Source organism: Tachyglossus aculeatus, chromosome 5 (assembly GCF_015852505.1).
Source record: "Tachyglossus aculeatus isolate mTacAcu1 chromosome 5, mTacAcu1.pri, whole genome shotgun sequence".
Lineage (NCBI taxonomy): Eukaryota > Metazoa > Chordata > Mammalia > Monotremata > Tachyglossidae > Tachyglossus > Tachyglossus aculeatus.
The window spans coordinates 44233802-44518998 of NC_052070.1; the positions used below are offsets into that span (position 1 = coordinate 44233802).

General features: G+C 50.7%; 8 protein-coding genes across 14 annotated transcripts in view; 4 read left to right on the top strand and 4 right to left on the bottom strand.

The window, feature by feature from the left end:
• The first annotated feature begins 919 nt into the window (after nucleotides 1-919).
• Nucleotides 920-40809, top strand: LOC119928773 (proline-rich protein 2-like). Its single transcript, XM_038747290.1, has 8 exons — nucleotides 920-1029; nucleotides 1181-1364; nucleotides 33682-33756; nucleotides 36577-36634; nucleotides 36747-36884; nucleotides 40060-40359; nucleotides 40458-40577; nucleotides 40634-40809. The coding sequence occupies exons 1-8, from the start codon at nucleotides 920-922 to the stop codon at nucleotides 40807-40809; spliced, it is 1161 nt and encodes a 386-aa protein (XP_038603218.1).
• Nucleotides 40810-40864: 55 nt separating this feature from the next.
• Nucleotides 40865-42311, bottom strand: HES2 (hes family bHLH transcription factor 2). The gene is made up of 4 exons (XM_038747187.1): nucleotides 42216-42311; nucleotides 42030-42125; nucleotides 41522-41618; nucleotides 40865-41139 (listed from the first exon to the last, which is right to left on the bottom strand). Exons 1-4 carry the CDS (start codon nucleotides 42309-42311, stop codon nucleotides 40865-40867), a joined length of 564 nt encoding a protein of 187 aa, XP_038603115.1.
• Nucleotides 42312-54045: 11734 nt separating this feature from the next.
• Nucleotides 54046-112377, top strand: ESPN (espin). 2 transcript variants are annotated; one of them, XM_038747184.1, is made up of 15 exons: nucleotides 54046-54339; nucleotides 57312-57505; nucleotides 80334-80520; nucleotides 80624-80806; nucleotides 81888-82019; nucleotides 84052-84241; nucleotides 85375-85658; nucleotides 98548-98712; nucleotides 99347-99572; nucleotides 103370-103396; nucleotides 105509-105716; nucleotides 105834-106020; nucleotides 110749-110828; nucleotides 110948-110959; nucleotides 111464-112377. In XM_038747184.1, exons 1-15 carry the CDS (start codon nucleotides 54046-54048, stop codon nucleotides 111609-111611), a joined length of 2517 nt encoding a protein of 838 aa, XP_038603112.1. In that variant the 3' UTR covers nucleotides 111612-112377. The 2 variants fall into 2 exon arrangements, with proteins under 2 accessions (XP_038603112.1, XP_038603114.1); XM_038747186.1 differs by lacking the exon at nucleotides 103370-103396.
• A 1715-nt stretch (nucleotides 112378-114092) lies between these two features.
• On the bottom strand, nucleotides 114093-120610 carry TNFRSF25 (TNF receptor superfamily member 25). Its single transcript, XM_038747183.1, has 10 exons — nucleotides 120578-120610; nucleotides 118516-118717; nucleotides 118142-118273; nucleotides 117518-117685; nucleotides 116267-116417; nucleotides 115705-115757; nucleotides 115462-115581; nucleotides 115243-115283; nucleotides 114623-114818; nucleotides 114093-114382 (listed from the first exon to the last, which is right to left on the bottom strand). The coding sequence occupies exons 1-10, from the start codon at nucleotides 120608-120610 to the stop codon at nucleotides 114093-114095; spliced, it is 1386 nt and encodes a 461-aa protein (XP_038603111.1).
• A 1259-nt stretch (nucleotides 120611-121869) lies between these two features.
• PLEKHG5 (pleckstrin homology and RhoGEF domain containing G5) lies at nucleotides 121870-219042 on the bottom strand. Of its 6 annotated transcripts, none has more exons than XM_038746965.1 (22): nucleotides 218815-219041; nucleotides 171701-171777; nucleotides 139511-139640; nucleotides 139230-139332; nucleotides 138724-138784; nucleotides 138430-138521; nucleotides 137027-137163; nucleotides 136279-136442; nucleotides 134760-134945; nucleotides 133458-133631; nucleotides 133183-133278; nucleotides 132983-133033; nucleotides 132485-132634; nucleotides 132121-132231; nucleotides 131872-132021; nucleotides 131483-131620; nucleotides 131065-131184; nucleotides 130762-130894; nucleotides 130408-130523; nucleotides 129358-129536; nucleotides 123141-124070; nucleotides 121870-122555 (listed from the first exon to the last, which is right to left on the bottom strand). In XM_038746965.1, exons 1-22 carry the CDS (start codon nucleotides 218876-218878, stop codon nucleotides 122546-122548), a joined length of 3372 nt encoding a protein of 1123 aa, XP_038602893.1. In that variant the 5' UTR covers nucleotides 218879-219041; the 3' UTR covers nucleotides 121870-122545. The 6 variants fall into 6 exon arrangements, with proteins under 6 accessions (XP_038602893.1, XP_038602895.1, XP_038602898.1 ...); XM_038746967.1 differs by lacking the exon at nucleotides 218815-219041 and adding an exon at nucleotides 173223-173298; XM_038746970.1 differs by lacking the exons at nucleotides 171701-171777; nucleotides 218815-219041 and adding an exon at nucleotides 171666-171685.
• An 8556-nt stretch (nucleotides 219043-227598) lies between these two features.
• NOL9 (nucleolar protein 9) lies at nucleotides 227599-252200 on the bottom strand. Its single transcript, XM_038746472.1, has 13 exons — nucleotides 251928-252200; nucleotides 251742-251825; nucleotides 243699-243918; nucleotides 240955-241082; nucleotides 237862-238000; nucleotides 237201-237297; nucleotides 236268-236365; nucleotides 234784-234945; nucleotides 234005-234299; nucleotides 233415-233526; nucleotides 229674-229851; nucleotides 228405-228538; nucleotides 227599-227935 (listed from the first exon to the last, which is right to left on the bottom strand). The coding sequence occupies exons 1-13, from the start codon at nucleotides 252198-252200 to the stop codon at nucleotides 227810-227812; spliced, it is 2046 nt and encodes a 681-aa protein (XP_038602400.1). The 3' UTR covers nucleotides 227599-227809.
• Nucleotides 252201-259886: 7686 nt separating this feature from the next.
• TAS1R1 (taste 1 receptor member 1) lies at nucleotides 259887-271156 on the top strand. The gene is made up of 6 exons (XM_038747252.1): nucleotides 259887-260077; nucleotides 264190-264496; nucleotides 265231-265986; nucleotides 266905-267117; nucleotides 267879-267999; nucleotides 270225-271156. The coding sequence occupies exons 1-6, from the start codon at nucleotides 259887-259889 to the stop codon at nucleotides 271154-271156; spliced, it is 2520 nt and encodes an 839-aa protein (XP_038603180.1).
• A 7499-nt stretch (nucleotides 271157-278655) lies between these two features.
• ZBTB48 (zinc finger and BTB domain containing 48) overlaps nucleotides 278656-285197 on the top strand; it is an 11873-nt gene continuing 5331 nt past the window's right edge. The window contains exons 1-2 of the mRNA XM_038746144.1: nucleotides 278656-279299; nucleotides 283145-283386. Coding sequence (XP_038602072.1) covers nucleotides 278715-279299; nucleotides 283145-283386 — 827 coding nt within the window. The 5' untranslated portion in view covers nucleotides 278656-278714. The remainder of the gene's footprint in view (nucleotides 279300-283144; nucleotides 283387-285197) is intronic.

The window sequence follows — 285197 nt, forward strand, 5'->3', positions numbered from 1 at the left end:
TACATAGGCCTAAAGATAAGATTTTTAAAAATAGGTGGCATCAGAAAAATCCAGGGCTTCATCAATAGGAGAGGGGGATGGGACCATAAACCAATTGTCTCTAGACTAACAGCCCTCTGTGGGCAGGGATCGTCTCTCTTTATTGCTGTATTGTACCAAGCTGTGCTCTGCACACAGTAAGTGCTCAATAAATGATGATGATGATGATGGCATTTATTAAGCGCTTACTATGTGCAAAGCACTGTTCTAAGCACTGAGGAGGTTACAAGGTGTGGCTCAGTGGAAAGAGCCCGGGCTTTGGAGTCAGAGGTCATGGGTTCGAATCCCGACTCCCCCACATGTCTGCTGTGTGACCTTGGGCAAGTCCCTTCACTTCTCTGAGCCTCGGTTACCTCATCTGGAAAATGGGGATTAAGACTGTGAGCTTTCCGTGGGACAGCCTGATCACCTTGTATTCCCCCCCAGCGCTTAGAACAGTGCTCTGCACATAGTAAGTGCTTAACAAATGCCATCATTATTATTACAAGGTGATCGGGTTGTCCCACGGGGGCTCACAGTGAAATATCAGCGCTTAGAACAGTGCTTTGCACATAGTAAGCGCTTAATAAATGCCATTAAAAATATGAAATATGATTGATTGAATGAATGAATGGTGTCTTCTCCTCCAATATCGCTTCCAGTCTCCACCACCCAACCGAGGTTCCCGCTCGGATCGGGCATGGAGGCCGAAAAGGGGGCACGTCGGGCTGGAGAGACTGCACTGGGCCTGGAGATAAAGTGATGCGGATCGAGGTCGGGGACGGAGGGAGCTAACGTGGAGGGAGGCGTGAGCAGGGATGGAGGCAGCGAAAGCGACGGGGATCGCGCCAGCCGGGGTTCGGAGAAAAGAGGGGCGCCGGTCCTTTACCTGCTGATCTGGATGGCGGACGGGGACCGGGAGGCCCGATCGGACATGATGCTGCGAACGGGGGGCGGCGGCTGCGGGCGCGGGGAGGGACGGAAACCGGGGTCGGGCGGCGGCAAGTGCAGGCCCGGCCCGGCTGGGAATGAACGGAGCCGGGCGGTGCCACGGAGCTGGGCGGGGAGGGGCGGGGCCACGGTCGGGGGGGCGGGGCCGAGGACGGGGGAGGGCCAATCAGGAGCCGCCTTTCGCCCCGAGCCCCGCCCCCTCGGGGGACAGACCGCGGTCCCTGCGTTCTCGTCCCACCCAACCGGCGGCCGGGGAGGGGGCGTGGCTCCCCCTGCAGGCCGTTGGAGGCCTCGCCGTTGCCCTCGCCCTTTCCTCGGGTGGCCCCGAGGACCCCAACGGCCAGAGGCCCGCCCGACAGCGGGTTGGCGAGGAAGATCCGGGCACCTCGCCCCCGGTTGTTTTAACAGCCTCCAGGAGGCCTTCCCAGACTGAGTCCCCTCCTTCCTCTCCCCCTCCTCCCCATCCCCCCCGCCTTACCTCCTTCCCTTCCCCACAGCACCTGTATATATGTATATATGTTAGTACATATTTATTACTCTATTTATTTTACTGGTACATGTCTATTCTATTTATTTTATTTTGTTAATATGTTTGATTTTGGTCTCTGTCTCCCCCTTCTAGACTGTGAGCCCACTGTTGGGTAGGGACCGTCTCTATATGTTGCCAATTTGTACTTCCCAAGCGCTTAGTACAGTGCTCTGCACACAGTAAGCGCTCAATAAATACGATTGATGATGATGATGATGATGTGAGCCCACTGTTGGGTAGGGACTGTCTCTATATGTTGCCAACTTGTACTTCCCAAGCACTTAGTACAGTGCTCTGCACACAGTAAGCGCTCAATAAATACAATTGAATGAATGAATGAATGATCATGCAACACTCTCTCTCTATATATATATATACAGGCACAGAGACGTTAAGTGATTTGCCCAAGGTCACACAATGATGGTGTTTGTTAAGCAGCATGGTTCAGTGGAAAGAGCACAGGCTTGGAAGTCAGAGGTCATGGGTTCAAATCACAGCTCCACCAATTGTCAGCTGTGTGACTTTGGGCAAGTCACTTAACATCTCTGTGCCTCAGTTACCTCACCTGTATATATACATATATATATACGACACCTGTATATATGTATACATGTTTGTACATATTTATTACTCCATTTTACTTGTACATATCTATTCTATTTATTTTATTTTGTTAATATGTTTGGTTTTGTTCCCTGTCTCTCCCTTCTAGACTGTGAGCCCACTGTTGGGTAGGGACCATCTCTATATGTTGCCAACTTGTACTTCCCAAGCGCTTACTACAGTGCTCTGCACACAGTAAGCGCTCAATAAATACGATTGATTGATTGATTACCTCCTTCCCCTCCTCACAGCACCTGTATAAATATATATATATATATATATATATGTTCATATGTTTGTACATATTTATTCTATTTATTTTATTTTGTTAATATGTTTGGTTTTGTTCCCTGTCTCCCCCTTCTAGACTGTGAGCCCACTGTTGGGTAGGGACTGTCTCTATATGTTGCCAACTTGTACTTCCCAAGTGCTTACTACAGTGCTCTGCACACAGTAAGCGCTCAATAAATATGATTGATTGATTACCTCCTTCCCCTCCTCACAGCACCTGTATAAATATATATGTATATATGTACATATGTTTGTACATATTCTATTTATTTTATTTTGTTAATATGTTTGGTTTTGGTCTCTGTCTCCCCCTTCTAGACTGTGAGCCTACTGTTCGGTAGGGACCGTCTCTATATGTTGCCAACTTGTACTTCCCAAGCGCTTAGTACAGTGCTCTGCATACAGTAAGCGCTCAATAAATACAATTGATTGATTGATTGATTACCTCCTTCCCCTCCTCACAGCACCTGTATAAATATATATATGTATGTACATACGTTTGTACATATTTATTCTATTTATTTTATTTTGTTAATATGTTTTGTTTTGCTGTCTGTCTCCCCCTTCTAGACTGTGAGCCCGCTGTTGGGTGGGGACCGTCCCTATATGTTGCCAACTTGTACTTCCCAAGCGCTTAGTACAGTGCTCTGCACACAGTAATTGCTCAATAAATACGACTGAATGAATAAACAGCGAAAGGGAGGTTCGAGAACATTCCGTGACTGTTGGTTTGATGGTGGGAGAGGGATTGAAGGGGGCTAGAGGGCTATGGGTAGGAGTGTTTTTTTATAGTATTTGTTAGCTGCTTACTATGCGCCAGGCAAGGTACTAAGCACTGAATGATAATAATAATAATAATCGCATTTGTTAAGAGCTTATTGTGTTCAAAGCACTGTTCTAAGCGCTGGGAGGGAGGATCAGGAATACAAGATGATCAGCTTGTCCCACATGGGGCTCACAGTCTTAAGCCCCATTTTACAGATGAGGTAACTGAGGCACAGAGATGTTAAGTGATTTTCCCAAGGTCACACAATGATGGTATTTGTTAAGCAGCATGGCTCAGTGGAAAGAACACAGGCTGGGAAGTCAGAGGTCATGGGTTCAAATCACAGCTCTGCCAATTGTCAGCTGTGTGACTTTGGGCAAGTCACTTAACGTCTCTGTGCCTGTTACCTCATCTGTATAATGGGGATTAACACTGTGAGCCCCACGTGGGACAACCTAATCACCTTGTATCCCCCCCAGCGCTTAGAACAGTGCTTTGCACATAGTAAGCGCTTAACAAATGCCATCATTATTATTATTATTATTAAGCACTTACTATGTATCTATGTACTACCTGATTACCTTGTATCTACCCCAGCACTTAGCACAGTGTGTGGCACATAGTAAGCGCTTAACAAATGCCAACATTATTATTACTATTATGTGCCAAACACCGTTCTGAATGCTGGGGTAGATACAAGGTAATCAGGTTGTCCCACATGGGGCTCACAGTCTTAATCCCCAATTTACAGATGAGGGAACAGAGGCACAGAGAAGTTAAGTGACTTGCCCAAGGTCACACAGACAAGTAGTGGAACAGGGATTAGAACCCATGACCTCTGACTCCCGAGCCCATGCTCTTTCCACTAAGCCACGCTGCTTCTCATATCTGCTGAAGTAGATACAAGTTAATCAGGTTAGACACAATTCCACTTGGGGCTCCCAGTCTTAATCTCTATTTTACAGGTGAAGCAGCTGAGACAAAGAGAAGTGATTTGCCCAAGGTCATGAAACACTCAATTAGCAGAACTGGGACTAAAACCCAGGTCCTGTGACTCTCAGGCCCATGCTCTTATCCACCAGGCCTTGCTGCTTATTGGTGATTGCTTGGTAAAGGGGACAATCAATCAATCACTGGTATTTATTGACCTCTTAAGATTCATTCATTCAATCGTATTTATTGAGTGCTTAATGTGTGCAGAGCATTGTACTAAGCAATTGGGAAGTACAAGTTGGCAACATATAGAGATGGTCCCTACCCAACAGTGGGCTCACAGTCTAGAAGGGTGAGACAGACAACAAAACAAAACATATTAACAAAATAAAATAAATAGAATAGTAAATATGTAGAAGTAAAATAAATAGAGTAATAAATATGTACAAACATATATATGGCGAGGCATATATATGGGGATGGCGAGGGGGAGGAGGGGAAGAGGAAGGTAGGGGCTCAGTCTGGGAAGGCCTTCTGGAGGAGGTGAGCTTTCAGTAGGGCTTTGAAGGGAGGAAGAAAGCTAGCTTGGCGGATGTGCGGAGGGAAGGCATTCCAGGCCAGGGGGAGGACGTGGGCCGGGGGTCGACGGCGGGACAGGTGAGAGCGAGGCACAATGAGGAGGTTAGCGGCAGAGGAGCTGAGGGTGCGGGCTGGGCTGTAGAAGGAAAGAAGTGGGGGGGGGGGGGGGGCGAGGTGAAGGAGAGCCTTGAAGCCGAGAGTGAGGAGTGATGTGTAGGTTGATTGGTAGCCACTGGCGATTTTTGAGAAGGGGAGTAACATGCCCAGAGTGTTTCTGCACAAAGTTGACCCAGGCAACAGCGTGAAGTATAGATTGAAGTGGGGAGAGAGGGGAGGATGGGAGATCAGAGAGGAGGCTGATGCAGTAATCCAGTCGGCACAGCACTGTATCCTCAGTGGCTGAAGCTGCCCAGAGGGCTAGGAAGGAATCTCTTCGGCAACTGGGCCTATGGTCCACCTAGAGTAAGGTAATTTCAATATGACAAACCATTTCCCTTTGTGCAGAATAACATTTCCCAGACCTTGAAGATCACCCACCCTCAATGTTGTTCTGAGAGATCATGGCATACATTTTTCTCTGGCAAAAAAAAGGGAGCAAAATCTAAGCACTGGCAAAAACATTGTAGGACAGGGTGACTGTCTCTTTGGGAAGAAATGAGAGAGTCCATGTTCTGTGCAACTCAACCAGCATCCATCCTGCTGCTTTATTGAAAGGGCCCAGGGCTGCGGGAGAAAACTAGGGTGAACGTTAACCCCATCTCTGCAATCTCACATTTCCTCCTTCCTTCAGGACATCTTTACCTGGATGTCCTACTGTCACCTCACTCGATGTTCAATCAGTCATATTTATTGATCGCTTTCTGTGCGCAGAGCACTGTACTAAGTGCTTGGGAAAGTACCATATGGTAGAGTTGGTAGACATGATCCTCGCCCAGAAGAGCTTACAGTCTCCTGGTAGAGAATGATATTTAAATTAATTACAGGTAGGGGAAATAGTAGAGTACAAGGATAGTTACAAAAGGGCTGTGTGACTGTGGTGAATATCAAAGTATTTAAGCGGTACACAGCCAAGGGTATAGATGATGCAATAGGGGAAATGAGGACTTAGAGAAGGCCTCTTGGAAATATGACTTTTAGGAGAGTTTTGAAGTTGGACAGAGTGATTTCCTGTACAGTATAAAGGGGTAGGGAATTCCAAGCCAAAGGGAAGATGTGGGCAGGGTTGGCTACAGGACAGTTAAGATCCCCACCCCCACCCCCCACCTCCTTCCCCTCCCCACAGCACCTGTATATATGTTTGTACAGATTTATTACTCTATTTATTTTACTTGTACATATTTACTATTCTATTTATTCTATTTTGTTAATATACTTTGTCTTGTTGTCTGTCTCCCCCTTCTAGACTGTGAGCCCGTTGTTGGGTGGGGACCATCTCTGTATGTTGAGAACTTGTACTTCCCAAGTGCTTAGTACAGTGCTTTGCACACAGTAAGCGCTCAATAAATACGATTGAATGAATGAATGAACGAATGATGCAGAGAGTAGGTAGGGTGTGGACTGGGTTTGTAGTAGGAGATCAGTGAGGTAAGGTAGAAGAGAGAGAGCAGAATGACTGCCTTAGAACTGATTATAAGGAGCTTTGATGTGGAGGTGGATGGCTTTTGGAGGCTTTTGAGGAGTGGGAAGATATGGACTGAATGTTTTTTCAGAAAAATTATTTGGGCAGCAGAGTGAAGTGTGGAGAAGAAGAAACAGGAGGGAAGGAGGTCAGCAAGGAATCTGATTCAGTAGTTAAGCGGAGAAATGCTAAGTGCTTGGATTAGCATGGTAATCGTTTGGATGGAGGAGTAAGAGAAGATTTTAGGGTTGTTGTAAAGGTAAAACTGACAAGATTTTATGCCATTGTAAGGGTTGAATGAAAGAGATGAGTCGAGGATAATGCCAAAGTTGTGGGCTTGTGCAACAAAGAGGATGGTGTTGTCTATGGTGATAGGACAGTCAGGAAGAGGAGAGGGAACATGTTCAAATCTGAATTTTTCCCTCCCCACAACTTTCCCATCATTGAAAACAACACCATTATCTTTCCTGACACACAAGCCTACAACCTTGGCATTATCCTTGAGTCAACTCACCCCTTCAATCTACATTTTCAGTCAGTCACTAGTCTTATCGATTCTGTCTCCACAGCATCACCAGAATTTGTTCCTTCCTGTCCATCCAAATGGCTAGCACACTGGTTCAAGCACTTGTCATATCCTTCTCCCTCCCTCCCTGCTTCCAGCCTCTCCCCTCTCCACTCCATATTTCACTCTGCTGCCCTGATAATCTTTCTAAAAAATTGTTTGGTGCATATCTCCCCATGCCTCATTCATTTATTCAATTGTATTTATTGAGTGCTTACTGTGTGCAGAGCACTGTACTAAGTGCTTGAAAAGTACAATTGGGCAACAAATAGAGACAATCCCTACCCAACAACAGGCTCACAGTCTAGAAAGGGGCAAATAGACAACAGAAGTAGGCAGGCATCGGTAGAGTCGAGATAAATAAATACAATTATAGATATGATAAGCTATATTATTATCATCATTATCATTGTTATCATGAACATACTATGTGTCATGTTCTAAGCACTGGTGTAATACAAATTAATAAGGTTAGATACAGTCACTGATTCACATGGGGCTCACAGTCTAAGTAGGAGGGAGAAGAGGCACAGAATCTTTATTTTACAGATCAGGAAACTGAAGCACAGAGAAGCTAAATGACTTGCCCTAAGGTCACTCAGCAGAGAACTGGCAGAGCTGGGTTTACAACCCACGTTCTCTGACTCCCAAGTCCTTGCTCTTTCCACCAGGCCAAGGCTGCTCCAACAGTTACCCATCAGTCTCCACATCAAGCAGAAACTCTTCACCTTCAGATTCAAGGCCCTCAATCAGCTTTCTGCCCCTTACTTTTCCTCGCTCCTCACCCACTTCAATCCAGCCTGTGCATTTTGCTCATCTAATACCAGCCTACTCACTGTCCCTCGCTCTCACTTTAATGGCTATCAACCCTTTGTCACCCCCTGCTTCTGGCCTGGAACTCCTTCCCCCTACATGTTTGCCCAACAAGCACTCTCCCCATCTTCAAAACCCTAATGAAATCACATCTCCCCCAGAAAACAGCCTTCCCAGACTGTCTCGTCCTCCCATCCAATTTTCCCTCCCTCCTGCCACACCTATGTACCCACCCACTAAGCACTCAGGTCCTCCCCTAATCTCCACCCTCACAGTTCATACCCTTCTACTGGGTTACTTCCCTTACCTGTAATTTATTTTAATGTCTACCTCCTCCATTAGACTGTAAGCTCCTGGAGGGCAGGAAGCTAGTCTAACAACTGTATGAACTCTCCTAAGAGCTCAATAAATACCACTGGAAATCATAAGACCTGGGTTCTAGCCACAGTTCTGTGCCATCAGTGGGGGCAGCTATTGACTGAATAATAGTAAGAAGAAGAAGGAGAATGGTATTTGTGAAGAGCTTACCATGTGCCAGGCACTGTACTAAGCACGGGGGTGGATACAAGCAAATCGGGTTGGACACAGTCCCTGTCATTCATTCATTCAATCCTATTTATTGAGCACTTACTGTGTGCAAAGCACTGTACTAAGCGCTTGGAAAGTACAATTTGACAACAGAGACAGTCCCTACCCAACAATGGGCTCACAGTCTAGAAGGGGAAGACAGACAACAATACAAAACAAGTAGACAGGTATCAATACCATCAAAATAGATAAATAGAATTATAGATATATACACATCATTAGTCCCATGTGGGGCTCACAGTCTCAATACCCATTTTACAGATAAGGTAACTGAGGCTCAGAGAATTGAAGTGACTTGCCCAAAGACACACAGCAGACAAGTGGCAATGGTGGGTAGGGACCATTTCTATATGTTGCCTACTTGTAGTTCCCTAGTGCTTAGTACAGTGCTCTGCACACAGTAAGTGCTCAATAAATACGATTGAATGAATGAATTAGAACCCATGACCTTCTGACTCCCAGACCCGTGCCCTATCCACTATACCATGCTACTTCTCATCACATCAGTCAGTCATATTTATTGAGCACTTACTGTGTACTCTTGGGGGAGGGCAATATAACAATATAACAGACACATTCCACATAGGGCATTCTGCAAGGTGGATAAGCCTAGCAGGAAGCCTTCAAAGTAGCTGGCTAACATAGGCAGCCAGGACCAAAGATCAGGGGTGAAAGGAAAACACCTTTCCTACCAGTACTTCCAGGCATTTAAAACATCATTATCTGAGACACAACACTTACCCAAGTGCCTAGTTTAGTCCTCTGTATCCAGCTGGTGTAGGTATCCAGTTGACCTTGTCAACTGCATTGTGACTGTCTCACAGCCACTTTTCACCTATGCCAGCACTACTAAGCACCTAGCATCAGCACTGAAGAGCAGACAGGCTCCCTTTCCCAATATGCATTCCACTTGCTGCTGCTATCAATGCATGCAGCAACCAGCACATTCATTCAGTCGTATTTGAGTGCTTACTGTGTGCAGAACACCGTACTAAGTGCTTGGGAGAGTACAATATAACAATCCCTGCCTACAGTGAGTTTACAGTCTAGAGGGGGAGACAAACATTAACATAAATTACAGATAGATACATATGTGCTGTGGGGCTGGGAGCAGGGAGGAAGGAAGAGAGCAAGTCAGGGTGATGCAGAAGGGAATGGGAAAAGATGAAAGGAGGGTTTAGTGAGGGAAGGCCTCTTGGAGGAGTTATGCCTTCAGTAAGGCTTCGAAGTAGGGGAAAGTAATTGTCTGTCAAGAGCTGCTATTGCCCAAGCCTCCACAAGCCATCTGGTCCACACTACTGGCTAAAGGACTGGACCAGTCATGGGCACTGATTAGGGTTTCCCCCCAGATCCTACCCCGGAGTCATGCTGGACTTGCTGCAAGAACAGACAGCACCACTGGTGCACCACAGCCCCAGCATTAGTCACCTATGCTCTGCCCCATGGCCAGCACTGCACTGGTACAGGAAGGATTTTGGGGCCTGCACCCTAGTTTGTTCTAGAGACTTTGCATTTCCCTCCTGGGTTAGTGTAAATTTTGGCACAGCCCTAGATCTCAACGACTAGAGCCAGGGTGGAGGAAGACTTGGCTCTTCCAGTAATACACACCAAAACACTTTTCCAGCACTTACTGTTTTGCCAAGGTGTGTTCTGATCTATTCTATTGGCCTAGTGGATAGAGCCTGGGCCTGAGAGTCAGAAGATCATAGGTTCTAAACCCAGCTCTGCCACTTGTCAGCTGTGTGACCTTGTGCAAGTCACTTCACTTCTCTGGGCCTCAGTTCCCTCATCTGTAAAATGGGATTAAGACTGAGCCCCAGGTGGGACAGGGGTTGTATCCAACCCAATTTGCTTGTATCCACCCCACCGTAAAGTACAGTACCTGGCACATAGTAAGTGCTTAACACATACCACAATTATTAATTATTATTATTCTGGTGGACTTTCACTTCTGCTGCTACCATGGCAGCTGCCTTCTAAAAAAAAGTTATGGTACTTGTTAAGCACTTACTATGTGTCAAACACTGTTCTAAGTGCTGGAGTAGACACAAGTTAACCAGGTTGGACACAGTCACTGACCCACATGGGGCTCACACTCTTAATCCCTATTTTACAGATGAGATAACTGAAGCACAGAGAAATGAAGTGACTTGCCCATGGTCACACAGCAGACATGTGGAGGAGTCAGGATTAGAAGCCAAGACTTTCTGACTCCCAGGGCCACGCAGTGCCACATCCCCACTATGCCAAGGTTACTTCAGCCACAACAGAATCCTACACATAAAAAACCTTTGTATGAGCTTCACAATATGCTTCACTCCCCCCTCACTTGTTGTGCTCTGTGCCCCAGGGGAACCATGACAAGCAGTGGGGAGTGTCAGTGGCGCTGTGTAAACTACTAACATTGTACTGTATTTACCCACATAATCACTTCCACCATATAACCCCCACACTCCGATTTTGAGGGAGGAAATAAAATATATTTTTGTAAGCTTTGTTTTGTACTCGCCCAAGTGCTTAGTATAGTGCTCTGCCCCCAGTAAGTGTTTAATAAATAATAATAATAATCGTGGTATTTGTTGAGTGCTTACATAGTGCTAGGCACTGTTCTTATACTGGGGTAGGTACAAGGTAATCAGGTTGGACACAGTTCCTGTCCCACATAGGGCTCACAGTCCTAATTCTCATTTTATAGATGAGGTCACTAACGCCCAGAGAAGTGAAGTGATTTGCCTAAGGCCACACAGCAGACAAGTGGCAGAGTCGGGATTAGAACTCAGGGCCTTCTGACACCCAGGATCGTGCCCTATGTACTAGGCCATGCTGCTTATTGATTGATTGATAGAGACATGGGCTTGGGAGAATAGGAGAAGGGGAGAGGGGGCAAAACCACTGCAGTACAAGCTCCCACCAGGGGAGGGTTCACAGGGACTACTTTATGGAATTTAAAAACCAGCCCTTGGCAATCTTGGGCACTCCCTGCTGAGTCTCAGTAAATACTTCAACAGGAAAGGTGCCTGTTTTCCCCAGTTGAGGCTCTTCTAGGAGCTTAGAACTTGAGGGCACTTAGCTTGGTATCATCCCATCACAAGGCTTTTACATACATCATTAACCCTATTTGCACCATTGCCAGCACAACTTATTTTCACTCCTCCACTCATCCTTTAAAATGTGTTTTCTATGTCTGAATATATATATATACATATATATATACATATATATATATATATATATATATATATATATATTTGAACCTAGGTCCATTATCTAGAGTGACCAGATTTTCCTAAAGAAAAATCAGGGTGCCTAAAATCTTCTACAGTACCTTCTTTCCCTTTTTACCCACTTCTGCCCTCAGCCCATTGCTCACCCTTTCCCTTTTAAGTGGCATCGGGACTTAACTCAAATTAGCTCATCTCCTTCCCCAGGTTGGCATGGCTGGGACCCTTCATCCATCTCATTTTGGCAGGGTAAACAGCTATGCATTACAGGAGTTGGAGATAGTCCCAAAAGCTATGTTTTGAGTATTTGTGTCTGTTTTAAGCATGCTATTTGAGACTGATTTAGATGCATGCAGGGAGGTATCTAAGCATTTTAGTACCTGTGGTATCACCCTGATTATGTTCATTTGGCTAGTGGCATAGTTTTCTGCCACCTAAATTCAGAATAATAGTTATTATTATTATTATTATTATTGTTATTGTATTTGGTACTTGCTAAGCACTTACTATGTGGCAAGCGTTGTACTAAGCACTGGGGAAGATACCAGATAATCAGGTTGAACACAGTCACTGTTCCACATGGGGCTCACAGTCCAAGTAGGAGGGAGGTGGATTTAATCCCCATTTTACAGATGAGGAAACAGAGGTGCAGAGATGTTAACTGACTTGCCCAAGGTCATCCAGTAGACAAGTGTGTAGAGAAGCAGTGTGGCCTAGTGGAAAGAGCATGAGCCTGGGTGTCAGAAGACGTGGCTCCACCACTTCTCTGCTATTTGACCTTGGGAAAGTCACTTAACTTCTCTGTGAATCTGTTTCCTCATGTATAAAATGGGGATTAAGACTGTGAGCCTCATGTGGGACAGGGACTTTGTCTAACCTGATTATCTTGTATCTACCCCAGCACTTGTACAGTGCCTGGTATATAGTAAGCGCTTAACAGCCCCCCGGCACGTCTGAATATATCTTTAAATTATATGTTGTAAATCACTTATTTATTTCTGTGAATGTCTGTCTCCCTCTCTAGAATGTAAACTCATTATGGGCAGGGAATGTGTCTGTAATATTGTTACACTGTACTCTCCCAAGCTCTTAGTACAGTGTTCTGCACCTAGTAAGTGCTCATTAAATATAATGGACTGACTGTCAACAAATATCATTTAAAAAAATGGTGGAGTCAGGATTAGAATCCAGGTCCTATGACTCCCAGGCCTTTGCTCTATCGACTAGACCACACTGATTTTCAGTAACAAGCATCATTCACCCAAAAGGCTCTGTGTTCCTTTGCTTATTTATTTCATGTTCATTTTTTCTTCATTTTAATATTTTAATTTCCTTGAGAGAAGGAACTGTCTTCCCCACAATCTTTTACTCCCATAAGGCTTATTACATTCACCCAGTGGATACGTAATTGATGTTGAAAAACTCTAGAATAGAGGAAGTTGGACTATAACACTTGATTTTTTTACACTTGATTTATTGAGTAAACACTCAATAAATACAACTTAATGAATGAGTGAATGAATATCACTGCCAAAATACAATGGCAGACATGTCAGCCTCACTATATGCCAAAAAATTAAAGTGTACATTATCCAAATAATCTAGAGAAAAACATTAGAATACAGGAAATATCCTGAATATCTTCTAGACTGTAAGCTCCTTGTGGGCAGGGAGCACATCTACCAACTCTGTTATATTGTTATCTCCCAAGCGTGGTGTAGTGGATAGAACATAGACCTGGGAGTCAAAAGGTCATGAGTTCTAATCCCAGCTCTGCCACTTGTCTGCTATGTCACCTTAGGCAAGTCACTTCACTTTTCTGGGCCTCAGTTACCCCATGTGTAAAGTGGAGAACAGGACTGTGAGCCCTATGCGGGACAGGATCTGTATCCAACCCAATTTACTTGTACACACCCCACTGCTTAGTACAGTGCCTGACACATACTAAGTGCTTAACAAATGTCATAATTATTATTACAGCAATGCTATACACATATTAATTACTCAATAAATTTGATTGATTGACTGAATGACCTACTGTTTTATGTTTTGCTTTAAGCGCAGTTATAAATTACATGCACCCATTTCTATCCTAGGGTAGAAAGGACACATGTCACTGAAGAGGGTAATAGCTGGAGTGACCAGGCTAGTACTATAGTAGTAGCAATCAATCCATCCATCAATCAGTCAGTGGGATTTATTGAATGCTTACAGTGTGCCGGGAATTGTGCTAAGCATTTAGGGGAGTACAATAGATTTGGTAGACACCATCCCTGCATTAACCTTGACCCCTTTCTCTCATTCAACCCACATATTCAGTCCATCACTAAATCCTGTCCCATCTTCACAACCATCGTTAAAATCCTCCCTTTCCTCTCCATCTAAACTGCTGCCACATTAATACAATCACTCACCCTATCTCGCCTGGATTACTGTATCAGCCTCCTTGCTGACCTCCCAGCCTCCTGTCTCTTCCCCACTCTAGTCCAGATCATTTTTCTACAGAAACATTCAGGATATATTTCCCCACTCCTCAGAAAACTCCAGTGGTTGCCCATCCACCTCCTCATCAAACAAAAACTCCTCACCATTGGCTATAAAGCACTCAATCACCTTGCCCCCTCCTACCTCACCTTGCTACTCTCCAACTATAACCCAGCCTGCACACTTCGCTCCTCTAAAAGCTAACCTTTTTACTGTGCCTCCATCTCATCTATCTCTCCGCTGACCTCTCACCCACATCCTGCCTCTGGCCTGGAACACCCTCCCTCCTCAAATCCAACAGATAACTACTCTCCCCCCTCCTTCAAAGCCTTATTGAAGGTGCATCTCCTCCAACAGATGCTCTGCACATAGCACTCAATAAGTACGATTAAATGGGTAAATGAACTTAAAGAGTTTACAATCTGGTAGCAGTCAGGGACAGTAACAATTCATATTCTTTTCCTGCACCAGTAAGTACTGCCTTTCTACTTCTTTCTAAGCACTCCTTGGAGGTAAGAATTCCCTGAAGCCCAGCAAGAATCAGAACAGCACTGACAGGAACAAATAAGAGCAAAAGGGATTCAGCGTAGCCTAGTGGAAAGAGCATGGGCCTGGGAGTCAAAGGACCTGGTTTCTAATTCTGGCTCCACCATTTGTCTGCTGTGTGATCTTGGGCAAGTCACTTAACTTCTCTGTGCCTCAATTACCTCATCTGCAAAATGGGTATTAAGACTGTGAGCCCCATGTGCACATGTACTATGTCTAATCTGATTAGCTTGTATATACCCCAGCATTTAGTACAGTGCCTGGCACAAAGTAAGTGCTTCACAAATACCATTTCAAAATGAATAGATAAGAATAGCAATAGCTACACCTATCACACCCCACTCCAGCTTTCCACAGTGGAGACAGGAATGGGAGGTTGAGCTGGCAGGAGCATTTTGTAGTTTTACCTGCTCCTGCTCCTATTCTATCCAGGCAACAGCATAAGATTTAGTTTCTACTCCTATCCCCTATTGAAATGGCCATAATAAATAATAATAAAAAGTAGCTGTGGTAATTGTTAAGCACTTACTATGTTTCAAGCACTGGCCTACATATTGGAGTAGATGCCAGTTAATCACGCTGGACACAGTCTATGTAGAAGGGAGAAGCAGCATGGCTTCGTGGATCGAGGATGGGCCTAGGAGTCAGAAGGACCTGTGCTCTAATCCTGGCTCTGCCACTTGTCTGCTGCTTGACCATGGGCAAGGTGCTTTACTTCTCTGGGACTGTTACCTCATCTGTAAAATGGGGGTTAAGACTGGAAGCCCCATGTGGGACAGGGTCTGTGTTCAACCTGATTAGCTTGTATCTACCCTAGCACTTAGTACAGTGCTTGGCAAATACTAAGTTCTTAACAAATACCATACAAAAGAGGGAGTAGGACTTTTTTATGACATTTGTTAAGCGCGTGGCTCAGTGGAAAGAGCATGGGTTTTGGAGTCAGGGGTCAGGGGTTCAAATCCCGGCTCCACCAATTGTCAGCTGTGTGACTTTGGGCAGGTCACTTAACTTCTCTGTGCCTCAGTTACCTCATATGTAAAATGAGGATTAAGACTGTGAGCCCCCCATGGGACAACCTGATCACCTGTAACCTCCCCCAGTGCTTAGAATAGTGCTTTGCACATAGTAAGCACTTAATAAATGCCATCATTATTATTATTATTATTATTAATCTCCATTATACAGATGAGATAACTGAGGCACAGATAAGTTAAATGACTTGCCCAAGGTTATACAGCAAGCACATGGCAGAGCCAGGATTAAAATCCAGGTCCTCTGACTCCCAAACCCGTGTTTTTCCATGAGGCTATGTTGATTCATCCAGTTTCATACTGGACAGTCCAGTTTCTAGCTGGTCTGTTTCTCTCTGGCATGGCTATGACTCTGGGTGCCTTTGTGTCCAGTATTCATATTTTCAGTGCCCAGCTTCCTTCCGCCTTAATTCCTGCACCAGATTCCATTGTTTAAAAGTAGTGTTCATGTTTACAGGGACCTAGAAAGCAAACACAAATGTCTGGAGCAGGAGAATGGGAATAGTCACGCTAAAACACTCTAGATTCAGGGGAATATCTACAAATGCCATGTACAATGTCATCACATTACAATGCATGCCTAACACAGGTGGCATCCCATGGGTCTGTGTCCAGTATTCTCAAGTGTTGTCAGTGGCCCATCCATCTTTTCATCAAACAGAAACTACTCACCCTCACCTGCAAGGCACTCAATCAGCTCTCTGTGTGTAGGGAATGTGTCTGTTTATTGTTATATTGTATTCTCTCAAGCACTTAGTTCAGTGCTCTGCACTTTGTAAGTGCTTAATAAACTTGATTGACTGACTCCTATCTATCCTCGAACTTCACTACAATACAATCTGCACATTTTGCCCCTGTAACAAAAACCAACTTACTGTGCCTTGATCCAGTCTTTCTCCATTTTTTGTTTTATGGTATTTGTTAAGTGTGTACTATATGCTAAGTGCTTGGGTAGATACAAGCTAATACAGGCTGGATACAGTCCATGTCCCACATGGTTCTCACAATTTTAATCCCCATTTTTGCAGATGAGGGCACTGAGGCATAGAGAGGTTAAGTGATTGCCCAAGGTCATACAGCAGACAAGTGGCAGAGTCAGAATCCCAGGTCCCAGAATCCCGGAAACCCAGGTCCTTCTGACTCCCAGGGACGCGCTCTATCCACTAAGCCATGCTGCTTCTCTAACCAAACAACCAATCAACTGTATTTATTGAGTGCCTACTGAGAAGCAGCATGGCTCAGTGGAAAGAGCACGGGCTTTGGAGTCAGAGGTCATGGGTTCAAATCCCAGCTTTGCCAATTGTCAGCTGTGTGACTTTGGGCAAATCACTTAACTTCTCTGTGCCTCAGTTACCTCATCTGTAAAATGGGGATTAAGACTGTGAGCCCCCCATGGGACAACCTGATCACCTTGTAACCTCCCCAGTGCTTAGAACAGTGCTTTGCACATAGTAAGCACTTAATAAATGCCATCATTATTATTATTATTATTATTACTGTGTGCGGAGCACTGCATTAAGTGCTTGGAAGAGTACAATATAACAGAGTTGCATTGTATATGGTGTATAACATGTACATCATATATACACTTTATTATATTGTCTTTATTATATCAAACCCTTGCTCATGCTTTCCATCCTGTCCAGAACTCCCTCCCACTTCATATCTGCTAGACCAGCATTCTCCCCTACTAAAATCATATCTCTTCCAGGAAGCCTTCAGTGACTAACCTCATCACTCCACTATATTCTCACTCCCCTCTGCATCACCTATGCACTTGCATCTGTACCTCCTAAGCCCTTTAATACTCACTCCACCCCCACTCCCGCAGCACTTATGTGCATATCCTTATATTTTCTTGCTTCTGCTACCTGTAATTTATTTTATTGTCTGTCTCCCCCTACTAGACTGTAATTTCCTTGTGAGCAGGGATCATGTCTACCAACTCAACTGTACCGAAGTTTCCCAAGCACTTAGTATAGTGCTCTTCACACGGTAAATGCTCAATAAATACCATCATCAATGGATTGATTGGCCACCTGTTACCAAGCCTGCCTCTGTACCCCTCTTTGTGCTACCTGGTAAAACTCAGGCAAGTTTTCTAATAATAATAATAATTTTAGTATTTGTTAAGTGCTTACTATATGCCAAGCATTTTTCTAAGTGCTGGGGTAGATACAAGATAATCAGGTTAAACAAAGTCCCTGTCCCACATAGGGCTCACAGTCTTAATCCCCATTTTACAGATGAGGGAACTGAGGGCCAGAGAAGTTAAGTGACTTGCCCAAGGTCATACAGCAGACATGTGGTGGAGTCAGGATTAGAATCCACATCCTCTGACTCCAGGTCCATGCTATTTCCACTAGGCCATGCTGCGGAAAATACTTCAGGAAAAATATCATGACACAAAAAATCCAAAATCCTAGCTCAAGGAAAAGAATGCCTAAAGTTCACAAATTTGCATTATTGTTCTTCAGTCTGTATAATTCAACTGTGAAAAAGAATTTAGCAAATAATCTGCAGTGAATTGGTAGAGGATTGCAGCAGAGAGAACTAAAGATTTTAGTCCTTATTATAACTTGGCTAATAATTAGCTGAACTATATAGCTGAACTATAATTTGAGTCTGCCCCCCATCATATACTAAATGATTTATGCAATTAAAATAGCAAACAAACTCTGGCAACTCACTCTCTACAAATTGCTAGCCATCTCTGATGGGAAGCTTGCTCTAGTCCCTCTGGTCCTACCTGCTTTACTAGGCAGGAAGGTAGCTTGTGTCATCATCATCCTCAATCGTATTTATTGTGCGCTTACTATGTGCAGAGCACTGTACTAAGCGCTTGGGAAGTACAAATTGGCAACATATAGAGGCAGTCCCTACCCAACAGTGGGCTCACAGTCTAAAATGGGGAGACAGAGAACAAAACCAAACATACTAACAAAATAAAATAAATAGAATAGATATGTACAAGTAAAATAAATAAATAAATAAATAGAGTAATAAATATGTACAAACATATATACATATATACAGGTGCTGTGGGGAAGGGAAGGAGGTAAGATGGGGGGATGGAGAGGGGGACGAGGGGGAGAGGGAGGAAGGAAGGGGCTCAGTCTGGGAAGGCCTCCTGGGGAGGTGAGTTCTCAGCAGGGCCTTGAAGGGAGGAAGAGAGCTAGCTTGGCGGATGGGCAGAGGGAGGGCATTCCAGGCCAGGGGGATGACATGGGCCGGGGGTCGATGGCGGGACAGGCGAGAACGAGGTACGGTGAGGAGATTAGCGGCGGAGGAGTGGAGGGTGCGGAGGGTGGGTGTCATGATCTACGATACCCAAGGGCAAAGCTGGCTAAACCTAAAACTTCAGGGGTTGTCTGCACTTGCAAGAATGTTCTTATCCAAGAGCCTGACCTTCTGGAGTCATCTAAATTGAATGTTCAGAACCATTAGAAACACCACCCAATGCCATCCAGTTGAATCTATTACCAGCAATCGTCTAGAGCAATTCCCAGATGTTATCAGTCTGGGTCCCCAAGTTTCTCTTCAAAGACAAATTGTGTGTGACTTGGATGTTCTATAAAAAGCACTGTACTAAGCCCTGGTTAGATGCAAGATAATCAGGTTGGCCAGAGACCCCGTCCCCTATGGGGCTCACAGTCTAAGTAAGAGGGAGGAGGAATACAGAAGTTCAGAATAAAATAATTATAAAAATTATAGTATTTGTTAAGTGCTTACTATGTACAGTGCTAAGCGCTTAGTACAGTGCTCTGCACACAGTAAGTGCTCAATAAATACAATTGATTGATTGATTGATGTACCAGGCACTGTACTGAGCGCTAGGGTGGATACAAGAAAATTGGATTGGACATAATCCCCGTCCCACCTGGGGCTCACAAACTCCATTCCCATTTTAAGGATGAGGTAATTGAGGCACAGAGGAGTGAAGTGAGTTGCCCAAGGTCACACAGTAGACAAGTGGCGGAGCCAGGATTAGAACCCATGACTCCCAGGCCCACACTATATCCATTATGCCATGACACTCTCTGATCCAATGTAGAGCAAATAAACTAGGACTAGGGAGGCCAAAGGTCCAGTTCTCAGCTGGTCTGATCCCTTTATGGCATGGATGTGGCACTGGCTACTTTGGTGCCTGGTATTTTTATTTTCATGCCCACCCTCCTTCCATCTCTTCCCTGTCCACTGAGTGCCATATCTCAGAAACAGCATCCATGTTCACAGGAACAAGGAGGATGAACACACAGGTTCTGGAGTGAGTGAGGAGGCCCAGGGTCCAAACAGATAAATGCTCAAGGTCCAGGGGGCTCTGCATGGGTCTCTGCAAACTGCCATGCATGACATCATTGAGTTATACTGCATGCCCAGTATTATGCATATAAGCTCTTCCTCTAGACTGTAGGCTCCTCTTGGGTAGGGAATGTGTCTATCAGCTCTGTTATATTGTACTTTCCCAAGTGTTTAGTACACAGTAAGTGCTCAATAAATATTACTGATTGATTGGTGCATATAACATGACTCTGCCTCCTTGTCTGGTGTTCTTGTGGGTTCTCGTTGTCACCTTTAACTGGGACCATACTACCCTTTGTGAGCAGTTTAGCATCCCCCCTGAACTAAGAAGGTGATCTTGGTCCCCAACTTTGGGGCCACCCCACTCCACTGGGCCAAGACGGCAGAGGTGAGCGGCAGGGCGAAGCCAGAAGTCAGGCCCTTGTCCGTGGGTGCCCGTCTAGAAGCCCTGCTTCTTCTGGTCTGGCCAGGGAGTCTGCACCCCCTGATTCCCGTGGGAAAAAGGGCCCTCCCTCCCACCCCAGCCCCCAGCCTGCCAGGGGATCCAGCTTGGCTTATTTCCATTACTGAGCCAGGACTAGACAAACAGATGGGTTTTGGAGCAAATTAAGCCAGTGTGGTCTTTGGAAGGCCAAATGACTCGACTTTAATTAGCATATTTTGGGCGCATCTTCAAGAGGACTGATTCTCTGGAGAAGACACTAACGCTAGGAATAGTCCAGGGAAATATGGAAGAGGCAGACCGGCAGCCAGATGAGTAGAAACCAACACAACGATAACGGTAGAACCGTTAGCAAGGTTATGGATTATGGCGGAAGGTAGGACGTCCTAGAGAAAATATGCCCACAGAGTCGCCATGAATCAGAAACGACTCGACGGCATTTTATAATAATAAAAGAGAGCCCAGGCAGTCTGTCTAGCAGAGGGGAGCTTCAGTGGGCAGCCAGAACCTGGAACAGAAGGGGTGGTAGAGGAGAAGAGTGATCTCTATTTATTTATTTATTTATTTTACTTGTACCTATCTATTCTACTTATTTTATTTTGTTAGTATGTTTGGTTTTGTTCTCTGTCTCCCCCTTCTAGACTGTGAGCCCACTGTTGGGTAAGGACTGTCTCTATGTGTTGCCAGCTTGTACTTCCCAAGCGCTTAGTACAGTGCTCTGCACACAGTAAGCGCTCAATAAGTACAATTGATGATGATGATGATGATGGTCCAATAGTTGCCAAAGCCAAAGGCTACCAGTGGGCAACTGCGGGGAGCATGCAGGGAGAAAGAGATAGTGCCCCAGGAAAGAAAGTTCACTGTACAGCCTCACAACTACCAATTTGTACTTGTGGAGAAATCTCTTGAGGAAATCAATATATTTAGCTTAAAAATGGAAAAGCCTACTAATACAAATCAGTCAATGGCATTTATTGAGTGTTTTCTGTGTGAGAGCATTCATTCATTCAGTCGTATTTATTGCACACTTACTGTGTGCAGACCACTGGACTAAGTGCTTGGAAGAGTACAATATAACAATAAACAGACACATTCCTTGCCCACAATGAGTTTACAGTCTGGAGCACTGTCCTAAGAGCTCATACAACTAATTCCCTTAGACTATGAAACCTAAGTGGGACAGGGACTAATTGTCTTTACCCAAGTGCTTAGCACAGTCCTGCAATCCAGCTTCTGCCCCCTACACTCCATGGAAGTGGCCCTCTCTGAGATCACCAATTACCTCCATCTTGCCAAATCCAATGGCCTCTACTCCATTATAATCCCCTTCGATGTCTCATCTGCCTTCAACACTGTGGACCACCCTTTCCTCCTAGAAACATTATCTAACCTTTGCTTCACTAACCCTATCCTTTCCTGTTTCTCCTCTGTTTGGCTGCTCCTTCTCAGTCTCTTTCACCAGCTCATCCTCTCTGCTTCCCACCCCCTTACCCCTTAAGGCTCAGTTCCAGGTCCCCCTCTATTCTCCATCTACACCCACCCACTTGGAAAACTCATTAGCTCTCATGATTTCAACTACCATCTCTATATGGATGATTCCCAAACCTACTTCTCCAGAGCCAACCACTCTCTTCTGTGGTCTCACACTTCCTCCTGTCTTCAGGACATCTCTACTTAACTGTCTCACTGATGTTTCAAACTTAACATGTCAAAAATAGAACTCCTCATCCACCCACCCAAACCCAGACCTCTCTCAGATTTTCTCATCACTGACTCTCCCCTCTAGTCCATGCTTCACTCTGCTTCCTGGATCATTCTCCCCGCTCCTCAGAAACCTCCAATGGCTGCCCTGCCACCTCCACCTTGTACAGAAATTCCTTACCCTCACTTCTAAGCACTCAATTAGTCCTCCCCCTCTTATCTTTCCTCACTGATCTCCTGCAACCAAACTGCACGCTTTGCTCCTCTAATGCCAACCTATTCACTGTCCTCCATCTTGTCTGACTCACTGTCACTGGCCCTCCCTTCTGCAACACCTATGTTCTTGGATCTGTACTCCTTAGGCACTTGATATTAACCTTACCTGTCCCAAGCCTCATGGCAGTTATGTATATGCTCTTGATCTATGACTTTGCACTTGACCTATGATCTTTGGACTTTTGGTATTTGTCCACCCTCAACCCCATAACACTTGTCATAAATTATTATTGGTAGTTGAAATCATGAGAGCTAATGAATTTTCCAAGTGGGTGGGTGTAGATGGAGAATAGAGGGGGACCTGGAACTGAGCCTTAAGGGGTAAGGGGGTGGGTGGCAGAGAGGATTAGCTGGTGAAAGAGACTGAGAAGGAGCAGCCAAAGAGAGGAGAAACAGGAAAGGATAGGGTTAGTGAAGCAAAGGTTAGATAATGTTTCTAGGAGAAAGGGGTGGTTCACAGTGTTGAAGGCAGATGAGACATCGAAGGGGATTATAATGGAATAGAGGCCATTGGATTTGGCAAGAAGAATGTAATTGGTGATCTCAGAGAGGGCCGCTTCCATGGAGTGTAGGGGGGCAGAAGCCGCATTGCAAGACTGTGCTAAGCACTTGGGTAAAGACAATTAGTCCCTGTCCCACTTAGGTTTCATAGCCTAAGGGAATTAGCTGTATGAGCTCTTAGGACAGTGTTCCATAAAGCATTTATTTATATTAATGCCCACCTCCTCTTCTTGACTGTAAGCTTGTCATGGGCAGCTCTGCTGTGTTGTACTCTCCCAAGGGCTTAGAATAGTGCTCTGCACACAGTAAGCACTCAACAAGTCCCAATGATTGATCCTTCAATCAATGGCCCTTCTGATTGATTTCCCTATACTCTCCTATTTCCCCTAACTTATTTATTTCAACATTTGTCTCCTGACTAGACTGTAAACTCCTTGTGGGCAGGGGTTGTGTCTACCAACTCTATTGTATTGTACTCTTCCAAATGTTTTGTACAGTAGTTTGCACACAGGAAGCACACAATAAATAACATTGATTGATTGATTGACTGATTGATTGAACAATGCCACAGTCCCTGTCTTGCAAGCCTGTAACCTTGATATTATTCTCTACTCATCTCCCTCATTTAACCTGTGTATTCAGTTGATCACCTAACATTGTCGGTTCTGCCTTCAAAACATCTCTAGAATCTGCCTCTTCCTCTCCATCCAAACTAACTGCTGCCAAGCTGCTCCAGGCATTTATCATATCCCACCTTGGCTACTGCATCAGCCTCCTCACTAACCTCCCTGCTCCTCACTAGTCCATAGTTCACTCTTTTCTGCCCAGGTAATTTTTCTAAAAAAAAAAAAAACCTGTTCATTCTATATCTCCTCACTCCACAAAAAAAACCCAAAGGCTGATCATTCACCTCTGCATCAAAGATAAGCTACTCACCTTTGGCTTTAGGCACTCAATCAGCTCTCTCCAACCTACCTTAACTCACTGGTCTCCAAACCAAGCTACTATGTCTTGTCTGGGAGTTTCTGGGGGGTTAAAACAAGGAAGTTAAGACTGCAGTAGGTGTGACAGGAAAGGTCAAAGTGAGACCAAGAGTCGTGGCCACGCTGTGAACACACAAAGTCTGTCTCTTGTTGTGTTATAATAGATTGATTTGATATTTGCAGAGCCTGGCACAGTTACCATTTTTACCTTCTTCTTTCACTGTCTTTATTAAGCTTCTGCTCTAAAACAGCTCCTCCTTTCTTGATTCCAGCATACCATGCTGGCCTTTCTGCAGCAATGGGATTGTGTCTGGAATTGCGTCTCTTTACCATTGGTTTTAAAGCACTTAATCATTTTGCCCCACCCTACCTCACCTCATTAATCTCCTACTACAGCCCAAAAGCAGACTCCACTCCTCAAGAGCCAGCATACTCACTGTGCCATGATTTCATTTATCTTACCCCCAACCCCTTTTCCAAGCCCTTTCCCTAGCCTGGAACTCTTGCCCTCTCCATATATGCCAAACCACCACTCTCTACACCTTCAAAGCATTACTAAGGTTACATCTCCTTCAAGAGGCCTTCCCTGATTAAGCCCTCTTTTCCCTGGCTCACTCTCCCTTCTGCATCTCCTAAACACTTCAATCTATGATCTTTGGACATTTGATATTCACCCCACCCCCAACCCCACAGCACTTGCATACATATCTTTAAATTATATATAATAAATTACTTATTCGTACTGATATCTGTCTCCCCCTCTAGGCTGTAAACTTATTATGGGCAGGGAAGGTGTCTGCTAATTCTGTTGTATTTTACTCTCCCAAGCACTTAGTACAGTGCTCTGCACATAGTAAATGATCAATAAATATTGATTGATTGGGATGCAGTACTATTAAAACTTTGTTTTACTGAGCTCTCAAAACATTTAACTTGTTTCCAATCAGAAGGCTGAAAAGATTTGATTTGTCTCATCTAAGGAATAGGGAAGAAAATTTAGAAATTTGAAAGACTTAAGCCCTCCAATGGCACCTGAGAAGAGAAGGGAGAATCTAGTTGCCTGGGATGGTGAAATGGACAGGTGGGAATCAATCAGTAGTATTTATTGAGCACTTACTTTGTGCAGAGCACTGTACTAAGCACTTGGGAGAATACAGTAGAGTTGGTAGACACTAGTTGAGGGCTGAAGCAGTGAGGGTCCTCCATGTTAGCTTATGTTGGTGAATTAGGGTTTTATGGTGGAAACAATAATGTCATCCTGAAGATGGGGTAAAGCCAGCTGTTCCTCAATAAAGCAGTCCTGGTTTTTATCACACCTGCTGGGAATCTGCTAATTATTATTATTATTATTCAATAAAAACACTTGGAACCCAGGCTATTCCTAATTGGGTCTCCTCAAAAATGTTTACAAGTTTGGTATGGCTGAGGCAGCAGTCTCAGCCAAAAAGAGTCAGGATTTGAGGGGCCATAAAAACTGTTTCTAAGCCAATTCAAGCAAATACTTTTTCCTAAGTCAGTCAAGTAGTAATGTTATTTATTGAGCACCTGTTAAGTGCCACACACTTTACTAAGCACTTGGGAAAGTACAACAGAAGTAAAACACATGTTCCCTGTCTATCAAGGAGCTTACAATCTAAGGGACAAAGTTTCCAGGCTGCAGGCTGGGAGTATTTTATTAGAAAAACTGAATATGTTTATAAACATGGAGCACAGTTCTACACTTTGGAAGGCACATGGGTTCAGAATGATGATGTTAGTTGAGTCCACATTATCATAAACTAGAATGTACTGTGTGATTTTCCTTCTCAGTGTTGCACCTGGAGAGTTTCCAGTACTCAACCAGTCTCAGCTACAGGAGGGAGAGTCAAGCCAAGGCCTACCCATTCCATTCCTAGCTTGGCCAGTGGCTAGCATGTGGAAGGCAATCTGCTACAAGTCAAAACTCACCCATGCTGGGCAGCAGTGGCATGGGAGAGAGTCAAGGGTGGAGACTCAAGTTTACTGCATGGAAGGAGGCAATGGTAAACCCTTTCCTTATTTTGACCAAGAAAACTCTATGGATACTCTACCAGAACGATTGCAGATGGAGAGTGGGGCGCTCTAGGAGAGATGTGTCTGTGGTATCGCTATGGGTCGGAAATGACTCGATGGCATAAAACAAGATAGAACTGTGTGATTCCTTTCTGTCAGAGATAAATGACCCAGGACATCCTGCAAAAATGAATTCTTCCTTCAAAATATGGAGAATTCATAGTATTGAGATCACTGCACAATTAGGCCAAGCTGCTTCTCACAGGTATTGAGAAGCAGCTTGGCCTAGTGGATAGAGCACAAGCTTGGGAGTCAGAAGGACCGGGGTTCTAATCTCAGCTCTGTCACTTGTCTGCTATGTGACCTTGGGAAAGTCACTTAATTTCTCTGTGCCTCAGTTACCTCATCTGTAAAATTGGGATTGACTGTGAGCCCCATGTGAGATATGGACTGTGTCCAACTTCATTAACTTGTATAATAATAATAATGGCATTTATTAAGCATTTACTATGTGCAAAGCACGGTTCTAAGCACTTGGGAGGTTACAAGGTGATCAGGGTGTCCCACGTGGGGCTCTAGAGAAGCAGCATGGCTCAGTGGAAAGAGCCCAGGCTTGGGAGTCAGAGGTCGTGGGTTCTAATCCCAGCTCTGCCACTTATCAGCTGTGTGACTTGGGGCAAATCACCTAACCTCTCTGTGCCTCAGTTCCCTCATCTGTAAAATGGAGATTAAGACTGTGAGCCCCACGTGGGACAACCTGATTACTTTGTATCTCCCCCAGCGCTTAGAACAATGCTTGACACACAGTAAGAGCTTAACAAATACCAAAATTATTATTATTATTATTATTATTATTATTATTATTATGTGGGAAAGGAACTGAGACTGGTCTGATTACAGACTAGATCTGGACTGATTACAGACTGGGTCCTTCTGTTTATGACTTTCAACACCCTCCTGATAATCCCCAGTGTCTCCACTCCACCATCTCTCGCCCCAGATGACCTTGCCTTACCGTACTTCATCGATGAAGTTGAAACCGTCAGGGGTGAACTCCCCGCAAATCTCTCCTTTATCTTCCCAGGTCATGACCCATCCAACACTCACTCCACTTTCTCATCTTTCCCAGCTGTCTCCCAAGGGGTGAGAGCTCCTGTCTCTTTTCCAAATCTACCCCTCCCACCTAAACCTCTCCCTCTATCCCTTCACACCTTATCAAAACACTTGTGCCCATCTTTCTTCCCTCCCTGATTGCTACCTTTAACTGCTCAATCTCCAATGGCTCCTTTCCCTCTGTTTTCAAACACCTCTACATATCTTCTAACCTAAAAAAACCCTCCTTTGACCCCAATGACTGTTCCAGTTACCTCCTCATCTCCCTCCTACCATTCTTGTCCAAACTCCTTGCCTTCACTTACTTCTGTGAGCCCCATGTGGAACATGGACTATGTCCAATCTGATTAACTTGTATCTACCTAAGCACTCAAAACAGTACCTGACACATAATAAGCACTTAACAAATACCATAAAAATGATATATATATATATATATATATATATATATTATATGTGTATACATATACATATAAGATTATGAATTGAATCTATAACTATGAAGCTCTTTAGGGCTTGAGTTGGGCCACACTTTTGAGGGCACTTAGTCATCATTTCTGTGAAGCTGTTAGTTCTGAGATCTAGCAGTGTGGCTTAGTGGAAAGAGTACAGGCTTGGGGGTCAGAAGTCATGGGTTCTAATCCTGACTCTGCCACTTGCCAGCTGTGTGATTTAGGGCAAGTCACTTAACTTCTCTGTGCCTCAGTTACCTCATCTGCAAAATGGGGATTGAGACTGTGAGCCCCACATGGGACAACCTGGTAATCTTGTACCTACCCCAGTGCTTAGATCAGTGCTTGGCACATAGTAAGCGCTTAACAAATACTATCATTATCATTCTGAGATCTTGAAGTAGGGATTTCTGACTCTTGTTCTTGATTCTTACATATTCATGGTATTAAGTGAGTACTATTGGGCAAAGCACAATGTGAAGTACTGGGGTAAAGGCATGAAAATCAATCAATCAAAAATGGTATTTATTGAGTGCTTAGTTTGTTCAGACCACTATACTAATTGCTTGGGAGAGTAAACTAAGTAGACATAATCCCAGTGTCCAAGAAGTTTACACTCTAATAAGGGAAAAAAACATTAAAATTAATTATAGGTAAGGGACACAACTGAGTACAAGCATATATGCATAAGAACTATGGGGATGAGGCAAAATGCATAGTTGAGACAATAGAGAGAAGAAAAAGGGATCAGGGGAATGAGGGCTTAGGGAAGAATTATTGGAGGAAAAATTATTTAAATAGGGCTTTGAAGTTGGCGAGAGTACTGATCTGCCATATTTGCAAGGGGAGGGAGTTCCAGGTGGGAGGATGTGAGCAAGGGTCGACAGAGGGTGAGACAGAGTGAGACACAGTGAGTAGTTGGTATTAGAGGAGCTAAGTGTGCTGGCTGGGTTGGAGTCAGAGAGGAGTAAGAATAAGTAGAGAGGAAAGAGCTTATTGTGAAGGCCTTAAATACAGTGGTGAAGAGTTTCTTCTTGATGTGGAGATGGATGGGCAACCACTGGGAAAGCTTGAGTGAGAAGACATGTGCAGAATGATTTTTTGGAAAGATGATCTGGACGGCAGAATTAAATATGGGCTGGATAGGGGAGAGACTGGAAGTAGAGAGGTTAGTGAGGAGGCTGACGCAATAGTCAAGGTGGGATATGTTATGTGCTTGGAATAATGAATGAATCTATCAGTGATATTTATTGAGCACTTACTGTGTGCAGAGCACCATACTAAATGCTTGAGAGAGCATTACACAATAGAACTGTTAGGCACAATCCTTGCCCACAAGAAGCTTATGGTTTAGAGGAGAATAGAGGCATTAAAATAAATATAGATAGGGGACATGGAAGAGTGAAAGGATAGCACTTAGAACAGTGTTTTGCACATAGTAAGTGCTTAACAAATACCAACATTATTATTATTATATGTACATAAGTACTGTGGAGCTGGGAGTGGGGTGAGTATCAAGTGTTTTAGGTGTACAGGTTGAAGTGCATAAGTGGCACAGAAGAGGGAGCAAATAGGGGAAATGATGGCTTAGGGAAGGCCTCTTGGAGGAGATGTGATTTTAGTAGGGCTTTGAAGGTTGAGAGAATAGAGGTCTGTTGGATATGAAGTGGGAGGGTGTTCTAGATCCGAGGAAGGATGTGGGCAAGGGGTCACTGGGGAAACAGAAGAGATCATGGTACAGTGACTAGGTTGGCTTTAGAGGAGTGAAGAGTGCAGGCTGGGTTGAAGTAGATCAGCGATGTCAGGTAGGAGGGGAAAGCTGATTTACTGTCCTAAGGCTGGTGGTAAGGGGTTTCTGTTTGATGTGGAGGTGGATGGACAACCACTGGAGTTTATTGAGAAATGGGAAGACATGAGATGGGCTTTTTTTAAGAAAATGATCCAGGCAACAGAGTAAAGCATGGGCTGAAGTGGGGAGAGACAGGAGATAGGGAGGGCAGCGAGGAAGCTGATGCAGTAGTCAAGGTAGGATATAATAAATCCTTGGATCAGAGTAGTAGCAGTTGAATGGGGAGGAAAGGGCAGATTCTAGAGATGTTGTGAAGGTAGAGAACCAGCACGCTTTGGTGACTGAATTTGCGAATTGAATGAGAGAGATGAGTCAAGGAAAATGCCAAGGTTATGGGCAAGTGAGACAGGGAGGATGAAGGTGTTGTGAACAGTGAGGAGCTGTTTTGGGCATGTTAAGTTTGAGGTGTTGACAGAACATCCAAGTAGATCCAAGCCCAGAGGAAATGCGAGACTGCGGAAAAGAAGATAGGTCAGTGCTGTAGAAATAGATTTAGGAATCATCTGAATAGTGATAGTAGTTAAATCTATAAGAGCAAGTGAGTTTTACAAGGGAGTGGGTGTAGATAGAGAATAGAAGGAGACCCAGAACTAAGCCTTGATTGACTCCCACAGTTAGAGGGTGGGAACCAGAGGAGGAGCCAGTTAAAGATACTGAGAAGGAGTGTTCAGAGATTTAGATCCAGGAGAAACAGGATCAATATGGTAGCGGTTTGGATGGAGAGGAAGGAGATACTATTGGAGATAAAATTGACAAGATTTAGTGACTGAGTATGTGGGTTGAATATGATTGAATGATTAAGAGAGATGAATCAAGATAATGCCAAAGTTGTGGGCTTGAAAGACAGAAGATGATAGTTTTATCAACAGTGATGGGAAAGTTGTGGGGAAGAGTTTGAGAGGGATGATAAGAAGGTCAGTTTTGACATGAGAGATAATGGCAGGACATCCAAGTAGAGTTAGCCTACAGGTGGAAGGAAATGTAAGACTGCAGAGAAGGGGGAGGAGGTTAGGGATGGAGAAAGATATTTGGGAGTCATCCTTGTAGAGTTGGTAGTTGAAGATACGGAAACTAATGAGTTACCCAAGCAACTGCATGGATAGAGTTCCATGCGACTTCATGCACGTGGAAAACAAAAGGGGACCCAGAATTGAGCCTTAGAGGCCCCATAGTTAGAAAATGGGAGGGAGAGGAGGAGCCAGCAGAAGACACTGAGAAGGAGCTGTCAGAGAGATAAGAGGAAAACCAAGTGAAGCCAAGGTAGGATAGTGCTTCCAGGAACCTGAGGTGGTCCACATTGTTTTAAATGCAGCTTGAGAGGTCTAGGAGGATGAGATAGGAGTAGGGTTGGCAAAGAGGAGGTCATTGGTAACTTTGAGGAGGACAATCACTGTTAAGTGGAATTGAGGGAAGCCAGATTGCAAGGAGTCTCTAAGGAAGTTATTCATTCAATTGTATTTATTGAGTGCTTACTGTGTGCAAAACACTATACTAAGTGCCTGGGAGAGTACAATATAACAACAGACACATTCCTTGCCGACAACCAGCTCATAGTCGAGAGTTAGAGGAGAGGAAGTAAGTGAGCCCCTTAACTGTGAATCTATGACCAAGTAGGAGACAATTATTTCACTTAAAAGTAGCCATTGGTTCATTTTTATTGACCTCTCTTCTTAAAGAAAAACAATGAAAATAGGAATTTCAGTACAGTAAAATGAAATTGTTTCTGGAAATCTTGCCAAGTGTCTCTTTAAATCACCCCTTCCACTACACACCTGGAAACCATTGATAAAAGACAACATAAATTCAATGCTAATTCTATTTTTCCCACGGCCCATCTCCTATTACAGTAGGAGGCTGAGGTGTAATTATACATTTCTCAAGGGCCCCCTGAGGGAAATGACATGCTCTCAGCACGAAGCAACTGCTGTTTGAGTTGCCAGAGGGATCTTATTTGTTAAGGATGTTTGCAGCGAGCTTCAAAAGCACTTATGGGTTGTGAAAGACACTGCAGACCGAAACTGTGATTCCACCTCCACCTCTCCGGGATTGAGAGACACTCAGAATTCTGGGGATCGTGCCTGGAATTGTCTTCCCATTCAGGACTGTGTCTCCTCCTCAAGCTTGTTCCGGAGTGACACCTATTATCCAAATTCCTTCTTGGCATGAGGCTTCCAAATGTCTCTGTTAATTCCTGGAGCAGAACTGAAATTTCATTCCCACAGTAGCCAAGAGAGGCTGAATTTATCTTCGAGAGGCAGGGCTTTGAAGATGCAAAGCCCTAAATAACCTAAATGTTATTATCACATCGCTAATTATCATTATTATTGTCATGTAGTAAAGACACTGAAAGATCAGTCCTTAAAACTCAAGACTACCACAGCTTTGGCGGTGGTGATTTTGAGGCGGGGTGTGTGAAGGGATGGGAATAGGGTGAGGAGAAGAAAATGTTTTCACTCAGTCCAGGAACGAATATTCCTAGGCAAGTGAATTATTTTAAACATTGTGTGTAAATATTTTTATGACTGTCTTCCCTGATAGAGTGTAAACTCCTTATGGGCAAGGAACAAGGGCTTCTGTTGTACTGTCCCAACCACTTAGTACTGAATTTTACACCCAGTGAGCGCTCAATAAATACTATTATTTTTACTAACAGGATATTTCAAAATCTTTCATCAAATATATTCATTCGTTCAATTTCGGCTATAGCCTTTACCTGCAGACAAAATATTGGAGCGCCTTCCTAATAGCAGGTTCTAGTGGAATTAAAGTTCATTTTTTTAAAATAGTACAGCGCCCCCTGATGGTGTAAATGCTACATGAACGGTTCCCCTCAATGTGGATTCCGAGTCCGCCAAAGAGGGATTTCTCTAGGATCATATTCATTCAATCGTATTTATTGAGCGCTTACTGTGTGCAGAGCACTGTAATAAGAGCTTGGGAAGTACAAGTTGGCAACATATAGAGATGGTCCCTACCCGACAACGGGCTCACGTTGTTCCCATTCAAGGCCAGATCACTTGCTCCCCTAGAACACTGATCGCACCGCCTTTCCTGTGGCATGGGATACTTCGGTGGGCCTTGCAGTCTGTTCTAGGCCTGACTTCTCATGAACCTGATGGCAGATATATCACACACACACACCCATATAGTGTGTGGAAATCTTGCCATAGTGGGTGTGTGTGTGAGTGTGTATGAGCATGTGGGGCATGCCCCCTCACCCTTTTCTCACGCTGCTGATGCCATTATTCCAGGTTTTACTACTGCTCTTTGGGTTCCCGAGGCCTCGCCCAGTCCTCTGGAAACACTGAGTGAAACTACTTACTCACTGGAAACCTCAGTGGGTGGCTGAGCGGCTGCTCTGTGCCACATGCCCGGGCAGCTTTCCTTGCGGCTGCTCAAGTCACTTAGACACACTCGCCCACCCACAGGTAGGAACTCAATCAGCAATCACCCAGAGACCCACACTTTCTCAGGGATGCAGCTTCAGAAACACGAGCACAAATACCTAGAACCCTTCATGTGCCTTTGAATCTGGGCACTTTAATAGTAACTGTACTGTGTGTCAAGCCCCAGACCAGGCTTAGGTAAATGTAGGATAATCAGATCAGACATTCCTGCCCCATACCGTGTCCAAAAACCAAAAGGGAAGGAAACTGGGACTCTTATCCCCATTTTTCAGATGAGGAAACAGGCTCAGAGAGGCTGAGTGATTTGCCCAAGGTTATTAAACTTGGCCAACAACAGAGCTGGGATTAAAATTTGGGTTTCCTGACTCTTAGGCCCATCCTCTTTCCAGTAGGCCTTGCTTTAATGATAATAATAATAATTATAATTGTGGTATTTATTAAGCACGTATATGCTCCGGTTACTGTACTAAGCACTACAGTAGATACAAGTAGGTCAGGTTGGACACTGTCCCTGTCCCACATGAGGCTCACAGTTTTAATCCCCATTTTACAGATGAGGGAACTGAAGCACAGAGAAGTGACGCAGACAAGTGGCAGAGCCAGGATTAGAACCCAGGCCCTTCTGACTCCCAAGCCCGTGCTCTATCCACAAGGCCATGCTGCTTCCCTAACAGCTCTCTTTAAGCAAAGGAATAAAGATTAAAAACATTTTGTTTGACTAGTTTTTGTTTTTCTTTGTGACACTGTTTTGTTTGGAATAGTATTTTACCTTGTATTTCACAGATAAACGTTCCCTTTCTATCGATTGATATATAACTACCTGTGTGTGTACACACACACACACACACACACACACACACACACACACACACACACACGACAAGCGGCAGACGTTCCAATGGCCTGAGGCAGATCCAAAAGTGCCAACCTGCACATTCTGTGTGAGGCCATCATAATGTAATAATATGACACTATATGCAATGTTTTACCACCCTCTTAACCAAGTGTCCCAGACAACTCTATTCTGAGACCTCCCAATTTACACCCTGCTTGATGGGTCACTTTAACCTCCTGCCATCTTTGAGAAGGGCAGTGGCACAACCATCTTCAAGAGAGGCTGCATATCCACCATCTTTGAGAAGACCTGGGTGGCTGCCATCTCTGTAATCTTATGTACATACCTGCTATTTATTTAAATTAATGTCTGTCTCCCCGTCTAGACTCATTATGGGCAAGGAATGTGTCTGTTATATTGTTATATTGTACTCTCCCAAGCACTTAGCGCTCTGCACACAGTAAGCATTTAATAAATACGACTGACAGTAAGCACTCAATAAATATGACAATCTCTGGAATATCCAGCCAGCCACCCCCAATGATGAGCATCCTGAGTCAATGTCTTATCTCACATACTGTCTAAAGCTAGATCTGTAGATATGTTTCCTCCCCTGAAGGTAGGGGAGGAGGAGGAGGAGGAGGAGGAAAAGGAGAAGAAGGAGGAAGAGCATTTATTGAGCACCAGTTTGTTGTGGTGAACTATACTAAGCCCGTAGAGGGTATGGATGAATGAAGTGATACATTCCCTACCCACAAGGAGCTTACACTCTAAGAGGAAAGACAGAAATAAAAATATTTACAACTATACTTTACCATAACATTTTTGTTGAAAGTCTGACCCCCGGGGCTCCATTTCAACCTTACCCACCTTCTCTTCTTTCCCTCTTGGTGGCTGATTGAGTTGGGGGGAGGGAGAGAGGGCAGAAAATACCAGGGATTAATGTCTCATCATTCTGGACCACGCATACTATAAATGAAAACTAAACTAAGCAGGTGGTGGGAGGGCTCCAGACCAAACATCAAAATCTAAACATTTAAGATTGACCAGGTTGACCAGGTTAGCCAGAACAGTTCCAATTCTGGGCCTTTTTTTAAATGGTATTTGTTAAGCACTTAGTATGTGCTAGGCACTATACTAAGTGCTGGAGTAGATTCAACATAATCAGGATGGACACTGTCTCTGTCCCACATACGGTCCACAGTCTTAATCCCCATTTTACAGTTGAGGTAACTGAAGCACAGAGAAGTTAAGCAATTTGCCCAAGGTCACTCAGCCAACAAGTGACAGAGCTGGGTCAAGCGCTTAGTACAGTGCTCTGCACACAGCAAGCGCTCAATAAATACGATTGAATGATTAGGACCCAGATCCTCTGACATCCAGGTCCGTGCTCTTTCCATTAGACCACATGTAGTTTGCTAAAACAACCAAAGCTGTCCTAGCTAAACCAGTATATATGGTCAGCCTGTATAAGACTGAAGGTGAAGCTCTCAGATGGAGCTACTGAAACCTCATACACCGTGCAGAAATATGAAGTCTCTAGAGCAAGACTACAGTGGCATTGGCTTTAAGTCCCCAGGTTACTCCTACTTTTGAACATTGCAAATAGCCACAACCAGAAACCTCTATAACTTTTATGATCTCTACCAACTCCTGGAAGCCTTGATTCCCACTGTCTCTAGGTCACTGGACACACAGTAGTGCCCAAAAAGCTAATGCAGATAGACATTCTTAGTGATTAGCATATGGGTGCCATCCATATGTCAATCACTCACCCATGTCCACCCTACACCCACTTCCAGATGAAGAGGCAGGAAACCGAGATGTGGTTGGTGGAAATGGAACAATTTGTAGAAATTTATTGTAGGAATCATCTTTGATGCTCATTGGTAAACTGAATGTGACCTCCCCAAATTAGCTGTTGCTAAGGAAACGGATGGAAACTGTAGGCTCGAGTTTATTCAGAAGCCAAAGCTCATTTGCACCCGGGATAAATTTGTTTATTCTTACTTAAATCACTTGACCTTCTGGTGCTAGGCAGAGAGTTAATCTCCCAAGATCTTTCAACACTCAGAATGAGATAATCATGTAGGGAGACTCCAGTGACTCAATGAAATGCACAATAAAAGTGGAGTCCAGGGGTTGAACGGGATGTCAAGTGGTAAAGACGAAGAAGGTGCTTTCCTACCTGCTTGTGTTTTTAAGAACGCCTTGGAAGTCCTCTGCAATTTGAAGCGGCCGTCAATCAGAGCAGAGAGGGGCCCAGCTTCCCGCCCACATCCACCATGGGTCCGTGGGTGACGAATCTCCAGTGGCTACCAATCAATCTGCGCATCAGGCAGAAACTCCTCACCCTGGACTTCAAGGCTCTCCATCACCTCGCCCCCTCCTACCTCACCTCCCTTCTCTCCTTCTACAGCCCACCCCGCACCCTCCGCTCCTCCGCCACTAATCTCCTCACCGTACCTCGTTCTCGCCTGTCCCGCCATCGACCCCTGGCCCACGTCATCCCCCGGGCCTGGAATGCCCTCCCTCTGCCCATCCGCCAAGCTAGCTCTCTTCCTCCCTTCAAGGCCCTACTGAGAGCTCACCTACTCCAGGAGGCCTTCGCAGACTGAGCCCCTTCCTTCCTGTCCCCCTCTCCATCCCCCACATCTTACCTCCTTCCCTTCCCCACAGCACCTGTATATATGTATATATGTTTGTACATATTTGTTACTCTGTTTATTTATTTATTTATCTTACTTGTACATATCTATTCTATATATTTTATTTTGTTAGTATGTTTGGTTTTGTTCTCTGTCTCCCCCTTTTAGACTGTGAGCCCACTGTTGGGTAGGGACTGTCTCTATATGTTGCCAACTTGTACTTCCCAAGCGCTTAGTACAGTTCTCTGCACACAGTAAGCGCTCAGTACATACGATTGATGATGATCATGATGATGACAAGTTCCACCCACTTCTAGAAATAGGCCCCACTCTGCCCCTAGGGCCCAATCCTGCTCCTCTTTCCCCAGGACACTCCCCGGGCCTGTGGCTCTTACTCTTCCTGGGAAGAGTGACAGCATTCCTATTTCTTAATGAGCTGCAGGCTGAACCCTTCTGGGCAACTCTTGCACTTCTGTGCTCGGAAGCGATCCAGCTTCTAGCCTCAGGCCACAGAACCTCGCCCAGGCCAGCCGCTGTCACCCACGAAGACCCAGACTGGTGTGTCTTCTTGCTCATGTTTCCTCTGAACTCTTCGCCTAGGTGGAGTCTCTGTCTTCACCCCCCTTCCCCCTCAGCCCCCCCCCCCCCCCCCCTTGCTCGTCCTGGACAGGATTTCCAGGCTTCGGGGACCCCCAGGCTCAGGAAAGGAGGATGGATTCCAGGACAGATGGCCCCGTGAACCTGTGGATCCTGACCCATGTGTGCTGGGAGCTGCAACTCCAGATGGAGAGGCTCATGCATCACAAAGGCACTTCCCCTCCCCTGGGGATTCCTAATCTTCTAGCACATTTTGGTAGTGGCCTTTGCCAGAGTTAAAGGCTTCTGGCAGTTGGGCAACCACACAGCCCATTGCCAATTCCAACTGGAAATGCCATGTCATGGGAACCCTCTGGCCAACAGCCGTGAATCCTGGGAAGCGGCCGGCACCCTTGACACTAGGAGGAAAATCTTTCTTAATGGTGGAGGGGGGGGTTGATCTGTAACCCAGTCCTTGCCCCTCCAAGATGGGAGGCAGTGTGACATTATAGAAAGAGCATGGGGCTGGGAGTCAGGAGACCTATATTCTAATATTCTAATCCTGTCTCTGCCACTTACCTATTGAGTGACCTTGGACAAGTCACAACTTCTCTATGCCTCAGTTTCTTCATCTGTAAAATGGGCATTTGATACCTCTTCTCCCTCCTACTTAGACCGTGAGTCTGATAAAGGACAGTGACTGTGTCCCACACTTTTTTTTTAATGGTATTTGTTAAGCACTTACTATTTGCCAGACACTGTTCTAAGTGCTGGGGTTCACACAAAGTAATCAGGCTGTAATCATATCTATTCTATATATTTTATTTTGTTAGTATGTTTGGTTTTGTTCTCTGTCTCCCCCTTTTATACTGTGAGCCCACTGTTGGGTAGGGACTGTCTCTATATGTTGCCAACTTGTACTTCCCAAGCACTTAGTACAGTGCTCTGCACACAGTAAGCGCTCAATAAATATGATTGATGATGATGATGATGATGACGATGATGATGACAAGTTCCACCCACTTCTATCCCACATGGGGCACACAGTCTTAATCCCCATTTTAAAGATGACATAACTGAGGCACAGAAAAGCGAAGTGACTTGCCCAAGGTCACACATCAGAGACATGGCAGAGCTGGGATTGGAACCCAGGTCTTTCTGGTTCCCAGGACTGTGCTCTATCCACTAGGCAATATTGCTTCATACTGTTCTATCTACTAGGTCACCTGATTATCTTCTAACTACCCCAGCACTTGGTAAAAGCTTGACACATACTGCTTGAGCAGTAGCATGGCCTAGTGGAAAGACCACGGGCCTGGAAGTCAGAGGACCTGAGTTTAGTTTTCGGGTTTTTTTTTTTCATGGAAATTGTTAAGCACTTACTATGTTCCAGGCAAGCACAGGTGTAGATCCAAGATAATCAGGTTGGACACAGTCCCTGTCCCTAACCCATAGGGACTGTCTCACAGTCTTAATTCTGATTTTACAAACGAGATAACTGAGGCACAGAGAAGCAAAGTGACTAGCCCAAAGTTACATAGCAGAGAATTATCAGAGGTAAGATTGGAACCCACATCTATTCTTAGCTCTGCCACTTACCTGCTATGTAACCTTGGGCAAATCACTTAATTTCTCTGAGCCTCAGTTACCTCACCTGTAAAATGGGGAGTAAGACTTTGAGCTCTGGGTGGAACAAGTACTGTGTTTATCTTGATTATGCTGTATCTACCCCAATGCTTAGTACAGTGCTTGGAGCAAAGTAAGCTCTTAACAAAATACCATTTTAAAAAACATAGTAAGCACTTTATACTTCCATTATTACTATTACTATAAATATTCAGCTCATTCTGGTGGTTTTTCCTTCCTCATGCTCCTCTCTCAGACCAGGGAATTGGTCTTACAACAGACCTTGGTTTTCAGGGATGGGTGGAATGAAAGGATCATGGGAGCAAATAACCCATAATTAAATTTTGCTGTGGTTGGTGCTAGAGGTTTTGTCCTGGAATCACTTGGGTTTATCTGTAGATAATTCAGAAAGAAAGGGTCAAGGGGAAGGGGGTCCCAGACACAAGGCACTGGGGCAACTTCTGGGGCTTTGAGTCAGACCTGCGATTATGACTTTAAGGAGAGGCTAGCCTTCCCTCCCTGCAGCGATCTCACATCCAACACCCAGATTTCACATGGGGACCAAGCAGCAGCAGCAACAGCAGCTGAGCCCTGGAGCCTACCTAGATCCTCCTCCCAAAGCTCTCCCAGCCATAAATCCATCTTGTCTTCTGCATGGAAAAAGCTTCAGCTGGGCCCATGTATGGACTTGGGAACAGGCTGCTGTTGTCAGGACCCTGCTGGGAATAAACAGAGGGCGTGGTGGGGAAAGCACAGGAGGAAAGGTGTTCCCCTGTTTCCTAACCTGCTATTGGCACCAAACTTCCAGCTGTTCCCACGGCTTCGAATCAGGGCTGGGGAATTCCTCCGCCCCTGGCCTTGGCTGACTCTTCCACGTCCTCAGACGCTCCATTTCAGGAAGCTAGAACTCACGCAAAAGGGGTCACTTTGTCATCAACTCACCCCAGCAGGATCCTGTGAGGATCCGAGCTGGGGCTGGCGGCCAGGAGTCCCCACCCACTTTACAGCCTCTCGCCCACTGCGGGAGGAACACACATCACCCCCACCCCGGCTCTTCTGCTTTTCACTATGGACAAGTAGCGAGACAGGGGGAAACCACCCTGGTTCCTGACTCTTCAAGCAGAGAAGCGGTAGGTCCTGAGGTTGAATTATAACGAGTTCAGGTGGGTTTGACTGAAGTCTTTAGCCTAAAAAGCTGCCAGGCACCCACCCACATAGTGCCCCCACCCTCTCAGCAGCAGCATCCCATGAGAGTGATTGGGAATCCATTTCCCAAATAGCTTCTCTCCTCGCATTCCTGGTCAAAGTTGTCCTAAAGACTCTCAGGTCTGGGGGCAGTTGATGGGACACTGACCTCCTCCTTTCTCCTCCAGTTCTCCTCAGAAGTTATGAAAGCCACAACCAGGCCCCCAGTTTAGATAAATATCCATGATGGGAAGTAGTATAGGGTAGTGGATAGAGCGCGGACTGGGAGTCAGAAGGTCGTGAGTTCTAATCCCGCCTCTGCCACTTGCCCGCTTTGTGACCTTTGGCGAATCACTTCACTTCTCTGTGCCTTAACTACCTCATCCGTAGAATGGGGATAGGGGGCAGGGACTCTGTCCAACCCGGTTTGCTTGTACCCATCCCAGCGCTTAGTGCAGTCCCTGAAAAAGAGTAAGCGCTTAACAAATACCATTGTTAATTAACAAATTTCCACCGCATTAAGGGGTCACAGGTTAAAAGGGGGAGACTTCTTTCCAGGGGTTGGGGGGAGGGCTAAAGCATCTCTCCGTCTCCAGCCGAAGGACATCCCCAGGCAGGAGGGACGAAGAGAGAGGCTCAGATTTCGGGGGTCTGGTGGGCGGGAGAGGGCAGCCGACAGCCAGGTCCGACCATGCCCGCCTGCCGTCATTCCGTGCGGAGACAGGCCCAGGCGAGGGCCGCGCCCCAGCCTAGTGGCTCGGCGAGGTCCGGATTGCGTCAGGCGGGTCGGGGCTCCTGCCGGGAGGCTGCGGGCTGGCGCTGGGGTGGGAGCGGACCGGAGGGCACCCCCGCACCAGTTATCAGCCGGACCCTCCGCTGGCAGCCGCCCCTTTCAGGCCCCGGGGTTGTCCACCACGGAAAAAATAGATGCCCCGCAGAGCCCCAGACCAGGGCCCGTCCGCTAGGAGGTGGCTATCGGGTGTGGGCCGGACAGCACAGGACCGGCCCGGACTGGACAGGACCCTACAGAACCGGACAGGACCGGTGGGCGGGGAGCAGGGTGGACCCAGGCAGGCTCCACCGCCGCCGACCCCACGGCCGCACTCGCTGCCCGGTCCGGGGGAGGTGGACCAGGCCTCTCTCCCTCTTCCCTCCCCTGTCTTCCCGGAGGCCTAGAGAGACCCCCACGCCGCACCAACCGGCTTTATTGGGTCCGAAACCCCCGTAAACTGCGCCCCTCGGGGGGAAACCCGATGCCCAGCGCCGCGGGCCGGGTCGGCTCCGGCCAGAGCAGTCCAGCTGGCGCCACAGGTCCAGTCCTCGCTCTCCCGCTCCCAAATCAATAGCCGCCGGGCATACCCCAGAGCCCGTAGTCCGCCGGGCCCGGCCCCGCGGCGGGGGTCACCAGGGCCGCCAGAGCCCCGAGGGCGCGGGCCGGGGCGGCGGGGAGGGTCTGTGGGTGGGGGGCGCGGGGGGCCCAGGGGGCGCGCGGGGGCCGGGGCCCCGGGCCTTGGGCCCGCGAGGGGACGGGGCTGCCCCGCCGCCACCGCCGCTCCGCTGCAGGTGGTCCAAGAGGAGGCCGCACACGTCGCCGTCCAACAGGCTGCAGGCGGGCAGGAGGCCGGCCAGGCGGGACATGCAGGCCCGGTAACCTTCCCGGTAGCTCTCGGCAGGCGCTGGGGAAGCGACAGGGGGAGCGGTCAACCGGGGGTCCCGTCAGACCCTCGCCCCCTTCCACAATACTAAAAATAATCGGGGTATGTATTAAGCGCTTGCCACGTGCCCAGCACTGTAGTGAGCGCTGAGGTAGATACTAGCAAATCGGGTTGGACACGGCCCCTGTCCCAGGTGGGGCTCACAGTCTCAATCCCCATTTTAGAGACGAGGAAATGAAAAGTGAAGTGACTTGCTCAAGATCACACAGCAGACAAGTGGCGGAGCCGGGATGAGAACGCTTGACCTTCCGACTCCCAGGCCCGGGCTCTGTCCACCAGGCCACGCTGCCTGGCAATCCCTCCCATCCACCCCGCCCCGAGCCCAGAAGGAAAGGTCACTTACTGGGCGCCGCGGGGGGGCCGGAGGTCGGCAGCTCCTGGAGGAAACGGACGGTCATTTCCAGGATGTCCGCCTTCTCCAGCTTCGAGTAGCGGGAACTCTGCTGGGGGCCGGGAGGGGACGGACGGACAGGGGGCCCCGTGAGATCGGACGCGCCCCGTGGTCAGCGAGCCCCGGATAACAATAATAATAATAGCAATAATACTAACAATAATAATGGCATTTGTTAAGCGCTTACTATGTGCCAGGCACTGTTCTAAGCGCTATAGTATATACGAGGTAATCAGGTTGTCCCACGTGAGGCTCACAGTCTTAATCCCCATTTTACAGACGAGGTAACTGAGGCTCAGAGAAGTTTAGTGACTTACTTGTCCAAGGCAGCAGATGAGAGGCAGAGCCGGGATTAGAACCCACGACCTCTGACTGCCCAGCCTGGACTCTTTCCACTACGCCATGCCCTCGGGATCACGCAACGCTCGCCCACCCGAGCCCGGGGCCCGGGGCCACTCACATCCTTGCCGATGAGGGGAAGGATGAGACCCTTGAGCTGGTTGAGGCTGTCGTTGATGCGGGCCCGTCTGCGCTTCTCCATCAGCGGCTTCAGCGTCTACGGGGGCACGCGGAGCCAGCGTGGGTCTCGACCCCCCGACTCTTGCCCTCCCGCCCTCGAGACCCGCGGCCTCCCGACCTCTTTTACCTTGCGCAGCTCGCTGGCATCCCCCGCCCTCCGGGGCACCCCCATCCTGGCCTGGAAGAGCAGGCCCGGCCTCGACCCCGCCAGGTGGGGAGTCATGCGGCCGGCCCACCGCCCTTCGGGGAGGTCCAGTCCTCCGCGGAGGCTCTCCGGACCAAAGCCCAACTGCCTGGCCGCCTCCCCGGCTATAAGGAGTCCGCCCCGGCTGGAAGGAACCGCCCCGTCTCGGCTCCACCTCCTGGCTCCCTGCCTGGGCTGAAAGGGAGGCTGCCAGGGCGGCAGGGAGGGAGGGCCAACGGCTCCCTGGGGACAGAGGCCGCGTTACCCGCCCCGTCTGGGCTCGCTTGGCGGGCTGGACAACAGAGGAGGCCCGGACAGACTCGCAGACGGGCCCAGGGCGGGGAGGAACACATGGGTACGGATTGTCCCTCTTTGTTGCCGAATTATACTTTCTAAGCGCTTAGTACAGTGCTCTGCACACGGTAAGCACTCGATAAATACGACAGTAAGCGCTCGATAAATACGACTGAATGATTCTCAATTGTATTTATCGAGCGCTTACCGTGTGCAGAGCACTGCACTAAGCGCTTTCTAATCCCGGCTCTGCCACTTGTCAGCTATGTGACTTTGGGCAAGTCACTTAACTTCTCTGTGCCTCAATTACCTCATCTGTAAAATGGGGATTAAGACTTTGAACCCCACTGGGACAACCTGATCACCTTATATTCCCCCCAGCGTTTAGAACAGTGCTTCGCACATAGTAAGCGCTTAACAAATACCATCATTATTATTATTACTACAGTGTAGCAATAAAGAGAGACCATCTCTCCTCACAACGGGCTCACAGTATAGAAGGGGGAGACAGATATCAAAATAAGGAAACAGGCATCAATATAAATAAATAGAATTATAGATACATACATATGTACATAAGTGTTGTGGGGGGAGAGGCAAAGGGAGGGAGTCGAGGTGAAGCGGAAGGGAGGGGAAGCTGAGGAAGAGGGGGCTTAGTCTGGGAAGGCCTCTTGGAGGAGGTGCGCCTTCAGTAGGGCTTTGAAGGGGGGAAGAGTGATTGTTTGGGGGATTTGAGGAGGGAGGGCGTTCCAGGCCAGAGGTAGGACATGGGTGAACGCCAAGATGCGCCCCGGGGTCGGCAGACACACTGACAGGGTGGGAATGGGGCATATGGACCTGGCAAGGGGCGGAGGGACAGACGGACATGGGGAGGCCTGCCCGGGGCGACGGACACACGGACCGGACGGGCCCAGAAGGACGGACCCGCACACATCAAGGCAGCGGAGAAGGGTAGGCGAGATCGGACCTGGGGAGAGAAGAGGCAGGTGGACACATGGATGAGGCGGGAAGGGACAGATGGACCCGCAGGACAAGGAAGGGGGCGGTGGAATGAAAATTGAAAATCTTCACGAGCCCCAGGGTTGGGAAACACCGATTTCCGCCACCAAGTTTCCTTCCATTTCCCAGCTCCCTCCTACCTCCCCACTTTTCCCCCCAACACCCCCCCCCCCCCCCCACACACACACCCTTCCTAGCACGCACCCTGTTTAGGAGGAGGCAGAGATTATCATTCATTAATTCAATTCATTCAATCGTATTTATTGAGCGCTTACTGTGTGGAGAACACTATACTAAGCGCTTGGAAAGTACAATTCAGCAACAAAAGTACAATTCAGCGACAAATTTGGCTTAGTGGCTTAGCCAAACAATTTTGGCTTAGTGAATACAGCATGGGACTGGGAGTCAGAAAATCATGGGTTCTAATCCCGTCTCCGCCATTTGTCTGCTGTGTGACCTTGGACAAATCACTTCACTTCTCTGGGCCTCATTTATCTCATCTGTAAAATGGTGAATGAGAATGTGAGCCCTAGGTGGGACCGATACCTTGTCCAATTTATCTAACTTGAACCTACCCCAGCGTTTAGAACAGTGCTTGGCACCTAGTAAGCATTTAACAAATACCTTGATTAGGAACAGCATGGTCTAGTGGCAAGGAGGCTTGGGAGTCAGAGGTCATGGGTTCTAATCCCGGCTCTGACACTTGTCTGCTGTGTGACCTTGGGCAAGTCATTTCACTTCTCTGAACCTCAGTTACCTCATCTGTAAAATGAGGATTGAGACTGGGAGCCCCACGAGAGACAGGGACTGTGTCCAACCAAATTTGCTTGTACTAACTCCTGCGCTTAGTACAGTGCCTGGCACAAAATAAGCGGTTAACAAATACCACAATTATTATTATTGTTATTCATCTGTAAAATGGGGATGAAGACTGGGAGCCCCACGTGGGATAGGGACTATGCCCAACCCAATTTGCTGGTACCAACTCCAGCGCTTGGTACAGTGCCTGGCACAAAGTAAGCGTTTAACAAATACCACAATTATTATTATTAATCTGTAAAATGGGGATGAAGACGGGGAGCCCCATGTGGGACAGGGACTGTGTCCAACCTGATTACCTTGTTTCTACCCCGGCGCTTAGAACGGTGCTTGGCACATAGTAAGCGCTTAACAAATACCATTATTATTATTATTAGATTGGGGGCGGGGGGAGGGGGGAAGGTTCTTCTTGCGGGGCCCGGGCCCGCCTTCGGACGCGTGTCGGTTGCTGCCAGCGTCCCCAACCCATCTGTGCGAGGGACCCCGAGGGAATCCCCGAGCTCTCCATATACTGTCTCCCCCCCCGCCCCCCACCACGGTGCGGCTTCCTAAAGCCTCCCTCCGCAGCCCCTTCCCCTTCCTTTCCTTCCCCTTCCTATCCTTCCCGTCCCTTCCCCTCCCCTCGACTGCTCCCCCGCTAAGAATCTCTGGGACCACCTCCCATCCAGCGAAACAGAAAGACACAGTGGATTTAGAGGGACAGCGAGCGAAGTAGGAGAGAGACAGATAAAGCAATATTGAGAGACAGCGGGGGCGGGGACCGATAGAGGAAAAGCAAAACTTACAGCGATCCGGAAAGGCTGCCAACCCAGAAGCGATGCAGCTGGAGACGCAAGGGATGAAGTGTTCGTTTCAGCCCAGATAAGGGGACTTCCCGAAGTCTTCTCGTCCATCCCTCTGCCTGAGGGCAACCCTCCCCTGCCTTGACCCCACCCCAAACCTCCCTGGAGGCGGGGGGAGAATCCTCCTTTCCAGCCGCCTCCCAGGGACCCCCAGACCAGTCCCGGCTCCGCCACTTGTCAGCTGTGTGACTTTGGGAAAGTCGCTTAACTTCTCTGTGCCTCGGTTACCTCCTCTGTAAAAGGGGAATTAATCAATCAATCAATCAATCGCATTTATTGAGCGCTTACTATGTGCAGAGCATTGTACTAAGCGCTTGGGAAGTACAAGTCGGCAACATATAGAGACGGTCCCTACCCAACAGCGGGTTCACAGTCTAGAAGGGGGAGACAGACAACAAAACAAAACATATTAACAAAATAAAATAAATAGAATAAATATGTACAAGTAAAATAAATAGAGTAATAAATATGTACAAACATATATACATATATATAGGTGCTGGGGGGGAGGAGGTAAGGCGTGGAGGATGGGGAAGGAGAGGAGGGGGAGGGGGAGGCGAAGGAGGGGGCTCAGTCTGGGAAGGCCTCCTGGAGGAGGTGAGAGGAGGTGAGATTAAGACTGTGAGCCCCTCGTGGGACAACCTGACTACCTTGTTTCTACCCCAGTGTTTGGCACATAGTAAGCACTTAACAAATATTAGTATTATTACTATCATTATTATTGTTGTTGTTATTATTATTATTGCCCCTTTTCCTTCCTCTTCCTCTCCCACCCCGGAAAACGCTCTTGAAGACAGGTTCTCGCTCCCAAGGCCCCCGGGCGCTGTCCCCGGTGCTGAGCTGGGTGTATTGGGCAAAATCCGGGCAGAGAGCGACGTGGGACGGCTGGAAGAGTGGAAAAGGGAATGGGGAAGACACCCTGGAGAGAGGACGGGGTGGTTACGAGCAAATCGGGCTGGTCCCATGTGGGGCTCACAGTCTCAATCCCCATTTTAAAGATGAGGGAACTGAAGCCCAGAGAAGTGAAATGGCTTGCCCAAGGTCACACGGCAGACAAGTGGTGGAGTCTGGATTAGAACCCATGACCTTCTGACTCCCAGGCTCGTGTTCTATCCACTACACCATGCTACTCCTCATGTTTATCTGACTGTCTACCCACCCCCTATTCTGGCCCTCACATTACAGATACATATATATATAATTTATTTATTTATTTACATTGATGTCTGCCTCCCCCTCTGGACTGTAAAATCGATGTGGGCAAGCAATGAGTCTGTTTATTATTATATTGTACTCTCCCAAAAGCTTAATACAGTGTTTTGCACGCAGTAAACGCTCAATAAATACGGTTGAATGAATGAATGAATCACTGCTGAATACTTGAATAGCCCCTAAGGACACAAATACCACTTCATCCACATGGATGGGAGCGTGTACAGTCACAGGCATAGCCCCATAATCACGAACATATGCCGGAATCTAGGTGTGCACACAATCCGTGCGTCTAGATTAACCGTACGTCTGCTGATTAACCTCGCAAATCAAGCAGGTAATTCAGACCCCACCCCTAAAACCCATGTAGGCTGCAATGATCAGGGGAAAGTGACTTTTTCGAGTTGAAATGTTGGGGCCAACGTGTATTTCCCTGCCTTAGAGGCTCAGACATCACGGCATGCACACCACGCAGTCCCACGTGCACACATCTACAACACACAGGCTAGTTCTTCCTAGCACAAAGTGAAAAGCTGACAATTATCCAACTAATTTTACCTATATAGGCTGTCAATTCAGATCATTCGGGACCCAAAGCGATAATGATTTTTTTTTTAATCTTTAGTTACCCACATTGGGCCCCAGAACACTTTTGCGCACACCTCCCCACTCCTCATAATCCTCCAATAGTTGTCTATTCCTGTCTTCATCAAGCAGAAACTCCTGACCCTCAGCATTAAGACATCGACTCTCTCCCTCCTACCTAGTCTCACTCCTTTTCCACTACAATCTAGTCCACACGTTTTGATCCTCTAATTCCAACTCACTCTGCCTCATTCTTGTCTTTCTCGCCTTTGATCTCTTTCTACCTTCGTTCAGCCTAAAACCTCCTCCCCTTAACATACTAATAATAATAGCATTTAAGTGCTTAGTAGCTAGCAAACACTTTATTAAGATAAACAGTTCCCACATGGAGCTCACAATCTAAGTAGGGGGGAAAACAGATATTGAATCTCCATTTTAAAGATGAGGGAACTGAGACACAGGAAGGTCACACGGCAAACAAACGGTGGTTGCAGGATTAGAACCCAGGTCTTCTGACTCCAGACCCGTTCTCTTCCCACCAGGCGGTGCTGCTTCTAGAGACTCAATTGGGGAAGCTCACCACTTTCCCCCACTTTCAAGGCCTTTCTGAAATGATACCTCCTCCAGGAGGCCTTCCCTTAGTAATCTCTCATCTTTTTAAACCCACCCTTTTCTCCCCTCTACTACTACTTCAGTACTTCCACAAAACCTATGCACTTGTCTCCTCAATCCCTCAGCACTTGGGCACTCATTCACTCCCTCACCCACTTATTACTTTTGTCCCTATCTTTACCTTTTTGCTTCCCCCTACCTGTAATTTAGTTTACTGCCCATCTCCCCCTCTAGATTGTAAAACTCTTGAGGTCAGGGACCGTGTCTATTAATTCTAGTGTACCCTTCCAAGCGCTCAGTTTCCAATGTTCTGTACAAAGTAAATACTCAAAAACGCAATTGATCCATCGAATTAACCAGGCAATTGTTAAGTGTCCACTTTGCGGGTGTAGATCTCTCCCTAAGATGGCGTCAAAGTCTCATCGAGAGTGTGAGGGTGAGTAGAGAGAGGCCTTGAGGAAGCTTCGAAGACCTAACGGGTCAGAAAAAAACAGGTCAGGTGGAGTAAGTGTGGTCTAGTGGATAGAGCAAAGGCCTAGGAGTCGGTATAATTATAGTAATTATAATTAATAATAATTAATATTCTAATAAAAATAATGGTATTTGTTAAGAGTTTACTATGTGCCAAGCACTGTCCTAAATGCTGGAGTAGATACAAGGTAGTCAGGTTGTCCCACGTGGGGTTCACAGTCTTAATCCCCATTTTACAGATGAGGTAACTGAGGCCCAGAAAAGTGAAGTGACTTGCTCCGGGATTCTGCCTCGTGCCCGGGCATTGCCCAGACTGAGCCCCTATTTTCCTCTCCTCCTCCCCATCCCCCCAGCCTCCGCCTTCCCTCCTTCCCCTCCCCACAGCACTCGCATATATTTGTATAGATTTATTACTGTATTTATTTTACTTCTACATATTTACTACTCTATTTTGCTAATGATGTGCATATAGAAATAATTCCATTTATTCTGACGGTTTTGACACCTGTCTACATGCTTTGTTTTGTTGTCTGTCTCCCCCTTCTAGACTGTGAGCCCGTTGTTGGGTAGGGACCGTCTCTATATGTTGCCGACTTGTATTTCCCAAGCGCTTAGTACTGTGCTCTGCACACAGTAAGCACTCAATAAATGCGATTGAATGAATGGATGGATGAATTTGTCCCCTTCTGAATGCGGCTGCGGATCCGGCGCAGCGGAATGGGCGGGAGGGCGCCGCGGAGCCCTGGCTGCGCAGCGCCACCCCGTGGTCGCACAGTGGAACGGGGAAACACCGCTTCACCAACACAGTCGCTCGCTAGCTTCAATCAATCAATCAATCAATCAATCAATCGTATTCATTGAGCGCTTACTGTGTGCAGAGCACTGTACTAAGCGCTTGGGAAGTACAAGTTGGCAAACATATAGAGACAGTCCCTACCCAACAGTGGGCTCACAGTCTAAAAGGAAAGAGAGAGTTGAGGAGGTTTGATCTGGCATCGCCCGATCAGCGGGTCTTTTATTATTATTGTTATCATTAGTGATGGTGGTGGTGATGATAATGATAACGATGCTGGCGGTTCCGAAGATAAAGAAGAAAAGGAGAGGAAGAAGAGGAGGAAAAGGAAGAAGAGTTTAGTTCTAGTAATAATATTAGTTAAACTATGTGCCAAACGCTGAGGTAGATATAAGAATAATCAGATCAATCAGTCGTATTTATTGAGTGCCTATTGTCACAGAGCGCCATAGTCATTCATTCATTCAATCGTATTTATTGAGTGCTTACAATGTGCAGAGCACTGTACTAAACTCTTGGAATGTACAATTCGGCAACGGATAGAAAAAATCCCTACCCAACAACAGGCTCACAGACGAGAAGGGGGAGACAAACAACAAAACAAAGCAAGTAGAAAGGCTAAGCGCTTTGGAAGGTAATAATAATGATGATGATGGTATTTGTTAAGCGCTTACTATGTGTGAAGCACTGTTCTAAGCGCTGGGGGATACAAGGTTGTCCCACGTGGGGCTCACAGTCTTCATCCCCATTTTACAGATGAGGTCACTGAGGCTCAGAGAAGTTAAGTGACTTGCCCAAGGTCACACAGCAGACAAGTGGCGGAGCCTGGATTAGAACCCATGACCACTGACTCCCAAGCCTGTGCTTTTTCATTCATTCATTCATTCAATCGTATTTATTGAGCACTTACTGTGTGCAGAGCACTGTACTAAGCGCTTGGGAAGTACAAGTCGGCAACATATAGAGATGGTCCATACCCAACAACGGGCTCACAGTCCAGAAGGGGGGACAGACAACAAAACAAAACATGGAGACAGGTGTCAAAATCGTCAGAATAAATAGAATTATAGCTATATGCCCAAGTTAAGCGTGGCTTTCCACTGAGCCACACTGCTTCTCTATGGTACAATGTAACAATCGGTAGACATGTCTGACCACAAGGAGCTTACAGTCTAGAGGGGAAGACAGACGTTAAAATAAATTATAGATCTGTACAAAAATGCTGTGGGGGAGAGGATGGAGTGAAAAACAAATGTTTAAAGGGTGCAAATGCGAGTTCGAAGGCGACACAGAGGGCGAGGAAGTAGGGGAAATGAGGTTTTAGTTGGGGGAGGTCTCTTGGAGGAGATGGGATTTTAATAAGGCTTTGAAGGTAGTAAGAGTGGTGGTCTGACAGTTATGAAGGGGGAGGGAGTCCCAGGCTAAAGGTAGGATGTGGACGAGAGATCCAACATACTCCTTGTGTCTACCAACTCTGTAGCGTTGTACTCTCCCAAGCATTTAGTACAGTGCTCTGCATAGTAAGCACTCAATAAATATCACTGATCAACACAGTCCCTGTCCCACGTAGGGCTCACAATCTAAGGCAGAGGGAGAATAGGTACTGAACCCATACTTTACAGATGGTATTTGTTAAGCGCTTTCTATGTGCCAAGTACTGTTCTAAGCACTGGGGTAGATACAAGTAAATCAGGTTGGACAGAGTCCCAGTCCCACATGGGGCTCACTGTCTTAATCCCCATTTTACAAAAATGATAATCAATCAATCAATCAATCAATCATATTTATTGAGCGTTTACTGTGTACAGAGCACTGTACTAAGCACTTGGGAAGTACAAGTTGGCAACAGTGAAGCGATTTGCCCATGGTCACATAACAAGAGGCAGAGCTGGGATTAGAGCACAGGCCCTTCCAACTCCCATGGTCTGTGCTCTACTCACTAGACCATGCTGACGAGGAAACTGAGGCACAGAGCAGTCAAATAACTAGACCAGGGTCACACAGTAGGTATGGGGCGGAGCCGGGATTAGAACTCAGGTTTTCTCACTCCCGGACCTGTGCTCTTCCTATTAGGCCACATCATCTCTTCCTCTCCAAGCCCTTGGAAAAACACAGCCAGACAGAAGTCACCCCAGGTCCTTTCTGGGAGACCCATCGTCTGCCTCGCAGGGGAGGGAGAAAGACCCGGGCCTGAGAGGGTGGGCCAGAGTGAGACCCCCCGAAAGAGAAAGGCCTGACGTCCCTGAAGCCCAGTTCCTCAGGGCAGAAGGAGCCGGGACGGGCTGACGAAGCCCTTTGGGGTGGGGACGAGGGAGGAGGGCCCTGCTGGAGGGGAAATAATAATAATAATAACAATAATAATAGTACTTGTTAAGTGGCTCCAGCGCTTAGAACCAGCATGGTGTATGGTATAGTGGATAGAGCATGGGCCTGGGATTCAGAGGGTCATAGGTTCTAATCTTGGCTCTGCCACTTGTCTGTCGTATGACCTTGGGCAAGCCACTTCGCTTTGCTACAAGCCACCTCATCTGCTCATTGCTTGTATCCACCTCAGCGCTTAGTACAGTGCCTGGCACACAGTAAGCACTAAAGAAATACCCCAATTATTATTATTATTAATATTATTAATAACAGTGCTTGGCACGTAGTAAGTGCTTAACAAGCATCATAATTATTACTACTATGTGCCAAGCACGGTCAGGTCAGGTTGGACACACTCCCGGTCCCACATGGGGCTCACAGTCTTAATCCCCATTTTACAGAAGAGGTAGCTGAGGCTCAGAGAAGTGAATCGACTTGCCCAAGGTCACACAGCAGACACGTGGCGGATCCGGGATTAGAACCCAGAACCTTCTGACTCCCAGGCCCGTGCTTTTTCCAGTAAATCACACTGCCGGGTCCTGTGACTCTGAGGGTGGGAACGAGCCCCGCCCGTGGGCGCTCAGCGCCCCAGTGGGAGGGAGCGGAGGTGGCAGCATCTCTTTGGCGATACCCACGTCTGCGGGAAAAAAGCTGGTGCACAGGGGCCGCGACCCAAAGGGTTGGGCTGGATGGGCAGAGTGCTGATTTTCGCCCCGGCCCTGTCATACACACACTTCCGAGGGGCAGATAAAGGTCTCCTCGATTCCTCCCCCTTCTGTCAAGTAGGCAAACAAAAACTCCTCACCGTTGGCTTTAAAGCTCTCCATCACCTTGCCCCCTCCTACCTCATCTCCCTTCTCTCCTTTTACAACCCAGCCGACCCACTTCGCTTCTCTGGTGCTAACCTCCCTGTGCCACCACCTTGCCTGTCTCGTCGCCGACCCCTAGCCCACATCCTGCGTCTGGCCTGGAACGCCCTCCCTCCTCAAATCTGACAGACAATTACTCTTCCCCCCAAACACTTCAAAGCCTTTCTGAAGGCACATCTCCTCCAAGAGGCCTTCCCAGACTAAGCCCCACCTTTCCTCATCTCCCACTCCCTTCTGCGTCGCCCTGACCTGCTCCGTTTACTCTTCTCCCATCTCCCGGCCCCACAGCACTTATATACATATCTGCCATTTTATTTATATATATTGATGTCTGTTTATTCGTATCGATGTTTGACTCCTCCCCTTTAGATTGTGAGGTCGTTGTGGACAGGGAGTGTCACTTTATTGCTGCATTGTACTTTCTCAAGCGCTTAGTTCAGTACTCTGCATACAGTAAGTGCTTAATAAATACGATTGAATGAATGAATGAATGAATGAATGAATGAATGAATGAATGAATGAATGAACTCCCCGTCAGCCCCCTCCTCGGCTCTCTCTGGCCCCTGCCCACTCCCCGGCTCCCCACAATCTCCGGGACCCCCCGCCCCTAGGATCCCCTGCTTTTAGGACCCCCTGTGCCCCCGGGACCCCCTGCCCCTATGACCCCTCTATCCCTAGGCCCCCTGCCCCTAGCCACTCCCCGGAACCCCCTGCCCCTAGGACATCCTGCTCCTAGCCACCCCCTGGGACCCCCTGCCCTTGGGCCCCCCTGCCCCTACTATCCCCCTGCCTCTAGCCACCCTCCTGCTCCTAGTCATCTCCCGGGATCCCCTGCCCCTAGGCTCCCCTGCCCCTAGGACCCCCGCCCCTAGGACCCCCCGCTCCTAGGTCCCCTTGCCCCTAGGACCCCCGCCCCTAAGACCCCCCTGCCCCTAGCCACCCCCCGAGACCCCCCTGCTCCTAGGACCCCCTGCCCCTAGCCACCCCCTGCTACTAGCCACTCCCCGGGACCCCCTGCTCCAGCCACACACACCCCCGGCTCCCCCCGGTGCCGTCTCCCGGGGTCTCAGCCCCGGCCACGGCCATAGCCACAGCCACAGCCACAGCTCTCCGGGCTCTGAGTCCCCTGTTCTCTGCACCCCCATTCCACCCCGGCCAGCGGCGCCGGGCTGGCAGAGGCCAAGGGTCGGGCCAGGGGCAGGGAGGGAGCCAGGGGAGGGGCGGAGACGGGGGCGGGGACGGGCAGAGACGGGGGCGGGAGGGAAATAGAGACAGGGGCCAGGGATGGGCAGAGACGGGGGCTGGAGTGAAGTAGAGACAGGGGACAGGGACGGGCAGAAACGGGGCAGAGACGGGGGCAGGAGTGAAGTAGAGACAGGGGACAGGGACGGGCAGAAACGGGGCAGGGACGGGCAGAGAGGGGGCAGGGACGGGACAGAGACGGGGGAAGGAGTGAAATAGAGACGGGGGCAGGGACGGGTAGAAACGGGGCAGAGACGGGACGGGGCGGGCAGAGACGGGGGCGGGGACGGGCAGAAACTGGGCAGGAACGAGCAGAGACGTGGGCAGGGACGGGACAGAGACAGGGGCAGGAGTGAAGTAGAAACGGAGGGTAGGGACGGGCAGAGACGGGAGCAGGGACGAGGTAGAGCGTTGGGCAGAGACAGAGTAGAGACAGGGCCAGGGGCAAAACTAAGCGGCAGGGATTGGGAGGAGCCGCATTAAGGATTTGGGCAGGCGAAGAGACAGAGCTCGGGTCCTGGGCACGACGCCTAGGTGCCCTCCGCCCCTGCCCCCAGAGGAGTGGGGCGGAGGGGGGCACAGCCCCGGGTGCCCGGAGCGTCTGGCCAGAGCAGGGGGCGGAGAGGGCGGGCGGATGGCTGCCAGGGGCCGGTGAAGCGGGGTCGGGGGTGGCCATGGCCCTGGAGCAGGTGCTGCTGGCCGCCCGGCAGGGAGCCGTGGACTCTCTGAGGGCGCTGCAGGAGGCCGGCCTGCTGCGGCCCGAGCTGCGGGACCCGCTGGACGCGCTGGCCGTGCACCACGCTGCCCGCGCAGGAAAGCTCCACTCCCTGCGCTTCCTGGTGGAGGAGGCCGCGCTGCCCGCCACCGCCCGGGCCCGCAACGGGGCCAGCCCGGCCCACGACGCCGCCGCCACCGGACATCTGGCCTGTCTGCAGTGGCTGCTCACCCAGGGCGGCTGCGGGGCGCAGGTGGGTCTGCCCCGCACCTCCTCCCCGCCCCCCGCCCGGGGCCCCCTAGGACCCCTCCTCCCAGGACTTGTCCCCCTAGAACCGGTCACCGGCCCGGACGGCTTCCCGCCACCAGCCCGGCCGGCCTTCCTGGAGGGAGCTCTAGGAGCGTATCCCCATATAATAATAATAGTAATCATAATGGTATTTGCTAAGCGCTGACTTTGTGCCAAGCACTGTTCTAATGGCTGAGGGAGATTCAAGATAATTCTTCCAATCGTATTTATTGAGCGCTTACTGTGTGCAGAGTGCACACAGTAAGCGCTCAATAAATACGATTGATGATGATGATGCAGAGCACTGCACTGAGCGCTTGGGAAGTACAAGTCGGCAACATATAGAGACGGTCCCTACCCAACAACGGGCTCACAGTCTAGAAGGGGGAGACAGACAACAAGGCAAAACATGTAGACAGGTGTCAAAATCGTTAGAATAAATAGAATTACAGCTATATGCACATCATTAACAAAATAAATAGAATAGTAATCGGGTTGTCCCATGTAGAGCCCACAGTCTTAATCCCCCTTTTACAGATGAGGTAACTGAGGCACAGAGAAGTGAAATAACAATAATAATGATGGTATTTGTTAAGCGCTTACTATGTGCCAAGCACTGTTCTAAGCACTGGGGTAATCAGGTTGTCGCACGTGGGGCTCCCAGTCTTAATCCCCGCTTTACAGATGAGATAACTGAGGCACAGAGAAGAGAAGTAATGACAATAATGATGGTATTTGTTAAGCGCTTACTATGTGCCAAGCACTGTTAGTAAGCACAGGGGTAGATACAAGGTAATCCGGTTGTCCCACGGGGGGTTCACAGTCTTAATCCCCATTTTACAGATGAGTTAACTGAGGCACAGAGAAGTGAAAGGACTTGCCCAAAGTCACACAGCTGACAAGTGGCAGAGGTGAGATTAGAACCCACGACCTCTGATTCCCGAGTCCGTGCTCTTTCCACTAAGCCACATTTCCAATGCACGAGTCTCCCACCCCTGCTCGGATCTCGTGCAATCCTCGTTCCTCCCTTGTGAGATGCAGCCATCTCTGGGGAGGAAGCATCTGGGCCCAGGGCGTGGCGGGGGTCCCATTGGGAGGGCTGAGAGGGAGAGTGTGTGAGGAGTGGGGCGTTTGGGGGTTCAGGGAAGCGATCGTCCGGCCACCACCCACCCAGATGAGAGAGGTAAACAGGGTTGAGAAGGCTTCCTCCTGCAAGAGGGAAGGAGATCCTCATACTGACCCCTCCACCAAGGGAGGACATGCCCTTGCCCCTCCCTGAGTTCAGAGGTGTTTTCCATTCAGACACTGCCCTAGCCACCCTGGCCCTCAATGGTGGGGTGGCTGTTCCCCAGGGCTGCCCCAACCTCTAACTTTGTGGGGGGATGGAAGGAGGGTGCATCTTAGCCCAGCCCATGCAGACATGGGGATGCAGGAAGCCAGTCCCCTCCGAGTAGCCTGTTGTCTGTTTCCCTCTCTCTCCCCTTCCCCCACCCTAAGAAGCTTGCTGGCTGCAGTTTGGCAGGTGAGAGCATGTGATGTCCACCTGTGGCTTAAGAGGCCAGCTAGAGGGGGCAGGGGTATAGGGAGTGAGGAGGAGAGGGCTCTGGTTAAGACTATTGTTGGACCTCACAGCTCTCCTAGCTGCCAGGCAGGTTCAAGGTCTGAAAGCCAAAGGCTCCCTCTACGGGGTGGCAGCCGGGGCTGGGGGGAGCGGACAGAAGGAGGATGAGGATGAGGACAAGGAGGAGGTGCAGGAGGTGGGAGCAGGGGCTTGGTGCAGCTCAAAGGGTCCATTCTTCAGTCTGGGCTCAGGGAGTCCTGAGTGGGCCCAATGCCCCAGGCACCAGGCTTTGACCTGACCTCTGCGGGGGCCGGGGGGGGGTGGGGGGGGCAATTTCCAAGGGTCCCGGATGGCCCTAGTTGGCCAGAAGCTTCTGGAAGGACCAGTACAGAATGTCACAGAGGCTCCAGGGCTGCAGGGTAGGACACCCACATCATGCTCAGGGGCCCAACACTATACACACAACTGCTTCACTTCTGGAAGGGCCAGTCTTCCTCCTCCTCCTCCCATCTCCTCCCATCTCCATCCAGCCCCCTCCTTTAGGGCAGGACCTGGGTCACTGTGACATCTCCCCTGGGTACCTCCCATAGTAGTCCACTCTAGGCAATGAGATCTGGACACAAGCCAGGCTCTGAAAATATTTGTTTTTTCCCCCGCACTTCCCTTGAGAGGAGATTCCCTTTGTTCCTTTTCTTTCTTCCACAGTTTCACTTTAAATAGTCACCCCTCTCATCTCTGAATTCTCATCTCCTCCTCAAACTCTCCATCTGACTTATTTAAAGACTGATGGGCAAAGAGAAGGCTAAGAAAGCCAACCTTGGGCTGAACCAAAAGCTTTTTTCCCAGGCTCCCATATATCAGACTGCCATATCAAGATCACCAGACGAAAGGGCAGAGTAATTCGGGCCTCAGGCCTGTCTCTGGATGACCCTCTCTCAATTATGACCCTCTCTCAATTCATGACCCACTGATGCATTTTATCCACTGCAAAATTTTAAGGAGCCTGCCCCTGATGCCCCCTGCTCCTGAGCCCTGCCTATCTCTGCAGAAGCAGCCAAAAGGCTCAATATGATAAGGGGCATTTTCTGCTGCCATAAAAACAACCCCAAAGGACAAGCAGGACTTCAAATGAACCCTCATTCTCTTGGGCTGTGTTTTTAATACTGCAAGGTGGAGAGAGGCAGTAGAGAGGGGTGGTGTGCTCTCAAACTAACAGGCCCCAGGGGTGGCCATGGGGAGTTTGGTTACTGGCTTGGGTGTTAAAATGTGCTGGCTGGCAAGCTGGAAATCTAGGGCAGGCGGGCTACTGATCCCAGCTAATCAGGGGCCTTTTGCTTTGGTCTCTTTTACTTTGGTCTCTACCCTTCCCCCACCAGGACAAGGACAATTCTGGTGCCACTGTTTTGCATCTGGCCGCCCGGTTTGGCCACCATGAGATAGTGGACTGGTTGCTGCGCTTTGGGGAGAGCGACCCCACCCTGGCCACAGACACCGGGGCCTTGCCAATCCACTACGCCGCAGCCAAAGGAGATCTCCCTTCCCTGCGACTCCTCGCAGGGCACTACCCAAAGTAAGATGCTCAGCTCGGGACGCTGCCCAGTTTCCTGCTCATGACTCGGTCCTGGGGTGGAGGGAGGTGGGGGGAGGCCCTCACCCCTTTCTCTAAGGAATTGAACTGGAATCAAAGGATTCCAGCTACCTCTGGCCTGGGGGCTCAGGCTCCTGCAACTCCCAATCCCTTCTGGTGTGGTATTCCAAACATTGCTCAGGCTTTGGGTCTCCCGAAACTAGTTCTCCCCCACAGGGTTTGCTAAAGCAAACAGAAAACCTGGCACTGTGGGTGATAGCCACCCAACCCTCTCACAGCCAGGATTGTTCATTCTCATTTCTCCCCTCCCTTTCCTCACTCTACCAATAAGCTGCTTAAAACCAGCCACCTTCTCCTGCTTGAAACCAGCCACCTTTCTTGCTTAACTCTAAACTCCCGAAGAGCCCGTTATGCACCACAAACCCTTGTAGTCTACTCTGGTCACAAGAAGTTTGGCAAAAAGCGAAAAAAAGAGAAAGAGTGTATTACCCTCCCCCCATCTCCAACCCTTTCCCCAAATTTCCCCTGTGTCAAGCCATCATGCACTTGATGGAAAAGAACATCACTGGGTTGAAAGCATGCAAATACTGGGTTGTAGATTGTAGTTTCCATTTTAATTTCATCAAATTCTTACAGGCATTTACCATTATTTCTCTCCCATCCCAGGCCTGTGGGGTTGTGCTAATTTGTGTGGCAGACCTAGCTGTGGCCAAAAGCCGGGTGCCCCAGGCAGGACTGCCGAGGGAGCAGGAGGGTCACTGGTCCACTCCTTGGCCTCTCTCTGAGGATGCAGAGGGAGGGCAAGTCTGCTGTTTGAAAGAAGCCATATGTTTTCAAGGTTTCTTCAGAAACAATATCTAGAATCCTCTGATGTGAACATCATTCTGTCAACTTACAAGGGTATTAAAACTAAATCCCACTGATAACATCTGAGGACAAATGATGAAGGGTGGGAGGAAAGGACTGAGCCCCAGGCAGGGTTGAGGGGAACTGAGCCCCAGATAAGGCTGTAAGGGACTGACCCCAGAAGGGGTTGAGGAGGGTTGAGCACCAGACAGGGCTGAAGAGCCCAAAGAGCCCCAGACAAGGTGAGGAGGACCTCACCAGCCCTATCTGAACTTGGTTCTGGCTGGTTCCAATGGCTAAGCCAGGAATCACTTTTTATTTTTATTATCATTATTATTAGTGAAATTGATAATAATGGTACTGGTTAAGCACTAACTATGTGTCAGCCCTGGGAACTGGGGTAGAGAGCATAGAGCTGGGGTAGATAAAAGATAATCAGTGCTGATAAAAGATAATCAGATTAAAAGATAATAGAGTCCCTGTCAGACTTGTAGCTCACAGTCTAAGGAGGAGGGGGAACAGGTATTCTATTCCCATTTTCTGATGAGGAAACTGAATCACACAGAAGTTAAATGACTTGCCCAAAGTCATACAGCAGGCAAGTGGCAGAGCTGGGATTAGAACCCAGGTCCTCTGACTCCCAGGCCCAAGTTCTTTCCGTTAGGCCATGCTGCTCTAGGGTGGTACAGCTTGCAAATGTGTGATTCTCATTGACTGGGATTCTGGGACCAAAAAAAAAAATTCTGGGGGGCCCAGAGAGGCTCCCAGAGTGGATTAGGGCTAGTGTAGACCTATCCTCAAGGCAGCACTCAGACTACCCTAGACCAGGATATTATTATTATTATTATTACAGTGTTTGGCATATAGTAGCATCTGGTACCCCCCACTTCCACCACACTCCACAAGAACCACTGCCTTGGGCTGTACCAAAATGCAGGTGGCGATTATGGCCAGCTGTGGGACCAGATGGCCTGGCCTGATCAGCCCCACCTGGGCCATAAATCTCTGTCTGGAACAGGTCACCCACCGGCCCATTGTCCCCAGCTTGTGTGGAGCCAGAGATAAGACAGCGCTTTTGTCTCGGGCATAGAGGGGATGGAGGGAGAAGACACTAGCTGGAAGGGATCAGTGAAGTGAGGATTCAAGTGGAGAGGGATTGTGTGGGTGATCGTGTGAGTGATTATGTGATTGTGAGTGTTTACCTCCATTGGGCCAGTGTATGTTCACGTGTTATTTTATCAATCTAGGCCTTGCATGTTCATCAATGTAAGGGTATGTATTGGCACACTTGTCCATGTAAGTGTGTGTGTGTTTAGAGTGTCTGGTCATAGTCCCTAGATGGTATGGCTGGACGGCATGCCCTGCATAACTAATCTACTCCCCATAGTCAATCTTTATGGGCAGGAAATGTTGTTCTCTCCCATGCACTGTACTAAATGCATCAGTTGATTGACTGATTGATAGGCCATGGGGAAAGCAGGGTTGTGTAGGAGGTCCAAGTCAGTTTAATTTATTTTCTGCAGTCATGCTGAAGGATGCAACAAGGGACCTGAGCCCTGGCATTTGAATAGACTTCTAATCCTCTTGGAAACTCTTCCCACTTAACAGGCTGTGAGCATCACTGAAAGTAGAGACAGTCATTCAAGAGTAGTACTAAACGTGGTTGACTGCACCCTAGAGGCACACACCCAAAGAAGACATTGTGAACTGCTTTAGAGAGTCAGCCCAGAACAATAGCTGACAATAAGTCTGAAGAAAGCTGAGGTAATGTATCAGCCTGCACCAGGGAAGCCCTATAGACAATCAAAGATCTTAATTGGCAGTGCAGAACTGAAAGGCCCCTCTATCAGAGCAGTGCAGTGTTCAGTGATGCAATGTTATACAAGGAAGAATGAGTGGCAGCATGGCCTAGTAGAAAGATCATGGGCCTGGAATTTGGAGGAGCTGGGTTCTAATCCTTCCTCTGCCACTTGTCTACTGTGAGACCTTGGGCAAGTCACTTAACTTCTGTTGCTTCAGTTCCTTCATCTGCAAAATGGGGATTCAATACCTGTGCTGCCTCCTCCTTAGACCATGAGCCCAATGTTCATTCATTCGATCGTATTTATTGAGTGTTTACTGTGTGCAGAGCACTGTACTAAGTGCTTGGGAAGTACAAGTCAGCAACATATAGAGACAATCCCTACCCAACAACGGGCTCACAATCTAGAAGTATAGAATCAAAGTGGGACCTGATTATCTTATATCTACTCCAGCACTTGGAAGCAGCAAGGCTAGTGGGTAGAGCAAGGGGCTAGGACTCAGAAGGAGTCCTGGGGTCTAATCCCAGCTCTGCCATTTGTCTCCTTTGTGACCTTGGGCAAGTCACGTCACTTCTCTGGGCCTCAGTTACCACATCTGCCATATGGGGATTAAGACTGTGACCATATGGGACAGGGATGGTGTTCAACCTGATTAGCTTGTATCTACCCCAGCGCTTAGAACAGTTCTTGACACATAGTAGTGCTTAACAATTACCATCATTATTATTATTACAGTGTTTGGCATATAGTAAGTGCTTCACAAAAACCATTGCAAATATTAAATCAAGTCAAGAAGGCCAGAAAATTTAGTGGGAAGCCTCTCAGAGTTGGGATCTTGGGGGGAGGGGGGAGAATAGGGCACCAGACCTAACTGAAGATCTACATAGCTGGAGTGCTTGTCAACCTTGTATATAATTCTGGACTCAACAAAAACCCCTCAGTTGAGCAGTTCAATAAGCCTCACATACAGGCCATATTCAAAATGAAGTGGCAAGGCAGGATCATAAGCAACAAAGTCCTTGAATGGAGTCATTTTCCCCAGCTTGACAGTCAGGTCCATCTCAACACCAGTTTTCTTAGTGGGGCACGAGAGAACAGGTGACAGTGAACAACTGCTAAACGGTGAGCTGAAATGGGTCAACTTAAAGCAAGATGGGGTGGAGGAAATGTTTTTAAGACTGTAACAAAAGGCAGCCTCAAATAATATGGTACCATTCATTCATTCATTCAATCATATTTATTGAGCGCTTACTGTGTGCAGAGCACTGTACTAAGCGCTGGGGAAGTACAAGTTGGCAACATATACAGACAGTCCCTTCCCAACAGAGGGCTCACAGTCTAGAAGGGGGAGCTGAAAGATGAAAGATAACATGCAGCTGACAGGCAGCCTTGTGACCTGAAATCCGGAAAGGAGCTACTCTTTGAAAATAAAAGTTTCAATAGGATTTTAAGACAAAAGAAACAACATCAAAAACAGCACCAGCAGCCAAAAACAGCAAACATCAGTAGAGCAAGGGACAATTTTTATGAGTGAACAGTGTTGTCAAGGTTGTCTGTCCCATATGAGCCTTTACGGCCACACTCACTTTTTAGGTGGTCTTCGCTGCAGATTGTGTCATCTTCAAATTCAAAAGACAACACTTTGGAAAATGGTGTCCACTTGTATTACTGTGGGAGAATGCATTTGGATATGTGTTAGACAGGGCATGTTACTCTGTGTGTGTGTGTGTGTGTATCTGTCTGTCAATACGCTAGAATTGTCTATGTTAGGGTGTATCCATTATTTAACAAAATTGTGATAGACTTGGTATGATATTGTGGGTATTGAAAGTGTGTGTGAGTGTGTGTTTAAAAGGATGCTTGTGTCCCTTTTTGGGTGTGAAAGTATGTCCAGTTTTGTCAAAGAGGATAGAGTTGGCAATGCAGGGGATCCAGTGCCTTGGCTCTTATGCTCCCCTCTAAACTGCTCCATCTCCTCCCCCTTCCACTGAGGGACCATTCCTTTCCACTCCCCTCCCAAGGCTGAGATTCCTCTTCCTCTGGAAGCACTTGGAGTGTTGCCAGGTTGATCCTAACTTTTCCGACCTGAAGGAGTCCCAGATGGGGAGCAGCACTGTCCCACATCCCGAATCCCACTACTGCACTCCTACAATCCCACCTCCTCCAACAAGCCTCCCCAACCAAATTTGAGAATCCCTAATTTGATCAGCCCTTCAGCCATATCTTGCACTTAATGTATTCATTTATTTATGTCCCTCCTTAGGATCTGCCCAGGTGGGTATATTGGATTGAGCGTTCAATTTTACTCATTTTGATTCCACTGCTTGATAATATATCTACATATCTGTTTCTGTAGAGAAGCAGTGTAGCCTAATGGAAAGAGCATGGGCCTGGGAGTCAGAGGACCTGGGTTTATTCATTCATTCATTCATTCAATCATATTTATTGAGCACTTACTGTGTGCAGAGCACTGTACTAAGCGCTTGGGAAGTACAAGTTGGCAACATATAGAGACGGTCCCTACCCAACAGAGGGCTCACAGTCTAGAAGGGGAAGGCAGACAACAAAACAAAACATATTAACAAAATAAAATAAATAGAATAGTAAAGGGTTCCAATAGTGACCCTATCACTTATCTGCTGTGTGACCTTCAGCAAGTCACTTAACTTCCCTGTTCCTCACTTCCCTCATCTGCAAAATGTGAGATTCAATACTTGTTCTCCCTCCTAAACTGTGAATCCTATGTGGGACCTGATTATCTTTTATATACCCCAGTGCTTGTCCCTCTCAGGGTCACGCCTGGAGAGATTCCAGGATTCTACCAGTCTTAACTGTGGGAGGGAGAGTTAAGCAGAGGCATGCCCATTCCATTCCTAGTTTGGGCAGTGGCAGGCAAGTGGAAGGCAATCAGCTACAAGTCAAAACTCACCCATGCTGGGCAACAGCAGCATGGGAGAGAGCCTAGGGTGGAGACTCAAGTTTAATAATACTAATAATAACAACAATAACAATTATGGCATTTGTTATGTGCTTACTATGTTCCAAACACTGTTCTAAGCACTAGGGTAGACACAAGGTAATCAGGTTTTCCTACATAGGGCTCACAATCTCAATCCCCATTTTACAGATGAGGTAACTGAGGCACAGAGAATTTAAGTGGCTTGCCCAAGGTCACACCGCAGACAAGTGGCAGAACTGGGATTAGAACCCATGACCTCTGATTCCCAAGCCCATGCTGTTGTCACTAAGCCATGCTGCTCCTTTTGCTGCACGGAAAGAGGCGGTGGTAAACCACCTCCATATTTTTACCATGAAAACTCTATGGATACACTACCAGAACAATAGCAGATGGCGGTGGGGTGCTCTGGGAGAGATGTGGCCATGGAGTCGCTATGGATCAGATATGACTCGATGGCATAAGGCAAGACAAGACCCCAGTACTTAGTGCTTGACACATAGTATACACTTAATAAATACCACTATTATTATTCCTACATTATAGATTCCTTCTAAGAAGGGAACATGTCTTATTTTTCTAGTTCCCAAACACTTCGTATGGAACATTGAATTCAGTAGATGCTCACTAAAAACCTTTACTATTACTACTGCTACTGCCTTCTTTCCCTCCACTCAGTTATCCACCCAGCCAGCCTGCAGCCTGAGGCAGGAAGGAGCTGGCAGACCACCATCATCATCATCATCATCATCAATCGTATTTATTGAGCGCTTACTATGTGCAGAGCACTGTACTAAGCGCTTGGGAAGTACAAATTGGCAACATATAGAGACAGTCCCTACCCAACGGTGTGGGCTCACAGCCTAAAAGGGGGGAGACAGAGAACAAAACCAAACATACTAACAAAATAAAATAAATAGAATAGATATGTACAAGTAAAATAAATAAATAAATAAATAAATAGAGTAATAAATATGTACAAACATATATACATATATACAGGTGCTGTGGGGAAGGGAAGGAGGTAAGATGGGGGGATGGACGGGGGACGAGGGGGAGAGGAAGGAAGGGGCTCAGTCTGGGAAGGCCTCCTGGAGGAGGTGAGCTCTCAGCAGGGCCTTGAAGGGAGGAAGAGAGCTAGCTTGGCAGATGGGCAGAGGGAGGGCATTCCAGGCCCGGGGGATGACGTGGGCCGGGGGTCGATGGCGGAACAGGCGAGAACGAGGTATGGTGAGGAGATTAGCGGCGGTGGAGCGGAGGGTGCGGGCTGGGCTGGAGAAGGAGAGAAGGGAGGTGAGGTAGGAGGGGGCGAGGGGATGGAGAGCCTTGAAGCCCAGGGTGAGGAGTTTCAGCCTGATGCGCAGATTGATTGGTAGCCACTGGAGATTTTTGAGGAGGGGAGTAATATGCCCAGAGCGTTTCTGGACAAAGATAATCCGGGCAGCAGCATGAAGTATGGATTGAAGTGGAGAGAGACACGAGGATGGGAGATCAGAGAGAAGGCTGATGCAGTAGTCTAGACAGGATAGGATGAGAGCTTGAATGAGCAGGGTAGCGGTATGGATGGAGAGGAAAGGGCGGATCTTGGCAATGTTGCCAAGAATGAGACAGGCAGGTTTTGGTGACGGCTTGGATGTGAGGGGTGAATGAGATAGCGGAGTCGAGGATGACACCAAGGTTGCGGGCTTGTGAGACGGGAAGGATGGTAGTGCCGTCAACAGAGATGGGAAAGTCAGGGAGAGGACAAGGTTTGGGAGGGAAGACAAGGAGTTCAGTCTTCAACATGTTGAGCTTTAGGTGGTGGGCAGACATCCAGATGGAGATGTCCTGAAGGCAGGAGGAGATGCGAGCCTGGAGAGAGGGGGAGAGAGCAGGGGCAGAGATGTAGATCTGGGTGTCATCAGCGTAGAGATGATAGTTGAAGCCGTGGGAGCGAATGAGGTCACCAAGGGAGTGCGTGTAGATTGAGAACAGAAGGGAACCAAGCACTGAACCTTGGGGAACCCCCACAGTAAGAGGATGGGAGGGGGAGGAGGATCCTGCAAAAGAGACTGAGAAAGAACGACCGGAGAGATAAGAGGAGAACCAGAAGAGGACGGAGTCTGTGAAGCCAAGGTCAGATAAGATCAGACCAGGGCTGGAGAAGTCAATCAGTTGGTCAATCGTAGTAATTGAGCACTTACTGTGTGCAGAGCACTGTACTAAGTGCTTGGGGAGTACAATATAACAATATAACAGACATATTCCCTGCCCACAATTACCTTAAAGTCTAGAGGACCCTATTTCCCCCTGGTTTTGGCCCCATACCTGAGACAAGCCTGTCCAAGGCAGTAAGCAGATGGGAGAGAAGCAGCAGGAAACTGAGCCAGATTGTGACTCAGAAGGTAGGAGTGCTCAGAGTAGCTGGAGCAGGAGGGGAGCTGAGGCCATGAAGAGTGCAGGATTAGTCCCCATCTCCAGGGATATGGCTATGATGATGGTGTTTGTTAAGCACCTACTAAGTGTCAAAAACTGTTCTAAGCACTGGGGTAGATACAAGCTAATCAGGCTGGACACAGTCCCTGTCCCACATGGGGTTCACAGTCTTAATCCCCATTTTACAGACTGAAGCCCAGAGAAGTTAAGTGACTTGCCCAAGGTTGCACAGCAGATAAATGGTAGAGCTGGGATTAGAGCCCAGGTCCATCTGATTCCCAGGCCCATGCTCTAACCACTAGGCCATTCTGCTTCCCAGATGTTTGGGGCAGAACCTTGAGCAGAAGGGTCAGGGATGGTCCAGGGATTCTGATTGTCCCTCCCCTCCACCCCCCAGCCCTTTGACCTGTACCTCTGTGAGCTTTCCACTACCCCAACCTACCAAGGGGACATAGGGAAGGGGGTGGACTGCATGCCTAGGCTCCCCTGCTGCTCTTTTGTGAGCTCCCTCTCAGTTCACAGTCCTATTAATTATTCAGGGATGGGGGATGGGGAATCTCCATTACACACCCTGGAAACTTCAGTTTGGAACTACACAGGCCCTGGCAGGGAGACTCAGGGAGGGTGCTGGAGGAAACTAGCTCTCAAGACAATTTTCAGACTTGGGGGTGGAGGGTAGGGAAGGTCCTGGGACCAGGGGACCTGGGTCTGAAGGGTGGGAGCTAGGGACCCCTCATGCTGGGAAATCATATGTGTGGGAGCCAAAAGACCTAGGATTAAGACCTGGAGAGGAGAAGGCTGAGTAGAGCCTGGATAATTGCTTTTAACAATTGACTCTGAGAGCAATTTAAGAAAGAAAGGAAAATTTTGGAATCTTAGTGTAAAGGCTGGGAATCAGGAACTCATCGATTTTTAGAAATCTCTTTAATCAGAAATCTAGAAATCATTTTGGGCAGGATTAAGGGTCATCTCTATAGAAAGGGTCTTTGGCTAAGGCACTAATGTGCGCAGGGGATTGGGTAGGGGTCCCTCATTACCAACCTTAGGACTGATGTCCAGAAGAGTAACCATGCCACAGTTCTTCCGAGCATCCTTTCCAAGCGTCCTGTTGCCCCTTTTGGAGATAGAATCCTGGGCTGGAAGAATAATCAATCAATCAATCAATCAATCAATCGTATTTATTGAGCGCTTACTATGTGCAGAGCACTGTACTAAGCGCTTGGGAAGTACAAATTGGCAACACATAGAGACAGTCCCTACCCAACAGTGAGCTCACAGTCTAAAAGGGGGAGACAGAGAACAGAACCAAACATACCAACAAAATAAAATAAATAGGATAGAAATGTACAAGTAAGATAAATAAATAAATAAATAAATAAATAAATGAATGAATAAATAAATAAATAAATAAATAGAGTAATAAATATGTACAACCATATATACATATATACAGGTGCTGTGGGGAAGGGAAGGAGGTAAGATGGGGGGATGGAGAGGGGGACGAGGGGGTTTTGGTACTGGTTTTGGTACAGAATACTGGTTTTGGTACAATAATGACATTGTGATTGGCCTTATATTGTTATGATTCACATATGTCCTGCCTCTGGGCTTGCACCATGCCACTGGAGAGTCACATCTCTGAGTTAAGTATCTCTGAGGATGAATGGCAAAGAAAAAAGAGCTCTTCCGGGACTTGGTATTCTCAGACTATAATTTCAGTACCAAACAATGTGGAACATTGCCCCACAGTCCTCAGGCTTAGGGGCATTGTAGGGTTGGCTCCTCTCATGCCAACTTACTCACTGTGCCCTGATCTCATCTATCTCACTGCTGACCCCTTTTCCACATCTTCCCTCTGGTCTGGAACTCTCTCCCCTTCCATATGCACCAGACCACCACTCTTCCCACCTTGAAAGCCTTATTAAGGTCACATTTCCTCCAGGAGGCCTTCCCCATTTGAGCCTTCCTTTCCCCTGGCTCCCTCTCCCTTCTGCATCATCCATGTACTTGGATCTGTGACCTTTGGGTATTTGATATTTGTCCCACCTTCAGCCCCACAGCACTTATGACATACCTATAAATTATGTATTATAAATTATTCATTTATATTCATGTCTGCTTATCCCTGTGCACTAAAAGCTCATTGTGGGAAGAGAACATGTTTACCAACTCATATTGCATTGTGTTTAGTTCAGGACCCTGCAAACAATAAGAGCTCAATAAATATACAGTGCTCTGCAGACAAAAAGTGCTCAATAAATACGATTGAATGAATGAATGGAATAATATTAATGATGATGATGATGATGATGAACAGTAGGGACTCTTTGTGGGCTGGAAATTTTTATTGTTGTATTATATTCTTCAAGCACTTGATACAGTGCTCTACACACAGTAAGCACTCAATAAATATAATTGAATGATTGAATGAATAGGAGGATCATTTTGACCCCATTTTGATCTCTACCATGTGTCCACCTCTGGCTCCTGAGTTGTCCTCCCCACAGCACTGTAACAAGTTCAGAGCCAGTGGTGAGGGGGTACTGAAAGGGGGAGGAACTTCCTCTACCCCAGAAGAAGACCAGTAGTAACTTCTGGGATTCCCAGATCTCCCCCCACAAACAATAGGTGGCACTCCCTAGTGAGTTGAGCGTGAGATAATCAATCAATCATATTTACTGAGTGCTCACTGTGTGTAGAGCACTGTACACACACTTGGGAGAGTACAATATAACAGAGTTGGTAGAGAGACAAGCATTGCTTTTTCTGCTTCCCAACTAAGGGGAGAGAAGCTGTAGTTTTACTCTTAACACCAGTCTCCCTCACCCCAGGTCTCTCATAAATGGTAGTACTAACGGTATTTACAGAGCACCTCCTGAGGGCAATATACCTGGCTAAGTCTTTCTCCTCCCTGGCCTAATCCGCCCCATGCAAAAGCCCGAGGGCTTCAGAATAGGGAGCCAAGAGTTTCTGAGCAAATCTGGTCTCCCTGATCCTTAACTCCTCTAAGACTGTCCAGCCCGACTTCCTCTCCTGAAATCCCCACTCCCCACTTAAAAGGAAATGTTGGCACCTCAGGGTGATGGTAAGAGCTGCCAGAGCTCACTCCTGAAGTGGAAGGACAGTGGCCTGAGTCAACTCCATCTGGAGTGCTAATCCTGCCCCTAATCTAGGCCCATTAAACCTGATCAGTGCACGGGGGCCAACTCAGGCTCCTCCTTGTTAAATCTTAATCAGCTCAGGCAGTGGTCATCAGTGATAACGCATGGCACTGTTTTCCATCGGGTATTGTTTGTTGCAGTAGCCTTGGCAACCCTGGGCTGCAGGGCCTGAGAAAGCTAATACAGATGAATGGCAGGGGCCCACTGCTCCCCCTCTCCCCTCCAGTCTAAACAGAAGCCCCAGGGGAAAGGAAAGCCCAAAGCCCCCATCCAGGTACCTACAAATGATTCAGCTACAGGTGGAGACAGCAAGGAATGTACTTTCTCCACCCAGTTCCCAAGGCCTATTCCTCCTTCCCTCTCCTAGGCCCCCACTCTGCTCCTCTTTCAGTATATTGCCCCGCCTCCTTTCTCATTCATTCAATCATATTTATTGAGCACTTACCATGTGTAGAGCACTGTACTAAGCACTTAATAATCGTACTTGTTAAGCACTTACTCTGTGCTAGGCACTGTACTAAGTGCTGGGGTGGATACAAGCAAATCGGGTTGGACACAGTCTCTGTCCCACATGGAGTTCACAGTCTTAATCCCCAGTTTACAGATGAGGTAATTGAGGCACAGAGAAGTGAAATGACTTGCCCAAGGTCACATAGCAGACAAGTGGCATAGCAGGGATTAGAACCCATGACCTTCTGACTCCCGGCCCCGGTGTTGCTCCCCCTTCCCTCTTCTTCTCCACTTCATCCCCCCTTCCTCCATCCTCCCTCCTCAAAATCCTCATCTCTTGACCCACCCTGATTATGTCCCTCTCCAGCATAAACTCAGACCATTTCTCACCCTTTCCCCTAGTAGTCCCAACCCTAAATCCCACTCCCCAATCCTCAGGAAAAGGAAGTTTTGGGCCCAGATTTTCCTGAGCCACCCTCCATGGCCCCCAAGAGGGTCCATAAAGGATGGGCCAGGGCTACCAAGGGAAAACCGATAATAAATAAGGAACACCTGTTGGCTGGCTCCCAGCCACGCTACCAGCCCATGACAGCTCAGGGGGCAGGGGCGGAGCTGACTACTCAGAAATTTCTCCTCTCTGGCCTGTTCCCCTCCAGTCCTGGGCCTCAGAAGGCAGAGGGGCAAAGGAACAAGAGTTCAACTCCTTACAACTCCACCGTCCCCTCCTCCACCCTTTGGGGTCATCAAATGATCAGGGAGGGGCCAGTGAGGGTCATAGGATGGCCAAGAAAAGCCCAGAACCCTCTCACCTGGGCCTGGGGCCTGGAATTCAGTTGAGAAGAATGTATACTGGCCTGAAAGAGAGCCCCTTCCCTAAAGGAAACATTTCCTCTGGACCAGGGCTGGGGCTCTGTAGGTGGGGGACTGACTCCGGTGAGATAGCCAGCTGAGTTAGCACTCAACTCCCTGCAAGGAACCCTATTCCCATCGCTGGGGTATAACCCCCAGATCTCATGAGGGCCCCTGCCCCAAGGCCTCCAACCTGTCTTCCCAACACTGAGTGCCTACTGAGAACATAGCTCTGTTCCAAGCATTTCAGAGACTACAATAGAAATAAGGCACATATTCCTTGCTCTCGAGGACTTTACAATCTAAAGAGAAGTTTTACTTTGTCACTGAGCTAAACTCCCATCTCATCATGCCCAGATGTTGTCCTGGGAGAAACCATTGTCCTCTCCTCCCAACTCAAACACTTGGAGTTGGGACTGTGGCTCAGAGTTTCAGACAGGGTGAGGAACCCTGGCCAATGGCAAGATCACTGCTCCCCATTGGACAGAGCCAGAGGAGATGTGCTGACCAATCAATCAATCCTATTTATTGAACACTTATTATGTGCAGAGCATTATACTAAGCACTTGGGAGAGTACAATATAATAAAGTTCGTAGACACATTCCCTGTCCACTATGAGTTTACAGTCTAGAGCGCCACTCAGCCTCTGGGAAGGTCCCAGAGAAGAAAGATTCCCTTCCAGCCTTCCAACGGAGCCTCTCTGGGGTGGAGCCTTCTCATACTTCCTTTATTCTCTGGGGAGAAATGGAGACTCTGCCAGGCAGTCCCCCACCCCCCCCCCAACACACACACACACACACACACACACGCACACACACACACGCACACACACACATACTCAGAAGGAAGGAGCCACCAGACCCACCAAGCAGAGCTAAAATTATCATTAATTTTAGCTTAGAACAGTGTTTAGAACAGTGCTTGGTACATAGTAAGTACTTAACAAATACCAATATTATTATTACTGTACTAAGGGCTTGGGAGAGTACACTATTCCAAATGCTGGGATAGATACAAGGTAATCAGGTTGGACCCAGTCCCTGTTCCACATGGAGTTCACGGTCTTAATCCCCATTTTACAGATGAGGTAACTGAGGCACAGAGAAGTTAAGTGACTTGCTCAAGGTCACACAATTTACAAGTGGTGGAGCTGGGATTAGAACCCACAATCTCTGACTCCCAAACCTGTGCTCTTTCCACTAGGCCACGCTGCTTCCCCAATTCAAAGTAAACCTTAGACCAGCTCTTGGAGGCAGGGCTGAGACAGACAGCCTCCTGTGAAGCTGGCACCAAGAGTGGAAGGCACAGTACCCACCTACCTCCAGAAATCACAGGGTTCTCTCTCTCCTCTGTCTGTTGGCCCCTTGGTGAGGGGTGGGAGCATGGCAGATAGGTATCTGGATCCAGGCGTGTGACTCTATAGCAGGGAAGCCTCAGCAATGGGCTCTACTTCCAGGGAAAGGGGCTGGGACTTTTTCTGCAACTGAGAGCCGGGTGCCTCTGAGCAGAAGCAAAGTGGGAAGTATGTTGGGCTGGCCTGCTGGGCACTGGCAGTTCCTTGCCAAACCCAGGGCTTTCAACTCTCCATCCCCCCCCACCCCCCCACTGCCCAACCCCGCCAACATAGAGGTGGAGGACACTCGGACAGGCAGCGATGATGGTCTGGACACTCACTGAGGGACTGTCTCCATGACTCTGCCAGGCAGGAGACTGAGATTAATGGGGATGCCAAGGTCAGAGGACTCACTTGGGAGACTGTGTTCCTGGGAGCTATGGGAGCTGGCTGCCAAAGCAACTTTTGGCTTCCAAATCATCATCAATTGTATTTATTGAGCACTTACTGTGTGCAGAGCACTGCACTAAGCACTTGGGAAGTACAAATTGGCAACATATAGAGACAGTCCCTACCCAACAGTGGGCTCACAGTCTTAAGAGCCTGAGGCTCTGCCTAGAACTTGGCTGCCAAGATGAGGCCCTGAAGGGGTCCACAGGATGCAGCCTGAGCCTCAGGCAGTGTCAACCCTCCAACTGGCTTCCAGGTGGGAGCCAGAGTCAGGGCCGCCTGGCCAGCCAATCTCTGTGGGGGCAGTGGAGCGGGTGGCTGTCCCTCTGACTTCCTGTCACTTAGAGACAGTCTAAGGTGAAGACCCATGGCCCAGCTGGCCTGCATCCTGGGATATTCATTCAATTGTATTTGTTGAGCACTTACTGTGTGCAGAGCACTGCACTAAGCTCTTGGGAAGTACAACATATAGAGACAATCCCTACCCAATAACAGGCTCACAGTCTAGAAGGGGGAGACAGACAACAAAACAAAGCATGTAGACAGGTGTCAAAATCGTGAGAACAAATAGAATTATAGCTATATGCACATCATTAACAAAATAAATCGAATAGTAAATATGTATAAGTGAAATAGAGTAATAAATCTGTACAAATATATAGAAGTGCTATGGGGAGGGGAAGGAGGTAGGGCAGGGGGGCTGGGGAGGAGGAGAGGAAAAAGGGAGCTCAGTCTGGGAAGGCCTCCTGGAGGAGGTGAGCTGCCCACCCCCAGAGGCACCTCCCTCCTCCTCCTCCTCCTCCTCCTGATGCTCCCTACACTCAGAATCAGGGGTGCCACGGGTTGGTTCGGGTCAGGGGAGAGATGGGCCCTGACCAGTTGCAAAATTTGGGACCCCGGAGACTGGTGCGATCTGGATTTGCGGATTCTGGGCAGTCTGGGATCGTTCAATTAAAGATATTTATTGAACACTTCCAATGTGCAGAGCACTGTACAGTTTGAGAGAGTACAATACAAGAGTTGGTAGACAGGATCCCTGTCCTCAAGGAGTCTACAATCTAGGAGGGAAAACAGACATTAAAATGAATTGCAGGTTTAGGGAGTGGCAGAGTATAAGGTTTTCTATATAAGTGATGTGAGGCTGGGGCTAAGGTGAATATCAAGTGCTTAAGTGCTACAGAGCCAGTGAATAAGTGTCTCAAAAGGGAGAGCAAATAGGGTGGGGAAATGCAAGTTTAGTCAAGAAAGGTTTCTTGGAAGATAATTATTTTTATAGGAGGGCTTTGAAGATAGGGAGATGCCCAAATAGGTTAACCTCTTCCGGGATGAGAACTTGGGGATGGGCCATGTTGGAGTAAGGCCAGAAAACTCTGGTGGTGTTTGGTGTCTGTTGGAGTTCAGGAATGAGCAAGGCAGTGAGGGATGGGCAGGATGGTTTGGGTAGGTCTCTGCTGGGTCCCTGATGTTGGTTCTTTGCTGGGGAGAGCAGAGGCCCAGGCAAGAGAGGAGGGCACCTTATCCTGCCTCCCCTCATCTCTGTCCCTTGGCTGCAGAGTCTGAGCTGGTGCTGTGCCCCCATCTGGGGCAGAGCAGCAGCCTGGAAATATTCCTGGCTTCAGGAGGGGAGAACCCAGCCTGCTCTCTGGTCCCTCTCTCCCTTGCCCCATGCACCATCACAGGTTGGAGGAGACCCTTGAGAAGCAGTATGGCTAGTTATAGGGCCTGGGAGTCAGAAGGATATGGGTTCTAGTCCCGGCTCTGCCACTTGTGTGCCATGTGACCTTGAGCATGTTATTTAACCTCTCTATGCCTCAGTTACCTCATATGTAAAATGGGGATTAAGACTGTGAGCTCCACGTGGAACATGGACTGTGTCCAACCTGATTACCTTGTATCTACCCCCGTGCTTAGAACAGTGCCTGGCACATAGTAAGTGCTGAACAAATACCATAAAAGATAGACCCCAGAGAGTGGCAAAGGCTTGTAGATGTTGAAGCAGGGGGTCCTCTCCCACTCAACACAGCAGGAAGAGGATAAGAGAAGCCCAGGACAAAGGTGCCAGGATAGTCTGGATCTCTGCATCAGGAGCAGAGGGCTAAGGATGTGGGGGGAATCAAGATTCAGGAAGGGGACATGGAAGCTGCAACCTTCACACTGCTTATAGAATAATAATAATAATAATAATAATAATAGCATTTTATGATGATGGCATTTGCTAAGTAGTAATGATACTAGTACTTGTTAAGGACTTACTAGGTGCCATGTACTGCTCCAAGTACAGGGGTAGACACCAGTTAATCAGATGAGAAGCAACGTGGCCTATTGGATAGAGCATGGGCCTGGGAGTCCAAAGGACCTGGATTCTAATCCTGGCTCCACCACTTGTAAATTGTATGACCTTGGGCAAGTCACTTAACTTCTCTGTGCCTCAGTTACCTCATCTGTAAAATGCTGATTAAGACTGTGAGCCCTGTGTGGGATGTGGACTGTGTCCAACATAATTACTTTGAATCTAACCCAGCACTTAGAACAGTGCCTGGAATATAGTAAATGCTTAACAAATACCATAAAAAATGGTGGGACACAGTTCCTGTCCCACATGGGGTTCACATTCTAAATAGCAAGGAGAACAGGTAATGAATTCCCATTTTACAGTTGAGAAAACTGAGGTACGGAGAAGTTAAGTGACTTGCCCAGTGTTGCACAGTAGAACCTAGGTCCTCTGACTCCAATCCCCTAATCTTTCCACTACGACATATATTGTTTCCACTATGTGCCAACTACTGTACTAAACCCTGGGGTAAACACAAAATAATCAGGTCAGACACATATGGGGGTCACAGTAGTTGTTAAGGATTTACTACATGCCATGCACTGAATTAAGCACTGGAGTAGATACAGGTTATTCAGGTTGGCCATATGGGGTTGACTCACAGTCTAATTAGGAAGGAGAGCAGGTATTTAATCCCCATTTTACAATCAATGGTATTTATTAAGTGCTTACTGTGTGCAAAGCACTGAATTAAAGTACTTGGGAAAATACAACATAGTTGGTAGAACACAATCCCTGTCCCCAAGGATCTTACGGATGAGGTACCTGAGGGACAGAGAAGTTAAGTGACTTCCCCAAGGTCACAGAGCAGTCAAGTAGCGGAATGGGGATTAGAACCCAGGCTCCCTAGGCCCGTGCTCTATTCACTAGGCCATGCTGTTTCTTCTGGATGCCAGGAGACCCCACAGAGGCAGTAGGAGAGGGTAAAGAGGCCACTATCTCCTGCTCAGGTTTTGAAGGCCTTTCCTTATTGCTGGACCTGGGGATTCCCTGGAGCAGGAGCTGGAGGCTTCCCTCACACCAGGAATGCTCTAATCCTCTGGTGATTGAATTTTGGGCTGGTGAGGAGCCACTTACGGTGGTGGGGGCCCAGGGGTTGGCTCTGAAAGCCAGCCCTGTTGGTTCCACTCCTGGTTACGGGGTGAATAATTCAGGCCCCAGCTCCGCACTGATAACAAAACCAAGCGTTGGTGGCTGAGCCCTTGTGAAATATTAAACAGGTTTGTATTGCCAGCATGTAAGGGGACAGGTGTGACCCAGTGGGTGTGGGCAAGCAGGCACGTGTGTGTGCACATGTTCACCCCCCTAGGCATGTGCCTGACTTCCCAAATCTGCAGGGACCAGAGCAGGGAAGGTGCTCCAGGGGGCAGCCCAAACCAGGTCATTCCTACCAGAAGATCACCTTGGAAACTGAAATGATCCTTCCGGTTGCCTCTGTGAAGCCTATCAGATGGCCTTGAGGCTCCACCTTACCCTCTGGGGGGGTCTCTGGGCTTGGGGCCACCTGCTCCTGAGTCTAGTCATCCTTGAGGACCAGGTGCACAGATACCAATGTGTCAGAGGGGAGTGAACCCGTGTAGCACTGGTTGTGTCCCTGCCTGGGCGGATGTGTTGTTCACTTGTTTACAAATTTCTTGTATTGTACTTTCCCAAGCTCTAGTAAAGGGCTCTGCACATAGTAAGCTCTCAATTAATACCACTGATTGATTGATTGTGTGTGTGAATGTCTGACAGTGAATGGATATGAGTCTGTGAATGTGTGTCCTGAGGGTATGTGCCTGAGCCATGTCTGTTTGTGGGACTGCCTGTCAGTGACTGTGGGCAGGGAAACTGTCTGCCAATGCTGTTCTATTATACTCCCCCAAACCCTTAGTGCATTGCTCTGCCCACTGGAAGTGCTCAGTAAATACTACTGGTTGACTCTGTGAGCCCGTTATGGACAGGGATTGTCTCTATTTGCTGTATTGTACTTTCCAAGTGCTTAGTACAGTGTTCTGCACACAGTAAGTGCTCAATTAATATGATCGAATGAATAATAATAATAATGGCATTTATTAAGTGCTTACTACGTGCAATGCACTGTTCTAAGCCCTGGGGAGGTTACAAGGTGATTAGGTTGTCCCATGTGGGGCTCACAGTCTTAATCCCCATTTTACAGATGAGGTAACTGAGGCCCAGAGAAGTGAAGTGACTTGCCCAAAGTCACACAGCTGACAGTTGGAGGAGCCGGGATTTGAACCCATGACCTCTGACTCCAAAGCCTGTGCTCTTTTCCACTGAGCCACGCTGCTTCTCAGCCACGCTGAATGAATAAATGGTTGTGTATGTGTGCCTGGAAGGGGTGTGTGCCTGTTCCTATAATTGGGTGTGGTCATTGGCAGGTTCTGCTTAAGATAAATTTACTGTCTCCAAAGATCACTTTCTGATTTAAAAAAAAAAATCCCCTTTAGTGCTTGAATCTGCTCCCTGGAAAACCTAACTTCAAGCACCAGCCAAGCCACTGGGTTTTTTGTTTGTTTTTAATGATATCTGTTAAGTTCTTACTATTGTGTTCTAAACACTGGGATAATTGGGTTGGAAACAGTCCATGTCCCTCATGGGTCCCACAGTCTTAATCCCCATTTTACAGATGAGATAACTGAGGCACAGAAAATTTAAGTGACATGTCCAAGGTCACACAGTAGACAAGTGGAAGAGCAGGTATTAGAACTCTGCTTCTACCACCCAGATGATCCTGCATCCTCATTGCCAGCATGTCTGTCTGTCTGTCCGATTGACGTCATTCCAGACTCTTCCAGCCCCTCCTTCACAACATCGCCAAAATTTGCCCCTTTCTTTGTCCAAACTACTACCACATTAATGCAAGCACTTATCCTATCCTGCCTCGATTATTGTATCAGCCTACTTGCTGACCTCCTTGCTTCCTGTCTCTCCTCACTTCAATCCATACTCCATTCTGCTGCCCAAATCATTTTCCTTCTAAAACGTTCAGACCATGTTTCCCCACTCCTCAAGAAACACCACGACCTTCGACTCCCAAGCCCAGGCTCTTTCCACTAAGCCATGCTGCTTCTCTGTGCTGAAGGGACAGAAGGGAGGATGAACGAAGGAGAAAGTAAGACTGGCACAGAAGGGAGTGGGAGGAGAGGAGGAGACGTTGTTTCTTCTAGACTGTGAGCCCGCTGTTGGGTAGGGACTGTCTGTCTATGTTGCCAACTTGTACTTCCCAAACACTTAGTACAGTGCTCTGCACACAGTAAGTGCTCAATAAATATGATTGAATGAATGAATAATTATTATGAGAAGCAGCATGGCTCAGTGGAAAGATCGCGGGCTTTGGAGTCAGAGGTCGTGGGTTCAAATCCCAGCTCTGCCAATTGTCAGCTGTGTGACTCTGGGCAAGTCACTTAACTTCTCTGAGCCTCGGTTACCTCATCTGTAAAATGGGGATGAAGACTGTGAGCCCCCCGTGGGACAACCTGATCACCTTATAACCTCCCCAGTGCTTAGAACAGTGCTTTGCCCATAGTAAGTGCTTAATCAATGCCATTATTATTATTATTATTATTATTTGTTAGGTGCTTACTGTGTGCAAAGTACATGACCTCTGACCCCAAAGCCCGTGCTCTTTCCACTGAGCCACGCTGCACCTCATCTGTAAAATGGGGATTAAGATTGTGAGACCCACGTGGGAAAATCTCTTTACCTTGTATCTATACCAGCGTTTAGAACAGTGCTTGGTACATAGTAAGCGCTTAACAAATACCATCATTATTATATACCTGTAATTTATTTACTTATTTATCTATCTATTTATATTAATGTCTGTCTCCCCCTCTAGACTGTGAGCTCACTGTGGGCAGGAATGTGCCTATTTGTTGTTATAGTGTACTCTCCCAAGCGCTTAGTACAATGTTTTGCGCACAGTAAGCGCTTAATAAACACGACTGAATGAATGACTCTAGAACAGGTGCCCGGTGCCGAGGCGTGGACTACATCTCCATCTAGCGGTGTTCAGGGATAACTGCATAGCCACGACCTAAGAGGCGCAGGTGGAGGCCCAGGCCTGGAGGCGGGTGGGGAAAGGAGGCAGAATCAATCAATCAATCAATCAATCAATCGTATTTATTGAGCGTTTACTGTGTGCAGAGCACTGTACTAAGCGCTTGGGAAGTACAAGTTGGCAACATATAGAGACAGCCCCTACCCAACAGCGGGCTCACAGTCTAGAAGGGGGAGACAGAGAACAAAACCAAACATATTAACAAAATAAAATAAATAGAATAGATATGTACAAGTAAAATAAATAAATAAATAGATAGAGTAATAAATATGTACAAACATAAATGCATATATACAGGTGCTGTGGGGAAGGGAAGGAGGTTAGATGGGGCAGAACCCTTTTTCTTATCTTTGCAGTTAGTCAGTCCATCAGTCAATCGCATTTATTGAGCGTTAATTATGAGCAGCTTACTGTATTAGGCGCTTGGAAGCAGGATCGCATAGTGGATACAGCATGTACCTGGGAGTCAGAAGGTCAAGGGTTCTAATCCCAGCTCTGCCACTTGTTTGTTATGTGGCCTTGGGCAGGTCACTTTACTTCTCTGGGCCTCAGTTACCTCATCTGTAAAGTGGGTGTTAAGACTGTGAGCCCCATGCAGGACAGGGACTGTGTCCAACCAGATTTGCTTGTGTCCACCCCAGTGCTTAATACAGCGCCTGACATACAGTAAGTGCTTTACAAATACCAAAATAATTATGATTATTATTATTATTACAATATAACAGACACATTCCATGCCCACAGTGAGTTTACAGTCTGGGAACACTGGCAGGGCTAGCGCTGTGGCAGGTTCTTGAGTACAAAGGGTTCTGGGATTGACATTGGTACCTGGGGGAGGGAGTTTGGATTTCCAGGTCCATAGATTTCTCTTGTCTTTCCCTGCTGCTCCCTCGGACCCCGCCTGGAGGGAGCTCCGTGACTCTGGACCAGCCTGACAGCTAATCTGCTTATTTTTTGAGATTGCTAAATTGCAGGGGCCCAGAATAGTTCAGCAAACAGGATTAAGGCGAGCAGGCTGCTTAGCATCCTGGCCCCATGGTTCCAGTGCATCTTGGAGAAGGGAGGAGGGGATGGGGGAGAAGCGGAGGCCAAACACAGAGGGAGAAGGGAACCCCTGGGGCTCTGTTGAAGAGTGGGGCCTGGCAGGAGTGTCTACTCTAGCACCCCTTTAAGATGGTCCTGCTGCCTGAGAAAGGGCTGCTTGGAGGAAAGGGAGCTGGAGAGAACAGGAGGGGAGGGGCAGTGGCAGCCAACTACCCCCAACTAGCTGAGTGAATTCCTGGAATGCCTGACCACTGGGCAGAGATCCTAGGAGCAAGACTTCAGGGGGTTGGTGACATCCTGTGGGATCTTTGTACCATGCTTAGCACAGTGGTCTGCACACAATAAGTGCTAAATAAATACCATTGATGATAATGACCTCCCAGGGGTGGGATTCTAACGGTGATGCAGTGTGGCCTAACAGATAGAGCCTGGGCCTGGGAGTCAGAAGGACCTGGGTTCTAAATCCTGGCACCACCACTTACCTGCTGTGTGGCCTTGGGCAAGTCACTTAACTTCTCTGGGCCTCAGATCCCTCATATGTAAAACGAGGATCAAGTCTGTGAGTTCCATGTGAGACATGGACTGTGTGCCACCTGATTAGCTTATATCTACTCCAGCGCTTAGTACAGTGCCTGGCACATAGTAAGTGCTTAACAAATACCATTAAAAAAGAAAAACGCTGCTGCTCCCCTTGTGGAAAATTGCAAGAAAGAGTATCTTTCTGCTGAATGTCCTCTGGGTAGCCTAACCCTAAGGAAGGATAATAACGATAATAATAGCTGTGATATTTGTTAAGCTCTTACCATGTGCCAGTCACTGAACTAAGTGCTGGGTTAGAGACAAGCAAATCGGGTTGGACACGGTCCCTGTTCCACATGGGGCTCACAGTCTTAATCCCCATTTTACAGATGAGAGAAGTGAAATGACTTGCCCAAGGTCACACAGAAGACAAGTGACAGAGCTGGAATTAGAACCCAGGTCTTTCTGACTCCCAGGCCTGTGCTCTATTCACTAGCTCATGAGCCAGGAGGAGGAGGCAGAGCCAGGAGTGTCCTCGCAGGGGTGGCAGTGGCTCCCTTCACTAAGAGCTGTTCCATTGCATCCCCAGTGGAGTGAGTGCCCAGACCAAGAATGGTGCCACACCCCTCTACCTTGCCTGCCAGGAGGGCCACCTGGAGGTGACGCAGTACCTGGTGCAGGAGTGCGGGGCAGACCCCCACGTGCGCTCCAACGATGGCATGACGCCGCTCCATGCTGCTGCCCAGATGGGTCACAACACCATCATCGTCTGGCTGGTGAGCACTGCCCGTCTGGACTGGGGGAGGCGAGGAAAGGAGGGCAGGAGGGGCCGGAGGAGCCCAGCTTTCCTGCTTGCCTACCTCTCTCTGCCCCCGCCAGGTGAGCTGCACGGACGTCAGCCTCTCGGAGCAGGATGACGAAGGGGCGACGGCCATGCACTTCGCTGCCAGCCGGGGCCATGCCAAGGTGTTGAGCTGGCTGCTTCTGCACGGCGGTGAGATCACCACCGACCTGTGGGGTGGGACACCCCTGCACGATGCAGCTGAGAATGGGGAGCTGGAGGTCAGAAGTTGGGGTGGAGCGGGTGGGGGAAATTGGAGGGGGTCTGTGGGGAAAGCTTCCTGACTGAAGGGATGGCCTTTATTAGTGGCACTTCACAGGACATCAGCTTACCTGGTCTAGGTCCAACCCCCATCTCCCCTAACGCCCCTTCAGCCAACATGGTCCCAAACTGGGTAGGGACCGTCTCTATATGTTGCCGACTTGTACTTCCCAAGCACTTAGTACAGTGCTCTGCACACAGTATGCACTCAATAAATGCGATTGAATGAATGAAACTACAGCCTTCTAATTGCTAGGGAGAGGTGGGGGCAAAGGTGGGAGGGGAGAGGGGCATCTTGGCTTCTTCAGACATTCTTTCCTTGGCTCTCTCCTTTGGGAGGAATAATAATAATAATAGGTATCATAATAATAGCAATAATAAAATAACTGTGGAATTTGTAAGTGCTTGTACCAGGCACTGTACTAAAAGCTGGGAAAGATACAAGTTGATCAGGTTGGACACAGTCTCTGTCCCACCTAGGGCTTACAGTCTTAACCACTTTCCAAATGAGGTAACCAAGACACAGAAGTGAAGTGACTTGCCCAAGGTCACCCATCAGACAAGTGGCAGAGGTGGGATTAGAACCCACTAAGCCACACTGCTTCTCTGGAATCCACAGGGATTGCTACAGGAGGGGAGAGGGTCGAGGAAAGGGAGGGGAAAGAGAAGTAGGGGGCTGCAGGTTTTTAACCCCCTCCCCATGATCAGGCTCCCTCTGGACATAGGAAAGGAAGCTGGTCTTCCTGGCCTGGCCCTGGACCTGGGTCGCAGCTCCTGGAGAGTCTCAGGATCCATGGGCCCTGGAGGAGGGCCTCGCCCAGCAACCATGAGGGATCTTGGCTCCAGGCCCAGGGTTGGGGGAGGGGAGCCCAAGGAGGTGGACCCCCTCCTGCCCACGTGGGCAAGCTCCTTCTGGAAAGAGCGGGAGTGGGTTAGAATTCCCCTGCCCCTCTCCCAGCCCCCACAGTCCTGAGCCTTGTGGCTCCTTGGGGCAGTCCGTCCGCCCCCTGAGCCTCCTGACCCTCCACTCCATCCCCGCAGTGCTGCCAGGTGCTGGTGGTGAACGGCGTGCAGCTGGGCATACGGGACCGGGATGGCTACACGGCCGCTGACCTCTCCGACCTCAACGGGCATGACCACTGCACCCGATACTTGCGCTCTGTTGCCAACATGGTAAGGCCAGGTTGGCTTCCTCTGGGGCAAGGCCTTCTAGCTCTTTCAACTAGGTGCCCCCCCTTCCCTGATGCCCTCGGGGCTGCTGCTGCCACGTTGCCTCTGGTGTCCATATGCTGTCCACATGGCCCAGGTCCCAGGGAACCTATTCGGCTGACACCCAGAGGGGCTACCCTACCTTCTTGCTTCTGGCCGGACAGAGGAGAGCACTGATGGGGCTGACAGGGTCGACCTGGCCTAGCGCCGGCCAAAAGCCGTGGACTTGAGCTGTGAGCTGGGCCACCATCCTGGAGGTGCTGAGGACAGAGAAGCCCTCGGTAAAACAAGATCTGCCCAGACACCTTGCCACCATCCTTTCTGCAGGGTTTAGCTAAGGGCCCGGATAGTCCAGATGCCTACTTACGGCTGTGAAGGGCCTTGGCCAGGAGCTGAGGCTGGGGAGGTGGGGGTTGGGTGGACCCTCATGCCCCCCTCCCACTGCTTCCCGCTGCAGTTTTGTGGGTGGCTGCTGGCAAGGACAGGGCCCTGGCTGCAGCTGTGACAGATTGGAGGCCATGGAGGACTCCTGCCCTAGAAAGGAAAATAATCACGCCGAGTCCCTAATTACCCGGGCCAATGAGCGCACCGCAGCTGGGGCGTTACCTGGCACCAGGCACAGGGCGGGCAGTGGGCTCTCCCCAGGGACCTGTGACAGTTTTCTGGGCCCTGAAGGTGTGTGGGGGCGGGGGTAGAGAGGCTGAAGGGGGCGGGACTGGGGGGCGGGTTTGTGAGAACACGAAGCCAGAGAAGACAGCGGCAGTGCCGGGAGAACCAGGGAGCAGAGCCCCGCCAGGCCGGCGGCCGGGAGAGCAGCATGGGCAACGTAAGCGGCTCCCCTCTGCCCTCAGTGCCTATGCCAGGCAGCAGCAGGAGTCCCAGGGGGTTGTCACGGGGAGGGATGGCTCTGGTCTGGGGCCCAGACAGAGATTTCCTTGGGCCTGGAGGTAGCAAGGAGGCTGAGAGGTGCCCTGGAGCCAGGCCTGGCCTTGAGCTGGCCTGACTCTCTGGGGCCCTGGGCACACTCTGAGCACACTCCAGGCACACTCCAGCAGCCACAGGGACAAGGCAAGGTCGGGCCGAGGGGTGTGGAAAGGAGTCTTCCCTCTCCCCATTTCCCTGGTTCCCCACCATCTCGGGTAGGAGTTATCTTCTCTGGAGTCCATAGCCCACTGCCCTCTGCCTCTGCTGTCCAGGTCAGGAAGAACCGTTTGTAGTGTCTTGGGGATCCTTGGGCTCGAACCCTCCCCACCACAGGGAGACGGAATAGACGGGAAGAGACCGGGAGCTGAGAGAAACCTCTACCCATTCCCACCCTTGGGCCACGCCTTCTGAAGTCTCCAGGAGCAGACCAGGGCCTGGGGTGAGGGGGATCCCAGTGGGCTGGTCCAGGTCCTTGAGGCCAGCGATGTGTAGAGAAGCATTAATGGGGAGCTAGGCTGGCTTCCTCCTGGCAGCCTGAGGCCTGAAACTAGCTGCTGCTACCCAAACTACCAGAGCGTAATAATCATAATAATGGTATTTGTTAAGCACTTACTATGTGCAAAGCACTGTCCCCTGCCTTGACCCATCCTAAGTGGTGGTTCCAGCCTGCCTGGCTGCCCCGGGGTGGGAGGCTGGGTCCAGGGACTCAGAGTGGCTTCTCCAGAAAACTAGGGGAGGGCCCAGGGCACACAGCCCTGGGAAATCTCGGATTGAGGGGGAAGAGGGAATCAGAGGCTTCAGGGGAGCTCTTGGAAGACAGGGTGATGTCAGAGAGAGCATCCCCTCTCCTCCACTGACTTTGGGGAGCCTCGGCCCAGCGCTAAGCATGGGGAACATTCCATGGCCCTGAGACCCCAGATGGGGTCCAGAATCATCTCCCAGGGCTGATTAGCTGCATTCAGGAACGAAGCCCCCCACTTAGGTGGCAAGGGCCCTGAGGGCATGGAGGGGTGTGCCTGGGAAGCAATCCCCCTGTGGTCACCCCCGCTTTGGTCCTCTGTGTCCTTCCCAGAGCGTGGAGCACCGCGTCGTGTCACCAGACCCAGCTGCCGAGCTGGAGGCCAAGCAGCCCGACTCGGGCATGTCCTCACCCAACACCACCGTGTCAGCCCAGCCCCTGCCCTTCCGCCCCAGCTCACCCACCAGCACCCTCTCCAACTACGACTCCTGCCCTTCCAGCCAGTCCAGCACCGGGGAGAAGCGGGGCAGCCAGCCCAGGGGCCTGGCCCCAAGTGAGTGATCTGGGGCCCTGAAGTGGGGTGGGACTTCCCCAGGAGCACCCCTGAACTCCAAATAGCTGCTTTTCACCAGTCTCCATCCACACAGTGGTGCCGCACTACAGTCTTCATCCGTGCTGTGCTGCTGCATGGCAATCACCATCTATTCTGTGGTAGAGAAGCAGCGTGGCTCAGTGGAAAGAGGCCGGGCTTTTGAGTCAGAGGTCATGGGTTCAAATCCCGACTCCACCAATTGTCAGCTGTGTGACTTTAGGCAAGTCACTTAACTTATCTGTGCCTCAGTTCCCTCATCTGTAAAATGGGGATTAAGACTGCGAGCCCCACGTGGAACAACCTGATCACCTTGTTTCCCCCCAGCACTTAGAACAGTGCTTTGCACATAGTAAGCACTTAACAAATACCATCATTATTATTATTATCATTACTACATCACAGCCTCCATTCATGCTGCAGTGTCACACCCCAGTCTCCGTCCACGTTGTAGTGTCACACCAATGTCTCCATCCATGCCGTGGTGCTGCACCACAGTCTCCAGTCACCTTTGCTGCTTCAGTGCAGTCTCCCCCCAACACTGTGGTGCTGCACCGCAGTCTGCATCCATAAGCACACATGTCTACATTGGGTCTTAAAAGTTCCAGTCGGTGCAGAATTGCAGTACCTCCCCTGCCATGGCCCTAGAGGGTGGTCCACCCTGTCCCCACTCTCACCTGCCCCCTCCCAGCAGGATGGTATAGCAGTTCCAAGGCTGGGCTCAGCAGCAGCAGCCATGGGGTCAGTCCTTGTCCTTTGAGGGGCCCCGGCCAGGTCTCCTCAGGAATGGTCCAGGCCCCAGGAGAGCGGGCCATTCCTCCGCCTCTGGAAGGCACAGGCTTGAACTATGCTCCTGGTTTCAACTGGGGCTCCCCTGTCCTGCTCATCCCTGGGGCTGTGCCTCCTGGGCCCTGGACTACTTGAGAAATTTGGGTACAGAGAGGGGCAGGGACACTGCTTGGGTCACCTAGCCCCGCACATTGGGGTCCCACCCTTCCTGGCCCTTCCCAGTGGCCTGGCCCGGTGGGGCCGCCCAAGGCCCTGAGCTGCTCCATGGTCTCTCTCCTCCCCGACAGGGCTCCAGAACCCCACCAGCACTGACATGCAGAACTACATGGACATGCTCAACCCGGAGATCAACCCACATGAGACCAAGAAGGGGGGCCTGGCTGCACCCCCTCCCCCACCCAGCTTTCCCCCCCCACCTCCTCCACCCCCCAGTGCCGAACTGCCCCCTCCCCCTCCCGGTTACCCAGCCCCCCGACCCCCCAACGGGCAGCCCACGGCGGACATCTATGTACAGGCGAAGAACAGTCTGCGTCACATCGAAAGCCAGGTCCTGAAGAGGGAGGTAATGTCAGCCGAGAAGCCTGATCTTTCTCCCCCAGGGTCGGGTACCTCCCAGAAAGCAGCCTCCCCCTCTACCCCATAGATGACTGATCTGCTCTCACCAGTCAGTTGGAAAGCTCACCCAGTCCCTGGCTTCGGGCAGTGCGGAGGGGTGGAAGTCTTGGTTACCACCATAGTCTGTGATCCAGGTGGATGTGGACAGAGCATAGAGGTTCTTAAAGTGTGTGTGTGTGTGTGTGTGTGTGTGTGTGTGTGTGTGTGTGTGTGTGTGTGTGTGTGCACCCAAGGAGGAATGGGTATTATAATAGCATCTGTTCATGTCTGTTCCATTTCCCACCCGGGGGCGGGTAGGGGACAGAGGTGTGTGTGTTTGTATGCACATGCACACATCCTTCCCAAACCCTGAAGAAGGCTAAATGTTAGGCTCTCGGAGAAGGAACACCCCCGCAAGCAACTTTGAAGCTGAATTCCTGCAGCCCTGCTGGAGCCAGGAGCCTCAACCCTAATCTCTACCACAAACAGCCAATGGCCATTTCACCAAAATATTGGCTACCAGGCAGCCAACAAGACATGTTAGGCGCACTCACCAAGATTGGGTCAATGAACGTGACACAGAGTTAAACCCGCTTGCAGCAAAAACAAGTACTGCACCGATGACACTTTGCAGCCCCTCATGATCCAGACCAAAGAGAAGTTTCTAGAAGCCTCTGTCATGACAAACAAATCACATTGAGGAACCGAAGGGACGGGGATAGGATGCCAAAAGCCAAGAGATCCAGAACAGCTTCGCAGAACACCACCACTACCAATGAGCCTTCACAGAGTTCGGTGTGTGACTAAGGAAGAGCTCCACATACTATCACAGCACCTCTGAAAAGACAAATGGCTCCAGCCTCATCAGATAATCAATCAATCAATCAATCGTATTTATTGAGCGCTTACTATGTGCAGAGCACTGTACTAAGCGCTTGGGAAGTACAAATTGGCATCACATAGAGACAGTCCCTGCCCAACAGTGGGCTCACAGTCTAAAAGGGGGAGACAGAGAACAGAACCAAACATACCAACAAAATAAAATAAGTAGGCTAGAAATGTACAAGTAAAATAAATAAATAAATAAATAAATAGAGTAATAAATATGTACAACCATATATACATATATACAGATAAGAAGGCACGTCTTAGAAGATGGCCACAATACTTCAATATTCTCCAGAATTTACCTGCTACTATTGAAGATAAAAGCCCCGCACAGCATAGACCATACACCAACGTGTGAAGACATGGTACTATCCCCAAACAGCCAGGAGTAATGGCAAAATGAGAAGCAGAAGGGCCTAGTGGAAAGACTGGCCTGGAAATCAGAGAATGGGACTGGGTTCTAATCCTGGCTCTGCTCCTCTTTATTATGGCATTTGTTAAGTGCTTACTATGCATCAAATACTGTTCTAAGCGCTGTTGTAACTTTTCTTAGATTAACTGTTCTAAGTTAATCAGGCTGGATATAGTCTCTGACCCATATAGGGCTCACGGTCTCAGTAAGAGGGAGAACAGACTGAAAGTTCATTATGGGCAGGGATTGTGACTGCTAATTCTGCTGTAGTATACTATCCCAAGCACTTGGTACAGTGTTCTGCACATAGTAGGCATACAGTACATACCATTGACTGAATGAATAATTGACTGACTATTTAACAGATGAGGTAACTGAGGCACAGAGGAGTGTCGTGACTTACCCAAGGTCACACAGCAGGCAAGTGGTGGAGCTGGGATTAGAACCTAGGTTCCCTGACTTCAAGCCCCGTGCTTTATTCACTAGACCATGCTGCTTCTTGCTTGCTTCCTGTGTGACCTTGAGTAAGCCACTTCATTTCTCTGTGCTCCAGTTCCCTCATTTATAAAATGGGGACCCAATATCTGCTCCCCATCAAACTTCGAATGTGACCCCTGGTTGGAACAGGGATTGTGTCCAACCTGAATACCCTGGTGCTTAGTGCAGTGCTTGGCACATAGTAAGCATTTACAGGTACCACCATTATTGTTAATTATTAAAAAAACCTGACACAACAGGAATTTTTTAATGTATTTTTATGGTACTTTTTTATGGTATTTGTTAAGTCCCTTCAATGCACCAGGCACTGTACTAAGTGCTGGGGTAGATACAAGCTAATCAGGTCGGACATGGTCCATGTCCCACTTTACAGATGAGGTAACTGAGGCCCAGAGAATAATAATGATAATACTAATGATGGTATTTGTTAAGTGCTTACTACGTGCCAAGCAGTGTTCTAAATGCTGGGGATATACAAGGTAATCAAGTTGTCTCACATGGGGCTTACAGTCTTAATCCCCATTTTACAGATGAGGTAACTGAGGCACAGAGAAGTTAAGTGACTTGCCTAAAGTCACCCAGCTGACATGTGACAGAACTGGGATTAGAACCCACAACCTCTGACTCCCAAGCCCGTGCTCTGTCCATTGAGCCATGCTGCTTCCCTTGCCCAGGGTCACACAGCAGACAAGTGGCGAAGCCGGGATTAGAACCCAGGTCCTTCTGACTCCCAGGGCCACACTCTATTCACCAGGCCACACTACACCCTGAAGTCATGCCACCAGGTCTGCAAGATGCTACCATCATTGCCTTCTTCGAGAAGAAAGGTGAAAAATCAGACTACGGCATCACTCTAGGCACCTCACTCCACTCCACCGAGGGCACTGAGATTCCAGCTGTACTGACCTCTGAAGAGTCTCACCACCTCCTGACACCACAGTACAGCTTCAGACCCCAGCAGGGCACGGACGGAGAACACAATCATTCAATCAATGATATTTAATGAGCGCTTACTGTGTGCAGAGCACTATACCAAGCGCTTGGGAGAGTACAATCAATCAATGGTATTTATTGAGCACTTACTGTGTGCAGAGCAATGTACAAAGCGCTTGCTAGAGTACCATCAATGGTATTTATTGAGTGCTTACCGTGTGCAGAGCAATGTACAAGTGCTTGGAGAGTATGTCAATCGATCAATCAATGGTATTTATTGAGCGCTTACTGTGTGCAGAGCAGTGTACTAAGCACTTGGGAGCATACGATCAATCAATCAATCAGTGGCATTTATTGAGTGCTTACTATGTGCGGAATACTATACTAAGTGCTTGGGAGAGTATAATGCAACAGAATAAGCAGCCACATTCCCTGCCCATAATCCCTAGAGGTATTTGTTAAGTACTTACTATATGCCAATCATTGTACTAAGCACTGGGGCAGACACAGGATAATCAGGGCCTACATGGGGCTCATGGTGTAAGTAGGAGGGAAGATAGGAATTGAATCCCCATTTTGCAGTTGAGAAAACTGAGTCACAGAAAAGTTAAGTGACTTGCTCAAGGTCACACAGCAGGCAGGTGGCAGAGCTAGGATTAGAGCCCAGGTCCTCCAACTCCCAGGCCTGTGCTCTTTCCACATGCCTTGCTGCTTCCCTGGTCTTAGTCCAATACCATTAGGAGCCAATGTAGGTGGATTAACTAAGATAAATAAAATGGGGTTGGATCAAATCATTTGGAATTGATTTTTTACAAAGGCAACCTCAATCTGCCCAAATCTGGTTGTGCCTTAAATTCTTCACTAATGAAAAGTCCACTAGGGCTGCATAAAGAAGAGGTGACAGTGACTTCAGAGAGAAATAAATCAGTGGCCCAATCAAATAATAATTGATGTATTGTGCGGTTACTGTGTGGAGAGCACTGTACTAGTTGCTTGAGAAAAGTACAATATAACAGAGTTGTCCAGCACTGAGTTTACAGTCTAGAGGGGGAGACAGACATTAATATGAATAATATAAAAATATAACAGAATGGGTAGTTACGACCTTTGCATCACATCAGATACAGGAGATGTGCAGGGAGCAGTCTACCTACAGACCTTACAAAAGGCTCTGACGCCAAAAGGTGATCTAGGTTCTGGAAATTGGTTAGTAGCATTAGAGGCTCTGGAAAGCTCACCACGGGGCTGAGATTACTACATGATGGCATGGCATACTGTGACTGAACAGGGGATGCTTAGTTAGGTCCATTCCCCATTACCAGCGGAGGAACCAGCAAATGGCTAGAGCATGGCTAGAGCACAGCCCTGGGAGTCAGAAGTTCTTGTGTTCTAATCCCAGCTCTGCCAATTGCCTGATTTGTGACCATGGGCAAGTCACTTCACTTCTCTGCACCTCAGTTTCCTCATCTGTAAAATGTGGATTATGACTGCAAATTTTATGTGGGACATGGACTATATCCAAACTGATTATCTTGTATCTAACCCAGCATTTAGAACAGTGCCTAGCATGTAGTAAGTGCTTAATAAATACCATTAGGAAAAAAAAAACAGACTTGTTCAATTTAGTCCACAAAGCCATCCTGAAGGGTACACAGAGGACCTTTTAAAATGATATCTGTTGAGTGCTTGCTATGAGCTCAGTGTTATAAGCACTGGGGTAAATGGAAGTTAATCAGGTTGGACACAGGCCCTGTCCCACATGTTTTGTTTTGTTGTCTGTCTCCCCCTTCTAGACTGTGAGCCCATTGTTGGTAAGGGACCGTCTTTATATTCATTCATTCAATCATATTTATTGAGCGCTTACTGTGTGCAGAGCACTGTACTAAGTGCTTGGGAAGTACAAGTTGGCAACATATAGAGACGGTCCCTACCCAACAGTGGGCTCACAGTCTAGAAGGGGGAGACAGAGAACAAAACAAAACATATTAACAAAATAAAATAAATAGAATAAATATGTACAAATAAAATAAAATAAATAAATAAATAGAGTAATAAATACCTACAAACATATATAAATATATACAGGAGCTGTGGGGAGGGGAAGGAGGTAAGGCAGGGGAGATGGAGAGGGGGTGGAGGGGGAGGAGGACTAGTACTTCCCAAATGCTTAGTACAGTGCTCTGCACACAGTAAGTGCTCAATAAATACGATTGAATGAATGAATGAATGAGGGTCACAGTCTAAGTACTGAATTCCCATTTTACGGTTGAGGAAACTGAGGCACAGAGCTAGTAATTGACTTGCCTAAAATCACAAAGCCTGCAAGGGGCAGAGCCAGGATTAGAACACGGGTCCGCTGACTCCTAGGCCTGGGCTTTTGTTTTTCCCATTAGGCCATGATCCTTCCTCCTTAATGCAGAAGTTGAGACCATACTTCCGATCTTCCAGGAAACTTCCAACTCATCAGGCTAGGCGCATCACTGAAAGCCCTAGGGACAATTATTTATGAGTTGCAATATCTACATGATTGGGTACTAAAGGCACACATTCAAGAGGACAGGCAAGTGACTGAGAGCCTTTGGCTCAGTTAGCCAAAGCCCTGGAATGCAGACAGCCTCTGAACCTTGAAGCAAGGCTCACCTCAACCCAGCTTCACTGGATGGGGTGGGTGAAAAGAATGGATGGCTGTGGGATTCCTGAGCAGAATGAAATGGGGCCGCAAAAGCGAGGGAGACCAAGGAAGCATTTTAAGGAAGTCTATAGCTGTCAGACAACCTTGACAGACCACCCTGGTACACTGCGATCCAGAACTCCAGAACGGGGGCGGCTCCTCTTAGACAGAAGCTTCAAGGGGATGGAGAGACAAAGGCAAAAGGAGAAATAGTACCAGGTGCTGCAAACAATAGAACAACAAAGGAGGGTCTGTTTGTGTGCACGGTGTGGTTGGGAACATCATTCCTGCATTGACCTTTGCAGCCACACCTCACCCATAAGTGAAATTCACCTCAGTGGCCTCATCTTTGAAATTCAAAGAACTACTACAGGTGTGCAAGGCTGTAAAATGCTTGTGTGTGTGTGTGTGTGTGTGTGTGTGTGTGTGTGTGTGTGTGTGTGTGAGCGCGCGCGTGCACGCACGCACGCGAGAGGGCACCCAGCACTGGTTTATGCGTGGGGCTACCATTAATATATATGGATAGGTTCCTGCATGCCTGAATGTCTGCATGGAAGTGGGCTTGAGTCTGGTAGGTCAAAGTGTCTCTGAAAGCTTGATCAGTCAGTCCCTCACCTGTGGGTCTTTTGATCTGATCTGTCCCCTGAAGATTTGTGTGTCGATCAGCTTGATTTGTGTCTTGTGTGTCTGTGGGTCTGTGTGACAGATCCATCCCTCATACTCTTGTGTGTCTGAGGGCCTGATCCATGTGCTTCACTGTGGGGATCTGGCCCGTCCCTTGTTCTTCCAAAGGAGGGTCTGCCCTTAGGTGTCTGTTGATTGTGAAAGCAGAACCTGAAAGGCGTGCAGTTCCTCGGGGTGCAGAAAAAATTGGGGGATTAACCCTGTGCCCTAGAGGGGCTCCACACCCTTGTGAAACCTTGAAGGAAGGGAGGCAGGACTGACATTTAGCTGGGGGAGAGTGAGGAGGGAAATCTCTGGACAGGACTACAAAGAAGAGGATTTTGTAGTTTCATGTTTGGTTGTTATTTGGGAGACGTTTTTTCTATGTTGTTTGTTCTATTTTTAATTGCTAAATAGCCACAGAATTTTGTCAACCAGTAAAATGTGGCTCCACTCCAACACAAATGCCTCACTCCACACAGGCTCTGGAATAGGGTGCCAGCTGCAGGGTGCCAGGGAAATACTGTTTTTTGGCCCCAGGCAGCACCGTTACCCCTGCCAGTCACATCATGTTGTGTGCGGTTGGCTGCCAGAGGACCGGGCAAAAGAAGGTGATGGCTCAGAGCAATCCATCACTACAACCGGAAAAGCAATAGAGGGTTTGCCATATTAGCAGAGCTGGTCATTCTTCCCCAAACTCTAATAATGATAATAACAATTGTGGTACAAGTTAAGCACTTACTATGTCAAGCACTGTGCTGTGTGCTGGGGTACATACAAGATAATCAGGTCCCTTGTGGGATTTGCAGTCTAAATAACAGGGAGAACAGGCATTGAATCCCCATTTTTGCAAATGAGAGAAAGAACTGAGGCACAGAGAAGGTCACACAGCAGAAAAGTAGCAGAGCCAGGATTAGAACTCAGATCCTCTGATTCCCAGACCTCCTGCATCTCTAACCTCTAAACTCATGAAAGTAGGCAGCAAAGGAGGTGGTAGTACCATTAGTCAGCCCCCTTGTTTCTGGGCAACCTAAGAGATGCCATGCTCACCTCATGGAGTTCAGGGCTAAAAAATGAACATATGAACCATCCTCCAGTGACACTTCGGCTCTTGGGTGTGGCCCCACTGGAGTTTTCATTACCCCCTCAGCTCCCCCCTGCCCAAGTCACTGACTCTCCTTATCCTTCCCTGGGGCTCTGGGAGAAATGATTCCCCACCCAGTGGGCTTCTCCCCTCCTGACCCAACCAGTCCTCCCACCCCTACTCCTTGGGTTAATCAATCAATCATATGTACTGAGCACTTACTTGTGTATAGAGCACTGTACTAATCACTTGGGGGAGTACAATATAGCAGTCTTGGTAAGACTGTTCCCCGCCCACAGTCAGCTTACAGTCTAGACAGGGAGACAAACATTAATATAAATAAATACGTTCTGGATATGTACATAAGTGCTGTGGGGCTGAGGAAAGGGCGAATTAAGGGGGCAAATCCAAGTGCAATTTCCTGGGTTCCCCCAGAGGAGAGGCCCCCAGCAGCTGGAGGTTGAGGGCTGGGGGAGAGGTGGGTGGACTGAACTCTGACTGAGGGGCTTGAGGAGGGTGGTACATATAGAAAAAGGTTTTTGAATGCATAGGCGTCAATAGGTATACACACATCTATGTGAATGCCTGTGTGCTTGTTCCCATATGTCTGTCTGTCAGCTTGTATCTAGATGACTGAAGATCTGGTTCTTGTACATCTGTGTGTGTGATTGAGTCTATTAGCTGATATGTGACTTTGCCCCTTAGCTATGCCTAGGTGACAGTTGGTTTGGTCTACCGTCAGTGCCTGTGTATATGACCCTAAACATGACCCTAAATGCCTGTGTGCCTGTGTTGGCCCCTGTGCACTGTCCACTATCTATCTGTGGATCTATGTGACTGCCTCCAGTGTGTCTGTGGGGCTATGCCTTGTATGTCTGTGGGACTGTGTGCCTTGTCCCCTGTATATCTGTATTCTTTCATTCATTCATTCAATTGTGTTTATTGAGTGCTTACTATGTGCAGAGCACTGTACTAAGTACTGAGAGAGTACAATATAGCAGTAAACACATTCCCTGTCCACAACAAACTTACAATCTGGAAGGGGAGACAGACATTAATATAAATGAATAAATTAGATATATACATAAGTGCTATGTGTCGGGTGTGGGGGGGAATGAATAAAGGGAGTAAGGAAGGGTGATGTGGAGGGGAGTGAGAGAAAAGGAAAGGGGCGCTTAGTCAGGGAAGGCCTCTTGGAGGAGATGTGCCTTCAGTAGGACTTTGAAGGCAGGGAGAGTAATTTTCTGTCGGATTGGAGGAGAGAAGTCATTCCAGGTCAGAGGAAGGACATGGGTGAGGGGTCGGCGGCAAGATAGATGAGATCGAGGTTCAGTGAGAAGGTTAGCATTAGGGGTGCGAAGTGTGCAGGCTGGATTGTAGTAGAAGAGTAGCAAGGTGAAGTGGGGGGTGGTGGCAAGGTGCTTGAGTGCTTTAAAGCGAATGATCAGGAGTTTTAGTTTGATGAAGGGGTGGGTGGGCAACCACTGGAGTTTCTTGAGGAGTGGGGAAACGTGGACTGAACGCTTTTGTGGAAAAATGATCCAGGCAGAAGAGTGAAGTATGGACCAGAGGGGGTTGTGCCTTGTATGTCTGTGGAACTGTGGGCAGTACCCTGCATGTCTGTGGGGGCTAGACTTCTAGCCCCTTCTAGACTGTGAGCCCACTGTTGGGTAGGGACCGTCTCTATATGTTGCCAGCTTGTATTTCCCAAGTGCTTAGTACAGTGCTGTGCACACAGTAAGCACTCAATAAATATGACTGAATGAATGATGTGAGGCTGTTGCCTATCCCCAGTATGTCGGTGGGGCTGTGGGCTGTCCCCTGAGTGTCTGTGGGGCTGTAGAACTGTCCCCGTATGTCAGCAGTCTTTTTCCTGTATGGCTGTAGACTGAGGACTGCCTCCTGTATGTCTATGGGGACTGTGGAACTTTCCCCTGAATGTCAGTGGGGTAGTGGAGCTGTCCCCTTTATGAATGTAGGCTGTGGGCTCTCCCCTGTATTCATTCAATCATACTTATTGAGTGCTTACTGTGTGCAGACCACTGTAATAAGGGACTGTGGAACTTTTCCTGTATGGCTGTGGGGCTGAGGAATTGTCGTCCCCCCTCCACCCCATATGGCTGTGACGCTGTGTATCTGTCCCCCGTATGGCTGTGAAGCTGTGAGCTGTCCTCTATATGTCTTTGGGGCTGTAGGGCTGTCCCTTGTATGTCTTTAGGTCTGCAGAGCTGTCCCCCGTATGTTTGGGGGCTGGGAACTGTCCCTTGTATGTCTGGTATCTGGGCACTGTCCCCTATATGTCTGGGGGCTCTCCCCTGAATGGCTGAGGGTTGGGGACTGTCCTCTGTATGGCTGGGGGCTATCTCTTGTATGTCTAGGAGCTGGGGACTGTCCTCTGTATGTCTGGGGGCTGGGGATGGTCCCCTGAATGTCAGAGGCCTGAGAACTGTCCACTGTATGGCTGGAGGCTATCTCTTGTATGCCTGGGAGCTGGGGACTGTCCCCTGTATGTCTGGGGGCTAGGGGCTATCTCTTGTATATCTGGGGTTGGGGACTTTCCCCTGTATGTCTGGGGACTGGGGACTGTCCCCTGTATATCTGGGGCCTGGGGACTATCCCCTGAATGTCTGGGGGCTGGGGCTGTCCCCTGTATATCAGGGGGCTGCCAGCATGCCTGGACTATGGGTCTGCCCTGCCCCCCAAACTCTGTGCGTGCCTGGGAACTAGTGCTCCAGGGAGACACACAACAATAGGCCTTTGTAGGCCTCCGGGCCCCGGCAGCCTGCGGGCTGGGCTGGGAGTCCTGCCTGCTGCGCCTCATTTGGTCCATTGTCCTCGGGCTGGGCCGGGCCTGACCAGGGCAGCCGGTGGGCAGACAATGCACTGCGCCGAAGCACACGGAGCAGGGGGAAGGGTCTGGGCACGGGGAGAGGATGAAGAGGAGGAGGGTGAGGCAGTGGGAGCAGAGGGAAAAGAGGAGGAGCTGGTCCGCCCTGCCCGCTCCCATATGGATGGGGAAAGTGTGTTGGGGAAGTAGGTCCAGCCGTACGGGATGGAGGAGGCCGTGGCCCAGGTCCCGGGACAGAAAGGAAATACACGAGTGTCGGGTTTCTTGCAACGTGAGCCGGTCAGCGGGGCCGGCGTTAAGAGAAGAGGGATGCAGGGCCAGACAAGGAAGCAAAGGCAATGCATGCGGCTGGGGACTGGGGGAAAAGAGACCCCCAAGGTATTGATTCCGGGCCATCCCGGAGGGGCATCCGGGGCCACCCAAGGGAATCAGTCAACGGTATTTATTGAGCGCTTACGGGGTGCTAAACACTGTACTAAGAGCTTGGTAAAGTACACTATAACAGAGTTGTTAGAAACGATCCCTACCCACAAGGAGCTTACAATCTCCAAATTGGGGAACAGATATTAAGGTAAATTAGGAATGGGGGAAATAGAGGAAGCCACTACAAGGGCGCAGGCCCGGATCCCGGCCTCGTCATCCGAGCCGGCCCCACCCCCCAGGAAACCCGAGGCGGAGGCAGGGGTCGGTGTCACTTACCTAGGCGAATTTCGAGATGCGGGGGGCCGGAGGGTAGGGGGAGGAGGAAGGGGGCTGGTGGCGTTTCCTCCCCTCTATGGGCCCCCGGAAGCTGCCGAGGACAGGGTGTTGGGGCGGGTGCGCAGGGTGGTCCCAGATGTCCTGGACCATCCCCTCGGGGAGCTCAAAGCCCAGGAGGCGCAGGACTGTCCCCGCCACCCCCCTCGCCACACACAAACACACACACACACACACACACACACACACACGTCGGGAAATGTATCTGCTTGTTGTATTGTCCTCTCCCAAGCACTTGGCACAGTGCTTTGCACACAGTAAGGGCTCAGTAAATACGATTGACGCCTCCTCCAGGGCCTCGGGGCTGGATGAGGAGAGAGGATTGGGCTGGGGAGAGGGAGGGGGCGGGGGGAGTAGGGGGTCACTGAGCGGTGCGGCGAAAAGGCTCACCCGCCTCGGGGCGGGGCTAGCAAGTGGCATGGAGGCGGGCGAGGGCCCCCGGACGGCAGGCCCCTGGCAGCGCTCGATGGCCGGGACGGGGGAGGATACGGGGAGGTCGCAGAGGCGGCGATTGGCCATCCGAGTGATGTCAGGGCCGCGGACCGATAGGCTTGGGGCCGTGGGCTGTAACCCGAGAGGCCAGATCGGGTGGCGCAGGTGTCGGGTCCCGGGCGGGCGAGCGGCCGTCGGGCAGAGGTGGGCAGAGGCGGGCAGCGGCAGAGCGGGGCGTAGCCGGACAGACGCGCAGGTAGGACCGGCTGCAGCCCGGGGCGAGCGGGCAACGGGCAAGGCGATGGCGGGGCCCGGCTCCCGGGCGAGGGGGGCGGGGGAGCTCATCTCCTCCAGGAGGCCTTCCCAGACTGAGCCCCTTCCTTCCTCTCCCCCTCGTCCCCCTCTCCATCCCCCGCATCTTACCTCCTTCCCTTCCCCACAGCACCTGTATATATGTATATATGTTTGTACATATTTATTACTCTATTTATTTATTTATTTATTTTACTTGTACCTATCTATTCTATTTATTTATTTTTTTTTTGTTAGTATGTTTGGTTTTGTTCTCTGTCTCCCCCTTCTAGACTGTGAGCCCACTGTTGGGTAGGGACTGTCTCTATATGTTGCCAGCTTGTACTTCCCAAGCGCTTAGTACAGTGCTCTACACACAGTAAGCGCTCAATAAATACAATTGATTGATTGATTGATTGACCCCCGAACCAGATGGGGCGGCCGCCCCCGCTCTGCCCACAGCAATCCCCGGCCCTGGGCTGGCTCGGCTCCACTGACCCTTCCTTCGGGCTCCCGAGCCCGGCTGCCAGCCTAGCCGAGCGGGCTTCAAGGCAGCTGACCGGGCCCGGCTCTCCGGGGTCAAAGTTTATCTCAAGCGCTTAATACAGTGCTCTGCACACAGTAAGCGCTCAATAAATACGATTGAATGAATGAATGCTACAGCGTAAGCTCCTTATGGCCAGGGAACGTGTCCGCTAATTGTGTTGTATGGAACTATCCCAGGCGCTCGGTACAATGCTCCGCACATAGTAAGCGCTCAATAAATACGCTTTACCTCCTGAATTAAGTTAATCACTTTAAGAGGACTGTAAAAGGACTAAGAGGACTTTAAGAGGACTAGACTGTAAGCCCGTTGTGGGCAGGGATTGTCTCCCTTTGTTGCTGTGGCTCAGTGGAAAGAGTGGCTCAGTGGCTTTGGAGTCAGAGTTTATGGGTTCGAATCCCAGCTCCGCCAATTGTCACCTGTGTGACTTTGGGCAAGTCACTTAACTTCTCTGTGCCTGTTACCCCATCTGTAAAATGGGGATTAAGATTGTGAGCCCCCCGTGGGACAACCTGATCACCTTGTAACCTCCCCAGCGCTTAGAACAGTGCTTTGCACATAGTAAGCGCTTAATAAATGCCATTATTATTATTTCCAAGCGCTTAGTACAGTGCTCTGCACACAGTAAGAGCTCCATACATACGACTGAACGAATGAATGAAAGAGGAGCATTACCTCTTTTAAACCACGGGGAGGGTATTTCATGATTTCAAAGCCCGGCTCTCTCTCGGCCCCATCGCGGCTCCTCCGGCGGACCGGGGTTGGGGGTCGGAGGGGAGAAGTTGCCCCCTGCCCTCCTCCCCAGGCCCGCCCACGCCCCGCGCTCCTCCCTCGCAGCTGAGCTCCCGCGACGCCGGCCAGGACGGGCTGCGCAGGGTGGACTCGGGGCGGAAATCGCGCACCTTTGGGAAGCAGCCCAGCACCGGGGACTATTACCGCCAGCTGGGCCTCGCTCCCGGGGAGCCGCTGGTAGCCCGCGCGGGGATGGCGCACAGCGAGGAGGTGAGCGCCCCACCCGCCCGGGGAGAAAGGAGCCGGGGTCTATCCGCGCCCTGGGCCCAGCCGGCAGGCGAGCTCCTCCCGGCCCCACCTGGGAGATTCCCGTAATCCCGGCTCCACCACTTGCCACTTTTAGACTGTGAGCCCACTGTTGGGTAGGGACTGTCTGTATATGTTGCCAACTTGGACTTCCCAAGCGCTTAGTCCAGTGCTCTGCACACAGTAAGCGCTCAATAAATACGATTGATTGATTGATTGATTGATTGTCTGCTGCGTGACCTTGGACAAGTCACTTCGCTTCTCCGTGCCTCCGTTCCCTCGTCTTTAAAATGGGGATTGAGACTGTGAGCCCCACGTGGGACAGGGACTGTCTCCAACCCGATTAGCTTGGATCAACCCCCAGCGCTTAGTACAGTGCGTGGCGCATAGTAAGCGCCTAATAAATACCATTATTATTATTATTGTCATTATTATTACTCCCGGGGCGGGGGACTGCCCTTCCCTCCTCCCCTTTGCCCCCGACGACAACTTCTCCTGTGTCCATGGAGCCACGGATGGGGGGCCAGAGTGGGGGTTCGGGGCGGGGGAGGGGGGGCGTCCCCTGTTGCCCCCTCACCTGGCTTCCCCTTCCCTGCAGACGGCCCTGCTCTCCGGAAACCCAGGGCACAACGGCAGCGTGGCGGAGCGCAAGCCGTCGAGGGAGCGGGAGCTGCCGTCGAGGGAGCGGGAGCTGCCGCCGCCGCCGCCTCCGCCGCCGCTGCCCGAGGCCCCGTGCGCCCCGGCCCCGACTCCGGCCCCGGCCCTGCCCGCCGACGGGACCGGCCCCGTCTGCAGCCAGCGCCGCTCCTCCTCCTCCACAGGCAGTGAGTCTCGGGGAGAAGCAACGGGGGGCTTGTGGGGACGCACAGCCGAGCCGGCCACAGGGCGGAACCCCACACACACACACACCAAAAGGGGAAGGGGGGACAGAGCGCCGAAAGAGCCTCCCCCATCACTGGTCCTTCCCAGTCATTCATCGTATTTATTGAGTGCTTACTGTGTGCAGAGCACTGTACTAAGCACTTGGGAAGTACAAGTCGGCAACATATAGCGACGGTCCCTACCCCACAACGGGATCACAGTCTAGAAAAGGGAGACAGACAACAAAACAAAACATGTAGGCGGGTGTCAAAATCGTCAGAATAAATAGAATTCTAGCTATATGCCCATAATTAAAATAAATAGAATAATAAATATATACAAGTAAAATAAATAGAGTAATAAATCTGTACAAATATATATACAAGTGCTGTGGGGAGAGGAAGGAGGTAGGGTGGGGGGATGGGGAGGAGGAGAGGAAAAAGGGGGCTTGGCCAGACCCCCCAGCTCCCCTCCCGCCAGCCGCCTCTCGGCCCCGGCAGCGGCCTTTCCACTCTCCGCAGCCGCGGGAGGCCAGAGGCTGCTCCGGGCCAGAGGTCAGTCCGGCTCACAGCCCGGAGGGGCAGCGTCTGTCCTGGCCTGCCCTTGGAGCCTTGGGCTGAAGGGAGAGGCTGCCGGGCCACTGAACAAGAGGGGGGGAGTGGGAGGGAAAGAATAATAAGTGCTTACTATGTGCCAAGTGTTACACTAAGTCCTGGACTAGATACAAGATTATTATGGAAGGAGGGGAGGAAGGAGAGGGACTGGTAGAGAATCCCAAATCCTGGAGCTGGAGTGGACCTAGTTCAGTTCCGTGACTCCAAGCTGGGGTCTGAAGTACCCATAACAGATTAGGGGTGGGGGCAGTGAAGGTCTAGTTATTTTTAGAGATTTCAAAAAACAGAGAGCATAGTACTTGGCAGATTTCACCACTGTTTAATCACCCTTATTCTCTTGCTGAAGCTTAAACTCATTTCCTTTCGTCCTGTAGTAATAAGAATTATGGTGGTGTTTATTAAGAGCTTACCAGGTGCCAAAGCAGTGTGTTAAGTGCTGGGGTACCTTCAGGGTAATGAGATCAGACACAATTCCAGTTCCACACCAGGGCTCTGAGGAAGCAAGGAGAGTGGGTACCACCTAACCCCCATTTTGCAGATGGGGAAACTAAGGCCCAGTGAAGTGAAGTGATTTGCCCAAGGTCACACAGCAGGCCAGTCTCTTAGCTGGGATTTCAACTCCTGATACTGAGACCCATGTTCTTTTTCCCTAGGCCACAGTGTCTTCCGTAGAAATGGAGAAGACCTTTAGTTTTTCTTATCAAATAACTCTTATTACCCAGTCCCTGGTCCTCCCTTCTCCAGCCTAAGTAGCCCCAGTTCCTCGAGGGCTCCATTGCCCAGTCCTTTCTGTTGCTCTTCTCCAGGCCTTACCCAGTCTCTCCACACTTCTCTCTGATTGAGAAGACCAGAACTACATGGGGCTTAGCCAGTGCTGCAAGTCCAGGAAAAGTCAAGCCAGCTTCAATCTGACCTGACTTTGGCAAATAATAACCATAATGATAACAGTATTTGCTAACTGTTTATGTTGTGTCCAAAACTGGGCTAAGCACAGGCAGGGGGGATTTGTGAGCAGAACCAGAGCTCTCCTCCCCTACTTCCTTGGACTAGCACCATCATACATCCTGTGGGGGGAATGGGATCAGCTGGGGTAATCAATCAATCAGTCGCATTCATTGAGCACTCAGTATGTGCAGAGCATTTAGCGCTTGGGAGAGTACCGTATAACAGAGTTGGTAGATATGTTCCCTGCCCACAGTGAGCTTACAGTCTAGAGGGGCAGTCCCAAAGGCCCTATTTACTTGGAATCAGGTTGGAAGCGGGACATGGTGGCTTTGGGATGGAATTTGGAGGGAGGTGTATTATAATAATAATAATAACTGTGGTATTTGTTAAGCACTTACTGTGTGCCAGGCACTGTACTAAGCCCTGGGGTAGATAAAAGATAATCGAGTTGGACACAGTCCCTGTCCTACATAGGGCTCACAGAACTCACAGTCTTAATCCCCATTTTACAGGTGAGGAAACAAGCACAGAGAAGTGAAGTGACTTGCCTAAGGTCACAGAGCAGATGGGTTACAGAGCCATAATTAGAACCCAGGTCCTCTGACTCCCAGGCCCATGCTCTTTCCTTTAGGCCATACTGCTTTCTAGCTTGCTCAGGCTCAGGTAAGCCCAGTGAAACAGGCCGGGTCAGCAGAAATGAAGCCAGTCAGGCTGGGGCCTGGTTCAGACACTAGTTTGCCAGGAAGAGAGGAGGCTTCAGCCCTGTTCTGGTCAGCCCTGACCCAGGAGTAGTGTCAGGGCAGGGCCTCACTAGGCAGGCACAAGGAAAGAGTGATTCCAGACAGAGTCTGGATGAGTCACTTTGGGCTCCAGATTTCCTTGAATTTCTCTAGGAGCTGAAAAGGCCTCAAGGGAATTCTTCCCCAAAGCCACACCAGATCTACCCACTCTAGGCAGGAGTCCCTGCTTCATCCTTCATTAATTATGCTACTTTTTGGCATTTACTATGTGTCAAGCATTGTTTTAAGTGCTGGAGCAGAGATACAAGGCTATTCGATTGGACACAGTCCCTGTCCCACATGGGGCTCAATAGAAAGAGCACAGGCTTGGGAGTCAGGGGTCATGGGTTCAAATACCAGCTCTGCAACTTAGCTGTGTGACTTTGGGCAAGTCACTTAACTTCTCTGTGTCTCAGTTCCCTCTTCTGTAAAATGGGGATTAAGACTGTGAGCCCCCCTTGGGACAACCGGATCACATTGTACTCTCCCCAGCATCTAGAACAGTGCTTTGCACATAGTAAGTGCTTAACAAATGCCATTATTATTATTATTATTATTATTTAAGTACTAAATCCCCATTTTACAGTTGAGGAAACTGAGGTATAGAGAAATTAAGACATTTGCCCAAAGTCACACAGCAGACCAGTGGAAGAGCAGGACTAGAACCCAAGATCTCCGACTCCCAGGCCTGTGCTTTTTCCATGGGGCCATGCTGCTTCCTTTTTGTCCAGAAGCATAAACTTGGCCTAACCAGGACACCAAGACAGTCAATCCACAGAGCCAGAGTCCAATCAATCCAGAATCAATGGAGCACATACTATGTGCAGAGCACTGAACTGAGTGCTTGGGAGAGTACAATATTACAAAGTTGACAGTCACATTCCCTGCCCACAATGAGCTTACAATTTAGAGGACAAGCTTATAGTCTCTCACAGACCCCAGGAGGTGTCCTAGGGGGCTATCTCACCCTGTCCCTACCAGCCTGGCCCTGGATCCCCTGGACCCTTGCATGAAGGCAAGGACAGGAAAGAAGTTTCCTGAATCCGGTTCCTATTTTCCAAGATTCAGTCCCATTCAGCCACCCACCATCAGCCTTGGGGAAGAAAGAAGCAGTCTGAGGAGGATCTAAGGGGTGGAGCAGATGGGCTAGGTCTCCTGAATGCTGCCCCTGCACCCCCTTTCCCCTAGGAACAAGAGCCCAGCTGTGCTCCAAACCACCCCTAGGGTTGGGGAGGCGGTTGGCCCTGAGGGGGCTCCTCTGTTCCCCCTCTTCTTCCTCCCCTCTTCCCTCACTCCCTCTACTCCTGCTCAGCCAGGTAGTAAGGGCTCCCTGTCCTCTTTCTGGGTATCCTCCTTCTCCTCCCCCCATCTTCGGGTCCCTCCCCTCCTAACTGCTCTGTCGCTTCTCTCCCTGCCTCGTAGAAGTGAGAGCTTTGAGGCGCAGGAAGAGTGAGTACGGCCACTTGCTTCTTTCTTTCTGCCCATCCCTGCCTGCCTGAGGCTCCGGGGCTGGGGGCGGCGCTCAATATCGGTTGGTTGGGGAGGGCATCGCAGATAGAGTTGGGGAGAGAAGTTTAGACGGGGAGGTAAGAGCGCAGATGTGGCGGCGGGGAAGTTGGAGGTGCAGAAGGAAACCGAGCCGAGCTTCAGGGTCACAGTGCTTGTTGGAAAGTAGGGAAGGGTCGGAGAGAGCAGAAAAACCTCTCCCGGCTGCTCCCGCGGGTGCGAGAGGCCACGACCGGAGCCCCCCACGCTCCCCGCCCTTCCCTTCCCTTCCCCCCGCCCCCTCCCCCAGCAATTCCCCATTCCTCCATGCTCTTTTCGCCCCACATAACCCAGTGCTTCCCGCTTCTCCCACCGTTTTCATGGACCTCTCTTCCCCGCAGTGCTCCTCATTCCTCTCCCCATCCCGGCTCCTTTCCTCGGCTTCTCCTCATGACGCCCTCACAGTTCACTCCCTCTAACGCCTCACATTCATCCCCTTCCCCTCAATGTTCCCCATTCCTCTCTCTATTCTGGCTCCATCGCTCGCCCTCTCCCCTCGATGCCTCATATTCCCCCCTTCCCCCTCCCTCCAGCGCCCCTCAGCGCTCAGAACAGTGCTTGGCACACAGTAAGCGCTTAACAAATGTCATTATTATTATTATTATTCCTCTCCTCATTCCGGCTCTTTCCCTGGCCCTCTCCCCTCGACGCCTCATATTCACCGCTTTCCCCTCAGTGTTCCCCATTCCTCTCCCCATTCTGTCTCCATCCCTCGCCCTCTCCCCTCGACGCCTCATATTCACCCCCACCTCCGACGCCCCACTATCACCCCCCTCCAGCCAGCGTTCCCCTTATCCGCGCCCTCCCCTCTCCGGACCCTCCTCATTCCTCCTCCCCGCGTCCGGTCCCTCCCCCGGACATCCCCCTTTCATCCCGCTCGAACCAGCGCTCCCCATTCCTCTCGCCCTCCTCTTCCCCAAGGTTCCCCACTCCTTCCTCTGTCCCTCTCATCGCCCTCCCTCCCCTCGTCCCTCGCCGCCCGTTTTGCCTAGGGAAATGAGCCCGAGGCACTGGGCCCGTGGACTGCCACATCCCCCACTCCCCCCTAGCCGCGGTCAGGTCACATCTCCCCGCCCCAGGAAAAGCGGCCTGGCTACTGGACTATTGAGCTATTGGTTCTCCCCGCCCTGCCACCCTCTCCGCCCTCCATCCTCGAACCCGGCACGCAAATGACTAGGAAAAGCATAGGCGGCGGCTGCTTTGCCTGCTATCTATCCGCGGGCAGGGAAATAGAGGATCCCGGCCGCCTCGCCCCCGTGCAGGGCAGCGCCCCGGGGCCTTGCTGAGCTTCTGGGGGCGGGGGGGATGCCAGACTCTTGGGTCCCATTTCCAGCTGCGGGCCGGAGGCGGGGTTCAAGGTTCGCCGGGCTGTGCTGACACAGAGAGGGCGGGCGCTACCGGGCTCTTCTCAGGCCGCCCCGCCCCGGCCGGCCCCGCGGGGAGGCACCAAGGGGCAAAGGTCGCGCCGGTCAGGCCGGGGTTGTTACCGTGCGGCCGGACCGCAGGGTCCCGGGACTTCCTTCTCCCCGTCGCCCCAGCCCGGGACCGGCTCCGGACCCTCCATGAACGCTCAGGAGGAGCCGTCAGGCGGCCGCTCCGGCAGGGCTGGAAGATGCCTGCCAGCCCCGGCCCCGCTGCGTGAGGACCGGCCCGGTCGGGGGGCTGCGGGGAGGGGGCAGCCCTAGAGCAGCAGGGAAGGGGCCTGGCGGGGGCGGAGCCAGCCGGACCCCGGGGAGCGGGGTTTTTTCTGCTGAGGAGCCCGCTGGCCCCCCAGAGGGAAGGCCGCCCACCCCCGTAGGTCCAGAGGGAAGACCTGGAACAGACTCACCCGGTTTTCCCAAGGCGGCCGGACATCGGCGCTGGGGAACCCTGCCGATGACCCTTGGGCTTCCCCGAGGTCCCAGGGGGACATGCTGGACGCCCTTTGTCCCCTTGGGCATCCGCGGGGAGGGAGCCGGCTTCCGTAGGGAGGGAGATGGGACGGCGGCGGGAAAGGGGACCTGTCCTCTCGCCCAGGTACCAAGTCCTTCAACATGATGTCCCCGACGGGCGACAACTCGGAGCTGCTGGCGGAAATCAAGGCGGGCAAGAGTCTGAAGCCCACGCCGCAGAGCAAGGGGCTGACCACCGTGTTCTCGGGCAGCGGGCAGCCCTCCTCCCTGGTACGACCCGGCCCGCCCCGTCCACTCGCTGCGGGCCTGGCCTCCCCGAGCCCGACTCCGCCGCTCAGCTCTGACTCTCCCTTCCCCGCGGTCTAGGTGGACGCTCCGGCCTCGCCCCCGCCCCCGTCCCCGGCGAGGGGTCCCCCAGCCCCAGCCGGCCCCGGCTCCGGCGCGGCCAGCGCCCCCGAGCCGGTCCTCAACGGCGGCGTCCCGCTTCTGGCCCCGGAGCCGAGCGCGCAGCTGGACATCGAGGCCCTGATCCCCACGTACGACGAGCAGGGACGTCCCATCCCCGAATGGAAGCGGCAGGTCATGGTGCGGAAGCTGCAGCTGAAGATACAGGAGGAGGAGGAGCAGCGGCGCAAGGTGGGCACGGAGCCCGAGGGGGAGGGGGCAAGTCTTGGCGGACCCTCCCTAATTTCCTATCCCGCCCTCCGGCCCCGAGAGGCCTCAGACACTACCTCCCCTCCGCGGCCCGGCCCTCACATTGCCTCACTCCTTCCACCCCCTCCCACCGTCCCTACACTCCGTGGGGCGATGGGGCCCGCCACCTCCCAGCTTCTAGCTTTTGGGGCGGGGGACATTGTTTCCCCCAACTCAAGCGCTTAGTACGGTGCTCAGCACTCATTCATTCAATCGTCTTTATTAAGCGCTTACTGCGTGCCGAGCACTGTACTAAGCTGTTGGGAAAGTCAGCACACAGTAGGCACTCGAATTCAATTGACTGATTGATTCCCAACTGCTGTGCCAGGACCGGGTTCCCAGATTCGCCCCTCCCGGGTCTCCGACAAGTGCTTCCGAGCCAGGCTGGAAAGAGCGCTCCCCACCCCCGCCCCTAAATCGGATTCTTCCCTACCGATAAGACGCCAACCAGACGCTCTCCCTTAAAAACCCACCCTTGTACCTCTGCTGTCAGGGGTGGGCTAACATACCTCCCCACCGCAGGAAGCGCCCCTTGCCTTCCCCTCCTCTCGAGTGCTGACCCCATTTCGAAGGACTTTCGTCCTTCGTGTCCCGAGAAGACCTCTGGGTCCAGTCCTGTTTTTATTTGATGTTGGGGGCGTTCCCCGGACCGACGAGGCGGTTGCCCGGTGCTCCAGGAGCTCATTGCTCCGTAGGACCAGAGCAGAGGCTCTAAATGCTCCCTTTGAGGCCCTGGACTTCTGCTTTTAGAGAAGCAGCATAACTCAGTGGAAAGAGCCCGGGCTTGGGAGTCAGAGGTCATGGGTTCTAATCCCGGCTTCGCCACCTGTCAGCTGTGTGACTTTGGGCAAGTCGCTTCACTTCCCTGTGCCTCACTTACCTCATCTGTAAAATGTGGTGAAGACTGAGCCCCACGTGGGACAGCCTGATCACCTTGTATCCCCCCCAGAGTTTAGAACAGTGCTTTGCACATAGTAAGCGCTTAACAAATACCACCATCATCATCATCATTACTATTATTTTAGCCCTGGGCCAGGCCTCCATCCCCCTCAACCCCTCTCCTCCCTTGTGAAGTTTTCTCTCCCGCCCAAGCCCGAGTTGCAAGGCTGTCCGCCTTCCTCCTCGTGCAGAGTCGCGGCTCCCCGCACCCGTCCCGCCCGACCCCCGTGCGGGCCCGCCTGGCTGGGGCCGGGGGAGGGGGCCCGGGACAAGGCGGTTAGTCCCTGCCTCTCCCCTTCGCTCGTCTCCTCTGCCCCCTGCCCCCTTCCGCCGGGAAGACGGCCGAGGGGTCGCTGCTGGGTTAAATGCCTTTTACATGTTCCCTCGGTGATGTAATGAGCGACCAGCGGCGGGAACCTCGACCAGCGAGCGCCTGAGCCGCGTCGGCCCCGCACGTCGCAGCGAGCGCCCCGCTCCTCCGCCTCCTGGCCTGCCGCCACCGCCGCCGCCGCCGCCGCCTCCCTGCAGCGCAGCCCGGGCCCTGCAGCCCGGCCGGCCTCGCCATTACACCACCCGGGACATGTAAAGCCTCCAGCCAGCGGGCCGGGCCGGGCCGGGCCGAGGGAGACGCCTTTCCTCCCCTCTCTTGTCTCCCGCCTCTAGCTGGAGCCCGGCTCTTGCTGCTGCTGTCACCCGGAGGGATGGAGGTACTCGCGGGCGCACAATGCCATGTTGGGGCCCTTCGGGGAGCTCATGACAGAGGAGGACATTAACCGCATCGAGCAGCAGATCGAGAACCTGCAGGTGATGCTCAAGGTGCAGAAGGTGGAGACGCAGCTGGAGCAGCTGGAGCTGGAGTTGCAGCAGCTGCTGCCCGTCTCGGCGGCGCTGGCCAACCAGCGCTTCACCGTCAACCCCCGGCGCATGCAGGGCCGCGCCGACGACCTCCCGGCCTGGTGCAGCAAGATCTCCAAGCTGCTGCGGAGCATGGCCGTGCTGCTGGCCGCGCTGGGCGGGCGGCCGCGACGAGTGGCCGACCTGGTGGTGGCGGACTCGGGCCGGCCCCCGGACGCCGGGCCGTCGGGCCAGGGGCGCTCCCGCTCCTTCCGCTGGAGCCGGGAGGAGGTGCGGCGGGAGATCCTGGAGTGCGGCGTCTCGGTCAAGGACCTCAAGGTCAACTACGAGCGGCACCTGCAGGACCGGCTCCCCGCGCCTCGCGGCCCCCGCCGCAAGCTCTCGCTGCCCGCCCGTGAGCCCATCCTGGAGGAGGAGTACGTATCCGGCCTGGTCGAAGCCTTCCCGCCGGAACGGGGTCTAGGAACGGAGCTCGCAGCCAACGGGCCCGAGGCGGACGGGCTCTCCCACCGGCCGGCCGGGACCTCCCTCCACCTGGACGGGGCCTCCCTCCAGTCGGCTGGGGCCTCCCTCCAGCTGGACGGGGCCTCCCTCCAGCCAGCCGGGGCCTCCCTCCACCTGGACGGGGCCTCCCTCCACCCGGACGGGGCCTCCCACCAGCCGGCCTGCCTCCACCCGCGGGGGGATCCGCGAGAGGACGAGGCCCCGGCCCCATTCGAAGCGGAGCCGCTCCAGCGGAGCCTCCCGGGGCCCCCGGAGCTGCGCGGCGTGCAGGACTACATCGATATGAGGAAGGAGCGCATCGTCTACCTGTTCCTCGAGCACTGGCGCAAGTGGACGTGCAGCGGAGCCGAGCGGCCCGGCCAGGGCCCAGTGCGCCGGCTGCGGCCCGAAGTGCTGGCGGCGGCGGCCACGGCGGCGGAGGAGCCCGGGGGGACGGAGCCCGGCGGGATGGAGCCGGCGGAGGGAGGTCCAGGCCCCGGGCCCAGCGAGGACGCGCGCCTGCTGACCTTCATGAAGCAGAGGCAGGTGGTGGGCCGGCTGCTGGGCCACTGGCGGAGCCTCATGCGGCAGGTTCCCTCGCAGCCGCTGCGGGGCCAGGAGCCGGGGCTCTACTGGCCCGAGCAGTTCCTGCCGCCCGTGGGCGGGACCCCGGCGCGCTACGACGGCCTCACCCTGGACCTCTTCATGCTCGGCTACTTCCAGCTGCTGGAGATGCCCATGAGCCGCGAGGAGCGCAAGTTCCGCCACCTGCTCTGCTACGAGATGTTCGACCGGCTGGGCAGCCACCCGTGGGAGCTGATCCGGAGCTTCCACCGAGCCGTCCTGGAGGACGTGGAGGCCGGGAAGCGCGGCTGGCTCGACGGCTTCGAGGACCTCAAGCTGGAGTTCTTCGGGGACAGCGCGGAGCCCGCCCAGGAGCCGGCGGAGCCCGGAGAGGAGGAGGAGGAGGAGGAGGGAGAAGGGGAGCGGGCAACGGCGGCGCCCCGGGAACTGCCCCAGGCCCCCGGGACCCCGGCCTGTCCGCCGCCCCCCCGGGCCGAGCCTCCGGGCAGCGGCCCCGGCCCGGCCCCGGGCCCCGTCGGGACTCTGGGCCGGGAGGACTCCCTGCAGCTGGTGGCCGAGCTGGGCGAATTCAGCAACGAGGACATCTGCCGCTACATCGACCGCAGCTTCTCGTTCTGGAAGGAGAAGGAGGCGGAGATGTTCGACATCTGAGAGGCGGCCAGGGGAAGGGTCACCCTCCGCCGCTCCGCCCCCCACCTCCCGCCCCAGCCCGGGACAGCAACAACCCCCGAGGGGCAGCAACCAGGGCGCAGGCGGAACCGAAGCTGCGGCCCCTGCGGAGAGAATTGTCTCTCAGACGGGCTTGGGGACGGAGGCCCGAGGCGGACAAGGCATCCCCAAATGGGGCTGGGATCTTGGAGCGGGAGAGCGGCGAGGAAAGGAGCCGGAACAATGCCGCCCCCCGCCCCCGCCCCGCAGCCTCAGCGACCCCCCCGACCCTCCGCCGACTTACCGGCTACTTGACGGGGCGGACCCAGGGGTCCCTCCGTTTCCCTAGAATGCCTCCTCCGCCCTCCTCTCCTTGAGGACCGGCTAGGCTGAACACCCTCCGGGCGGGCGGGGCCGACTTTGACCTTCGGCTCTGCCCGGGTTAGGGGTTAAAAAATCGAGATCCGGCCGCTCCCCAGAGCTGGTCGCCACGCGGTGTGATGTGTGCGTGCCCCTTCCTCCTTTGTAACGCGGCGAACAATAAAGCCCCCTTCTCTGGAGAGGCGTCAGAGTCTCCGGAGAGGGGAGGGAGGAGGAGGGCAGAGGGATCCGGTCCCTCCGCCTCTGCTCGCCCTTGTCCGTCCCGGGTGGGCCTCAGGGAGCCCTGGCCAGCCTGGGAATGTCCGGGTGCGGTTCACGCCAGGCCCTGCATAATAATGATAGAAACCTCTCCCCGCAGAGGCGGCCGCGCTCCTTCTCCCCGAGTTCCAAAGACCCACCCCCTGACTGCAGCCCTGGGGGTCCGGTTGTTCCCGCGACCCCCGCTGCTCTCCTCTCCACTCCCTCCTTCTGCCCCTCCTCCCGGGAGCTGCGCCTTGTCCCGGCCGGTCGCCGTGACCGCCTATCGCGCTAGTCTCCTCCGCTACCGCGCCTATGTCGCGATGCATGCGGTGAGAGAGGCCGTCGTCGAGGCTGAGTGGATCTACGAGCCTGGGGCCGCAGGACCGCGGAGTGGCCAGGACCTGTCGGCACCTCCTGCAGCAGCCCTCCCCCGCCTCCTCCTCCTCCCGCCCCTGCCCGCGCCCCCAGACCCAATTCCCTCCTTTCCTCTCCCGCTCGCTCTCTTCCCCCTCCCCCTGAGCGCCTGTGGTTGTGTTGCAGGAGCAGGAGGAGGAGGCGCGCCTGGCCAGCATGCCGGCCTGGAGAAGAGACATCCTGCGGAAGAAACTGGAGGAGGAGAGGTGAGAGGGTCGCGGGATGCGGGAGCGGGACGCAGGACGCGAAGGGAGCGGGAGGGGTTAAGGCGACGGGAGGCGGGGGCTCGCTGTGACCTGCCTTCTCCTTCCCCTTTACCTTCCAGGGAGCAGAAACGGTGAGTGTTACCCGGACCGCCAGAATCCACCTCCCACTCCGAAAGCCCTCCTTTCCCCTCGGTTATTCGCCCCTCCCCTGAGGTAGCTTCGGCTGCTGCCCCCTCCTCCCCTCTTCTCCAGCAGTAGCCTCACCTGCTGTCCTCCCCCCACGTCTCCCTCATGATAGCCTCGGCTGTTCTCCACTGTTCGTGTGTCTCTTCCCCGCTATAGGTTTGGCTGTTCGCCCCTGTTCTTTTAGCCCTCCCCCGCGTTAGCCTCGGCTGTTCAACCCGTTCTAGCCCTCCCCCGCGGTAGCCTCGGCTGTTCGCCCCTGTTCTTCTTTCCCTCCCCCGCGGTAGCCTCGGCTGTTCGCCCCTGTTATTCTTTCCCTCCCCCGCGGTAGCCTCGGCTGTTCGCCCCTGTTCGTCCATCCCTCCCACGCGGTAGCCTCGGCTGCTCGCCCTTTTCCCCTCCCCCGCAAAATAGCCTCCGCTGTTGACTGACAATTGTAATTGTGTAACCAGAAAAGAGGAGGAAACTCTGAGGAAAGAAGAGGAGCGGAAGGAGAAGGAGCAGTCAGAAAAACTCAGGACTCTTGGGTATGACGAGACCAAACTAGCGCCCTGGCAGAGACAGATAATCCTGAAGAAAGGAGACATAGCGAAGCACTAGGAGCCGGACGGACTGCACCTCTCTCTCCCTTGCCCCCCATTTCTGAGTCTCCCGTCCCTCCCTGAGCTCCTCATCTACACCACCTGCTCATTCGGAGGCGGCTGGAACGGGTGGAGACGCTGGGGTCTGAGACGCCCCCCAGCCCCGCCATCCTAACCTCCACCCCATTAATGCACTAACAGTGACCGTTCCTCGCTAAAGCGCTTTTGTCCGCTTCTCTCCGCCGACTTTCTTCCCGGAGCGCTTAGTTGTAACACCAACGCGCTGCCGCTCAACAGAAGAGCCGGAGCCTTTGACTCCGAACTAAGTGACGCTGATTCGCATGGTAGTTTGCATACAGTTTGAAAGTTCCTTTTCTGTCGCGGCGTGTACACCCAGCCTCTTCTTCCCGCCCCTCCCCAGCCCCGTCCTTTTTCGTTTTTCCTCAATGGCACTGAAAAATTGCTGGGTGAACTCAGCCTTGGGCTATCCGGAAGCTGCGAAGGGGTTTTTCTCAAGTGGAATCTGACCTAAATCCACCTCTCCCCTCCCCCGCATTATACCGTCATCTCCGCTCCCGCTCCCCGTCGGGTGCCTCGCCACCCCCTCCCCGCAACTCCCCGTTCATCCCCAGCTTCGATCACTATCTCTCTTTCTCGCGCGCGCTTGCTTCCTCAGTCATTTGTTTACCAGAAGCTGAAGATTTACCACCCTTTTCCTCCACCGCTCCTCCTCCTCCTCTCCCTCCCCTTCCTCTCCCTTCTTCTACTTCTTCCCTCTTCTCTCCCTCCCCATCCCCTCCTTTCTCCTCCTTCTTCCCCTCCTCTGCCTTCTCCTCCCCCTCTTTCCCCTTCTCTTCCTCCTCCCCTGCCCTCACAACCTTTAGCGGCGGCGGAGATTTCCCCGGCCTGACGGCCCGACAGTAGCGTGGGCCCCGGGAGGCGCGCCTGATCCTTTCCTCTCCTGCCAACGGGCCAGCACATAGCTCCTCCAACCCCTTCACCTCTACGTTTCTATTTTGCAAGTTGAGGTTTGAAAATAAAGAAACGCCTCCCCTTCACCCTCTCCGCCCCAGCAAGGATTCATCAGCTGTCACATTCCTCCTTCTCCCACTTCTTTGCCGTTGCAGCAGCTGGGGGAGAGGACCCGGATTAAGGGGGGGTTTCTAGACGTTTTCATCACGTTTATCCCGGAGCCCACTGCAGGGTGCCGTCTCTTTCCTGCTCTCTGCCCTTCAGCTCCATCCCTTGACTCATTAAAGGAATTAACCGTCCGCTTCGGGTCTGGGGACTTTTGTCTCAATGGTTATTGGACTTTTTTCCCCTTGCAATTGACGGATGGGCTGATTCGTGCCGCCTTCCCATCGGGAGGGACACCGAAAAACGCTCCACTTTCCACACCCCAGCCTCACCTCCACTGATAAGCGATTCAGAGTAAGGAGATCTCAGGGTTGGGCCAATAACCGCATTCTTTAGGCCTCTGTGGCGACTTCTTCTTCCTGGGTCCCTCAAACAGATGTAAGGTTGTTGGGTCCCGGGTCCACTGTGGCCTTGGCGATCTCTCCCCGACCCAAAGACAAAGCTTCATTCCCACCACAGACTCTCTCCCTCGGAGCTTCTTCCTCCCCGTCCCCATTTCCGTTCAGGGCGAGCGGCACTGGGGTCTAGTAGAAAGAGCAGAGGGGATCGAGAATCAGGGGATCTGGGTTCTAATCCGGCTCTGCCACTTGCCTGCTCTATGACCTTAGGCAAGTCACTTAATTTCTGGGTTCCTCAATTTCCTCCCCTACTAAGACTGTGAACCCCATGTGGGACGGAGTTGTGTTCTTCAACCTGATTATCTTGAAACTAACCCAGTGCTTGGCATATAGTCAGCAGCCCTTCACAAATATCATCATCATCAACATCATCATTGCTACGATAACACAGCCAGACATGAGCATTCATTCATTTCATTCATTCAATTGTCTTTATTGAGCGCTTACTGTGTGCAGAGCACTGTACTAAGCGCTTGGGAAGTACAAGTCGGCAACATATAGAGACGGCCCCTACCCAACAACGGGCTCATAGTCTAGAATGAGCAGGGCTACAGAGGTTTAATGAGGCGGCTGCCGTGGTCTGCGCTCACTCAAGACAGGAAGAGTGTGCGGCCCACCCGAGACGCAGCTAAAAAAACCCCGGCTAATTGCCGGGGTACGGGGGTGGGATGGGTGGGGGGAAACAGAGGAGAGAGGGGAGCCTACCGCTTGGCCGCTGCCACGCAGGGCCGAGCGAGAGAGACGATAAGTGACATAAGATGTCTACACGCGTAAGTAACCATACTTAGAGCTTCGACCAGCCCCGGGCCCCCGAGGAGCTGCTCCGGGGCCCGTGGGGATGGCCGGTGGGGGGCCAAGGAGACCAGAAGGGGGAAGGGGGTCCTGAATCCCCTGGAGTGGGGGGGAGGCGGGGGACCCCCAGCCTCACTCCGAGGCCCCTGGCCTCCTCCCGTCCCGCCCGCGTCTCAGAGCCCGCGCTGCAGGCGCTTGCGGAGCTCCTCGGCGCAACCGTCCAGGCCCATACGCTCCAGCGCGGCGTAGACGGCCCCCAGTCCGGCGGGCTGCTGCTGGCGCCAGCGCTTGAGCATCTCGTACTGCTGGTCGCGGAAGCGCACGACCTCCACCTCCACCGCCTCGATCTCCGCCTCCCGCAGCCCCAGGGTCCGCACAAACTCCTTCCAGCGCCGCGCCGGCACCGCGTCCATCACGTCGTACAGCTGCGGGCCCGGCTGCAGAAGCAATCCGGCCGCCGGGCCTGGGGGCGGGGGTCAGCCCGAGGGGGAGGGGGTCAGCCCGAGGGGGCGGGCCGATGAGAGTGCGCTGGGAGGGCTGGGGCCGCTAGGCCCAGGCCAGTGGGACGCTGAGCACTCAGGCGGGGCTCCTTGGCAGCGCCCTCCTCCCTCCCCCCATCATCCCGGTGGTTCCTTGGGGAGGACAAAGGGGGCCCAGTCCCGCCCTTGGACCCTCTCAGGAAACCCAGTCCCACGGAGCTCACCGCTTCCTCTGCCAGCGGGCAGCTGGCTCCAGGGCAGGAGCCACTTGTCCTCCGGACAGGGAGCCTCTTGGGCCAGTGGGGCGCTGGCAACGCAGCTGTTCCCCAGCAGCTGGAGGTCGCAGACCTTCTGCTGGCTGGACGTGGTGGCCAGGGCAGGGAGGGTCGGGGGGCTTTCCACAAGCAGCGGCACAGGGGCCTGGAAGCAAATAACCCCATCCCACCTCTGTCCAAGGAAGGCAGGGGCAGCTAGAGCCCACAGGAGACTCGACAGGCCAGGCCAGAAGGTAGTGGGAATTGGACTAGAAGGCCTGCCACCTGCCAGGAGATCCTGGAGTCAGCATGTCCTGTTGGCTCAGCCCTGGGGTCAGGCAGGGCCCTGGGGGTGGGATCATGGCCCAAAACCATGAAATGAAGAGCTGCCGGCAAATGCCAATATCCCCAAAGAAACCTGGCTCCCACCCTTAGAACTAGGAGAGTTTAGGAAGGCTCCATTCCTGTAGCCCTTCAAGGGCAGAAAAGACAACCACCTGTCCGGTTGACATAGGCAGTCCCCTGCCTGGATGCAGGGTGCTGGACCAAATGACCTCTTGAGGGCCCTTCCAGGATTCTAGTGTTCTTACCCACGACGGGGCCAGTGCTTCTGTCACAGCTTCATCTGCCACTAGAGACAAAGAGGAATCAGCCCTTGATCTGGTCCCCTTCCCACATCCCCCCACCTTACTCTTGATCTTAGCCTCAGTTTCCCCAAAACCTCCATGACGGATCTTCTGCTGCTCTGCCCCCTGGTAGCTGAGGAGGATGGGCTAGGCCCGAGGGATGGGAGGAAGTGCAGGGCTTACCGTGATTCCCATGGATGGGAGACTGAGGGGGGCGACGCTTCCAGTAGCAGTAGGTGAGGGTTCCCCCAAGCAAAAGCAGCACCACCATCAGCCCGGTTACAGTAAGCGGCACCCAGGACCCTGTGATGGTGGGTGGTGGGGGAGAGTGAGGGTGTCTTGGGAGACGAAAAACCTCTCCTCCCAGAAGAAGCAACAGCCCTGTTCTCTTCCCATTCCCTGCCCCCATATCCCTCTACCTCCTACCCAGCTGGGAGCAGTATCCTGCACAGGCCTGTGGGCAGCTGTCAAACGGTTTCCTGCGAAGGAAGTACATGGAACCATCATGGCCCCCCTCTACAGCCCCCCGGCCCAGGATGCCCAAGCCAAAGGGCCCAGCTCCCAACCCCATCACATCCCTTCCCCACTCAGCCTCATCAGCTCCTCCCTGAACCCCGGGTCTAAGCAGATGCCCCACTCCCAAATCAGGCCTTCTCTTTCCTGCTGAGGTCCGGTGAGTGCTCGGTTCCCAATTTTTACTGGATTCCTCTTTCCCCCAGCCCCCGACCTCAGGGGACTCCCTCCCTCTCCCCACCCCAACACCATTCAGCTTTTCAGCCCCCAGACTGGCAGCAGGCAAGGAGGAGGGAAATTTCCATCTGGGCCAGAGGAGAGCCAGGGCAGCTTTTCTGTCCAGAAACCAAGTCGGGTGGGCACCCCCAGCTCTGACCTCTGGGGAGAACCAGAGGGCAGGACAGATGCTCCAGCCAGGCGTGGTCATGGACTGGATTGGAAACCTCCCGGGCCCACCCGGAGCGAGAGCAGTTACGTGGGACATGGGGAGCAGCCATCCTGGTCCTCATAGAAGCCGGGGAAGCAGGGTCCGCAGTTGGAGAACGCCTCAGAAGCTAGAATCAACCCCGGCTCCATGTTGCGGGGAAGGGCGAGAGCTCCAGGGGAGGAAGGGCACTGAGCAGAGTCTTGGAGGGAGAAGCCGGGTTGTGGGGAGAGGGAGAGAGAGGGGTGAAAGGAAAAATTAACTCATGCTGGGACAGAGCTAGAGGCAAGGGATCTAACGAAGCCGCTGCCATGGTCATCCAGGGACCACTTCTTGTGGCCGCCGGGGTTGGAGCAGCAGGAGCTCTGGCCGGCTGCCCTCGCCCCCCGCCCTGGCCCCCACGCCCCGCAGGACCCAAGTGGGACCCGGTGGGCCGGTGTCCGGCACAGGGGCAGCTTTGACCCCCACGCTGCAACCTCGGAAGGAGGCGGGGGCTCCTGGGGCCAAGCCTGTTCCTCAGCGCCAGCCAGTTAGGGCAGCCCTGCCCCCACAGAACACGCAGGCAGTTCGACTTCCGAAGCCCTCCCCCACCCCAAAAACGTCTTTTTTGAAGTAATCCATGATGGAAGGAGTGCATGGGCACACAAGTCACTTAACTTCTCTAGGCCTCAGTTACCTAATCTGTAAAATGTGGATTAAAACTGTGAGTGCCCTGTGGGACAACCTGATCACCTTGTAACCTCTCCAGTGCTTAGAACAGTGCTTTGCACATAGTAAGCGCTTAACAAATACCATCATTATTATTATTACTTTACAGCTCGTTATGGGCAGGGAACCTCTCCATTAATTCTGTTGTAGTGTACTATCCCAAGCGCTTAGTACAGTGCTCTGCACAGAGTAAGCATCCAATAAATAGCATTGATTGCATGATGTAGTGGATAAAGCATGGGCCTGGGAATCAGAAGGTCAGGGGGTCTAATCCTGGGTCCGCCAGTTGTCAGCAGTTGTCTTACCTTGGGTAAGTCACTTCACTTCTCTGGACCTCACTTACCTCATTAGTAAAATGGGGATTGAGACTGTGAGCCCACATGGGACAGGGACTGTGTCCAACCCGATTGGCTTATATCCAACCCAACGCTTAGTACAGTGCCTGGCACATAGTAAGCACTTAACAAATGCCATTATTATTATTATTACTGATAGGTGCCTGATTGTTCTCCGCCTTATTTCTGTTCTGAGGGAGAGGGGCCACTGCAGAGGGTGGTGGAGGGGTCAGTGTGAGTGGGTGGGGAAACGACTCACTGGGTCCCTGGCTGAGGCGGTGGAGCTGGTGGCAGTCTGGGCAGAGGCGGCAGGAGAAGGGGGAGCCGTCCTCGCAGCGGTTCACCGAGCATTCTTTGAACCAGCCGGGCGCGCAACCGCAGCGCGTGTTCCCCGTGGCCGAGCAGTTTTCGATCGCAACCTGCAGGGCTGGGCAGAAGGGAAGCGCGGGGAGAGGGTGGAGAGACAATTAGAGGCGGGAGGACCAGGAGACATTCCCGGGGGGGACAGCCAGGGTTGTGGGGCAGAGAGCAGAGGGATCTCTGGAGTTAGAACTGGAGAGGCTGAGGGACAAGGCCTTCTTTCTGCTTCTGGTAAAGGCGTGAGAAACAATGTGGTGTGGTGGACAAAGCAGGGGCCTAGGTTCTCATCCCAACTCTGCCACTTGTCTTTTGGGTGACCTTGGGCAAATCACTTTACTGTGGCTCAGTTATCTCATCTGGGAAAGGGGGATAAAGACAATGAGCCCCACGTGGGACAGGGACCGTATTCAACCTGGTTAGCTTGGATCTACTCCAGTGCTTAGTACGGTGCCTGGCACATGGTAAGGCAATACCATAAAAAATAAAAAATAAATAAAAAAGGTGCCTGTTGTCCTGCACTCACCTGCCTTGTCACACTCTTGGCAGCGGAAACATTCCTGATTGTAACTCTCTTTGGGCAGGTAGGTGCCCTGGCGGCAGGGCTGGCAAGAGGAAGGACCCCCGAAGCTGCTGCATGGAGTCACCAGGAAGTGACCTACGAAAGAGAGAACAGCCTTGGGGGGTCAGTCAGAGGTACTAGGGGCCCAAGGGCTTCTGTGTTTCTCCCCTCACCCTGCTTTCCTCTCTTCCCCTCATTCATTCAGTCATATATACTGAGCACTTATTGTGTGCAGAGCACTGTACTAAGCGCTTGAGAAAGTACAATACAACCATAAACAGACAGATCCTCACCCTCATCCCCATCCCCGTCCCCGCAACCCATCCCAGCCTCCTCACCTGCTGGGCAATTCTGGCAGCACAACTTGCTGGACTTGTCCAGGAAATGGGAAGCTGAGCACTCCTGGCTCCGGGGCATTCTTTGGCGGGGGTTCTGGCCCAAACTGGAATTTGGTGCTCCAGAGGTTGGGGTGTTCAGTGAGGGGCTCATTTCCAATGCCCGTGGCCCACTCCCTGCCACCAAAACCACTAGCAGGAGGGCCTGTGGGGCCAGCAAGAGGGAGTGAGTCTCCTTGGTGGAGGAAGGGGACTGAGTTTGGTCCCCAAAGCATGCTTTCCATCTGCAATCAGGTCAGGTTTCTAGACTCAGTTCTTAGGGTGCCCTCTTTATCTGCTCTTGGTTCTCGGGTGTCCTCCTTATCTATTCCTGGTTCTCAAGGTTCTCCCTCTTCATCTGCTCCTGGTTTCAGGGTGCCCTCCATATGTGCACCTGGTTCTCAGGGTGCCCTCCTCATCTTCCCCTCAAGATGCCCTCCTCATCTGCTCCTGGCTCTCAGGGTGCCCACTCCATCTGCTCCTGCTCCAGGCTTGAGCACGATGGGCACTTTCCAGGGCACCCAGGGCTTGGCTTAGAGAAAGGGGAGGCCTCCTTGTCCACTCTCTTGATCTGCCAGAAACTCTGAGCCCTGGGACTTGTCCAGTACCCCTCTCCCACCTCCCAACCTCTGCCACCTCCAACTTCAGGGCAGAAAACCGCAGAGTTCAGCATCTGGGGGAAGCCAGGGCTGAGCGGGAGAGGGAGTGACCCTCACCCTTGCCCTCACCCCTCCCAGCCCAGCTCCCTCGTGGCTTCCCTGCCCCGGGCTGGGGGACTTCCTCTGAGCGGAAGGCCCCGCCCCAGCCCCGACCCTGGCTCTGCCCTGAACTAGGTCAGAGAGTAGCGGCACGTCCGGTCCCAATGCCAACGCCATCACCCACTCAAATGGTGGGGCCCGAAAGATCCTCAGGGCCACCACCTCCCCCAACTACCCACTCAGGGCCCGTGATTCTATCCAACCTGGAACCTAATCCAACACTGTCCGGGCCCCCAGGCCTATCCCTAACTCACAGTATCCTCAGACCCCCCCCCCAACTCTCACCCACGGCATCCTTAGGGCCCCCCCCTACCCTAACCACAGTGTCCTCAGAGCTTCCTCACTCCAACCCACAGGTTTCTCAGAGCCTCCCCACCCTCACCCCAACCTACAGGTTCCTCAGCGCCACTTGACCCCAACCCACAGGACCCCCAGGACTCCCCCCGGACCCAGCCCACCAAGCCCCCAGACTCCCCACCATTAACCCACAGGGGCCTCAGAGCCCCTTTAAACTCACTGTGCCCTCCAACCCCCGACCACCAGAACTCCCCCAGACTCAGCTCACCCAGCCCTCAGTACCCCCACCAACCCACAGGAGTCTCAGAGCCCCTCTAACCCACAGGGTTTTCAGAGCCTCCCAGCCCTGTGGGGGCTCAGGTCCCCCATCCATAACCCAAAGATCCTCAGCACCCCCCACCCCAACCCACGAGACTCCCAGGACTGCCCCCAACCCCAGACCCAGCCCACAAGACCCTCAGGCCCACACTCCAGGGCACAGGGCCCCCTACCCCCAATCCTGCACTAACCCAAAGAGTTCCCAGCACCTCCCCACCCCATTCCACAAGCCCCCTCCCACCCCCCATAGAACTTCCCCTGACAATAAGTGGGCAGTAGCTGTCATCAATTGGTTAACTAATTGATTGATTGTCCCAGCCCTGCCAGGCCCCCTGACACCAACTCCAGGACCCCTCAGGACTCACCCTTGCCCCAGCCCCGCACAGGGCCGCTGACAGAATCTAGGCATCCCGAGCAACCCCTTCCCACCCGTCGAACCCCCCTGCCCTCGGACCATCCCCTCACCCCATCCCCTCGCCCCCTGAGTCCTTCCCTTCCCTCGGCCGAACGCCGCCTTTCGGGTCTATTCCCCGGCGGAGGCAGCTGGGCACCGACCTCCGCCTTCTTCCACGGGCAAAGACCCCCACCCCCCTCCCCCGGGAGCGTCGAGGTCCGCGGGCTAGAGCCCTCTCCAGCCGCCGACCCCCACTCACCGCCGCCGGCCGGCCCCCCGGCTTCAGCTGCATGACTCGGCGCCGAGGGGAGCGCGTCGGGCCAGGGGCCAGGGCGCCAGGGCCCCTGCATGGGGCGGGCCCGGGGCCGGGGCTTCCCCGCCGCCCTCCCCTTTCCCCCGACCCCGTTTCTCAGCAAAGCCGCGGCACCACCCCCGGGGGGAAGCTGATGAACGAAAAGGCCCGGAGGAGGAAACGCCAAGGGAGATCAAAGCCCTAAGAGCCTGCGGGGCGGGGAGAGGGGGCGGGCCGGTCCGCCTGCCGAGGCTCGGGACCCCTTTACCTGGCCAGTGACTCAGGTCACCACCGAACCCCAAGGAAGAAAGTGGGAGAATTCATGAGCCAGGCAACTGGGTCCTTTCTCCACTCCTGGCAGGCTCGCAGAACCCCGAGACGGTTGCAGGGTAAGGCCCTGAGTCCAGGGGGCACACAGGCTGCCTCTTCCACCCACCTGGCCTGCTTCCCTACTGGTCTTCATCACACCTGGGAGCTCTCCCCACAGAAGGGGTGGTAGGTGAGCACCCTCAGGACCTGGAGAGGGCCATGATCGGTTGGAAAGGGGGGCCTCGGGAGACTAGGCATCCCAACGCACCAAGCAGCCATTTGGACCTCGGCCCAGGAGCCAGTTATTGTCACCATTTGGTTTCTTCCTTAGATGGAGGCTGGGAGTGCAGCAGTCTCTCTATCCCCTCCCCACATCCTGTGACATTACACAGGATGGCTTCCGTACCTGTAAGTTTGGCCCAGAAATATTTCCAGGAGCTAGGCGGAGGGAGTTTGACCCTGGCCCCATCTCCCACGGCACAGACCACTAAGAGTCCTCAGGCTTCAGGCTGAGGTGGGGCAACTCACTAACAAGTGTGATATTTGTTAAGCACTTACTATGTGCCAGGCACTGTAATAAGCATTGGGGTGGATACCAACAAATCAGGTTGGACACAGTCCCTGTCCCACATGGGACTCACAGTCTTAATCTCCATTGTGCAGATGAGGTAACTGAGGCCCAGAAAAGTTAAGTGACTTGCCCAAGGTCACACAACAGACAAGTGGTGGGGTCAGGATTAGAACCTAGGTCCTTCTGACTCGCAGGCCCAGGCTTTATCCACCCAGTGCCAGGTTGTGGTAAATGGCTGATATGACCACCCACCCATGGGCAGCTTTTCTGCTCTGAATCACCGTGCAGGCGGGCAGGATTGCCTGGGTCCCAGTTCTGTTGTCAGGAAGACACAGACAAAGCGCCTGGCAGAAACATAAGGAGGCTTTTCCAAACCAGAGAATATACACAAGTCTTTATAAAAGAAACCAAAAGCTCAATAAATATGCACCTTTATACAAAGACGGGGACTGTGGCAGACCCTGGACCCAGTGGTTGGAGGTGGGGGCTGGGAGGGTGCTCCCCAGGGGACTGACCCTAAGCAGGCCAGGGACTCCCACTGGAGATCACCACTGGCAGAAGAAGGGCTGGTGAAGGGGAAAAGGGAAGAAGGTGAGTGGAGTTGGGTGGGGCCAGCGAGCAGTGGGAAGGAAGCAAGTCAGGTTGTCCTGGGCGGAGGGCTGGGCTGGAGCCCTTAGTGGTGCTGGAGGATAGTAGGGATGAAGGTGTCCCTGGGAAGGGCAGCCATTGGCGAATTAGTGCGGGGCAGGGGCAGAGACTGGGGAAGGCTGGAGGGGTTGGGGGCGGGGGCGGTTCCTGGTCCCTGGGGGCTTGAGGTCTTTCCCGTCTCCCACCCCAGCCAGTTCTGACAAAGTGCAAATTGGGGTCCTCTCGGTGGGGGCCCCAGCATCCGGCTCCGCTTCTCTCCCCTGACCTCCTCATGGATGGGGGAGATGGGGGCTTCCGGAGCTGACGTCTCAGCCTGCAGCTGGGACCCAGAGCAGCGTCTCTGAGGGGCAGTCCGACGTCTGCCTGGCTCCCTGGCCACCTGCGACCCCTTGGGATCCTCCTGCAATTCAGACCTCCCTGCAGGACAGAGTGGGAGGATGGCTCAATGGAGAACGGCAATTCCAAATCTTGACAACCAAATCCCCCTAAAACCCCACCTCTCCCAAGTTTATCCAGATTAATTTCCCAGCACCCAGAGCCCTAACGTCCCTTCATTTATAAACGTATTTAAACCTGACTTAGGACTCATGTAATCAATCCAATTATTTTGACCATTCTAATCAAAACTATTTTTATGTTTGTCTCCCCTGTTAGAGTATAAGCTCCTTGTGGGCAGGGAATCTGTCACTTCTTTATTCTGCAGTTCCCAAGTGTCTCATTCAGTGGGCACTCAATACATGCTACTACAACTACTTCTACTTCCACTACCACTACTTCAACTACTTCTGTACCACCTTCTTCCAGGCCCCGCCAATGAGGGGCGCAAATGCAGAGGGGAATTCAACTGATGCCCCAAACTCCACCTGTGACCTTTGACCTCCCATCTGAGGGAGCATATGAATTCAGGGTGAGGTATGTACCCTCTACTCCCCCAAGATACAGTCCCCAGTTTTCTCTGAACTGCCACCCTCCCCGGCCCCCGGACCCCCACCCCGCACTCACGACGCTGTCAGCGTGGAGTTGAGGAGCAGGGTAGTCCTGATACGGTACAGCTGGGCCAAAGTCAGCTTCCTGTGCTGGACTGAGGTTGGGGGGAACTCTGGTGGGGTCCTGGGGGGGCCCTCTGAAGCCAGCTCCCTGGACTCACAGCAGGGAGGGGCCTGGTCACCCTGCTCGGACCCTTCCTGTCCTCTTGGGTACCTGGGGGCAGCAGGGGAAACCCTGCCCTTGGCCTCTGCCAGCTCTGAGCTGCCGCCACTGCCGCCTCCACTGCCACCAGCGCTATGGCCACCACCGCCGGAAACCCCCGTAGGGCCTTGGGGGACGCTGCAGTCCAAGTGTGGCCGGGCTTCCTGGGATGGGGACTGGGATCCCATGGCCCCCGGAGTCCTGGGGAGGCCCCGGGTAGGCGGGACCCCCAGACAGAGCTCTGACAGGCTCCTGCTCTGGGGGAGCGCTGGCCTGGGGGGCCCGGGGGTGGAGAACAGCTGGAGCAGGTTGGCCTCAGATTTGGACTTGAACAGGGCTGGCCGGCAGGGCAGGAACTGCACGGGAGTCCGGCGGCGAAGACGAGGAGAGGCCGGCCGGGGATATGCGGAAGAGGCGGGGGGCTCAGCTGACTCCCGTGGCCCTGGGGAAGGCTCCACGGCGGCAGCCACAAAGTCCTGCAGGGAGGTGGGCGAAAGGGTGCCATAGGCCGAGTCGATGGAGCAGGAGCGGCAGCTTCCGCCGGGGACCAGGGGCAGCAGGCTCCGGCCAGCGGCCTCGGGCCCCTGCAGCTCGCGGGTAGGGGGCGTGGAGGAAGCCGTGGTGCTGAGCGAAGTCTCATCTGACTGTGAGCTGAACGGACCCCCTCCGAACTCGGGAGACGATGGCGTCTCTCCAGGCTCCACCACCACCACCGCCAGGGTCTCCGTGGAACCGTCAGACGGGCTACAGAACCAGAGGAGGAGAGGGTCAGGGAGTAGGGCCCCACTCTCTCTGACCAGCCCACGAGCCTGGGCCCTCTGCTCCAGCCAAGCAAGGTAGCCCCACTTTCCTCAGACACGATCAATCGTCCAGCCTCAGAGCTGTTGCCCGTGCTAATAGGCCCCACCAGAAGGCCTGCCCCCAAGGCAAAAGCCCACACTGGCCGGAAATCCAGGGCCCAAGATCACCTGGCCTAGGCTCCATTCCATCTGGACCGGCCCCGGTCCGCGGCCTCTGAGCACTGAACCCAATGGCAAGCCTTAGCTGATCTAGAAGTGGGGCCTGCCTCACTTCTGAGCTCAACTCATCTCTCTCATTCAGTCTGTCGTCACCAAATCCTGTCAGCTATCTTCCCAACAATTCTAGAATCTGCCCCTTCCTCTCCACCCAACTGCTTCTATTCTGATCCAAGCACTGATGATATTCTGTCTTGACTACTGCATCAGCCTCCTTGCTGACCTCCCTGCCTCCTGTACCTTCCTTCTCCAGACTACACTTCTCTCTGCTGCCGATCATTTCGCTACGGAAAGCTCAGTCCATGTCTCCCCAATCCTCAAAAATCACCAGTTGCTGCCTATCCATTTCTGCATCAAACAGAAACGTCTTTCCATTGGCTTTAGGGCACTTACTCAGCTTTGCCCCTCCTATCCTACCTCCCTGATTTCCTGCTACAACCCAACCCACACGTTTCACTTCTCAAACACCAACCTACTCACCGAACCTCAATTTTATCTTTCTCGTTGCCGACCCCTGGCTCAATTCTCCCTCCGGTCTGGAACCTCCTCCCACTTATTAGGCAACCGACCACCGTTCTCCCTACCTTCCAAGCCCTACTAAAACCATAGCTCTTCGAAGATGCCTTCCCTCATTATGCTCGCACCTCCCTTTCTAAGTCTTTCTTTCTGTGTTGGTCTGAACCCAGTTGGGTCTGATACCCTTAAATACTTTGACATTCACCCTCTTCCAGGCCCACAGCAATTATGTACATACCCATCTGAAAATTACATTAATGTCTGTCTCCCCCTCTAGTCTTTAAACTTCTTGAAGGCAGGTGGTACGTCCACTGGCTGTACCTATTATACTCCCCTAAGTGCTTAGTACAGTGTTCTGCACACATTAAGTGCTCAATTAATACCACTGATAGACTGATTCCAAGGGCACTACTTCACCTGTGTAATTGTAACAGAGGCTACTGGTGCTATTGTCCCAGCATCCCCAAGAACTATTCTCCGGCCAAACCACTGGTCACGTGCAGTGGGGTCCCAACACCCTGCTATCCCTCTGCCTCGGCTGCACCAAATGCAACCCAGAAACCCTCCTTCCCCAGGAACCTTTCCCTACTGATTCTGGATTCTCCAATGGAGGTGTGAACATATCTGCCGAAGAACTGAGCACTGCTCCCTTTTCTCAGGGTGGGAGATAGGAATAGGGTCAGACTGTTCGGAGGCGTTTTGGGACTGGAGCAGTCCTGAGCTGCTGGCTCTTTTGTGGTGGTAAGGGGTGGGCAGTGGAGAGCATAGGGGGAGGGCTGGAGGGGTTGAAGCCACGATTTTCCTGTATCCAAACTGTGCCCTTTGGGTGGCTCCACGTGAGTTAATTTTATCTGGAATTTTGGGTCTGTGGGAAGTGTGGAGTCCTGTTAGAATCTACAGGGACTCCTGGCTCCCCAAGATCTAGGAAACAGTGCCCAGAGTCCCCAGTGGGGCGGGCGGGCGAGGGTGGGGTGGGGAGACTGGATCAAGCCCAGTATCAGGAAATGAGGCTCCCACACGCTGGGTCCATTATTCTCTTGGGTTCTCTGATATTTCCTTCCCTTCTACCATTCTCGCTCATCTTCCTGCTGCCTTTCTTACTCCACTTTCCTGCATGAATCACCCACTGGTTGAATTTACGTGTCTTCTCGCCTCTTCTGTGCTGATACGCACAGACACCCGAACAGGCTTTCTCTCACGCCTTCTGAACCACGCAGGCATGTTCTCAGAGGCAGGCAGACAGACAGACAGACAGACAGACAGACAGACACACACACACACACACACACACACACACACACACACGGGCTTCCTCACACGTACTCCTATTCGCAAAGGAGATACGATCTTAGATGTGTACGGACTCAGCTATGCTCTCTCACCCAATCAGAGACATACACCCACACAAAAGAGCTCCCAGACCAAAAAAGATGTGCTCCCCAGGCAGGCCCAACATGGAGATGTTTTCTCAGTACGCAAAGTGCACAATCCTCCACCCAGACCAGAAGTGCTCTCTCAGACACCCACAGAGACATGTTTTCTGAGCACACATGGCGACATGCTCAGATACATGTTAACTTCATCTGCTACAGCACTGCAGAACATTTAAGCTTCAGCAGGCAACTGCGTTTTTGCCAAACTTCCTGGCCTCACTTGCCTCTGCCATAGAAACTACAATACTCACAATGCACCTGTCTGGGTTGCAGAACAAACACTTCCCACAGTGCAACTGCCTCATCCACAGAAAAAACAATCACCACAAACACAGCACATTATAGGCCTGGGGGATGTGTGCATTTTGTAGGCTGTCCTAACTTGGGTATTATTTGTGATTCTTTGTTTAGGGGAGGGAGGGTGACTGGGGCAAACCCAGTACCAGGAAATGAGACTCCCACAAGCTATGCCCATTATTCTCTTGAGCTCTCTGATATTTCCTTCCCTTCTGCCATTCTCACTCATCTCTCCCCTGCCTTTCTTACTCCACTTTCCTGCATGAATCACCCCCTGGTAGAATTTATGTGTCACTTGAATTGCTTCATCATTTTGTGTGTTTCTGGTCTGGGTCTGTCCTCTCCCGGAATAACTCTTCAAGGGCAGGGAATCTTTCTGACTCTGGCTGGTCTTTTCTTGCTGCTGTTACTCAAGCAGTGCTAAGCTCCCATTGGGTGAGCATTTATATGCAACTGAAAGAATTCAAGCTAGACCGAGGATTTTTTTTATGGTATTTGCTAAGCCCTTACTTTGTGCCAGACACTGTACTAAGCACTAGGGTGGGTACAAGCAAATCAGGTTGGACACGATCCATATCCCACATGGATATGGGCTCACAGTCTTAACCTCTATTTTACAGATGAGGTAACTGGGGCACAGAGAAGTGAAGTGACTTGCCCAAAGTCAAGCAGCAGACAAATGGAGGATCTAGGATCCATACTTCATGCTGCTGCCCGGATTATCTTTGTCCAGAAACGCTCTGGGCATATTACTCCCCTCCTCAAAAATTTCCAGTGGCTACCAATCAATCTGCGCATCAGGCAGAAACTCCTCACCCTGGGCTTCAAGGCTGTCCATCACCTCGCCCCCTCCTACCTCACCTCCCTTCTCTCCTTCTACAGCCCAGCCCGCACCCTCTGCTCCTCCGCCGCTAATCTCCTCACCGTACCTCGTTCTCGCCTGTCCCGCCATCGACCCCCAGCCCACGTCATCCCCCGGGCCTGGAATGCCCTCCCTCCGCCCATCCGCCAAGCTAGCTCTCTTCCTCCCTTCAAGGCCCTGCTGAGAGCTCACCTCCTCCAGGAGGCCTTCCCAGACTGAGCCCCTTCCTTCCTCTCCCCCTCGTCCCCCTCTCCATCCCCCCCATCTTACCTCCTTCCCTTCCCCACAGCACCTGTATATATGTATATATGTTTGTACATATTTATTACTCTATTTATTTTACTTGTGCATATCTATTCTATTTATTTTATTTTGTTAGTATGTTTGGTTTTGTTCTCTGTCTCCCCCTTTTAGACTGTGAGCCCAATGTTGGGTAGGGACTGTCTCTATATGTTGCCAATTTGTACTTCCCAAGCGCTTAGTACAGTGCTCTGCACATAGTAAGCGCTCAATAAATGATTGATTGATTGATTGATTGATTAGAATCCAGGTCCATCTGACTCCCAGGCCTGTGGTTTATCCAGTAGGCCACGCTGCTTCTCAAAAAGAGAGAAGCCCCAGGCTGTGGCTTACAGGCGTGCCTTGATCTCCTCTTGCTGGAATGAGGATCTTGCTAAGCTCCACTGGACATCTAGGTTTCATCAGTCTTGGAACCTGGCTGACCATGGGGGAGGAAGCACGGAAGGAGGCTGGGGTAGGAAAGGTGCCACCTCCACAACATCGTTAAATCTGCCCTTTTGCCTCCATCCAAACTGCTACCATGCTAATCCAATAATTTATCCTATCCTGCCTTGATTACTTTATCAGCCTCCTTGCTGACCTCCCAGCCTCCTGTCTCTCCCCACTCTAGTCCATACTTCACTCTGCTTCCAGCATCATTTTTCTACAAACATGTTCAGGATACGTTTCCCCACTCCTCAAGAAACTCCAGTGGTTGCCCATCCACCTCCACATCAAACTGAAACTCCTCACCAATGGTTTCAAAACACTCAATCATTTTGCCCACTCCTACCTCACCTTGCTACTCTTCTACTACAAACCAGCCTGCACACTTCACTCCTAATAATAATAATTACAATGCTAATAATAATAACTGAGGTATTTGTTAAGCGCTTATCATGTGCCAGGCATGGTACTAAGCGCTGGGATGGATACAAGGAAATTGGATGTTCCACATGGAGCTCAGAGTCTCAATCCCCATTTCACAGATGAGGTAACTGAGGCCCAGAGATGTGAAGTGACTTGTCCAAGGACACACAGCAGACAAGTGGCGGAATCAAGATTAGACTCTATGACCTTCTGACTCCCAAGCCCATGCTCTATCTACTACACCTTAACCTTCTTACTGTTCCTCGATCTCATCTATCTTGCCACCAACCCCTCGCCCACTTCTGGCCTCTGGCTTGGAACACCCTCCCTCCTCATATCCGACAGACAATGACTCTCCCCTCTTTCAAAGTCTTATTGAACATACATTTCCTCCATGAGACCTTCCCTGCCTAAGTCCCCCTTTCCTCTTTTCCCACTCCCTTCAGCGTCGCTCTGTATTCCTCCCTTGATTCATCCTCTGTCCCAGACCCAAGCACTAATGTCCATATCTGAAATTTATTTAGATTAATGTATGTCTCACCCTCTAGATTGTAAACTCACTGTGGGCAGGGAATGTGTCTGCTTATTATTATATTATACTCTCCCCAAGCGCTTACAACAAGTGTTCTGCACACAGTAGGTACTCAATAAATATGACTGACTGGCTATGAATGAATGAATCAATGAATGAATGGTGCGAGCTGGGCTGGGAGCTGCTCGGTAGGGTAGGCAGGTGGGCGGGCACCAGGGAAACATACCAGGTCTGAGAGTCTGGGCTATTGCTGCTTTTGCGCAGGATGGTAGGGGAGCTGGCGGCAGAAGTACTGGTCTCGTCATCTTCCTCATCCTCCTCTTCCTCCTCCTCCTCCTCCTCCAGGCTCTGCAGTTGCTGCTGGCTCCGCTGGTGCTCCTGTAATCTCAACCTCTTCAGCAGGTTCTGCAGATGGGTGGGGGGAGGAGAAATCAATCAATCAAGCATATTGAGTATTTCCTGTGTGCCGAGTACTATATTAAGTGCTTGGGAGGGACAATATAACAGAGTTGGTAGACACGCTCCCTGTCCACAATGAGCTTGCAGTCTAGAGGCTGTGAGGAAGAGCCCAGGAAGTGGAGGTTGGGGGTAGGGGGAGCCCTCTGGACAAGGGCTCAGCACCTTTTCCCTACCCCAGCCTCCAACCTCTGAGCAGAAACCAGCAGGAGATAGGCTCCCTCAAAAGTCCCCTCAACCCCTTCCTTTCATTGGCCTTGCTCTCCCTGGACCCTGCTCAGTTCCCCGCCCTTCATCCCCATGCTCACACCATCCCCTCGGCTGGGAGCTCCCTCCCCTCAAGATCAGATGGATCTTCTCACCAACAGCTCTTCTCACTTTCAAATCCCTTCAAAACCCACCACCTCCAACAAGCTTTCTCCAGTATCCTGGGCCATATCATCCCCTCATCTCATGACTCTCTCATGCACTTACTACAGTGCTCTGCACACAGTAAGCTCTCAATAAATACAACTGACTGAACTCCTTTGTACTCATTTACAAATGGCTGCTCAGTTTACTGATCTGGACCACTCCAGGTGTAGACATTTTTAATGTTTGCCTCCCTCATGAGCGAATAACCTCCTGACAGGCATGAAAAGCATCACTTCATTATTCTGAACTTCCCAAACGCATATCACAGGACGTTGCACCAAGTGGGTGCTCAATATATGCTGATACTACTATTACTACTCAATGACTCCATCATCCATCATCGATTCCATTTCTCCCTCCGCTCTACCCTTATTGACCCTGCCCTGCCTGGCCCCCTCCCTGTCACCTGGGCATTGTAAATGGCTTCTACCCAGCTCCGGCACAGGGCCTGCCCGCTGGCCTGGAAGGTGTAAGCGGCCACAGCGCTGTGAAATTCATTCAGATAGATGAGAAGGAAGGAACCTGGGGAGACAGTGGGGGTAGAGTGAATAAGTAGGGGACACTCACTCACAGGTGACACATGCCCCAGCGGGCTCCCCACCACCCTCCCCAGCTCAGGGGGTTGTGTCCCTCCCAGTGGAAATACGGGTTCCTGGGAACTTGGAGGAAGCTGCCGGGGAGCTCAGCCAGGCCAGAGGAGGGCACTGGGGGGCGGGGGGGGGGGGGGTGTGTGGCTGCAGGAGGCACTGCGGGACCTCACCAGGGTCCCGGAGCTCCCGGCAAACGATCTTGTCCACAAGCAGTGGCTGCCGGATGACCTTGGTCCGTTCGGCCTTCTTCACTGGCTTGGTGACCAGGAGAAGGTCGGTGAAGAGGAAGCAGTACACATCCATCTGGAGGGGTGGGGCGAGGGGTCGGGGTCACTACCAAGTGGACTGGCGGGGGCTGGAGGGGAGAACTAGGAAGGGCTGGGGATATCCAGAGGGGCCTCCGTGGGGGCAGTCCTTATGGGATGAGGGGTCGGGTGAGAGGTCAGGGCTGGCCAGGAAGGAGCTGTCCCCACCTTGCTATCCTTGCCTTCCTTCATCCTCAGACTGCCTTCCAGCAGCAGCTGCCGTGTGTCATCAGGAGATGCCCCGGGGATGGGGGCTGTCAGGTCCAGGCGCAGAAACTCCTTCAGAAGCTAAGGGGTGGAAGGGTCAGGGATCAAAAGCCAAGAGAGGGAAGACTGGGAGGTGAGGGTATCCATCCTGACCCTTGGGCAAGGGGCAGGGCAGAGAGGCCACGGGGTAGGGGCAGGGCCAGAGTCCAGACTGGTCCGGAGTCTCTGAGGAAACACAGCCAGGGCACTGGAGGGGAGTCTCCCCAAGCCAGGCCTCCTTCCTTCTGGGACACAGCAGGCGGGAAGATGAGGAGCCAGGTAGATGGGGAGTTGGGGAGATGGGGCTGGGGGCAGGAAGCTGGGCCTGGAACTCTGCTACCTTGTCCACCTCATCTGTGCTGCTCTCCACCACCTCGTACGAGTCGATGCGGCTGATGATGGCTGCCAGGCGCAGCTGCTCCTGCCGCTGCCGCATCCGCGAATTCACGTGGTTAATGAACCGCTCCACGGAGCCAATCTGGGGGTGGCAAAAGCCGTTGGGATGTGGGATCCACATACATGGCCGGAATGGGACAGGACTCACACTCAGGACCAGGGCGGGGGATGACATACCCAGATCCGGAGGGAGGAGGAGAGTGGGCAGGACTCACTTGCAGGGCCAAGGGGGTGGGACCCACACCCATATCCACTGAGGCAGGGGGACAGGACTCAATCCCCGTCAGTCCCTGCACTGGTCCAGCCTCTCCCTGCCACTCCCCACCCGGTTACCATGGTGATGATGGCATCCTTGGTGCGTGGCTCATCTGTCTTTTTCAGCACCGACTTGAGCAGCAGTGGGTACTTGGTAAGGCGTTGGTGGGGCTTGACTAGCATGTCACTCAGCTTCAACCGCTGGCATTGCTTGTGCTTCTCTGCCCACTGCAACCACAGGGCATTCATGGGCCCGTCTTCCAGGGTCTTTGGCCCACCCACCCGCCTCCACCCTGGGGGCCCACCCCTCCCGCTGGTTCCCCTCACCGTGACATAGACCCTGAAGAGGTCGTTGTCCCGCAGCAGGCTCCGCATATACTCCATGCAGTGTTCCTCCTCCATGCAGTAGCGGATGTACGGCTTGAACAGGGAGCCAAACTGGGAGCAGGGGGTAGAGAGGGCATCAGGGCCTGGCAGCCCTGGGATCCGGGGTCCCGGGTTGGGAAGGGCTGGAGGTTCAGGGGTACATCTTTCCTGCCCAGGCAGTCGATCCACCCCGGCTCTGCGTCTCCAGGACCAGTGCATGGGCCCCGCGGGAAGACCCGTGGAACCCGGACCTTCCCCTGCCCTGGGCCAGAGTCATCTGACCCAGCCGTCCCACCCCTACCCCAACCCTGCCCGGCCCTCGTACCATCTTGAAACCCTTGAGGAAGTCCCCGGGCTGCAGCAGGGTCCGTGTGCGCCTGGCCTTCTCGAGCACTGGTGCCATCACGCTGCCCCACAGGCTCCGATGCAGCTGGATTATCTCCTGGATGTTGCTGAACAGACGCTCTGCCTCTACCTGATCCCCACACGGCGGAGGAGTTGGGGGGGAGGCACAACACAGAGAGCTCAGCTCCACCCCCTCTGCAGGCAGCCACCCCCTCCTCAATCAGCCACACCTTTTCTTGCTCCACCCCACTCCTCTCCAATCAACCACACCCCTTCCTTGCTCTGCCTCTCCCCTCTCCAATCAGCCATGCCCCCTCCCAGGAAGCCCTCACTGCCCAGCCTCAGTCAAGAGGCCAGATCTGCCACTTAGCCTGTTGCCCCACATCCCTGAGGAGTGAGCACACCCCAACTCTGGGTTCCAGAGCTTCCGTCTGGGGGGGTCACTCAGCCCTCCTCTGCCTCTGGGTCCTGCCCTCACCTCACACAGAAGACCAGACTCCTGCAGGTTCAGGAGGCAGCACAGGAAGAGCTGTGGAGAGAGCAGGATGCAAGTTGGGGGTCAGCACAAGCCCTGGTCTGTAGTCCCACCCACATCGTTCTGGCCCAGGGGCCCCTCCTCCTGGCCGGCCCTGCTGGCAGCGGAGTCCAGGCTCTGGGGGCGGGACGGGGACTACTCACATCCGTGATCACACGCAGCTTCTTAATATACGTGGCCTCCGTGTGCAGCAGTTCCCACACGGCCTCCTGCTGGTGGCACTGTCGGCGGGTCAGCATCTGGGCGGGGGAAGGGGCAGGAGCTGAGGCAAGGGGGTGGGTGGGGGAAGGCTGACGGAGCCTGTATCCCTTTGGGCTGGGGGCAGAAGACGATGGGATAGGGAGGAGCTGCTGGAACCCAGGGCACCCTGCTTATGCCTCCCACCCCCCAGGTTGGGTTGTAAGACCTAGGGTGTCACCTCAGACCCATCGATGAGCTCCTGCCAGCTGTCCTCCATGCACAGATCTGTGTCCTCCTCGTCCTCCTCCTCCCATGAGTCCTGGTCGAAGCAGAGCCGCTGGGGCAGTTTGGGGAGGCCGAAGAGGCTGTATGAATGCAGTTTACTCTCCAGCTGCTCCATCTTGTCGAGCTCCTAGGGAAAGAACTGATGAATGAGAGGAAGGGAGAGGGGCAGGACTGGGGAGAGGGGGCAGGACTAGTGGGGGGGGGGGGGGTACAGGACTTCTGGGCAAGAGGAAGGGAGAGGGGAAGGGACTGCCAGGGGACAGGACTGCCAAGTAAGAGGACAGGAGAGGGGGCAGAACTGTCAGGTGAGGGGACAGGGGGCAGAACTGTCAGGTGAGGGGACAGGGGGCAGTACTGCCAGGTGAAGGGACAACACTGCCAAGAAGGACAGGAGAGGGGGTAGGAATACCGGGCAAGAGAAAAGGAGAGGTATGGTTCTGCTAGTGAGGGGACAGGACTGCCAGGCAAGAGGAAGAGAGAGGGGACAGGGCTGCCGGGCAAGAAGGGGGAGGGTACGGGACTGCCAGGCAAGAGGAAGGGGACGGGACTGCCAGGCAAGGGGAAGGGACAGGACTGCGGGACAGGACTGCTGAGAGAAGGGAAGGGAGAGAGGACAGAACGAACTGCTGGGCAAGAGGAAAGGAGAGAGAGCAGGACTGCCACGTGAGGGGAGATGGGGTAGAACAGCCAGGTGAAGGGGAGAAGGGGCAGGACTGCCACGCAAGGGGAATAGTAATAACAATAATAATAATATTTGTTAAGCACTTTCTATGTGCCAGGCACTGTTCCAAGTGCTGGGGTAGATACAAGCTAAGCAGGTTGTACATAGTCCCTGTCACACATGGGGCTCACAGTCTTAATCTCCATTTTACAGATGAGGAAACTGAAACCTAGAGAAGTGAAGTGACTTTTTCCAAGCAACCCAAGAGACAAGTGGTGGAGCCAGGATTAGAACCCAGGTCCTTCTGACTCCCAGGCCCATACGCTTTCCACTATGCCATGTTGCTTTGGGGGCAGGACTGCCCATTGAGGGAAATGGAGAGGGAGGCAGAACTACCAGGTGAGGGGAAGGGAGCAGCGTGAGGCTCAGGTGTCCTGCAGCTCAGTTCCGTATCCCCCTCCACAGGCCTGAGCCCCTCTCAGGGAGCAGGGAAGGACTCCATGCACAGCCCCCAAGGTAAGCATGGTGGTGGGCTGCAGAGGGGCTGGAGTGTTATTGTGTGGAAAGGGAGGGGGCCCAGGATGGGACACACACCCTGCCAAAGGGCCCAGCACTGGGGCCCGAGCCAAACAGGCCGCTGAAGCGACTGGCCGCACGATTCTTCCAGGTGTCGATGCCGTTGCTGGGCAGGGAACAGCTGGATGGCAGCGGGGACTCCTGCCCTGGAATGCTGAGCTCCCCCAAGAACTCCGTCATGTTCTTCCTCCTCCGACCGGGGGCCTGCAGCCCGGGGAGTGGAAGCAGGGGCCCAGTCAGTGGTGGGGAGAGGACCCAGCGGCCCACCCCATTCCCAGAAGCCAGTAGGTGCCCCAACTCCTGCTGCCAAGAGGTACCAGGTCCTATCTTGGCCACCCAGGGCTGTCTCTTCCTCCTCCTCCCAACCTGCCCTTGTCGCCACCATGCCCTCCTCCTCCTCCTCCGATGATAAGCAGGTCCTCGCTGCTGCAGCTGCAGGACAGACGTGGCTGCCAGTTCCCCTCTCCGAGGGAGAGATCTCTGCCCTTTCCTGGCCTGAGGGTGAGGGTCCTTCCGCTCCTGCCAGGCACAGCCCATTGCATCCTGAAACCCAATCACTCATCCAGCCAGCCTGGGGTTCTCTGAGTCATGCTGACCTCTCCCTTGTCTTCCTAGTCCAGCCCCTTCCCTCCCTCTTCCCTCAGCTCCCCTCATCTGAACACACAGGCAAACACAGTATCATTCATACACACATTAAGTACACACATAAACACAGTCAGGCACCTGCACACTCGGCCCTGGGCTTTGCCCTGTTGGATGCTGATAAGCCAGGGCTGGCTACACCCCCGGAAACAGCTGTTCTTAAGCACACCCAGTGGTCATTCAGCCCAGCCGTCGCCTGGCCCTGCCGGCTGGGAAACCCGCCTGGGTCAGGTAGAGGGACTGGGAGATACTATCGATTTCCAAACCCAGCTGGACTTTGGGAAGCCAGGCTTGAGCCAGGACTAACCTGGAGCAGAGATTTGGGAGAGAACAGCTGTAGTGTTTGGGGGTGGGAGAGGATTGGACACGCTTGTGGGCAGAAAAAAACAAGCCCTAGCCTAGCTTCCTGGGACTCTGAAGGGCTGCCATGACAGGACAACACCAGGGAGAGAAGGAGGGGGACAATGGGCTGGGGCGCAGGGGATCCCCACCATCTCCCTGACTCCCCACCCGCCTCGACTGCCCCGCACAGACGGTGAAGCCCCAAAAGACTCGGCCCTAACGGATGGCTCACTAGCCTGGCTCACCCACACCCTGCTCCCTCTCCACCCGGCCACCCCTCCTCGGGACTGCTGCCTCAGGAATGGGCAGAACTACCCTAGTTGAGGCTGAGCAGAAGCTGAGGGGGCAGGAGGAAGGGAAAGAGGCCCTCTATATATTCAACCAGGGCGCCAGGTGGTCCCCAGAGAGCTGAGCAAGCCCTGGTCCCTGCCCCTCATTTCTAAGCCCATAGACAGGGTCCCAAATAGGGTTCCAATGAGGCAGTCAGCCCCACACAACCCGGAAGCTCCATGCCCAACCCTCACCCACCCTGTGCCCCTTCCTCCCTACGCACCAGGATGTCCAGGCTCTCCCGACGGCAGGCTGGCTGGTCAGGTCTCTCCAGGGCTGGGTGGAAAGGCAAGGAGGGCAGGGCTCCAGTCAGACGCAGGATGGGTAAGCTCTGTGACTTGAAGTCCTTCACTGCCTGCTCCACCTTCAGCTCATCGCCGGGCTTAGCTGGGGGAGAGTCAGAGGCGTCGGTGAGGACGGAGCACTTGGCTCTACCACCGTCCTGAGCTCTCAGCATCACCAGAGGAACTGAGGCACAAAGCAGGGTGAGCCCAGTCCTGGGATCACAGCTGCAGTCTCCCCAGATACAGGGAGTCACCCCTATTCCCAGGTTTCAGCTTCCCTGCTCCAGTTCCCTTACAAGATCTTAAAACCCTCTCACGCCTCCTCAGGTCCCTGGGCCCCCTGGCCCACCGCTGCTCTGTCCTGGAGCTCTAAGAGCCAGGCATTTCTGTTGCTACACTGATCCTACCCCAGTGCTGTCGGCACCTCTGCCCCATGACCAGCTCCACTGCTTCTTCCTGGAGCCCAGGGAAGATCTCTCCAGCTAGTGGGGCACACACCTGTATGCTAATGACCTGGCTCACGCCCAGTGGGAGTGTAAGGCTGCTGGGCTGGCCTGGCCCCACTTCCCGGAGCAGCTGCCATGGATAGAGATTTAGACAGACCACTCCCCCCGCTCCCCATTTCCAGCTCTGCCTCTGCCCGAGGTGCCCACCCTCAAACCTCCATTCGGGATGAGGGATACTCACCTTTGACCCTCAGGTAGTGGCCCCCAAACCTGTAAGCTTCGAAGTTGAGGGACAGAGGTGTGTTGGACTGGTCCAGGTATATGTCCACTTTGCTCAGCTCAACACCCTTCCTCTCAAACATGGGCAGCAGCACCTCCCTGGGGATCGGGGGACGGATCACTGCTCACACTGCCCACAGCCTGCACCCCTTGAGGTGGGGGAGTGGTGAGCCCCTGACCCATCTCCCCCTGATACCCCTCAACCTCACTCCCCAGTCCCTCTTTCCTCTTCCTGCATAACCCTAGAACCTCAGATGATCTCTCTCTCTCTCTCTCTCTCTCTCTCTCTCTCTCCCCCTCCCTCCCTCCCTCCCTCCTCTCATTATGAGCCCCATGAGGGACAAGGGACCATGTCTAATTCTCACTTGTGAACCCTTTGTCAGTGCTTGGTAAAGTATTCTGCACACAGTAAGTACTTAATACTATTATTACTACACACAACTGACATAAAGACAAACTACAGAGACTTTCCCATTCACAATCATACTGATGCACTGAGGGATGCATATGCATGAACACACACACACACACACACACACACACACACACACACACACCCCACACACACACACACACACACACCCCTTCTGTAGTGGCCCCATCCAGCCCAAGACTGCATGGCCTACAGGAAAAGAGCATGGATCTGGGAGTCAGAGGACCTGGGTTCTAATCCTGACTCTGCCAATTACTTGCTGTGTGACCTTGGGCAAGTCACTCAACTTCTCTGAGTTTCAGTTTCTTCAACTGTAAAATGTGGATTAAATCCCACACCCTCCTACTTAGACTGTGAGCCCCATGTGGGCCAGGGACTATGCCCAACCTGATAAAACCTGTATGTACCACAGTGCTGAACACATAAGCACTTAACAAATACCATATAAAAAAATAAAAAAGGACTCTGTCCCTGTCAGTAGCAAAAAGACACTTGAGAGAAACCATGTGATGTTTGCTCTCCTACACATCTAATTGCACGGTTAGGAATGGACCTTCCAACATTCCCAACTATTCCCTAACTCATCACATACATTCTGTTGTATTGTACTCTCCCAAGAGCTTTGTACAGTGTTCTGCATATAGTAAGCACTTAATACCTTTGACTCATACATACTCTGAGACTCAATTATAGTTTCGTAGACACACAAAAACACACACACCCCAACTCCTCACAGAAGATCATCAACCATCAATCATATTTATTGAGCGCTTACTGTGTGCAGAGCACTGTACTAAGTGCTTGGGAAGTACAAGTTGGCAACATATAGCGACAGTCCCTACCCAGCTCATAGTCTAGAAGATGAACATAAATAGTGTATACACACATGCACACATTCACATACACCAATTGTGAATGCTCAGGACTCTCACCCCAGAGACTTCTTCTTCATGGCAGGAACGATCTCTGTCTCCATGTCCACATTAAGGTCGAATTTCAGGGTGAAGCATTCCTTGCTTGGATCCTGGAGGTGCGGAGAGGGCATCAGGGACCTTCGAACTCCAGAACCCCAAGTGAAAGTAAGATCTACGGATGTGGTTCAAAAGCAGGGGGCTGGGAATGGGAGTTGGGGGCAGGGGGAAGTGAGGACTCAGGGGCCAGGATAGGGGCAACCCATCTAGAAGCACAACTGAGCAGGACCCTGAGGGAAGCCGTTGCCGCCTTACGTCTGTGTGCCTCCGCCGGGCCTTCTTCTTGGACAGTTTCAGGCCAGAACTCTTCCTGTCCCTGGGGGCACAGAGGCAGGCAGGCGAGCATTGGTTACGGGGGTTTGGGAGGGTCTGCGGGGACACATCTGCCCTCCAGGCTCCAGGCTTGCACCCCCCCCCCCACACACACACACACAAGAACACAACAGTGGGGAGCCTCTCTGGGCTGGGGACTGCGGGGGGGAGCCACAGGGGGAGTCACACTGGGCCAGAACTGCAAGGGTGGGGAGCTGCACTGGGCCGGGCGGCCCCGACTGCCCTGCCCCAGCTTGTGACCGGCCCAGCCCGCGCTTCTTCCATTAGCCAGGGATGCAGGGCCACCCCAGGACCTGCCTCATGTGGACATGCCTTCCCATGGCCCGCTGGAAAATTACATCAATGTGTTTTAAGAAGGGGGAGAACTACCCTCTCTCCTGAGCTAAACCTCCCTTCCCTACCCCACCCCACCCTCCCCCGACACGTACCCTTTGCCATCCATTAACCCTTCGTCGTCCTCCTCCAGGTCCGACGCGGGGCTGGTGCGGGGAGGACATGACCGTGTGGAGACGTTCCGCGCCAGGACCGAGCCTACAAATGAGTAGAAAAGGTGTACCTTTGCCCCTCCTCCCCCAGTGGTTCTTTCCCAGGCATTCTATGCCAATGGCACCCAGGAAAGACTCCAAAGTTGGAAAGTCATGGGCCAGCTGGGAGGGTGTGAGAGAGGGGCCGTGCCCCAGGGATGCTCCAAAACCCTTGCTTCTCTGACCTTGGGGAGGCAGGTCGAAGCGGATGTGTCCGTCGAAGTGCATGGCACTGTGGAATTTGCTGTCACATGCTTCACACAGGTTGAGGGGCCCACGGTGATGGAGCTGCTGGCAGTCTGCGTGGTGGCATACCTGGAGTCAGGAGAGGGGCACAGGGTGCAGGTGAGGGACAGCACGAGGCAAGGAAGGTCCTGGACAGACACCACCTGCTCTAACCTCTCCACCAGCTCTACTGGGAGTACTGCCCTAACTCGTCACTTCTGGGGAGCTCCTAGAGGTCCTGATGGACAGAAGACCAGACCTACTACTAATAATAATAATCATGATGGCATTTGTTGAGTGCTTACTATGTGCAAAATACTGTTCTAAGCGCTGGGGGGATACAAGGTGATAAGGCTGTCCCACATGGGGCTCACAGTCTTAATCCCCATTTTACAGATGAGGAAACTGAGGCTCAGAGAAGTTAAGTGATTTGCCCAAGGTCACACAGCAGACATGCGGGGAGCCGGGATTAGAACCCATGACCTCTGACTCCCAAGCCCGTGCTCTTTAAACTGAGCCACGCTGCTTTTCAACAACATACCCAACCGCTCTGGCCTGGCAGGGAAGCTCTGTGGAAACAGCACAGGCCTGGGAGTCAGAAGACCTGGATTCTAGTCCCAGCTCTGCCACTGGCCTGCTTTGTGACCTTGGACAAATCATTTAACCTCTCTGAGCCTCCAATTCCCCCTCTGTACCTGCTCTCCCTCCCTCTTAGATTGTGAGACTTGTATGGGCAGGACCTGAGTCCAATCTGAATATCTCATATCTACCCCACCATTTGGCACCTAGTAAGCATTTAATATGTATCATCATCGTCATCGTAATCATCATTACTATTATTAGGAACTAACAAAATCACTGAAGAACATGCACAGTATGAAGCTGATTATACAAACCAACAGACTGAATCCAGGTTTGTTTTGGTGATGAAAGAACTGGATAAACACTGCAGTGACCAAATCCAGTGCAATTATTTGAACACTGAACTACCCGAATTAGTTCCAGTTCCAATTGGTTTGGATTGCTGGCTTTCTACTATAGAGAGAAATACAGTTCTACACCAATAGTATATTGTAATAGTAAACACTTTACTATCAGTTGTCTCATTTTATCCTCACTACACCCCTGTAATAATAAATAATAATAGTGATATTTAAGGGCTTACTATACATTGGCCTAAGCAATGCAGAAAAACAATACAGTCCTATCAGACACTCCCTGGCCCACGTGGGACCCATAGTCTAAGCGGGAAGGCAAACAGGGATTTAATCTCCATTTTACAGATGAGGAAACGGAGGCATAGAGAAGTTAAGTGACTTGCTCATGGTCACACAGCAGGCAAGTGGCAGAGCCAGAATTAGAACCCAAGTCTCCTGACTCCCAGTCCTGTGCTCTTTCCATTAGGCCACGCTGCTTTTCTGTAATACAGAGGGAGGCAGGTATTACTATCCCCATTTTAGAGATGAGGAAATTGAGGCCCAGTGAGGATAAGTGACTTACCAAAGTTCACCTGGCAAACCAGGTCAGAGGCAGAGACAAGACTGGTGATTCTCTGAGCCATGCTCTTTGCACTAGCCCACAATGCCTTCCAACACAACTACATACATTCTCAAAACACACAAGAGGTGCATCAATCATCAACAACGTTTATATCAAGAATATGCATTATTATATTGTACTTTCCCAAGCACTTAGTACAGTGTTTTGCACACAATACGACTAACTGACAATCAATGGTGTTTATTGAGCACTTATTGGATGCAAAACACTACAGTAAGTGCTTGGAAAAGTATAGTACAATAGAGCTGGTAGATTCAATCCCTGCTCAAAAGGATATGTCCTGTCCCCCAAGAGCAGGGACCAAAGAACTCATTTGTCAGGCTAAGAGCCTCCATTCCCACGCCTTCTCCTCCTTCTCTTCCTCCACCACTACCTCCTCTCCTCCCACTCTGCTCTAATTCTCAATTCCTAAGGCTAAGGGAAGGGAGCTCTTTGGTATCTGGCATGACACATCCCAACCCCTTCTTGTTTGAGACCCCAGAATCAAGAAGCCTAATTCCCAGGTTCCATTTCTCGGCACTGTAACCCACACATTCATTCTTCAGAACAATTCGAGCAAAATTCTTGAGCTGTAAGAACTCGCATTGGAAAGTCATTGGTTCGTGGTCATTCAGCCCTAACAAAGCAATCCTAAAGCTCAGAGCCCTCAGCCTCTGGGGGTTTGGGGAGCCTCCTCCAGTCTGCTCCTGACTCTGGGGAAGGGTTCTGAGCTGCCCCCTAAACACTATCTGGAACCACGAATTCTGGGATGGGCAGCTTGGACCCGGGAACAAGCCCTGGGCAGGTCAATGAAAATCCAGACAGGAGGAGACTATCTGCACAGGATCCTCGGGAGCCTGAATACCAAAGGCCAGAACAGAGCTGAGTCCCTTGATCTTGCTTCTGGAGCCTCAGAGAGACACCCAAACTCTTAGGGATGCAAGAGGGAGGGCTGAAGGAGGGGAAGAGGAAAGCAGAAAGCCCAAGAACAGTGTGAACCTACCCAAAAGTGAGAAATTGCAGCAAGGGACAGACAAGAAGCTGCTGGTACCCCCCCACCAACAACCTCCCCCCACACCACCAACCTCTGCTCAGGCTCCCCGAGAGGCCTTCAGGCCAGGCAGAGAGGCTGGCAGAAGTTCAGATCAACCCACCATCACTGCTTTGGGGAAAAGTCCACTGGGTTTCCCAAATAATCTGACCAGAGAATCTGGAGAGAAGCACTGGGCACAGTGAGCTGCTAGGACCCAGAGATGTGATTCTGTAGAGTAAAAACTCGGGTGGCAGGGGGGATGGTTCCCTGGCACCCTAAGGCTTAGGGCTGCATCAGGCTGCATTATTTCTCTGAACCTAGGATGCAGGGAGGATAACTCTTGTGGTTCAAGGAATCAGGCTGGGAGATGTACCAGGATTTAAACTGAGAAAGTAATAATAATAAGAATAAGAATAACAATAATGTTGGTATTTGTTAAGCGCTTACTATGTGCAAAGCACTGTTCTAAGCGCTGGGGTAGATACAAGGTCATCAGGTTGTCCCACGTGGGGCTCACAGTCTTCATCCCCATTTTACAGATGAGGGAACTGAGGCCCAGAGAAGCTAAGTGACTTGCCCAAAGTCACACAGCTGACAAGTGGCAGAGCAGGGATTTGAACCCATGACCTCTGACTCCAAAGCCCGTGCTCTTTCCACTGAGCCACGCTGCTGTAAGGAAGGAGGGAACTGTGTTGGTCCTTGTACACACATGCGTATACATATGTACACTCATGCAGACATAAATCCCCAAACAGGGACACGTGTACCTCATGAAGTCACGGCAACGGACCACACAATGTGAATATGGGCTTGAACTCACACATTTACGTGAGTAGGCACCCATTTATAAACACATACAAACAAGTGCGTTTACAAATGTACTGAAGTGGCACTTTTGTGGGGAAATAGGATGGCAAGATGAGCGAATCAGGGAATAATTTATCAATCAATCGATAGCATTTATTGACCACTTACTGTGTGCAGAGCACTATACTAGGCATTTGGAAGACTACAGAGAGTTGGTAGATACATTCCTTATCCATAATGAGCTTACAGTCCAGAGGGGGTGACAAACATTGATTATCAATAAATTATGGCTATGAACATAAGAGCTGTGGGGCTGAGACTGGGGTGAATACCAAGTGCTTAAAGCGGTCATATCCAGTGCATAAGCGATGCAAAAGGGAGGAATGGAAGGCCTGTTGGAGATGTGATTTTAATAAGGCTTTGAGGGTGGGGAGAGTGGTGGTCTGCTGGATATGGAGGGGGAGGGAGTTCCAGGGCAGGGGGAGGACATGGGCAAGGGGGCTGGCAGCAAGACTGATGAGCTCAAGATCCAGTAAGTAATTTAGTCGCTGGAAAAGCAAAGTGAGCAGGCTGAGTTGTAGTAGAAAATCAGCAAGATAAGACAGGAGGGAGCTAGCTGAAATAGTGCTTTAAAGCCAATGGAAAGGATTGTCTGTTTGATGCAGAGATGGATAGGCAACCAGTGGAGGTTCTTGAACGTTTTTTTAGAAAAATGATTCAGGTAGTAGAGTGAAGGAAGGACTGGAGTGGGGAAAGACAGGAGGCAGGGAGGTCAGTGAAGAGGCTGATGCAGTAGGCAAGACAGGATAGGATAAGTGCTTGGATCACCATAGTAGCAGTGTGAATTGGAGAGAAATGGACAGATTTTAGCAACATTGTGGAGGCAGAACTGACAGGATTTGGTCAATATGTGGGTTGAATGAGAGATGAGTTGAGGATAATGCCAAGAGTATGGGTTTTAAGACAGGGAGGATAGTGGTATTGTCTAGAGCTTGGGTGGGAAGATGAGTTGTTTGGACATGTTTAGTTTGAGGCATAGGTGGGACATCTAGGTAGAGATGCTTTGAAGGCAAGAGAAAATGTAAGACAGCAGAGAAGGACAGCCATCAAGGCTGGAGATGTAGATTTGGGAATCATCCAGGTAGAGATGGTAGTTGAAGCCAAGGGAACGAATGAGTTCTCCAGAGGAGAGGGTACAGATGGAGAATAAAAGGGGACCCAGAACTGAAGGAACCTTGAGGGACTCCCACAGTTAGGGGGTGGGAGGCAGCGAAGGAGCCCGCAGAAGGGACTGAGAATGAGCAGCCAGAGAGATAGGGGGAGAACAAGAAGAATGAAGCTAAGGTTGAATGTTTCTAGGAGAAGTGGGGTGCTCTACAGCATCGAAGGCAGCTGAGAGGTCAAGGAGGATTGGGTGGAGTAGAGGCCATTGAATTTGGCAAGAAGATGACTGGTGACCTTTGAGAGGGCAATTTTGGTGGAGTGAGGGGGGGACGGAAGCCAGACTGAAGGGGATCAAAGAGAGAATTTGAGGAGAGGAACTTGAAACAGCAGGTGTAAGACAAATCGCTCAAGGACTTTGGAGAGGAATAGTAGTGATAACTGGAGGGAGCCATAGGGTCAAGAGAGGGGTTTTTTTTTTAGGATGGGATACATGAGCATGTTTGAAAGCAGTGGGGAAGAAGCCACTTCTTCTGCTGCTGGAGAGGAGCAAGGGAGATTTTAGGGAGAGCACACCTAATCAGTAAAGTACATGCCCCGATCACTACGGGAAAAAAGAGGGCACAGGGAGTTTGAGGAGGGAGTCAAATGTCTGAAACAGCTGGCGCAGTCAATGTGTATAAAGTATTAGGATAGAGAAGCATTATTCATCAGAGAATGAATACATGATTTGTACTTCCCAAGCACTTAGTACAGTGCTCTGCACACAGTAAGTGCTCAATAAATACAGTTGAATGAATGAATGAACCTAGGCCTACAATAATAATAATAATTATGGTATTTGTTAAGCACTTACTATGTGCAAGGGACTGCTCTAAACACTGGGGTAGTTACAAGATAATTGGGTTGGACACAGTCACAGTCCCACATACGGCTCACAGTCTTAACCCCCATTTTATGGATGATGGAACACAGAAGTTAAGTGACTTGACCAAGGTCACACAGCAGACAAGTTGTGGAGCCGGGATTAGAACCCATGACCTTCTGACTCCCAACCCCGTGCTCTATCCACTAGGCCATGTTATAACAGTGCTTGGCACATAGTAAGTGCTTAACAGTACCATCATTATTGTTATTTACATGTAAACATATATCCATATGTCTAAAATCCAATGAACACAGTCACACGTGCCAACATATACATGCCCTACCACCTGCCTCGAGATAGTCACATATGTGCATGGTTTGCATCTGCCCTTGCACCTACACAAGCAGCACACTCTCTCTCATGCCCCACCACCCAAACATCTCTTTTCCCGGGCCCTGAGCTTGCTCTGGACATTGTTTTAGGGTTCAGTTCAGCTCTTGGAAAGAGTCCGGCCACCTCGGCTGCCTGGGTGGGAGCTGGTCAGGGGGCGAGGGGAGACCTTGGGGGGCTGGAGCCGGCTCTCAGGAAGCTAGCGGTAGAAGAAACGGTGGTGGCTGCGGGGTGAGGGTCCCCTCTGTGGTGGCGGGAGAGGCCAGAAAGAGACTGGATGAGCGGACAATGAGCCGCCCGGCCCAGACAGCCCATCCTCTGCCCGGCACCGGAGGGGCCAGGGGATCAGGGGTTCAGAAAGATGCCCCCCGCAGTCTCCTCCCCCACAGCCCGGCTGGGAAACACCTTGCAATCCCTCCCGCACTGTGCTGTTGCGGGCCTGGAGCAGGGATCAGCCTGGACAAGAGACCCAGGGGCGGGCCAGGTATTGACACCTGTTTGTTTTGTTGTGTTGTCTGTCTCCCCCTTCTAGACTGTGAGACCGTTGTTGGGTAGGGACCTTCTCTATCTGTTGCCGATCTGTATTTCCCAAGCGCTTAGTACAGTGTTCTGCACACAGTAAGTGCTCAATAAATACGATTGAATGAATGAATGCATGAAAGTGTGCCGAGGCTCGGTGTCCCGGCCCCAGCGGAAACTGGGGTCTGCGCCCCCACCCTGGCCCCCAGACAATGCTCCAGCCCCCCGCTTCCTGCCATTGTGCCACTGGCCCCCCCGCCCTTACCCCTTCCCTCCCCCGGCAGTGCCCCCCCCCCCCCGCCCCCTCGAATAGGGCTCTCTTCACCAGGGGGGCCACCCGCCCCCAGCATCCCGAGACCCATCAGGAAATGGAGGGCCATGTGCCGCTGGCCTAATCTGGGGGGCCGGTTAGGACGAACCCACCTGCCTCCCGGACTTCATTCTCCTGGGGGAGCGGGGGGAGGGTCTAAGCTGACCACTGCCTGCAGCCTGTTGGTTGGTAGGGATTGTCTCTATCTGTTGCTGAATTGTACTTTCCAAGTGCTTAGGACAGTGCTCTGCACACAGTAAGCACTCAGTAAGTGACTGAATGAATGAATGAATGAAATATTGTGGGAAGTTGGGGTCAGAGCTGGCTCAGGGGCAAGAGAATGGGCTTGGGAGTACTAAACCCAGCTCTGCTACTTGTCAGCTGTGTGACTTTGGGCATGCCAGTAACCTCATCTGAAAAATGGGGATTAAGGCCGTGAGCCCCACATGGGACAGCCTGATCACCTTGTAGCCCCCCAGCGTTTAGAACAGTGCTTCGCACATAGAGCTTAACAAATACCATTATTATTATTATCTGATGGGGTCGGGGGCGGCCTGCTTGCGGCACCATCGCTCCCCACCAAGGGGCGCTCCAGGACCGCAGGCTAGGGCAGCTGAGCCCCGCGGCCCCCCACACATCCCTGGGCCCAAGAGGAGGAGGACAAGACACACACGGGAACATGGGTTAGGGGATCTGTCTGCTCATTCTCTCAATAATAGCAATAATAATCATCACAATATTCACTCAGTTCATTCAATCGTATTCATTGAGTGCTTACCGTGTGCAAACCACTGTACTAAGCGCTTGTGAGAGTACAATAAAACAACAGACACATTCCCTGCCCATGACTAGGCTCACAGTTATTATGGTATGTTAATAATAATAATAATCCAATCCGTCACCCAAACCTGCCGGTCTCACCTCCACAACATCGCCAAGATCCACCCTTTCCTCTCCATCCAAACCGCTACCTTGCTGGTTCAATCTCTCTTCCCATCCCGACTGGATTACTGCATCAGCCTCCTCTCTGATCTCCCATTTTCCTGTCTCACCCCACTTCAGTCTATACTTCACGCTGCTGCGGGGATCATCTTTGTGCAGAAACGCTCTGGGCATGTTACTCCCCTCCTCAAAAATCTCCAGTGGCTACCAGTCAACCTACGCATCAGGCAAAAACTCCTCATTCTCGGCTTCAAGGCTCTCCATCACCTCGCCCCCTCCTATTTCACTTCCCTTCTCTCCTTCTACAGCCCAGCCTGCACCCTCTGCTCCTCTGCTGCTAACCTTCTCATTGTACCTCGTTCTCCCCTGTCCTGCCGTCGACCCCCGGCCCCCATCCTCCCCCTGGCCTGGAATGCCCTCCCTCCACACATCCGCCAAGCTAGCTCTCTTCCTCCCTTCAAAGCCCTACTGAGAGCTCACCTCCTCCAGGAGGCCTTCCCAGACTGAGCCCCCGTTTTCCTCTCCCCCTCCCCATCCCCCCCACCCTACCTCCTTCCCCTCCCCACGGCACCTGTATATATGTTTATACAGATTTATTATTCTATTTATTTTACTTGTACATATTTACTATTCTATTTATTTTGTTAATGATGTGCATCTAGCTTTACTTCTATTTATTCTGATGACGACACCTGTCCACACGTTTTGTTTTGTTGTCTGTCTCCCCCTTCTAGACTGTGAACCCGTTGCTGGGTAGGGACCGGGTCTATATGTTGCCAACTTGCACTTCCCAAGCGCTTAGTACAGTGCTCTGCACACAGTAAGCGCTCAATAAATACGATTGAATGAATGAATAATAATAATTATGGTATTTGTTAACCGCATACTATGCGCCAGGCACAGTACCAAGCACTGGGGTGGATACAAGCAAATTGGGTTGGATATAGTCCTTGTCCCACATAGGGCTCACAGTCTTAATCCCCATTTTACATATGAGGGAATTGAGGCACAGAAGTAAAGTGACTTACCCAAGGCCACACAGCAGATAAGTGGCAGAGCTGGAATTAGAACTCATGACCTTCTGACTCCCAGGCCTTTGCTCTATCCACTATACCATGCAGCTTCTTGTGGCAGCATGAGAAACTTCTCTTATATTACTATTATTACTAATAATAATAGTCATTCAATTCATTTATTCATATTTATGGAGCACTTACTGTGGGCAAAGCACTGTACTAAGTGCTTGGGAGAGTACAATAAAACAATAGACACATTTTCTGCCCGCAGCGAGCTCCCAGTTATTATGGTATTGGTTAATACTAATAAAAATGGTATGTGTACTAAGCACTGGGATGGATACAAGCAAATCAAGTTGGACACAGTCCCTGTCCCACATAGGGCTCACAGTCTAAATCCTCATTTTACAGATGCAAGCACAGGGAAGCACAGGGAAGAGAAGTGACCTACCCAAGGACACACAGAAGATAAGTGGCAGAGCCGGTATTAAAACCCATGACCTTCTGACTCTCAGGCCCATGCTCTATCCACTTATAACATGCTGCATCTCCCCTTACTATGTGCCACACACAGTTCTGAGCACTAGGGTAGATAAAAGTCAATCAGGTTCGACAATCAGGACCCTCCTTCCTCTCCCCCTCGTCCCCCTCTCCATCCCCCCGTCTTACCTCCTTCCCTTCCCCACAGCACCCGTATATATGTTTGTACATATTTATTACTCTATTTATTTATTATTTATTTTACTTGTACATATCTATTTATTTATTTTATTTTGTTAATATGTTTGGTTTTATTCTCTGTCTCCCCCTTCTAGACTGTGAGCCCACTGTTGGGTAGAGACTGTCTCTATATGTTGCCAACTTGTACTTCCCAAGCGCTTCGTACAGTGCTCTGCACACAGTAAGCACTCAATAAATGCGATTGATTGATTGGCACAGTCCCTGTCCCACATGGCGCTCATGCTCTAAGTAGGAGGGAATATGATTTAATCCCCATTTTATAGATGAGGTAACTGAGGCACAAAGAAGTTAAGTGATTTGCCCAAGGTCAAACACTAGGCATATGGCAGAGCGGGGATTAGAATCCAAGTCCTCTGATTTCCAGGCCTGTGCTCTTTCCCCTCTGCCATGCTGCGATTCTTTTGTATTGTACTCTCCCAGGCGCTTAGTGCAGTACTCTGCACATAGTAAGTGCTCAATAAATACCACTGATTAATTGATTCTTTCTGACCACAATTTTCCCAAGCCCACCCCTGTTAACCCGGGGGTACTGTGGCCCTAGAACTAGGCAGTCTCCACTCCTCGTGAGCTGCCACCAACACCCCAGATCTCCTGCACTTTCTCTTGAACCCCGCCCCTAGTCCCCCTGGCCCCTCTGCCCCATCTGGGAACCAGGTCAAGCTGACCCTCGTCTCCCTCGGGCCCATGAACTCCGTGCTACTTTGAAGAGGAGATGCGGAGGTGGTTTATTACTGGGGCCTCCAGCTGTCCCGGGGGTGGGCGGGCGGACGGGCAGGTGGGTTCAGAGCCAGGATCAGCGCCTCCTTCCTGCCCGCCCCCGGTACCCAGTTAAGCCATGGTTCCAATTGCTCCCACAGGGAGGGGGGAGGGCACAACCCAGGGCTCGGGCACTGTAGTGTCCCCCCTCCTGCCTGGGCAGAAGGACGAGATTTCAGGGGACCCTGACAGCCCATCGCCAGAGCTGCTTCAGGCCCTTGTGAAACGCCGTCACTACTCCACCAGTCTTTCCCCCTTCACCCCAACATTGCCATGGAGATCTGGGGACACCCCCGTCTCCCCCACAAACATTTCGTAGGTTTCCCCCACACCCCCGCCATAGGTGGCCACATCACACGGGTCAGATATGCCTCAGCTTTCAGAGAGGATGCTGTCAGTGGACTCCAGCCTCTTTCAGTTTCTTCTACATATGCCATCAAATTTCACCTTCTTCAATCATCTAGATCATTTTACTCCCCACCCAGAGAAGTGGTGTGGCCTTGTGAAGACAGCATGGGCCTGGGAGTCAGAGGGCTTGTCTGCTGTGACCTTGGACAAGTCACTTGACTTCTCAGTACTTCAGTTTCCTCATCTGTACGATGGGAGATTCAATACCGGTTCTCCCTCCCGCTTAGACAGTGAGTTAAATATGGGCAGGGACAATATCCGACCCCATATCTTGTATCTCTCCTAGTGCTTAGTACAGAGTTTGGCAGATAGGAAGGGCTTAACATATCTCTGTAATGTCTTTAAATCAAATTTAAATTAAAGTATTTATTTATATTACCATCTGTCTCCCACTAGAATGTAAGCTCATCGTAAGCAAGGAATGTGACTACCAACTCTGTTGTATTGTACTCTCCCAAGCACATAGTACAGTGCTCTGCACACAGCAAGTGCTAAATGCCATTGATTGAGTGCTTAAATGACACAATTATTATAGAATCAAACCACTGATCACAGATTTGCAGCCTATCAATGAACACCCCTCACGTTGGAGAAGCAACGTGGCTTAGCGGAAAGAGCACGGGCTTGGAAGTCAGAGGTTGTGGGTTCTAATCCCAACTCCACCGCTTGTCAGCTGTGTGACTTTGGGCAAGTCACTGAACTTCTCTGTGCCTCAGTTACCTCATCTGTAAAATGGCGATTAAGACTGTGAGCCCCACGTGGGACAACCTGATTGCCCTGTACCTACCTCAGCGCTTAGAACAGTGCTTGGCACATAGTAAGCACTTAACAAATACCATACTTATTATTCCCTCATACAATTTCTAATCTCTCCACTGTGGTCCTCAACTGCCACTTCCCTTCCTCCTAAGCATTCAAGTACTCACCAGCCCATGTAGCATTTTAAGTACCTATCTTTAAATTCTATTACTTCCTCCTACCTGTAATTTATTTTAATGTCTGTCTCCCATTCTAGATTGTAAGATCTCTGAGGGTGGGGATCATGTATCTATTACTTCTACTGCACTCTCCCAAGTGCTTCGTACAGTGCTCTGTTCACAGCAGGCATTTAGGAAATACTACTGATTGACTGATTCTGGTTGGCAGAGGGAAGGGGAGGATGGGCTCCTTTGGCATTGGGGCTCTGCTCACACTGGGGCCACCCTGGCCCTAGACAAGCCTGCTAGAGGAGTATTGCTTCCAAAAAAGCGATAGCTCCCATCCTACATATAAAATAATGATGATATTTGTTAAGTGCTTACTTACTGTGTGTCAAGCACTGTTTTAATCGCTGGTGTAGATGCAAGCTAAACAGGTTGGACATAGTCCCGCCCTCAAATAGGGCTCACAGTCTTAATCCCCATTTTACAGATCAGGTAACAGGCACAGAGAAGTCAAGTGACTTGCCTTCGGTCATACAGTAGACAAGTGGTGGAGCCGGGACTAGAAACCAGGTCCTTCTGACTCCCAGTCCCGTGCTCTATCCACTAGACCAAACTGCTTCTCTATAACCTCCCCTCCCTCTCTCCAGCCATTCCCAGGGGTCTGGTTCACAGGACACAGTCCCTTCAAGGCCCCAAGAGACTTTAAGAGCCATAATGATAATAATAATAATAATAGCAGTACTTATTAAGTGCTTGCTATGTGCCACGCACTGTTCTAAGCACTGGGGTAGATACAGGTTAATCAGGTTGCACACAGTTCCTGTCCCCACATGGTGCTCACCCTCTTAATCCCCATTTTACAGTTGAGGTAAATGAGGCCCAGAGAAGTTAAGTGACTTGCACATGGCAGACATGTGGCAGGGCTGGGATTAGAACCCAGGTTCTTCTGACTTCTAGGCCTCTGCTCCATCCACTGATGTGCTTCAGGGACTTCCTGATACCTCTCTACTCAACCCTCAGCCTATCAGGGACCCCCAGAGAGGGCAGTACCCCACCCCAACCAGGAAAGGCCCCTACATGGTCCCACCCGCTACCTGCCTCCCGCCCAACTAGGACTTGGGCCAGACTCAGGCAGCTTCACAGCCCAGGACTGGGGGAGGGGGGAAGGGGGTGGGTGGGAAGGTGCTTGCATGACAGGGCCCGTTGAAGGAGCAGGTAAAGGAACGCAGGCTCACCACAGCCTGGGCTCTGCCTGAGCATAGGACAAAGGGTGGGAAGAGAGTGGGAAGCCCCAGCCTGGGGTGACATGGGGATGGGTGTGTGATACGTAGATGGATACAGCTGAAGCGGGTGACACATGGGGGCATGTGGGTGACCTGAAGGTAACAGAAAAGTGAGGGTCTCTATGCAATGAACGTAACATAGTAATGCATATGTGCACACTAAACATACATGTGGCAGAAGATGAATGGAGTGCTCAGTAAATCAAAATTTATGAGGGCTGTTGGGGTGGGGGAGGTATCCATGTCTGCAGTGAGCTGTACAAAAGTTCAAATGGCAGCAGCAGAGAACAAGGAAAAACGATTGGGTAACGAGGGTGACAGGAATGGAGAGATGGATGAATGGAGCACATTAAGACAAGACAAGGCACCCATCTGTCTTGATTGGAGAGATTAACCAATACCTGCCTGGACCAGATGACCTCTCAGAGTTCCTTCCAGCTATGTGGTCCCATGTTCCGCATTTGAAAACACGGGGTGGTGTGTATGTATGTATGTGGGGGAGCACTGCAGACATTAACATTCAGGCACTGGGACTCAGTGGAGTGAAATTATCCTGGAAGTGAATCGATCCAGCTGCCCCAAGCTCCATCCTTTGGCTCTGCCTCCTCCAACAATGAGGGGAGGTAGGGGTGGGGAAAGCAAACATTTGGATCTGGGAGAGGTTATTTCCAGAAACTGGGAGTCCAGAAAACCTGGGTTCTGACACCAACCCAAACATCAGTTTTGCAGCTTTCCCTCCCCAAAGGATTACTTTACCACTTTTCCCCCATCCCTCCTTAATGGGGGAATCCCAAAAACTAGTGGCCCAGAGCTGGACAGGGCCCTGGGGCTTTGCCCCTATGCTGGTTCTGTGGGCGTCCAGGAGGACTCTCTGTTTCAGGCCCCTGGGGCGGGACCCAGGTTGACCCTTTCCACCAGCAAGCACCGAGGCCCTGAACTGGAGAAGGGTGAGATGGGACAGGCTAAGTGCCTCATGGTCCCCAGACCCCTCCGCCCCTCAAACAAGTTCCATCTCCCGGCTGCCGGCTCAAAAGTCGGGGCAGACTGGTTGAAACTGATACGCAGAAACCGGATCGCTGGAGATGAATAATGAAATCTCCAAGGAAGGAGCTGCAGATCACCCCAACCACCCCACCCTACTCTCTCCCTCACCAGCCAGGCCCTGTGCCATCACCCCCTACCTCAGTGATGCCACCTTGGCCAGGACCACAGCCCCAGAGTGAGAGTGGGGGAAGGATCCTGAGACTCCAGGGCCTGCGACAATCTACATCCTGTCTTCCCCACCCCCGGCTGCCAGCCCACACTGAACAGATGGTGAAACTGAGGCCCTGATGCGGAGGAGGGAAGGTTTACGTAGTGTTCCCCCCAGCTCAGGGTGGGTGAGGGCAGAGGCAGAGCCGGGACTCAGGAGGTCCATGGTTCTGTCTTCCCGTCCTTCCTGCCTTTGATCCCGAAGATTTCCTCTCTCCCCTCTCCCCTCCCTCCTACCCTGGTTGGACAAAGGAGCAGATCTGAAGGCCCCTATGTGGAACTAGCAGGCTGACCTGGGCCAGAGGAGCAGAAGCAGCAGCAGAGCCAGGCCAACCCCCAACCCATGCCACACAGCACAACCCATCTTCTTCCCTTGCCACATCATCAAAAAAGACTTAGGTGCAATCTACACCTCCCCCACCCTCTCCACCTGGACTTCCCATATGACCTCCTCCCCCTCCTAAGCGCACGTCTGGTTGAGGACAGAAACACTTGTGTTACGACTCGATCGCCCCAGCCCCAAGCACATCTCCCCTCCAGCTGAAGCTGCAGACTCATGTGGCTGCACTGGCTGGTGGACGGAGCTACTGGGAAGACAGCTCCAGTCCAGGCCTTGTGCCGGCCTCCCCAACCAAGGCAGGGCCCTGAATCCAACTCCTGAGAAGCAGAGTCCCGGGGGTCTCAAGGCCGGGTTCCTGGAACCCACAGTTGCCGTGGTCCAACAGGTGCAAAGAGACCAAGGCACCAAGCCGGAGAAACCCATCCCCTTTCTGAAGCTCCTGCGTCCGGTGATAGGAATGGAAAAGGCCCACTCTGGGAATGCTGCCCACCCAGCTGCTCCACTGGGCATATCCAGGGGCTACAATCCTCATTATTTCCCCCTCTGACCTGGGTGGAAAGGACTCTCTCCAAGCCGCTGGGGAGGTTGTTGAGGGCAAGGAAGAAACGTTTGACCGAAATGAAGCAACACAGCCTAGCGGAAAGAGCATAAACCTGGGAGTCAAAAGGAACTGCTAATCCCAGCTCCGCCACTTGTTGGCTGTGTGACCACAGGCAAGTCATTTAATCTCTCTGTGCCTCAGTTACTTCATTTGTATAATGGGGATTAAGGCTGTGAGTCCCATGTGGGACAGGGACTGTATGCAACCTGATTAGCTTATATCTACCCCAGCACTTAATATAGTACCTGGAACACAGTAAGAGCTTAACAAATACCATTAAAAAAATGAAAAACAAAGGGTGGGGATAAGGAGAGACCCAGATACCCTGCCCCTAGCCACCAGTTGTTCTCTTCCCTCTCTTGGCACAGTGGTTGGTACCGGGTTGGGGGCACCGCCTGTCTAAAGAGGGTACACTCTGCTTTGGAATAGACTGGGAAATGGGAGGTCTCTTACTTGCTGCATAAGTTGTTGCAAAAATGTTCCCAGCAGGTACGGTTACTGGTTTGATGTTTCTGGATGCCCTTTCCCCTACTACTGTTGCATTGTCCTCTCCCAGGTACAGTGCCCTACACATAATAAGCACTCGATAAATACCTTTGATGATTGATACACTGTATTTCCCTTCTGAATTCGGCTTTTTTAAGGAGCTGCGGCTTCAGAATGAGAACCACACGACTCCCTCTGCTGTATTGTACTTTCCAACAGCTTAGTACAGTGCTCTGCACACAGTAAGCACTCAATAAATGCGACTGAATGAATGAAGGAATGCCACCCTGGGCAAAACCGGGTCTCTTTCAGGCAGGCCCTCCACAAAAAACACTGACCTGCGCTGCCCCTCCTGGCTCTGGCCGCAGCGCCCGGCGAACCTGGACCTGGCACCGGTTCAGCACCCCTCCAATGTGGCGGAAAGGCAAGAAAACGGGGCAAATGGAGGCATCTCCTGGTGGGTGGGAACAGGCTCCCAGCCAGGACCGGAAAATGTCCATTCCAGAGATGGATACACCAAAATGCCAAGGGGATGCAGGGTGGGTAATAATAACAATAAAGATGGTATTTGTTAAGCGCTTACTATGTCCCAACCACTGGGTATTCCCAGACATCGAGCTGGCACTTAGTACAGTGCCTGGCATGTAGGAAGGGCTTAATACATACCGCCCCCACCCCTTCTAGACTTTGAGCCTGTTGTTGGGTAGAGACTGTCTCTGTACGAGAAGCAGAGTTGCTCAGTGGAAAGAGCCTGGGCTTGGGAGTCAGAGGCTCCGCTGCTTGTCAGCTGTGTTACTTTGGGCAAGTCACTTAACTTCTCTGTGCCTGTTACCTCATCTGTAAAATGGGGATTGGGACTGTGAGCCCCATGTGGGACAACTTGATCACCTTCTATCCCCCCCAGCGCTTAGAACAGTGCTTTGCACATAGTAAGTGCTTCAATACCATCATCATCATTATTATTATGTTGCCGATTTGAACTTTCTAGGCACTTAGTACAGTGCCCTGCACTCAGTAAGTGCTCAATAAATACGATAGAATGAATGAATGAGTAAATGAGTCCCTTGTCCCCATTTCCTCGAGTCTGAGCTAGGCACAGCAGCCCCAGATCCAGGGACACCTGCCCCCCCCGCCGCCCCCCACCTCTCCCAGACTCTCAGCTACCAAGATAGCCAGTCCAGCAACACCCTGCTGATCCTCCTCTTCCTCCTCCCCATCCCCCTCTGCCCAACCTCCTTCCCCTCCTCACAGCACTTGTATATATATTTGTACAGATTTATTACTCTATTTATTTTACTTGTATATATTTATTATTCTATTTATTTTGTTAATGATGAGCATATACCTTTAATTCTATTCGTTCTGACGATTTTGACACCTGTCTACATGTTTTGTTTTGTTGTCTGTCTCCCCCTTCTAGACTGTGAGCCCGTTGTTGGGTAAGGACCATCTCTATACGTTGCCAACTTGGACTTCCCAAGCACTTAGTCCAGTGCTCTGCACACAGTACGCGCTCAATTCATTTATTCATTCAATCGCATTAACTGAGCGCTTATTGTGTGCAAAGCAATGGACTAAGCGCTTGGGAAGTACAAGTTGGTATAACATATAGAGATGGTCATTCATTCGTTCAATCATATTTATTGAGCATTTACTGTGTGCAGAGCACTGTACTGAGCGCTTGGGAAGTACAAGGTGGCAACATATAGAGACGGTCCCTACCCAACAGTGGGCTCACAGTCTAGAAGGGGTAGACAGAGAACAAAACAAAACATATTAACAAAATAAATTAAATAGAATAAATATGTACAAATAAAATAAATAAATAGAGTAATAAATACATACAAACATATATACATATATACAGGTGCTGTGGGGAGGGGAAGGAGGAATTCTGATGATTTTAACACCTGTCTACACGTTTTATTTTGTTGTCTGTCTCCCCCTTCTAGACCGTGAGCCCGTTATTGGGTAGGGACCGTCTCTATATGCTGCCAACTTCCCTTCCCCACAGCACCTGTATATATGTATATATGTTTGTACATATTTATTACTCTATTTATTTATTTATTTTACTAGTACATATCTATTCTATTTATTTTATTTTGTTAGTATGTTTGGTTTTGTTCTCTATCTCCCCCTTTTAGACTGTGAGCCCACTGTTGGGAAGGGACTGTCTCTATATGTTGCCAACTTGTACTTCCCAAGCACTTGGTACAGTGCTCTGCATACAGTAAGCGCTCAATAAATACGATTGATTGATTGATTGTACTCCTCAAGCGCTTAGTACGGTGCTCTGCACACAGTAAGCACTCAATAAATACGATTGATTGATTGATTGTACTCCCCAAGTGCTTAGTACGGTGCTCTGCACACAGTAAGCGCTCAAATACGATTGATGATTAATTGATTGTACTCCCCAAGCGCTTAGTACAGTGTTCTGCACACAGTAAGTGCTCAATAAATACGATTGAATGACTTGGTACAGTGCTCTGCACACAGTAAGCGCTCAATAAATACGATTGATTGATTGTACTCCCCAAGCGCTTAGTACAGTGCTCTGCACACAGTAAGTGCTCAATAAATACAATTGATTGATTGATTGTACTCCCCAAACGCTTGGTATGGTGCTCTGCACACAGTAAGCGCTCAATAAATACGATTGATTGATTGATTGATTGTACTCCCCAAGCGCTTAGTACGGTGCTCTGCACACAGTAAGCGCTCAATAAATACGATTGAATGAATGAATGAGGGGGAGAGGAAGGAGAGGGCTCAGTCTGGGAAGGCCTCCTGGAGGAGGTGGGTCCCTACCCAATAGCGGGCTCACAGTAAATACGACTGAATGAATCATCATCAATCGCATTTATTGAGTGCTTACTGTGTGTAGAGCACTGTACTAAGCGCTCAGGAAGTCCAAGTTGGCAACATATGGAGACAGTCCCTACACAACAGTGGGCTCACAGTCTAAAAGGAATGAATGAATGAATGAATGGTAGATGGATCATCATCATCATCATCAATCGTATTTATTGAGCGCTTACTGTGTGCAGAGCACTGTACTAAGCGCTTGGGAAGTACAAACTGGCAACATATAGAGACAGTCCCTACCCAACAGTGGGCTCACAGTCTAAGAGGGGGAGACAAAACCAAACATGCTAACAAAATAAAATAAATAGAATAGTATGTACAAGTAAAATAAATAAATAGAGTAATAAATATGTACAAACATATATACAGGTGCTGTGGGGAAGGGAAGGAGGTGAGATGGGGGGATGGAGAGGGGGACGAGGGGGAGAGGAAGGAAGGGGCTCAGTCTGGGAAGGCCTCCTGGAGGAGGTGAGCTCTCAGTAGGGCCTTGAGGGGAGGAAGAGAGCTAGCTTGGCGGATGGGTAGCCCCCGGCCTCCCTCCCTCCCTCCCTCCCAGCCAGGCGGCTGGAGACTCACCGGGTGTGTCGCGGCCGGGTAATTACGGTAGCGCCGGCGGACTCTACCCCCCGCCGCCCCCGGAGACGCAGACCGCCGGGATGTACCATCGCGGGGCGGGGAGGTGGGGGGGTCCCCGGAACCCGCCGCCGCCTCCGGGGTCCCCCAGCGCCCCGGCCGCGCCCCCTGGGGACCCGCCCCCCTCGGAGGGGAGGTCGGGGGGCTCTCCCCACTCCGGCTCAACCGGCCCGGCCCCGCGGGGGGCGGCGAGGCTCCCCCCGCCCCGACGACCACCCCCGCCCGGACCCTTCGCCCCGCCCCAAGGCCCGTGGGAAAGCGCGGCGCGGAGCCGTTGGGGCCCACGGGCTCAGGAGGGACAGCCTGATCACCTTGTATCCCCCCCAGCGCTTAGAACAGTGCTTTGCACATAGTAAGCGCTTAACAAATGCCATCATCATTATTTTTATTATTATTTATTTCCGTTCCTCTTCCACGAACTGCGTCTTAAAACAAGATCCCTAGCCTCACCAGCTGAATTTTGAAAATGACCCTTCAACTGCTTCTAATAATAATAATAATACTGGTGACGTTTGTTAAGCTCTTACTACGTGCAAAGCACTGTTCCAAGCGCTGGGGAGGTTACAAGGTGATCAGGTTGTCCCACGGGGGTGGGCTCACGGTCTTCATCCCCATTTTACAGATGAGGGAACTGAGGCCCAGGGAAGTTAAGTGACTTGCCCACAGTCACACAGCTGACAAGTGGTGGAGCCGGGATTTGAACCCATGACCTCTGACTCCAAAGCCCGGGCTCCTTCCACTGAGCCACGCTGCTTCTAGACTGTGAGCCTGCTGTTGGGTAGGGACCGTCTCTATATGTGGCCAACTTGTCCTTCCCAAGCGCTTAGTACAGTGCTCTGCACACAGTAAGCGCTCAATAAATACGATTGAATGAATGTACCAGGCAGATGCATGCATGCATGCATTTTTTTGTCTCCCCCCTTCTAGACAGTGAGCCCGTTGTTGGGTAGGGTCCGTCTCTATATGTTGCCGACTTGTACTCCCAAACGCTTAGTACAATGATCTGCACACAGTAAGCGCTCAATAAATGCGACTGAATGAATGAATGAGGGAGGGAGGGGAGAACCTGGGCCCAGGCCCCTACGGTCCTTATAGTTAAAGACGCCTCCTCCAGAAGTAGCGTGGCTCAGTGGAAAGAGCCTGGGAGTCAGAGGGCGTGGGTTCATTCATTCATTCAATCGTATTTATTGAGCGTTTACTGCGTGCAGAGCACTGTTCTAATCCCGACTCCGCCACTTGTCAGCTGTATGACTTTGGGCAAGTCACTTGACTTCTCTGTGCCTCAGTGACCTCATCTGGAAAATGGGGATGAAGACTGTGAGCCCGTGTGGGACAACTTGATTATCTTGTATCTACCCCAGCGCTTAGAACAGGGCTTGGCACATAGTAAGCGCTTAACAAATACCATCATCATCCTCCAGCACCACTGCCGTGGGGATCCAACACAAGGGAGTTTATTCTTCCTCAACTTCAAGAGGGAAATCGGTCGCCATCAATCTAGAGTGGTCCTGGCAAAGTGGACTGGACGTACGGACCTGGCTACCCCCACACACACACAATGGTCCACGGGGAGCCTGTTCGCTGACCTCTGCCTCCGACCTCTCGCCTCTCTAATCCATACTTCACTCCGCTGCCCGGATCAATTAAAAAAAAGAGTTCTCTGCAAACGTCTCCATTCCTCTGGTGCCTCCAATGGTTGTCCATCCGTCACCAAACAAAGCATAAACTCCTCACCCTAAGATTCAAGGCTCTCAATCAGTTCTCTCCCCTTTACTTAACCTCACTTCAACCCAGCCTACACATTTCACTCCTCTACTGCCAACCTACTCTTGCTCTCACCTCACCTTCCTCAATCAGTATTTATTGAGTGCCCATTGCTCATTCATTCTATCGTATTTATTGAGCACTTACTGTGTGGAGAGCACTTTACTAAGCGCTTGGGAAGTACAAACCAGCAACATAATAGAGACGGTCCCTACCCAACAACAGGCTCACAGTCTGGAAAGGGGAGACAGACAAAAAAACCCCCAAAGTAGACGGGTGTCAATACCAACAGAATAAATAGAATTATACCTGTATGCACTTGTGTGCAGAACACTGTACTAAGCACTTGAACGTTTTGCTCACACCCTCCCTCTTACAAATCGGCTCCCCATCTTTGGAACCCTACTGAAATCATACCTTCTCTAGGAAGCTTTCCCAGACTAAGACTTCAACCCCCTCCTCTATTTTCCCTCCCTACTGCTTCTCCCAGGCAGTTGGTCGCACCCGCTAAACACCTAGTTACCACTCAGTCCAACCCCACGGCACTTCAATACCTATATTTATACCTACTTGCTTCCCCTACCTGTAATTTATTTTAAATGTCTGTCTCCCCTGTTCCACTCCAAGCACTCTTCCAGTTGTGATCATATTCTAGACTGTGAGCTCATTGTTGGGTAGGGACCGTCTCTATATGTTGCCGATTTGTACTTCCCAAGTGCTTAGTACAGTGCTCTGCACACAGCAAGTGCTCAATAAATGTGATTGAATGAATGAATGATTTTACCAACTTGTATTTTTATACCTTCCCAAGGGCTTGGTAGTGTTTTGCACACAGTAAATGCTCAATAAATGCCACTGATTAACTAGGGAGAGCAGTCAAACCTTGCAAATTAGTCTCACTTGCTCCCTGCAAGCAGGAACTCCAGGGGAGGAATGGAGGGGTAGGGTGAAAGGGGGTCACAGACTCCTAGATGGAGGTTGAGGTCATCCTGTGGTTGAACTGGGTTTGAGCCCCAAGGGCCCTGGCCTCTGCGTGGGCCACAGGCCTGGTGGGAAAAGGATTGAAAACACTCGCCCACCCCACTGTGCAGGCCCAGAGAGCAGAGAAGGGCTTTGCGCCCCCCTCAGATTTCCGCCGCTCCTCTAAATAGCCCATTCTGGCCGCGCCCTGGAAACTCTCTCTCCAATCTCCAAAACACTCCATCTCCCTCTCTCTCTTTTTCTTTCTTTTTCCTGGCATCGACTGGGGAAAAAAAATACCTCGTGTCAGTTTGGGATTCCTCCCCTCCCAAAGCCCCGAGGGAGCGGCCCGAGTTCAAAATAATAAATAAAACCGCGACACCACGAGGTCCCCCGGTGCGTGTCCCAGTCCCGTCTCTGGAGCCTCAGGGATGGACAAAGCAGGCCAGGGCCGCGTTCCTCCCACCGAGGCCCGGGCTATTTATAAGACGGGAAAACGCCCGGCGGCGGCGGCTGCTGCTGCTTGACATGAGTCATAGGGGGCTACCAGGAGGAGCCCCGAGGTCCCCGGAGGCCAGAGGGGGACCCCAGACCAGAGGGGGACACAGACCCCAGATATAAATCCCCGGCCAGGCCCATTAGTGCAGGGAATTTGGGTCGGACCCCCACCCGCGGGCTATTAAAGGCTCTGATACCGAGCCTGGGGGGGTGATCTCAAGAGCCCAGCCTGGCACCCTAGGTCTGAGTAGGCCTAGCCCTGGCCCGCCCTGCCTCCTGGCCCAGTAGCAGAAGCAGCAGCTGCAGGGAAAATTCTGGCACCCTGCCCCTCACCTTTCTGACTAGCCATGACCCCAGCCAGGGTCAACGCTAGTGACTCAGGCACTACTCATTCTTCTTAAAAACTGTTGTTGGGAGGATGCCAGAGACCTCTCTCTCCCTCTTCCCCTCCTCCCACCACAGCACTGATATAAAAATAAAAATAAATAAATAAATGACGGTATTTGTTAAACGCTTACTATGTGCCAATCAATCAATCAATCAATCAATCGTATTTATCAAGCACTGGGGTAGATACAAAGTAATCAGGTTGTCCTATGTGGGGCTCACAGTCTTAATCCCCATTTTACCGAAGAGGTAACTGCGGCGGAGAGAAGCTAAGTGACTTGCCCAAAGTTACACAGCTGACAAATGGTGGAGCTGGGATTAGAACCCATGATCTCTGATTCCTAAGCCCGTGCTCTTTCCACTAATCCACACTGCTTCTCATGTACTTATGTACTCATCCTAATTCTCTTTTGCTTCTCTGACCTCTTTTTAGTGGTATTTAAGTGCTTACTGTGTGCCACGCAGTGTACTAAGCGCTGGGTTGGATGCAAGCTAATTGGGTTGGACACAGTCCTTGTCCCACATGGGTCTCACAATCTTAATCCCCATTTTACAGATGAAGTAACTGAGGCATAGAGAAGTTAAGTGATTTGCCCAAGGTCACACAGCACTCCTTCCCCACCTGCAATTTAGTTTAATGTCTGTTTCCCCAACTAGATTGAAAGATCCTCCAGGGCAGAGATCCTGTCTGTCAACTCTATTGAACTATACCACTCAATCAGTCGATGGTATTTATGGAGCATTTACTGTGTGCAGCACACTATACCAAGTACTTGGGAGAGTGTAATACAACAAAGTTGGTAAACACATTCCCTGCCCACAAGCAGCTTACAATCTAGAGTGGGAAACAGATATTAATATGAATACCAAACTCTTGGTCAGTTGTAAGCTCATTGTAGGCAGGGGATGTGTATGTTTTTTTTTTTTTGCATCGTACTATCCCAAGGGTTTAGTACAGTGCTCTGCACATGCTCAATAAACACAATTGACTGATTCCCTTCCTTTCTCATTTCCACTTTTCACCCTTCTCTCCTCCTCTTTTCCCTCTCCCCCCCCCTTTCCCACTCTCCACTCTTCCTCCCCTCCTTCCCTTTTTCCCTTCCTCCTCCACAACTCTCCTCCCCACCCAGCAAGCACCTGATTCAGGGAGGGAGGGCTCAGTGAACTGGAGCCGCTTCCAAGCTTCCTTTAATAATTATGGTATTTGTTAAGCGCTTACTATGTGCCAAGCACTGTTCTAAGAGATTCAGCTGGGGTTGGGGGGCGGGGGGGGGGGGTGTTGTCAGTGGGCCCTGCCCAATCTGGGCTGGAAAGTTGCTGGCTACCTTCACCCCAGTGTTTAGGGAAAGTTCCCCTCCATAGGTCCAGTTGGGGGTCAGTAGCAGTCGATCCACTAGTGGCGACAGCTAGAGGAGGCGTGAGGAAGCCGGCCCCTGCCTCAGGTGAGCTGAGGGAATACGGTGGCAGCCGGAAACCCGTGAAATAGTGAGGAGCAGGGCGGCCCAATGGAAAGAGCACAAGTCTGGGGTCAAAGGTGCTGGTTCTAGTCCCAGCTCTGACAGTTATCTGCTGGGTGACCTTGGGCAAATCACTTCATGTGTCTCAATTTCCTCACCTGTAAAATGGGGATTCATTGCCTGGTCTCCATCCCGCTTAAGAGTGTGAGCCCATGGGGGACAGGGATGATTAACTTGTATCTACCCTGGTGATTAGAACAGTTCTTGACACATAGTGTTTGATAAATACAGTAATAATAATAAAGGAGTGGGATTGTGGGGCGGCAACTGGGCTATCCTTCTCTCTGCCCTGGGCCCCTCAAGCCCAGGGGCCTCTGGATTTCCCAGAGGCCAGGCAGGGCAGAGATGTGCTGACTAGGGCAGGACCGTTTCTTGGCTGTGCAGAGGAGAAGCATCTTCATGCCCCTAAGTGCTGCCTCTATCTGGGGAACCCAATGATGGCATTTATTAAGGACTTAACTCAGTGCTAAGTGCTGGGATAGATCACCACATCGGACACAGCCCCCATCCCAAATGGGACTAAGTATCGATGAGAGAACAGGGATTTTATCCCCATTTCACAGACAAGGAAATTGAGGCACAGAGGTGTTAAATGACTTGCCCATGGTCACACACAATAGGCAAGTGGTGGAGCTGAGGCTAAAACCCAGCTCTCCTGACCCCCAGGCCCAAGCTCTTTCCATCAGACCATGCTCCACTTACGGTCAACCTCTAGGGCCTACTGCAAGAGAAGGAGGTTGCCTCACCCCCAGGCCACTAGGAATCCCACTGCCCAAGAATCCAGCCCAACTCTGCACATAATAAGTGCTCAATACATATACCACTGATTGGTTGATTGATTGATGGGATATTGGGAAAACTACAGCTGTGACTTCTTTTGGCCTGAGTTGTGAGGAGTCCTGCTGCTCCTGTGATATCGAGCTTCATCCTTGCCTTTTATATTTTTCTTTCATTTCATTCACCAACCCCCTCCTACTCAGATTGTGAGCCTCTTGGGGGTCAGGGACCATGTCTACATCAGTCAATCAAGAGAAGGAGCCTGGCCTAGTGGAAACAGCCCAGGTTTGAGAGTCAGAGGACCTGGGTTCTAACCAAGGCAATGCCATATATATATATATTTTTTTTTCTTTTGGTCTGCTATGTGAACTCGGGGAATCAATTTATTGAGCACTTACTGTGCGCAGAGCATTGTACTAAGCGCTTGGGAAGTAGAAGTTGGCAACATATAGAGACGGTCCCTACCCAACAGTGGGCTCACAGTCTAGAAGACTAGACTGCCGCAAGTCGCTTCACTTCTCTGAACCTCAGTTTCTTCGTCCGTAAAATGAGGATTCAATGCCTGTAATCCCTCCCCATTAGATTGTGAGGCCTGTGTGGGACAAGGACTATGTTAGACCTGATTATCTTGGATCTACCTCAGCACTTAGCAAGGTACTTGGCACACAGCAGTTTAAAAATACTTTAATCATCATTAGCATTATTTATTGGGCACTTACTCTGTGCAGAGCACTGAACTAAGCATTTGGGAGATTACAATATCTCATCTGTGTCAGAGAAGCAGTATGGAGTAGTGGATAGAGCAGGGGCCTGGGAGTCAGAAGGTTATGGGTTCCAATCCCAGCTCTGCCCCTTGAATGCTGTGTGACCTTGGGTAAGTCACTTCACTTGTCTGGGCCTCAGTTACCTCATCTGTAAAATGGGGATTGGGCCTGTGAGCCCCAGGTGGGACAGGGACTGTGTCCAACCCAATTTGTTTGTATCCACCCCAGCACTTAGTACACTCTTTGGCACATAGTAGGTGCTTAACAAATACCACAATCATTATTATTTTTCCCCAAGACTTAGTACAATACTTTACACAGAGTAAGTGGCTTAATAAATATTATACTATTTCTACTGCTATTGCTGCTGCTGGGCTTTTTGTCTCAGGGCTTCTTCAGTAGTGCAAGCGCCTGGTGGGGATTCAGGGTAGCCTGCGACTGCTTCCCAGGAAGGTGGCTTTGGGCTGATTGGCTGCACAAAGTAAGCACTCAATAAATACCATTGATTGACTGTCAGCCAGTTCCCCAACCTTGTGCCCTCCCTCTCCAACAACATCTGCCTTCAGTGAGTCCCGCTGCCACGGAATTGGGAGGGGAATCCCGCTGCCTGTCTCTTCCCAGACTCGGCCCGGTGACACAGAGCCTCTGGGATGGGCATTTTTTAATGGTTTTTGTTAAGTGCTTCCTATGTGTCAAACACTGTTCTAAGCACTGGGGTCGCTTAGGTTGAACACAGTCCCTATCCCACATGGGGCTCTCAGTCTAAACAGGAAGGAGAAAAGGTTTTTCTGTATTACTTCTGTGCCGTCTATGCACTTGAATCTGTAATCTTTGAACATCTGCTCCACCCACAAGCACACGACATTTATGTACCTATTTTTAAATTATATATTATAACATTTATTTATATCTAGAATATAAGCTCATCAGGGCAGGGAACAAGTCCACTAATTCTGTTCTACTGTACTTAGTACTTAGTACACTGCTCTGCTCATAGTAAGTGCTCAGTAAATACTACTGATTGATTAATCCCCATTTTACAGTTGAGGAAACTGAGGCACAAAGAAGTCAAGTGACTTGCACAAGGTCACATAGCACTCAATTTGCAAAGCAGGGATTAGAACCCAGTCTTCTGATTCCCAGGCCCACGCTCTTGCCACTAGGCCACACTGCTTCAGCTGTCCAGCCCCTAGGGATGGAAATATGGTCCTGGGGTCTGATGTCTGGATTGTGGAGGGAATGGGGTCACCCCCCTATAGAGAGGAGCAGAGCGGTGGGCCCCACAGACTGGGGGACTTCACTTCTATTTTAGTAGCCATACTTCCAAGGCAACAGGAGGAGGCTGGTGGCTCCAGTCAGTGACTTTCCTCTAGCTACCAAAGGGGTAGAAGGTTGGCAGCAGAGTTGGCATGCCCAACCCCTAGCAACTTATCCTGCCAAGCAGGGCAAGGTGATAGAGCAGGCAGGAAATTGCAACTGTCTATTGTTATACTGAACTCTCCCAAGCGCTTAGTATACTTAGCACCTAGTAAGCGCTCAATAAATATGACAATGAATGAACTGGTTCTGTCCCCATATTTGAAAAGCAGCAGGATGTGGGCAGGCCAAGAAAACAAGCCCCAGGCACTGAGTGTCAAGGCCCCAGCTTTGGCTACCTTGCAGGTGCCAGGTTTCTTCTCAGAATCACTTCTGGACCCTGGGCTTACCCAAGTCCTCAGTTCTACAAGTAGCTGTATTGCCTAGGGTGAGCCACCATTTCTACTGGGAAGAAGCTAAGAGTATATCTGACATGGGCTCATTCATTCATTCAATCATATTTATTGAGCACTTACTGTGTGCAGAGCACTGTACTAAGACGTGGGAGAGTACAATACAACAATAAACAAGACATATTTCCTGCCCACAACAATCTCACAGTCTAGAGGGGGAGGCAGACATTAATATAAATAAATTACAGATATGTACATAGGTGCTGTGGGGCTGGGAGGGGGAATGAATAAAGGGAGCAAGTCAGAGTGACTCAGAAGGGAGTGGGAGAAGAGGAAAGGACGGCTTAGTCAGGGAAGGCCTCTTGGAGGAGATGTGCCTTCAATACGGCTTTGAAGGAAGGGAAAGTGAATGTCTGCTGGATATGAGGAGGGAGGGAGTTCCAGGCCAGAGGCAGGATATGGGCGAGAGGTCGGCAGCAAGACAGATGAGTTTGAGGAACAGTGAAGAAGGTTAGCATTAGAAGAGCAAAGTGTGCAGGCTGGGTTGTAGTAGGAGAATAGCAAGATGAGGTAGAAGGGGGTGAGGTGATTGGCTTCAAAGCACTCAATGGTAAGCAGTATCTGTTTGATGTGGAGGTGGATGGGCAACCACTGGAGGTTCTTGAGGAGTGGGGAAACATGGACTAAACGTTTTTGGGAAAAATGATCAGCGCAGCAGAGTGAAATATGGACTGGAGTGGGAAGCGACAGGAGACAGGTGATTGATGTTTCACCCACACTCTGGAAGACCCCAAGGAGAAGCAGCGTGGCTCAATGGAAAGAGCACAGGCTTGAGAGTCAGAGGTCATGGGTTCAAATCCAGGCTCCGCCAAATGTCAGCTGTGTGACTTTGGGCAAGTAACTTCAGTTCTCTGTGCCTCAGTTCCCCCATCCGTAAAATGGGGATTAAGACTGTGAGCCCCTCTTGGGACAACCTGATCACCTTGTATCCTCCCCAGCACTTAGAACAGTGCCTTGCACATAGTAAGTGCTTAACAAATTGCCATCATCATCATCATCAGGCTGGTGAAACATAGGTAGGCTAGTAACTATGGGAAGGGCTGGGTTAAAATGAAGTTATAATAATAATGATGATGGCATTTCTTAAGCGCTACTATGTGCAAAGCACCGTTCTAAATGTTGGGGAGGTTACAAGGTGATCAGGTTGTCCCACGGGGGGCTTACAGTCTTAATCCCCATTTTACAGATGAGGTAACTGAGGCACAGAGAAGTTAAGTGACTTGCCCAAAGTCACACAGCTGACAATTGGCGGAGCCGGGATTTGAACCCTTGACCTCTGACTCCAAAGCCCGTGCTCTTTCCACTGAGCCACACTGCTTCTCTAAGTTATGGTCACATCCACCCACGGGCCCATCAGGCTTTACCACTAGGTGCCCCCAGAAGCTCAGTCAAGCTGGAGCTACAGAGAGGCTAGATCTGGAAAAAGGCCCTGAATTCCCAGACCCAAACCTTCCAAGCCACAGGGACACTGCGCCCAGACCTTTCTTTGCTGCCTAGGGGCAGGACAGGTAAAAGCCTCCCTACCCATGCAGAATGTTGTACAGTCTGGGCGACCTGTCTTCCCCTTGCTGAGAAGCAGCGAGGCCTAGTGGATAAAGTGTGGGCCTGGGAGTCAGAAGGACCTGGGTTCGAATCCCAGCTGTGCTACTCACCAGCTGGGTGACCTGGGACAAGTCAATTAACTTCTCTGTACCTCACATACCTCATCTGTAAAAATGGGGATTAAGACTGTGAGTCCCATCCCAGCACTTAGAACAGTGCTTAGCACATAGTAAGCACTTAACAAATGCCATTATCATTGTTATTATTATGTAGGACATGCATGGACTGTGTCCAACTTGACTAGCTTGTGTCTACTCCAGGGCTTAGTACACTGCCTGGCACCAAGTAAGCCCTTAATGAATACCACAAAAAAAAACGGTGCCTAAGGTTATGCTGGAAGGGTAAGAAACCCAGACAGAATCCATACTTAGATTCCTTAGGCCTAGGGGAAACTCAGATCCAATTCATGGTTGCTGGGCCCCCTCTTGGAGCAGCTGAATGAACAACGGCTCCAGTTTTTGCTCCCACAAGGGAAAAAAACAGCCGGACTTCATAAGGGCCTAGGTGGAGCCATCCACCTGCCCAGGTTTTCAATCCATCCATCAATCATATTTACTGAGTGCTTCCTGTGTGCCGAGCACTGTAACTAAACATTTGGAAGAGTACGATACGTTAGAATTGGTAAATGTAATCCCTGCCCACAAGGAGCTTACAGTCTAGAAGGGGAGACAGACGTTAAAATAATGATAATACTGGTATTTGTTAAACACTTACTTTGTACTAAGTGCTGTACTAAGTGCTGAAATAGATACAAGATAATCAGGTCAGATACAATCCCTGTCCCTCATCATAAGTACGAGGCAGAACAGGTTTTTAATCCCCATTTTATAGATGAGGAAACTGAGATACAGAGGAGTGAAAAAAATTACAGATAGAGGAAGCAGCAGAGTATAAAGATATGCACATAAATGCTGTAGGTGGGGTGAGTATCTAAGTGCTTAAGCAGTAGAGAGTCAAGTGCAGAGGCAATGTCAAAGGGCAGGCAAGAGGTGGGAGTTAGGGAGGGAGATTTCAATAAGGCTTTGAAGATGGGGAAAGTGGTGGTCTGTTAAGTATGAATGGGGAGGAAATTCCAGGCAAGAGGGAGGACATGGACAAGGGGACGGCGGTGAGACAGACAAGACTGAGGTCCACTGAGTATTCATTAATTCATTCAATCGTATTTATTGAGCGCTTACTGTGTGCAGAGCACTGTACTAAGTGCTTGGGAAGTACAAGTTGGCAACATATACAGATGGTCCCTACCCAACAGCGGGCTCACTGTCTAGAAGGGGGAGACAGACAACAAAACATATTTAAAAAATAAAATAAATAGAATAGTAAATATGTACAAGTAAAATAGAGTAATAAATATGTACAAACATATATACAGGTGCTGTGGGGAGGGGAAGGAGGTAAGGCGGGGGGATGGGGAGCGGGAGGAGAGGGAGAGGAAGGAGGGGGCTCAGTCTGGAAGTCTAGTAGGTGGCACTAGAAGAGTGAAGAGTGCGAGCTGGGTTGCAGTAGGGGATTCTTGAGGTAAGACGGGGGGAAGCTGATTGAGTACAGAAGGGAATGGACAAAGAGACAGACCACCCCGTCCACCGGGGATTTGAGACAACCAAACCTCACCACACTGCCTTCCACCATCTTCTCCCTGGAGCTGGAAGAGAACTGCTTTCCCCTGCTCTCAGGCCAGGAACTCTTGAGCTCTAAAGACGCCACTAACTGGTCCAGCAGGACTGTCTCAGAGGAGAAGCTTCCCCTGAAAAGGGGCCTCTGGCTGGTGAGTTTTTAGACTGTGAGCCCACTGTTGGGTAGGGACTGTCTCTATATGTTGCCAACTTGTACTTCCAAGCGCTTAATACAGTGCTCTGCACACAGTAAGCGCTCAATAAATACGATTGATTGATTGGTCAGAGGTCTGCCAGGTTCCAGCAACTAACTGGAACCAGCTTCACCCAAGGAGACCAGATCCCTGGGGACGATGAGCCTCCCACCCTGTCCCTACTCCACTTGGCTCCCTCTCCTCTATTCCCTTCTCTTAGGGGACACCACTGACTTTTGTGAAGCAGCAAGGCCCACTGGAAGGAGCATGGGCCTGGGAGTCAGAAGACCTGGGTTCTAATCCCGGCTCCGCCACTTGTCTGCTGTGTGACCTTGGGAAAGTCACTTCACTTCTCTGTGCCTCAGTTCCCTCATCTGCAAAAGGAATTCGATATCTGTTCTCCCTCCTCCTTCAACTGAGTCCCGTGTGGGACCTGATGATCTTGTATCTACCCCAGTACTTAGTACAGTGCTTGGTATACAGTAAGCACTTTAGAAATACCACAAGTATTATTATTATTTTATCATCATCATCATCATCATCAATCGTATTTATTGAGCGCTTACTATGTGCAGAGCACTGTACTAAGCGCTTGGGAAGTACAAATTGGCAACATATAGAGACGGTCCCTACCCAACAGTGGGCTCACAGTCTAAAAGGGGGAGAGGGGCTGCATGATCAAAAGCACTGCTAATTCGGACCCTGGGGGAACGCAGTGACCTGATGCCCACCCTGAAGAAGCTTGCCTGGCTTCCCTCCATCACCATGAGAGCCCTTGAGACTCCCACCCTGAAATCCGAGACTTTTGGAGAAAGGTGGGTTTTGGAAGATGTTCTGCTCAGGGAGAAACAGCATGGCCTAGTGAATAAAGCACAGACCTGGGAGTCATAAATCAATCAATCGTATTTATTGAGCACTTACTGTGTGCAGAGCACTGTACTAAGCACTTGGGAAGTACAAGTTGGCAACATATAGAGACAGTCCCTACCCAACAGTGGGTCTAAAAGTCATAAAGACCTTGGTTCTAATCCTGGCTGCACCACTTGTCTGCTGTATGACCTTGGGTAAGTCACTTCACTTCTCTGTGCCTCATCAAGCGCTTAGTACAATGCTCTGCACACAGTAAGCGCTCAATAAATACGATTGAATGAGTGAATCTGTAAAATGGGGATTAGGACTGTGAGCCCTGGGTAGGGCATGGACTGTGCCCAACCTGATTAGCTTGTATCAATCCCAGCATTTAATATAGTGCCTGGCACATTGTAAGCACATAACAAATACCATTTTTTTAAAAAAAGCTTGGGACATGTGGTTGTCACTTCCCCACTGGGCCCCAAAGCCTCCCCTGCCAGGAAAGAGGCAGTGAAAGTTGGCCCCAGCAGAGTCACCCACCTGCCCAGGGCCAAGGAAGACCCCAGACCCTTTACCTTGGCCGCTCGTCTCCTGTCGATGCAGTCAGGGTTCTGGCAGCGCAGCCCTTTCTCCTCCGTCAGCGCCCGGTCATCTACAAACCAGAGGGGGAGGGACAGTGAACCTTGTGGCTCTGGCCCGGGGCCTTCTCCCTTCTCTCCCTGCCCCACAAACCACGGCCCCCGCCCCTACCCCCAGCCCTCCCCTCCTGCATCCTTCCCTCTCCTCCTGCCCAGAAGAGGGAGGGAGTTCGGCCTCCTCCGGACTTTCAGAGAAGGCCAGGGTCACTTTCACTTTTAAATGCCAACTTATCTAGCCAGGAATCTGCTCTCAATGTCTTTTCTTTTTGTTATTCCCCAGGGAAGTTATCTAGATTCCAATGGAAGAAAATTCTTGATGGAAATAAAAGTCTCTGGATCCTTTCCCCGGGTCTCTCCGGCAGGGGACAGGGCAACAGTTCGTGGGCCCCTCCTGCCTAAAGTGGAGGCCCCCTCCACGTTAGGCAGGACTGGGCCCGGCTTCAGCTAATGCTGAACTGGGTTGTCGGGCGAAATATTCATTCATTCATTCATTCAATCGTATTTATTGAGCACTTACTGTGTGCAGAGCACTGTACTAATGGACCACCTCGCCTCCAGGCGTCTGCCCATCCCAACCCAACTGCTTGCCCAGTGCCCAGGAGCCCTCCCGGGCCTCCCCCCACGACCACTAGCGGCTTTGGGAGCGGGTGGCAGGGGAAGGCGGCTAGACTACATTCATTCATTCAATCGTATTTATTGAGCGCTTACTGTGTGCAGGGCACTGTACTAAGCGCTTGGGAAGTACAAGTTGGCAACATATAGGGACGGTCCCTACCCAACAGCGGGCTCACAGTCTAGAAGGGGGAGACAGACAACAAAACAAAACATATTAACAAAATAAAATAAATAGAATAAGTATGTACAAATAAAATAGAGTAATAAATATGTACAAACATATACAGGTGCTGTGGGGAGGGGATGGAGGTAAGGCGGGGGGAAGGGGGAGAGGAAGGAGGGGGCTCAGTCTGGGAAGGCCTCCTGGAGGAGGTGAGCTCTCACTGGGGCTTTGAAGGGAGGAAGAGAGCTAGCTTGGCGGATGTGCGGAGGGAGATTTCTTTGCCTGGCTCTGCCTTCCCGGGCGGACAGAAGTCCAGCGGGGCCGGGTCGGGACGAGGAGGGCTGCGGGGAGGAGGAGGAGGAGGAGCCCGTTTCCAGGACCGGGACGCCTGGGCCTCGGCTGCTTCCGCAACAACCATTCATTCATTCATTCAATCGTACTTACTGAGCGGTTACCGTGTGCAGAACACTGTCCTAAGCGCTTGGAAAGTACAATTCGGCAACAGAGAGAGACCACCCCTCCCCAACAACGGGCAATGCAGGTCAGGTGGGCAGCGCTCCTGCATCCGGGGGCAAACCCTGAGTGCGGGGCTCCCCTTGCCCCTGAGCCCTGCTCCCCCGCTCGGCCCGGGCCCCCCGAGCCCCCCGGGCCCCCCGAGCCCCCCGAGCCCCCAGCACTCACCCATAGAGCCGTGTTGGGCGGGAGGGGGAGAGGGAGGGGGAGAGGGACCCCCCGTCCCCGGCAGCCTAGGGCCCCGTCCCGCACCCGCCGTTCGTCTGGCCCGGCCCCGCGGAGGAGGAGGAGGAGGAGGCGGAGGAGGAGAAGGAGGCGAAGGAGGAGGGGAAGGGGCGGGGAAGGGGCGTGTAGCCGGCGGGCGCAGACACAACAGCGCCGAGGAGGCCGGCGCGGCTCCCGGCGGGCTGGGCCCGGGTTAGAAGGAGTCGGGGCCCGCGGCGGGCCGGGGAGGAGCCCCGGCTCGGGGCGGCCCGGGCGCGGGGGGGGGCAACAAGAACCGCCGAAAGGCTTGTCCCGCGCAGCCCGGCGGCCAGGGACGGGGCTCGGACGGACCCGGACGCCCTGTATCCGAGAGCCTCTTGCCGCCGGGGCCGGGGCCGGGGCTGGGGCGGCCCCCCCTCAATCATTCAGTCAGCCAGCCAGCCAGCCAGCCAGCCATTCATTCATTCATTCATTCTCTCCCTGCCCTATCCTGCCCCAGCACCCGAGAGCCCCCTGCCACCGGGACTGGGGCGGCCCCTCTCATTCACTCATTCATTCGTTCATTCATTCATCCATCCATCCATTCATTCTCTCCCTGCCCCTGTACCCGAGAGCCCCCTGCCGCCGGGGCCGGGACTCGGGCGGCCCCTCTCATTCATTCATTCATTCATTCATCAATTCATCCATCCATCCATTCATTCATTCATTCATCTCTCCCTGCCCCGATCGTGCCCCTGTACCCGAGAGCCCCCTGCCGCCGGGGCGGCCCGTCTCATTCATTCATTCATTCATTCATTCATTCATTCATTCTCTCCCTGCCCCTGTACCCGGGAACCCCCCCCCCCCCCCACCGCGGCCGGGACTGGGGCGGCCCCTCTCAATCATTCAGCCAGCCAGCCATTCATTCATTCTCTCCCTGCCCTATCCTGCCCCTGCACCAGAGAGCCCCCTGCCACCGGGACTGGGGAGGCCCCTCTCATTCATTCATTCATTCGTTCATTCATTCATCCATCCATTCATTCATTCTCTCCCTGCCCCTGTACCCGAGAGCCCCCTGCCGCCCCCTCTCATTCATTCATTGTGAGACCACTGTTGGGTAGGGACTGCCTCCATATGTTGTCAACTTGTACTTCCCAAGCGCTTAGTACAGTGCTCTGCACACAGTAAGCGCTCAATAAATACGATTGATTGATTCATTCATTCATCCATCCATCCATTCATTCATTCATCTCTCCCTGCCCCGATCCTGCCCCTGTACCTGAGAGCCTCCTGCCGCCGGGGCTGGGGCTGCCCCTCTCATTCATTCATCCATTCATTCATTCATTCTCTCCCTGCCCCTGTACCCGGGAGCCGCGGCCGGGGCTGGGGCAGCCCCTCTCAATCATTCAGTCAGCCATCCATCCATCCATTCATTCATTCATTCTCTCCCTGCCCTATCCTGCCCCTGCACCCGAGAGCCTCCTTGCTGCCGGGGCTAGGGCGGCCCCTTTCATTCATCCCTCCATTCATTCATTCATCCATCCATTCATTCATTCATCCATCCATTCATTCATTCATTCATCCATCCATTCATTCATTCATTCATTCTCTTCCTGCCCATGCACCCAAGAAGACCCCTGCGGTCGGGGCCGGGGCCGCCCCTCTCATTCATTCATAAATTCATTCTCTCCGTGCCCCGACCTCCTGAGGAGGAGGAGAGCGAGCTGGTGGGGACTGGAGGACTCCGTTCCCCGTGAACATGAGCCGCGCCGCGGGAGAAACGAGCCATTGTTCGGCAAACCGGAGGCAGGCCCGACTGGGGCTCTCTCAAGCTCACCCAGCAAGAGCTGGAGCATTGTATGGGGGGGGGGACGGGACGGGACCAGCAGAGATATTCACATGCAAATTACGATCAGAAAGCCACGTAAATATCGCAGTGATTATTTTGGATTCGATAGCTCAGGCCCTTGGTTCAGCTCGGGTTTCCATGCCCCAATCCACGTCCGTCCATTCCAACCTCCCGACTTGACCCCCGAGAATAACTTCCAGCAGCTAAAGGACGGAGTGTGAGGCAGGGGCAATTCCTAACCTGCCCCCACCCCTCTACAGGCAAAAGTGCAGTGATGGGACCCTGGACTGGCTTCAGATTTTAGCCACCCTGAGGTGTAGAAGAAAAAAAAAAAGCCATCCCTTTCCTAGGGCAGCTGCCTGACATTGGATTTCACTAGTCCCGGAGGGCAGCGTAATGCCATCAAAGGGAAGTGCATCTGAATCTGCCTGGTCCTCCAGACCTTGAGCATTATGTGGCACAGTCAGTCAGTCAATCATATTTATTGAGTGCTTACTGTGTGCAGAGCATTGTACCAAGTGCTTGGGAAAGCAGAATATAACAATAAACAGACACATCCCCTGCCCACAATGAGGCCCCTGACCTCCTGCACCTTTTTCCAGAGTCACTGCAGTCCCCTCCCAGGTCACTTCATCCAGGCGCCTCGTTCTGAATCATGAGGGAGAATGGGCACCACCAACCTAAGACAGGCTGCTCTGCCAGCCAGCCTCATATAAGTGCCTCATTATCAATCAACATGTTTATCATACCCCATCCCTGTTATCCTGTTTCAGTACCACCCCTCATCCCTCTCTCCCTGCACCAGCCCCCACCAGCTCACTCCCACCCATCCCCTCCCCACCCCTCACATTATCCCCTCCCGCCGGACCCTCCCCCACAGCCTCAGCCTAGTAGGGCCTGTGGGACCAATGGCTTCTTCCCACTGCTTTCAAGCATGCCCATGTCTCCCTATCTTAAAAAAACCCCTCTCTTGACCCCACGGTTCCCTCCAGTTATCGCTCCATCTCCCTCCTACCATTCCTCTCCAAACTCCTTGAGCGAGTTGTCTACACTCACTTTCTCAAATTCCTCTCCTCCATTCTGGCTTCTGTCCCCTTCATTCCACAGAAACCATCCTCTCAAAAGTCACCAATGATCTCCTTGCCAAATCCAAAGGCCCGTACTCCATCCTAATCCTCCTCGGCCTCTCAGCTGCTTTCGACACTGTGGACCACCCCCTTCTCCTGGAAACGTTATCCAACCTTGGCTTCACTGACTCTGTCCTCTCCTGGTTCTCTTCTTATTCTCAGTCTCCTTTGCGGGCTCCTCCTCTGCTTCTCACCCCCTAACTGTGTGTGTGGGGGGGTCCCTCAAGGTTCAGTTCTGGGTCCTCTTCTTTTCTCCATCTACACCCACTCCCTTGGAAAACTCATTCTCTCACATGGCTTCAATTATTATTATTATTATTATTATTATTATTATTAATAATAATAATAATAATAATAATAATAATAATGGCATTTGTTAAGCACTTACTGTGTGCCAGGAACTGTACTAAGTGCTGGGGTAGATACAAGCAAACTACCTCAACTACCACTTCTCTGTGGATGATACCCAAATCTACATCTCCAACCCTGATCTCTCCCTCTCTCTAGGTTCGCATCTCTTCCTGCTTTCAAGACATCTCTACTTGGATGCCCACCCATCACCTCAAGATGAACTTGTCCAAAACAGAGCTTCTTATTTCCCACCCAAACACTGTCCTCCTCCTGACTTTCCCATTCATTCATTCATTCATTCATTCAATCGTATTTATTGAGCGCTTACTGTGTGCAGAGCACTGTACTAAGTGCTTCTCACAAGGCAGTAACAGCGTTATCCCGGACTCCTCTCTGTCATTCAACCCACATATTCAATCCATCCCCAAATCCTGTCGGTCTCACCTTCACAACTTCGCTAAAATCCTCCCTTTCCTCTCCATCCAAACTGCTACCACGTTAATACAATCACTCATCCTAACCCACCTGGATTACTACATCAGCCTCTTTGCTGACCTCCCAGCCTCCCATCTCTCCCCACTCCAGTCTATAGCTTCACTCTGCTGCCTGGATCATTTTTCTACAAAAATGTTCAGGGCATGTCACCCGGCTCCTCAGCAAACTCCAGTGGTTGCCCAACTACCTCAGCATCAAACAAAAACTCCTCACCATTGTGTTTAAAGAACTCCATCAGTTTTCCCCCTGTTACCTCATCTAGCATCTCTCCTTCTAAAACGCAGTCCGCCCACTTTGCTCCTGTAGTGCTAACTTTCTCACTGTGCCTCGATCTTGCCTGTCTTGCTGCCGACCCCTAGCCCATATCCTGCCTCTGGCCTGGAACGCCCTCCCTCCTTAAATCTGACAGACAATTACTCTTCCCCCCTTTCAAAGCCTTATTGAAGAAACATCTCCTCCAAGAGGTCTTCCCAGACTAAGCCCCACTTTTCCTCATCTCCCACTCCCTTCTTTGTCCTGACTTGTTCCCTTTGCTTTTCCCCACTCCCAGGCTCACATATATACATATATACATGTATATATGTATATAGATTTACATATCTATAATTTTATTTATTTTTATTGATGTCTGTCTCCCCCAGCTCTAGACTTAAGCTTGGTGTGGGCAGGGAATGTCACTGTTTATTGTTGTATTGTACTTTCCCAAGTTCTTAGTACAGTGCTCTTCACACAGTAAGTGCTCAATAAATACGATTTGAATGAATGAATGAACCCCCCTCTCCATCTTGAAAGCTTCCCTTCATCCTTGACTTGTTCCTGACCCAATCACCTCTCCTCCTCACCACCACTGAAACCTGGCTCTCCCTTGATGACAAGGTCTCTCATGATGCTATTTCTAGAGGGGGCCTCATCTAAATAATAATTATAGTATTTGTTAAGCGCTTACTATGTGCCAGTCTCCCTTTCCTCAAGACTCACTGGGGAAGGGGGAGGAGTTGGGTTCCTTCTCACTCGTCAATGCTGCTTTTGCACCATTCCAACCCACATCTCTCTCTTTCCCTTCCTTTAAAGCCCATATCATCTGCCTCTACCACCCACTTCAGATACTAGTCACATCTATCTCCCCCACTCCCCTGGCCCCACCTCTGTCTTTTTTAACTGTTTTAATCCATTTCTCACATTCCTTCTCTCTTTCTCCATCCCTACATTGAGACTTCAATAGCCACATAGATGTTCCTGACAACCCTTCCACTACCTGCTTTCTCTCACTTCACTACCTGCTCCACCCCAGCTTTCCCACTCACCAACTTGTAACACATTTGATCTCATTCATCTCTAATCACTGTATTATCTTTACGAACTTTGAAATCCCTCTATCTGACCAACAACCTCCTCACTTGCCTTCTCTCCCAAACACCTCCTCCCCACAAACCTGTCCGGTTCCCCTACAGGGACCTCCGATCTTTTGACCTCATCCAATTTTCTCAAGTCATCAACCCTCATTTAGTCTCCATACCCGAACTATCTTCCCTTGATGATCAAATTGACGTCTTCAACATCCCCCTCTCTACTGAACTCAATGTACTCGTTCCCCTATCCCTTCGTCGATCTCGTATCATTAACTCACAGCCCTGGATCACCTCCACAATCCTCTTCCTTCCCTTCTGTGCACAAGCTGCAGAGTGCTGCTGGCGGAAATCTGGATATCAGTCCAACCTCACCAACCTCAAGTTCATCCTTGCTTTAACTCTGCCTAGCAAAATTATTTCTCCATCCTTATTGACACCCTTTGTCCATGCCCATTACCCTCACCAATTTTCCCAGATGTTTAATTCCCACCTCAAACCCCTGTCCTCCCGTTTTCCCCATCCCTTGCCCCTAATGACCTGGCTTCCTACTTTATTGAAAAAATTGAAAATATCAGGCTTGATCTCCCTAAAATCTCCCCTGATTCTCTCCAGTCCCTCCCTCCTCCTGCCCCTTCTTCAACTCTCCCATCCTTACCAGCAGTATATCAAGAAGAGATCTCCTACCTCCTCTCAAAATCCACCCTCTCCACTTGCACATCCAATCCCATCACTTCGCACCTTATCAAAATGCTTGGCCCGCTTCTTCCCTCCCTGACCACCATCTTCAACTGTTAGCTCTCCAATGGCTTCTTCTCCACTGCTGTCAAACATGCTTATGTCTCCTCTATCATAAAAAAACCCTCCCTTGACCCCATGGCTCCCTCCAGTTATCACCCCACCTCCCTCCTACCAGTCCTCTTCCAACTCCTGGAGTGAGTTGTCTACGTTGGCTGTCTCAAGTTTCTCTCCTCCAATTCTCTCCTTGACCCACTTCAATCTGGCTTCTGTTCCCTTCACTCCACAGAAACCACCCTCCCAAAGGTCACAAATGATCTTCTTCTTGCCAAATCCAATGGCTTCTACTCCTTCCTAATCCTCCTTGGCCTCTCAGCTGTCTTTGACACAGTCAACTAACCCCTTCTCCTGGAAACATTATCAAACCTTGGCTACACTGACACTGTCCTCTCCTGGTTCTCCTCCTATCTCTCTGTCCACTCATTCTCAGTCTCTTTCCTGGGCTCCTCCTCTGCCTCACACACCCTAACTGTGGGGGTGGTCCCTCAAAGTTCAGTTCTGGGTCTTCTATTTCTCATCTACACTTATCCCTTGGAGAACTCATTTGCTCCCTTGGCTTCAACTACCACCTCTATGCAGATGTTTCCTAAATCTACATTTCCAGCCCTGATTTCTCTCCCTCTCTACAGTCTTGCATTTCCTCCTACTTTCAAGACATCTATACTTGGATGTCCTGCCATCACCTCAAACTTAAACATGTCCAAAATGCAACTCCTTATCTTCCTACCCAAACCCTGTCCTCCGCATGACTTTCCCATCACTGTAGACAGAACCACCATCCTTCTGTCTCATAAGCCCGTAACCTTGGCATTTTCCTTGACTCCTCTCTCTCATTCAACCCACACATTCAGTCTATCACTAAATGCTGTCAGTTCAACTTCACAACATCACTGGTCTGTCCTTTCTTCTCCATCCAAACTGCTACTATGTTAATCCTAGCACTTATCCTATCCCACCTTGATTACTGTATCAGCCTCCTTGCTGACCTCCCTGCCTCCTGTCTTTCCCCTCTCCAATCCATACTTCACTCTGCTGCCCGGATCGTCTTTCTACAAAAACGTTCAGGCCATGTTTTCCCACTGCTCAAGAATCTCCAGTGGTTGCCCATCCACTACTGCATAAAACAGAAACTCTTCACCTTTGGCTCTAAAGCACTCAATCACCTTGCCCCTCATACCTTACCTCCCTACTTTCCTACTACAATCCAGCCTGCACACTTCACTCCTCCAATGCCAACCTATCAATCTTCGAATCAAGCAAAAACTCCTCACTCTAAGTTTTAAAGCTCTCCATCACCTCACCCCCTCCTACCTCACCTCCCTTCTCTCCTTCTACAGCCCAGCCCGCACACTCCGCTCCTCTGCTGCTAACCTCCTCACTGTGCCTCATTCCCGCCTGTCCCGCCGTAGACCCCTGGCCCACATCCTACCTCTGGCCTGGAATGCCCTCCCTCCACACATCCACTAAACTAACACTCTTCCTCCTTTCAAAGCCCTACTGAGAGCTCACCTCCTCCAGGAGGGCTACCAGACTGAGCCCCCCCTTTTCCTCTCCTCCTCCTCCTCCCCTCCCCATTGCCCCCCGCCCTACCCCCTTCCCCTCCCCTCAGCACTTACGTATATTTGTACATATTTATTACTCTATTTCTCTTATTATTGGTGTGTATATAGCTATAATTCTATTTATTCTGATGGTATTGACACTTGTCTACTTGTTTTGTTTTGTTGTCTGTCTCCCCCTTCTAGACTGTGAGCCCGTTGTTGGGTAGGGACCATCTCTGTATGTTGCCAATTTGTACTTTCCAAGTGCTTAGTACAGTGTTCTGCACACAGTAAGCACTCAGTAAATACGATTGAATGAATGAGTGAGTGAACCTGCTCACTGTACCTCGATCTCATCTACCTCATCTATGCCGCTGCCGACCTCTTGCTTGTGTCCTGCCTCTGGCCTGGAACACCCTCCCTTTTCATATGTGACAGACAATTACTCTCTCCATCTTCAAAGCCTTATTGAAGTGCTCGGCACACAGTAAGCATTCAATAAATACGATTGAATGAATGAATGAAGGCACGTCTCCTCCAAAAGGCTTTCCCTAAGTCCTTATTTCTTTTTTTCCCACTTCCTTCTGAGTCACCCTGACTTGCTCCCTTTATCCACCAGCCTGCTCCCAGCCCTTAGCACTTATGTACATATCTGTAATTTATTTATTTATACTAATGCCTTTCTCCCCCCACAGATTGTAAACTCATTGTAGGCAGAGAATGTGTCTGTTATATGTACTCTTCCAAGTGCTTAGTACAGTCCCTTGCACACAATAAGTGTTCGATAAATGCAATGGACATTGATTGATTGTTTGAACGCATATTGTGTGTAGAGCACTGTATTAAGTGCTTGAGTGTTTACCACATGAAGCCAGCCTGGACGAAGCTCCTTAAAGTCCCACTAGTCCAGAACAATATGTCTGGTACTGCCACACCCTCCAGGGCCCAGAGCCACTCATAGATTTGGTCACTAGCCAGGGGGCTTGAGCTTTGAGGCTGACCCTGCCAGACTTCCAGACCTGATGGAGCCTCTGCAAACTCTCTGCCCACACCCACAACAACAACAGCCCCCTCATAATAATAATAATGATGGCATTTATTAACCACTTACTATGTGCAAAGCACTGTTCTAAACGCTGGGGAGATTACAAGGTGATCAGGTTGTCCCACAGGGGGCTCACAGTCTTAATCCTCATTTTGCAGATGAGGTAACTGAGGCCCAGAGAAGTTAAGTGACTTGCCCAAAGCTGATAATCGGAGGAGGCAGAATTTGAACCCATGACCTCTGACTCCAAATCCCGTGCTCTTTCCACTGAGCCACGCTGCTTCTCTAATAATGATGGTATTTGTTAAGCGCTTGCTATGTGCCAAGAACTATTCTAAGCGCTGGGAAAGATACAAGGTAATCAGGTTGTCCCACGTGGGGCTCAGAGTTTTAATTCCCATTTTACAGATGAGGTAACTGAGGCACAGAGAAGTAAAGTGACTTGCCAAAGTCACACAGCTGACAAGTGGCGAAACTGGGATTAGAACCTACGACATCTGACTCCCAAACCCTGGTTCTTTCCACTAACCCTCATCCAGACGGTGAGCCCAATGTGTGACAGGGACTGTGTCCAGCCCATTTACCTTGTATCTACCCCAGTGCTTAGTACAGTGCCTGACACATAGTAAGTGCTTAAGAAATACCACAGTTATTATCATTATTATTATTATTATCCAGGTTCCCTCCAGAATCTGCACCCCTAATCAATCAATCAGTCATATTGTCTGTAAGCTTATTATGGGCAGGAAATGTGTCTGTTTATTATTATAGTGTACTCTCCTAAGTGCTTAGTATAGTGCTTTGCTTTGAATTGAATGAATATTTATTGAGTGCTTACTGTGTGCAGAGCACTGTACTAAGCCTTTGGGGGAGTACTACCCAACAGAGTTGGTAGGCATGTTCTCTGCCCACAGTGGTTTTAAAATCTAGAGGGGAAGACAGACATTAATATAAACAAATATATTATGGATCTGTATATAAGTACCGTGGGGCTAGGGGAGGGGTGAATAAAGGGTGAAAATCCAAGTGCAAGGACAATACAGAAGGGAGTGGGAGAAGAGGAAATAGGGGCTTAGTTGGGGAAGGCCTCTTGGTGGAAATATGCTTTTAATAAACCTTTGAAGGTAGTGAGAATGATCATCTGTCAGATATTAAGGAGGAAGGGAGTTCCAGGCTAATGGTAAGAGGTAGATGAGACTGAGATACGATGAGTAGGTGGGCATTAGAGGAGTGAAATCTGTAGGTTGGGTTGTAGTACGAAGTCAGAGAGGTAAGATAGGAGGGGCAAAGCGATGGAGAGAATTTAAGACAATGGTAAGAAGCTTCTGTTTAATGCAGCGTTGGATGGGCAATGACTAGCAGTTCTTGAGGAATGGGAAAACATGGACTGAATGGTTTTGTAAAAATATGATCCGGGCAGCAGGGAGAAGTATGGCCTGGAGTGGGAAGAGATAGGAGGCAGGGAGGTCAGCAAGGAGGCTGATACAGTAATCAAGGCGGAATAGAATACGTGTTTGGATTAATGTGGTAGCAGTTTGGATGGAGAGGAAAGGGCAGATTTTAATGATGTTATGAAGGCTGAACCCACAGGATTTGGTGACAGATTGAATACGTGGGTTGAATGAGGGAGATGTGCTGAGGATAAGGCCAAGGTTACAGGCTTGTGAGACAGGGAGGATGATGGTGCTGGTTACAGTGATGGGAAAGTCAGTGGGAGGGCAGGATATAGGAGGGAAGATGAGTTCTTTTTTGGACATGTTAAGTTTGTGGTGATGGCAGGATATCCAAATAGAGATGTAATAATAATAATAATTGTGGTATTTGTTAAGCGCTTATTATGTGCCAGGCATTGTACTAAGCACTGGATGATCTGAAGTGTCCCCTAGGAAAAGGAGTCCATTTCCCAAAATTCTTGGAGCTCCAGGCTATTTCCGTTGGAAACAACAGGTGCCTCCAGGAAGATACTCCAAAAATATGTCATCCTGACATATTTGTACTAATACCAATTATATCTTTGTTTTTCTCCTACTCCCACTAAATAATTTTTGTCTGGCTCCTGCATTTGATTGTTAGCTCCTTTAGGGTAGTGACTGTGGGCCTTCACTCATTCATTCATTCAGTTGTATTTAGTGAGTGCATACTGTGTGCAGAACACTGTACTAAGCGCTTGGGAGAGTACACTATAACAATAAACAGACACATTCCCTGCCCACAACGAGCTTACAATCTAGAGGGAGGAGACAGACCATTAATATAAATGAATAAGTAAATTACAGATATGTACAATTAATATAAATAAATCAACTACAGATATAACAAACTGCTTCTCTTTTACACTCCCCAGGATTCAGTATGGTGCTCTTCGCTCATTAGGTGGTCAGTAAATACCACTGATTGAAAAGTAACTGCAAAGAATGGATTTGGGGCCACAAGCCAAGCCCCAGACCCTGGGAGTGTGGATGGCATGACTGGACCCCAGATGATGAAAGGGAAATCCAAGTGTGACCAGCATGGCCAAACTAACTCTGCAACATCATCCTTCTCTGCTGCCCCAGCTTAGATCTGGCCCAGAGTCCCGGGAGACATAAAGAGGACCAGGATGCAGAGGCAGGCCATGGGTTTCCATGGTGAGGCCTCACCATCCCAGGATTCCTCCCTATTTTCTTCCAGTAGCTCAAGGCCAGAGCTAGCCTTAGGGTTTGCAGTGTTTGCTTTTCCTAAACTGACCCAGGTGCTCCAAGAGAAAATGTGACAAGGCCCCTTGGGAGACAACAAGCACAACCCCATGCCCTCTCCTTCTCTCCTTCTGGGCTCTGCTCCAGGGCTCCTCAACCTTTTGTCCCCTCCTAGCTCCTTGGCACCACATGGGCCCATAAACCAGAAAACTTCTGGCACCCTGTACTCACAGACAATCTCACAGAACATTTTACACCCAAACTGAAATCACTTCCAAGGGGGTGGGGAGAAATCAGGAGAGCCAGGCCTGGGACTGACATTCCCAGGCTCCTGCCAGGCATCTAGCGGGGAGTAGAGGCGGTGAAGAACAGAGACTCCAGTAATGCCTGCCACCCCTCAGCCAATCCTGAGAAATCTCCATCTCTCTTGGTTCAGAAATTCACTTCTGGACCACCAAAGCCCCTCACACGGGACACTCTAGATTCATGCATTCATTCAATCGTATTTATTGAGCACTTACTGTGTGCAGAGCACTGTACTTAGCGCTTGGGAAGTACAAGTTGGCAACATATAGAGACAGTCCCTACCCAACAGTGGGCTTACAGTCTAGAAGGGGGAGACAGAGAACAAAACAAAACATATTAACAGAATAAAATAAATAGAATAAATATATACAAGTAAAATAAATAAATAGAGTAATAAATACGTACAAACATATATACATATATACAGGTGCTGTGGGGAAGGGAAGGAGGTAAGGCGGGAGGGATGGAGGGGGGAGGAGGGGGCTTAGTCTGGGAAGGCCTCCTGGAGGAGGTGAGCTCTCAGTAAGTTTGTTATGGGCAGGGAACATGCCTGCTAATTCTGTTGTATTGTCCTCTTCCTAAGTGCTTAGTACAGTGCTCTGAACATGGTAAGCACTCAATAAATACCATTGATTGATTGACTGAAATCCACATCATTTTTGGGTCAGTACTTCACTTTTGGACCACCTAAGCCCCTCACACGGGGAAACTCTCTAGACTGTAAGCTGTGAGCAGGGAACATGTCTACCAACTCTGTTATAGTGTACTTTCCTAAGTGCTTAGTACAGTGCTCTGAACACAGTGCTCAGGAAATATGATTGATTGAATCTGTTAAATCCAACCCAGGTAACTCACTTCTGAATAATCACAGTGTGACTTGCTGACTCTTTCAAATCTTCCCAGTGCTCAGCATAGTGCTTGGCATGTAGCGAGAGCTTAATAAATACCATAACTCACCAAGTAACGTCCCTCAAACTCCAGAGGTAAGAGAACCAGGCTGCTGCTCAGGACTGCTCCTGTTGCTGACCGTCACTCTGGGCTGGTGGGCAGGTTGTCCCTGCTGGGACCTCTGCCTTCAGTTCTTTGAACCTGAGACACCTCCTTAGCCTCAAGACGGGAGAGGTCATACTGAGCATGGGGGGAGCTAGGTACTACGAGGAGACCCAGGGTGTGTTTGTCTGCTGCAGAGATGTTTATCGGCCTCTAGACAAACCGACAATGGAGTCAAACATTAAGAGGAGCAGCTGGCCCTGGAGCAAGTAAGGGGTACTGGGCTGGGGGCTGGGAGGAGGTTGACAAGACATTCCAGAAGTCCCTGAGCAGGACACAGGGCCCTCAATCTCCCTCAATCCTCCCCTACTCAGTTTGACTGAGACAGTCACAAAAGGGAAAAGGAGTAGGGTGAGAAGAAGAGAGGGGGAGATCCGGTCTGTCGGCCACAGAAGACCCATGGGGTCTGAGAAGGACACAGTGTGGGTGTGTCACTATGTGTCTCTTGGGCAAGGAGAGACTCCCCCCAACCCAAAGATCCCGGTCATTTATGGCCGATCCTAGTCCTGCAGGATTCGAATTCTCTCTGAGAGGAATCTGTCCTTGGCTAACTGTCAGGTTGGGTGGGGCGGAGGAAGGCGTTTACTCCATCTAAAGCAGCAGCAGCAACATTCCAAATGGAGCACTGGAACCCCAACAGGGCGGATCGAGTCATCCAGGGATTTGCAACATGGTCTTCTGGCAGGCGGACTTGTAGCCAGTGAGCAGAGCTGAAGGTGGACTCTAGGTGGTTGTGTTTTTTGTTAAGCACTTACTAAGTGCCAAACACTGTACTAAGCCCTGGGGTGGAACCAAGATCATCAGGTTCCATATGGGGCTCAGCCTTGATCCCTCTATCTCACAGCTCACATCCTGCCTTGGGCCTGAACGCCCTCTCTCCTCATATCAGGCAGATAATTGCTCTCCCAAACTTCAAAGCCTTATTGAAGGCACATCTCCGCCAAGAAGCCTTCCCTGATGAAGCTCTCCTCTCCTTCTCCCACTCCCTTCTGTGTCATTCTGACTTGCTCCTTTCATTCATCTTCCCTCCCAGCTCCGCAGCACATATGAAAATATCTGTAATTTATTTATATTAACATCCGTCTCCCCCTCTAGACTGTTAGGTCATTGTTGGCAGGGAATGTGTCTGTTTATTGTTGTATTGTACCCTCCCAAGCACTTAGTACAGTTCTTTGTACAAGGTAAGTGCTCAGTAAATACGATTGAATGAATGAATGAATGAATGAACATTTTAGGATGGAGAACAGATATTGAATCCCCATTTTGCAAATGAGGGAAGTGAGGCACAGAGAAGTGAAGTGACTTGTCTGAGGTCAAACAGCAGATAAATCAATCAATTGTATTTATTGAGCACTTATTGTGTGCAGAGCACTGTACTAAGCACTTGGGAAGTACAAGTTGGCAGAGCTAGGATTAGAACCCAGGTCCTCTGAGTCCCAGGCTCGTGCCCTTTCCACTAGTCCATGCTGCTTCTCTGCTGCTAATCAATCAATCAATTAATGATATTTATTGAGTGGCTACTATGTGCAAAGCACTGGACTAAATACTTGGGAGAGTATGTACATATCTGCAGTTTATTCACTTATTTATAGTAATGTCTGTCTCCCCCTCTAGACTTTACAATCCTGGGCAGGGATTGTGTCTGTTTATTGTTATGTTGTACTTTCCCAAGTGCTTAATACAGTGCTTTGCATACAGTAAGCACTCAATAAATAAGGCTGAAAAAATGAACGAATGAATGAATATAAGTTAGTTAACTGCCGGGGGTCCTGGCAATTGATGTCCACATGGATTTCCAGCTGTTGGGAATGAAGACTTCACCTACCCTTTTGGGGCTAGACTCTCAGTCTCCTTAAACCCACTTATCCAACAAGACCAGAGAGTCTTGAAGCAGAGTTAAAAGGAGCTTAGCGTTTACAAATGCAACTGAAAACAGGTCTTTCTAACCTGCTAGCTCTTTGTCAGCCTGCTACTCCCCAGCTCTATCAATCAATCAATCAATCAATCAATCGTATTAATGAGCATTTACTGTATGCAGAGCATTGAACTAAAATCTTGAGCGAGTACAATAGATTTGGTAGGCATGATCCCTGCCCTTCAGGAGTTTACAATCTAGTGGGGAAGACAAGAGATTAAAATACATTACATGTAGCAACAGTGTATAAGGAGCTGTATATAAGTGCTGAGGGGTGGGGTTAGTGCTTGGAGGCGCATTCCTCTGGCTCCCTTTCCAGAAGCCCTGCTCCTTTTTCAACTCCTAAAAAGTTGGTACTTTGGGAGGTGATACCTTTCACTCCAGGGATGGGGCAGGCCCAACCTCTACCCGGGGGGGGGGGGGGGGGGGGGGGGGGGGGGGGGGGGAGAGAGAAATACAAATCTGTTCCCCAAGGCAGGGACCAGGAAATTTGTAGCATTAAAGGGGAAAAAGCACCAAATGACCCACCCACCATGTCATCTGAGGGGACTCACCCCAGCTTCTGCTCTTCACCCTGGCTTCCCTCCAAACAGGCCTCTGGTGGGAGGTCGAGGGAACGGGGGAGATGCCTCTCTGGGCCTCGGGCACCAGTAGGGCAGGGGCTGAGGCCTAGGTGTGGCTGGAAGGGAGATGGAGGAGGAGAAGGAGGAGGAGATGAGGGGAGAATCCAGGCTGGTAAGGCTGGCTATGACTCAGAGGGAAGGCGCTGCCCGGGCAGTGGGCAACCACAGCCCGGGACTCCGCCCTCCTCCCACCCCACCAGGACCCACCCCAGGGTAGGGCCTAGGCTTGCCATCTGCTTAGAGGAAAAAAGAGATTTCAGGCTCCCAGCCTGGATCAATAACGGGGGATCCTGAGAACTAAACGGTCTCTGTGTGGCTATAAATAAGCCAAAGGCCATTGGCTCTCTGCCTTCTCCCCCACCTTTTTCCCCTGTCCTCTGGAGAGCCTTCCCAATTCCCAGATTCCTGCAGCCCACGGGGGGCCCAGACCCTGAGCTCCTCGGGAAAGCAAAGCCTCCTCCTGCAGGGGCCCAGCAGGCTCTATTCCAGGCTCCCAGGAAATCATCAACTTTCAGACAATTACTCTTCCCCTTTCCACACCTTGTTAAAGGCACATCTCCACCAAGAGGCCTTTCTTGCCTGAATGTGTCTGTTTATTGTTCATTCATTCATTCAATCTTATTTATTGAGCGCTTACTGTGTGCAGAGCACTGCACTAAGCGCTTGGGAAGTACAAGTTGGCAACGTATAGTGACGGTCCCTACCCAACAGTGGGCTCACTGTATTGTACTCTCCCGAGAGCTTAGTACAGTGGTTTGCACACAGTAAGCGCTTGATAAATATGATTGAATTGAAAGAATTGAATTGAATTCCCTAAGCTCTCCTTTCTTCTTCTCCCTCTCCCTTTTGCATCGCCCCAACTTGCCCCCTTGATTCATTCAATAGTATTTATTGAGCACTTACTGTGAGCAGAACACTGTACTAAACACTTGGGAAAGTACAATACAACAATAAAACAGTCAACAATGACATTCCCTGTCCACGAGGAGCTCACAGTCTAGAGTGGGGGAGACGGAAATCAATACAAACAAATAAAATTACAAATATGTATATAAGTGCTTTGGGGCTGGAAATGGGGAAGAGCATGCATTCATTTATTCAGTCGTATTTATTAAGGGCTTACTGTGGGTATTCATCCCCTCTCCCAGCCCCACAGCACTTATGTACATATTTTTTATTTATTTATATTAATATCTGTCTCCCCCTCCCTACTGTAAGCTCACTGTGGGCAGGGAATGTGTCTGTTATATTTTTAGAGCATACTCTCCCAGGTGCTTAGTACGGAACTCTGCACAAGGTAAGTGTTCAGTAAATACGACTGGCTGATTTGACCGACTGAGAAAGTGGGAACCAGCAGCAAAAGGCTCAAAAGAGAGGACCATGAGATGGGGTTTGGTGGCAGGGGTCAACTCAGGTGGGCAGAGGCTCATGGAGAGGAGGGGCAGGACCATACCCACTGCCCAGGCACGTAGCTCTGCTGGCACAATCCCTCTTCCCCCCATCCCATCCACTGACCAGTTTTCCTTGCCCCTTCAGCCTAGGTGGGCAATAGTAGGAGCAGTGGTGGGGTTGGGATGCTGGTAGATGTGGTCTCTTGGGGACCTTCCCAATGCCAGGGGTCAAGCCAAGGGGGTGGCTGGTGAGGCCAAAGCCAAAGGCTAAATGCTAGTGGTGGGGAGCGGGGAGAGGGGGCCGCAATGTTGGCATAATAAATCCCACATTGGGTCGAATTAGCTCCAAGGCTCCAATCAGTCAGTAATATTTAGTGAGCATTCATTCATTCAATCGTATTTATTGAACGCTTACTGTGTGCAAAGCACTGTGCTAAGCCCTTGGGAAGTACAAGTCGGCAACATATGGAGATGGCCCCTGCCCAACAATGGGCTCACAGTCTAGAAGGGGGAGACAGACAACAAAACAAAACATGTGGACAGGTGTCAAGTCATCAGAATAAATAGAAATAAAGCTAGATGCACATCATTAACAAAATAAATAGAATAGTAAATATGTACAAGTAAAATAAACAGAGTAATAAATAGTGCAGAGCACTGTACTAAATGCTTGGAAGAATACAACACAATTGGTAGACATGTTCCCTGCCCACAGGGAACTGACAGTCTAGAGGGGAGGCTCTGGTGGTCTCTAGCCCATGAGCCAAGTCAGGCTGGTTCAAAATCAAATCCAGTGAGGTTTGGGCTTGACATGGTCACTCCTCCAGCACCTTCATTTGAAACTGGGGGTGAGGTGGGGGGAGAGGGCTTTGAGAGGGCTCTACCTGTACCAAGGCCAGACATGGTCACTGTGATCCTGTGACTGCATTCAGATTGACCAAGACCAGGCTGGGGCAGGGTTGGGCCTGAGCCCAGTTCCCCAGGGTAGGAAATTTGGGAATTCAGTCCTGCTGCTACAGGCTCAACAATACTCAAGCATGGCTTTTTCATTCATTCATTCAGCCAGTCAGTCATATGTATTGAGTGCTTATTGTGTTCAGGGCATGATATTAAGCTCTTGGGAGAGTACAATATAATAGTAAACAGACACATTCCCTGCCAACAATGAGCTTACAGTCTAGAGGGGGAGACAGACATTAGTATAAATCACTCTCCTTATCCACATATTCCCTTCCCTTCCAGTCACTACTACAATGCCCAGTTGATAATAATAATAACAAAAGAATCATAATAATTGTTAAACTCTTACTATATGCTAAGAACTGTACTAAATGCTGGCCATGGACCTGGCACATTCTTGACTGCATCTGTAGCTGCAGTAATGGTGATGCGGGGAGTGCTGACAGCAACGGGGATCTGTGTGCCCCAGCCTGGCAGCAGTGGCCACGGGGATTCAGTGACCATCCCTTTTGGAGTTACCCCCATGGCATGGGTCACTCTGGCCACCCCCTTAGCAGGGCTTTGACGAGGGTGTGTGTGGCAGATTTCAGACTGCCTCCCTTACTCTTCTCTGTGCTGGCCGCTGGCCACTGTCCGGAGGTCTGGGAACCTTGTGGGCAGTGAGATTCCTGGTTCTGCCCCTGGGCACTCCACCTGCTCCCTCTGTTTGAAGCATTAAGCAGCGGGAGGTCAGATTGAACCAGCCCCCTGATGGGATACTAGTGGGAAGCAGAGAGCTGATTCAATTAGCTAGGAGAGTACAGGCTTTGGTCTTCCTCTCATTTTGGCCCCTGGCCAGATCCACACACCTATTCATTCAACAGCTTCCCCAAATGAGAAGTGGACAAGGCAGCCAAGCCCAGCCATCCTTGGGCATCCTGGGTGGGAAGTACTGGCCCTCTAACTACCATGAAGTCCAGGTTTCAACACCTCCCAGCTAAAAGCTCCAGCCAACTCCATCAGCGAAAAAAGACCCCAACCCTGTAGAGATAACACATTCAATCAACCAATGGTATTAATTGAGCACCCACTGAGTGAGAAGCACTGCGCCAAGTGCTTTGCCAGACCCTTCGCAAACTGGCTGGGCCTTGTCCTGGAGCAGAGATAAGGGGACCACTGATGGCACGAAAGAATTCTGGACATCCCTTTGCTGATCCTCACCCTCGTTTTATTTAAACTTTTAAAAATAACTATTAAAATACTACAAATAAAAACCAGTAGGCATTTACCTAGAGGAAATGACTAATACTGGTACTTCTGTTGATTCCTGATAGACAGCCACAGGTTGTTTTGAAATTAATAAGAAAATCAATCACTGATTCATCACGGCATAAGCAACAGACATAATTAATTCATTCAATCATATTTATTGAGTGCTTACTGTGTTCACAGCACTGTACTAAGTGCTTGGGAAAGTATAATACAACAATAAACAGACACATTCCCTGTCCACAATGAGCTTACAGTCTCGGACGGGCCGGGGGGACAGATATCAATACAAATAAATAAATTATAGATATGTACAGACTTAACATATAGTAAGTAAGGGTGCCATAAAGACACACACAAAAAGCATCTTGGCAGAAGTTTGCCAAACCTCTAGAGCTACTGAACACTTTTCCACAGAAGACCCAGACCCCTTCCATCACCCTAGAGCTTCCCTCTGAGGTCCCTGGAAACACAGGCAACTCTTCTGAACCACAAAACTTGACATCTAGAGCCGAGGAAGAGGGAGGCTGGTTGTTTCATTCATATTATTGTCTGTTTTATTCATATTAATATCTGTCTCGCCCTCTAGGCTGTAAGCTCATTATGGGCAGGGAATGTTCTATGAATTCTGTTGAATCATACTCTCCCGAGTACTTAGTAGAGGGCTCTGCACATAGTAAGAGCTCAATAAATAACATTAATTGACTGATTGGTTTCAAAACAAAAATCCTGACCCAAAGATGTCCAGTGCCATATCTGTAGCAGGGAACAGGCTGCTAAAAATAGCACCCTGCTGTGTAAAACCTGAAGAGTGATTAGAGGATATGCCTGGGAGTCAGAAGGACCTAGGTTCTAACTCCAGCTCTGCCACTTGTCTGCTGTGTGACCTTGGGCAAGTCACTTCACTTCTCTGTGCCTCAGTTCCCTCATCTGTAAAATGAGGATTAAAACTGTGAGCCTCATGTGGGACGGGGACTGTGACCAACCTGCTTAGTGCTTAGTACAGTGCTTTGCACATAGTAAGAGCCCAATAAATATGATTGAATGAATATCTATCCCAGCACTTAGAACAGTGCTTGACACATAGTAAGCACTTAATGAATACCATTATTATTATTATTATTCCCTCTCCCAGCTCCCAAGGGTACTAGACAGAGAAGTCTGGGTGGATCTGGGAACCCAAGCCCCTTCAACTCCAGGGTCCCATCAGGTCCTGTTGCCAGGGGCACAGGAAGCAAGATCTTGGGCTGTGGCAGGAATAGAGACCTCTAAAGATCATGGGTGGGTGGGTGGGTGGGTAAATGGGTGGAAAGGAGGCCAGGAAAGCACTGTTGACTTGCTCAGGGGCCCGGAAGAGGGGGCGGGAAAGCGCAGGTGGTAGCAGCTGTTGGGCACCTACGTTGCAAATCCCAGCTGAACTCAGCCCAAACAATGACCTTATCTCCCGGGAGTGGGAGAAATGTGTGCATGGGCACAGAGAGCCAGCTCTGCCCACAGCCTGAGCTCAGAGATGCTGAGAAGACAATCCCTCTCTGTGCCCAGCTGCCCGCAGAGGGGCTGTCTGTGGAGGAATGGCCCAGTCATTGGCCATCCAAGCCCAGTGATCATTTCAGTTGACCTATTATGAATAATAATGAAAGCAAATAAGAAATTCCTTCCCGAGACCCAAGAGAAATTTTTGCAAACAGGGGACCGGTGAAAGCATTTTTAGCCTAGCTAGCAGAGCAGGGCTCAGGGGATCCAGCTGTCGCCCACTCCCTCCTCCTGAGCAAAGCTGAAGGAGTTGGAGGATAAGTCGTCTGAGCCCCAGAGCACCCCCAGAGGGGCCCCAAGATTTCCGCTGGCTGCTCTGCAAGGGAGGTGAAAAGCTCTTTTGAAAGAATATTAATATCTCAGAAAAAATGTGTTTGAAATTCAAAATCAGTCACGCTCCATCCACGAGCCCTCCCGGCACTGAGACAATTACAGCAGAGAATCAAAGTGTGGAAAATGGCCTCTCCACGTGCCCATGGTCAGGCATCCTCAGTCCTGGCAGTGACTTTTGGTGTAGAGATGGCACAGCCCAAGCCGGGCCCTCCACATGGTGCTCTGCCTGGGGAGTCACAGGCTGCATCATGAGGGGCAGGGTTCAGGTGCTGGTTTCCAGTTGAACGGAAGGGGGAAGCTTGTCAGCTCTCTCCAGAAATATGCAAAGACACCCAAACTCAACAGCAGGCCCATAGGGAGATAGCCACCAGAATACAGGCATAAGAAAGCCCTGCCACACAGACATCCCGCAATTAACCCAATGCAGACGTGGGCAGGGGTTATTTCTACCAAATCTGTTGTACATTCCAACAGTGTTTGGTGCTCTTTAAAGCACTCCATCAACTTGCCCCCTACAATGTCACCTCACTACTGTCCTACTACAACCCAGCCTGCACACTTCGCTCCTCTAATAATAATAATATTAATTGTGATATGTGTTAAGCGCTTTACTATGTGCCAAGCACTGTACTAAGTGCCGGTGTGGATACAAGCTAATCAGGTTGGACACATTCTGCTAACCTTCTCACTGCACCTCGATGTCACCTAGCCTGCCACCGACCCCTCACCCATGTCCTGCCTCTGGCCTGGATCGTCCTCCCTCCTCATATCTGACAGTTACTCCCCTCACTTTCAAAGCCTTATTGAAGGAACATCTCCTCCAAGAGACCTTCCCTGACTAAACCCTCCTTTCCTCTTCTCCTACTCCCTTCTGCATCGCCCCGACTTCCTCCCTTAATTCATCTCCCCTCATTCATTCATTCATTCATTCATTCATTCATTCATTCAATCGTACTTTTTGAGTACTTACTGTGGGCAGAGCTTTGTACTAAGTGCTTGGGAGAGTACAATATAACAATAAACTGATGCATTCCCTGCCCACAACGAGCTTATAATATGGGGGGGGGGGGCAGACATTAATATAAAAAAAATTACAGATATGTACATATGGCTGTGGTGCTGAGAGAGGGGGAAGAACAGAGAGAGCAAGTCAAGGTGATGCAGAAGGGAGTGGGAGAAGAGGAAAAGAGGGCTTAGTCAGGGAAGGCCTTCTGGAGGAGATGTGCCTTCATTCAGGCTTTGAAGTAGGGGAGAGTAACTGTCTGTTGGATTTGAGGAGGGCAGGCGTTCCGGGCCAGAGACAGGACATGGGCGAGAGGTTACCGGTGGAACAGGTGAGACTGAAGCACATTAAGAAGGTTAGCATTAGAGGAGTGTGAGCCCACTGTTGGGTAGGGACCGTCTCTATATGTTGCCAACTTGTACTTCCCAAGCGCTTAGTACAGTGCTCTGCACACAGTAAGTGCTCAATAAATACGATTGAATGAATGAATGAATGAATGAGTGAAGTGTACGGGCTGGGTTATAGAAGGAGAGGAGCGAGATGAGGTAGGAGGGGCCAAGGTGGTGGAGTGCTTTAAAGCCAATGGTGAGAAGTTTTTGTTTGATGCGGAGGTGGATGGGCAACCACTGAAGTTTTTTGAGGAGTGGGATGACATGTCCTGAATGATTTTGTAGAAAAATGATCCGGGCAGCAGAGTGAAATATGGACTGGAATGGGGAGAGACAGGAGGCTGGGAGGTCAGCAAGGAGTCTGATGCAGTAGTCCAGGCAGCATAAGATAGCGATTGTATTAACATTAATAATAATGGTGATGGTATTTGTTAAGCACTTTCTATGTGACAAGCAGTGTTCTAAACACTGGGGTAGATAGAAGATAAGCAGGTTGTTCCATGTGGGGCTCACAGTCTTAATCCCCATTTTACAGATGAGGTAACTGAGCCACAGAGAAGTTAAGTTGCCCAAGGTCAAACAGCAGACAAGTGGTGATGGTGGAATTAGAACCCACATCCCCTGACTCCCAAGCCCGTGCTCTTTCCACTAAACCATGCTGCTTCTCTGCTATTAGCACTGTGGATTTTAGCGATGTTATGAAGGTGGGACTGACAGGATTTAGGGATGGATTGAATATGTGGGCCTAATGACAGAGTGGAGTTAACGATGATGCCAAGGTTACAGGCTTGTGAGACAGGAAGGATGGTGGTGCCATCTACAGTGATTGGAAAGTCACAAGGAGAACTGGGTTTGGGTGGGAAGATAAGGACTTCTGTTCTGGACATGTTAAGCTTGAGGTGACAGGAGGACATTCAAGTAGAGATGTCTTAAAGGCAAGAGAAAATACCAGACTGCAGCCCCAGCCTTTCCAGCCCCACAACACTTCTGTACATATCAGTAATTTATTTATTTATGTTAATATCTGTCTCCCCCTCTAGATTGTAAGCATGAGAGGGAGTGTATATGTTTATTGTTATATTGTGCTCTCCCTAGGGTTCAGTACTGCACTCTGCATACAGTAAGCGTTCAATCAGTACCACTGATTAATCCAGACATAGAGACACCACATAGTCAACCCAACACAAACATAACCACACAGACTCACACACAGTCCCCGAAACACATGCCCAGAAATGGCCACACTCCCAGAGACACTCACAATCTCCCCAACCATAGGCACACTTGGACGAGGGGTCAGCGGCAAGATAGCTCCTTAGGAAGAGGGAACATGTATGCCAACTCTGTTAATAGTAATTGTGGTATTTGTTAAGCACTTACTATGTGTCAGGCACAGTCTAAGCACTGGGATGGACACAGGCAAATTGGGTTGGACACAGTCCTTGTCCCATGTGGGGCTCACAGTCTCAATACCATTTTACAGAGAAGTGAAGTGACTTGAACAAGGTCATCTACCAGACAAGTGGCAGAGCTGGGATTAGAACCCACGACCTTCTGACTTTGTGCCCTTCACGCAGTAAGCATTCGATAAATACCATCGATTAACTGATCGACTGAGACACAGGGGAAGGAGTATGGCCTCAGGAGGCAACGTGACCTAGTGGAAAGAGCATAGGCCTGAGAGTCAGAGGACCTGAGTTCTAATCCTGACTCTGCCACATGTGACCTTGGGCAAATCATTTCACTTCTCTGGGCCTCAGCTACCCCATCTGTAAAACAGGAATTAAACCCTGCTCCCCCTTACTTAGACTATGAGCCCCATGTGGGACAGGGACTGGGTCCAACCTAATTAACTTGTATCTACTCCAATGCTTAGAAAAGTGCTTGGCACATAGTAAGCCCTTAACAGACACCATTAAAAAAAAAAACAAAAAACACAGTCTTCCCAACACATAGAGTTTTTCTCACCAGAGTGTTATAAACCCACACGAATAGGTTTGCTCAGTTAGGGGAGCTCTCCTTCCCCCCAACCCCTCCCCACACCCCACTCACAGAAACATGCACAAGACCACTGGCACACCCAGATAAACAGAGATAGAGAGGCCAGCCCACAAAAGCACACTTTGGGGTGTGGAGCCAAACCCACTCACACCCACACTCTTGCGCTGGAAGACGGATGGGGGAAGGCTTAACCTTGGGGCTGAGAAGACTGCTGAGCTGGGATGATATGGAGATGGATTTCATGACAAGGCTAGACCTGCCTCCTAGGTGATTCTGTCCACTGCCTGCCGGACAGAACAGTTCATCTGATTGGCCTCAGCGGAGGAGGAAAGGCCCAGCTGACTCTCCGGCCTTGCTTGCAGATGCTCTCCCCAGATGGAAGGATGCCTGCCCATCCCCCTGACCATTAGTAACCTCACAGTTCCCCCTCAGCTGCAAAACAAACACTTGCGCCACAAGGGTCACGACCGGGGGACCGGGCGATGCGGAGAAGCTTCCATCTCCGTATGGCAAAGGCCAAGGGCCGCAGGGGGAGCTGGAAGTCAGCTGGGAGGGAGGACAGTCCCAAGGCAGAGCCTGTGGGTCACCTCCAGGCCCTGAGGATGGCTATCTGGCCGCCTGGATGCACCACAATCCAGAATCTCAGCCACGGGCTGATTCACCACTAGAAATGACAAGCCTGTGTAGGGTAGGGGGACCGGCGAGACACCAGCAGACCAGTCAGTCAGTCAATCATCTTTCTTGAGCGTTTACCGTGTGCAGAGTACTGTACTGAGCACTTGGGAGAGTAAGATACAACAACAAACAAACACATTCTCTGCACACAATAAGCTTACAGTCTAGAGAGGGAAACCGGTCTTGGGCCCCTTTCCTGAGCCTTCACTGAAGCTGCTATCAAGATCGTTTCCGAGCCAAGCCTGGCCCACCCCACTAGCCCTTACAGAAGACTGGGTGAAAAGAATGGGCCTCTAGACTGCGAGCCCGTTGTTGGGTGGGGGCCGTCTCTGTATGTTGCCAACTTGTACTTCCCAAGCGCTTAGTACAGTGCTCTGCACACAGTAAGCGCTCAATAAATACGATTGAATGAATGAATGACTGGGGCCCTGAGTCTTCTGCAGGGCTCGTCAGGGCTGCATCTCGCCCTGCTAGGAAGGAGCCTTCCTCCTCTACCTTCTCACTGCAAGCCCTCATTTGGGGATGCTGAACTAGATGCCCAGAGGGCTAGGTGAGAGACCTGATCTCGGGGAGTTTAGCATCTAAAACCAGTTTCTCCTGACTTAGCCAACAGGAGTCCCTTGGGAGGCTCAAAGTTACAGTTCGTTCCCCAAGATTGAGATCCACGGGCTACAGTCCTGCAAGGGTGCAATTCTTGGTCTGATTGGGACGAGTGGAGCCCCGGGACTGTGGAATTTGGAACCGGTTCACATCCATCCAGCGCTGACATGGACTAACCAGATGTGGGCTTGGGAGGGACAGGAAGTGGTCTGGATCTGGTGGTGTGTATGAGTGTGTTTGTGTCTGTATTTTGTATGTGTGCATGTGCACGTATGCTTGTGTCTGTGTTTTATGTGTGTCTGTGTGTACGTTCATCTCTATTTGGAATGTGTGTTTGTGTGTGTATGTTTGTGTCTGTGTGTGTGAGAGAGTGGGGGTTACCTTATGGGGCTTCTGGAACTTTTGACTCACATGAATTAAAAAAATGGAACTACCTACGTGTGAAAAATGGTGCATGGGCTATGAAAATCCAATCCCCAGCTGCAGTGCCAATGCCCCTGGCATGAAATAGCTGCAAGGGGAGTGGGTAAGGGGTCCATGTGGAGACCCTTATAACTGTGGTTTGGACCCATCCCCTATGGGACTCTACCCTGGGAATAGGGTGTCCACTCATCGGGTTTTATCCTGAACCGTCTGGATTTCAGCAGCTCTGTCTTCTGTTCGGGACTCATATGACACCAGATACCTTTATGTCCGTTTTTTTTTTATTTTCAGTGCCCAGCTTCCCTCCGCCTTGGCTCCTGCAGCCAAGTCCCACAGCTCAGCAATGGTACCGTAATTACAGGGGTTTATGCAGGGCACTCAAAAGTTCTGGAGAGAGTGGCTGGGGGGGGCGAGAGCAGAGCCAGGTGTCTTACCGGTGTCGCCATCAGTAACTGCAAGCTTCTGCAAAGCCCTTTCTATATGTGTCCACATGATGCCCTTCCTTAAATAACATCGTAGGTCAGTAATTAGTGGAAAGGCAGGCGTTGGCAAAGGAGTACCCTCTTCGTGGGTAGGGAACTTGTCCGTCAACTCTGCTGTATTATACTTTCCCGAGCGCTTAATACAGTGCTCTGCACACAGTAAGCCCTCAATAAATACCACTGATGATGATGATAATGTCAGATGATGAAAGATGATAGAGAAGCAGCATGGCTCAGTGGAAAGATTATGGGCTTTGTTGTCAGAGGTCATGAGTTCAAATCCTGGCTCTGCCAATTGTCAGCTGTGTGACTTTGGTTAAGTCACTTAACTTCTCTGTGCCTCAGTTCCCTCATCTGTAAAATGGGGATTAAGACTGTGAGCCCCACGTGAGACAACCTGATCACCTTGTATCCCCCTAGCGCTTAGAACAGTGCTTTTTGCACATAGTAAGCGCTTAACAAATACCATCATTATTATTATTATTATTATGAAAGGAGTATTTGAAATTTTTTAGTGCAATCAGTGGGCACTCCAGCACAGGCAGAGGAACTGGGTTCCAGATTCCCCTGACAGGTCCATCGTCCAGATGACTGGGCCATCAGGCCTCCCAGAGCCAATCACTGCCATTCCCACTTTTGCCCCCGGTAGGTGGCAAGGGCGTGGCGTACACCCGCCTACCCCAACTTCTGAGGCTCAGCCAGTTGTGAAGCAGCGTGGCTCAGTAGAAAGAGCACAGGCTTTGGAGTCAGGGGTCAGGGGTTCGAATCCCGGCTCTGCCAATTGCCAGCTGTGTGACTTTGGGCAAGTCACTTCACTTCTCTGGGCCTCAGTTCCCTCATCTGTAAAATGGGGATTAAGACTCTGAGTCCCCCATGGGACAACCTGATCTCCTTGTAACCTTCCCAGCGCTTAGAACAGTGCTTTGCACATAGTAAGCGCTTAATAAATGCCATCATTTTGAAATCCATCCTGCCCTCTGCTGGAGAAGGCCTTGGGGTGTTCTCGAATTACCAGTTTTTGCCTCCAAGAGTCTGGCTTACGCCATGCCAGCCCTTCTTATAGGTCCGAGCCTGGTGGGGCTGTTTTGGGCCAGGAGAAAGCTGGATCAGTTGTGGTCTGTCCGGGTTTGAACACCCCTTGGGCACTCACTCCAGCAGGGCCTGCATTTTAGGTGTCCTGGGTGGGAGGAGGCTGGCGCGGTTGCACAGGTGCCAAATTTTCACCCATCAGCGGATGTCTCCTGGGCATCTGGGACTACAGCTCCCAGAATTTCTAGGGACAGCCACATATGCACAGCAGCGCCTTCAGAAGACGCAGCCACTGACAGTTTAGCCAAAGCCTTCTTCTGGTTCAGCTTGGTGCTAAATAGGACTTCTGTAGGATCCCCAAAACTGCTGTAAGCATCCCTTCAGCTGAGTCTGATACTGAGGCAGACAGGGGTCACAGCATAATTCTAGGTTGGTTCCTATCAGCCCAGGCTCAGAGAAGCAGTGTGGCCTCGAGGAAAGAATACAGAACACAGGCTTGGGAGTCAGAGGGCCTGGGTTCTAATCTCAGCTCTGACACTTACCTGCTCTGTGACCTTGGGTAAATCACTTATCTTCGCTATACCTGTTTCCTCATGTGTAAAATGAGATTCAATACCTGTTCTCCCCCTTAGATTGTTAGCCTCATGTGGGACAGGAACTTAGGCCTACCTAATTATCTTATATCTACCCCAGCACTTAGAAGAGTGCTTGGTACATAGTAAATGCTTACCAAATGCCATAATCATTATTATTATTATTATTATTGTTTTGGAGCCCCAAGGCCAGGATGTTACCTCAAGCCCCAGTTCGGGTTTTGACCCTTTTAAGGGTTGGATCTTTTGCTCCTTGTAATAGGAAGAAACCCCAACTCCTCCAGGGATCGACTTGACCTCACCTGAATGGCTGGGGAGTTTTGGAGTGGGATTGTTCTGAACATTTTACAAGTGAGGAAACAGAGGCCTGAGAAATTTAGTCACTTGCTCAGAATCTCCTTATGAGCAAACAGTAGTTACATCCATCCTGTGGCCATTTCCCAACTCCCAGCCAGTTCCAGCTCCCCCTTCTCACAATCTACTGCAACTTGAAATTTGAGGAGACCCACAGAGCCCCTAAAACTTAAAAGGGAATACCACAGTACAAAGAGGATTTTCACTAAAGCATTTAGGCGCCCCCTTCATGAACCAGCCCTGGGACACCCTGGAGGTATTCCACAGCCACAGACTGAGCTGAGAGGAGGAAGTCATCCAACCAAGCTTGCCCAGATCTCCCCTGTGAACCTTTCTAGTGATGTGATATTCTCTCTTTCTCTCTCTCTCTCTTTCTCTGGGTATTTTCCCTCCATTCAGTCTGTTGTGCTGACTCATTCTTCCTGGCTTGGTGGGAGGATGAGGGGGGACATCTCATGTCCATTAAGTTGTGATCTGCTCAGTCTGATCTGAAGCCCCCTCCCCCAAGCCTTCCCCAGACCCCATCTGGCAGAAGCCTACTCAATCCCCAATGGATTCCCCTTCCCCCTCCCATCCCCACCTTGCACAGAGTTCAGCTCAGCCCCCGGGTCAGCCTACCCTCAACATCCTCATTGATGTCCAGCGTTGAACTCCAGGAGAAGCGTTCCACGGCCCCGTACTCCAGCTCCTCCAGGGACGGGGGCAGCGTCCCCAACTCATATGCCCCTCGCTTCTTCCAGTAGAGGAACATGATGAGCCCGAAGGCCCTGGCCCCCAAGAGCCGGGAACCAGACTTCCTTAACGAGCTTCTGCCCTTGACGATTTTCCAACCCAGAGGTGGCCGGGAGGCCCCAGAAATGGCCGAGCCCCGGTTGGGGCCATGGCTCCGCCGGATGGGGGAGGGTAGGGTGGGGGCAGGCTAGTCGGGGCTTTAAGCAGCAGGTTCTTCCTTGTGGACAAGCACAGCATTCATTCTGGGGAAGGGGAGCATTCTGGGAGCTATGAGGGTGCCCCTAGGAACTGACCAATGGCCCCTGCCCCTGCCCAGACAAAGCTCCTTTCTTCCAACTCCTACAGACATTTTACAAATTTCGCTTTCTCTGGCCTCTGAAAGACGTTAGGCTGAGGAGACGGGACATAGTTGGGATGACTCTAATCCCTGCAAAAGGATGGAATTGTTCAGCAGTTTAGCCGCTAAGATAAGTTTTCAGAGGGAAAGACCATGTGGCCCCCCCAAAGTCCGGCTTCAACTTCCTCACCCCCAAGGCAGCCCTGCTGAGTTCTCAATGCGGGGAAGGAGGGCTCGGCCACGTGCTCCTTCAGTCGGATCCTCCCAACGATCCCTCCCTCTTTGGGAATCCCCTCGTGGCTGGCGGGCTTTGGCGGGGAGGCAGGGGGACAGAGGGGCCCACTCTGAGGCCTCCAAACAGCCCCCTGTTGCTCCCGAGCCTGGGGGCGGGGAGAGGCAAGCTGTAGCCTCAGGCCAGCTAGGAAAGGTCTCTGCTGGCTCCAACCCCACCCCCACCCAACTCTCAGGGACATAGCGGCCCACACACCGCCCTGCAGTGGCCTCCGTGCCAGTGTTGTTTTGGAACAGCCTCGCTCAGCGGAGTTAAGGGAACCAATGTCCGAAAGAAGGGCCTCCAAACCCATCTAGCCCTGGAGGAGACAGAATTCCGTGCTAGGGAGCACAGGGATATGTTGCCAACCTGTACTTCCCAAGTGCTTAGTACAATGCTCTGCACACAGTAAGCGCTCAATAAATACGATTGAATGAATGAATGAATGGGGGATAGTGGTGGCAGAAGAGTGGTAGCAGAAGACTCTTGCAAAAGGTAGGAAGCAGTGTTGAGAAGCAGCGTATCCTAGTAGATAGAGCACAGGCCTCGGAGTCAGGAGGGCTAAGGTTCTAATATCCCTGCTCTGCCCCTTGTCTGCTGTGTGACCTTGGGTAAGTCACTTCACTGTGCCTCAGTTCCCTCATCTGTAAAATTGGGATTGAGACTGTGAACCTCATGTGGGCTGTGTCCAATCTGATTAGCTTGTATCTACCCCAGAGCTTAGTACAGTGCCTGGCCCATAGTAAGTGCTTAACAAATACCATAAAAAAAAGAGGCAGAGCAGAGTGTGGAGGGCGGGCCAGAACTGCAGAGGTTATGACACTGTCAAAGGCCAGAGAATAGCAGTATAAGGTGGGAAAAACCCCAGAAAGGGGAGCTGGAGGTAGTGGCCTGGGAGTGGTGGGGGTGGTCGTGGAACTGCTAACTTGGCCATTTCTGAGTCTTTCTGGAAGTCAGAAGGACCTGGGTTCTAATCCCCTCTCTGCCTCAAGTCTGCTGGGTGGCCTTGGGCAAGTCACTTCACTTCTCTGGGCCTCAGTTACCTCATCTGTAAAAATGGGGATTAAGAGATTGACCCCCATGTGGGATGGGGACTGTGTCCAACCTGATTAACTTGTACCTACCCCAGCACTTAGAACAGTGTTTGGCTTAAGAAGTAGCATAATTATTATCATTACTATTACTTTTGTGGGATCGGTCTGGCCAGTCCAAGGGGCCAGGACTTAGGTAGGTCAGGGGAAAGGCAGGGTCTGGGGAGTGAGGCAGCGGGTACCGCTCCAGGCCAGAATGTACACACTCGGCTAAGGTCGGGGGTGCCAAGAGGCTCCCTGGACCAATTCGAAACAGATGCATCTTGAGTCTCCCCAACACACAGGCTGGAATGGAAAATCACCATGCTTCGAGGAAGGGGGCAGCAGCTGTAGCCGCCCCATTTGGCCCAAGGCCCCAGCGGGGGACGGCCGGGCTTCCGGAAGTCCTCCCCAAGTCCCCGGTGGTTAAACCCGCAGGCTTTGCCGGGTGCCTACCCACTCCATCGTCCGCCCAGCAATCTGGCTCGGGGCTCAGACACCTGGTTGCGATTCAGAGTTTCAGACTGCAGTGAGATTTCTTCCAAATCAGCCTGGCTCCTCCAAAGGAATAACTCCGCCCCCACCCCACCCCTTTCTTTTTTGGCTGAGTAAACAGGAAAGGTCTGTGCAGAAGAGAGGCTAGTCAGCCCCGAGGCTGGACCCCATGGCTGGGCTGAAGAGGGGCTGCCCACTTAAAATGACAGCAGCTGAAACTGTCCCCACGGCCCTTCCGCTGGCTATGCATGGGCTCCGCTGTTGTCCTTCCAGGCCCTGCTGACCTCAGGCAAGAACCAGGGGCAATACCAGCCCCGGCTTGGCTCATTGCTGAAGAAGTGGTTATTTGAGAATAAGCGCCCTCAACACTAGATTCCTGAAGCAGAAGTTACCTCTCCTGGAAGAACAGGGCTGAACCCCAAATTCCTGAAATGGAAGTTATCTTCCCTGGAAGCACAGGGTCGAAAACTCAAACTGAGGTCGATGTCCCTTGGGTTAGCCCCGCATCCCCCTCCAGCTTCCCCCTTTCCAGGCCATGACCTCTGACCTAGATCCGCTGCTCCCTAATCCCGCCCCAACCCTCAGTGTCTCATCGCCTAAATGCTCCACTCCGGAGGGGTCTCCACTCCTCTCCCGGCTTAGCTCCACAGCCCAACTGGGCCATCTATTATGTAGTCAGTCGGCTGCTGGCGCGAAGCCCCAGACTTATTATTTTAGATTTGTCTACATGAAGCCACATTTTCCATAACCCAGCTTGGGGACTGAAAAGACCCAAACTTGTCTCGATTCAATCTGTCCCGGTTTGTTGGGGTTGTGGGGGACAAAGAGAGGGCCCCAAATGAGAGGCCGGGCTTCCTGGAAACGCTTCTCTCCCCATTTCCTGCCTCGGCCTGCCAGGACAGAGGCCCTGTTGGGGCAGGAGGTGGGAACGAGGGGGCTCAGGGTTCCCCCAGCCCCAAAGGCCGCAGCATATCCCCAACAGGCCCGGGATGCCTCATTCCTCAGCAGCCCAGAAACATTCCAGAGAGACTTGGGTCAGTGCTATTTCAGCAGGAATGCCGGGTCGACGCGACGTGAAGCACTTACATCCTGCCCCGTAACTGGAATACCCAACGTACCGCCCTCTCCCTCCTGGAGACTTTCTCTCCAGGCCCAGCAGGGTTGCTCCTCACCATCGCCGGAGAGAAGGAGGGAGGGTGACCCCATGGCGATCGAGCCACCCCCTAACCTGCAGTCTCCTCAGATCTGTCCTGGCCCAGGAAAAGGAGATCAAGAGAAGCAGCGTAGCCTGGTCATAAGAATTCAGGCCTGGAAGTCGGAGGACCTGGGTTCTAAACCCAGCTCTGCCAATTGCTTGTTGTGTGACCTTGGGCAAGCCACTTGATTTCTCTGTGCCTCAGTTTTCTCATCTGTAATATAGAGGTTCAATGCCTGTTCTCCCTCCAATTTGGACTGTCGTGCAGGGACTGTGACCAACCTGAAAAACATGAATGTACCCCAGAGCTTACAACAGTGCTTGATACATGGTAAGCACTTGTGAACTCAATCAATCAATCGTATTTATTGAGCGCTTACTGTGTGCAGAGCACTGTACTAAGCGCTTGGGAAGTACAAGTTGGCAACATAAAGAGACGGTCCCTACCCAACAGTGGGCTCACAGTCTAGAAGGGGGAGACAGAGAACAAAACCAAACAAATTAACAAAATAAAATAAATAGAATAGATATGTATAAGTAAAATAAATAGAGTAATAAATATGTACAAACATATATACATATATACAGGTGCTGTGGGGAAGGGAAGGAGGTAAGACATGGGGGATGGAGAGGGGGACGAGGGGGAGAGAAAGGAGGGGGCTCAGTCTGGGAAGGCCTCCTGGAGGAGGTGAGCTCTCAGTAGGGCCTTGAAGGGAGGAAGAGAGCTAGCTTGGTGGATGTTGGGAGGGAGTGCATTCCAGGCCAGGGGGATGACGTGGGCCGGGGGTTGATGGCGGGACAGGTGAGAACGAGGCACGGTGAGGAGATTAGTGGCAGAGGAGCGGAGGGTGCGGGCTGGGCTGTAGAAGGAGAGAAGGGAGGTGAGGTAGGAGGGGGCGAGGTGATGGATGGAGAGCCTTGAAGCCCAGGGTGAGGAGTTTCTGCCTGATGCGCAGATTGATTGGTAGCCACTGGAGATTTTTGAGGAGGGGAGTAACATGCCCAGAGCGTTTCTGGACAAAGACAATCCGGGCAGCGGCGTGAAGTATGGATTGAAGTGGGGAGAGACACGAGGATGGGAGATCGGAGAGGAGGCTGATACAGTAGTCCAGATGGGATAGGATGAGAGCTTGAACGAGCAGGGTAGCGGTTTGGATGGAGAGGAAAGGGCAGATCTTGGCAATGTTGCGGAGCTGAGACCGGCAGGCTTTGGTGACGGCTTGGAGGTGAGGGGTGAACAAGAGAGCGGAGTCGAGGATGACACCAAGGTTGTGGGCCTGTGAGACGGGAAGGATGGTAGTGCCGTCAACAGTGATGGGGAAGTCAAGGAGAGGGCAAGGTTTGGGAGGGAAGACAAGGAGTTCAGTCTTGGACATGTTGAGTTTTAGGTGGTGGGCAGACATCCAGATGGAGATGTCCTGAAGGCAGGAGGAGATGCGAGCCTGGAGGGAGGGGGAGAGAGCAGGGGCAGAGATATAGATTTGGGTGTCATCAGCGTAGAGATGATAGTTGAAGCCGTGGGAGCAAATGAGGTCACCAAGGAAGTGAGTGTAGATCGAGAACAGAAGGGGACCAAGAACTGAACCTTGAGGAACCCCCACAATAAGGGGATGGGAGGGGGAGGAGGAGCCTGCAAAAGAGACTGAGAATGAATGACCGGAGAGATAAGAGGAGAACCAGGAGAGGACGGAGTCTGTGAAGCCAAGGTCAGATAGCGTGTTGAGGAGAAGGGGGTGGTCCACAGTGTCGAAGGCAGCTGAGAGGTCGAGGAGGATTAGGATAGAGTATGAGCCGTTGGATTTGGCAAGCAGGAGGTCATTGGTGACCTTTGAGAGGGCAGTTTCCATGGAATGTAGGGGATGGAAGCCAGACTGGAGGGGGTCGAGGAGAGAGTTGGTGTTGAGGAATTCGAGGCAACGCGTGTAGACGATTCGTTCAAGGAGTTTGGAAAGAAATGGTAGGAGGGAGATGGGGCGATAACTAGAAGGTGAGGTGGGGTCAAGAGAGGGGTTTTTTTAGGATGGGAGAGACATGGGCATGTTGGAAGGCAGAGGGGAAGGAACCAGTGGAGAGTGAGTGGTTGAAGATGGAAGTTAAGGAGGGGAGAAGGGATGGAGCGAGAGATTTCATGAGATGAGAGGGAATGGGGTCAGAAGCACAGGTGGCCGGAGTAGCACTTGAGAGGAGGGAGGAGAGCTCCTCTGAGGATACTGCTGGGAAGGATGGGAGAGTAGCAGAGAGTGTTGAGAGCCGAGGGGTTGGAGAAGGGGGCGGGGGTGACTTTGGGGAGGTCGGACCTGATGGATTCAATTTTATTAATGAAGTAGGAGGCCAGATCGTTGGGGGTGAGGGAAGGAGGAGGGGGAGGAACCGGGGGCCTGAGAAGGGAGTTGAATATACGGAAGAGCTGAGGGGGATGATGGGCATGGGTGTCAATAAGGGAGGAGAAATAGTTTTGTCTGGCAGAGGAGAGGGCTGAGTTAAGGCAGGAAAGGATAAACTTGAAGTGAACGAGGTTGGCATGGTGTTTAGACTTTCGCCAGCAGCGTTCGGCAGCTCGAGCATAGGAGCGAAGGAGACGGACAGTGACAGTGATCCAGGGCTGTGGGTTAGTGGTGCGAGAGCGGCGAAGGGAAAGGGGAGCAAGTGAGTCTAGCTGAGTAGAAAGGGTAGAGTTGAGAGCAGTAATCTGCTCATCAAGATTGGGTAGACAGGAGAGGGAGGCGAGGTGGGGTGTGAGACTCTCCAAAAGGTGGATGGGGTCAAGAGAGCGGAGAGCTCTGTGAGGGAGTAATATGGATTTACAGGGGAAAGGAGTGTGAGTGAGGAGGCAGGTGAGAAGATTATGATCAGAGAGAGGGATTTCAGAGTTGGTGAGGGTGGGGACAGTGCTGCCGTAGGAGATGATGAGGTCGAGAGTGTGACCAAGTTGGTGAGTGGGTGAGGTGGGGTGGAGCAAGAGGTTGGCAGCGTCAAGGAGAGATAGAAGGTGGGCGGCAGAGGAGTCACCAGGGATATCCATGTGGATGTTGAAGTCTTCGAGGATCAGAGTGGGCATGGAAAAGGAGAGAAGGATGGTGAGGAAGGGGTCAAAATCGTTAAAGAAGTTGGAGGTGGGGCCGGGGGGGTGGTAGATGATGGCTACAAGAATCAACTCATTTTGGGCAGGGAATGTGTCTGTTTATTGTTACATTGTACTCTCCCAAGTGCTTAGTATAGTGCTCTACACACAGTAAGCACTCAATAAATATGATCGAATGAATAAATGAATGAACAAATACCACTTAAAAAAAGTGGGCTGGTCCCTGGGTGTTTTCCTTGCCCTGGGGTAAAAGACTTGGCTCTAGGACTCTGGGTTCTTCCAAAGCCCATTTCAGCTCTCTCACCCACATGCACTCTGCCTCTTCCTGGAAATGCCTGCAGGGTGTAAGGAAGAGGGGGAAACAACGTATGCCTACCAGATCTGCCTGACATAGCAGTGAAAAAACTCCCAATCTCTGGAGAGAGTGGGGCAATGATTTCCCGTCCAGCTTCCCTGCCCCCGCTGGGATTTCCAGACTGTCACCTCTGACCTAGATCCTCTGTTCCCAGAGCCCCTATAGGGCCTAGCCATGGACCAGCCTGGAGTCTGGCCCCGGGGCTCTTTCCAACTTTAGGAGTCTGATTTCTCGGAAGATGGAAAGTGCTGGGTACATTTCTGCTGAGAAAACCAGGGCTTTCATCCTGCCTTCTGCTGCTTCTAAATAAGGAGCCTTTCCCCTAACAATCAATCAGTGGTGTTTACTGAGCACTTACTTTGTGTAGAACACTGTTCTAAGAGCTCTGGAGAGTTCACTATGCTAAAGTCGGTAGTCACGATCCTGCCCACGAGGATCTTACAGTCGATCATCTTCTATCACAGTTCGAGTGCGAACGTGTACCAGCCCAAAGTGCGTATGAACTCCAAGTCATCCCTTCAAAGCCCTACTGAAGGAGCACCTCCTCCAAGAGGCGTTCCCAGACTAAATCCTGCTTTTCCTCAGCTCCCCATCCCTTCCACGCCACTACAACTTGCTCCCTTTGGTCTTCTCCCTTTCTCGCCACTCCCCAGCACTTATGTGTGTATATATATATATATATAATTCTACTTATTTATATTGATGCCTGCTTACTTGTATTGATACCTGTCTCCCCCCCACCCTCCAGACTGTGAGCCCGTTGTGGGCAAGAATGGTCTCTTTTTATTGCTGTATTGTACTTTCCAAGCACTTAATGCAGTGCTCTGAACGCAGTAGGCATTCAATAAATATGATTGAATGAATGAATGAATGAATGGATGATTCATACGAGTTCCTGGGATCTTGGTTAGTGGAAGGGTCTCTAAGGCCAAGAAGCCTGTCCCCACCTGGTTCTGCCTCTGAGCAGCATGGTGAAAGCAAAACCAGAAGCACCAGACATGACAGCAGCCACCAGTGTAATCTGCCTGGTTCCTTGGAGACAGAGATGGCTTCAGCTAGGACAGGAAAGGTTGCTCTGGGAAACAGAGCAGAGGGAGATGGACCAGGCTAGGTGAGAGGCCGGGTTAGTAAGACCAGGTAGGGCCTGTCCCGGACCAGTCCTCTAGACTGTAAGCTCATGGTGGGCAGGGAATCCGTCTGTTTATTGTTGTATTGTACTCTCCCAAGAGCTTAGTACAGCGCTCTGCACACAGTAAGCATTCAATAGATTTGACTGACTGACTCACCCCAACAGACTCAAATCCAGGTCCCTTAAGATTTTCAGGTGAACAAAGGTATCTCCTTTAGGGTCAAAACTGGGCTGGGCTTTAGCAGTAGGGAATGTAATTCCTTCCCCTCAGGGTCCCCATCCTCACAACGCTTCTTTGTGATCACCCCCAGACCAGTTGAGCAGTAGCAGCAGGTGAAAGTGCATTGGACTGCATGCTCCTTGAGGGCAGGGACCTGTGTCAAGCAAAAGACAATGCTCTGCCCTTAGCACATGGTGAGTGCTTAAACATGCTATCTACCCAACTCTCTGCACCCAGGAGGTGCTCAATAAATGCTATCACTTGAAATTTGCCCCCCTCTTCTTCCTTATTATTATTATTCCTTCATTCCTCCTTCAGCTATGCAGTGGTGGGGCTCACCGCTCCCCCACTCATTCCCCACTTTGCAGCACCCCCACTGGTGGATGCCTCTGGAGTCTGCCATCCCTTCCTTCTCTTCCCAGCTCTTAGAACAGGGCTCAGTGCTTAGAACAGTGATTGGCACATAGTAAGCACTTAATAAATGCTATTATTATTATTATTATTCCCTGCCATCCTTGACACACCCTCAGCAAGGCTCTTGCAGCTCCTCTTTCCCATGAGGTGCTCCAGCAGCTTGGGTCCAGGCTAGCCTCCCTCCACCCACCCTTCTAGAACATTCCCAGCTCTAGTCAGTCGGTCAGTAAATCACATTTATTGAGTGCTTACTGTATGCACAGTGCTGTACTCAGCACGTGGGAGAGTACAGTACAACAATAAACAGATGCATTCCTTGCCCACAACGAGCTTACAGTCTAGAGGGGGAGACAGACATTAATGTAAACAAATAAATTACAGATATATACATAAGTGCTGTGGGGCTGGGAAGAGGGATGAATAAAGGAAGCAAGTCAGGGTGACGCAGAAAGGAGTGGAAGAGGAGGAAGAGAGGGCTTATTCAGGCTTAGTGTGTCTCCACAGACAGTGGGAGCAGGGATGGGTAGCGGGAGTGGCCTAGGAGGCTCTAGAGAATGGAAGAAAGTAAGTTCTCAATAAATATGATTGAATGAATGAATGAAGAAAGAGAGGGGTGAGTGGGGTAGAAGCTGACTTCCCAAGTCTGGTGTGGTGGCAGAGTTGTGGGGAGGGTTGGAGAGATCCAGCCATCCGGGGAACGTGACCAGACTCGGAATGCTTGGGCAAGGCCCGCCGGATGAGGAGAATCTGAAGGAAGGGCTCAGTCTCTGGGAACCACTCTTGGATCGGAAGGAAGGGTTTAGGCTCTGGGAACCATTCTGGGGTCCCGGCCCAAGCCTTACCATGGAGAAAAGTGTCCTTCTGGAGCCGGCCCTGGATGATAGCAGGCTCTGGTTCGATAGTTCTACCAGTAATGGTAGTAATAGCGTGGCCTAGTGGAAAGAGCTTGGGCTTGGGGGTCTGTATAGTCTATATTGTGAGCTTGTTGTGGCCAGGGAAAGTGTCTTGTTGTACCCTTCTAACCACTTAGTACAGTGCTCTGCTGACAGTGAGCTCTCAGTAAATATGATCGATTGTGTTTGAATGAGTCAAAGGCCCTGGGTTCTAACGTGAAGTCTGCCACTTGCCTGCTGTGTGACCTTGGGCAAGTCACTTCACCCCTGGGCCTCACTTACTGCATCTGTAAAATGGGGATTCTACTGTGTGACCTTGGACAAGTCCCTTAACTTCTCTGTGTCTCAGTTACTTCATCTATAAAATGGGGATTAAGACTGTGAGCCTTAAGTTGGACAGGGACTGCGTCCAACCTGGTTAACTTGTACCCCAGGGCTTAGAACAGTGCTTGACACATAAAAAGCACATAACAAATACCATTGTCATTATTATTATTATTATTGCTTCCTTTCCCTCCCCTTTAGACTAGGAGCCCCTTGTGGGCCTGGAACTGTGTCTGATCTACTTATTTGGTATCTGCCCCAGGGCTTAGTATGGTGCTTGGCATGTAGTATGTACACACCACAATTGAAATGCACTTACTCTGTGCAGATCACTGTACTAAGCACTAGAAAAAATACACAGGTGAGAATTGGACACAATCCTTGAGGCCTCCACTGTGTTTTTTTAGAGATAGGGGCAAGAGCCACCCCAGTGCCACAGACTCAGTTTTACTTCCATCAGGTTCTCAGGTGGCAGTGAACACAGGGATTGGCCTTTCATCAGCTCTTGGTTACCAGCAAGTTTGTCTATTTTGGCTAATGATGATGATGATGATGATAATAATAATATTAATTAAGCCCTTACTATGTGTCAAACACTGTAGTAAGAGCTGGGGTATATGCAAGATAATTAGGTCAGACACCATCCCTGTCCCAACATGGGGTTCACAGTTTTTTGGGTTTTGGGAGTTTTTTATTGTTATTTGTTAAGTGCTGACTGTGTGCCAGTCACTGTACTAAGCACTGGAATAGGTACAAGGTTGTCAGGTTGGACACAATCCCTGTCCTGCCTGGGGCTCACAGTCTTAATCCCCATTTTACACTTGAGTTAACTGAGGCACAAAGAATTGAAGTGAAATGACTTACCCTGAAGTGACTTGCCCAAGGTCACCCAGCAGATAAGTGGTGGAGCTGAGATTAGAACCCAGGTCCTCCTGGCTCCCAGGCCTGGGCTCTATCTATACTGCTGGAGGGAGGGAAAACAATTACTCTATCCCCATTTTCCAGATGATGAAACAAGCACAGAGAAGTGAAGTGACTTAGTTCTCCTGTAAGACTGGAAGCTCCTTGAGGACAGGGCTGAGCTTGTTCTCCCATTCCTCATTTAGTGGTCTGCCCTTTGGGGGGCATTGAGGGAGTCCCTGTTGGAGGACTGCCTCCCCCAAGATACCCCTCTGGGGACTTCAGCTTCTCTCACAGACCCCAGACTTTCAGGAATCTAGTGAAAAGCATCTGCTACCTTTAAAGCTTCCCCCTAGTCCTCAGGGCAACTCCAGAGAGCCAGCTGTGAGGGAAGAGGAAGGAGAGGGAGGCGGGCCGGGACCTCATGGGGGCTGGAAGCGGCGGTTGGCAAGGGGAGAACGTTTTCCAACAGGACCCTGCCAGTTGCCAGAGCCCTTGCGTGAGAAGCCCCTTTCCAAGCGGGAATGTCGGCGTGCTGGGCCCCCTCTCTGCCTAGTAAAGAGCTCCCAGGTTCTGCTGGAACGTCAACAAGCCCGGATTCTCTGTTAGAAATTAAGTCCTTCAATCCAAACAAGAGCTCCGCATTATATAACCAAGACGGTTTGAAGGAAAACGCTCCCCTCAGCACCCCCTTCCGCCAGCAGGGCCTTCCCCCCGCCTCTCCCTGGCAGAGGATCAGCCGGCCGTGTGTTTAGCGAGCGCCTGAGAGGAAAAATGCTTGAGACGATGGGGTGGTACAACCGAGCCCATGCCCCCTCCATCGTGCCCCGGCCCCCACAGCCCCCACATCCCCTCGTGGCCCCAGGGCAGAAGGAGCCCCGCGAAACAGGCCCCAGACACAGGCTGCCATTGCCACTGCTTGCTGTGTGAGCAGGGAATATGTCTGTTAGAGTGTTACATTGTACTCTCCCCCCGGAGTTTAGTACAGTGCTCTACACACAGTAAGCATTCAGTAAATATGATTGACTGACTGAATGTTGGCCGGGATCCCTCTGGCCTTCCTCAGGGTGTGTGGCACCAAGCATTCATTCGGACTGACCTCTCTACTGTCCGCTACCTACCCCCGGCTGGGGATGAAGATGATGACCCACGGTGGGTATTAACCACATGAGAGCTTGAGACTCTCACCAGCTGTGATCTCAGCTTCTCTCTGATCTTCTCCCTGATGAGCCCCCTCCAGCGTCTCTCTCTAACCTCTATTGACTCTCCTCTCCCATCACCCAGACGGGGCCCAGGCCACCTCTGCCGTTCTGCTGTTTTCTATCAACAGCGCCACTTCTCTCCTTCATTAGCCTTAATAAACAGGACTTGACTAGATACGGTACTTCTGTCGGACAGGGTCACAAGAAAAGCTATTTTTTCTCCAGTCCTACTTGGGTGTTTTTTCTGGATTAAAAAATTAAATGAAATTAAAAAATGCCAAACCCAGACACATCTGCCGGGGGAACAACAGCCTTGGCCTCAAACCGTCTGAATCCTTAAATTAGGGAGATTCCTGTGGAAAGACGGGACACAGCCACCAGAATGCAACCCGGCGAGGTCATTCATCAATGTCTCAGCTGATTTTCCTCCAAAGCCAGGCCTGGAATAGCTCCCTACTCTCTGTCCCCTCACCGTTTGCCAAAATGGTAGCGAGACTCCAAGCCATAGCTAATGCCTCCCGGTTCCCACCCAAAGCCTGAAGTTCCCTTTCCAACATCTCAGCCCCGAGAGCAAGGCGACCACTCCCTCGGCCCCTCCCGTTCCTCTCCAAGGCATCCTTAGCCACCCATACAGCTACAGACTAGCTGTCTCGGAGGCAATGTCCGGCAAGTGGACCGATCGGCAACCACGAGGCCAAAGGACAACCAAGGGGGTGCGATAGAAAACGTGGCTCCCCGAGGGGCTCAGAGCTGGTGCCGTCACTCCCTCCTGCCCTGAATACATCCAGATCCCCCAGGCCTCTTAATGGGATTTCCATGTGCGCAGGGAGTACAGGCTTTTATACCACGGTCTTTTTTTAGCCTCGGCTCAGGGCGTAGCTCGAACCTAGGCTCAATGGAGCCCGGAGAAGTAGAGATGCTGAGTGGCAGCCATGATATTTCAGCAAAGGAATCAAGGAAGCAAAAGGCAAATTCTTGGGAGTTAACATAATAGCCTAAATCTAGAGGTGCCCTTCACCCTTGGGCCACTCTCCAATAGACTGCGCGGACCTGGCAGTTTGGGCTGGGGAGGTTGTGATTTGAGGTTGGGTGGGGGGGGCGTTGGCGGGTGACGCGCATGAGCGAGCTGGCTGGAGGTTTCTTTCAGCCCCAGAGCACAGGGCTTTATCTAAACATTCATGTGTGCAAGTTAGCGTACATTTACCACAGCATCCGGAGAGGAAAGGAAAGAATTCTGCTGCGCCGGCACAACTGGGCTTTGGAGTTTCAAAGAGAACAGATTTTTTTTATCCCACTTACAAAAATGAAGTTTTTTGTTCCCTGTAGAAACTAAAACACCTTGAGACCCTGAAGGCAAGAACTTCTCATGCCCCAAGCTCCAGGATTTGTGTCCCATCGGAGATGGGGGGAGGGCCTAGGTTATTCTCCCCAGACAAAGCCTGGGGGGCAAGATACAGGCCTTAAGGAAGGCAGGGGGAGGCAGTCTACCAGCCCCCGCAGGGCTGAGAAGGGAGAGCGATGAGGCTAACGGTGTTAGGAATGCAGGATTTATGGATCAGAAATGTCCTCTTCCTTGCGGCCAGTGCTCGTCTCTGAGGGAGAAGCCTGGGCCCCATAAGGTCAGGATGGGTGCTGAGGCTGCTCCACAGGGAAGTTAGGGGGATTCCTGCTCCATTTCCTGACTATTTGTATATTTGGGGTCCCCACTCTGGCTCCCTTGCTGAAACCAAATGCAGTGGTTGCCCCTCACCCCAGAAGATCCCTCACCAACTGGCTTTCCAGCCGCAAGGCCCAAAAGAAGCAGGTATTTCCTCACCCTGGGACCCTCACACCTTGGGAAGAGTCAGCACTTCGGCCCCTGGGAAACTGGGGAAAAGCCTGAGACGCTGGGCCCCCTCCTCAGTCCTGACCGAGCCACCGGACAGGCCAGTAGCAGCCTTTGGCCCTAACCAGAGAGTAGGGCCAGAGCACAGCACTCGCCCCAAACTCTGGCCTCAACCTCACCCCACCCCAGTTTCCCAGAGAGGTTAAGAGACCTGCAGCAGATCATGAGAAACCATTTGCCCCAAGAGAAAGGGCACAACCCCAGGAGGCAGGGGACATGGCTTTTAATCCTGGTTCCTCCATTTGCCTACTGTGGGACCTTGGGTAAGTCACTTTACTTCTCTGGGCCTCTGTTTTCAAGCTCTAAAATGGGGATTCAAAATCTGTTCCCTCTGCCCCTTTAGACTTCAAACTGCATGTGGGACTTGGGATAAAGCCTGGGTGCCAGGGGACCAGGATTCTAATCCCAGTTCCACCACTTGCCTGCCATGTGACTTGGGTAAGTCACTTAACTTCTCTGTGCCTCTGTTTCCTCAACTGAAAAATTGGGATTCAATACCTCTTCTCTCTCCTATTTAAACTGTGAGGCCCGTGTGGGGCAGGGACTGTGTCTGACCTGATTAACTTGTGCCTACCCCAGTGCTTAGAGCAGTGCTTGGCATAAAATAAGGATCTCACAAATACCCCGATGCTATCATTCAACTGGCTGATGACACTGGGCTGAGAACTGGCCAACATTCCCCCACCTTCCCATCCTTTCCCCTCAACTCCGCTGCCTCCGGAGAGACACCATGATCCTAGAGTTAGTTCCCAGACACAGAGGAAAGGGGAGGTGGTTTCCCTATTGGCAGACAGGCAGGAACGCAGACACTGTCTGCTCTGGTTACGCCAGCTGCGTCCCAGTGCCAGGTATTCCGCAGACTGAGGAGGGAAGGAAATGGAGACCCGTCTCAGAGCCAGTCCAGGCCACGGGCCACGCGGTGGAGAGGCAGCTGAATTCCTCGGCCCTTTCCTCCCAGAGGAAACTTATTTAAAGTTGACCCATTTGGGCTGGGCGTCCTGGGTCCTTTCCAGATGCTGCTATTTTTTTGGTGGAAATAATGCCTGCAGACCCACCAGTCCAGCCACACCCTCCCCCTCCCATCAGAAACATGCCAGTTGGGGAAGGAGGGCCAGTCAAGTTTCCAAACTGGGTGGTGGGGTGCAGGGGTTGGAGGGAAGGCACCCCCTCCCCCCTGGCCGGGAGGGAAACTAGTTCTCGAGATATTTGGGTCACTGAGGCCAAGAGACGCTCCCCCTTCCTGCTCCCCCAGGCCAGGAAGCAGCCTCTCTCCACCCTGTCCCCCCTGCCTGAGCCAACGTCCGTTTCTGAAGTTTCAGTAGCTACTCTGTGCAGGCTCAAGTCCCAAATTGGGACCTGACTGACTGGAGATCCTGGATCATCCCTATCTCCCCATGAAATCTCACCCCAACCCAAGCCCTTCACTGGGGGCTCGGATTTGTGAGAAGAACAGCCAGTCCCAGCCTCATCTCCCTGTGACCCTTAGGATTGCCCCATTGCTCTTCTAACTCAGCCTCCCTACTGTGGAAGATCAGTTCTGGTACCTGAGCCCAGATTTGGGGTGACCCCAGGACCCACAGAGGTGGCTTTGGGACCACGGAGTCAGGGCCTGCTTTGGGGGGGGGGGGGGGCCCTCTGGCCCCGGAGGTACCCCTCATTCTGGTGTGAGTGGATGCCCCTTTTGCAGAGTCCCTCAAATAAGCTGCCCACAGCCAATGCGCCAAGCTGGATGGGCTCCAGGCTGTTCTCCCTGAGGTAATGACCTGGTAGTGAGTTCCCCCCACCCTCCCACCCATCCTGAAACCCCTAAATTGGGCTTGGGTACCCCCTAAAGGCAGCTTCTCAGAGTAAGGAACCCACCCGTGCTCCTCTTACCAGCAAGAGGCGCCCGGGGGGTTATGCGAGGCACAAGGCCTAGGTCCCCTTTGGCTACGAGAGCTGACCAGGCACAGAAATGAGAGGCTATCCAAGGGGGCCGTGGTTTTAGCCGACTCCTCCGCTGTGGACTCTTCCCGTCCTTCACAGCGTGGGGGCTGACGAGGGCAAAACCAAGGCAGGTCAGGTTTAGGGGGCGGGAGCGGGCCTTTCCCTCTCTGTGGCTGTTTTCTGACCAGAGAACCCTAGGTGGCTTGGAGTCCACCCCTGTGCTCCTAGGGTTCGCTCCACCATCCATGTCCAAACTGAGTCCATTCCCACCTTCCCAGTGCCACCACTGCCCTCCCTGGTTCCCTCACCTCTGAACCTTCACTGGGAATCCATTTCCCACAGGGAAAACCTCATTATGGACTGATCCTAGCCAGACCAACAGAAGAGAGCTTCCTAGGCTAAGGACAATCCAGGGAGGAGATGCTCAGGGGAATTCAGGACAGTCCACAGATGTGGGGGCTCATTGAGATACTCCCCCCATTACCATTCCCCCTTCCCTGCTCCGAATGAGGTATCTGGGATGGGCTTTCCGCATGACGGAGGGCAGACAAAATAAGCAAACAAGAATGAGACGCCGTGGCTCTTTGTATCGCACCTAATAGGCTCTTAGCATTCAGGAAATATTCCTGAACGACGCCAGCTCCTTCTTCCCAGAGGGGCTTGGCTCTCTGCTCCATGAGCTTGCTCTCCTCCGCCCTCCTCCTTCCCAGACAGCCGATTATCTATGGCTTAACCTCCCTTCTGCAAATCACTGCTGATGGCTAAGCCCTAGCTGGACTAGGACGCTTTCAACCTTTATGCCATTAACTCATTACCGTGCTGATTAATGAGAGGACATTGTGGCGCAATGCATCTGGGCTGCCAAAGGCAGGGTCAGAGCCAGGTGGCAGCAGGCCAGCTAGTCTAGAAAGGCAGGATTCAGGTGGAGCATCGGCAACTTTTCGGAGAGCATTCCCTCCACCTCCCAGTCCCTCTGTCCCAAACTCTGGTTTCTGACGAGACATCTACTCACTTGTTCCCAGGCGGAGGAGCCAGCTCCGAGGAGGGGACCCATATTTTGTCAGGACTGAACTCATGGTCTCGCAGGAGGAGGAGTAGTCCTCCAAAGGACCCCAAAGGTGACGGTCCAGTCTCGGTCCTGAAGTTCAAAGAGGCCCAGTCATCATGGCTTCTGGTCATGAACTCTCTCTCCTCTGCCTTCTGCCTCTCTGACCCTAAAGGATCCTCAGGAAAGATCCAGCCTTGAGTCCTGCTTTCCTCGCTGGCTCCGACTTTGCAGGAGAAATATGAAGCTCTCAGCTGCTGCAAACCGGTCTCCTTGCAGATGCAGGCCCCCCCACCCCCCACCTCCGGGAGTTGGATATTTTAACCAATGGTTTCTGTCGCCACAACACCCATTTGCTGTACGATTTCGGATTCTCCACTCCCGAGTGGCCACTGGCTGGCTGGCTGTGTTGCTGCTTTTCTCCTCCTTCCCTTCAACCAACTCTGTCATTAAAATCCTGGGTCTCTCCAGCCTGGAGCGTCCCGGGCGGCACAAACAACCTCTCCGGGTGTGTCCCTTGGGGAAGAAGTCCTTTAACTTCAGTAGCTTTGCCGCCTCAGTCTGGGGCTCTTCTCTCTCCCCCGCGACCACTACGTTCCGAGCCCTCTGAAGCCGAGTTCCAATCCCTAATAAAAACCCGAACCACAGTCCACTAAGCACCACAACAGCAGCAGGATGGGTTACCATGGGAACCCCTAGCTTTGAAGCTGAGGAGCATCATTGTCTCTGGCTCCTTTCCCCCATTTCGGGATCCTGCTTGTTCAGCTCACCCGGGTTCTCGGAGCCCACTTGCTTACTTTCAACAACTGAAAGTTTGTTTCCTTTCAGGGTTCCCCACCCCCTCCCAGCCCCTCCTTTTTTTCCTAGCAAAGCTTGGAAATATGTTTAACTTAGCGAGGTCTGTCTAAGGAGGCCCTGTGCTTCACATGTGATTTTTTTTTCCTAGCTACACAGATGGCCCCCATATTTATTTTAGCCACTGTTCAGGCTTGATTTGTCAGCCAAGTCTTTCCTCTGCTGCCAGGCCCAGCCATATGGGGAGAATTAGGACTGGATTAGCTAAAGCTTTAACTCTTTAAAAGGGAGTGTTATGGGCACAAACCTAGTCTGTTTTCAAATGGCTCAGGCCCTTTTCTTAGCTCAAGTCCTTCTGGAGGTAAAAAATCTGCATCTTTCCCTCATTTGTCCTCCAAGATAGGCTGTCAGGAAGCAGTGGCTTACATGTGTAACTTCCTCAGAACTGGATGGAATAAAACAATGCTCACATGACTTTGGCTCCTGTGGATTTAAAAATTAATTGCCAGTAAGGCAGATGTTCCCATACCTTTGCACCCAAACTTCACTCCCCTCCCCATTTTCATCGTTTCTCCCTAACTTCTCTTAAGGGCTCAGATGCTAGGATGGGCTATGAAGGGAGAAAGTAGCTTCCCCGGAGGGCTCTAAGAGTGACGGTAATCATGTCAGAAGTGGTTTAGGAGGCAGGGGAATGGCCTTGATGACCTTTTGGAGCTCCTCCAGCCCCAGTAGTTCCCAATTAGAAAATTGCTACAGGAAATTGAGAGCTAAGGAACAAATAAAGAATACTGCATTGTCCCCATTTCTTGTTCCTCCAGTTTCTGCCCTTTAGAAGGTAAGGTCTCAGGGGACCTGAATTCTTGGCCTCCAAAGGCCAAATGGGACGTGAACAGTTTGCTTGCCTGCCTCTGCATTCAAATCAGGATGAGAAGGGGAAATTTTTAGAAATCTCTAATCCGTTCAATAAACTGGCTTTTTCTCTAAATAGACGCCTGCTAATTCTGTTGTGCTGTAATCTCCCCGGAGCTTACTGCAGTGTTCTGCACAAAGTAAGCGCTGAACAAATACTACTGACGAATATGTCAACCAGAATGAAGGATTACGAACTCCCCCAGCCCATAAATACTGAACCACACAGTAGACGGTATGGAAGTCAAAGACACGGTGAGACTTCTCATTTCGTAAATGACGTTGGAGCTGCTCTACGATTAATGCTAAACACTCCCACTTCGCCCACTTGTTTAAAGCGGCTCAGTCTGAATGGAATCATTTCAGCTCCGGCCAATGAATCTCCTGAAACTGGTAAGCAATAGTACAAGTAATTAAGCACTTTTCTCTCCTTTAGGCCAAACCTGTTCCCTTTACAAAGCCTAATTAATATTTAGTCCCAAGGACTTTAAACTCCTAGGAGACTCATTTAAAGCCTGGCTCCCTCTAGTGGCAGCTTGGTGTACTGCAGCTTCAGCCCAAGACCGGATAATCAATAACACCAACAATAATAATTGTGGCATTTGTTATGCTCTTTGTGCCAGGCACGGTCCCAAGCACTGAGGTAGAGACAAGGTAATTGGGCTGGACACAATCCCTGTCCCACACTGGGGTCACCGTCTTAATCCCCATTTTAAAGATGGGGTAACAGAGGCACAGAGAAGTGAAGAAATTTACCCAAGGTCACACAGCAGCCCAGTGGCAGAGCTGGCATTAGAACCCAGGTCCTTCTAACTCCCAGGTCTGTGCTCTATCCACTAGGCTGTGCTGATCCCAAGTAAGTGAAAAGCCAAACTACACTCCGGCTTAAGAGCTTCTTCGGGATACTACTGCTTATTACTTTACATTGCTGCGCCCCATTGCTTTAAGGCAGGGGCTGAGGGAATTCTTGTGGGCCAACATTACTGCAGCACGGTGAACTGAGATGAACTCCCCCTCTAACATGGTCTCCCCTTTTTAGACTTTAAGCTCGTTTTGGGCCGGGAACATGCCCACTAATTCTGCTGCTTGGAACTCTCCCAAGCAATTAGTACAGTGCCCTGCACACAGTAAGCACTCACATACTAGCAGCATGGCTCAGAGGAAAGAACAAGGGCTTGGGAGTCAATCAATCAATCAATCAATCAATCGTATTTATTGAGCGCTTACTATGTGCAGAGCACTGTACTAAGCGCTTGGGAAGTACAAATTGGCATCACATAGAGACAGTCCCTACCCGATAGTGGGCTCACAGTCTAAAAGGGGGAGACAGAGAACAGAACCAAACATACCAACAAAATAAAATAAGTAGGATAGAAATGTACAAGTAAAATAAATAAATAAATAAATAAACAGAGTAATAAATATGTACAACCATATATACATATATACAGGTGCTGTGGGGAGGGGAAGGCGGTAAGGCGGGGGGATGGAGAGGGGGACGAGGGGGAGAGGAAAGAAGGGGCTCAATCTGGGAAGGCCTCCTGGAGGAGGTGAGCTCTCAGCAGGGCCTTGAAGGGAGGAAGAGAGCTAGCTTGGCGGATGGGCAGAGGGAGGGCATTCCAGGCCCGGGGGATGACGTGGGCCGGGGGTCGATGGCGGGACAGGCGAGAGCGAGGTACAGTGAGGAGATTAGTGGTGGAGGAGCGGAGGGTGCGGGCTGGGCAGTAGAAGGAGAGAAGGGAGGTGAGGTAGGAGGGGGCGAGGTGATGGACAGCCTTGAAGCCCAGGGTGAGGAGTTTCTGCCTGATGCGCAGATTGATCGGTAGCCATTGGAGGTTTTTGAGGAGGGGAGTGATATGTCCAGAGCGTTTCTGGACAAAGATAATCCGGGCAGCAGCATGAAGTATGGATTGAAGTGGAGAGAGACACGAGGATGGGAGATCAGAGAGAAGGCTAGTGCAGTAGTCCAGACGGGATAGGATGAGAGCTTGAATTAGCAGGGTAGCGGTTTGGATGGAGAGGAAAGGGCGGATCTTGGCAATGTTGCGGAGCTGAGACCGGCAGGTTTTGGTGACGGCTTGGATGTGAGGGGTGAATGAGAGAGCGGAGTCGAGGATGACACCAAGGTTGCGGGCTTGTGAGACGGGAAGGATGGTAGTGCCGTCAACAGAGATGGGAAAGTCAGGGAGAGGACAAGGTTTGGGAGGGAAGACAAGGAGCTCAGTCTTCGACATGTTGAGCTTTAGGTGGCGGGCGGACATCCAGATGGAGATGTCCTGAAGGCAGGAGGAGATGCGAGCCTGGAGGGAGGGGGAGAGAGCAGGGGCAGAGATGTAGATCTGGGTGTCATCAGCGTAGAGGTGATAGTTGAAGCCGTGGGAGCGAATGAGGTCACCAAGGGAGTGAGTGTAGATTGAGAACAGAAGGTGTCAGAGGTCATGGGTTGTCAGAGGTGTCAGAGGTGTCAGAGTGTCATGGGTGTCATGGGTGTCAGAGGTCATTGAGTCAGAGGTCATGGGTTCTAATCCTGGCTCTGCCACTTGTCAGCTGCGTGACTTTGGGCAAGTCACTTCACTTCTCTGTGCCTCAGTTCCCTCATCTGGAAAATGGGGATTAAGACTGTGAGCCCCATGTGGGACAACCTGATTACCTTGTAGCCCCCCAGCACTTAGAACAGTGCTTGGCACTTAGTAAGCACTTAACAAATGCCATTATTATCATATACTACTGATTAATCTATTTATTCATTCAATCAGTTGTATTTATTGAGCACTGTGTGCCGAGCACTGTACTAAGCGCTTGGAAAGTACTATACAGCAATAGAGACCATCCCTGCCCACAAAGAGCTCATGGTCTAGAGGGAGAGGGAGACAGACATCAATAAAAGTAAACACACATCAATATAATAAAATTTAGATATATATATACTTAAGTGCTGTGGGGTGGGGAGAGGGGGGAAAGAGCTAAGGGAGTGACACAGGGTGACGCGGAAGAGAGTGAGAGATAAGGAAAAGTGGGGTTTAGTCTGGGAAGGTCTCTTGAAGGAGGTGAGCCTTCAATAAGGCTTTGAAGAGGTGGGGAGAGACTGGCGGATTTGAAGAGGGAGGGTATTCCAAGCCAGAGGTAGGACATGGACCAGGGGTTGGCGGCGAAACAAGCGAGATCAAGGCACAGTGAGGAGGTTAGCACCAAAGGATTGGAGTGTGCAGGCTGGGATGTAGAGGGAGAGGAGGGAGGTGAGGTAGGAGGGAGCAAGGTGATGGAGAGCTTTAGAGCCAATACTGAAGAGTTATTGTTTGATAAGGAGGTGAATGGGCAATCACTGGAGATTTGTTGCAGGGGTGACATGCCCTGAACGTTTCTGTAAAAAGACAATCCAGGCAGCGAAGCGAAGTATGGACTAGAGTGGGAGACGCAGGAGGTTGGGAGGTCAGAAAGGAGGCTGATGCAGTAATCCAGTCGGGATAGAATGAGTGATTGTACTAACAAGGTAGTGGTTTGGATGGAGAGGAAAGTGCAGATCTTAGCGATGCTGTGAAGGTGAGACAGACAGGATTTGGAGATAGATTGGATATGTGGGCTGAATGAGAGTGCGGAGTCAAGGATGACATCAGGGTTATGGGTTTGTGAGATGAGAAGGATGGCTGTGCCATCTACAGAGATGGGAAAGTTCGGGAGAGGATAGGGTTTGGGAGGGAAGATAAGGGGCTGTTTTGGACATGTTGAATTTGAGATGGCAGGAGGACATCCAAGTAGAGTTGTCCTGATGGAAGATGGTGATGAGAGCCTGGAGAGAGGGAGAGAGAACAGGGGAGGAGATGTAAATTTGGGTATCATCCGCGTAGAGATGGTTGTTGAAGCCACGGGATTGAATGAATTCTGCAAGGGAGTGAGTGTAGATGGAGAACAGAAGGGGACCAAGAACTGAACCTTGAGGGACCCCACAGTTAGGGGATGGGAGGGGGAGGAGGAGCCTATGAAGGAAACTGAGAATGAATGGCCAAAGAGATATGAGGAGAACCAAGAGAGGACAGAGTCAGTGAAGCCAAGGTTGGATAACGTATCCAGAAGGGGATGATCCACAGTGTCAAAGGCAGTTGAGAGGTTGAGGAGGATTAGGATGGAGTAGGATACTGTTACTGTTGATTGATGGAACTTTACATCTATACTCTAAACTCACTGAGGGAAGGGATAGTGCCTACTAATTCTCCCAAGCACTCAGTACAGTGTTTTGCACACAATATGCACTCAATAGAAACCACGGCTTGATTGACTGAGCCAACCTAAGAGCTCTGTGGAAAGGAGAATGCAGGCCTTAAGTGAAATACGATGGTAGGGTCCTCAGTTCACAAGTCCACACTGCTGTTCAAGTGGACTCTGGAGCACGGGAAGACTTACTTCTATCTTGAGTGGGCCTACAAACCCTGAGTTTTACAGGGCACACAGTGAGAATGCTAGAGGCATGGCTAAGTAGCACGGCTCCTCCTCTGGACCCAGACTTGGAGGAGATTTTTGCCTAATAGTACTTATGGTGACTTCTCCAAGCACATCAATCTACAGTATTTACTGAGCACCTCCTAGGTACAGAACATGGTCGAGTACCTGAAAGGGTACAAAAGATGTAGTAGACACGATCTCTGCCCACAGGGAGCTTACAATCTAACAAGACAGACATGGGAACAAATAGAAGGAAGTACTTTCAACACTAATTCGCAGAGAAGAAGGATAAAGGCAGCTCAGAGCACTGTTCTGACCACTCAAACTCCCAAAGGCCGTCATGCGCTTTCACTCTATCATAGTTGACCAGCTCTGCCCAAATGTCAGATGCTGCCTGCTCCCCAGAAAAAATGGACTATTTATCGTTTTTGTGCCTAATTTGTAAAACAATTTTAAAACAGGAAAGTAACTGGCCTGATAGAGCATGGGCTTGGGAGTCAAAAGGTCCTGGGTTCTAATCCCAGCTCCACTTGTCTGCTGAGTGACCTTGGGCAACTCATTTCACTTCCTCTGTGCCTCAGTCACCTCATAATAATAATAAATAATAATGATGGCATTTATTAAGTGCTTACTATGTGCAAAGCACTGTTCTAGGCACTGGGGAGGTTACAAGGTGATCAGGTCCCATGGGGGGCTCACAGTCTTAATCCCCATTGTACAGATGAGGTATCTGAGGCACAGAGAAGTGAAGTGACTTGCTCAAAGTCACACAGCTGACAATTGGTGGAGCCAGGATTTGAACCCATGACCTCTGACTCCAAAGCCCATGCTCTTTTCCACTGAGCCATGCTGCTTCTCTTCACAATGGAGATTAAGACTGCAAACCCCATGTGAGACTGGGACTTGGTCCAACCTGATTACCGTGTACCTAGCCCAGCACTTAGTACATTGCCTGGCATATAAGTAAGCATTTAACAAATACCATTAAAAAATAAATACAATTGATTGTGGAAAGTGCACAGACCTGGGAATTAGAGGACCTACGTCCTAATCCTGGCTCTGCCACTTGTCTACTATGTGCTCTTTGGCAAGTCACTTCACTTCTCCATGCCTCAGTCACCTAATCTGCAAAGTGGGGAGTCAATATCCATACTCCCTCCTACTTAGACTGTGAACCCCATGAGGTACCTCATTATCTTACAGCTATCTCAGCACATGACACACAGGAAGCACTTTATTATTGTTGATATAGATATCTCATTCCATCATCTATTTTGGAATAAAGCTGCTAGCCTGTCTGGGTCTCCCAAATAATTCCTGATGAGTATAAAGACACAGGATTATCAATATATGTAGCAGGTGGAAGCTTTCAGGGTTTTTGAACAACCCTGGATTAAGATAACTCGAAGAGCTAGAAAGGATGAGAATCAAATTGATCTCACTTGAACACTTGCTGTGTGCAGAGCACTGTACTAAACACTTGGGAGAGTACACTATAACAGAGTTGGTAGACACGTTCCCTGCCCACCACAAGCTTACAGTCTAAAGGGGAAGACAGACATTAATATAAACAATGGATATGTACATAAGAATTGTGGGAAAAACAAACTCCAACTTCCTTATTCAGGCAGCTGTGTCAAAACAAAGTACACAATGTTCCTTGCCAAGTGACTCAATAAAGAGTTCCACAAAGACCAGCCTTGCAGTGTGTTTAGAAACAAAGGGATTTGGCCCCAAACTAATTTGGGTGGATGGCCACTAAATTGAAGCCAGTGGGTGGAAAGGCCAGGGATGGTCACAGTTCTGCTCTTCCCCCATTAGGGAATGAGGATGCCCAAAAGCGGGATTTTCCAGCCATCTGAGGAATAAGCTTACACCTCTCTTCCTAGTGTGAAACTGAAGTCCTCCAAGGTAATTATAAATGATAGTGGTATTTGTTCAACACTTACTATGTGCCAAGGACTGTACTAGCGCTACGGTATATACAAGTTCATTAGGTCCCACATAGGTCTCACAGTCTAAGCAGGAGGGAGAATGGATACTGAAGTCCCATTTTGCAGATGACGGAACTGAGGTAGAGAGAAGTGAAGTGACTTGCCCAAGGTCACACAACAGGTAAGTGAAGGAACTGGGATTAGAATGCAGGTCCCCAGACTCCCAGGGCTGTTCCCTTTCCACTAGGCCATGCTGCTTCCCTAAGAATAGTAGACTCTAAGAGTAGCAGGTTGTACTCTAATCAAAAGAATAGGCACTGGATCTCCATGCTGTTATTTCCCCATAATGGCCTGAACTTCCTTGTGTCCATCACCTTCTCCATAGCCTAAGCCATAGCCTTTTATCCTTTCTGAAGGGCACAGCATTCTTCTTTTTACTTATCCTGATCCAAACAGGACCGACAGTTTTAGGGAGCTCCGCAGAGGTGTGACACTACACAAATTCACCGAAAAAACTGTTACTCTAGGAATGATGTTCAACCTTTCCCCTGCTGCCCTCTTCTTCAAATCCCAATGAGTCAGCACATGGAGAGGACCACGTAGGAAAAGGGGTTAAAAATCATGGCAACCAAGGTTCTCCAAGGCTAAAGGAGAATCACATGGAGTTTAAGAGGAATGACTTGAAAAATATTTTAATTCAAAAACAGATAACGTACAAAACTGAAATATGAACAAAAGGAGTAAAGAGATGTTCGCCCTTTCTGCTGGACACCCTTCCCATTGTACCTATAGTTTGTCCATCGTCAGGGAAAATCAGTCAAGTTCTTTGGGAGATCTCTTTCTGTCCCTCTCCTAAAACATGCAAATCAAATCCTGAAGTGCATGCTTCAGTGGCGCTGAAGGATTCTGTTGTCACTTCCTTTTTGAAGTTGTAGGTCTCGGATCTTTTCGGATCCGTAAATTTCAAAATTGTATTCGGAAGTGACGTAAGGTATCTCTCCTTCAATTCCCGGCTGAAAAACACAAACACACCCACACCATCCCAAAGGAAGATCAAAAACCCTTCCAATCTGCGTTCTCTCCCTGGAAGGCAGAGAGCAAGGACACGATTCGGGGGTCACTGGAACCCCAAGAACAGACGCATTAAAAGTTTGCAAGCAGTCGATAGTATTTGTTCAGCGCTTCACTATGTGCACAGCACTGAACTAAGCTCTTGGGACAGTACAACAGAATTAGCAGACATGTTCCCTGTCCATAACGAGCTTACAGTTTGGACAGTTGATGAAGATAGACCACTATGTCTCTTCAAGGTGTTTTCCTAATTTACAGTCCCACTCAATTCCAGTTCTCAGAAACAAATGTTGAAAAGGGGAGAAAATCAGAGATGGGCTGCTGGGTGACTAGGCACAACCAACCAGCTTCTGATTAGGAACTCCAATGCTGATTTTAAATGGCTTGTTAAAGATCTCCCTGAAAACATACCTGGTTTTTGAAGACGCACTGAGGGAGGACGACGTTTCCAACAAGCAGGCAGTTCACTAGCCTTAGTTTTTCTGGAGGCACGGGAGTGAGAATGAGGTAAAGTCTTTTCTCCATGTCAATCCCTCGGACAATACCTTCAAGATAAATCACAGTTGGGGCCTTAGCGTCCCTATATTCTCAGAAGAGCTGTCTTAGAGCAGACAATTTAGAAAGCGACTAGTTGCCCGATACTGACATGATGCAGAAATTCAACTGCCATTTCCCAGACTCCACCTTTATCAATCAAAATGGAAACAGCGGGGCCTAGTGGAAAGAGCATGGGGCTGGGAGCTGGAACACCTGGGCTCTAATTCTAGCTCTGCCACGTGCCTGCAGTGTGACCCTGGGTAAGTTACTTAAACTGCTTTGGCCTCAGTTTCCTCATCTGTAAAATGGGGATTCAATACCTGTTCTCCATCCCCACTGAGACTGTGAGTCCCATGTGGGACAGGAACAATGCCCCGTCTGACTCATCTGATTGCACTGTATCCACCCCAGTGCTTAGTGTAGTGCTCGGCACATAGTAAGCACTTAATATATACCACAATTTTATTATCATTATCGCCAGTAACCAAAGCTAATCCCAAGTTTGCTCTTAAAAGAGGCATCCAAAAATGGGCAGAAAGCTGGCGGCGACAATATCAATCGAGAAAGCTATGTATAATGTAGGAGTCGAAAGTAAGCAGGTTCAGTTAATTTATTTCCACCCTGAACTAGTATTTTAAGGATCTCCTAGTTAGGGCTTGTATAGGAACTAGATGGAGAGGTCAGAGATTTTGCCAGTTTTTAGCTTCTTAGCTTTAGAATGCCAAAGCAGCAGCAGCTCCATCCCCTTTTCCTTTCATTTTCAGGCAATGGGAACAAGGACCATTCGAAAAAACCCCAAAGCACCACCACCAACAAAAAACACCCTCAACCAAACCAACCTGATTGCATGCTGGCCTTCTCTTTCTCAATCTTCAAACACTGAACGGTTCAAAGCAACCCACTTTCAGAAGAGATACAACTACCCTGTTAATGCTTCCCCAGAATCACCCTATCGGTTTCAAAGCAACCTCTCTATCAGGTCCCACTTGGGGGGGAAAGAAAAAAAAAGAGTACAAGTCTTATCGAAGAAGACCAAGCCTATTCCCTGACAATGGCAGGAATAGGGATCAAATCCTTGGTACATTTTGCTCTTTCTGACCCGCTCGCGCATGTTGTCTTCTGTCAATATTGGCTCAGACTCACCAAATCCCAAGCAATCACACACTGGAGTCTGTGTGAGCAAGATCGGCCCACTGTTATGGCGCTTCACCTCATCCAGTATCCTGCAAAGGCCCACCCAGCTGGCGTTGAACGCGTACAAGATATGAGTAGGAGCAACGTGAGTGTGGATGACTTGTAGGGCAACTGCATTGAACGGTACCTAAAAAATAAATGCCCCAAACAATTAATTCTACCTTGAAATCCTCTGAATTACTCAGATAAAAAGTCTAATCTCCAAAACGAACCTCGTCACGTACCCTATGGTGATTTACAAAATTCCAATCAATAGTCACTTCAGGGGAGCCAAGTAAAGGGCCTAGGTCAGATGAGGAAGTCGCAATTAGGGAATGGCAGCAGCATCCATTCCCTCTAAACCAGAGACCCTCGAGTTTTCTCTGCTGGGAGTAATATTGAAAAAGTACATCTGAAAATGTCCTGTCAAGGTTCTGGAAGTCTTTCGACCTGGATGATGCGGAACCATCCACTACTGATAAGCTTCCTAATGCACTGTCAAAATAAATTTAGAAACAAACTCCTGATATAATCTGATGGGTTAAGAAAACAGCTCGGAGCTGAATACTCTCCCACATTCCAGGACCTTACTGCCCTTAAACCTCCCCAAGGTAGATGAAAAATGATTTTCATGTCAAATGGGGACTGGATAGCTGCTCTCTATTCTTCTTAGACCGGGAGCTGTTTGGGGGCAAGAACTGTGCCTGACCTAGCACCCTTCACTCCCACTGTTTGCCTCCTTCACTCTTATGCTCAAGCTGCTGAACGCTGCTGGCGAAAGTCTAAACACCAAGCCAACCTTGTTCACTTCAAGTTTATCCTTCCCTGCCTTAACTCTGCCCTCTCCTCTGCCAAGCAAAACTATTTCTCCTCCCTTATTGATACCCATGCCCATCACCCCCTTCAGCTCTTCCGTACATTTAACTCCCTTCTCAGGCCCACTATTCCTCCCCCTCCTCCATCCCTCACCCACAACGATCTGGCCTCCTACTTCATTAGTAAAATTAACTCTATCAGGTCTGAGCTCCCCAAAGTCACTCCTCCCCCTTCTCCAACCCCCGCTCTCAACCCTCTCCGCTACTCTCCCATCCTTCCCAGCAGTTTCTTCAGATGAGATCTCCTCCCTCAAGTGCTACTCTATCCACCTGTGCTTCAGACCCCATTTCCTCTCATCTTATCAAATCTCTCGCCCCTTTCCTCCTCCCCTCCTTAACTTCCATCTTCAACCACTCACTCTCCACTGGTTCCTTCCCCTCTGCCTTCAAACACGCCCACGTCTCCCCCATCCTAAAAAAATCCCTCTCTTGACCCCACCTCCCCTTCTAGTTATCATCCCATCTCCCTTCTACCCTTCCTTTCCAAACTCCTAGAATGGGTCGTCTACACCCGCTGCCTCAAATTCCTCAACACCAACTCTCTCCTTGACCCCCTCCAATCTGGCTTCTGCCCTCTCAAAGGTCACCAATGACCTCCTTCTTGCCAAATCCAACAGCTCCTACTCTATCCTAATCCTCCTTGACCTCTCAGCTGTCTTTGACACTGTGGACCACCCCCTTTTCCTCAACACACTATCCAACCTTGGCTTCCCAGACTTGGTCCTCTTCTGGTTCTCCTCTTATCTCTCCAGTCTTCATTCTCAGTCTCCTTTGCGGGCTCCTCCTCCCCCTCCCATCCCCTTACTGTAGGGGTTCCTCAAGGGTCAGTTCTTGGTCCCCTTCTGTTCCCTATCTACACTCACTCCCTTGGTGAACTCATTCGCTCCCACAGCTTCAACTATCATCTCTACGCTGATGACACACAAATCTACATCTCTGCCCCTGCTCTCTCCCTTCCTCCAGGCTCGTGTCTCCTCCTGCCTTCAGGACATCCCCATCTGGATGCCTGCTCGCCATCTAAAACTCAATCTGTCCAAGACTGAATGCCTTATCTTCCCTCCCAAACCCTGCCCTCTCCCTGACTTTCCCGTCACTGTGGACGGCACTACCATCCTTCCCGTCTCACAAGCCCACAACCTTGGTGTCCTCCTTGACTCCGCTCTCTCGTTCACCCCACACATCCAATCCATCACCAAAACCTGCCGGTCTCACCTCGGCAACATTGCCAAGATCCGCCCTTTCCTCTCCATCCAAACCGCTACCTTGCTGGTTCAATCTCTCATCCTATTCCAAATGGATTAGCATCAGCCTCCTCTCTCATCTCCCATCCTCCTGCCTCTCCCCACTTCAGTCTATACTTCACTCTGCTGCCCGGATCATCTTTGTGCAGAAACGCTCTGGGCATGTTACTTCCCTCCTCAAAAATCTCCAGTGGCTGCCCGTCAACCTACGCATCAAGCAAAAACTCCTAACTCTCGGCTTCAAGGCTGTCCATCACCTCGCCCCCTACCTCACCTCCCTTCTCTCCTTCTACAGCCCAGCCCGCACCCTCCGCTCCTCTGCCACTAACCTTTATACTGTACCTTGTTCTCGCCTGTCCCGCCGTTGACCCCCGGCCCACGTTCTCCCCCTGGCCTGGAATGCCCTCCCTCCGCACATCCGCCAAGCTAGCTCTCTTCCTCCCTTCAAAGTCCTACTGAGAGCTCACCTCCTCCAGGAGGCCTTCCCAGACTGAGCCCCCTTTTTCCTCTCCTCCTCCCCATCCCCCTTGCCCTACCTCCTTCCCATCCCCAGTAGCTGTACATATATTTGTACAGATTTATTACTCTATTTTACTTGTACATATTTACTATTCTATTTATTTTGTTAATGATGTGCCTATGGCTTTAATTCTATTTGTTCTGACAATTTTGACACCTGTCTACATGTTTTGTTTTGTTGTCTGTCTCCCCCTTCTAGACTGTGAGCCCGTTGTTGGGTAGGGACTGTCTCTATATGTTGCCGACTTGGACTTCCCAAGCACTTGGTACAGTGCTCTGCACACAGTAAGTGCTCAATAAATATGATTGAATGAATGAATACCCTAGCACTTAATCCTTTTTTAAATGGTATTTGTTAGGCGCTTACTGAGCGCTGGGGTATCAGGTTGGACGTAGTCCCTGTCCCACATGGGGCTCACGGTCTTAATCCCCATTTTACAGATGGGGTAACAGACACAGTGGAGTGAAGTGACTTGTTCACGGTCACATGGCACACAAGTGGCAGAGCCGGGATTAGATGACGGTCCTTCTGATTCCCAGCCTCGTGCTTTTTTTTATCCATTTGGCTATGTGGCTTCTCTACTCAATAAGCAGTTAATAAGTTGCAGTATCAACAACAGTAACCACCAGTGGAACAACCTCACCCATGGAATGCTTAATTGCAAAGAAAGAGGCGATTGCCATAATATGCCACCTTAAACACATTTGGAACAGATGCTCACACAGCTGCTGGGTTCGAGTTTGGATAATAATTGTTAAGCGCGTTTGTTAAGCGCTTACTATGTGCCATGCACTGTATTAAGCACTGGGTGGGTACAAGCTGAAACGGTTGGATACAGCCCCTGTCCCCCATGGGGCTCAAAGTCTCAATCCCCAATTTACAGATGAGGTGGCTGAGCCACAGAGAAGTGAAGTGACTTCCCCAAGGTCACATAGCAGACAAGTGGCGGAGTCGGGATTAGAACCCATGACTACCTGACTCTCAGGCCCGTTCTCTATCCACTAACTCATGTTGCTTCCCAATTGTATTGGGAAATTAAAACCAGATTCGTTTCTCCCTCAGAAGCTCAGATTACCTGATATGGAATCAAACTGTGCAAAGGAAAAACAGGTTTGGGCTCCAGGGGCTGTAGCTGGCCAAGGTAACCTAACATTGCCATATCACGTAGAATGCTGCCACGAGTCCGCCTGGAAACAAAATTAGAACCAGTTAGCAGGTGTCTGAATGGGACAAGGTCCTCCCACTTAGAGACAATGGAACATAGCACATTTATCATTTCAACAGTAGGAGTACATTTGCTGCTCAACCACTTCTTTTAATGAACATGAGTCGGTGTGTTCTGCCTTTAGATTTTTCTCCAATTTTGTCTCCTTTGACCAGTTCAGGGGGAGAGGCTTCAACTCAGAAAATCTTTTTGCTTTTTTCCCCCCCCCCAATTCCCTGAGAAACCCAGCTGGTAAAGATTTCCAAGTGTCCATACTCAATGCGGCAGCATTTCTCAAAGTGGCAGATTATTTTGGCACTTTCTCTGAAAAGCTGGACTAACCGTAGATGTAGCAGCGGTCTGCTTTCCCCAGTTCTATCTAAGGCAGGATTTTCACTGTACGTTTCACTCACGCTATGGGAGACATAAGTTTCCCAGCAACCCTTGAGAATCTTACTTACATTGATTTGATACTCCCTGCAGCAGCAAACTCTGAATGTACGAAGTACAGCTTGTGTCCTGTGACTGCAGCCTGAAAACCTCTTTCCTCATTGAGCAATTCAAACCCCTCCATCTCAGAAAAGCCCAGGCTCTTATTTTTGACTTGTGGCTTCCCTCTGGTAAGCAGACCAGAAGTAACCTCGATGTACTCTGGGCTCAGGGAGGGCAAGTCCTCACACGCATCGGCACTGAACTGAACTACATGACTAGGTGACAGCAGTCGGATAAGGTCAATGAGGAGCAAAAGCCCATTACCTAGGAGGAAGGAAATTAAACAAACAATTCATTTATGGAAGTAAACACATCATTAAGTGGAGCTAATCAGCCAGGAATAACTGGCTTGTAAAAAACCACCAAAACAAACAAACAAACAACAACAACAAAAAGAAACCAAAAACCCTCAACCCTGGTTTTGGTAGGGAACCATCACATTTCATTTTGTACCTGGACTCAGACACACAACAATCTTTATCGCAGCTTCTATTTTTCTCTGCTGCGTGGCCTGTTGTTAATGGTATCTGTTAAGCCCTTCTATGTGCCAGACAATATACTAAGTGCTGGGGTAGACACAAGTTAATCAGGTTGGACACAAGTCCATGTCCCACATGGGGCTCACGGTCTTCATCCCTATTTTACAAATAAGCAAACAGGCACAGAAAAGTGACTAGTCCAAGGTCACAGCAGGGACTAGAAGTTAGGTCCTTTTGACCCCCAAGCCCATGCTTTTCCCCAGGCTTACCTTTCACCCACCCCATTGTATTGATGATCAGGGGGGCTTCTCTCTTGTAGGAATTGAATACGTATTTAACGATCTCGATGTATCTTTCACAGTCTTCCTCACAATGAGTTTCACCATAATAAACCATTTTACGGGGTGCTCTCTGGTGAGTGAATGGTGGTCCTAAAAAGATGACGACAAAGGTTTTTGGAAACTCAAGTAATTATCTAATAAGTGTGGCACCTGTTAAGTTCCAAGCAATGTACTAAGCACTGAGGTAGATAGAAGATAATCATATCGGAATCAGTCCCTATCCAACGTGAGGCTCACAGTATAAATAGGAGGGAGAAAAGGAATTGAATTCCCATTCTGTAGAAGAAGGAACTGAGGCACAGGGAAGTTAAGTGAACTGCCCAAGGTCACACAGCAGTGAAGTGGTGAGGTCAGGATTAGAACCCATGTCCCCTGACTCTAAGGCCTGTTGTCTTTCCACTAGGCCACACTGCTTCCCTGAGTTGCATTCATTTGCAAAAACAGCAATGACACTCGGTAAATTTACAAACACCATTTCATGTATTAAAAATGAGTGGTATTTATTGAGTGACTACTGAACTGCGAAACACTGCACTAAGTATTAACAGAGTGTCTACTACATGCAGAGCAACAAGTACTATAGAGAGTACAAGGGTTAAAAACCACAATCTCTGCCCTTATGGAGTTTACAGTCTAGCTGGCTGTTTATTTCCCTTTCTATTCAGAACCAAGACCACTCTTTCTAAATAATGGGATTCTGTACGAAAGGCTACTTGTCCTCTCTTCATACTGCTGGGATTCTCCTTGTGTTCCCCTTTTCACTGCACATTTAAACCTGGTCAACTGTCCAAATGACAAACACCTCCTAAAATTCTAGCACTACAGCCCAGAATAGTTTCTTCTAAAAACTTTTAAAAACTAAGTGAATGCAGAGTTCACAAGCTCAACAGAAGTAGCCAGTATGACTACTAAACCCATTCCATTAGTCAGAAAAATACCAGTTGTGTTTTTTGGGGGGGTTTTGTTTTGGACGGGGAAGGGACAGCAGGTAAGTGGGTAGAAAGCAAAGTGAGATCGTGAAATAACTGGGCTTGGGGCAGCCAAAGGACCATATGTAACAAAGAATTCACTGGCAAGAAATTCCCCGTTGATCATAGTACTTTTCTCTACATTTCTAGATAACTGTTACATTTCTAGTTACATTTCTCCTGGAAACCGCAGGACGAAAAAAAAATCCCATTTTTCACCCATAGCGGAGAACTTATTAGAAGACTCTAAATCCTGAATGTTTTGCTAACAAATAATCATCTCTCCCCCTCTAGACTCTGAGCTCGTTGTGGCTAGGAATGTATGTGTTGTGATATTGTACTCTCCCAAATGCTTAGTACAGAGCTTTGCACACAGTAAGCGCTCAATGAATCTGACTGAAATACGAGTGAATATTGAATTTCTCGATGTACTTGAAAACCCACCAAGAAGAGGCTCCGTCACAGTAAGCAAAGAAATACACCCAGGAGGAGTAAATTCTGTTTGTCCCAGATCACATTCCAAATAGTCAACGCAGGGGATACTGAAAGAAATGGAGATTTTTTAAAAAAAAAAACCCAACATTTTACACACTCTAGAGGACAGTTCTGTGCTTCAGTAGAAACCAACTCAAGACATTTCAGTATCACAGGTCTTTGTTAAATTCTCTGTTCCCTCATTAATGGGCAAGTCATAAACTCAGGAAAGTGGGGAGAAAGTAGAAGTGGGGGGAGAGAGAGGGGGAAGCGACACAATCCCAGCCCAGTGCTCTTTCCACCCAACTATGGTACACAAAACACTTCATACAAATGCACAATAGCATTCCTACAAAAGAGGCACATATGTTTCTTTTACCAAACACTTTCCTATGACATGGAGACTGCCCGGCCTGGTTGGGAAAGGGGAGGTGAAGAGCCCAGGGTTGGGAGTTAGGAAACCTGGCTTTTAGGCATGGGTTTCTGTCTGTTCTTAGGCAAGTCACTTAACATCTCAGGACCTGTGTTTCCTTGTTGGTAAAATGGGGAAAATAATCCCTGGCTCTGAGACAATTGTTACAAAAGTATTAAGGAAATGAACAGCGGTATTAGTAAAGTAAGCCCTATTTGCCTCTGTTTTGAGGAATGTGTTAACTTAAGTCTAGGGGATTTATACTTGACAACAGTGTTTAAAACAGTTACTGTCATCATGTCCTTCTTTACTGGACTTTCACCACACAGATCCTACAAATATGAATTTTGAATTGTCTTTCAAAATTTGGAAACTCAAGCTCACCTCTGTGCTATTTTTTATTAACTGCATAAAGCTAAAAGTAACACACATCTATTCGCCAAAAGGTATTCCAGGGCCATTATCACTGAGGGGAAGAAGAGGCCTCTTACCTATTCAGTAGCTGGTTAATCAGGTATCTGTTAAAAGTTGACTTGCCAACAGCCTTAGCGCCACAAGTCAGAATGACAGGGCAACCATCATCTTCCTCTGGAAGGAAAAAACAAGTACCAGACACTGAAATTTTCAGAACTAAGCGAGGGCTTAGGAATCTCACTAAGTCTCTGGTGGCTGACAGTTTCATTTATGAACAAGCTGAAAGACTAACTGCCTTGGATGCGTATGAGGGAAGGAAAAACATTTACATTGGAGAAGAGGGGATAAGGAAGCAATGATAGACAGACACAAAAGGTGGCAAATACTCCCTCCCCTCCAGAAACAGCTAGATTGCTATGCTACCACAAAGCACATCAACACTCCAGCCACTGTTTTCACTTACCCTCTCCTGCTGACACTGCACCTATAGTCTGCCAGGAACTGAAGACACCTCTGTAGATAGGTGTACCTGGTTTGGTGGGTGGGGTGGGTGGGTGTGTGCATGTGCATGTGTGCGTGCGTGCGTGCGTGCGTGTGTGTGTGTGTGTGTGTGTGTGTGTGTGTGTGTGTGTGTGTGAGATTATGCCTGGACCATCTCTGTGCTAATTAAAGAAGTTGAAGACCATTACCCACACTGCAATAACTTCAATTTAAACATAAAAATTTAAAGCTACTCACCACGACAGACGTAAATTAATTCTTCAATAGCTGAGATGCTACTTTCTGACAAATAAAAGCCACTTTTGTCATTACATTTTGAAATGCCGACAGAAGCCAGGACTTCATCTTCCGGAGAGATGCATGTATTCTTTTGTTTCTAGACAGCAATAACCCCAATTTCAAAGGTAATTCAACCTTGCAAGGAAACCATAGCCCAAAAGACAAATTTGATTTTTGAGCGGCCACTTGGGGGCTTCTAAACATCTACTCCAGAATGGCTCACAACAGTGCCTTGCGCCCAATGGGGGCTCAATAAATACCATCACTACTACAAGTATAAATCTTCCCCCTTAACAAGGGAATCGGTGGTATTTACTGAGTGCTTATTGTGTGCCAAGCATTATACTAAGCTCTTGGGAGAGTTCGGTACAAGAGAGTTGCTAGATGCGCTCTCTGCCCTCTACGGCACATCTTTTGCCCAGACCAGCATGTTAATCAATGCCTTGTCATTCACATGCAGAATATCACAACATTGGGCAATGAACCCTTCCCTTGGAGCCTTGAGGAGCCCCAAGGGATCCTATTTTGCCGATTTGTACTTCCCAAGCACTTAGTACAGTGCTCTACGCAAAGTAAGCGCTCAATAAATACGACTGAATGAGCGAATCCCGGCTCCCCAGCAGCCCTAAAGAGGCTAAAATCAGCCTATTGTCCACCAAGACTCGGGCCCAGAAGGGGGCCTGGGTCCACCTGGTGGGTGTCCCATCCGACATTTAGGTTGGGCTCCAAGGTACTCCTAGGTCCCTTGTTCAAACCCAGGTCCCTTGCTTTTGTTGCTCTTTATTCACTTTCTTGGACAGCTCACTCCCTCTCCTGTATGGTCTCCACTTCGGAGTCTTTTGCGACTCCTCTCTCATTTCCCCCACCTCCTCCCCGCCACAAAAATCCAGCCTGTCAACAAGTCTACCGATTTTTCTCCGCTGAGACGATTTTCATGGGTCTTTCTATTCCCCGGCAATGTCACAGCCACCCCCTCGATGATCGCTTCCCACCCGGGCTGCTGCATCAGTCTTCCTCCTCCTGACTCTTTCCCTTCCTACTCCATCCTTCAGGTGCTCAGCCAATCAATCAGTGGTATTCATCGAGCACTTACTGTGGGCAGAGCACTTTACTAAGTGCTTAACAGAGTATAATCAATCAATCGTATTTATTGAGCGCTTACTGTGTGCAGAGCACTGGACTAAGCGCTTGGGAAGTACAAGTTGGCAACATATAGAGACAGTCCCTACCCAACAGTGGGCTCACAGTCTAAAATGGGGAGACAGAGAACAAAACCAAACATACTAACAAAATAAAATAAATAGAATAGATATGTACAAGTAAAATGAATAAATAAATAGAGTAATAAATATGTACAAACATATATACATATATACAGGTGCTGTGGGGAAGAGAAGGAGGTAAGATGGGGGGGATGGAGAGGGGGACGAGGGGGAGAGGAAGGAAGGGGCTCAGTCAGGGAAGGCGTCCTGGAGGAGGTGAGCTCTCAGTAGGGCCTTGAAGGGAGGAAGAGAGCTAGCTTGGCGGATGGGCAGAGGGAGGGCATTCCAGGCCCGGGGGATGACGTGGGCCGGGGGTCAATGGCGGGACAGGCGAGAACGAGGTACAGTGAGGAGATTAGCAGCAGAGGAGCGGAGGGTGCGGGCTGGGCTGGAGAAGGAGAGAAGGGAGATGAGGTAGGAGGGGGCGAGGTAATGGAGAGCCTTGAAGCCCAGGGTGAGGAGTTTCTGCCTGATGCGCAGACTGACTGGTAGCCACTGGAGATTTCTGAGGAGAGGAGTAACATGCCCAGAGCGTTTCTGGACAAAGACAATCCGGGCAGCAGCATGAAGTATGGATTGAAGTGGGGAGAGACAAGAGGATGGGAGATCAGAGAGAAGGCTGACACAGTAGTCCAGCCGGGATAGGATGAGAGCTTGAACGAGCAGGGTAGCGGTTTGGATGGAGAGGAAAGGGCTGATCTTGGCAATGTTGCGGAGCTGAGACCGGCAGGTTTTGGTGACGGCTTGGATTTGAGGGGTGAATGAGAGAGCGGAGTCGAGGATGACACCAAGGTTGCGGGCTTGTGAGACGGGAAGGATGGTAGTGCCGTCAACAGAGATGGGAAAGTCAGGGAGAGGGCAGGGTTTGGGAGTTCATGAAGGAGTTCATTCTTGGACATGTTGAGTTTGAGGTGGCGGGCAGACATTCAGATGGAGATGTCCTGAAGGCAGGAGGAGATGCGAGCCTGGAGAGAGGGGCAGAGAGCAGGGGCAGAGATGACCCAAGACTCTGGGTCAGGAACAGGAGCAGGGAAGTGGGGCAATCGCTGAAGGGACTTGAGACCCAGAGAGGGCTTGATGAATAGGGAGATGAGCCCATTCCAAGATAGGAGGGATGGAGTCATCATAGTGTAAGGCTGAAGATGGCCCTAGGGGAGGAGAGTGGGGGTGAGAGGGAGGAGAGGGTCAGGGGTGCCAATGAAGGGAGTGGATTGAGAGATCAGATGGTGATCTCCTCTTGCGAAACAGCAGAGAAGCAGGAGAAAGATGAGCACAGGGTAGTGGCATGGTGAGAAGCCGTGTAGGGGGCGGTGGCTACGGGGAGTTCACAGCTGACGGCTTCCATTTTACCAACAAAGTAATCAGTGAGGTTATCAGCAGTCTGGGAGGAAAGCAGATGGAGAAACTGGGGGTCACAGAGGACTTTAAAGACATTTTTGAAACAGAATAAACGCCACAGGAATGGAACTATTATTTCATCAGTGACTGGCATGAGGGAGACAACGTAACAAAACGTTTTCCAAGGGATTTTCAGTGAACAGTACAGTGATAACTTCTTTCAGTGTACATCAGTCATGAATCCCAGGCATATGTAATATGCAAAACGATATTCGATCTACACTTTAGCTAGGCATACTTTCCCTCAATAATACAGAATTGTTTGATCGGGATCCCCTTCACAACAACCTTCTGCACCTCTGCACTAGAAGATGGTATCGACAGTGAAATTCGCCAACGGGTGCGTGTGTGGAGGCAAGAAAGTGTCAGAACAAACCAATGAACACGCTACCTTTTTGGTGAAAATGTTAGCGAAATTGAGATGACTAAGAATGAAGCTTGTCACGGAGGTCTCCAGATGTTCCAGGAGGACAATGGAACACAAAGGGGAAAATTCTTTCATCAGCTGATTTCTGTTTGCTGCAAAATGAGAGAGAGAGATTATGTTAGAACAATAACAGTTCATCTGAAACTCAGGAGTGGACAAAAAAGAGCCCACAAATTACAAGGCTACAGGGAATGTTATATGAACTCTACAAAACAACCGTAACATCTTCTGCTAAAAACAGAGAAGCAGCGTGGCTCAATGGAAAGAGCACGGGCTTTGGAGTCAGAGGTCACGGGTTCAAATCCCAGCTCTGCCAATTGTCAGCTGTGTGGCTTTGGGCAAGTCACTTTACTTCTCTGGGCCTCAGTTCCCTCATCTGTAAAATGGGAATTAAGACTGTGAGCCTCCCATGGGATGACCTGATCACCTTGTAACCTCCCCAGGGCTTAAAACAGTGCTTCGCACAGAGTAAGCGCTTAATAAATGCCATTAAGAAAAAAAGCTAAAATGTTTTATGATGGAGGTTCAAGTTTGGCACAATGCAAAGAATACACAACTTAACCTCAAAGGATCAGGAGGAAATTTACATGAAAAAAAAAAAACAATTGTGTTACTGAACGTGGAATTTGCCTAGGATGTTCCAGTTGGCAATTCTAGTACCAAAACAATTTAAAATTTCTTTGGATCCTGACAGCTCAACTCTCCCACAGTTCCAAAGGAACTTGCTAACTGACCAATTAGGACATCATCATTAGCCTTAAGTGCCTTCTGTGGGCAGAGGACTGTAAACGAATCTATCCCTGCCCTCAACTATTAGATAACAATCTAATAGTCTCTAGTGCTTGGCTACAAATCAATCAAATTGATTGAGCACTAACTGTGTGCAGAGCACTGTACTAAGCACGTAGGAGAGTACTGTGTGCAGAGCACTGTACTAAGTGTGTGGGAGAGTACAACAGAACAGAGTTGGTGGACATGTTCCCTACCCACAACAAGCTTAAAGTCTAGAGAGGGGGACAGGCGTTAATATAAATAAATTACAGATACTTAAGTCCTGTAGGGCTTAGGGAGGGTGAATAAAGAATGCAAATCCAAGTGCAAGGATGAATAGAAGGGAGTGGGAGAAGAGGAAATGAGGGCTTAGTCGTGGAAGGCCTCTTGGAAAAACGTGTGCTTTAAAAAACGAGGCTTTCAAGGTGGGGAGTGTGATCGTCTGTCGGATCAGAAGAGGGAGAGCATTCTAGGCCAGAGGCAGGATGTGGATGAGGGGTCACAGCGAGATAGACTGTAGCTCGAGGTACAGTGAGTAGGCTGGCAAAGCGTGAGGGCTGAGTTGTAATAGGAAATCAGGGAGGTAAGGTAGAAGGGGGCCAGGGGGCAAGGTGATTGAGTGCTTTGAAGTCTAAAGTAAGGAGTTTCTGTTTGATGGATGGGCCACCACTGGCGTTCGAGGAGTGAGGAAAAATGGCCCGAACATTTTTGTAGAAAAATGATCGAGGCAGCAGAGTGAAGTATGTACTGGATTGGGGTGAGAAAGGAGGCAGGGAGTTCCAAGGTAGGATAGGATACTTGCTTGGATTAAGGCGGTTGCAGTTTGGAGGGAGAGGAAAGGGAGGAATTTACTACCCTGCAAAGCAGACATTTATCCTAATACCAGATCTACTTTCCTCAGTTGCAGGAGTAATTCCAACGCTTTTTCCTCATGACTGGCTCATCTCAAGCATGACATTTCATTCATTCATTCATTCAATTGTATTTATTGAGCACTTACTGTGTGCAGAGCACTGTACTAAGCGCTTGGGAAGTACAAGTTGGCAACATATAAAGATGGTCCCTACCCAACAAACGGGCTCACAGTCTAGAAGGGGGAGACAGACAACAAAAGCAAACACGTAGACAGGTGTCAAAGTCATATGTTATGACAGCATAACGTAGCCCATCGCCTTGTGCCCCGCCAAGATACCACCAACTGCGTAGTCTCCCAAAACTGGAGAGAGACCCAACAAAATTTCTTAGCATCTCAACAATTTGAGTGGGTTCGTGTCTTCAAAAATTATATCCATTGTGTTGGTATATTGTAGAGAAACGGCATGGCCTAGTGGATAGAGTACAGGCCTAGGAGTCAGAAGGACCTGGGTTCAAATCCTAGCTCCACCACTTGACTGCTGCTGTTTGACCCTGGGCAAGTCCCTTAACTTCTCTGTGCCACAGTTACTTCATCTGTAAAATGGGGATTATGACCGTGAGTCCCATGTGGGACGTGGACTGTGTCCAATCTGATTACCTTGTGGCCACCTCAGCCCAAGTACAGTGCTTGGCACACAGAGTAAGGACTTAAATATAAGAGCATAACAACTGTCACATTTACTATTTGAAGCATATGCATGGGGACTTTTTGACTGCTCTGAATTACAAAATTTGCCAGGATTCCTGGTTGCGCAGCTATGCACCAGTGGCACAGATCCCTTATTCACTTTAGCACAAGAGAAAACAGCAACGGGCCCTGTAATCATCAAAACTAACCCGAGGGAGAGTCTTTATGGGTGCATCATATGGCCAAGACCTTGGGTCCTCCGCTGGCCTTTTCAATTTCTCTCTCTCACACTCACACACATGCACGTGCACTCTCTCTCTCTCTCTCTCACAGGTGAAATTCGCCATCAGTGGTGTCGTCTTCAAGTATAAAGGACAACTAGAGCGGTAATTACCTAGGGAAAGATGTGCCTTAAGTAACTCCCGGGCTTCTGTTCTCATCTCCTTCTTGGTCTTTTCAGGCATGGAGTAGCCGACAGCTTCGATAGAGAGCGCGCAGTGGGTGTGGGAAGAGAAGAGGTTGTAGGCCCGCTGGCCCGGGCTGATGGTAAAACCAAACACCTGCACCCGGCCGTACAGACACGTCACTTGGCATTTTCCGGTGAAGGTCAGAACCTAGCAGAGGAAAGGAGATGGTAGAGAATGCATAATGGCAGACTACAAACTGGGTTAGGCACTGTACTCGTTCATTGTAACAGGACCCTCCCTCAATCGGCTCTCCCCCTCCTACCTAGCCTCACTCACACGCTTCGCTCCTCTAACGCCAACCGACTCGCTGTACCTCGATCTCATCTGTCTGGCCGTTCCCTCCAGCATACACCCTCCTTCCGGCCTGGAACTCCCTCCCGCTTCAGACCTGACAGACCTCCCCTCTCCCCACCTTCAAAGCTCCAGGAAATGTGTCTGTTTATTGGTATACTGTATTCTCTCTATACTAAGTGCTTAGTACAGTGCTCTGCACGCAGTAAGTGCTCAATAAATTTGACTGACTGAATGAATATCTCCTCCAAGATTTCCCTGAAACCCCTCATTTCCCCACCCTATTCTCCCTCCCTTCTGCATCACCTAGGCACTTGGGTCTCCAGACTGTAAACTCAATGTGGGCAGGGAATGTGTTTACTGCTACAGTGTACTCTCCCAAGCGGTTAGTACAGCGCTCTGCACTCAGTAAGCACTCAAATACAACTGAATGAATCGTTATGGTACTTCGATATTTAAGCACTTACTATGTGTCAAGCACTGTGGTAGGTGCAAGACAATCAGGTCAGAAACGGTCCCTGTCCCACATGGGGCTCACAATCTAAGCAGGACGCAGGATGGGCATTTGATCCCCATTTTTGCAGATGAGGGAACGGAGGCACAGAGGAGTGACTTGCCCAGGATCACACAGCAGTCCTCTGGCTCCCAGGCCTGCGGGTCACGCTGCCTCTCTACTCTCCCAAGTGCTTAGTATAGTGCTAGGTTCAGAAGAAGCGCTCAATAAATACCACCGATTAATTGATCCTGATCTATGTTTGAGTGCCTTGGGCATGCACCAGGGATTCAACATCTGTGTCATGTGGCTGGAAGCTAAAGCAGCAGTAAATCTTGAAGGAGAATAATGGGGATGGACAACTAAACCTGCTGCCCGGGGACCCCCAGGTTGATTCCTTCTATTCTGGCTTCCTTCAACACCAATTCCAAACTACCCATCCCCGGTTCCTTTTCTTCCCACCGCCCCTTTAGTCCTTATTCCTCTATCATCTCCCACCCCCTGTCAGCTCCTATCTTCGTCTCCCAACTCTCATACTCCGTGGTGAGTGCGGCATGGTGTAGTGGATACAGCACAGGCCTGTGAGTCTAATGTCTGCTCTGCCACTTGTCTGCTGCTGCTTAAGAAGTTACTTAACTTCTCTGTGCCTGAGTTACCTCATCTCTAAAATGGGGACTGAGACTGCGAGTCCCATGTCGGGCAAGGGACGGTGTCCAACCCCATTTGCTTGTATCCACCCCAGCGCTTAGTACTGTGCCTGGCACATAGTAAGTGCTTAACAAATACCATCATTATTTTTATTATTATTATTATTATTATGAGAAGCACCGTGGCTTAGTGGAAAGAGCATGGGCTTGGATGTCAGAGGCTGTAGGTTCTAATCCCGGCTCCACCACTTGTCAGCTATGTGACTTGGGGCAAGTCACTTAACTTCTCTGTGCCTCAGTTCCCCCATCTGTAAAATGGGGATTAAGACTGAGAGCCCCATGTGGGACAACCAGATAGGCTTGTATCTCCCCCAGAGCTTAGAACAGTGCTTGGCACACAGTAAGCGCTTAATACCATTATTATTATTATTATAGAGATCTGCACACAATAAGTGCTTAGGACAGATCATTCAATTGTATTTACTGAATGCATACTGTGTGTTGAGCACTGTACTAAGCACTCGGGAGGGTACAGTACAACAAATAATAATAGTAATGATAGTATTTGATAATGTGTTAAGCACTTAGTATGTGCTGGGCGCTGTATACACAAGCTAATTGGGTTGGACAGTCCCCGTCCCACGTGGGGCTCAGTCTCGATCTGCATTTTACAGATGAGGGAACCGAAGCCCAGAGAAGTGAAGTGACTTGCCCAAAGTCACACAGCACCGAAGTGGCGGAGCCAGGATTAGAACCCATGACCCGTTGACTCCCTGGCCTGTGCTCTCTCCACTGTGCCTCGGTTCCCTCATCCGTCAAATGGAGATGAAGACTGTGAGCCCCACGTAGGCCAACCTGTTCCCCTTATAACCTCCCCGGTGCTTAGAACAGTGCTTGGCACATAGAAAGCGCTTAACAAATACCATTATCATTATAGTGCTCTGCACAGAATAAGCACTTGACAGATCATTCAATTGTATTTACTGAATGCATACTGTGTGTACAGCGTTGTACTGAGCACTCAGGAGAGTACAATACAGCGAATAATAATAATAATACCCAGGTCCTCTGGCTCCCAGGCCTGTGGGTCACACTGCCTCTCTACTTTCCCAAGTGCTTAGTATAGTGCTAGGTTCAGAAGAAGCGAATAATAATAATAATGATGGTATTTGTTAAGCACTTCGTGTATGTGCTGGGCTCTGTATTAAGCCCTGGGGTAGATACAAGCTAATGAGGTTGGACAGTCCCCGTCCCACGTGCCATTGTGATCATCATCCATCAGAGAAGCGACGTGGCTCAGAGGAAAGAGCACGGGCTAGGAAGTCAGAGGTCATGGGTTCTAGTCCCGACTCCACCACTTATTAGCTGGGTGACTTTGAGGCACAAGAGAAGTGAAGTGACTTGGCCAGTGACCTCATCTGTAAAATGGGGATGAAGACTGTGAGCCCCACGTGGGACAACCTGATCACCTTGTATCCCCCCAGTGCTTAGAACAGTGCCCTACTGTGCCCTCAAAGCCCTACCGAGAGCTTTAAAGCCCTACTGAGAACTCACCTCCTCCAGGAGGCCTTCCAGACTAAGCTCCCCCTTTTCCTCTCCTCCTCCCCCCCCCCCAGCCCTACCTCCTTCCCCTCCCCACAGCACTTGCATATATTTGCACAGATTTATTACTCTATTTTACTTGTACATATTTGCTATTCTATTTATTTTGTTAATGGCATGCATAGAGCTAAAATTCTATTTATTCTGATTATTTTGACACCTGTCTACATGTTTTGTTGTCTGTCTCCCCCTTCTAGACTGTGAGCCCACTGTTGGGTGGGGACCGTCTCCGTTGCGGACTTGGACTTCCCAAGCACTTAAGTGCTCTGCACACAGTACGCGCTCATTAAATATGACTGAAGGAATGAATAGTAAGCGCTTAAACACAGGCGCTTAGAACAGTGCTTGCCACAGAGTAAGTGCTTAAAAAATACCAGCGCTTAGAACAGTGCTTGCCACATAGTAAGCGCTTGGCCTAATATCAGCGCTTAGAACAGTGCTTGCCACATAGTAAGTGCTTGGACTAACACCAGCGCTTAGAACAGTGTTTGCCACATAGTAAGCACTTTGGACTACTACCAGCGCTTAGAACAGTGCTTGCCACATAGTGAGTGCTTGGACTAATACCAGCGCTTAGAACAGTGCTTGCCACATAGTAAGCGTTTGGCCTAATACCAGCGCTTAGAACAGTGCTTGCCACATAGTAAGCGCTTGGACTAATACCAGTGCTTAGAACAGTGCTTGCCACATAGTAAGTGCTTAAACAAATACCAGGGCTTAGGACAGGGCCTGACACGTAGTAAGCGCTTAACAAATACCGGCGCTTAGAACAGTGCCTGTCACACAGTAAGCGCTTAACAAATACCGGCGCTTAGACCAGTGCCTGCCACACAGTAAGCGCTTAACAAATACCAGCGCTTAGAACAGTGCCTGCCACACAGTAAGAGCTTAACAAATACCGGCGCTTAGAACAGTGCTTATCACATAATAAGCACGTAACAAATATCGGCACTTAGAACAGGGCTTGTCACGTAATAAGCGCTTAACAAACACGGGCGCTTAGAAAGGTGCCTGCCACATAGTACGCGCTTAACAAATACAATCATTATTATTACCCTCATCCATAGGCCGCGGCCCACCGGCCGCCCACGACGAGCTTCCACTGTGGAGCTCCACGCGGGCCCAGCCGACTAGCCTGCACTAGCCCGGCGGGTGCTGAGGAGAATCATAAGGAATAATAATGACGGCACGTATTCATTCATTCATTCAATCGTATTTATTGAGCGCTTACTGTGTGCAGAGCACTGTACTAAGCGCTTGGGAAGTACAAGTTGGCAACAGGTTCCTACCCAACAGTGGGCTCACAGTCTAGAAGGGGGAGATAGAGAACAAAACAAAACATATTAACAAAATAAAATAGAGTAATGAATATGTACAAACATATATACATATATACAGGTGCTGTGGGGAGAGGGCGGGGGGAGTAAGTAGTCTCTCCCCACGTGGCCTGAAGGGCCTGGCTCACCCAAAGTACGAGCGGGAGTTCAGAAGGGCAAGGTTTCTCTCTGAATGGTATTGAATTCCTCTGGACCGACTCCAGAGAGGGTTGATTTCTGGTATTTATTTTACTGATACATATTTACTATTCTGTTTATTTTATTTTGTTAATATGTGTTGTTTTGTTGTCCGTCTCCCCCTTCTAGACTGTGAGCCCGCTGTTGGGTAGGGACTGTCTCTATATGTTGCCAACTTGTACTTCCCAAGCGCTTAGCCCAGTGCTCTGCACACAGTAAGCGCTCAATAAATATGATTGAATGAATGAATGAAGGAGCCCACTGTTGGGTAGGGACCGTCTCTATATGTTGCCAACTTGTACTTCCCAAGTGCTTAGTCCAGTGCTCTGCACACAGTAAGCGCTCAATAAATACGACTGAATGAATGAATAAATGAGGGGGAGGAGGAGAGGAAGGAGGCCTTCCCAGACTGAGCCCCCTCCTTCCTCTCTCCATCCCCACAGCACCTGTATATACGTATATATGTTTGTACGTATTTATTACTCCATTTATTTTACTTGCACATATTTACTATTCTATTCATTTTATTAATATGTGTTGTTTTGTTGTCTGTCTCCCCCTTCTAGACTGTGAGCCCGCTGTTGGGTAGGGACCGTCTCTAGATGTTGCCAACTTGTACTTCCCAAGCGCTTAGTCCAGTGCTCTGCACACAGTAAGCGCTCAATAAATACGATTGAATGAATGAATGGGGGAGGAGGAGGAGAGGAAGAAGGGGGCTCAGTCTGGGAAGGCTTCCTGGAGGAGGTGAGCTCTCAGTAGGGCTTTGAAGGGGTTCATTCATTCATTCAATCATATTTATTGAGTGCTTACCATGTGCAGAGCACCGTACTAAGCGCTTGGGAAGTACAGGCTGGCAATATATAGCAGCGTGGCTCAGTGGAAAGAGCCCGGGCTTTGGAGTCAGAGGTCATGGGTTCGAATCCCGGCTCCACCACATGTCTGCTGTGTGACCTTGGGCAAGTCACTTAACTTCTCTTAGCCTCAGTACCCTCATCTGTAAAAATGGGGATGAAGACTGTGAGCCCCATGTGGGACAACCTGATCACCTTGTATCCCCCCCAGCGCTTAGAACAGTGCTTTGCACGTAGTAAGTGCTTAACAAATGCCATCATCATTATCATTATATAGAGACGGTCCCTACCCAACAGTGGGCTCACGGTCTAGAGGGGAAAAAGTAAGAGAAGCACAACCCGCGCGGGGAAACCCCAGTGGATTTCTAGTCCATCGCCTTAACCACTCGGCTACGAAGGGATAATAATAATAACAATGGCATTTATTAAGCGCTTAGTATGTGCAGAGCACTGTACTAAGCGCTTGGGAAGTACAAGTTGGCAACATATGGAGACAGTCCCCACCCAACGGTGGGCTCACAGTCTAGAAGGGGGAGACAGACAACAAAACAAAACATATTAACAAAATAAAATAAATAGAATAGTATTCTACTATTATTTATTTATTGTTATAATAATAATAATGTTGGCATTTATTAAGTGCTTACTATGTGCAAAGCACCGTTCTAAGGGCTGGGGAGGTTACAAGGTGATCAGGTTGTCCCAAGGGGGGGGGCTCGGTCTTCATCTCCATTTTACAGATGAGTTAACTGAGGGCCAGGGAAGGGAAGTGACTCGCCCAAAGTCACACAGCTGACAGTTGGTGGCGCCGGGACTTGAACCCGTGACCTCTGACTCCAAAGCCCGGGCTCTTTCCACTGAGCCACACTGCTTGCACTTACCCGATAATAATAATAATAGCAATGGCATTTATTAAGCGCTTACTATGTGCAAAGCCCTGTTCTAAGGGCTGGGGAGGTTACAAGGTGATCAGGTGGTCCCACGGGGGTGGGGGGGGGGGCTCGGTCTTCATCCCCATTTTAGAGATGAGGTAACTGAGGCCCAGAGAAGCGAAGTGACTCGCCCAAAGTCACACAGCTGGCAATTGGCAGGGCCAGGATTCGAACCCCTGACTCCAGAGCCCGTGCTCTTTCCACTGAGCCACACTGCTTGCACTCACTTACCCAATAATAACGATAATAGCAATGGCATTTATTAAGCGCTTGCTATGTGCACAGCTTTTGTTCTAAGGGCTGGGGAGGTTACAAGGTGATCAGGTGGTCCCACGTGGGGCTCACACTCTTCATCCCCATTTTAGAGATGAGGGAACTGAGGGCCAGAGAAGGGAAGTGACTCGCCCAAAGTCACACAGCTGGCAATCGGCAGGGCCAGGATTCGAACCCCTGACTCCAAAGCCCGTGCTCTTTCCACGGAGCCACACTGCTTGAAGTGAAGTGACTCGCTCAAAGTCACACGGCTGAGAAGTGGCAGAGCCGAGATGATGTATCAAGGGCTGTATTAAGCTACCAATCAATCTGCGCATCAGGCAGAAACTCCCCACCCTGGGCTTCAAGGCTGTCCATCCCCTCGCCCCCTCCTACCTCCCCTCCCTTCTGTCCTTCTCCAGCCCAGCCCGCACCCTCCGCTCCTCCGCCGCTGATCTCCTCACCGTTAGGCCTCGCTCTCGCCTGTCCCGCCGTCGACCCCCGGCCCACGTCCTCCCCCGGGCCTGGAATGCCCTCCTCCCTCTGCCCATCCGCCAAGCTAGCTCTCTTCCTCCCTTCAAGGCCCTACTGAGAGCTCACCTCCTCCAGGAGGCCTTCCCAGACTGAGCCCCTTCCTTCCTCTCCCCCTCGTCCCCCTCTCCATCCCCCCCATCTTACCTCCTTCCCTTCCCCACAGCACCTGTATATATGTACATATGTTTGTACATATTTATTACTCTATTTATTTATTTTAATTGTACCTACCTATTCTATTTATTTTATTTTGTTAGTATGTTTGGTTTTGTTCTGTATCCTACTTGTTTTATTTTGTATCCTACTTGTTTTATTTTGTATCCTACTTGTTTTATTTTGTATCCTACTTGTTTTATTTTGTATCCTACTTGTTTTATTTTGTATCCTACTTGTTTTATTTTGTATCCTACTTGTTTTATTTTGTATCCTACTTGTTTTATTTTGTATCCTACTTATTTTATTTTGTATCCTACTTATTTTATTTTGTTGGTATGTTTGGTTCTGTTCTCTGTCTCCCCCTTTTAGACTGTGAGCCCACTATCGGGTAGGGACTGTCTCTATGTGATGCCAATTTGTACTTCCCAAGCGCTTAGTACAGTGCTCTGCACATAGTAAGCGCTCAATAAATACGATTGATTGATTGATTGATTCTGTCTCCCCCTTTTAGACTGTGAGCCCACTGTTGGGTAGGGGCCGTCTCTAGATGTTGCCAACTTGTACTTCCCAAGCGCTTAGTCCAGTGCTCTGCACATAGTAAGCGCTCAATAAATACGATTGATGATGATGATGAAGCGCTCCCCCCCCGCCCCCCCCCTCACCGTCCCCCCCACCGCCCCGTCGTCGTGTTTTCGGACCTGAGGTTGGGGCAGGAGCAGCAGGGCCCGGCCCTCGCCCGCCCGCAGGACCAGGCCTTCCCACGGCGGGGCCGGGGGCCGGGACTCGGGACCCGAGGAGGACGGGGAGGAGGAGGAGGAGCCGCCGCCGCCCCCGCCGCCCTCCTCAGCCTCCTCCTCCTCCGCGGCCTCCTCCTCCTCCGCGGCCGCGAGCCCATCCTCCGGCTCGTCCTCCTCCTCCTCGTCGTCGTCATGGCGACCCCGGCGGCGGTCCCGCTCCCCCTCGGACTCCTCCCTCCAACGCTGCTGCTGCTGCCGCTGCCTCCAGCGCCGCCGGTTCTCCCTGGCCGGGCCGAGGGGGCCTCTCCGCGGCCGCTGAGGCGCGCCCGGGGCCGGCCGGGGGCGGCCCGGGGCCGGCCGGAGCTGCGACCACAGCAGCCGGCACCGCCGCCATTTGCTCACGAACAGGTCGTCCGCCATGGCCGGACGGCCTCCCTCCCTCCCTCACGGACTTCTCGCGAGACCGGCCTCCCTCCCGCACGGACTTCTCGCGAGAACGCCCGCCCCGCCGCCCGGGCAGAGAGGCCCTGAAGGAGCCGGGGGGAGGGCGGCGCGCCCCCTCCTGGTGGCCCACGGACCGCAGCCTTTTCGTCCGGAGCCTCGGGAGAATAACAATGATAATGGCATTTAGTAAGCGCTTACTATTCATTCATTCATTCAATCGTATTTATTGAGCGCTTACTGCGTGCGGAGCACTGGGCTAAGCGCTTGGGAAGTACAAGTTGGCAACATAGAGAGACGGTCCCTACCCAACAGTGGGCTCCTTCATTCATTCAATCGTATTTATTGAGCGCTTACTGTGTGCAGAGCACTATACTAAGCGCTTGGGCAGTACAAGTTGGCAACATAGAGAGACGGTCCCTACCCAACAGCGGGCTCATTCATTCATTCATTCAATCGTATTTATTGAGCGCTTACTGTGTGCGGGGCACTGGGCTAAGCGCTTGGGAAGTACAAGTTGGCAACATAGAGAGACGGTCCCTACCCAACAGTGGGCTCCTTCATTCATTCATTCATTCATTCATTCATTCATTCAATTGTATTTATTGAGCGCTTACTGTGTGCAGAGCACTTCACTAAGCACTTGGGAAGTACAAGTTGGCAACATATAGAGACGGTCCCTACCCAACAGCGGGTTCATTCATTCATTTAATCGTACTCATTGAGCGCTTACTGTGTGCGGAGCACTGGGCTAAGCGCTTGGGAAGCAGAAGTTGGCAACATAGAGAGAGGTTCCCTACCCAACAGTGGGCTCCTTCCTTCATTCATTCATTCAATCGTATTTATTGAGCGCTTACTTCGTGCAGAGCACTGGACTAAGCGCTTGGGAAGTACAAGTTGGCAACATAGAGAGACAGTCCCCACCCAACATTGCGTTCGTTCATTCATTCATTCATTCATTTAATCGTATTTATTGAGCGCTTACTGTGTGCAGAGCACTGGGCTAAGCGCTTCGGAAGCAGAAGTTGGCAACATAGAGAGACGTTCCCTACCGAACAGTGGGCTCCTTTATTCATTCATTCATTCAATCGTATTTATTGAGCGCTTACTGTGTGCAGAGCACTGGACTAAGCGCTTGGGAAGTACAAGTTGGCAACATATAGAGAGGGTCCCTACCCAACAGCGGGTTCATTCATTCATTTAATCGTATTTATTGAGCGCTTACGGTGTGCGGAACACTGGACTAAGCGCTTGGGAAGTCCAAGTTGGCAACATATAGAGACGGTCCCTACCCAACAGTGGGCTCATTCGTTCATTCATTCATTCAATCGTATTTATTGAGCGCTTACTGTGTGCAGAGCACTGGACTAAGCGCTTGGGAAGTACAAGTTGGCAACATCTTGAGACGGTCCCTACCCAGCAGTGGGCTCACAGTCTAGAAGGGGGAGACAGACAGTGAAACAAAACATACTAACAAAATAAAATAAATAGAATAAATATGTACAAATAAAATAAATGAATAGAGTAATAAATACGTACAAACATATAAGCACTGTTCTAAGCACTGGGGGGATACAAGGTAATCAGGTTGTCCCACGTGGGGCTCACAGTCTTATCCCCATTTTCCAGATGAGGTAACTGAGGCCCGGAGAAGTGAAGTGAGTTGCCCAAAGTCACACAGGTGACAAGTGGCAGAGCCGGGATATGAACCCATGACCTCTGACTCCAAAGTCCGTGCTCTTTCCATTGAGCCACGCTGCTTCTCAAATAATGATGTTGGTATTTCATTCATTCATTCATTCAATCATATTTATTGAGTGCTTACTGTGCACAGCACTGTACTAAGCGCTTGGGAAGTACAAGCTGGCACCATATAGAGACGGTCCCTACCCAACAGCGGGCTCACAGTCTAGAATTTGTTAAGCGTTTACTATGTGCCAAGCACTGTTCTAAGCACTGGGGAGGGAGGGGGGGAAGCAGCATGGCTCCGTGGAAAGATCGCGGGCTTTGGAGTCAGAGGTCATGGGTTCAAATCCCGGCTCCACCAATCGTCAGCTGTGGGACTTTGGGCAAGTCACTTCACTTCTCTGGGCCTCAGGTACCTCATCTGTAAAATGGGGATGAAGACTGTGAGCCCCCCGTGGGACAACCTGATCACCTTGTAACCTCCCCAGCGCTTAGAACAGTGCTTTGCACATAGTAAGTGCTTAATAAATGCCATTATCATTATTATTATCACGGTCGTCCCACGAGGGGCTCACAGCCTTAATCCCCATTTTACAGATGATGGAACTGAGGCCCAGAGAGGTTAAGTGACTTGCCCAAAGTCAACACAGCTGACAAGTGGCGGAGGTGGGATTAGAACCCATGACCTCTGACTCCCAAGCCCGGGCTCTTGCTACTGAGCAACACTGCTTCTCTAATAACAATAATGGCATTTGTTAAGCGCTTACTATGTGGCAAGCACTGTTTTAAGCACTGGTATTTGTTGAGCACTTACTAGTCATTCATTCAATCGTATTTATTGAGCACTTACTGTGTGCAGAGGACTGTACGAAGCGCTTGGGAAGTACAAGTCGGCAACATATAGAGACGGTCCCTACCCAACAACGGTCAAACACTGTTCTTAGTGCTGAAGGGAGTTCATTCATTCTGTCAGTCATATTTATTTAGCGCTTACTGCGTGCAGAACACTGTACTATTCTTCTTCTTCTTATTATTATTATTACGAAGCACTTGGGAAACTACAATACAACAATAAACCGTGTGCTTTAGTGGAAGGAGCATGGGCTTGGGAGTCAGGGGTCATGGGTTCTAATTCCACCTCCGCCACTTGTCAACTGTGTGACTTTGGGCAAGTCACTTAACTTCTCTGTGCCTCAATGACCTCATCCGTAAAATGGGGATTAAGACTATAAGCCCCACATAGGACAACCTGATTACTTGGTATCTACCTTAGCGCTTAGAACAGTGCTTAACACGTAGTAAGTGCTTAACAAATGCCGTCATTATTATTATTATCATTATTATTATAACGAGCTTACAGCCTCGGGGGAGAGACAGGCATCGGAATCAATCAATGATATTTACCGAGCGCTTCACAGATTCAGAGCACTGTACTAAGTGCTTGGGAGAGTATGATAAATCAGACTTGGTAGACACGTTCCTTGTCCACAGAGACCTTACAGTCTAGAGGGGGAGACAGACATGACTATACATAAATAAATAAATAATTTATAATGTATAATTTATAAATATTTCCCTAAATGCTGGGCAGCTGAAGGGTGGGACGAATAGCAAATGCCCAAAGGTCACAGACCCAAGTACATAGATGATGTAGAAGGAACTAAGATGAACCCTGTGGATCAATTAGTCCATCAAGAATATTTATTGAGTGTTTACTGTACTAAGCACTTGGGAGAGCACAATACAGCAGAGTTGGAAGGCCCGTTCCCTAGCTACAAAACCGCAGGTCATAATGCGTGGCCGAGGAGTTGGAATTACAAACCTGGGACACCATCCACATCTCGCAGAGACAGCAAGGCAGTTGAGCTTTCCTTTCCTCTTTTGCCCCTAGTACTGCTCATCATTCCCAGCATGGCTTAGTGGATAGAGCTCGGGCCTGGGTGTCAGAAGGACCTGGATTCTAATCCCGGCCCCGCCACTTGTCTGCTGTGTGACCTTAGGCAAGTCACATCACTACTCTGGTCCTCCGTTCCCTCGTCTGTAAAATGGGGATTAAGATTGTGAGCCTCGTGTGGGACAGGAACTGTGTCCAACCCTATTTGCCTGTATTCCCCCCTGCGCTCCGGTGTTTAGTGAAGTGCCTGGCACATAGTAAATGCTTAACAAATACCACAATTATTATTATTAAAACAGAGCAGCGGGTTGGAGGTGCAGCCACTTCTGAAGCAGAAGGCAAACAAATGTCACGCGCCTGGGGTGGGTCCAGAGTTTACATCATGCAAAAACTGCCGCCCCACGGGTCCGGGGAGGTAAACAAGGAGGGTATTAGACCCCACCGCAGTGGGTGCAGCTGGTAAACAGCTTCCTCCCCGGGAGTTGGCGGGTTCCAGTTCCTGCAGGGAAATGTCCTGGATTGGTGAAATCGTGCTGGGTGAAATGGCCACATTTGCTTGCCCAGCGTTTGCTTCTGTTTGTCTGTGGTTTGTCTATGAAAAGCTGCAATCTGGGCAGCAGCTGGGGCCCAAGATAATGTAGCTAAAAAGGGATTAAATGACAGGGAATTCGAGGGGCCAAGATGGCCGCACCAAAATCAACAGCATCAGGTTTCCCAGCCCCTTACTGAGGTGAACCTTGGACTGGTTTCATGAAGGGCTCTCCGGTTTCCTGCTGGTCTGTCTGGGCCTGCTCTGGTTAAGGCAGAACCACACTTTAGGTCCCGTATTTTTAGTTCAAGGACCCGGCTTCCCGCTGCCGCCGAATCCTGCGACGGGGGATCTAGTCCTGGGTTCTAGTCCCGGCTCCTCTGTTTGTCTGCTGTGTGACCTTGGGCAAGTCACTTCGGCCCTCTGTGCCTCGTTACCTCATCTATAAAATGGGAATTAAGACTGCTAGCCTCTTGTGGTGGGACAGGGACAGTGTCCAACCTGATTAGTATGTACCCCAGCACTTAGAACAGTGCCTGGCACAGAGTAAGCCCTTAACGAATGCCATAATAATAATAATAATAATGATGGCATTTATTAAGCCCTTACTATGTGCAAAGCACTGTTCTAAGTGCTGGGGAGGATACAAGATTATCAGGTTGTCCCACGTGGGCCTCACAATCCTACTTCCCATTTTACAGTTGAGATAACTGAGGCACAGAGAAGTCAAGCGACTTGCCCAAGGTCACATAGCCGACAAGTGGCGGAGCCGGGATTAGAGCCGATGACCTCTGACTCCCAAGCAAAACAAAACAACTTGGAATTAGTGTTTGGGTTTATAGGTCCGTGGGTGAGGAATGCAATGACTCTGCAGTGGAGCAAGGGCAGGATCAGGGGTCTCCCGGGAAAAATGCTCTTGGTTTGGAGAAACAAGGGCAGACACATACCAGTCTGCCATAACACACTCATGTGTCTCAGGGTCTGATATCAAAGAGGGCAGCCACCCTACCCCTAGTTCATATCCCAGCTAAAGGTTTATAAAAACTGACCGCCAACCTCAACCCCACAACCATGTGAGATTGTAAGCTTGTGGTGGGCGATGAATGTGTCTATTTCGTGTTGCATTGTAATCAATCAATCAATCAATCGTATTTATTGAGCGCTTACTATGTGCAGAGCACTGTACTAAGCGCTTGGGAAGTACAAATTGGCAACACATAGAGACAGTCCCTACCCAACAGTGGGCTCACAGTCTAAAAGGGGGAGACAGAGAACAGAACCAAACATTGTACTCTCCCGAGCGCTAGTACAGTGCTCTGCACACAGTAAAAGCGCTCAATAAATGCAATTGAATGAATGAATGAATGAATGAACTCTTCCAATCCCAGGCTCTGCCTTGGGGAAGCAGTGGCCTAGTTGAAAGACTCTGGGAGTCAGAGGACCTGGGTTCTAATCCCAGCCCCGTCACGCATCTATTGTGGGACCTTGGGCACATCAATTAACTTCTCAGTGCCTCAGTTGCCTCATCTGGAGAATAGGGATTGAGACCGTGAGCCCCAAGTGGGACAGGGACTGTGTCCAACCTGATTAGTTTCTATCTGTCCCAGTACTCATTACCATGCCTGGCACATAGTAAGTGCTTAAGAGATATTATGATTTTTATGATTCACCCCTCTTGGCCTCAAGGGCCTAGTTGATTGGAAGCTGGGGAGGGGCAGCGGTAGGAGAGGAAGAGTCTTGGTGGGTGAGCAGGAGAGGTGGTCAGAGAGAACTGGCCCTGGCGAGCTTTCAGGAGAGGGTCAGTGGGAGGTGACCTTTGGGGAACAAAGTGACCATGGGGAAAACACCTAACTCTGGGATGGGCTGGGGGACTGAGGGGGAGCTCCCTCTCTCCCAGCTCTTCCCCAGTCGCTCCCCCTTGTAGCTCCCTGGGTCGGGCTGTGATGTGTATATATCTATAATTCTATTTATCTTGATGGGATTGACACCTGTCTACTTGTTCCGTTTTGCTGTCTGTCTCCCCCTTCGAGACTGTGAGCCCGTTGTTGGGTCGGGACCGTCTCTATATGTTGCTGAATTGTACTTTCTGAGCATTTAGTACAGTGCTCTGCACACAGTAAACGATCAATAAATACGATTGAATGAAGGAATGAATGAATGAATGGCAGGAGGGACAGAAACGGGTTGTTCAGAAACTCCTGGAGCCAGTACAAGAGGCTGATAACCAACCAACAACCTTGCATAAAGGTAGTTACAAATACCAAAATTATTTATTATCATTATTATTAGTAGTAGTAGCAGGACCTATCCATCATTCCTGACGGGAGACTTTATCCTCATCATATTAATGATTATGGTATTTGTTAAGTGCTTGCTATATGCCAGGCACTAAGCGCTGGGCTGGATACAAGCAAATCCCGTTAGACAAAGTCCCTGTCCCACGTGGAGCTCACAGTCTCAATCCCCATTTTACAGATGAAGTCACTGAGACTTTATCCTCATCATATTAATAATTATGGTTTTAGTTAAGTATTTACTATGTGCCAAGCACTGTACTAAGTGCTGGGATGGGTACGAGCGAATTGCGTTGGACACAGTCACTGTCATTCATTCATTCATTCATTCAATCATATTTGTTGAGCGCTTACTGTGTGCAGAGCACTGTACTAAGCGCTTGGGAAGTACAAGTTGGCAACATCTAGAGACGGTCCCTACCCAACAGTGGGCTCACGGTCTCAAGTCCCCATTTTACCAGTGAGGTCACTGAGGCACAGAGAAGTTACGTGACTTGTCCAAGGTCACAATGCAGAAAGGGGCAAAGCTGGGATTAGAACCCATGACCTTCTGATTCCCAGGTCTGTGTTCTATTCACCAGGCCATGCGAATTGTTAGCATGGCTCAGTGGAAAGAGCACGGGCTTTGGAGTCAGAGGTCATGGGTTCAAATCCCAGCTCCGCCAGTTGTCAGCTGTGTGACTTTGGGCAAGTCACTTAACTTCTCTGTGCCTCAGTTACCTCATCTGTAAAATGGGGATTAAAACTGTGAGACTCCCCTGGGACAGCCTGATCACCTTGTAACCTCCCCAGCGCTTAGAACAGTGCTTTGCACATAGTAAGCGCTTAATAAATGCCATAAAAAAAATAAAAATAAAAAACCATATCCTCCCAAGAGAGTGGAACCCTCTTCGAGCCCCCTCGACCAAAACCCTTCATTGGCTAAGTTAAAGAGAGCCTCTGTCCATCCCATCAGACCAGGGAGAGGACGGGGTAATGGGGAGCGGGGTCCAGGCGGAGGACAATGACACACCTCTGCTTTCCCTGAGAGGAAATCATCCGTTCCTGTGCCAAACCGCAGGAGGGGAAGACCGAGCCGCCAACGATTTTGTAAATCAGACCCAGCCCCGCTCGACGCGGTAGGTAACCGTTGGCTCCACAGGTGCTCTCCGTCCTGTCCATTTAAATAGCCCCATGCCCGTGTGGGAGGTGAGCACCTCTGACATTCGAAGCAAAAAACAACAACAACAACAAAAAACCAATTGCTTTTCCATTCCGACGGCATGTTGCTCCCTGCCTTTCGCCTGCTCTACCTGCATCTTTTTTTCCTCGGTGATTCGGCTTCTGGTTGCCAGGAAACAGGGATGCTTTCAGACTTCAGTCTCCCTGGGGATCACATCCTCGGAGGTTTATTCTCAATTCACTCTGGCTTCGAAGAAGCGAGATCCAGACCGGAAGTGACCAGTTGTGATGGGTGAGCGACCTGCCAGAACCTGCCCTGATCTGGACTTTGCCCTTAGAAAGTGACAGATTTTTTGTGTGTGTGTGGTGTTTGTTAAACACTTAGTACGTACTGGGCACTGTACTAAGCGCTGGGGTGGATGCAAGCTAATTGGGTTGGACACAGTCCCTGTCCCCCGTGGGGCTCACCGTCTCGATCCCCATTTTACACATAAGGTAACTGAGGCATAGAGAAGTGAAGTGACTTGCCCAAGGTCACACAGCAGACAAGTGGTCGAGCCGGGATTAGAACACAAGTTCTTCTGAATTCTGACAAATAAAGGCCGGTCCTGAGGAAGTAGAGCCCCCTTGGGGGAGGCGAACTCATCCTTGGCCAAACGCTTCAACAGGGGAGGGCGGGGGGACCACACTCTGAATCCTTGGTCTCCAGGAGAAGGTCTCAATCAATCAATCAATCAATCGTATTTATTGAGCGCTTACTGTGTGTAGAGCACTGTACTAAGCGCTTGGGAAGTACAAGTCGGCAACACATAGAGACAGTCCCTACCCAACAGCGGGCTCACAGTCTAGAAGGAGGGCTCACAGTCTAGAAGTGGGTGGGGTGGGGGGGTCTTGCAGCGTGGCCTAGAGGTAAGAGCCTGGGCCTGGGAGCCAGAGGTCATGGGTTCTAATCCCGGCTCTGCCACTTGTCTGCTGTGTGACCTTAGGCAAATTACTTAACTTCTCTGTGCCTCAGTTACCTCATCTGTAAAATGGAGATTGAGACTGTGAGCCTCATGTGGGACTCCCAAGCCCGTGATCTTTCCACTAAGCCACGCTGCTTGTTATATTGTAATAATAATAATAATGGTATTTATTAAGCGCTTACTATGTGCAAAGCACTGTTCTAAGCGCTGGGGTGATGCAAGGTAATCAGGTTGTCCCACAGGGAGCTCACAGTCTTAATCCCCATTTTACAGATGAGGGAACTAAGGCACAGAGAAGTTAAGTGACTAGCCCAAAGTCACACAGCTGACAGTTGGCAGAGCTGGGATTTGAACCCCGGACCTCTGACTCCAAAGCCCGGGCTCTTTCCACTGAACCACGCTGCTTATTGTACTCTCCCAAGTGCTTAGTACAGTGCTCTGCACACAGGCAGCGCTCAATAAATACAACTGACTGACTCGGCACACAGTAAACACTCAACAAATCCAGTTGGTGATTGATTGATTGATTGATTGACTGATTGCAGCACCCCCTAGGAGACTCTTCTGCGTGGGAGAGAGGATAAAGGACCCATGTGGCCTAATGGAAAAAGTGTGGGTGTGGGGGTCAGAGGACCTGGGTTTTAATCCCGGCTCCACCTATTGTCTGCTGAATGACCTTGGGCAGGTCATTTCACTTTTCTGGGCCTCAGTTCCCTCATCTGCGAAATGGGGATTCAATATCTGTTCTCCCTCCTACTTAGACCATGAGTGCCAAATGGGGCAGGGACCTGCGTCTGACCTGATTAACGTACATCTATCCCAGCACTTAGAACAGTGCTTGATGCATAGAAAGTGCCAAGCAGCACGGCGTGGTGGATAGCGCATGGGCATGGGAGTCAGAAGGTCATGGATTCTAATCCCGGCTCTGCCACTTGTCTGCTGTGTGACCTTGGGCAAGTCACTTCACGTCTCTGTGCCCCCGGTACCTCTTCTGGAAAATGGAGATTAAGACTGTGAGCCCCAGGTGGGATAGGGACTGTGTCCAACCTGATTTGTTTGTATCCACCCCAGCGCTTAGTACAGTGTCTGGCGTGTAATAAGAGCTTAACAAATACCATTATTATGATGTGGTTTCTGGCCTGATCTGGAAAGCAATCTAAGGCCCCAGGCCCTCCCATCTGGACACCGCACTCAAAGCTCTCCAGATATCCTCAAGGGGCCAAAAGGGGTGGCGAGGACTCCCCATTCAACCGATCAATCGATGGTATTTATTGAGTGCTTACTGTGTACAGAACACTGTACTAAGCACTTGGGAGAGTACAATAGAGCAGAGTTGGTAGACACGTTCCTCGCCCACCGGCTTGAAAGGTCTGTGCTCGTTACCCGATTGAATTGAGGATCTGCTGCTGTACGGTTAGAGTCCTTCCTTGGCTAGATGCAGTGGCCGCATCAACAGTGCTGGTGGAGTAGCATCCACTGTGTGCAAAGCACTCGACTGGGCGTGAGGGGCTAAACACAGCCCGTGCCCTCGAAGAAATGACAAATAGCTATAAAGGGCCAAATATACATGGAGAAGAAGTCTGGCCTAGTGAACAGAGCTCGGGCCTGGGAGTCCAGAAGGTCGTGGGTTCTAATCCCGGCATCGTCGCTTGTCTGCCGTGTGACCTTGGGCAAGTTACTTCACTTCTCAGGGCCTCAGGTACCTCATCTATTCTATACATATCTATTCTATTTATTTACATATCCATTCTATTTATTTACATATCTATTCTATTTATTTTATTTTGTTAGTATGTTTGGTTTTGTTCTCTGTCTCCCCCTTTTAGACTGTGAGCCCACTGTTGGGTAGGGACTGTCTCTATATGTTGCCAACTTGTACTTCCCAAGCGCTTAGTCCAGTGCTCTGCACACAGTAAGCACTCAATAAATACGATTGATTGATTGATTGATTGATAACCTGACTACCTTGTATCCTCCCAGTGCTTAGAACAGTGATTATATGTTTGTACGTATTTATTACTCTATTTATTTATTTTATTTGTACATATTTATTTTATTAATATGTTTTGTTTTGTTGTCCGTCTCCCCCTTCTAGACTGTGAGCCCACTGTTGGGTAGGGACCGTCTCAAGATGTTGCCAACTAGTGCTTCCCAAGCGCTTAGTCCAGTGGTCTGCACACAGTAAGCGCTCAATAAATACAATTGAATGAATGAATGAAGGAGCCCACTGTTGGGTAGGGACCGTCTCTATATGTTGCCAACTTGTACTTCCCAAGCGCTTAGTCCAGTGCTCTGCACACAGTAAGCGCTCAATAAATACGATTGAATGAATGAATGAATGAATGAATGAAAGAGCCCACTGTTGGGTAGGGACTGTCTCTATATGTTGCCAACTTGTACTTCCCAAGCGCTTAGTACAGTGCTCTGCACACAGTAAGCGCTCAATAAATACGATTGATTATTGATTGACTGTGCATACACAGGATTGAGCAGTAAGGGCTTTTAGACTGTGAGCCCACTGTTGGGTAGGGACTGTCTCTATATGATGCCAACTTGTACTTCCCAAGCGCTTAGTCCAGTGCTCTGCACACAGTAAGCGCTCAATAAATACGATTGATGATGATGAGGATGATCTGTAAAACGGGGATCGAGACTGTGAGCCCCACATGGGACAGGGACTGAGTCTGACCTGATGATCTTGTATCTACCCCAGCGATTAGTACAGCCTCACTAATAGTAAGCGCTTAACAGATACCATAATTATTAAACAATAGGTAAAAGAGCGGGAACATAGAAACGAAAGAAGGGCACTGAGCCCAAATGTAACCTACTGCCCATTTCCTCCGAGGAGGAGAGGCTCAGCCCAGAGAGGCACTTGGTTGGCCTGTCCAGATGTGAAAAGGCCAGTGCTCAAGGCTGGGAGCCTCTGAGACGCTACAGAGGTTGTGTGACCTCAGGCAGGTCACTCGCTTGGCTTCTCCGTGCCTTAGTTTCCTCATCCCCCTTTTAGACTGTGAGCCCACTGTTGGGTAGGGACTGTCTCTATATGTTCCCAACTTGTACTTCCCAAGCGCTTAGCACAATGCTCTGCACACAGTAAGCGCTCAATAAATACGATTGATTGATTGATTGATAAAATGGGGATTAACACTTTGAGCCCCATGTGGGATAGGGACTGTAGCCAACCTGATTATCTTCTATCTACTCTAGCGCTTAGTACCGTGCCTGGCATGTAGTAAGCGCTTAACAAACATCGCATTCATGATGATGATGATGATGATGATTAGAGGAGGGAAAAGTCGGGAAGCTCCCCATTTTGGTTGGAGGTGCGAGAGGCAGGGCCTTTGATGGAGCCCCTGGGGACCACCCTTTCGGCCAGTGAGAGAGCTGAAGCGTCTGGCGGGGGGCCCGCTCCCGCCCCGTCTCTGGTTTCCCCCAGGGTTGAGCGATTCAACAGCGATGGCTACCACCTGTTCCAGGCCATGCGGTACAGCATCGAGGAGATTAACAACTCCAGCTCTCTCCTCCCCAATACCACCCTGGGTTACGAGCTGTACGACGTGTGCACCGAGTCCTCCAACCTGTTCGCCACGCTGAGCCTGCTGGCCGAGTCCCAGGGGCACCGCGTAGAGGTCCAGAGGGACCTCACCCGCTCTCTGCCCAAGGTGGTGGCCGTGATCGGACCGGACAGCACCAACTACGCCTTAGCTTCAGCGGTCATTTTGAGCGCCTTCATGGTGCCCCAGGTAAGCCGGGAGGGAGGAGGGAGGGTCGAGGGTGGAGTGGGCGGCCCTGAGTTGGCAGGGATGGGAGACCGGGGCCCGCTCCTTTGCTACGGGGGTCATTTTGTTCAGTCAACCCATCAACTGTATATATTGAGCGCCCGCCGCCCGCGGAGCCCTGCGGTAAGCCTTTGGGAGAGTACGATATAAAAGAGTCGGTAGACACGTTCCCTGCTCACAGTGACAGTGACGTTCCCCGCTTAAAGTCCAGAGCGGGAGGCAGATATTAAAAGAAAAGAATAAATGACCGATCTGTACATAAACGCTGGGGGACCGAGGGAGGGGTGGATAAAGGGAGCAAATCCAAGTGCAAGGGGGATGTGGAAGGGAGTGGGAGGAGAGGAAATGAGGGCTTTATCGGGGAAGGCCTCACGCGTCCCGATGCTCCCGGACCTAGGTGGGGAGCGCCAAAGCGTCAGTTGGTTCGTCGTACATAATCATCAATCGTATTTATTGAGCGCTTACTGTGTGCAGAGCACTGTACTAAGCACTTGGGAAGTACAAATTATGACTGCTGTACTGTGTGCAGAGCACTGTACAATAGCACATACAACACATTCCCTGCCCACAAAGAGCGTACAGCCTAGAGGGGGAGAGGGCCATTAATAGAAATCAATCGGAGATATGCGCGTGAGTGCCGCGAGGCTGGGCTCTACCGTGAGGGGGAGGGTCCCCCGGGGGTGTCTCCCTGCGCACAGATCAGCTACGAGGCCTCCAGCACGATGTTCAGCCAGAAGCGGACCTTCCCGTCGTTCCTGCGCACCATCCCCAGCGACAAGAACCAGGTGGAAGCCCTGGTGCGCCTGCTGGGGGAGTTCGGCTGGCACTGGTTCTCCCTGGTGGGCAGCGACAACGAGTACGGCCGGCAAGGGACACAGAGCCTGCGGGCCCTGGCCACCCAGCGGGGCATGTGCATCGCCCACCAGGGCACGGTGCCCCTCGGGGCCCAGCCTGGCGACCGGGAGATGCGGGCCCTGGTGGCCAAGGTCAACCGGACTTCGGTGGTAGTCGTCTTCTCCGACTGGCGGCTGGCCAAGGTCTTCTTCGAGACGGTGGTGCGGGAGCGATTGAGGGAGAAAGTGTGGCTGGCCAGCGAAGACTGGTCCCTCTCCCGCTCGGTCTCGAGGCTGCCCGGGGTCCGCGGCCTCGGCACGGTCATCGGGGTGGCCGTCCAGCAGGGCCGGGTCCCCGGGATCGGAGCCTTTGAGGCCGCCTACGCCCGGGCCGAGAAGAAGCGGGCGCGGCCGGGCCCGGAGGCCTCCTGCCGGGCCGGCAACCAGATCTGCTCGCGGTGCCGGGCCTTCACCCGCGACGACAAGCCGGAGCTGGAGCCCTTCGCCATGAGCGTGGCCTACAACGTGTACGCGGCGGTGTACGCGGTGGCCCACGGGCTCCACCAGCTGCTGGGCTGCTCCTCGGGAACCTGTGCCAGAGGCCGAGTCCACCCGCAGCAGGTGAGGAGGGGATCACTCCCGTCTGCATCCCCCGCTCTCCTCCTCCTCTCCTTCCTCGGGGAGCTCGCCAGCTCCACTTCGGCGGGGATTTGCTCCCGAACCCATCTCGCCTCGACCCCGACCTCTCTCCGCATCTGCTGTCTGCCATGTGACCTTGGGCAAGTCACTTCACTTCTGTGTGCCTCAGTTACTTCAACTGTAAAATGGGGATGGAGACGGTGAGCCCCATGTGGGACAGCGAACTGTATCCACCCCAGTGCTTAGTACAGTGTGATCTACTGGAGAGAATATAGGCCTGAGAGTCAGAAGGACCTGGGTTCTAACCCCAGCTCTGCCACTTCTCAGCTGTGTGACCTTGGGCAAGTCACTTCACTTCTCTGGGCCTCAGTTACCTCATCTGTAAAATGGGGGTTAATGCCATGAGCCCCATGTGGGATATGGACCGCGTCTAACCTGATTAGCTTGTATCTCCCCCAGCACTTAGAACAGTGCTTGACACATAGTAAGCGCTTAACAAATAACACAATCATTGTTTTCATTATCTGCCAAAGGCATTTCCTCTTGGCCTGTGCCTGCTCTCAATGGGGACAGTCCCACCAACCCCTCCAGCTCAATAGGTCGAAAAATCATTATTAAATTCCCCAGACACACAGCCCGGGGCAGGTTATCCTGAAGAGTTTCAGAGCCGGACATCACCTCAATCAATCGATCGATCGACCGATCGTATTCATGGAGTGCTTACCGCGTGCAGAGCACTGCACTGAGCACTCGTTTGAGTACAACACGACGGAGTTGGTAGGCATTTTCCTATTTTCTCTGCCCTTCAGTGTGTATCCCCGAGCCTTCTGAGGGGCTCGGAGGGGTGGGAGAGCCCCTTGGAGTCTCCCAGTTGGCTTTCATGGCCCCCGTGCATTGCAGCTCCTGGAGAAGATCTGGCAAGTGAATTTCTCGTTAGAGGGGAATCCTGTGCACTTTGACCCCAACGGAGACCCAGCCAGAGGCTACGACATTGTGGTGTGGGGGTGGAATGGCCCCAATTGGACCTTCAGCATCATTGGTTCGGCCAGATGGGACCCGATCCAGCTCACCGTTGATCGGGCCCTGATCCAGTGGCACACGAGGGGCAACCAGGTAACGTGGCGGCCCCCCCGTCCCCCACCAGAGCCTCACTGGAGGCTGGGATCCACAGGGAGAGGGGAAAGGAGGCTGGGTGACAGCGCTGACAAAAAAGCCTTGCCTAGCCCCCTCTGTGAAGCCTTATTGAAGGCACATCTCCTCCGAGGGGCCTTCCCTGACTAAACCCCCCTTTCCTCTTCTCCCGTTCCCTTCTGCATTGCCCTGAGTTGCCCCCTTTATTCCCCAAGCCCTACAGCCCCTAAGCCTATATCGGTAATTTATTTATTTATTTATATTAACGGCTGTCTCCCCCTCTAGACTGTAAGCTCATTGCGGGCAGGGAATGTGTCTGTTTATTGTTGTACTGTACTCTGCCGAGCAGCGTGGCTCAGTGGGAAAGAGCCCGGGCTTTGGAGTCAGAGGTCATGGGTTCAAATCCCGGCTCCGCCACTTGTCAGCTGTGTGACTTTGGGCAAGTCACTTCACTTCTCTGGGCCTCAGTTCCCCCATCTGTAAAATGGGGATGAAGACTGTGAGCCCCACGTGGGACAACCTCATGACCTTGTATCCCCCCAGCGCTTAGAACAGTGCTTTGCACATAGTAAGCGCTTAATAAACGCCATCATTATTATTATTATTATTACTCTGCACCCGGTACTGCTCAGTAAATACGACTGACCGAGTGACTGGTTGTTTCGGCCACGGCCCAGTCCCCCACCCCGCCGGGCGCGGGCTGGTGCGGCCCGCCTCTCCCAGGCTCCCCACGCTTGCCCTAGGTGCCGCGGTCCGTGTGTTCGGAGGACTGTGCCGAGGGCCAAGAGCGGGTCATCACGGGACACCACCACTGCTGCTTTGACTGCGAGCCCTGCAGAGCGGGAACCTTTCTCAACAAAAGCAGTGAGTCTCTTCAGCTCTCTCAGGACCTGCCCTGCTCCTATCCTCGCCCCGTCATTCATTCGTTCTTCAATCGTATTTATCGAACGCTCACCATGTGCAGAACACTGTACTAAACACTTGGGAGAGTACCCTGCAACAATAAACAGACCCATTCCCTGCCCATGACAAGCTTACAGCTGAGAAGGGGGAGACAGACATCAACACAAATAAATTACAGATTCATTAATTCATTCATTCAATCGCATTTATTATAATAATAATGATAGCATTTATTAAGCACTTACTATGTGCAAATCACTGTTCTAAGTGCTGGGGAGGTTAACAAGGTGATCAGGTTGTCCCACGGGGGGCTCACAGTCTTCATCCCCATTTTACAGATGAGGTAGCTGAGGCCCAGAGAAGTTAAGTGACTTGCCCAAAGTCACACAGCTGATAAGTGGTGGAGCCGGGATTTGAACCCATGCCCTCTGACTCCAAAGACCGGGCTCTTCCCACTGAGCCACACGCTTATGGTGTGGAGAGCACTGTACTAAGCGCTTGGGAAATACAAGTCGGACAATACAAGTCCCAGTCCAAGTCCAAGTCGGACAGTACAAGTACAGATATCAGTGCCCCCCCGACATCCCAAGCATAATAGTAATGATAATAATAATAATAATAATAGTGATAATTTTGGAACTTGTAAAGCGCTTACTGTGTGCCAAGCACCGTTCTAAGCACTGGGGTGGATACGAACAAATCAGGCTGGACATGGTCCCAGTCCCATTTGGGACCCATTTTACAGATGGTGTAACTGAGGTGCTGAGGAGTGAAGTGACTTGCCTAAGGTCACACGGCAGACAAGTGGCAGAGCTGGGTTTAGAACCCAGGTTCTGTTATACTGTACTCTCCCAAGCGCTCAGCATAGTGCGCTGCACACCGTAGCGCTCCATAAATATCATTAATTGATTGAGGGAACCAGGCCCCTGGAGCATCCGGGCCCCCTTCGGAGAGGAAAACCCAGGAAATGGGCCCCCGCCAACCTCTTTCTCTCTCTCTGGAAAGTGATCTCATTCGTCGGCCAGCCCACCGAGGGCACCCAATATCCTTCCGTGAGCTGGCGGGGCACAGTGATGTCTCAGGCCCCTCGCTGACCTAACGGTGTGGCCTAGTGAGAGTCAGAGGGACCTAGGTTCTAATCCTACCTCTATGACTTGTCTGCTGTGTGACCTTGGGCAAGTTACTTCACTTCTCTGGGCCTCAGGTCCCTCATCCGTAAAATGGGGATTAAGACTGTGAGCCCCAAATGGGACATGGACTGTCTAACTTGATTAGCTTGTAACTACCCCAGAGCTTAATACAGAGCCTGGCATATAGTCAGCGCTTAACAAATGCTATTTTTTTTTAAAAAAAGCCTCCCCTGCGGCCCCCTCTAGTCAAACGCACTCAATCGATCAATGGAACATACTGAGCGCCTACTGAGTGCCGAGCACTGTACTAACTGCATGGAAGCGGGTAAGTGACTTTACTTCTCTGGGCCTCAGTTACCTCATCTATAAAATGGGGATTGTGACCGTGAACCCCATATGGGACAGGGACCGCGTCCAGCTCGATTTGCTTGAATCCATCCCAGTGCCTGGGACACAGTAAGGGCTTAACTGACACCATTATTATAATTGTTATTATTGAGTATAATAATAATGGTATTGGTCAAGCGCTTACGATGTGCCAAGCACTGCTGTAGGCACTTGGATAAACAGAAGGTAATCAGGCGGTCCCACGTGGGGCTCGCCGTCTTCATCCCCATTTTACAGATGAGGGAACTGAAGCCCAGAGAAGCTAAGTGAGTTGCCCAGAGTCACTCGGCTGATAAGGGGCGGAGCCGGGATTGGAACCCACGACCTCTGACTCGGGAGCCTGCGCTCTTTCCGCTAAACCACCGCAAGCCGGGCATTCTCCGCCCTCGAGAGGGTCACAGTTGAACTGGGGGTGGGGGACACAGACACACACACAAGTGACCTCTCCCTCTTTTAGACTGTGAGCCCACTGTTGGGTAGGGACTGTCTCTACGTGTTGCCAATTTGTACTTCCCAAGCGCTTAGTACAGTGCTCTGCACATAGTAAGCGCTCAATAAATACGATTGATTGATTGATTGATTGCCCCGCCGCCCCCCCCCCCCCCCCCCGCCCCAGACGGCCTGGAGGCTTCCCCTGCCCCTCCAGGCCCCGCTCCCCTTCCCTTCCAGACCCCTACGCCTGTCAGCCGTGCGAGAAGGATGAGTGGTCGCCGGCGGGGAGCGCGGCCTGCTTCAACCGCACCGTGGTCTTCCTCACCTGGCGCGAGCCCGTCTCCTTGGCCCTGCTGGCGGCCAACTCCGCGCTGCTGCTGCTGCTGGCCGGCACGGCCGCCCTGTTCGCCCGGCACCGGCGCAGCCCGGTGGTGCGCTCCGCCGGCGGCCGGACGTGCTTCCTCATGCTGGGCTCCCTGGCCGGGGGCAGCTGCAGCCTCTACTGCTTCTTCGGGGAGCCCACGGCGTCCGCCTGCCTGATCCGCCAGTCGCTCTTCACCGTCTGCCTCACCGTGTGCCTGTCCTGCGTGACCGTGCGCTCCCTGCAGCTCATCTTCATCTTCAAGGTGGCGCGCCGGGCTCCCGGGCTCTACCGGGCCTGGGTCCGCCGCCGGGGGCCCGGCGTCTTCGTGGGGCTCAGCTGCGCCGCTCAGCTGCTGCTCTGCCTCTCCTGGCTGGCCGCCCGCCGCCCCGTGCCCGCCAGGGAGTACGGCCACTTCCCGGACCAGGTGGTGTTCCGGTGCTCGGAGGGCAGATCCTGGGGCTCCACGCTCGGGGTAGGCCTCGTCGGGCTCCTCTCCGTGCTCTGCTTCGTCTGCAGCTATCTGGGCAAGGACCTGCCCGAGAACTACAACGAGGCCAAATGCATCACCTTCAGCCTCATCCTCTACTTCTTCTCCTGGGTGGGCTTCTCCGTGATCTACAGCGTCTACCGGGGCAAGTACCTGGCGGCCGCCAACGTGCTGGCCATCCTGAACAGCCTCGCTGGCATTTTCGGCGGCTACTTCGTGCCCAAGTGCTACGTCATCCTCTGTCGCCCCGACCTCAACAGCAGCGAGCGCTTCCAGGCCTCCATTCAGGACTACACCAAGCGCTACAACTCGGCCTGACCGCCTCGACTGGGGGCCCCCGGGGCCCCCCGAAAGGGCAGGTGGCCACGAGAGGTGGGCGTGCCCGAGTCGACCAACTGGGAAAGGGGGTGGCCGTGACGGGGCTCGCCCCTTCGGCCTCACGGCTCTGGGTCCGAGCTCCGGGCCTAGTGACCCAAGAGGGTTGGCCCTGGGGCACAGACACGGTGGGGTGGAGGAAGCAATAAAGAGAACGAATGGTGTTTGCCCTTGAGTTTTTGTCCCGCTTCGGCCAAGCTGTGAGTTCCGAGGGAGGCGGAGCAGGAACCCTGAGACAGACACGGTGGGCATGGACATGCAGAGCGAATTTGGGGATTCGATTCAATTGCATTTATTGAGTGCTTACTGTGTGCAAAGCCCTGCACTAAGCACTTGGGAGAGTCCATTATAACAGTAAACAGACACATTCTCTGCCCACGAAGAGCTTATAGTCTAGAGATGAGCATACAGCCTAGAGTGGGGCTTAGTGGAAAGAGGCCCGGCTTGGGAGTCAGAGGTCATGGGTCCTAATCCCGCTCTGCCAGCTGTGTGAGTTTGGGCAAGCCACTTAACTTCTCTGGGCCTCGGTTACCCCATCTGTAAAACGGGGATGAAGACTGTGAGCCCCACGTGGAACAACCTGATCACCTTGTATCTACCCCAGTGCTCGGAACAGTGGTTGGCACATAGTAAGCGCTTAACAAATGCCATCATCATTATTATTAGAGAGGACGAGGAAGTTGGACGATAAAGTGTGGGCAGGGGTGGGGAAGTGGCATAGGTAGGGGACTCTGATCTCTTGCCCCTCGGATGTGGATAATAATAATAACGATGGCATTTGTAAGCGCTTACTATGTGCCAAGCACTGTTCTAAGCGCTGGGGTAGATGCAAGGTGATCAGATTGTCCCACGTGGGGCTCACTGTCTTCAACCCCATTTTACAGATGAGGGAACAGGTACGGAGAAGCTAAGTGACTCGCCCAAAGTCACACAGCTGACAATTGGCGGAACCGGGATTTGAACCCATGACCCCCTCCAGGAGGCCTTCCCAGACTGAGCCCTCTCCTTCCTCTCCCCCTTCTCCCCATCCCCCCTGCCTTACCTCCTTCCCCTCCCCACAGCACCTGTATATATGTATATATGTTTGTACGTATTTTGTTAATATGTTTTGTTGTCTGTCTCCCCCTTCTAGACTGTGAGCCCTCTGTTGGGTAGGGACCATCTCTATATGTTGCCAACTTGTACTTCCCAAGCGCTTAGTACAGTGCTCTGCAAACAGTAAGCGCTCAATAAATACGATTGAATGAATGAATGAATGACCTCTGACTCCTAAGCCTGTGCTTTTTCCATTGAGTCATGCTGCAGTGCTTTGCACATAGTAAGCGTTCAGTAGATGCCATTATTATTGTCAATCGCATTTATTGAGCGCTTACTGTGTGCAGAGCACTGTACTAAGCGCTTGGAATCAATACAAATCAATAAATGACAGATATGGACATAAGTGGTGTGGGGCTGGGAAAGGGGAAGAGCAAAGGGAGGAAGTTGGGACAATGCAGAAGGGAGTGGGAGATGGAGAAAGATGGAGTTTAGTGTCAAACGACTGCTTGGTTTTATTATGGTATTTGTTAAGTGCTTACTATGTGCCACGCACTGTTTGAAGTAATAATGGTATTTGTTAAGTGCTTACTATGTGCCACGCACTGTTTGAAGTAATAATGGTATTTGTTAAGCGCTTGCTATAATAATAATGGTATTTGTTAAGCACTTACTATGTGCCAGGCACTGTACTGAGCACTGGGAGGGATACAAGTAAATCGAGTTGGACACAGCCCTGGTTCCACATGGGGCTCACAGTCGTCATCCCCACTTTAAAGATGAGGCCCAGAGAAGTGAAGGGACTGTGCCAGATACTGGTCAAACTAATAACAATAATGATGGTATTAAATGCTTACTATATGCAGAAGCAGTGTGGCTCAGTGGAAAGAGCCCAGGCTTTGGAGTCGGAGGTCATGGGTTCGAATCCCGGCTCCACCACATCTGCTGTGTGACCTTGGGCAAGTCACTTCACTTCTCTGAGCCTCAGTTACCTCATCTGTAAAATGGGGATGAAGACTGTGAGCCCCACGTGGGACAACCTGATTACCTTGTATCCTCCCCAGTGCTTAGAACAGTGCTTTGCACATAGTAAGTGCTTAACAAATCAATCAGTCAATCTATTTATTGAGTGCTTACGGTGTGCAGAGCACTGTACTAAGCGCTTGGGAAGTACAAGTTGGCAACATATAGAGACAGTCCCTACCCAATAGTGGGCTCACAGTCTAAAAGGGGGAGACAGAGAACAAAACCAAACATACTAACAAAATAAAATAAATAGAATAGATATGTACAAGTAAAATAAATAGAGTAATAAATACGTACAAACATATATACATATATACAGGTGCTGTGGGGAAGGGAAGGAGGTAAGATGGGCGGGATGGAGAGGGGGACGAGGAGGAGAGGAAGGAAGGGGCTCAGTGTGGGAAGGCCTCCTGGAGGAGGTGAGCTCTCAGTAGGGCCTTGAAGGGAGGAAAAGAGCTAGCTTGGCGGATGGGCAGAGGGAGGGCATTCCAGGCCCAAATGTTTGGCCTGGCCAACCAAATGCCATTATTATTATTATTATATGCCAGGCACTGTACTGAGCACTGGTGGGGGGGGGGGGGGAATACAAGCTAATTGGGTTGGACATAGTCCCTGTCCCGCCTAGGGCTCACTATCTTCACCCCCATTTTAAGGAGGAGGGCACTGAGGCCCGAAGAAGTGAAGTGAGTCGTCCAAGCGGCGGGATTAGAACCCACGTCCTTCTGGCTCCCAGGCCCGGGGTCTCGCCACTGGGCCACACTATCTCCTCGTGCTGTTCCCGGCCGATGTTCCTCGGCAAGGAGGCTCCGGCCCGGATAGCCTGGGCCCGGGGGCCGGCTCTGGCGTTGCCTAGGAAACCGGATGGGGCGGTGTTTTGGAGCGAGGTCGCCGCTAGGGGGCGAGGCCGCGTTTTGGAGCGAAGATCCCGCTCGAGATCCTTTTGGCCACCAGGTGGCGGCGCGGCGCGGCCCGGCCCGGCCCTTAGCGGCGGTTGGCTGAGTCAATCAATCAATCAATCAATCAATCAATCGTATTTGTTGAGCGCTTACTGTGTGCAGAGCACTGGACTAAGCGCTTGGGAAGTACAAGTTGGCAACATAGAGAAACGGTCCCTACCCAACAGTGGGCTCACAGTCTAAAAGGGGGAGACGGAGAACAAAACCAAACGTACTAACAAGATAAATAGAATAGATATGGACAAGTAAGATAAATAAATAAATAAATAGAGTAATAAATATGTACAAACATATATCAATCAATCAATCGTATTTATTGAGCGCTTACTGTGTGCAGAGCACTGGACTAAGCACTTGGAAGTACAAGTTGGCAACATATAGAGACAGTCCCTATGCAACAGTGGGCTCACAGTCTAAAAGGGGGAGACAGAGAACAAAACCAAACACACTAACAAAATAAAATAAATAGAATCGATATGGACAAGTAAAATAAATCAATCAATAAATAGAGTAATAAATATGTACAAACATATATCAATCAATCGTATTTATTGAGTGCTTCCTGTGTGCAGAGCACTGTACTAAGCGCTTGGGAAAAGTTGGCACCATATAGAGACAGTCCCTACCCAACAGTGGGCTCACAGTCTAAAAGGGGGAGACGGAGAACAAAACCAATCATACTAACAAAATAAAATAAATACAATAGATATGTACAAGTAAAATAAATCAATAGAGTAATGAATATGTACAAACATATATCAATCAATCAATCATATTTATTGAGTGCTTACTGTGTGCCGAGCACTGTACTAAGCGCTTGGGAAGTACAAGTTGGCACCATATAGAGACAGTCCCTACCCAACAGTGGGCTCACAGTCTAAAAGGGGGAGACGGAGAACAAAACCAAACATACTAACAAAATAAAATAAATACAATAGATATGTACAAGTAAAATAAATCAATAGAGTAATGAATATGTACAAACATATATCAATCAATCAATCATATTTATTGAGTGCTTACTGTGTGCCGAGCACTGTACTAAGCGCTTGGGAAGTACAAGTTGGCACCATATAGAGACAGTCCCTACCCAACAGTGGGCTCACAGTCTAAAAGGGGGAGACGGAGAACAAAACCAAACATACTAACAAAATAAAATAAATACAATAGATATGTACAAGTAAAATAAATCAATCAATAAGTAGAGTAATAAATATGTACAAACATATATCAATCAATCAATCATATTTATTGAGTTCTTACTGTGTGCGCTACGCGCTTGGGAAGTACAAGTTGGCACCATATAGAGACAGTCCCTACCCAACAGTGGGTTCACAGTATAAAAGGGGGAGACGGAGAACAAAACCAAACGTACTAACAAAATAAAATAAATAGAATAGATATGTACAAGATAAATAGAGTAATAAATATGTACAAACATATATCAATCAATCAATGCTATTTATTGAGTGCTTACTGTGTGCAGAGCACTGTACTAAGCGCTTGGGAAGTACAAGTTGGCAACATTATAGAGCCGGTCCCTACCCAACAGTGGGCTCACAGTCTAAAAGGGGGAGACAGAGAACAAAACCAAACATACTAACAAAATAAAATAGAATCGATATTTACAAGTAAAATAAATCAATCGAGTAATAAATACGTACAAGCATATATCAATCAATCGCATTTATTGAGTTCTTACTGTGTGCGCTACGCGCTTGGGAAGTACAGGTTGGCACCATATAGAGACAGTCCCTACCCAACAGTGGGCTCACAGTCTAAAAGGGGGAGATGGAGAACAAAACCAAACATACTAACAAAATAAAATAAAAAGAGTAGATATGTACAAGTAAAATAGAGTAATAAATATGTACAAACATATATCAATCAATCAATCATATTAATTGAGTGCTTACTGTGTGCAGAGCACTGGACTAAGGACTTGGGAAGTACAAGTTGGCACTATATAGAGACAGTCCCTACCCAACAGTGGGCTCACATCATCATCATCATCAATCGTATTTATTGAGTGCTTACTGTGTGCAGAGCACTGTACTAAGCGCTTGGGAAGTACAAGTTGGCACCATATAGAGACAGTCCCTACTCAACAGTGAGCTCACAGTCTAAAAGGGGGAGACAGAGAACAAAGCCAAACATACTAACAAAATAAAATAAACAGAATAGATATGTACAAGTAAAATAAATCAATCGAGTAACAAATATGTACAAACATATATCAATCAATCAATCGTATTTATTGAGTTCTTACTGTGTGCGCTACGCGCTTGGGAAGTACAAGTTGGCACCATCTAGAGACAGTCCCTACCCAATAGTGGGCTCACAGTCTAAAAGGGGAAGACGGAGAACAAAACCACACTAACAAGATAAAATAAATAGAATAGATATGTACAAGTAAAATAAATAAATAAATAGAGTAATAAATATGTACAAACATATATCAATCAATCGTATTTATTGATTTCTTACTGTGTGCGCTTTGCGCTTGGGAAGTACAAGTTGTCACCATATAGAGACAGTCCCTACCTAACAACAGTGGGCTCATGGTCTAAAAGGGGGAGACGGAGAACAAAACCAAATATACGAACAAAATAAACTACATAGAATAGACATGTACAAGTAAAATAGAGTAATAAATATGTACAAACATATATCAATCAATCAATCGTATTTATTGAGTTTTTACTGTGTGCGCTGCGTGCTTGGGAAGTACAAGTTAGCACCATGTAGAGACAGTCCCTACCCAACAGTGGGCTCACGGTCTAAAAGGGGGAGACGGAGAACAAAACCAAACATACGAACAAAATAAACTACATAGAATAGACATGTACAAGTAAAATAGAGTAATAAATATGTACAAACATATATCAATCAATCAATCGTATTTATTGAGTTTTTACTGTGTGCGCTGCGTGCTTGGGAAGTACAAGTTAGCACCATGTAGAGACAGTCCCTACCCAACAGTGGGCTCACAGCCTAAAAGGGGGAGACAGAGAACAAAACCAAACATACTAACAAAATAAACTACATAGAACAGACATGTACAAGTAAAATAAATAAATAGAGTAATAAATACGTACAAACATATATCTATCAATCAATCGTATTTATTGAGTTTTTACTGTGTGCGCTACGCGCTTGGGAAGTACAAGTTGGCACCATGTAGAAACAGTCCCTACCCAACAGCGGGCTCACAGCCTAAAAGGGGGAGACGGAGAACAAAACCAAACATACTAACAAAATAAAATAAATAGAATCATCATCATCATCAATCGTATTTATTGAGCGCTTACTGTGTGCAGAGCACTGGACTAAGCGCTTGGGAAGTACAAGTTGGCACCATCTAGAGCCAGTCCCTACCCACCAGTGGGCTCACAGTCTAAAAGGGGGAGACGGAGAACAAAACCAAACACACTAACAAGATAAAATAAATAGAACAGATAGGTACAAGTAAAATAAATAGAGTAATAACCTGTACAAACATATATATACAGGTGCTGTGGGGAAGGGAAGGAGGTAAGATGGGAGGGGGGGAGTCCCCCGCCGCCTCTTCCCTCCCCTCCCGGACCCCTGAGAGGCCGTGACCCCTGAGAGGCGCCTTGACCCCTGCCCTCTTGAGGCCCCACCTCGGGCGCGCTGCGTCCGCGCGTCACGTCCGGAGGCGGCTCGGCCTTCGGCTCGGCTCGTGTTCGGCTCAGGCTCGGCCTTCGGCTCGGCTCGTGTTCGGCTCAGGCTCGGCCTTCGGCTCGGCTTCGGCTCAGGCTCGGCCTCGGCTCGGCTTCGGCTGGGGCTCGGCTCGTGTTCGGCTCAGGCTCGGCCTTCGGCTCGGCTCGGCTCGTGTTCGGCTCGGCTTCGGCTCAGCCTCGGGCTCGGCTCGGCCTCGGCTCGGCTTCGGCTGGGGCTCGGCTCGGCCTCGGCTCAGGCTCGGCTCGGGTTCGGCTCGGGTTCGGCTCAGGCTCGGGTTCGGCTCGGCTTCGGCTCGGCCTCGGGTTCGGCTCAGGCTCGGGTTCGGCTCGGCCTCGGCTCGTGCGTAACGTCCGGCGGCAGCTCGGCCTTCGGCTCGGCTTCGGCTCAGGCTCGGGTTCGGCTCGGCCTCGGCTCGTGCGTCACGTCCGGCGGCAGCTCGGCCTTCGGCTCGGCTCGGGCTCGGCTCGGCTTCGGCTCGGCCTCGGCTCCGCTTCGGCCGGGGCTCGGCTCGGCTTCGGCTCAGGCTCGGCTCGGCCTCGGCTCGGGTTCGGCTCAGGCTCGGGCTCGGCTCAGGCCTCGGCTCGGCTTCGGCTGGGGCTCGGCTCGGCTTCGGCTCAGGCTCGGGTTCGGCTCGGCCTCGGCTCGGCTTCGGCTCAGGCTCGGTCGGCCTCGGCCCGTCTTCGGCTGGGGCCGGGCCCGGCCGCGCCGCTCCTCCCCGGGGTCCGGCGCCCCCGAGCGTCGCCCGCCCCTTCCTTGTCCGCCGCCCCTCCCGTCGGACGATGGACGGCTCGTTCGTCCAGCACAGCGTGCGCATCCTGCAGGAGCTCAACAGGCAGCGGGAGAAGGGCCAGTACTGCGACGCCACCCTGGCGGTGGGGGGCCTGGTGTTCAAGGCCCACTGGAGCGTCCTGGCCTGCTGCAGCCGCTTCTTCCAGGGGCTGGACGGCCCGGGCGCGGCGGCCAGCGTCCTGCTCCCGCCCAGCTTCGCCGACAGCTTCGGCCTCCTGCTGGACTTCTTCTACACGGGCCACCTGGCCCTGGACGCCGCCAACCGGGACCGGGTGCTGCTGGCCGCCGTGGAGCTGTGCGTGCCCGAGGCCGTGGCCCTGTGCCGGAGCTTCGAGCCCCCCTCGGGGGACCCCGACGGGCCCCCGGGGCGGGGAGGGGAGGCCCGCGGCGAGGACGGGCCCGGGGCCCGGCCCGGCGAGCCCCCGGGGGCCCCGCCCCGGAGGAAGCCCGGCCCGGCCCCGAAGACCGCCGCCGCCTCCCTCCGCGACCGGGGGCCCCGGGACGGTCGAGGACCCGACGGCCCCTTTGGGGCACGAGGCGGAACCGTCCAGCTGCAGGGGGGCGGCATCAACGAGGTGGCGGCCCCGGGTGGGGCGGCGGGGCGACGGTGGATAATAACAACAACGACAGTAATGGGGAAGCGCCGTGGCTCGGCGGAGAGAGCCCGGGCTTTGGAGTCGGAGGTCATGGGTTCGAATCCCGCCTGCCGTGTGACCTGGGGCAAGTCGCCTCACTTCTCTGAGCCTCGGTTCCCCCAGCTGGGAAATGGGGATTGCGGCTGTGAGCCCCCCCGTGGGACAACCTGATCCCCCCCCAGCGCTTAGAACGGTGCTGTGCACATAGCGCTTAACAAAATGCCGTCATTAATGATGATGATGGCGGTTGCTAAGCGCTTATTAGGTGCCGAGCATCACCATCGTCGTCGGTCGTAGTGATCGAGCGCTTGCTGTGTGCAGAGCACGGGACTAAGCGCTTGGGAAGTCCAAGCTGGCAACAGATAGGGACGGTCCCTACCCAACAGTGGGCTCACGGTTTAAAAGCACTGTTCTAAGTGCCGGGGAGGCCGCAAGGCGATCAGGTGGCCCACGGGGGGCTCGCGGTCTTCATCCCCATTTGACAGACGAGGCCCAGAGAAGGGGACTTGCCCAAAGTCACCCGGCTGACAGTTGGCAGAGCCGGGAACCCACAACCTCCGACTCCAAAGCTCAGATCGTATTTATTGAGCGCTTACTATGTGCAAAGCACTGTTCTAAGCGCTGGGGAGGCTACAAGGGGATCAGGTTGGCCCACGGGAGGCTCGCGGTCTTCATCCCCATTTGACAGACGAGGCCCAGAGAAGGGGACTTGCCCAAAGTCACCCGGCTGACAGTTGGCAGAGCCGGGAACCCACGACCTCCGACCCCAAAGCCCGGGCTCTTTCCGCTGAGCCACGCTGGGTTCGAGGCCCGCCGGGAGAGATGTTTAGAAACCTTAGGGATGGAAATCTCTATTCAGCCACTCGTATTTATTGAGCGCTTACTATGTGCAAAGCACTGTTCTAAGCTCTGGAGAGGCTACAAGGCGATCAGGTTGGCCCATGGGGGGCTCACAGTCTTCATCCCCATTTGACAGACGAGGCCCAGAGAAGGGGACTTGCCCAAAGTCACCCAGCTAACAGTTGGCAGAGCCGGGAACCCACGACCTCCGACTCCAAAGCCCGGGCTCTTTCCGCTGAGCCACGCTGGGTTCGAGGCCCGCCGGGGGAGATGTTTAGAAACCTCAGGGATGGAAATCTCTATTCAGTCACTCGTATTTATTGAGCGCTTACTATGTGCAAAGCACTGTTCCAAGCGCTGGGGAGGCTACAAGGTGATCAAGTTGGCCCACGGGAGGGTTACAATCTTCATCCCCATTTGACAGATGAGGGAACTGAGGCCCAGAGAAGTTAAGGGACTTGCCCAAAGTCACACAGCTGACAGTTGGCAGAGCCGGGAACCCACGACCTCCGACTCCAAAGCCCGGGCTCTTTCCGCAGAGCCTCGCTGGGTTCGGGGCCCGCCGGGGAAGACGTTTAGAAACCTCAGGGATGGAAATCTCTATTCAGTCAATCGTATTTATTGAGCGCTTACTATGTGCAAAGCACCGTTCCAAGCGCTGGGGAGGCTACAAGGGGATCAGGTTGGCCCACGGGAGGCTCACGGTCTTCATCCCCATTTGACAGACGAGGGAACTGAGGCCCAGAGAAAGGGACTTGCCCAAAGTCACCCAGCTGACAATTGGCAGAGCCGGGAACCCACAACCTCTGACTCCAAAGCCCGGGCTCTTTCCGCAGAGCCACGCTGGGTTCGAGGCCCGCCGGGGAAGACGTTTAGAAACCTCAGGGACGGAAATCTCTATTCAGTCATTCAGTCAATCATATTTATTGAGCGCTTACTATGTGCAAAGCACTGTTCTAAGCGCTGGGGAGGCTACAAGGTGATCAGGTTGGCCCACGGGAGGCTCACAGTCTTCATCCCCATTTTACAGATGAGGTCACTGAGGCTCAGAGAAGTGAAGTGACTTGCCCAAGGTCACACAGCAGATATGTGGCGGAGCCGGGATTCGGACCCATGACCTCTGACTCCAAAGCCCATGCTCTTCCCACTGAGCCACGCCACTTCTCTATTCCCCGAAGCCAGAAAGTCGAGGGGGTGCCCCGCTGTCAGCGTGCTTGAACTGATTTGTCAGCGGTGTGGCTCAGTGGAAAGAGCATGGGCTTTGGAGTCAGAGGTCAGGGGTTCAAATCCCAGCTACGCCACTTGTCAGCTGTGTGACTTTGGGCAAGTTACTTAACTTCTTTTTCGCTGGATTACCGTTGGTTTTTCAACCAGTACCCTTACTGGACGCCGATGTGCTCATTCCCTTCCACCTCTCTGCAAATGTTTCCACCAGCTTGAGTTTAGCAAATACTAGTCTTGCTGTGCCCCGCTAATGAAGCTGGCAACTCCAAGCAAGGAGCACTCCGCTTGTGTTCATCTGAACAGGATTTCCTTCTCTGGGCCTCAGTTCCCTCATCTGTAAAACGGGGATTAAGACTGTGAGCCCCACGTGGGACAACCTGATTACCTTGTATCTACCCCAGCGCTTAGAACAGTGCTTGGCACATAGTAAGCGCTTAACAAATACCAACATTATTATTATTATTATTATTTCACCGGGCCATCACACTGTATTGCCTGGCCTTCCCAGCGGGTGCCGGGAGGCGATTGATTGGGGTGAGGGACGGTGCACCCCTTGGCCGTGAAACATAAACGTTTCCGCGACCCTGCCGGGCCCACATCCAGTTGGCACCCCACTTTTGCCCGAGGCACTCGCATCGTGTTCGAGGCTAGTCCCCTGCGCGTGTGTCACGCCAGGAGCCCTCAGGTTGGAGTATTCCTCGGCCCCAGCACCTAATGGGGTGGCTCAGGTTCAGCCACTTGGGTAGAGTTGGCTGGGAGGAGGAGGGGAAGCGCCTTACCGGCTGGGAAAACCAGAATTCCCCAGCTAGTTGGTCAATCATATTTATTGAGCGCTTGCTATGTGCAGACCACTGCACTAAACGCTTGGGAGAGTCCTAACAAGATAACGGGCACATTCCCTGCCTACTACGAGCTTACAGGCCAGAGGGGGAGGTGGACATTAATAGAAGTAAATAAAATGACAAATCTTTACGTAATAATAATAATGATGGCATTTGTTAAGCACTTACTATATGCCAAGCACTGTTCTAAGCGCTGGGGGGGGATACAAGGTGATGAGGTTGTCCCACTTGGGGGCTCACAGTCGTAATTCCCATTTTACAGATGAGGTAACTGAGGCTCAAAGAAGTTAATTGACTTGCCCAAGGTCACACAGCAGACATGTGGCGGAGGCGGGATTCGAACCCATGACCTCTGACTCCAAAGCCCGTGCTCCTTCCACTGAGCCATGGGGCAGGGCGGGGGTAGTGAATGAAAGGAGCAAGTCAGGGAGACAGAAGGGAGTGGGAGAACAGGAAAAGAAGGCTTAGTCAGGGAAGGCCTCCTAGAAGAGATGTGGCTTCAGTAAGGTGTTGAAGTGGAGGAGAGGAATTATCTGGCGGATAGGAAGAGGGAGGCCGTTCCAGGCCAGAGGCGGGCTGTGCAAGAGAGGTCGGGGGTGAGAGGTGTGAAGCCAGACCGGCCCGGGTGGGTGTCTGGCCCTGAGAATGGGGTTGGGAGATGTGGCTTCCTGGACTTAATTTACCAAGTTAATGGTGCCTCTGAGCCTTGAAGCCGATCGGAAGTTGCTTCACCCTTTGCCCCCTGCTTCCGTGGAGGAGACGCAGCCGCGGGACCCTTTGAAAACCTTTGGGTGACCGTCCCTCCCCTCCCTACCCCTCCCCTGCTCTCCTTCCCCCGCCCACCCCCCCAACCTCCTTTCGGTGCCTCTTCTGCCGTAGTGGGAAGTTGTGGTTCAAGTCGAGGATGACGGTGATGGAGATTACATTTCCGACACAGAGACTGTGAGGACCAAAAGGAAGTCAAATTTAGGCCAGAAGCCTGGCCCCGAGGAGCCGGTTCCGAGTGCCGGGACCCTGGCGGCTGAGCCCCCCGGGAACAGAAAAGGTACAGCTGTGCCGGTTGAATGCCCCACATGTCATAAAAAGTTCCTCAGCAAATATTACCTAAAAGTCCACAACAGGTAAACATTCTGTTTTTCTATTCCCGTTCCCTCCTCATCCTCTCGCCCCCCGGTCCCTGCAGGGTCCTCACTTGCCAAGTGGCAGATTTTGGTCCACAGGGGCGGGGGGCATATTCCCTGAACTGGCATCCTCGTGAATGTTCACTCCCTCAGCCACTAATGAGAGATCCTGCTGCTGGGGGAAGCCCACCTGGTCCCCTGTGCTGGGAGATGGGCTTGTGGGAGGGGGGCCCTGGGCCACCTTCCTGTGGGCATCTTTTAAGTGTTGACTGAAACCCAATGCCCAACTGTTGTTCTTTCTTCTGCCCTTGGAGGGGTAGGTAACAGCAAGTGAGCCTCAAGGGAAGTCTCATCTGGAAGATGGGGGACAGGGCAGGGGGTGACTGGAGATAGGACCTGAAGGTTGGGCAAGAAACTGAGCCGGCTGAAACCTGGGATTAGAGCGCGTGGGGAGGGGAGAGAGGGGAAAGAGGGAAGGGAAATGGAGAGAGGAGGCTCATTTTTTCCAGAACCTCAGCTTAAGGCTACTGGTGGAGTCTGAGGATGTGACCTTGAAACTCCCAAACTTGCAGTGGCGGAGACACGAGTGAATGTACCTCCCGCGGCCCCGTACCCCCTACCCTCTTTCCTCATTTGGATCAGATCTGATAACTTGCTTGTAGAAATTACAGATTTGTTGGTGGGCCATATCTTCTCCGTGCACTTTTTTTTTTTAATGGTATTTAAATGCTTACTATGTTTCCGGCACTGTACAAAGCACTGTTGTAGATTACGGTCTATCTTGTATCTATCTTGAGAAGCAGCATGGCCTAGTGGAAAGAACACGGGCCCGGGAATCAGGGACATGGGTTCTAATCCCAGCTCTGCAACTTGCCTGCTTTATAATCGTGGGCAAGTCAGTTAACTTCTCTGTGTCTGTTACCTCATCTGTAAAATGGGGGTGAAGGCTGTGAGCCCTATATGGAACGGGCATTGTGTCCAACATGATTAGCTTGGCCCAGAGAGCCTGGCATAGTAAGTGCGTAACAAGTACCATTAAAAAGAACAATAAAAAAAAAACCTTGCTAATCAGGTTGGACACAGTCCTATGCCTGGCACGGGGCTCACTGTCTTAATTCTCATTTTATAGATGAAGTAACTGAGGCACAGAAGTTAATGATTCGCCCAAGGTCACACAGCAAACACATGGTGGGGCCAGGATTAGAATCCCGGTCCTCTGACTCTCAGGCTTGGGCTCTTTCCACTAGGCCATGCTGCTTCTCCCCAAAAAGCAGACCCCAGGAGATCACCATCATCATCATCATCAATCGTATTTATTGAGTGCTTACTATGTGCAGAGCACTGTACTAAGCGCTTGGGAAGTACAAATTGGCAACATATAGAGACAGTCCCTACCCAACAGTGGGCTCACAGAAATGACTCTGTTGAGAGGTGGGGGTTGGGAGACCCCAAGGAAACCACCAGTCGCATTTCATCTTGCCCGGATTTTCCTGCTGGGAGGGGGGGGGCTGTCATTTGGGAAATGGAGTGGGACTGGGACTGGGTCCCCTCTTTGGGACAAACCTCACTCTACCCGACTGAATTCAAAACATCCTTCTGGCCTCACCTAGCCGGCCTCTGTTGCAGGGCTAGTCATCTTCCTTCCTCCTCCTTCCTCCTTTCTCCTCCTCCTCCTCCTTCTCACCCTGACCCCGGGACCCCGCAGGTGGCTGCAACTGTTTCTTCTAGCGATACTCAGGCCGGGGCTGGGGCTAGGAGCTAGTGCCCTGGGTCCTCCTGGCCCTCAGCTGCAGCTCTGGTGTTCCCTTGGT

What these genes read in the sequence shown, in the direction of transcription:
- HES2 (XM_038747187.1), bottom strand. Translation starts at nt 42,311, where the DNA reads ATGACTCCCCACCTGGCGGGGTCGAGGCCGGGCCTGCTCTTCCAGGCC. An exon ending in ATGCCAGCGAGCTGCGCAAG is followed by an intron (nt 42,126 to 42,215) that starts GTAAAAGAGGTC and finishes GTGCCCCCGTAG; the next exon opens with ACGCTGAAGCCGCTGATGGA. An exon ending in TTCCCCTCATCGGCAAGGAT is followed by an intron (nt 41,619 to 42,029) that starts GTGAGTGGCCCC and finishes GGCCCCCAGCAG; the next exon opens with AGTTCCCGCTACTCGAAGCT.
- TAS1R1 (XM_038747252.1), top strand. Translation starts at nt 259,887, where the DNA reads ATGTTGCTCCCTGCCTTTCGCCTGCTCTACCTGCATCTTTTTTTCCTC. An exon ending in GGCACACGAGGGGCAACCAG is followed by an intron (nt 267,118 to 267,878) that starts GTAACGTGGCGG and finishes CGCTTGCCCTAG; the next exon opens with GTGCCGCGGTCCGTGTGTTC. An exon ending in AACCTTTCTCAACAAAAGCA is followed by an intron (nt 268,000 to 270,224) that starts GTGAGTCTCTTC and finishes CTTCCCTTCCAG; the next exon opens with ACCCCTACGCCTGTCAGCCG.
- NOL9 (XM_038746472.1), bottom strand. Translation starts at nt 252,200, where the DNA reads ATGGCGGACGACCTGTTCGTGAGCAAATGGCGGCGGTGCCGGCTGCTG. An exon ending in TACAATGGGGTGGGTGAAAG is followed by an intron (nt 234,300 to 234,783) that starts GTAAGCCTGGGG and finishes CCTTCCTCCTAG; the next exon opens with GTAATGGGCTTTTGCTCCTC. An exon ending in AGTGCGTCTTCAAAAACCAG is followed by an intron (nt 227,936 to 228,404) that starts GTATGTTTTCAG and finishes TGTGTTTTTCAG; the next exon opens with CCGGGAATTGAAGGAGAGAT.
- PLEKHG5 (XM_038746965.1), bottom strand. Translation starts at nt 218,878, where the DNA reads ATGAGTTCAGTCCTGACAAAATATGGGTCCCCTCCTCGGAGCTGGCTC. An exon ending in ACAGGAGACGAGCGGCCAAG is followed by an intron (nt 139,641 to 171,700) that starts GTAAAGGGTCTG and finishes TCCTGACTCCAG; the next exon opens with GTATGCCACCACGCAGACTG. An exon ending in CCCGGCGGAGGCACACAGAC is followed by an intron (nt 138,522 to 138,723) that starts GTAAGGCGGCAA and finishes CCGCACCTCCAG; the next exon opens with GATCCAAGCAAGGAATGCTT.
- TNFRSF25 (XM_038747183.1), bottom strand. Translation starts at nt 120,610, where the DNA reads ATGCAGCTGAAGCCGGGGGGCCGGCCGGCGGCG. An exon ending in AGGATACTGCTCCCAGCTGG is followed by an intron (nt 115,582 to 115,704) that starts GTAGGAGGTAGA and finishes CCACCATCACAG; the next exon opens with GGTCCTGGGTGCCGCTTACT. An exon ending in GCCCGCTGGCAGAGGAAGCG is followed by an intron (nt 114,383 to 114,622) that starts GTGAGCTCCGTG and finishes CCCCGCCCCCAG; the next exon opens with GCCCGGCGGCCGGATTGCTT.
- LOC119928773 (XM_038747290.1), top strand. Translation starts at nt 920, where the DNA reads ATGGCGGACGGGGACCGGGAGGCCCGATCGGACATGATGCTGCGAACG. An exon ending in GAGGCTCATGCATCACAAAG is followed by an intron (nt 36,885 to 40,059) that starts GCACTTCCCCTC and finishes CTCCGTCTCCAG; the next exon opens with CCGAAGGACATCCCCAGGCA. An exon ending in CTGGCAGCCGCCCCTTTCAG is followed by an intron (nt 40,360 to 40,457) that starts GCCCCGGGGTTG and finishes TGGGCCGGACAG; the next exon opens with CACAGGACCGGCCCGGACTG.
- ESPN (XM_038747184.1), top strand. Translation starts at nt 54,046, where the DNA reads ATGGCCCTGGAGCAGGTGCTGCTGGCCGCCCGGCAGGGAGCCGTGGAC. An exon ending in CTCGCAGGGCACTACCCAAA is followed by an intron (nt 57,506 to 80,333) that starts GTAAGATGCTCA and finishes TTGCATCCCCAG; the next exon opens with TGGAGTGAGTGCCCAGACCA. An exon ending in AGGAGGAGCAGCGGCGCAAG is followed by an intron (nt 106,021 to 110,748) that starts GTGGGCACGGAG and finishes GTTGTGTTGCAG; the next exon opens with GAGCAGGAGGAGGAGGCGCG.